This window comes from Chionomys nivalis, chromosome 7 (genome assembly GCF_950005125.1).
Source record: "Chionomys nivalis chromosome 7, mChiNiv1.1, whole genome shotgun sequence".
NCBI classification, from domain to species: Eukaryota; Metazoa; Chordata; class Mammalia; order Rodentia; family Cricetidae; genus Chionomys; species Chionomys nivalis.
This window is the reverse complement of record NC_080092.1, coordinates 25,749,549-26,037,906: the sequence shown is the minus strand read 5'-3', so window position 1 is coordinate 26,037,906 and position 288,358 is coordinate 25,749,549. Positions and strand designations below refer to the sequence as shown.

At 41.5% G+C, this 288,358-nt stretch overlaps 1 protein-coding gene across 1 annotated transcript; it reads right to left on the bottom strand.

Annotated features, from left to right (window-relative positions):
- Window positions 1-51,792: 51,792 nt before the first annotated feature.
- Atp10b (ATPase phospholipid transporting 10B (putative)) lies at window positions 51,793-275,692 on the bottom strand. Its single transcript, XM_057775973.1, has 24 exons — window positions 275,561-275,692; window positions 223,301-223,368; window positions 145,043-145,339; window positions 143,350-143,544; window positions 123,361-123,565; window positions 107,686-107,771; window positions 104,623-104,729; window positions 103,009-103,140; window positions 98,232-98,359; window positions 96,538-96,790; window positions 95,494-95,732; window positions 86,140-86,328; window positions 84,151-84,751; window positions 81,899-82,008; window positions 79,848-79,974; window positions 76,514-76,698; window positions 72,136-72,457; window positions 69,215-69,291; window positions 67,797-67,922; window positions 63,982-64,182; window positions 62,126-62,206; window positions 60,504-60,608; window positions 57,937-58,124; window positions 51,793-53,208 (listed from the first exon to the last, which is right to left on the bottom strand). Exons 3-24 carry the CDS (start codon window positions 145,315-145,317, stop codon window positions 52,722-52,724), a joined length of 4,419 nt encoding a protein of 1,472 aa, XP_057631956.1. The 5' UTR covers window positions 145,318-145,339; window positions 223,301-223,368; window positions 275,561-275,692; the 3' UTR covers window positions 51,793-52,721.
- Window positions 275,693-288,358: the final 12,666 nt, after the last annotated feature.

Sequence of the window (288,358 nt, the reverse complement as noted above, 5' to 3'; positions counted from 1 at the left end):
GTTTCCCATTCCCCTCCCCCTCCTCCCACACATTGCCCCCTCCCCCCACTCCCCTCCCCCATCCCCACTCCTCTTCTCCTCCCCCCACTCCATTCCCCCTCCCTCTCGATACTGAAGAGCAGTCCAAATTCCCTGCTCTACAGGAAGACCAAGGTCCTCCCACTTCCATCCAGGCCCAGGAAGGTGAGCATCCAAACAGGCTAAGCTCCCACAAAGCCAGTTCATGTATTAGGATCGAAACCTAGTGCCATTGTCCTTGGCTTCTCATCAGCCTTCATTGTCCGCCATGTTCAGAGAGTCCAGTTTCGACCCTTGCTTATTCAGTCCCAGTCCAGCTGGCCTGGGAGAGCTCCCAATAGATCAGTTCCACTGTCACAGTGGGTGGGTGCACGCCTCATGGTCCTAATTTCCTTGCTCATGTTCTCCCTCCTTCTGCTCCTCATTTGGACCTTAAGAGCTCAGACCGTTGCTCCAAATTGGGTCTCTGTCTCTCTCTCGATCTATCGCCAGATGAAAGTTCCTGTGCCATTCTCCTTGACCTCTCGTCAGCTCTCATTGTCCGCCACATTCAGAGAGTCCGGTTTTATTTCATGTTTTTTCAGTAGCAGTCCAGCTGGCCTTGGTGAGCTCCCAATAGATCGGCCCCACTGTCTCAGTGGTTGGGTGCACCCCTCATGGTCCTGACTTCCTTGTTCATGTTCTCTCTCCTTCTGCTCCTCATTATAACCTTGGGAGCTCAGTCCGGTGCTCCAGTGTGGGTCTCTGGCTCTATCTCCATCCATCGCTAGATGAAGGTTCTATGGCGATATGCAAGATATTCATCAGTATGATTGTAGGATAGGTTCATTTCAGGTTCCCTATCCTCAGGTGCCCCAATGAACTAACTGGGGACATTGCCCTGGGCATCTGGTAGCCATTCCAAGTTCAAGTCTCTTGCCAACCCTTAGGTGGCTCCCTTACCTAAGGTATGAGTTTCCCTGCTCCCCTATCCAACCTTCCTTTATCCCCAATCACCCCGATTCCCCCAGTTCCCCTCATCTTCTCCTTCACACTTTTCTCTCCCCATCACCCCTCATCCCCATCCCACCCCACACCCAAGATTCCAATTTTTTGCCCATCAGTCATGTCTATTTCCCATAGCTGGGAGGATATCTATATGTTTTTCCTTGGGTTTACCCTCTTGTTTAGCTTCTTTAGGATCACAAATTATAGACTCAGTGGCCCCTATCCATGGCTAAAAACCAATTATGAGTGAGTACATCCCATGTTCTTCTTTTTGGGTCTGGGTTACCTCACTAAGGATCGTATTTTCTATTTCCATCCATTTGCATGCAAAATTCGAGAAGTCATTGTTTTTTACCGCAGAGTAGTACTCTAATGTGTATATATTCCACACTTTCTTCATCCATTCTTCCATTGAAGGGCATCTAGGTTGCTTCCAGGTTCTGGCTATTACAAATAATGCTGCTATAAACATAGTTGGACAAATGCTTTTGTCATATGATAGGGCATCTCTTGGGTATATTCCCAAGAGTGGTATTGCTGGGTCCAGGGGTAGGTTGATCCCAATTTTTCTGAGAAACCGCCACACTGATTTCCAAAGTGGTTGCACAAGTTTGCAGTCCCACCAGCAATGGATGAGGGTACCCCTTTCTCCACAACCTCTCCAGCAAAGGCTATCCTTGGTGTTTTTGATTTTAGCCATTCTGACAGGTGTAAGATGATATCTCAAAGTTGTTTTGATTTGCATTTCTCTGATCGCTAAGGAGGTTGAGCATGACCTTAAGTATCTTTTGGCCATTTTAACTTCTTCTGTTGAGAATTCTCTGTTCAGTTCAGTGCCTCATTTTTTAATTGGGTTAATTATCCTTTTAAAGTCTAGTTTCTTGAGTTCTTTATATATTTTGGAGATCAGACCTTTGTCTGTTGCGGGGTTGGTGAAGATCTTCTCCCAGTCAGTAGGCTGCCTTTTTGTCTTAATGACAGTGTCCTTTGCTTTACAGAAGCTTCTCAGTTTCAGGAGGTCCCATTTATTCAATGTTGCCCTTAATGTCTGTGCTGCTGGGGTTATACATAGGAAGCGATCTCCAGTGCCCATATGTTGTAGGGTACTTCCCATTTTCTCTTCTATCAGGTTCAGTGTGTTCAGATTGATATTGAGGTCTTTGATCCATTTGGACTTGAGTTTTGTGCATGGTGATAGATATGGGTCTATTTTCATTCTTCTACAGGTTGACATCCAATTGTGCCAGCACCATTTGTTGAAGATGCTTTCTTTCTTCCATTGTATACTTTTAGCTCCTTTATCGAAAATCAGTTGTTCATAGGTTTGTGGGTTAAAATCCGGGTCTTCTATACGTTTCCATTGGTCGACTTCTCTGTTTTTATGCCAGTACCACGCTGTTTTCATTACTGTAGCTCTGTAATAGAGTTTGAAGTCAGGGATGGTAATGCCTCCAGAAGTTCCTTTATTGTATAAGATTATTTTGGCTATCCTGGGTTTTTTGTTTCTCCATATAAAGTTGATTATTGTCCTTTCAAGATCTGTGAAGAATTTTGATGGGATTTTAATGGGGATTGCATTGAATCTATAAATTGCCCTTGGTAGAATTGCCATTTTTACTATGTTGATTCTCCCAATCCAAGAGCAAGGGAGATCCTTCCATTTTTTGGTATCCTCTTCAATTTCTTTCTTCAATGCCTTAAAGTTTTTGTCAAATAGATCTTTCACTTCCTTGGTTAGAGTTACCCCAAGATATTTTATGCTGTTTGTGGCTATCGTGAAAGGTGATGATTCTCTTATTTCTCTCTCTGCTTCCATATCCTTTATGTATAAGAGGGAGACTGATTTTTTGGAGTTGATCTTGTATCCTGCCACATTACTAAAGGCGTTTATCAGCTGTAGGAGTTCTTTGGAGGAGTTTTTGGGGTCGCTCATGTACACTATCATATCATCTGCAAATAATGCAAGTTTAACTTCTTCCTTTCCAATTTGAATCCCCTTATGTTGTCTTATTGCTATTGCTAAAACTTCGAGAACTATATTGAAGAGGTATGGAGAGAGTGGACAGCCTTGGCGTGTTCCTGATTTTAGTGGGATGGCTTTAAGTTTCTCTCCATTTAATTTGATATTAGCTGTCGGCTTGCTGTATATAGCTTTAATTATATTTAGGTATGACCCTTGTATCCCTAATCTCTCCAAGACTTTTATCATAAAGGGATGTTGAATTTTGTCAAATGCTTTTTCAGCATCTAATGAAACGATCATATGGTTTTTTTCTTTCAGTTTATTTATATGATGGATTACATTGATAGATTTGCGTATGTTAAACCAGCCCTGCATCTCTGGTATGAAGCCTACTTGATCATAATGGATAATTTTTCTAATGTGTTCTTGGATTCGGTTTGCCAGAATTTTGTTGAGGATTTTTGCATCGATGTTCATGAGTGAGATTGGCCTGTAATTCTCTTTCTTGGTTGGGTCTTTGTGTGGTTTTGGTATCAGAGTTATTGTAGCTTCATAAAAGGAATTTGGCAATGACTCTTCTGTTTCTATATTGTGAAATACATTAAGGAGAATAGGTATTAGGTCTTCTTGGAAGTTCTGGTAGAATTCCGCATTGAAACCATCTGGTCCTGGACTGTTTTTGGAAGGGAGGTTTTTGATAACAGCTTCTAATTCTTCACGACTAACAGGTCTATTTAGGTTGTTCACCTGGTCCTGGTTTAACTTTGGTATATGGTATTTATCTAAAAAAGCGTCCATTTCTTTTACATTTTCCAGTTTTGTGGCATACAGGCTTTTGTAGTAAGATCTAATGATTCTCTGAATTTCCTCTGTGTCTGTGGTTATGTCCCCCTTTTCATTTCTGATCTTATTAATTTGCAAATTCTCTCTCTGCCGTTTGATTAGTTTGGATAGGGGTTTATCAATCTTGTTGATTTTCTCCAGGAACCAGCTTTTTGATTCATTGATTCTTTCAATTGTTTTCTGTGTTTCTATTTTGTTGATTTCAGCCCTCAGTTTGATTATTTCCAGTCTTCTACCCCTTCTAGGTGAGTCTGCTTCTTTTTTTTCTAGAGCTTTCAGGTGGGCTGTTAAGTCTCCAATGTGTGCTTTCTCTGTTTTCTTTAAGTGGGCAGTTAGTGCTATGAACTTTCCTCTCAGGACTGCTTTCATAGTGTCCCATAGGTTTGAATATGTTGTTTCTTTATTTTCATTGTCTTCAAGGAAGAGTTTAATTTCTTTCTTTATTTCTTCCTTAATCCAGGTATGGTTCAGTAGTTGACTATTCAGTTTCCATGAGTTTGTAGGCTTTCTGGGGGTAGCATTGTTGCTGAATTCTAGCTTTAATCCATGGTGATCTGATAAGATACAGGTGGTTATTAATATTTTTTTGTAACTGTGGATGTTTGCTTTGTTACCGAGTATGTGGTCGATTTTTGAGAAGGTTCCATGAGCTGCAGAGAAGAAGGTATATTCTTTCCTATTTGGGTGGAATATTCTATAGATGTCTGTTAAGTCCATTTGATTCATTACCTCCATTAATTCTCTTATTTCTCTGTTAGGTTTCTGTCTAATTGACCTGTCCATTGGTGAGAGAGGAGTATTAAAGTCTCCTACTATTAATGTGTGCGGTTTGATGGCTGCCTTGAGTTTTAACAATGTTTCTTTTACGTACGTGGGTGCTTTTATATTAGGGGCATAGATATTCAGGATTGAGACTTCATCCTGATGAATTGTTCCTGTTATGAGTAGAAAATGTCCCTTTCCATCTCTCCTGATTGATTTAAGTTTGAAGTCAACTTTGTTAGAAATTAGTATGGCCACCCCTGCTTGTTTCTTAGGTCCATTTACTTGATAAGCCTTATCCCAACCCTTTACTCTGAGTAGGTGCCTGTCTTTGTGGTTGAGGTGTGTTTCTTGTAAACAGCAGAATGTTGGATCCTGTTTTCGTATCCAATCTCTTAGTCTGTGCCTTTTTATAGGAGAGTTGAGTCCATTGACATTAAGTGATATTAATGACCAGTGGTTGTTAGTTCCGGTCATTTTTTAAGTTGTAAATTTTGTGTGTTCCCCTTCTTTGTGTTGCGCTGGTGAAGGGTCTCTAGTTGTCTGAGATATTGTGGTCATTGTTGGACTCCTTGGTTAGTGATTTTCCTTCTATTAGTTTCTGTAAGGCTGGATTTGTGGCTACGTATTGTTTAAATTTGTTTTTATCCTGGAAAATTTTGTTTTCCCCATTTATAGTGAATGAAAGCTTGGCTGGGTATAGTAGTCTGGGCTTGCATCCATGGTCTCTTAGTTTCTGCAGTACATCTATCCAGGACCTTCTGGCTTTCATGGTTTCCATAGAGAAGTCAGGTGTAAGTCTGATAGGTTTACCTTTATAAGTAACTTGGCCTTTTTCCTTTGCTGCTCTTAGTATTCTTTCTTTATTCTGTATGGTTTGTGTTTTGATTATTATATGGCGAGAGGATGTTTTTTTGTGATCCAGCCTATTCGGTGTTCTGTATGCTTCTTTAACCTTCATAGGTATATCTTTCTTTAGGTTGGGAAAGTTTTCTTCTATAATTTTATTAAATATATTTTCTGGACCGTTGAGCTGCGCTTCTTCTCCTTCTTCTATTCCTATTATTCTTAGGTTTGGTCTTTTTATTGTGTCCCATATTTCCTGAATGTTTTGTGATGAGAATTTGTTGGCCTTGCTGTTTTCTTTGATCAGCGTGTTTATTTTCTCTATGGTATCTTCAGAATCTGAGATTCTTTCTTCTATCTCTTGTATTCTGTTGGTTATGCTTGCTTCTGTAGTCTCTATTCGTTTACCTAGATTTTCCCTGTCCAGCTGGCCTTCTGTTTGTGTTTTCTTCTTTGCCTCCATTTCAGTTTTTAAGTCTTGAACTGTTTCCATTATCTGTTTGATTGTTTTTCCTTGGTTTCCTAGGGTATCATTCACTGATTTACTCAATTCTTCATACTTTCTGTTATACTTCTCATCCATTTCTATAAGGGCATTTTTTACATGTTGTTTAAGGGCGTCACTTTCATAAAGTCAATTTTATCTACTTCTTCATGATTAAGGTGTTCATGTCCACCTGTTGGGAGGTCGCTGGGTTCTGGTGGTTTCATATAGTTTTTCAGATTGTTAGGTGAATTCTTGCATTGGAGCCTGCCCATCTCTTTCTCCGAATGCTCCCCTCTGGATCTTCTTTTACCAGATCAGGTCTCCTTGCCTACTGATGTACCTTCCCAGTGATGGCTCTCTGCAGTGCTAGCTCTCCTGGTGTTCTAGTGATGTCTCTCCTTGCTTGTTGCAGGCAGGCCAGTGAAACAAAGGAAGTCTCGCCTGCCTACTTGCCCTGAGGATTTGCCCCCAGTGCCAGACAGACTGAGCTGGATGGTGTTATGTGCCCAAAGAGGAAAGGGGGCAGAAGGAAGAAGGGTTCTGGATGCAAGCTGGGTGGGACAAGAAGAGAGAGGCAGTATGCGGGGTATAGAGCCCCCGCAGGGAGCCCAGGGAGTATAGGGAGGGGGATGAGGAACTTCAGAGTTCCCTGTCCAGGGCTGCTTCCGCCACCGCTGGTCACAAACTCACCGCACTGCTGTCTCTCCTGGTGCTGAGATCAGATCTCCATGCAGGTTGTGTAGTTCGTAAACAAAGCGCCTACCTTGGTTGGTGCAGGCGGGCCAGTGAAACAAAGGAGGTCTCGCCTGCCTACTTGCCCTGAGGATTTGCCCCCAGCGCCAGACAGACTGAGCTGGATGGTGATATGTGCCCAAAGAGGAAAGGGGACAGAGGGAAGAAGGGTTCTGGATGCAAGCTGGGTGGGGCAAGAAGAGAGAGGCAGTATGGGGGGATAGAGCCCCTGCAGGGAGCCCGGGGAGTATAGGGAGGGGGATGAGGAACTTCAGAGTTCCCTGTCCAGGGCTGCTTCCGCCACCGCTGGTCACAAACTCACCGCACTGCTGTCTCTCCTGGTGCCGAGATCTGATCTCCGTGCAGGTTGGGTAGTTCATAAACAAAGCGCCTACCTTGGTTGGTGCAGGCGGGCCAGTGAGACAAAGGAGGTCTCGCCTGCCTACTTGCCCTGAGGATTTGCCCCCAGCTCCAGACAGACTGAGCTGGATGGTGTTATGTGCCCAAAGAGGAAAGGGGACAGGAGGAAGAAGGGTTCTGGATGCAAGCTGGGTGGGACAAGAAGAGAGAGGCAGTATGGGGGGGTAGAGCCCCTGCAGGGAGCCCAGGGAATATAGGGAGGGGGATGAGGAACTTCAGAGTTCCCTGTCCAGGGCTGCTTCCGCCGCCGCTGGTCACAAACTCACCGCACTGCTGTCTCTCCTGGTGCCGAGATCAGATCTCCGTGCAGGTTGGGTAGTTCATAAACAAAGCGCCTACCTTGGTTGGTGCAGGCGGGCCAGTGAAACAAAGCAGGTCTCGCCTGCCTACTTGCCCTGAGGATTTACCCCCAGCTCCAGACAGACTGAGCTGGATGGTGTTATGTGCCCAAAGAGGAAAGGGGACAGAAGGAAGAAGGGTTCTGGCTGCAACATGGGTGGGACAAGAAGAGAGAGGTAGTATGGGGGGGGGGGTAGAGCCCCTGCAGGGAGCCCGGGGAGTATAGGGAGGGGGATGAGGAACTTCAGAGTTCCCTGTCCAGGGCTGCTTCAGCCGCGGCTGGTCACAAACTCACCCCGCTGCTGTCTCTCCTGGTGCCGAGATCAGAACTCCATGCAGGTTGGGTAGTTCGTAAACAAAGCGCCTACCTTGGTTGGTGCAGGCAGGCCAGTGCAACAAAGGAGGTCTCGCCTGCCTACTTGCCCTGAGGATTTGCCCCCAGCTCCAGACAGACTGAGCTGGATGGTGTTATGTGCCCAAAGAGGAAAGGGGACAGAAGGAAGAAGGGTTCTGGCTGCAAGCTCTGGTGTTTTTAGTTTATCTATTAACATGTTACCGCCTAATTATGACTATTTTTTATTTTAACTGTAAATTACTATTGTTATCCCTCTGTTTTAATAATCATATGCCTGAGTGTTTTTTAAATCTGAACATGTATCAGAAACTCCTGACAAGCTTGTTCAAATGGACACTCGGGGTTCATTCTAGAACTTCTGATTGAGTGGGTCTGAGGTGTGACTCAGCGTCTTCATTTCAAGCAAGTTCCCAGGTGAAGATGGTCCCTAGTGTTACTGCTCTTGGAGTCATATTTTGGGAACTACTGATCTGAATACTGGGGATCCCTGTGAGAGGGTATCTTACCATCTCCTTTAAAATATAATAAAGACATTATGAATAGTACAACTAATTATTGGATATTACATTATTGTGTACAACATTTGTTGGTTACAAAGTTTCAATTTGTTTATTTTATAATCAATAATTGTCTAGTTCTATAATATTTTTATGTTCCCTCCAATTCCCAAAGCTAATCATTGTGCCTTTCTTTTTTCTTTTTAACAAAAGCATACCAGACAGCATCCTAATTGTGTGTCTGAATTAGAATTTAATCAGTCACAACCAATCAATAAGACTTAAGTTGTTAATTTTGTTTCTCCCCCTTTTCCACTCTCCCCCTCTGCCTTCCCTTCCTTCCCTTTTATTTTTCTTACACAGACTCTTGCTTTATTATAGCCCAGGTTAATGTCAAGGTTACCATCCTCCTGCCTCAGCCTTCTGACTGCTGGGATTACAGGTATGTGCCACCCCACCTGGCTTGTATCAGGTTTCTTCTATGCACAAAGCTTTGATGGACACTTCTTTTTACTGGAGTGTGGACTTCCGGTTGTGCATTAGGATTCCTGGAGAGTTTCTTAAGCTTGAGCCTTATGAGAGTTTCTAGTTTTACTGCTCCTAGCCCAAACATAGAATTTTAAAAAGGTGATTCTGATGTGTAGCTAAGGGTAGGAGTAACAGCTCTGTCATCTATGATGACTTACCTGGTGTCTATAGTAGCCCATGGTATTCCCTTGAGATCTGATGCTGAGAAGTTCGTTGTTGTCTTTTGCAATAGTTATGTGAGATGCCCCTCCAGAAGTCTAGGTATGCATTGTTGAGAGTATATTAGCGGTGGAAAACAGGCCCCTTTATTTCCTTTGCTCTAAGATGCGTATGTGTGCACCCTTCTTTGGCAAAGATACTTTTCTCTTAATTGCCAAGGAGGAGGGAAATAGAACATTAAAAACACAAGTGCCACTGGTAGGATCATAATGGAGACTCATTCTTTATCCTTCAAGCAGGCTCTGCATTGACTCTTTTTCATTTTTTAACTCTTTTTTTTTGCATTGAAAAAAAATTCAGCGTTGAATTTTTAGTCCAGATTAATAAGTGAAAATAAAAACCCATAAAGCATCTATTTTCAATTAAAGGAACAGTAATGAGAATCAAGTCTAATCATTTTAATCAACAGTAGTGTTCAAGTGCAGATGGTACATTCTAGACTTGAAAAATGATTGACAAGCTGCAGATGCAGAGGTTTTGTCACTTTTGGGTGTATTTGGGAGCAGATGAGACCCTCAGAATCAAGCAGAAGATACGAGGGTGATGTTCAGGATATGAAACAGCTGGTGTAACCCTGGGGATTGGGTCTGGTCAATACACTGCTCTGAACCACTCTGCCAAACACACATATTTTTCAAACATGGTCTCATGCCGCCAGGGCTATTTTCACTCTTATTATTCAGCCAAGAAGGACCTTGAACTTCTGGTCCTCCTATCTTCCACCTTCTAAAAGCTGGAGTTGGAAGCCTGTGTCACCATGTCCAGTTTGCTAACACATGGGACAGAGGGCTATTAAGATTCCCCTATGCTCACAATGCTACCCTGCATGCTCTCGGTTTGTTGGTAGTTCTATCACTTGAACGATAGTTTTTTTCCTTCCTGGAAAATGAATTGAGTCATTATTTTGTGTGTGTGTGTGTGTAGTGCACATGCGTGCACAAACACTTTTATCCACAGCATTGATTCCTTACAGCTTGTTACCTAGAAAGTTTTCTTGATGAATGGAGATAGGTAGGTATTGATGGGGAGATGCCGCTCAGGACTGTGGGCTTGGCCTGGGAAGAAAAGGCCGTGTACATGAAGTCTCATTACCATTAGGGTGGGGGTGAGATGGAAGAGGAGCTGAGAAATCTCTACTCTTCTCTGCAGTAAGAGGCTGCTTGTGTGTTCCCGGATGGTCAGCCCCCAAATAATTACACAGAAATTATATTATTTAAATAACTGCTTGGCCAATCACTTAAGCGTATTGCTTGCTAGCTCTTATATCTTTGGTTAACCCATTTTTATCATTTTATGTTTTACCATGAGGCTTGTGGCAAGGTTCCAGCTGGCAACTCATGTCTTTTCCCTCTGCTCGTTCCATGGCTTCTCCTTGACTCTGCCTATTCTCTTTATTTCTTTCTGCCTGGCTATATTCTGTTAAACCATTGGCCGAAAGTAGCTTCTTTATTCATTAACCAATAAAAGCAACACATGTACAGAAGGACTTCCCACACCATTTCCCTTTCCTGTTTAAATAAAAAGAAGGTGTTAACTTTAACATAGTAAAATTACATATAACAAAACAGGTATCAAGAAAGAATTACAGTTACACTTTTTATATCTAATTTATTTAATATATAAGAGCTTGCTAGGGATATGCTATAGTGATTGGTCAAGCAGTGATTTGATTAATACAGTTTCTATGTGGTTATTCCAGGAGTCTGGGCAACCGGGAGATGAACAACCAGACTCCTACAACAGTTCTCATTATTATTTTTTTCTCCAAAGAGTTGGTCTTGCTGGAGAATACTGGACATGGAAGGGATTGTAACAATCCCAGATTCCACTCTCCCCAGTTTACATGTGAGGAGATGAGCACAGAGAAAGTGGCTTGACCGTGGCTACACAGCTATTGGGTTTGGAGCTTAGGAAAGAATTTAGGGCAGGGCTAATGTCAAGGCCTTTCTGTCATGGCTCTGCCCTCCTTGAGTCATAGGCTTCCTCATCTGCAAAATGGGGATCAAGTTAAAAAGTTAAAATGCCATTGGTACATGTGCTGGGTAGTTTTATGTCAACTTGACACTGACTAGAGACATCTGAGAGGAGGGAAGCTCAGTTAAGAAAATTTCTTCATAGAATGGAGCAAGGTTGTAGGCCATTGTCTTAATTAGTGATTGATGGGGGAGGGTTCAACCCATTGTGGGTGGTGCCATCTTGGGCTGTTGGTCCTAGGTTCTATAAGAAAGTAGGTTGAGCAAGCCATGGGAAGCAAGCCACCAAGAAGCACCTGTCCATGGCCTCTTCATCAGCTTCTAACTCCAGGTTTCTGTCCTGTTGAAGTTCTGGTCTTCACTTTCTTTAATGATGAACAGTGCTGTGGGTGTGTAGGTCAAATAAACCATTTCCTTCCCAATTACATTGTCATGGTGTTTCATAGAAGCAATAGTAATCCTAACTAAGACAATACAGAAGAAAATAAACACAGACTAATATTTGATTCAAACCCTGGGCTGAAGGAGTTTCTAAGAGGGCACATTTGCCTCAGGAAGAATCCGAGGAATGGATGTTTATTTGAGGAATTAGTTAAAGGAATATGGCATTAAACTTGCTAATATATACACCACTAGGTAGAGTCTTATAGGACAAAAAAATTGTAACCTTTGGGGCAGAAATTTACAAGCTAACATGCTTTCACATCTATTCTCTGATCAAATCATGAATGGCAAAAATCAGTCAAAGTCCCAGGTAATTAAATAATGTTCTGGTTAATCTGTTGAACAATGATATCGAAAGGGTATACATCAGTCACCTTGTTTTATTGTAAGCTTTAAGCAATTTTTCTTAATAAGTGTTAATATGATAATAAAAAAGAGACCTGCATTTGGTGTTCCTCAAGTGTTGCTATTTTGCCAGATATAAACTTCTAGATTTTTTGGGGGGCCAGAATTGTTTGAGTATCCATTCTATGTGTCAGGCCTGTGTACCCATCATAAGAGAAATAAGTCCGGGGAGGATATCTCTGTCAAATCCTCCAGTTCCAGCTACACAAACAGAAGAACATTTGAAAGCCCAGGTCCGGGAAGAGCCAAAGTAGACAGATTCTTGTTACTTTGGTCAAGAAAGTTGGACACCAGTAAATATTTAGGGTCTTCAGTGCAGAAGGTTTAGTGAACTGGGGGCAGAGTTGTCAATGTGGGACCCCTTCCTTCTGAGGGGAGAAGGGACAGTACCCAGAATCACGTCACTTCCTTTCTTTCCTCAGCACTGTTTCATACACACACACACACACACACACACACACACACACACACACACACAGACACACAGAGACACATACACACACAGAGACACACAGACACACATACACACACAGACGCAAACACACAGAGACACACACAGAGACATACATACATACACATACAGTCACGCACACACAGACATACACACACATGCACACCCAACACTGATGATACTCTAGTCATTGGTCAAGCAGTCATTGACCATGAAGTCTTCTCAGGACTGGATCAGTCCCATATTTCTGCTCATTTTCCTGTTTGCATTTCAAACTTGTCAGTGATTTGTTTAGAAAATCATCTGTAGGGACAGCTCTGACAAAAACATTGAGGTTCACTGTGTCTCCCTCATCTCATGCTACTGCTGAATTGAACTCTGTCCGCTGTCTCACACAACTGCAGGACCAGTGGTGGGGAGAGGGTGTGAGTTAGCCCTGGGACTGTCAGTGAGGTTGTCTTCAGCCATGTGGCAAAGCGTTTGGGCAACCCTTTCCCTGTCTTTTGACCCTTCCTGTATAGCACTCACGTCAAGTCACTTGCATCTTACCCCATTAAGGAACTACAAGTTCATGACAGGCAATACTTGACTGACAGGTTTGAATTGATTGAACTTCCCAGAGATTAAATTTTTAAGGAGTATTTTTAATAAGAAAAGTTCTTGTTCATTATTAAAGGCTTAGAAATGACAGAAATTTATTAAGGAAAATAAAATCACCTATAATACCATTATCTAGAGGTCACGAATGTTGTTAGCATTTTGCTGTGTTTGCTTTCAGATGTAGTTAAAAATATTGAGATTCTACTGTTTTATTAACTTTTTAATTGTGGTTGAAGTCATCTCCATTGATGAGATTTTGCATTATCTTTTATCAGAAAGATGTTTTTGGCACGCTGGGGATGTTGGTGATCATTCAGTTTGTGGATGGAAATTGCAGCCAGAGCCCATGGCTCTGAAAGCACTTCTATCAAGGAAACAGTCCTCTAGCTGAATGCTGGGTGAGTGAACGTGACCTTTTGAGAGAGGGGGCTTTTGGAGATACACTACGATGTGTGCAGGAAGCAGATGGGTGTGACACATGGGTTCTCCAGTCTGAAAGCTAATCTTCCAGAATTCGTGACAGTATATGCTTCCACTGCCTGTCTATTACCTGACCTGTGTCACCTTTCTTGCGTCTCATCTCAAAAACATACCGAGCTTGAGGCTGAGAGATAGATGAGTTGGTGAAGTGTATACCTTGCAACCATAAGGGTCTGGGTTTAACCCCCACGACCCGAGTAATAAGTTGGGTGTGGTGGTCTACACTTACAATCCCAACCCTAGAGAGGTGGAGTGCCCCCGGTGCTACTTGGAGATCCAGACCAATGAAAGAGCTTATTTCAAGAAAAGGTAGCCAGAAACTGACAACACCAAAGGTTGTCCTTTGGCCTCTGCTGGTTGGTTTGTACATACACAGCCCCCAAACCCCAAACCAACTATCCTGAGCCTGATCATGTGTTGTTTTTACAGTTAAAGACTGTAGCAAAGGGACTGGTCATTGTTGGTGGAGTCAGGCAGAGACTCAAAGGCAAACGAGGAGGCTGAAGCTTCAGTGTGGAGGGGAAAAGGAGGTCTTCCAGTGTTCTTTGCCTGGAGGTGGAGTCACAGGGAGTAGAACTCTGAAATGATTGGCTGACGTTACTCATTCAGCTCTCCCTTTTGCTTCAAGGTATATACCATATTCCACATCCAGGTGACAACATCGGCCGGGTCCCCCCTGGCTTATTTGTCCATGATGGAAGGAAGCGTGAGGATTAAGAAATGGCAGGGAGAAAAAACAGAGTTACAAAAGAAAAGACAGAGCCACAGGATAGAGTCAAGAGGGCAACCCAGTGAATCCTGAATCTGCCCACAACTATTTCTCATAGGCTTTATTTACCCCAATCCAGGGGTGGGGGGCAAAAGACTTCTTTATCATGACGCAAGGAACAACAAAGGAATCACCTTCTCAATACCTAAAGCCTCAAGTAACAATACCCTAGGTCAAAACATCCTATTAGCAGCCACACTTTGGGTCCATCCTCCTGTCAATAAACTCGAAGGAGCAAGAAGAGACCTGAACTCTTCGATCTTGGTCAAGGTGGACTGACTCCACATCCATGGGCTCCCACAGGCCTCGTTTTCCAGTCTTGTGCATCCCATTTTGGTGAATCGTTACAAGGCTTTTTCTTTACCTCCCTGGCTCGTTCATTTCTCTTTCTGAAGGTCTAGCTTTCTGTGCTGATCACTGAAGACAATGATTTGGTTTTCTTGGCTGTCTTTAGACTGTCTATTAAAATCCTATTTTTTATATGGGCTTGATTTGCATATTCAATCTCTCACACTCCATTTGAAGTTTGATTGTGGTGAACACGGGTACCAATATGATTTTGAAGAGGCTGCCATTAGAGTCATTCCCATTGCGCCTTCAGAGATCTGATGTTCAGTGAGGATACCCATCAGCAGGACTCACACAGCAAGGAGAGTCTGCTTCAAATCTTGGCCTCTCTCAGCTTCTTAGAGACAGAGACCACCCAGGCTTTGCCCACATGCTAGAAGATCAGAACTTGAAAAGTGGTACTTCATTGGTGACTTGCAGGAAACCTGCATGGGGTCAAGCCAATGAGCATTGCAGCATGGAGGAGGGGAGCAGCTCATGGGTCCCCATCCCTAACTAGGAGCTGTTGACTGTGGATGGCTGTAGGTGCAGGGAGTTGGTTTTCTTAAAGGATGTGGTCCCTTGGTAGGTTGACTATAGTGGATAGCCACACACACACACGTGCCAATATATATATATATACATACATATATATATATATATATATATATATATATATATATATATATATGCAGTACAAAACTGACTCAGTGGGTTGTTAAGGCAAAAAGGCAATGTGGAGTTGTGAGGGTGTGTGTGAGGGGGTAGGGTGGAACTGGGAGGAGTTAGGGAGAATGTCTTAGTTAGGGTTGTTATTGTTAAGATGAGACAAAACAATAATAACCAAAGCAACTTGGGGAGGAAAAGGTTTTTTGGCTTACACTTCCACATCACTGTTCATCATCCAAGGAAGTCAGGACAGGAACTCAAATGGCAGCAACCTGGAGGCAGGAGCTGATGCAGGGGCCATGGAGGGGTACTGCCACCTGGCTTGCTCCCCATGACTTGCTCCACCTGTTTTCTTATAGAACATAGAACCACCAGCCCAGGGATGGCACCACTCACAATGGGCCAGGCCCTCCCCCACCCATTACTAATTAAGAAAATGCCCCACAGGCTTGCCTTAGGCTGATTATATGGAGGCATTTTCTCAATTGAGGCTCCCTCCTCTCCAGTGACTCCAGCTTGTGTCAAGTTGACCTGAAACTAGACAGCACAGGAAGGGTAGATGATGAGAACTGTCAAAAGACATTGTACACATGTATGTAATTCTCCAAGAATTAGTAAAAATGCTACATTAAAAAAATGGGCCTTCTCTACCAGTCAAATTTGCCTGTGCTGTCTCTTCCTGAAGAAGCTGGTCCCTTTTGCAAGACTTAGTCCGTTTTTAAAAATCCTCTCAAAGAAACTTGATTTCACTTGATTCTTTCCATCTCACTTCCCCTTGAACTTCCCCAAAGGGCAGGAAGATAATAAAGTCTGAGGATAAAGTCTGGGGGAGGGGAATAGATGCTGTGGGACATGCTTAGATACCTGCTCAAGAGTCGGACTGCCCAGGTCTGGTTGGTAGCTGCCCTGCTTGGTGGGCTGAAGACCGTGGGCTGATTTCTCATTTTACCTCAGTGTCAATTTCCTCTGCTTCCCCAGTATGCTGTGATGATACTGAAATACTGCCTAGTCTATGAGCAGGGTGATTGCGAGTACAGATAGAAATCATTTGTGTGATTCTGGGGCAGATGGTAAGTGCTCTATGTAAATTAAAATGCAAATTTTTTCCAAGCTTTTTTTATTCCTTTGGTTTTGGCAACATGGAAAGGGGGAATTTGAATTGTTGAAAATTTAAGCTGGTAAAATCATGCTTAGTACCCCTTTTCAAACATTGTCTAGGGAAAGGCAAAGACTTGAAGTTGATAAAAAGTGGCCTTCTTCATTCCCTTCCCCATCCGCACATAATTGCCCACCCATGCCATTGACTCAGATAGTCCAATGATCACAGGAGAATAAGACTGAGTATCTTATTTTTTACTGATTCAGTCGAACAATTACTCTTTGTGAATTCCAAACAAACACACAATACAATAAGGGCTCCAAATCCTATTTTATTTTTCTTCTCTGGGTCATCATACTTGGAATCAGTAGACAATCGGATGAATAGACTGTGGGGGAGCAGTGTGGGAAATGCCTAGTCTTTTGTTGGATGAAATAATAGCATATCAAGAGGCTTATCCTACTTGGACAGAAAGCACAATGAAATATTTTAATAGTCAATTTAATGAGGGAAAAAGAGATTTACGTCCCCAACACAGTTCATTTTCTGTCTCTCTGGGATCATCCATCGTCAGGGAAGCTAGAGAATTTGGGAAAAAGGTGGCAGAACAGTGGCTTAGTGGTACTGCAGGGGCTGGAACTCCTGAGTGGCCAGAGAGGATGGTCTTGGTCATCTTGTGGGAAGTCAGGGATGAGAGTGTGGAGCAGAGATGGGGCGATGGTTCTGAAAGATCTGGAGAAAGAAGCAAAGTTGATGGCTCATGTTGGGCTCAGGGTTTGAGGTTTGGCGACTGATAAAAAGGTGCAGAGGAAGACGCTAGAGGGAGGGGATGTGCAGGACCCACCCACACTAGGACTTGCTTGAGGCCGTGGTTGAGATGGCAATGACTGGGTTGCCCCCGTTTATACGTTTCCTCAGCCACTTCCAGCTCTTGGTACATGGGCAGAGCAAAGAAAGTCTTGATTTTAATTTAAAAAAGGCATAGGTTAGCCAGGCACGTTGGACAATGTGAGAAGTGAGGGGGAGCAATGACAAAAGAGGGGCAGGGAATCTAAACCAAGCTAGGAGAACCAGTGGTCATGATGCTGGGGGAAGATGAAGTCAATATAGAGGGGGTAGGATCCAGGGATCATAATTTCCTGTGGAAGACAATTTGGAACTGAAATTTCAGAGGACCTACAGTGAGTGCAAATAACAGGGTCTAGAATCTGAGGTAGAGAGTCATGGGAATGAGTGGCTGAAGAGGGCTGGGGGATAAGTTTATTGGAGATGAGACAGGGAACAGAACAAACAGGTAGGCTATTGGAAGAGTCATTGCAATTCTTGAAGTCACTATGATAAGGCAAAAGTGGGCTGGAGACAGTGATGGTTAGCCAAGGACTGAATGGTCCAGCATGGAAGGTTCAATCTTGGGATGCAGTGAAGAAGGTGGTGGATGGTGCAATTGGATAACAGGAGACCCAAAGGTGCAGAAGCTTTATGGAGGCAGGAGGAGGATGGTCTGACAGAGGGGGAAGGATAGTAGGTCATCTCTTGAGTTGGTGGGTAAGAGAGAACCCTACAGCCTCACTTGAAGGAGCACCTTCAAATGGCTCATTTGTAACTATCATAGAATAGGCTAAGTGTATTGGACATGATAAGAACATCTTCAAAATGAGCAATAAATGCACACATTGCTAGAGAGGTGCTACTGGGAGGCAACTGTAAGGAGGAGGCAAAAATTGACCCGAGTTTTAGCAAACAAGTGGAAGCCACCCTGGGAAACAGAGAGCAAGGAAGGACAGAAGTTGTGGGCAAACATGTAGCAATATGGCTGGATTTGGATTATTGGAATCAACTGATGAGAACAGAGGACAGAAGAGGGTTGAGGAGCCAGAGAGAGCAGTCCCATCATGGAGGACTTTTAGATGTCACGTTTGGAATTTGAAGTTTCCTTAGCGTTACTGTTCACAGAAAGAGCATTAGAGAAAGAGAATTGACTAAAACAACCACACTGTGACGTGTTTTCTTATTCATGTGCCCGTGACTGCATGTATCTGTACTGGTTTGTTTGCTGCCATGTATAAGGATGGTTCAAGCGTGTGGTGGCGGGGAAGAGGCAGAAATCTTTAATAATTAAATAAATAAATAAATTAATAATAATAAAAAAGAATGGTTCAAGCGGTTCTGACTCTGACAATTTTCTTTTGAGTGCTAGTCTCTTGGAGATTACATCTCTAAGAATATAGATCTGAATTTGACTTTCCATTGTCATTTTGCAGTTTATGGCCTATGACAAATGACTTGAGACTTCTGACCTTTCTATCAGTAAAATGAGAATAACAGTCCCTAGGTGAAGATTCTTTCGGGATTGTATGATCTTCAGTCATGTGCTCAGAGGGGCGACTTACAGTAACTGTTTACTGTAACCTCTCTAGTGTGTTCTACGTTATTTCTTTTTAAATTTTTGTTTATTTGTTTAATGTATATGGCTGTTTTGTCTGCATGTTTGTGCAATCATATTTGTGCAGTGCCTGCAGAGGCCAGAGGAGGGTGTTGGATCCCTGGTTGTGAGTCATTTTGTAGGAACTGAGAGTTGAAACCTGGTCTTCTGGAAGAACAACCAGAGCTCTTTATCACAGATCCCTCCCCAACCCATTTGCACTATTTCTTGGCTGTGTATCAAAATCATCTGATTCCATCTTATACTGAGACAAAGTTATGCTATGTAACCCAGTCTGTTTCCAATTGAGACCCTCCTGCCTCAGCCTTCTGAATGCTGGGATAATAGACCTGCACAACTATATTTAAATCTTGCCTCAGTTTTGATAATTAAATCCACAAGGATTCTGGTAGACTTGATCTGGGGTATGGCCTGGGTGTTTTCTATACTATCCCAAGATTATTCTGACATGTACTGAGTGTCAGGCAGGTATTGAGCCTCAGGGTGTTAAGCATTAACATCTGCTGGGCTCTTGTTAAAATGCAAAACCTAGTCAGAAGCTCCAGGACTTGGGGCCATCACTGTGTTCTTTAAGGAGCTCTCCTGGTGGCTGTGGTTTATATCAGTTTTAAAACAACTGATGCAGAACAAGAAGTTCAGAGCAGTCATCTTGGCCTTTGGCATCTCTTCCTTTGGACCTGGTAGGTGATTCACATTCCCTGTCCCTATTCCTTTTAGTGCCCCAAAGCACTGTACCAATTGATCTACTTCTCTGATTGCAGTTATCTTTATGGTTGAACAGGCTCATTCCTGTAATCCCAACACTCAGAGGGCAGAGTTCAAGACCAGTCTGAGCTATAAGGTAAGTTTTATTGTAACCTGGATTAGAGTGAGGTTCTTCTTCAAAACCAAATTCTACTATGTATACAATATTTTCTGGACCCACTTTTCTGCTGGTGAATGTCTAGGCTGGTTCCATTTACATCAGTATTTTGAGTGGGATAGCAATAAAAACAGGCTTGCAAGAGTCTCTGTGATATGCTGACTTAAAGTCAGTTGTGTGTCTATGTAGGGGAGTCTCAGCTGAGTCATAGGATTTTAACTTTTGAGGAACTTGTATATCTTTTTTAGTTTCAGAGTTTTTTTCGTTTATGTGTTCCCTCAATATTGTTTAGTTGTTCTGCATTTTTGCTTTCATTACTATGATATGTTCTGGAGATGATATGTTGTGGAGTGGTTCCTTTTTTTTTTTTTTGGAGTGGTTCTTATCTGGCCACATGGATTTAGCTCCAAATGCCTCTGTGTTTGGATGCAGATTTCTTTCTCTATATTTGAGTCATGTTCTTTTCTAATTTATTGAATAATCCATTCTTTCTACCTTCACTTCTTATCTGGACTCCTTCTTTGTTTTTTTTCTTTTGATTGTATCTCAGAATTCCTGGACATTGTAGTTATGTTTAGTTTTGTTTATCAGTGTTTGAGTGTAGTATTTCCTCAATCTTGTTCTCTATCCCTGACACTCTTTCTTTTATCTGGCTGTGTCTATTGATTCTGCTATGGTGTTTTTATTTGATTTAGGGGATTCTTCTTTTTCTTTTTAACATTTAAAAAATTTTCCCATGTGGACAGACAATGCCATTCTCAAGAGTCAAGTGCCGTCTAACAGAAACCCCAACACCTGTCACCAGAATCCTTTTGGAGTTGTTGGTAATGGCCATCCAAGAGATGCCCGAGACATTACAGGTTACTACTGTTGTCCTTGATTGCCCCCCAGTGGTGGAAGGCGAGTCCTTATTGCTGAAGACGCTATACACTTAGACTGCCGGGCTGGAACTCTCTGAGGATTAGTTTTCATGGTACCAGAAGGCACATTTGAGCTCCCAGAGGAGGGAAGCAACTAACACCTATGATGCCTATGTACAGCAACAAAGACCAGCAGACACACGTATCTTTGCAGTCTTTGGGCTAGACAGGGTGTCTCACCTTCCTGTGACTCCCCAGGTTATTCTCCCACGGCTGATTAATCCAGCTGGAAGGGATTCTCCCAAGTGTGCTGGGAATGGTGGTAACAACTACGGGCTGAGCTCTGCACAGGCAGTGGACCTGTCTTTCCCCTTTGAAGAAATCCTAATTACTATCACTCAGCTGCGGGGATAGACTTGTAAATTCCTGGGTCCTGCATCAGGGAATGGTGGACAGGTGTGTTCAGAGGTTGACCCGCAGACTGACCTCAGGGTCATGAATATTGAACTTCAGTGTTATCTATTAGTTGATGACATTCACTCCTGGGCACCATGGATGGGGTCACTGTTCCCTATGCTTCGATTGCCAGAGCAGAACCTCTCATCTGCTACAGCTTGTCAGCATCTATACCATCTCTCACTTGGGAGTTGTGGGGGATTAAATTCAGGCTCCCTGAATTATGGCTATTCCTATTCCTAGCCCTCAAAGGGTATTTCAGTTTTAAATAATAGGTTCCCATGCATAGCACCTGGCCATTGCCTTCTGAGTCATAGAGAGTGACAAAATTGGGCTTCCTTTCCATTGCCAATATGTCCTTCAGAGGAGTCACGGTCTTACCAAAAGACTTGGTTGGAGGCTTGTGAGGACCTTGTCTTGTCTTGAGGGTAGGACTCTGTCTTGTCACAGAATTGCCACCTTTTCTTTTGATAAGATATCTCACCCCCCACACCCAGAACTGTGTATCTGGAGCTGCCTTTGGTTTAGATTCTTTCTTTCTGGCGTATCACCCATTATTTCTTGTCACCTTTCAGCTGTTCTCTTACTGTCTTTGTGAATTTCTAAAGCCTGCCATTCCCTCTTTGAAGCAATCTATGCTTTCTCATACTGATTTCTCTCATTAATTGGGTCACACAGGCAGCACACTGTCTACGATCTCACCCAGAATTGTGCGAATGATATTCATTACGGACAATTATTAAGCTTCATTTACTGCTATGGAAATATTGATTTATCTGAGCCGCTATGAACAAATGAATGTCAGATTCTGTGAACTGTTGGGAGGTGTTGGGGCATATTGTCTTTCCACAGGTATAGTTCCTTTACTGATGGCCCTTTCTAGGTAGCTCAGAGCGCATCTCATTGCTGGGATTGAAGAGATGGATCAGCAAAGAGCACTTTTGTCCCAGTTCCAGGAGATCCAACACTCTCTTCTGGACTCTCAAGTGTGCTTGTGTGCATGCACACACATGCACACACACATACATACACACACAGCAGACAGACACACATAAATAAAATAAATGCTAACAGAAGCACACACTTCCATGGTCTTACCTGTCCTTTGTCACAGTTCTGCCAGTGCTGACGCTGAGGTTGCCTTGAACTAGTCCTAAATCTTTATGAAATATATTTTGGAGAAGCTCAAGTCCGTTTTAATTGAATTTCCTCATTCAGTGCCAGCCTTCAGGAGTAGCCTGTAGAATCTTAGCTCTGAATGAAGTGCTTTAAAAAAGAATTAAGAAGCATGTATTGTGGCCTAATCCTCAAGGGATATATAAATGGGATTTCTCTCCAGTTACTTTTTATCTTCCTTTATTAGTTAGTAAACATGCTTTTTACAGCATCTGTCTTTCTTCCCCTAATGCTTTTCAGTTGCCTCAAAAAGAAAATAAAAGTATAACAAGACCTTGAAAATTTTCTTCCTTGGTTCTAAATTTACTTTCTTGGTTTGTAGGTTTGAAGGGATTATAAACATCATCTTATCTAACCCTTCACCGGATTTGCCTAGTGTGGGCCAAGGTCCAGAGAAGGTGAAATCCTGGCTAAGATTATAGAACTTCGCCCTCACAGAGCATAGCTTGGAAAAGACATTCCCTCCCGGATAGGAGTTGAGAACCACACAGATATGTGTCATGGAAAGGTTCAAGCAAGCAGACTGGGTAGTGGTAAGGGTGGAGTTCTGTGCTCCGACTAGGGTCGTGTTAAGGGAAGTGCCGGGGTTAAAGATGATGCTATGTGCTCCAGCTAGAATAGGGTTAAGGGAGGTGCTATGTACTCTTATTAGGGTCCAGCTGGTAGAAGGAAAGGCTGAGGCCTGGTGATAGCCAAAGGGGAGATTTGGATCCCAGGAAGAGATTTCATACAGTTCTGACAACTTGTCAAACTACCTTACAGAAGAGACTAGAATGAAGACAAAGATGGGTCAATGATGGGCAGAACCATATGTTGACAAGACTGCAAAATTATACATACTCTTGCCCTGTATTTAAATGTAAACCTTGTATCAGTATGGAAAAGATAGGCTTGGGAGGACCCACTGGATCCCCTCATCTGTTCCTCTTGTGAATGAGGCCCCACTGAACACCAGTACAGTATCTGTGGCTTGGATTGGATGCTACTAGGTATGAGTGAGCTTCTGACTTTGTAGCAGGAAGTCCTACGTGTTGTGCATTCAAGGGCACGCCTGACTGTATTGAAAAGTACAAGGTCATGTGTCAATAGATCAGGTCTACAAGGCAGAACTGGAAACAAAGCTCTCTGATCTTTTGATAGGTTCTTATAAAAAATGAACTTAAATGGTTAAAAATGACAGAAGATGCTGAAAGTAAACACTTAAAATAACTCTGGAAATAGTATCCACTATTTAATTTTATGCTCAAACTCTGTATCAACATCTATTATATAGCTATAGTGTAGTAGATGTTAAGTACATTGGTAGTTGGATACAAATCACTTGACTTGAACGAGCAAACAGACTCAGGCTTTGCTGTGTATCAAGCTAACTTCATTTAATCAAGGATTCTTTCTCCATCATTCTTTACGTTTGCTGGATGCTCTGTTGGTTTTGTCTGGACTCACTCATGGGGATGCCTGAGAGCTGTTGGATTGGAGAGGTCAGACAACCTCAAGTATGTGTTTGGCAGCTGACATTAAGTGTAGGCTGTGGCTACTCTTGCTTCTTGATTACGTGGCTTCCCATCGTCCCGCGGCCTGATAATGGTCTCCAAGAAGCATTCCCAGACACTGGACACAGAGCTGCAGGCTCTGGAACTTGGATGACATTAATTTCCCCCCATATTTTTCAAGTCAAAACAAGTCATAAGACCATTCAATATTTAAAGATTCGGGCGAGGTTACTCTCCTTGATAGCAGAGTCTGCAAAGAATTTGTAGCCGTACTAATCTACCGAGATACAATAAGTACATTTTTTTATTAGCCTCTGATTGTGAACCACAACCTTTATCACACGTCTATGTTTTCTCCCAAGGTACAGGCAACTCGGGGAAGGTTTTGGAAACCTGGTTTATCTGTCGAACAACGTCTTAATCCTGAGCCTCTATGGTGTTTGGAGGTAGCATCGACCATGCTTTGAGTATAAAAAGGGCTGTATAAACTGAGAACCTAACAGCATGTCTTTTCCTTCTTAGACAACCAATGTGCCCATCTGTGGCTTAATTTCAGAGATCTGTTTAGATTTTACTCTCTGGATTGTTTACACAAATCCGGGTCTAGGAATATGCCCTTTAAAAAATGACGAGTTTTCTATAAAAGGTCATGTGGCTCTCAAGCATTTGGCTGTGACTTAGGGGGATAAAACCACAGTGACTGAAGGCCAAAGGATTAAATATTCAGTCAACGAGAAGACATGTGAAGCCTGAGAAATAAGCCTAGAATTGTTTGTGGAACCTAACATCTTGAGAATTCCTGGATGCGGACACTGTACTGCTTCCCTAAACAGTAGAAGAAAGTGATTCGGGGAATGCTTCATTGAGCTTCTGTCTTCATGATGATGACCTTTAGAACTCCCCACGTATCCTCGATGAACACAATGACACTGACTATGGTTGACTAAGGAAAAAAGTAGCAAAGCGTAGGTTCCAGTGCTTGCCTGCTAAGGAGAGTCCTTTCTCAGCCGCTGGGCTCTGTGGAGCTCAGCTGGACTGTGGTGAACCAGAGGGGATGTGGCATTCTCTGACAGGAAGGGATTGTGACCATGGCAGAGAAGACATTGGAGTGGTACCCAGCTGAGAGGCCTGTGGAGGAGGATAGCGGTGGTGAATAGGAAGGCATCTTTGGGACCAGGAGATTGTGGCTGACCAGGTGGGATATTTATAAAGTGCAGTGTTAATCAATTTTTTTTTCAATTCGCAATCTTGGGCACCACCTGCATTGAGTTGCACAAAGTCTCCACGAAAAAAAGCCCCCAGTCACTTCAACTTTAGGCTCCTCAGCAAACTTTAATAACTCCCCTTTTGTGGCCTTGGGAAGGAGTAACTATCTTGAGCAATTTCATGTTCTTCTAAGAGCATCTAAAGTAGGGAAACTCAGAATGAATAGAAATTTATTTGGCTCACTGTTCTGGTGCTTGAAGAATTCAAGGTCCAGGAGCTACCTGGATGAGTATTAGCCATGGCCAAAAGTGGTCGGGTTAGTAAGGACATGCTAAGTGAAGAGAGGTCAGAAGGGAGGAAAGAAATAGAGAGGCTGAGTTCCTGAGCTCCCTCCGAGACAGAGCCTTCAGGACCTTATCAATGCCTGAAATTCTACCTCTCAAAACTATTCAATTGGGGCTAAACCTCTAACCTATGAACTTTGGAGAAGGCCAAACCAGGGCAGCATCTAAGTAGGTGAATATGGATTGTACTGTGACAATTTAATACATGTGTACATAGTATACAGATCAAAGCAGGATCATTAATGTTTTCATCTTATTTTATGTTTCAAGACTTTGATCTCTTTTATTTTAGCTATTTATCAGTTATATAACAGGTTATTGTGAACTGTTGTCTTTCTACTGTGCTATCAAACACTAGAACATTCCCATTTCCTATCTCACTGTGTCTGGTACTCCCTCTGTCTACCTTCTTTCTAAGGCTTCTCAAAATAAGATTTAAAAAAAATAGTTGGACAATATTCCATTGTTTGTTAGTACTGTATTCTCAATCATCCATGGAATGCTATCTAGGTCAGTTTCATATCTATTGGGTGACTTTTTGACATGCTGACATCACTGTATGTGTGTACCAGAAATAGGATTATTGAGTCATATAGTAGATCTGATTTAGGGTGTTGAGGAAATGCCACCTAGTTCTTCTCAATGGTGGGAGATATTTATTTTACCAACATTATATAATAATTTCCCTTTCTATATATTCTGGCCAGCAACAATTATCTTTTATATTTTAAAATATTTATTTTTATTTTTTATTTTCACACACACACACACACACACACACACACACACACACACACACACACACATATGTTTTTGACTGTGAGTCTGTGTGCATGCATGCTGCCTGCCTGCAGAAGCCAGAGACAGCACTGGATTCCTTAGCGCTGGGGTTGCAGGTCCTTGTGAGCAGCCAGGGTGCTGGGAACAGAGTTGGGTCTTCTGTAAAAACAAAGATGCTCTTAACCATCGAACCATCTCTCCAGCCCCATCTTCTGTCTTTGTACAGTAGCTACTCTAAATGGGATGAATACTGTCTCATTGTCATTTTCATTTGTGCCTTGCTGAAAACTAGAGCTGTTGAGTTTTTGTCCCTGAACTTGTTGTCCACTTCCTTTGTATCATTTGCCCATTTTTAAATTAGGCTGTATTTCGTGAGTTGGAAGTGTTCGTATTACTTAAGCTATTAACACTGTATCAGATGCAAAGCTGGCAGTTTTCTCTTTCTGTAGGTTGTCTCTTCACCCTGATTCTCTCCTCTGTGGTGGAGAAACATTTGAAATTCACATAATGTCATTTTCCTAGTTCTGGTTTGTGATATCTGTGTCTTTGGGTTGTTGTTCACAAATTCTCATCTATACTGATGTTTAAAATATTTCCACTTGTTTTCCTCCAGTAGTTTCAGAATTTCAGCTTTTATCTTAGATTGATCTATTTTAAGTTGGTTTTTGTAGGGACTAAGTAATAAAGATCAAATTTTAATTTTCTTTTATGCATATGTAGGCTTTACAACAGCATTTACTGAAGAGACTACATTGTCTTTTCTCTAATGTATGCTTTTAGTACTTTTATTTTATTTTTAAATATTTTATTTATTTCTATTTTATGTGCATTGGCATTTTGCCTGCATGAATGTCTGTGTGAGACTGTCAGATCCCCTGGAACTGGAGTTACAGATAATTTGAACTGCCGTGTGGGTGCTGGGAATTAAACCTGGGTCCTCTGGGAGAACAGCCAGTGCTAACTGCTGAACCATCTCTCCAGTTCCTGTTTTTGGTTCCTTATAGCAACAACAATGACAACAACAGTGACAACAAAAACTTCAGTCAATTGTAAGTCTATGGAGTACATCTGAAGTCTCTTCTGTTTTATTAGGCTGTGTGTCTGTGTTTATGCCGCCAGCAGGCCACGTGGGGCACTATAACTGCAGTATTTTGGCATCAGGTAGGGTACAAAGCTCCAGCTTTGTACTTTTCCCTTGGAATTGTTTTGTGTTTCATATAATGTTAGGATTGATTTTTTTTTATAGCTTTGTAAAGAATGTCTTTGGTCTTTGACCATTTAAAAATGTTAATTCTTCTAGTTCATGATCATGGGATGTCTTTCCATTTTCTTTGCATTCTCTTCGAATTCTTTAATCAGAGTTTGAATTACCATATATTTGTGTCCTGCATAACTACAGGTAATGGTATTCACTGTACTTTTGAGATTTCAGCTATAGAATATGTATAGTCAGACATACATACACCTAGGTAAAGAGAACGCGATTCATCAGGGTCTTTTTTTGGCTAGTGAATTTTATATTCTTCAGAGAAATACGTGGTTGAGAGCGGTATGAAGCGCAAGTAACAAAACAACTGACTGTGTGAGGCCCTAGAGGAGTTGTTCACCACTCGTCCATCATTGTCGCAAACTCCCGAGATAGATTAGAATAAGAGGGAGGAGAGCAGGTTTATTTTGTCTCCTGAGCTCTGACTTTCAGTTCATATTTGGAAGGTCCCATTGCTCAGGCTGTGACTAGGCAGCACGTCCATCAAAACTGCTCACTATTTTCCAAGTCCCTCTGTGGCTATGAAATAAAAGAGAGAAGAAAGGGTTCTGGTCTCCAGCTTTCCTTCACAGATATATTCCCATTGATCAATGTATTTAAATTATTAGCAGAGATAGGTTGAGGGCATAAATGTGAATCTTCCAAGTTGCTAGCCTCATTCCCTCAAGTCACTGACTCTGTTTATTTTCTCTTGTTTCTTACTTAGAAGGATTTAGTCGATGTAATCAGCAAATAAAATTATGTTCAAGAGGTGTGTATTAGTTTCCTTTCTCACTGCGGAGACTAAATACCTAACAAGCAACGTATGGGAGGGAAAATGCTTTTGGCTTGAGGTTGGAGAGGGTAGTGTCCATATAGCAGAGTTCATGGCAGTGGGAACACATAGTTAGGACTCTTCCTGTTCAGCAGAGAAAGATGAATGCTTGTTCTTATCTGGTTTTCTTCCTCCGGCTTTTATTCAGTCTGAGCTCCCCCGGTCCTTGGGATGGCACCGCCTGTGTTTAGAGTGGGTTTTCTGCCTCAGGTAATTCTCTCTGGAAAGGTCTTCAAAGATAGAACCACAAGTATGTCTCCTGGGTGATTCTAAATCTAGTCAAATTGACAAGGAGGATTAACTCAATGTACAATATTTTGATATACATGTGGATTGTGGAGTAATTATCATCATCAAGGCAATGAACACACCCATTGCTTTGTGGGTGAAATGAACAATTCTGAAAATGAGCAATTCTGAAAAAAAAGGACAGTTGACTGTAATGGGGCAGGCACTTGAAATTGGGGTTGGTTATCACATATTTTAAAAGGACAAACTTTTGTTTAAAGATAACATTATGTATAAACCACTTGAAAGGGAAGCAAGTAGGAAAGTTAGTCTTTTCTTACCATGGAGCTTGTCTTTGGCATGAAAAGGTCTGGGATCCTAGAAATGAAGTTGCTTGAATGCTTAAATTGCTGATTTCTATTTTTAATATGTTTCCTTTATCAATCATGGTCTAGTTAGAGAAACACTGGGGAGTTATTTAACGCAAGAAAACTCTATGAGTTATCAGTGTAGGGTAAGTGTATCCCAAGACAAGTAGGTTAAAGCAACAACCTTTTATTATGGTTGTGAGTTCCCCAGTCAGCAGGGTTATTTTTCTCCTGGACAAAATTAGACTCCCTTGGGCTGGAGAGATGGCTCAGTGGTTAAGAGCATTGCCTGCTCTTTCAAAGGTCCTGAGTTCAATTCCCGGCAACCACATAGTGGCTCACAACTATCTGTAATGAGGTCTGGTGCACTCTTCTGGCCTACATGCAGACAGAATATTGTATACATAATAAATAAATATTAAAAATAACTAGACTCTCTCATATGCCTGTGCTGGAAGTCAAGTCACCTGGAAGGTTTTGTTTCTGAGGCCTAAGTGATTATCAACCATTTGGTTCTCCTCGTGATAGTTCTCATCTTCCAGCAGGCAAGCCTGGGCTTGTTCATCTGACTGGCAGGTCAGTAGGTCCCCAAAACAAGAGTAGAAACATGAAGTGCATTTAGATCTAGAACCAGAACTGATGCAATATTGTGTTTACTATGGCTAAAGAGCTAAAGGAAGTAGTAAGGCCAATCCAGTCTCAAGAGGTAGAGAAAAGGACTCCATCTTTAATATTCCATTTCGGAAGTTTGTAGGAAGAGACAAATTAATTGTAACCACTTCTCCTGGTACAGTAACCTCTGATATACAATTTTATTTTTTCATGGTTTCAGTAACCTATGATCAAATATGGCCTAGAAATAGTAAATGGAAAATTACAGTATTTAAAGGCTTTCTAAACTTTCACAGCCTTCTGAGAAGCACGATGCCATCCTGCACGGTCTCACCCTGTCACCCTCTCTGTTATTAGGCTGACCATCATGGTGTAGCTGTGTTCAGGTTCAGTAGTCCTGGCTTTACTTTCACAACCTTACGGCACAAGGGCAGTGATGTTGGCAGTGCAGACAGGCTCAGAAGGAGCATGCTAGAATGCGTCTTTTCTGTGAAAAGGTGAATTCTCAGAAAGGGATGAAAAAAAGGAAAAAAAAATCCAATGAGGAGGTTGCTAGAGTCTAAAGTGCACTGTATCAGAAGAATGGACAAACACGTTTGTGTCTTTCAACAATGTCAAAATCTATCGAGTAACAAAGTCACATGGTACAGTGGTTTCATTGAAAGCAATTGCCAAATAGTCCCAACTCCTTGGATAACTGGCTGAGGCAAACACAGCTTCTTTTATTCCAATCTTAACTGTTAATACTAATTGTGAGACACATTAGACACCACACAGGGAACTTGTCATCTATTTATATATGTGTTTATGTAAGTTGCAGGAAACTGCAAGGGATAAAAAGGTTTCAAGAGAGTTAAGGAGTTCCACAGAGGTCTGCCGCGCACCGCGCCCCCGTGTCTGCGCTCTGTGCACTGGCACCCAGTTTGTGAGCTTTGGGCAAGGAGGCTGGAGGTTAAAATACACAGACACACACAGATAGAGATAGCGACATGGGTTATCCTTGAATTCCCCAAGAATGCCCTCTTTATTGTGTTCAGGGGCAGATTATATAGAGATAGCCATGTCCCAGCCAAACCCACAAGAAACCACTCTCCTGCCATCAGAAACTCCTGAAGGTCTCGTGCTCAGAGGATTACAAGAAATTCAGGATCTGGGGTCTCACTGCTCCCAACAGAGGTCCAACTCAGAGGCAGAGTAGGAAGTTAGGGATGCAGAGGAAGTCCTTGTGGGGATAAGATAAGGAACCCTGTAGGAGATCTTTTGGAAATACCTGTGGCAGATCCATGCACTAGGTCACAAGTTTGAGCTGAGCAGTAGATTCAAGCCAAATTGGGACTGGGGATTGTAGGTGAAGGACAGGACCAGGTGGACCAAAGAGCTGATGACCAGATGACAGGTCTAGACAAATGAATGTCAGATGATGGAAGGCAGGTCAGGATGGACAGATGGGCAGATGGATGGATAGCGGTTTGAATAGTTTGTATCGACAGTGGGGGCCAAGTAGATCTGAAGCCCCTTGGGCTGGTGCGAGTTTTCTGCCTGTTCGTCTTTAGATCACACACAGATGACAGGTTGGCGGGGCCTCTCCGTATCATAGTGTTAGATGTCCTTCTCTTTCTGGAGTTCACGTGAAGGTGTGCATCCTTCCTCAGGCTACAGCAGTTCTTGGACCGGGTTTTCCTGCTAATTCACACTGATAGGTTATAGGGAGATACCCTTCTCACATTTAGAAATAGCTATCAGTCTTGGCCTTGTGGGTGGGGCTGGAAGGCAGTGTTGTGTCCACAGAGGTACAGAATCATCCTGCCTCTACATATGCTCTCAAAGGAAGACAGATGACTTTGTGTGATGCAGCTTTTCAGGGCCAGGCACAGCCAGATAAACCACTATTTCATACGATAGGGAGTGAAATTTAGAATAGGGTATAGCCTGATCTCGATAGTTAAGATCTATAGAAGTGATTTGCACTGCAAAAAAACCAACCAAACCAAAACCACTAAGAAATAAATAGGCAGAGTGGGGACAAACCTGTAATTGCAGCATTAGGGAATTGGAGACAGGAAGATCAAGGGGTACGGCCCAGTCTATGATACATAGGCAATTCTATTTCAATAAAAGTATTTGAGAACAACAACAACAAAAAGAAGTGATTCTCCACTTTCCTAATTCTGTAGTACAATTCTTCATGTTGTGGTGACCCCTAACCATAAAATTATTTTCATTGCTACTTCCTAGCTGCAATTTTGCTACTATTATGAATTGTGATGTAAATATATGTGTTTTCTTATGATCTTATGTGATCCCTGTGGGATGGCCATTCATCTCCCCAAAGAGTCCGCGACCCATAGGTTCAGAATTACTGAACTATAGTATGAATTATCCTTACACTGGTGAAATATGGCAAATGAGGGATGTGTGTTATCTTTGTTGTGCACTTTAACCTGCACAAGTTACAGTCACAGTGAGTGGTTAGTTATTCATTGAGATAAAAAAAAGCCATTCAATTTGTGGGTGGATGACATTAAAAGAAACTATGTTTCAACTGATAGTGCGTTGTCCCAGAAGACATTGAGTCCAGCAGGGGACTCTTCTGAGATGATTGACATTGGCGTGGTGTGATTCTAACACAGGGAGTGGGGGACAGAGACAAAATCTTTGCGGTTTTCTGGCCTGCCAATTTAGTCAAAATGGTGAGCTCCAGGTTTAGTGAAGAGAAATTGTGTCTCAAAAACTAAGGTGGGAAGTGTAGAGGGAGACACACAAGATCAACCTCTGGGATCTGCACATAAATGCACACATGCACACATGTATGCATCATGCATACACACACACACACACAGTGGTTAAGAGCACTGGCTGCTCTTCCAGAGGACCTGTGTTTGATTCACTCTGGTCTCTGTAACTCCAGTTCCAGAGGATTAGATGCCCTCTTCCGGCCTTCCTTAGCACTAGGCACATGCTTGATGCAGACACACATATAGGCAAAAACTTATACACATAAAATACAGGAATAAACTTAAAAAATTTCAAAAGGAAGCCATTTGATTAGCTACTCATTTAGTTACTGGTTATTCTTATAGTGTGTCTAGTTTATAAATTACCCTTTGCTATAGGGTATGCACATAGGAAGAAACATAGTATGCACAGTGGTTAGATATCCCCTGGGGTGTTAGCCTCCCCTCTGGGGAGTAATGAAAGTGTTAGGGCTGAAGGAATAGAAGGAGGAATGGGGCGTACTTAAGGGCAGGAAAGAAAGATAGGTCTAATTAATAAAAATAAAGTTGCTGGCCTTATGCATGTGTTTAATATTAACTGGTGCCTTGGGGAGAAAGGTCGCAGCTGCTCCTGGATTGCTGAAGGGACCACACATCTATGGACAGGACGACTTTCTCTTTCATCCTTGTGATGATTTACATTGCCTGAATGGAGCTGAAAGCCCAGCATGAGAATTAGCAAAATTCATCCCAGAGGTTTCCAGAAGTGGCCCCTGGAGCAGACACAGAAGTGGGAGAATACATTGTCACATCTCCATGGGGTTCTTAATAGAGGTCTGAGACCTGTGGCTCTGACTTGCCATGACTATGGGTGTGGGGTGGGGTGGTGAAACGTAAGTCCCTTTCCAAAGCGAACATTGGCTTAGCCAACTCAGTTGGTAAATCCCCAGGGAGTTACCCTGTTTCCTTTAGCCAGTGTCTTGGGGAGAGAGTCCTAGGCTAGATACATACACTGAATGTATATGTATAAATGGTAAGAAGATCAATTGTACTCATTGACCAGTTTTTCCAAAAAAGTCTTTCTGGAGAAGCAATAGATATAAAAGTGTTCACGTTACCTCTCTTGTTGGTGAGTAACCTTAGCTACCACCACAGAGAGCTTGTGTGCAAGTATTCGTGAGTAGTGTATAGACAGACAGGCTGTCAGAAAAGCACAAGTATGTTAAAGTGGAAGTGCAAATGCCTACTAAAAATCTGAAGAAACCCACAGCTTCAGATTCTTAATGAAAAGAAAAATTCAGATACTAGAGAAACTTAGTGCTCCCTATTGCTAACCAGCAGAAGTGGGGGAGGTAGTGGGGAGCAGGAGGCAGAATAGGAAGTAGCCAAGGATGAGGTGGGGAGGGACTTAAAAAATTCTGCTCTGACTATCTCAGAAGCTTTATTATTGATCTTGAAGTCATGGGAATAGGTTGAGGACTGATCTGGCAGGCCTGCGTGTTTTAAATATGCATTACTTTCCTGTAAGAACTATTTCACACTGGTAAGTTATACTAGGAATTAATCGATCATTGCCTGAAGGAGGCCGGCAGATGTAAAACAGAAACAAACAAACCCCAAACACCAGAGTCAAATCATCGTTTCAACTCTTTAAGGCACTTTGGTACAAATAATGGAAGTGGGGCCCAGAAAGCTAGAAGCGGCAAGTGTGAGGTCTCATGGCTAATTACAGACAAAGTCAAGATAAAATTTCAAAATACACGATTTTAATTCAGTGAGGTAATGATCTGCTCTCCAAACTTGACCAGAGTTTGTGGCTTATATTTCAACCAAGGCTTAGGTTTTATTATTGATGTGGGGGAAATCAGATGCCATGGAATTTATCTATCAAATAGATAAACCTAGATCTAATCCAGAACTTGAGAGGCAGAGCTTTGGGAGGCAAGGGAAGAAAGACTTGGGGGTACTTATGCCAAAACCAAACCAAAACATCCAAATACAACAGTTTTGCTGTGTCATTCTGATGCTCAGCTTGTCATTTCTCTTGACGGGCTCATGCGATGGTGTCATGGCTGGATTCTGGAAGAGATGACGCTTCTCTCCACTTTCACATCTTCCAGGTGTCTGCCCCTTCCTCCCGATGCTCTGCTTCCATACAGTGCTTGCCTGAGGGGCTCATGTGAAATACCTTGTGTGGGAGACTTCTATAGGCCCGTGCTTTGTGCCAAGGATAAGTGTCGAAGGCCTGATCAAGGGGTTAGCCCCCTCTAGGATGTCTCCTTTTAGTTTCTGTAGTCTATATATCTGTGGGATGATGTCCAGATAAGGCCGCCAGGCAGCGGGCTGCTGGTGCTTGCCAAATAGTATGTCTAAGCTGTGACCAGGGAGGGGAGCCAGTTTGCTCCAGGGGCAAGTGACTCTCGAAAGTCAGCTGGTGCTTCTTGGCCAGTGCTGTGTCTGGAGATGCTGGAACACTACCTGGCATGTGTTAGGGGTTCAGTTAAGACTTGTAGGTTGAATAAATGAAGACTGCTTTGTAGATGTCAAGTGGGAAAGCTTTATACTGAACATTTCTGGGATCACTAAGAGTTCTCTTTCTAGAAGGTAGAAACTGAGGCTAGCTGGGATTTACTCAGGAGCACTCCAGTAGGTCTAATGTGTGATGATAAACCATAGCCCTCCTAGTGTTCAGAATCAATTTCACACCTCATCCGTTATCATGCGCAGAATGTGTAAGAAAGTCCCCTCATCGTGGCAGTATTTCAGTTCTCAAAGATCAAAATTGCCTGAGGACCAGAAAAGAGAACATGGTTATAGTCCATTGTGCTTAATCAGCTACTCAGACATTGATGGATTTCAGAAGACACTTTTGTTTAAATCTTGATGTCTAGAATGTCTTAAGGAGAGCCTGCAGTTAATAGCCATGATAGGAACAATTTTACAAAATCATTTCTCATTATTCGTAGTCAGAATTACAGCGGACCAGGGATGGAATCCTATCTAGAGTAACGAAAGCCATGATTGTGACAATCCTCACTGTGTCCACGACATCATTTACAGAACATTCTATGTTCCTGCTCAGCCTGAACGTAACTTGAATGCTTCTTAATCCATGGCTCTAAATTGTCACTACTGGCTCATCTAAGCTGGCATGTTGAAAGGAAAGCCGTTGGCCATCCCTAATCTAGAGTTTGTCTTTGATTATTAACTCTGTGGAAAGGCAACATGAGTAGGCAATGAGGTAAGAAAGAGAAGAAAAACTAAGTACTCTACATTGAGATAGCATTTTGACACAGGTCATCTGACTCTCTGAACAGATATTGCTTCTGGGCAGAAAACTGTTCAAAGTCATGGGCTGAAGACTCTCATCTTCAATGTGGTTGTTCACTGCCACACGTATTAGAATCACCTTAGTTTTAATGGGGTGTTTGTACTCAGGACTTGCGAATCAGAGCTTCTGCGACTGAAGTCAAGGATGCTGCATTAGAACAAGTGTTCCCAAACATCTCTGTCTCAGCACCTACAGTTCTAGGGAGACCTGGATTCGAGTCCCAGCTCTGTCATACACTTGTGTTGTGAACTTGGTGTCTTAATTTCTTTTCTATTGCTATGATACAACGACTAAGGCAACTCATAAAAGAAAGCATTAATTGGGGCCTGGTTTATAGTTTCAGAGGCCGTGAGCATCATAGCAGGAAGTATGGTGGCAGGCAGGTAGGCATGGTGATAGGGCGTTCTCGAAGCTTACATACTGATCTGCAAACTAGAGGCAGAGAGAGAGAGAGAGAGAGAGAGAGAGAGAGAGAGAGATGGGTTTTTGAAGACTTAAAGCAATACCTTCTCTAACAAAATCATATTTCCTCCAACAACGTCACACCTCCAAATCCTTCCTAAACAGTTTACAAACGGGAAACTAAATACTAAAATATGGGTACATTCCTACCTGAGTCTGTTTTCCTATCCTATGGAGCACCAAATAATCATCAACTGGGCCACTTGTATTATGTTTAGGAATGTATCAAAATTTTCTGTTTTCTACTGCTCTGAAGTATAAGTTTTCAAAGGATTTCCTAATGATTTTCTAGTGTTTACTGGGACCTATAGTGACCTCTAATTTTTTTATTTTTAAATTAATTAATTAATTATTTTTCTGAGACAGGGCTTCTCTGTGTAGCCCTAGGCTGTCCTGGAACTCATTCTGTAGACCAGGCTGACCTCAAACTCACGGAGATCCACCCGCCTCTGTTTTTTTGTCTCCAATTTTTCAATCATTATTTTTTTAGTTTTGGTTTTCTTTCTCTTTTAGTTAGTTTGACTAGAAGATTGTCAGTTCTTTTTTATCTTTTTATTTTTGAGATTATAATTTAATTGCCTTTCTCCTTTTGTTTTTTTCCCCTCCCAGTCATCCCATATTCCTCTCCCCACTATCCTTCAAGTCCATGACCTGTCATTTCACTAATTATTGTTTTATATGTTTATATGTATTTGTATATACATAGAAATATATATACATATATCTTTTCATTGTATATAATGTTACTTCTACATATGTTTTCAGGGTTATTTGGCACTCAACAATCATTAATCTTGTTTATCACTTCAAGAACCAACTTTGTGTTTGATTCTATGTGCTATTCTTTAATCTCTATTTCATTAATTTCTGACATAATATCCATTTATTATTATTTTGTTGCTGTATATTGGATTTCTGTTGTTCTTGTTTGTCTAGAACCTTGGGATCTATTATTAAGTTATTTATGTGATATTTTTTCTCATTGTTTTTTACTATAAACACTCAAAACTATGTACTTTCTTCTTAGAATTGACTTAACTGTCTCCCATAGGTTTCAATGAGTTCACACTCGTTTTTATTTGGTTTTAGATATTTTTAGCTTCTTCTGTGGTTTCTCTAATGACCCATTCTTCATTCAAGATTGATTCAACTTGTGTATTTGTGTAGCTTTTTTCGCTATTGATTTCTAGCTTTATTGCCTTATGAACTTTACTATTACAAACAAAATACAATTTAAATTATTTTGTATTTGGTAAAACTTGATTTTTTTGGCCTGTTTCAAAATTAAAATGGTGGTACAGATCTAAACAGAGAACTCTCAAAAGAGGAATCTCAAATGGTTGAAAGACACTAAAGGAAAGGCTCAATTTCCTTAGCCATCAGAGAAATGGAAGGCAAAAGAACTCTGAGATTCCATCTTACACTTGTCAGAAGGGCCAAGATCAAAAGCACAGATGACAGCTTATGCTGGAGAGGTTGTGGGGTAAAGGGAATACTCCTGCATTGCTGGTGAGAATGCAAGCTGGTACAGCCCCTTTGGATATTAGTATGGCGATTTCTCAGAAAATTATCAATCTACCTCAAGGCCCAGCAATACCACTTTTGGGCATATACCCAAAGGATGCTCAATCATAACACAAGGATATTTGCCCAACTATGTTTATAGCAGCATTATTTATAATAGCCAGAACCTGGCTAGATGCCCCTCCACTGATGAATTGATAAGGAAAATGTGGTACATTTACACGGTGGAGTACTACTTAGTGGTAAAAAACAATGCCATTTTGAAATTTGTAAGCAAATGATTGGAATTAGAAAAAACCATACTGAATGAGGTAACCCAGACCCAGAAAGACAAATATAGTATGTACTCACTTATAAGCAGATATTAGACATAAAGCAAAGGATAACCAGCCTACAGTCCACAACCCCAGAGAACCTAGACCATAAAGAGGACACTAAGAGAGACAAACAAGAATCTTCTTAGGAAGGAGAAAAAGACAAGATCTCCTGGGAGTGTTGGGGGACTAGAAAGTGGGGAAGAGGGGAGGGGAGACAAGAAGGAGAGTGGGGAACAATTTATAGTTCAATAAAAACAATAAAAAGAAATGAATAAAGAAAAGAATGTATATCATGTTACTATTGAATGGAAAATTCTGTAAATATCCGTTAACTTCATTTGATCTGTGGTATAGTTAATTTTGTTTTATGTTTACAAGTGTTTTGCCTGAATGTATGTCTGTGCACCATGGATGTGCCTGGTGCCTGTGGAAGCCAGAGAGGGTGTTAGACTCCCTGGAAATCAAATTATAGATAGTTATGAGCTACCATGTGGGTGCTGGGAAATCAAACCCAAGTCTTCTGTGCTCTTAACTGCTGAACTCTCTCTCCAATCTCTATGGCATAGTTAAATTTTGAGAGTTCTTTGTTTTTTGTTTGCATAATCTATCTAGGGATGTGTGAAATATTGAACTCACCCATTATTATTATATCAGGATCTATCTGGCATTTTATTTCCATTAATCTTTGTTTAATGAAATTGAGAACCTCGGTGTTCAGTGCATAATTTGAAATTGCTACTAAGAAGTTTTTTTCTTAGCTCTCTCTCCCCCTCCCTCTCTCCCCCTTCCTTCCTCCCTCTTTCCCCCTTTCCCTCCATCTGTCCATCCCCCACTCCCCCTCCCTTTCTTTCGTTTGTGCATGCTGTGGTACAAATGTGGAAGCCAGAGAACCACTTTCAGGATTCCGTTCTCCTTCCACTATGTGGGGATTGAACTCAGGCTACCAGGTTTTGCAGTTAAAGTGTCTTCACCTGAGCCAGCTCACTAGCTCTTCGGTTGTTTCCTGATGGTTTTCTTCGTTGTTCTATGGTAGTCTTTCTTAGCTATCTTGAGTAATTCTGGTTTTAAGGCTACTTTATCAGGTATTAGCACAGCTATGCCAGTTTGCTTTAAGTTTCCACTCCCCTGTCTGATGGTTTGCCATGCTTTGACTCAGCCTGTGGTGATTTACCCTTAAGGGACATTTCTTGGAGATTGCCTCTCTTTACTGGTAAGTTGAGGCCAATTATTATGCTACCTATTGAAAGTGGTTTATAAATTGCAGGATTTTGGGGGTTATTTTTCTGGTTCATTGGTTCATCCGGTTCTTTACTTGCTCTCCTCCAGCATTGGGTGACTTGGTTTTCTGTGTGAGACGTGGTGGGGTCCACCTGAGGTCTCCTTTGTTCAGCAGTTCTCTCATGAATGTGATTCTCTCCTCTCCTCTTGTGACTGAAGTTGACTCTTTTTCTGTACTTTATTGATGAAGACTGTCTTCCTTCCTTTCCTATGCTTAGTATTTTTTTTTTAAATGTCTTCTGTAGTGTTAACTTGGTAGCTATGAGCTACCTTGGTTTGTGCTGGTCTTGCAGTGTCTATATTTCTCCGTCAGCTTTCAAAAATAACTTGGCTGGTGTGGCCGTCTGAAGGAGAATGTCTTCAGTGGGCTCATCTATTTGAATGTTTGTTTTCCTAATTGGGGGTGTTGTTTGGCAAGGTCTACAAAGTGTGGCCTTGCTGGAGGATGCGCATCACTGGGGGCAGGCTCGGAGGTTTCAAAGCCTTGTAGCCATTCATAGGGCTCTTCCTCTGCCTTTTGCTTATGGTTGACGATGTAAATGCTCAGCATCCACTTAACACGGATGCCTGCTGCTTGCTGCCATGCTTCCCTGCTATGATAGACTCATCTCTCTGGAACCAGAAGGCAAATAATTCGTTCCTTTTGTATGCTGGCTTGGTTGTGGTGGCTTTTCACAGCAGAAAAGTAATGAACACAGCTGGGTATAACACACTTTGTTGGCAGTTATTTACTTCCAGGGCATATAGGCATGTATAAGTAACAGACATGAATTTCACAAAGGAGAGTTTTCCTAGGTCCTGAGGGAGTAAGGGGCTCATGGATTTGTCTATGTAGGTTTTCCTAGGTCCTGAGGGAGTAAGGGGCTCATGCATTTGTCTATATGGACCTGGCAATGCTGGATGTGAATGAAGATGCTCCCAGGCTATCTGAGGCAAGATCTGGTGGGAAAGCTTGAAATCATAGTTACTAGAGCTCCTAGAGTGGTAGAATGTGGGTGGGCCTCTATGTTCTCTAGGGATAAGCTGGAGGGATGCTAAAGTCTTTCCATCAGCATCTAGTCCTTCCATTGGCTGAAAGGCCATTTTCCCTAGCTCTTGATACATGGCTCCAGTTTCTGACAGGGTTTTGAGCTACAGTATCTACATTCCTGGAGCTTCCAGGAACATTCCTGAGTTCTAGGACCCAGGGGAGGATTCTCCCAACCCCAATAGACATGTGCAGATGGAGGCAGAACTTCGTAACAGTAGCTAAGATTGTGGGCCAGGGAGGAGATTTTCCCTAGTTCTTGCCAGGGCAAGTGAGGTTGCAACTCAGTATCGGTCCTCAAGCTGTAGATGCTCTGGGGATGGCCTCTTCTCTGTGAGTTATCTATGAGTCCAAGGCTTCTGGTTGTTCCAGGGAAGTAATTTGCGAACCCCTAAGCCAAGAAAGTAGACAGCACTGACTGTTGTTATAGCTTGGGTTTAGGGAGAGTGTTAGACGCAAAATGCATTCTTTCTTTGAAACACAATGGCCACTCTTAGATTTTCCAACTTCCCAAACTGGATTTAAAGGCTGTAAGGATGGTGGGATGCTCTTGCAGTTATAACTGTCAGTTGTTGCTATCCTGTTTGCTGTCACTTTTCACCTGTCCTCCACTCCCCCAAGTCCTCACCCCTCACAGGGAGCCAGGGTTGAAATCGCAAGTTGCAGTTTGTCTAGGTGGGCTTTCCTTCTTGTGGTCTGAGGTCCTAATGGTTAACTACCTTGGTTTCAGATCTGTCTCTTCATCACTGTCTTCACAAACAGTCTCCCCTTTGTTGGCTTGGTTCTTCTGTGTGGCAGTGTCACGCTCAGGGCACTTCTATTCAGTCATCTTGGTGGTTCTCCTGCAGCCCAGTGGCCTCCTGGACCTGTCAGCCTGGACCAAAGGACCTCAGTCTGGCCAAGTAGCTGCTGCAGATTATGGTTGAGATGTCCTGATTTCCCCATTTTCACACCCTCCAGACCCACCTCTAGATGATCTCTGCAGGGATGCTGTGCTTCTGGTGCTTCTGGCTGCTCCAGTGTCTCTTTGGCCACTCAAGACAAACTCCTAAAGCTGTTTCTATGGAAACACGGTGGATTCCTTGTTACCTTCCTGGTTCTCAACACTTCACCAGTTCCACAGCTAAAGAAGACTTTAGAGACCAGCGCTCAGTTTCTAACATTTGCGGCCCACAGATTAAGATGAAAAAAAAAGTTTACATAATAGAAGGAGAACTAGAATGTGAAGCTGTAGGACAGGAGCCACTTGGGGGTGTGTGTTCAGAAAGGGACCCGATCCTCCATTCTGAACACATCTTCTTGGTGGTTTTGGGGAACACAATTTAAGCATATTGCTGATTTTGTTAACTCTCATTTTGCGACGGGCAGAGTCCCATAGGAGAGAAAGTCATTTGCTCAAGGTCACCTACTGGATTCGTTCAGGATTTGAATCAAGGCTTCTCTGGCTTAATCTCCTTCTGTAGATCCACAAATAAGGAAGAACTACAGGGGTCTTTCAAGCGCGTGATCAAAGAGCGCCTGCCTCCTATTAACCGATCGTTACTTCAAAGCCTCACAACCCTCTCCTCCATCAATAGGTCCCGATGAAAATCACCAATAACATCTCTCCCAGAAATGCCTCCCTCCTGCCCCAGTACAAATGCCTCGCTGGCTTGTTAATTTTAGTTTGAAAATCGGAGACCTAGTGGCAGCCACTCACGTGCGGGGCTTCTCTGCTGTTCAATAAATGCTAATAAACGGCAAAATCTGCAGTCCTAACAATTGCCGCTGCCTGAACCCAAATGCAAGGGCAAAGATTACTTTGGTCTGAATTGGATTTGAAAAGGCTGAAAGAGCAGGCTTTTGAGTGTGCAGTGGAAATGCCAGTTGAATATTAATTACGGCCGGGCTGCCGGCTGGAGGAAGGTGCCATGGTTCAGCGCAGAGCCGACAGAGACAAGTAAATGCAGGCGAAAGGCTGGTGCACGTGGAATCCAAAAGTGTGGCTTCAAACAGTCTTGGGAGCCTAGGGGCGGCTTTCCACAGCTCTCCCGGTGTTCGGAGAAGGCCTTTCTGCTCTTGCAATTCGCTCATTTTATTTACTCTTCAGAATCATCACGGTGACTCCACCAGGAGCGGTTTTATAGGCAGGTTTTAATTAGTGGTCTGGGAATTCCGAAAGTAGCAGGGAGGTACATAGGGGTTCCAGATGCTGCTTGCCCCACGAATTATTTCTCACATTCCAAGAATAGAATGCTCCTGCCTCCAGTGATTCCCAACACACAGTTACGACCAGGCTGCCTTGCCCAGTTGGCCACCCCTCACCCTAGCATTAGCTATGGTGGCAGGGAAGGCTGGAGACTTGCTTATGAACATACCGAGGTGATTTTTATATACCGCCCCCCACCTCTGGCAATCTTTTAAATTGTGAATACTAAATCATGTCTTACAGCTCTAACTGCCCAATAGATGCATGACTAATTGTTTTTTTTTTTTTGTCCTTTTTCCATTTGAAATGGTACCCTCCTGGTGGGCTGTATGTTTTTGTGCAATTATGTCAGCCCCAGGCCAGAGCAGGGCCATTTTAGCCACCTGAAGAGTGTGCTAATTGTCCTGAAGTATACTGCCTGGTGTGGGCCTCATTGCTGTAGTGGTTTTTAATGGGAATTTCTAATTAAAAATAAGAAGAGAGGCAGGGCTGGGTGCCTTCCTCCTGCATTATGGTTCAGGCAGAGCCCCCTTGAACATGCCCACGTGAGCAAGCCCGTGAGGGGAGCCAGCTGGGGCAGAGATTAACATGTGTCTGGTTTGTCTAGTAGGCACAGCTTGGGCTGCTGGAGCTCTCCTCAGAGCTGGGCCAATATCAACATGTCTTCCGACATGCCTCTTCTCTTCCTAAGCTCCGTGTCAGTCTCTGGAGTGGGTGCCAGTGGGGACTCTGGGAAGAGATGAGGCAGGGGTTTTAATCAGCTAGAGGTTCAGACTGACACCTGGAGAGAGTCCATGAGACAAGATTGTTCTAGAAAATCAGATGTTTGTCCTACTGCTTCCAAAAGACTAGCCTGCCTGGTGGTTCAGTAAGTGGTCCAAGAGCTTGGCTGGGCCAGAATACTGGCTGTGCTCTTAACACCCTTGGAGAAGCCACTTCACTCTTCTGAGCCTTGGTGTAATTCCTTGTAAAGTGAGGATGCATAAGAAACTCTGATGGCATATGGGTGGACATCTGCCTCGGACATTTCTGTATTGTTGTATGTGGTGAGTCACGTTTCTTCTCCATGCCCCAACCCCACACCCCTGCTCCCTTGTCCACAGTCTAGCAACACAAAGGACAGGAGAAGAACAAGAAAAAATCTCATTTATGGCTGAAGCCATTAGTCAAAAGTAGAGCCTAGAAAGAAAAGGCAACAGAAGAGAAGATGGCTTTCCCTGTGGATAAGGCTCAATCTAATTGTGCCAGCTGACCTAGAGATGCTTTTGAGAAAAAGGAAAGGTTTTTTTTTTTTTTTTTTTTTTTTTTTTTTTTTTTTTTTTTTTTTTTTTTAGAAGTATACTGGGGAGAGGAAAGAGAGAAAATGGTAGGAGGAAGAATCTTAATTTAAGGAAGAGAGAATTTAGCCGGGCAGTGGTGGTGCACGCCTTTAATCCCAGCACTCGGGAGGCAGAGGCAGGCGGATCTCTGTGAGTTCTAGGCCAGCCTGGTCTACAAAAGCTAGTGCCAGGACAGGCTCCAAAGCTACAGAGAAACCCTGTCTCGAAAAAGCTAAAAAAAAAAAAAAAAGGAAGAGAGAATTTGAGAGAGAGCCCGCTGTTGCTTGAGCCCTTTGAATACATAGGTTACAAGGATCTAATGATTTCCCCAAAACTTTGACCCATGAATCATCATCTGGTCTTTGAATATGCAGAGAAGAAGAGGCAGATCAAGTCATGGTAAATATGTTTTCAATTTCTGTCTTCTGGATTTGCGTTCAGGACTCGAGATGTGAACATTATTATAGACTGGCCCACTGCCCTTGTTGACCAAAGTCTGGTGTAGGCTTTGGAAGAGCTAAAGTTAGATCTTTGATGACCTACTCCATCAGGCTTTTGGGAGTGACACACACACACAGACAAGAGTCACTGGCAGAGGGCTGTGCTGGGTTCCTCAGAGCTGTGCGAAAAGCTTTAGGAGAGAAGGGGCAGGGACAGCTGTACACAGCTCTCCAAGATGGGACTCTGAATAGGTGGGTAGAGGTCATGGTGGGGACAGTAGACACACAGGGATTAGAAGGTACACGGTGTCCTCAGAATAGCCAACAGCCGTCTATTATGGTTCTTAAAAGCTTAGGCTCCAAGCTTGGCAAGGTCAGGCAAGGTCAGGCGATGAAGCTTAGGAACTGGCCATGTAGATGGAGTCCTGGTGTCTCTTTTCTTATTTCCATTGAGAGTTATCTTAATATCTTCCAGGTTTGTTTCCTGACACCTCCTTACTCCTCCCCTCGCCAATCTATATTTGTAATTTGTGAATGCTTAGCCAGTCAGAAGGTTTTCAGCTGACCTCCTCGTGCCTTTAATTTTCTTTGCAAAGAGTTAGGTCCATCTGACTTCTAACATCATCATTAAAAAAATGATTTCGTAGTGAGATCTCTTGAATGAAAGTTTCAAGGGCTTCTAGGAATGACTTCATAAATGTTCTCTCAGGAAAAGCACAGACTCCGGAGTCCTTCAGACCAACCTCCTTATTTTAAGTAGATGAGAAAGAAAAGCCTTACAATAGGAAATTTGCAGGAACGAGAAATGACCTTCTGATTCTTAGATCTAGATGAGGCTTTTTTCACTTTCTTCTGTCAAGAAGGTGCCTTGGTGTTTTATATTTTGGGCCCTGAAGCAGCACAAGATCGATTCTGATCCAGCCACATACTTGCCTGAATAAGAACAGAACATCCACTCCCTGTGTGTCCTGTTGTATCAGGGCCAGCCTTGGATGTAGGCAATCCCTTCCCTGGCATCTCCTGGATGAAGGTTTCTATATCCCCATCCTCACTTGTCACCTTGACTTGAAAACTCTTAGGCCTGCTTCTTTGGAATAAAGCAGCAAAGGGTTGTTGAAAATCATGGGTTACCAAGGTGGGAATATCTCATTATTAGGTCATGATGGTCATGAAGATGGTGGCCTGAGTGACATCCTCTGACTATCTTGACTCAACTGATAGTGGGTCAAGTGGGTGATATAGAATCTTACTTCGGAATGTTCCATGAATGGGTCACAGTGGAGAAAGTACACGAAGCAACTCGGGATCAGCGATGGCTCTTCTTCATCCTTTCTTTGGGATTTTATTTCCTGTCCTTTAAAAGGAGGGTGGCTTGACTGAAGTTTTAATGAGTGTTATATTGCCTAGAATTCTCAATTTCCTTGCTTGAAAGTCTTGCATAAATGGGAGGACACATACATGTCTTAAACATCCAGTAAAAGGATAAAAATGTGTGTGTGTGTGTGTGTGTGTGTGTGTGAGAGAGAGAGAGAGAGAGAGAGAGAGAGAGAGAGAGACCTTTGAAGGCAGAATTGGGGCTCAACAGCAGTACTTGGTGGACTTTAGAATTCATCTCTTCCTCTTCAAGCAGGACAAGAGAACTTGAAGGGTGCCTTTTGCTGGCATAGTCCATCCTTGCCCCCCAGTGCTAACAGTGTAATATGAGGAGTTCTAGAAAGACTCTGTATTTGTTACCTTTCTGTTGGCTGTGATGAAGCACCATGGCCAAGGCAACTTACTGAAGGAAGAGTTGGATTAGGCTTATGGTTCCAGAGTGAAGAGTTCATCATGGCGGGCAGGTGTGGTAGCAGGCAAGCGTGGTGGTTGGAGCAAGAAGCTGAGGGTTCATATCCTCAAGTGCAGACACAAAGAAGAATCAGCAAACTGGAAGTGGGGACAGGCTATCACTTTCAAACCCACCCCATAGTAAATACTTCCTCCAGCAAGTCCAGACCTCCTCAATCAATGTCACCAAATGGGGACCAAGTGTTCAAGTACATGAGACCATGGGGGAGGTCCTTATTCAAAGCTTTACAGACCCCACGGTCAGACCAATTTCTCTTCACACATTTACCATGTGGTCTCATATTTTATCATCTGCCCATTTGGTGCAACAGGTTTTTTTTTTTTTTTTTTTTTTTTTTTTTTTTTTTTTTTTTTTTTTTTTTTTTTATATGCTTTGGTGTTTTGCCTGCATTCATGTCTGTGCGAGGATCTATTAAGGCATGCAAAACCTATGGAAACCATTGGTATTTTCTCTCTGGCTAAAGGAAGTGGTCAAAAATGAGTGTCAGTAGGGCACAATTCTGATCTTAGCTTTGCATACACATTGCTGGTTGACCTTGGACATGGCTACTTATCTCTCACATAGGCTTCATCATTGGCATACAGTGGCAACTTTTCATCACAGGGTAGCTGCAATAGAAGTGGCTGTTGACCCTAAAGAAAAACATTTTCTATTACCTGCCCTGTTCCTGGGAAAAATTGGGCCCCTTACATTATGAGCCAGAGGAGTTCACACGGCTTGTGTTGTTATTAGGGAATGGCACTATTTGAAAAGGATTAGGCGGTGTAGCCTTGTTAGAGGAAGTGTGTCACTCGGGGGTGGGTTTTGAGGTTTCAAAAGCCCATGCAAGGTCCAGGGTCTCTCTCCTGGCCTATGGATCAGGATATGGTTCTTAGCTATTGTTCCAATACAATGTATGCAATCACGCTTCCCACTATGATGAAAATGGACTAAACCTCTGAAACTGTAAGCCAGCCCCAATTAAATGCTTTCTTTCATAAGAGCTGCCTAGGTCCTGATGTCTCTTCACAGCAATAGAACATTGACTAAGACCAGGCCCCATTCTTCTCTGAAGATCTGTAGGTTAATCGTGATTGCTGGGTAAGGGAGAGGCATTTTATTCAGCACTGTAGCTATGGGCATGGTGGTTTAAAAAGTACCCCTTCACCTATGCTCCTGTAACTAAGCCTAATTAAAATCACTGATTCAAAAATGTAGAAAAAATACTTTCTTTAAAGTTCAGTCAAGTGTTTGGTTGGCTAGCCTCTCTGCAATTGTGTCTGAGGACCCTTCTGTCCCTGGATTTCCTCAGGCTTCCCTGTGAGGGGTGAACCTCTCCGACAGACTGCTGTAAGACTGTCTGTTTAACTATTCAAAGTAGTGTTGTGCTTGAGAGGCATAGGGATATTGGCTTTGTGCTTTATTTACATAGTAAGCAACCATGTTTATTAGGGGTGGATGGGAGTGTTGCCTGGTCCTTAGTGGTCCTGAGGACCTGTGTAAAGGAAAGGTATGCATTTGCTCTGGCTTCCCTCTCGACAGTTGGAAGTGATGACTGCCTTGGCCCTTCATTAAGGATTCCCTTGCACAACAGCTTCTTAACACCTATATACTGATCTAACATTGTCAGCCTAGGCCCTCAAGGGGTTGAGAGGGTTATAACCTTTCCCCAAAGAGTGGCTGCCTTCTCAGCTTCACTCAAGCCCTGAAAACTGGTCCCATTCATGATTTCTCCAATGGCAGCATCTCGTTCTGTCATGTGATGCCGTATTCCAAGCATCAGGGGCACAGCAGGAAACTTTTTTTTTATGGCCCCTCCTTTCTCTGTGTTCATGTGTGCATGCGATACAGACTCATACAGATGCACAGATAGAAAACCACAGTTTTGGGAGCCATCAGAGGGCATCCCTGTACCATAACTGGCCCCCTCAAACATCTTCTAGAACCAATTGAGGACCCAACTTAAGAGTTTGGGGAGTCTCAGTTGAATCGTTTCAGGGGGAAAAAAACATGAAAGAATTTGTTTAGAGCCACCATGGAAACCATACCACCAAGACTTGAAATGTGGTCTCCAATTCTTTTTTTTAATTAACTTTTTTGGTTTTTTCATATGTATATATGTCTGTCTGTCTATCTATTATCTATCTATCATCTATCTATCTATCTATCTATCTATCTATCTATCTATCTATGTATCTATCTATGTATCTATCTATCTATGTATCTATGTATCTATCATCTATCTATCTATCTATCTATCTATCTATCTATCTATCTATCTATCTATCTATCTATCTATCTATCTATGTATCTATCATCATCATCATCTATTTATTCATTATATACCAATTTCAGTTCCCCTTCTCCCCTCTCCTCGCCCTCCCCCCACCATCCCTCCACTCCACCCTCCATCCACTCCTCAGAGGGGTTAAGGTCTCCCCTGGGAAGTTAACTAAGTTTGTTCTATCACCTCACTGAGGCAGAACCAAGCTCCCCTTCTACCTAGGCTGAGCAAGGTTTCTCTCCATAGAGAATGGGCTCCACAAAGTCAGTTCATGCATTAGAGTTAGATCCTGGTCCTACTGACAGTGGCCTCATATACTGTCCATGCCACACTATTGTCACCTGTATTCAGGGGTCCTAACTGGCCTCCAATTCTTAACTCCAGCCCAGTCCACTGTTGTCCAAAGGATTCCACTGCCTGAAGCCCTCTCAGGTGTAGTACCTCTTTCCGTCCTGCTAGGTGGCACCAGAAGGCTTCCAGAGGAAAGGGCTCCACATGGATCCACCTGACTAGGTGCTCAGTCTAGAGAGGGGGAGGGGCACCGGGGAGGTATTGTATGGCAGTGTAAGGAGTAGCTCAGGTTCCCCCTAAATACTGGCTTTAGACTTATCTTTGTTTGGGCTGCAAGCTGGATAGACATGGTGCGGAACAGTCTTTCCTTCTTGGATCATATTGCAAGGTTGTGCCAGAGTTCAGATGAAATTCAGGCACCTTCCCCACTGTGAAACCCTGCCTCTAAAAAAAATGCCCCCAGGTTCTGGTTCCTACCTGCCTTTTGGTCTTACCTTGAGTTGTGAATCTCTCTGGCTAAGCACACACACAGCCTCTGCTTTTAGATTCCCAGGCTTAGAATGCCACCAGACCACTTGCTAACTGTGGAACTGTTGTATTTTTATGAGACTTCTCTCTTTTATTATTATTATTTTTTATTGTTTTTATTGAGCTATACATTTCTCCACTGTCTTCCCTTCCTCCCCCCTTCCCTTCTACCCTCTCCTGTGACCCCTCCCCCACTCCCAATTGATTCAGGAGATCTCGTCTTTTTCACCTTCCTATGTAGATCTCTGTATGTCTCTCTTAGGGTTCTCTTTGTTGTCTATGTGGCCTCTAGGCAGGTTTTTCTTTGCTTTGTGTCTAAAAGTCCATGTGGCTTCTCTTTACCCCACTTCCTTCCTCTACTAGGTGGGGATGGATGGCTGCAAACAGCATTCAGTTTCTTTACAGTTCTCTCTCATGCAAAGGTAGAGTGTGTTTCCCTACATTCTCGAAACAGGACCGGCTTTGTAACTTGCTTCCATGAAGCCAGTGGTCAGTAAGTAAGTCAGCCACGATTGGAGGTGGTCTTTCAGCTTTCTTTTTACAATTTTGCAGCCATGTGACAGGCCTAGCTGGCCTTCTTGAGAATGAGAGACCGATGCAGGGAGTGAGATCCCAATCCTTCAGCTTGGGTCTCAGATGCATGTGAGCTCCCCTGACATCAGACAATGTAAGGGTGTGGTAAATGCATTGAGCTTTTAGGTAGCTGAGGTACAGTTGAAACTACTGGACAAGGCTAGATAAGCTGGAGGGTTGCTGTAGGGTTAGGTAGTGGTACAGGCATAGACCAGTATCTAGCACACAGTAAACTAACCCAATAGTCATTAGGACAACATAATCTCAGACCTTTTCCTTCTGATGTCTGAAATCTAGTCATACTGGTTCTTTATCCTCCCTCCCTCCCTCCCTCCCTCCCTCCCTCCCTCCCTCCCTCCCTCCCTCTCCCTCCCCCCCTCTGTGTGTGTGTGTGTGTGATCTGTGCACATGGAGACCTGAGGAGACTGGGTATTCATCATCTACTGCTCTTTGCCTAGAAACAGGCTCTCTCACTAAACCTAGAACCTAGGTTTGCAACCACCAAACCCTAGAGATTTCACTTGTGCCCATCCCACTCCTCTGCCATAATATTGGGGTTAGAGGTGCATTTGGCTACACATAGATTTTTTAAAATGTAGGTACTAGGGATTTGAACTCAACTCCTCATGTTTGTGCTGGAATCACTCACATTGGCAACAGAATTGCAGAGATGACCAAGTCAGCCTAAATTTTGGGTGTGTGCTAGGCTTGCAGGAGAGAAGTAATCGGGTTAGAGTTTCTGAATGTAAGTCTTGTGTGTGCTGCTTCCAGGTCTTACAGCCCATAGACATAGTTTGTGCTTTATCTCACACTGGGTCAAATATTCCTAATGCCTTGAGCCTGGGAAAGGCAGTAGGGTGTGGAAGGTAGGGGAGGGCAGGCATTAACTTCTTCACAGCTCACGTTTCACTTCAAATTATTTAGTAAGGATTTACTGAGGTTTATTGACGAAATGAATGAGTAAATGCAAAGAAGGATGAAAGAATGAATAAATATTCAGGATTCATACCAACAATGAATAGGAAGAATAATAAGAATTTCAGATTGGCCAAGAATTATGGAAAAACCAAGTTTATTTTTCTTTTTTTTTCTAAAAAAGATGATGACATGTTTCCAGTCAATCAGTAAAAAGATTATACATATAGAACATGTACTAAATGCAATCCCTAGCATTACCTTATAGAGGGAACGTTAGAGCTGCCCTCTGAGTGAGGTGGCACATCAGACACTCACACAGCTGGTTTGGTTCACAACGAGTAGCAAAAGAAAGTGACCACTTGGGACCAGATGGCCCAGGCTCCCCAGCATGCAGGGATCATTCCAGGCACACTGAGATGGTCGGTCAGTCAAGAAAAAGAGCAGCCTTAGAGTGCTGAGTAGAGCATGGATCTTGGTAGGGGTGGGGCGTCGCATTTTCTCTGTGCTTCCTTATCCTCCTTTCCCTCAGAAGTGAGACTCCTGTTTCTAAGGATGGCTCTTGCTGCCTGAAAGCCTCATCAGTACACTGCATGCAATTTGGACTTGATCTTGACGCCAGGAGCTAGAGCTGCTTCCACTTAATTTGCAAGTGTGGTAGCCTGCTCCAAGGTCCTTTAAAGACTACAGGGAAAAGCAAACACTTAAACTCCAATCTACTGGAGCCAATGCTCTGCTATTTTCTAGAATATACTACTGGAATTTCTGACTATTGGCAGGAGTTAGGAGTCTCAGAAGGAAAGGGGGGTTAGATTCAAGTTTTGATGAATCTCTTCATTTGGAACAACCCATGCCTGCTTATCCTTCATTTATCCCCCACCTCCTGCATGACCATATCAATTTTTCGGTAGGATACTCAAGTTCCTACCTTCTGGCTCATGCTGGCATCATGACATCACAGAGCTTTAGGGTGATGGTCAGAAGGGCTCCTCCAGTCTTTGTTTTCCACAAGGATGAACAGAGTCAGCTCACTCTGCCATTTGCCATCTTGATTGTTGGGCTCTTTCTTAGTATAATTACTTAGGAATTACTTAAGTCATGGGTCAACTCATGGCTGGTGGTGGTGACTTGGGTACAAAGGTTACAGTTTTCCTATCCTTGGACTTTTTACCCAATATGCAGGCACTGCCTTGAGACTATGGCAAAGGACACTCCTTGACTTAACTTTTAAGACTTTGTCATAGAGGACCTAGCTTACCTTGTCAGCCTTTGAGAACTGTCTTCTAGTTTTTTATAGAAATCTTTAACATTCTATGGAGTTCTTTAACACTTTTGGCATTAACAGTTTCTAGGGATAGGAAACACGTGTAATTCTTTCCCCACGACTGTTTAACTTAGCTGAATCATGGGTCAATGGTGGCCATGACATGCTGGCATCAGCTGATAATGTGGGTTTTAAACTTGAAGATGCCACCTTGAATTTATAGTTGCTCTGTCACCTGGGCCTCTTCTTGAGGAACGCTGTGCTAAGTAGGATCGTATCCCTGGTTTTCCCCATTGTAAGAGTTGAATGAGGATGGGCAGTTTTGTTTCCAAATAAATCAGTAGTTTGATGAGGTGCATGCTGTGTCCTTTTGGAATACTCCCCCAGATGGTGGGGCATGTGGTCCATTAGTGGAAAACCTTTAGTATGTGTATCCTTCCTGCCTCTTATATGAGCTGTAATCCCACAGCCCTTGGTGGTATCTGTTGTACTGCACACAAATCCCATCTAATCCCATTTTCATCTTGAGATGTTGTTTTCTTTGACTTAGAGCAGTGGTTCTCAACCTGGGTCACAGCCCCTTTGGGAGTCACATGTCAGATAGCCTGCATATCAGATATTTACACTACAAGTCATAACAGTAGCAAAATAACAGTTATGAAGTATCAGTGAAATAATTTTATGGTTGGGGGAGTCACCACAACATGAGGAACTTTGTTATTAAAGGGATACAGCATCAAGAAGGTTGAGAACCACTGGCTTAAAGGAATGAGGTGACCTCAACTCTGTTCATGGAAGAGACGATATTCCTGACTTGGTACAGGAGTGATCTTGAGAAGAAGCTATTGTGTGCAGGTCTCCTCTGAAACTTGAACTCTTGGGTGAGGTGAGGTGATGACTTGGCAACCCTAGTAACTTCCGTATTCTGATACATCTCAAAGATTTGTAATACTGGTTGGAGTCTTGGATACTCACTGCCTGGATGCATTAGGGCCATGGGCTTTGCTCACGTAGAAGCACATAAGGATGTGCTTGAGTTAAAACGTTGGAACACAATGTAACAAAATCATAACATCTGGATCCAGACTATTGTTTTGAAGATATGCTGCCTGGCAGAAAGCCAGAGTCAGTGGGCCTGACAGTCAGTGTTGCTCAACCCCTTTGAGGACATCGTTTCCCCAAGGAAGTCAACCCTGGTGGAGGAGAATTGATAAAACTGGCAATCATTCCTCTACAGAGAGGAAGGGAACAGGGTCACTTGTCAGTTATTGGGGCAGCCTCTTCTGAGTTTGCTTCAATCTCCGATTTTTGTAGCCCCCTCATATGAGTGAACTCTGAGACCGGCGATGGCTGCCTTTGCTTGAGTGTCGAGACACATCCTGTCCCCTGATATAGGCTGTCAGAGCCATTGTTCTGTTTGGGCCCAGTAGACATTCCCCAGATGAGAATTTAGCCAAGGTGTCTCCTGAGCATGAGCCATCCCTTGAGAGCTCTCTGCTGCATCTTGGACCCTGGAGAACCCAGTCTTCAACATGCTTCTGCCTGGGAGGGCTAAAGTTCTTTGGGGTGCTGGTCCCCAAGCCCTGCTGTTGTGCAGGTGATACTGACTGGCATGGGGGCTGAACATGGGCAGGGTCCGAAGCAGGAACAGAAGCAGAAGCAGAAGCAGGGGCAGGGGCAGGTCTCTGTTTGCTTCTCCAGTTCTGGATTTCGAGGTTTCTTTTGTCTATGGGCAGCTTGTCAATTTTCTGGGCTTTTAAGATGAGAGACTTCCCATATGTGCCTTGTAGAGACAGGAGAAAGTACCTAGTAGGAAGTAAAAGAATAAAGGTAGTTTTTGAGTTGTTTATATATTCAAATTTTAGCATTGAAAGGGCTCTTAGACTCTAACTTTTCTCCAGTGAGAATGTCTTCATTGCACTCTGAGTAATCACTCTCAAAGCTAAGGATGCCTGCCCCTGCAGATGGAGGGAGAGTGATAACACCAGCAAAATATAACAGTAATGTCTATTCTCTTCAAAGAGCCTTGCTGATTACTGATTCATGCTTTCACAAACCCACGTGCTTTGACCCCCGATAAGGCACACATGCTCTCAATCGCTTGGAGACATTGCCAACTTAACTTTACATGAGTGTATTTTGTGATGTTTGTACTATGATGAGATTGTCTGATGCTGTGTTTCTCATGTCTTAGTGTCCCCACACAATGCACAATGAGTCCAGTGCTTTATCTGCTGCCAAGCTATGGTCAGATCCAAGTGTTCTAGATCTATAAGCTAGTTTCTTATCAACTGTGTACACATCAGCGTTTTTTTGTTTGTTTTTTTGTTTTTGGTGGAACTTTATATAATTACTCTTTGCCCGGTGAGGAGATTGACACCCCCAGGTGAGGTGTGTTGTGTGGTGTGATTTTTGCAGAATCCCTGGGCCCTCTGATTGCTAGGATACCCTTTCCCCTCAAACCTTACCCCAGGTGATGAGGTGATACTCCCAAAGTCTCCTCAAAATGTCTGAGATCTTAGCATCTCGATCTGACTTGCCCTTTTCTTACCAAGCTGCATGTAGCCTGTGGGAGTCTTAGATTCATCTTCTGGATCCAAATTTAGACATGTGGAAGGGTGAGAAGGCTAACTAAACATTATCTTGTATCATAGGCCATGCACATTCACTTTTCTGAGTGTTATCTAGCCTGGAGGACATGTACAATGTTAATTTTAAAGCCTTGTAAACAGAGAGTTTTATTTTATTGTGTTTGAAAGTTGCATGATGAACCCACAGGGGACAAGAGTTTTCTTAAGACTGTAATAGATCCCACCAGCGCTGATAAAATTTTCCTTATTTTTACCAGAGTACCTAGACAACAAAGAGGACCCTAAGAAAGACATACATGGATCTAATCTCCATGGGAAGTAGAAAAAGACAAGATCTCCTGAGTAAATTGGGAGTGTGGGGAGTCATGAGAGAGGGTAGAAGGGGAGGGAGGAGGAGGAGAAGGGAGTGGAGAAAAATATATAATTCAAAAAAACAATAAAAAAGAAAAAAAGTTATTTCAATTCAGAATAGTGATTTCTGGGTCTGTGGAGAAAATATAAAGTTAGGGGATCAGCAAACCCAGGCTGAAGGCTTGGCACTCACCGGATCTAGGGTGTGAGTTGCAAAGGAAAGGAGAAGTGGGAAGAGAGTCCAAGAAATGTGCAGGTCTCACAAGTCAAGGAAGAGGGACCAAAAACTGTTACTATTTGCTACTACTAATAGAAGGATTAAGAAGGGGCTCTAGGGGTTAAGCTTGATATGATTATCTGTTTTTAAATCTCTAAGATAGTTTGCATACATCTATGCTTCTAGTTGAAGGGAATTTGTACTGTCCTTTTGTGCTGGGTGAACTAACTGGACTAAGATTAGCGGTCTACTTATCACAAGATTGGCGAGTAAGATCACTGCCCATTATGAGAAACAGGACTTTCAACTTTAAGCCAGGAACAGTGTTCTATAGCAAACATTCTATCATGTGGATTTCTATAAACAAACACTCATTATGCCAAGGTTGTAAGTCAAGTGTCTTTACAATTATTAAAATAATCCCTTCATTATCCGAAGAAATCCCTTTGACCTTAGTAAACAGAATTAAGTGGGAATTCAACTTTGTGGTAATATTATAGAATAAGCAAAGATTTGGCCTGTATACCATGGTCACTAGCAAGTACATATTTGCTAATGTTTCCTCAATTCATGCCTCATCTGTTCAGCAGGTCACGAAGCTGATGCCAGCTGTTCATTCCACATGTGTCAACAGTCCTTGCACGTGTGTCAAGGGCCTTTATTAAGCTGCTGCTGTAGCCTTGGAAGACTCTGGCTCCAAGCACTTTCCTAATGAAGAACACTGGGCTTATAAATTTCTCTTTAGTCTCCAAATAACCTGGGGGATAGAGAAGCTCACTCTGGCCATGATGGTCACGATTGCTTAACTTCAAAATCAGTGGACAAAACAAACAAAACCCAACAGTGGGGCCAGAGAGGCAGCTCAGTGGTTAAAAGTGCTCTATGCTTTTCTAGAGGACCTGAGTTAGGTTCCTAGTACCCATGTGAGGTGGCTCACAAGTCATCTGTAACTTTAGCTTCAGGCATCTGACACCCTCTTCTGGCCTCCACAGGCACTTACACACATGTAGTATGCGCGTGAGCACGCACACACACACGTGAACACACGCATACACACACACACACCAAACAAACAAACACATAACACAATCAAATCCCTGACATTTCTGATAGAATTTTCCAATAAGGGCATTATCCTCCCTTCCCTCTTAGGGTTTTTGTCCCCAGGGTTTCATTGACAAAGGGGTGGCTAGAAATTTTATTCTTAAGACTTATACTTTTTCTTAATTTTTGCCTAATCTGTGCTCTGAGGATCCTGTTTGGGTCAGCCTCTTTCACCCGTATGACAGACTTATGTGCAATGCCTCTGCTGGGTGATGCCTTGTGTAAAGCTAGAGTCTGTCTATCCATCTTTCTGATTGCCCAGTATCCATTGCTCATTCATCTTAGGGCACAGACCCTTCGACAGGAACTGCTAGTTGATGGCTGAATAAAGACAAAGAGTTCTTTTCTCAGAAGACATGAACATGATTTGAATAATGGAAAAACTGGTGGTAACAGCTAAACACACAGGTGGTGGGAATATCAGGGATTTGCTACACTCCCAGGAAGGTAGGAGATGTCATAGAACTTCTGAAAATAGTTATGCCGTCATGAGATCAAAGGGTAAAGAGCTTTGGTAAAGGCAAAAGCAATAGAAGCCACAGCATAGAAGTGAGTAGGTCTGGGACCATTAACACAGCTAAGCAGTTTGGTGGTGTTTATCTCTAAGTCTGAAGCAGTGTGATGATGAGGCTGGAGGACTGTTAGGAGTCAAGCTGGGAGGTCCTGCACACAGCCAGTATTCAGAACTCAATTCTTCTGCGCCATTTGCTGACCTCTGTTCTACATGCCAGGGTGTCTTTTCCGTCTCTAACTCTGTATCAGAAGCCAAAGTTCTGAGATGCCTTAGAAAGATGCTACAGGCAGATGAAGTAAGGTTCCTCAAGGCTCTCTGCCTACTGCAGGGCAGAGACAGTTCTGCACAGTGTTACCATTGGGCATTTATTAGCCTTTAATGACAAGTGGCTCAATTCTGATGTGCAAACTGATGAGATCCTGAGGAAGGAGAAAACTTAAACTGTGCCTACAAAGACATTATTGTCAACTTTACCCATTATTCTGACTGGAGTGTGGGGTCGGAGAACGTAGCACTGGCTCTTCAGTCAGGAGAGCCTTGCTCCCACTGTGATTTGTACTGGTAACATGGACACATCTGGGTACGCAGGTCTCTAGCTGTTTCATGGGCTAGAACCTTAGCTCTGCCTAATACTTGGCTGAGAGAAATAGAACCTTTGGGGCTGTATACTGTGTAGTAATCTCGAGCTCCTCAGGGCAGCACTATCGCTGCTGGCATTTTCCTTGAAACTGTGAAAGCAACAGTTTTTGGGTCAGAAGTGTCAGAAAATAGTGTGTGATCATGAGCGATTTATCTGGGTAACAGAGCCTTTGTGAAATGTCACACATGTTTTTAAACTTTAGCACTATTAAAATGTTGGCTATTTTACAAGAAATTTAAAATTTCAGAGAGAAGTCTGAAGTTCTGCTTCACAGTTCTTTCCTATGCTGATAAGATGTTCTTTGTCCCCATGTATGCGCTCCACATGGCCTGCTGGGACTGCTCCTGCTCCTACAGGCACTGGGGTGTGAGACTCCCCGACTGACAGAAAAGATTACAGAGCTTAAACAAATCCTTTCTTATCACACAACAAAATTTCTAAGCCAGGAAAGTACAGTGACTCCTCCCACATTACATGGTCACAGTGGGGGCCATTTTGCTTCTCTGTGGTTGACCTGGGACCAGAGTTCGTGTTATTTTTCCTCTGTCTTATTGTTTCTTTTTCATTTTTTGTTTGTTTGTTTTGTTTTTGTTTTTTGGAGACAGGGTTTCTCTGTGTAAACAGCCCTATCTATCCTGGCACTAGCTCTTGTAGACCAGGCTGGCCTTGAACTCACAGAGATCCTCCTGTCTCTGCCTCTCGAGTGCTGGGATTAAAGTGAGCCACAACAATCTCAAGGCTCCAGTCAACCTGACTGATTTAAAACCTTTATGAAAGTATACCTCGAGGTGTAGCTGCACGGGTGTGGGTGTTTCAAGGAAGGGTTAGCAGAGGAGGGAAGAACCCCCTCGAATGTGGCCTGGTGTCCTGGGTTATGCAGAGAAAGTGAGCTGGGCGCCAGCATTCATGTCTCTGCTCTCTGAGCTCCTGCACACTGTCACTGGTCACCACGACAGACTTTCCCTCCAAACTGTGAGCCAAGACAAACCCCTCTCTCCTCAAGTTGATTTGGCCAAGCATTCCTTCACAGAAGTGAGAAGTGTGACTATACCCTTGGCCTGTGGGTATTTACGGGAGACTGGGAGTTCTTTATAGGGCATTGCCCAAGAGCTCAAACCTGGGTAGAAGAGCCACAACTGGTGTGATCAGGCAGATGAGGTAGAATGTGGGGTCTGAGAGCTGCCTTTCCATCACCCCGTAGGGATTGACGGGGCTGTTGCAAGTAACACAAGTGGCGTTGTAAATGAGGGAAACCACGAAGTACATCAAGAAGCTGCCGAGGAGGACAAGGCCGTGGAGGACAGTCTGTAAAGGGGACAAAGAAGATGCTGTTGGAAGTTCTGATTAGATTATGGGGCAGCAAAATGCCCATAGTTTAATTAATCATTGCCTTAAACCTTTTTGAAGAGGCACACACATACCAAACACTCACTAAACAGGCAGCTTAGTGGACCAAGCACCCATATTGCTCTACCTAGCTGGGTTGTAAAAACTGGCTCGGCTTTTAACATTCTATTTTTTAAAATGTAATTGCTAGGAGCATTCTAGACAGTAGAATTCATTTGAGGGGAATATTTTAAGCATACTAAACCTTATGGACACAATTAAAGTATCCATATATCTCTTGTAAATGGCCTGGCTATCTATTTTTAGGCAAGTTCTGTACATGTTTATGGATGAATTCTTACTTTATCATATATATGTATTCCTTTTGCTTATGGATTGGATGTTGCTGTCTATTCCCAAATCTACATGTTGAAACTCTCAATTGATAGTATTTGAAAATGGGACTTTTGGATTTTAGGAGTCCTCCATGAATGGACTTGCTGTTGTTATAAGACACGAAAGAAAAGATACCTTTCTCTCTTTTCCTTCCAGGGATGTGCAATAAAAAGCTGTTTACTTGTGTGTCATTATAGATGTTTCTAATTCTACTTTCCAATTTGGTAGCCTCCCTCCCTCCCTCCCTCCCTCCCTCCCTCCCTCCCTCCCTCCCTCCCTCCTTCCCTCCTTCCCTCCTTCCTTCCCTCCCTTTCTTTGCTGTCTGATCTAGAATGAATTGCATAGATTGTACTTTTAATTTCAAAACAATTTTTTCATTTGGGGGAGTTCTAACAGTTTGCAGAGCTGGTCTCAGTTCCTAGTATCAAAGTCATGTCTTTGCCTCATACATCCCCCACTCACTGTTTCTGATATAACCACATCCCAGGAGCTTGTCAATACCATAGTTTTCCATAGCTTGCTTTGTAGAGTAGAGACAATTGGACCAACAATAAATGGCTCTCTAGATTCCCCTACTGTACAGAAGCCAAACTCTCCACTGGCATATTTTCCTGCCTCCTAGAAAGCACACTGTACCTGACCGTCTCTCCATTGTGTCATAACCTCTTCTGGTATTGATGGGCCATAAAGAACATGAACTTAGGACAAAAGAGGCATAGCCAGGCTTACCACTTTGTTCTGCTATTACTGGGGCACACCTTAGAAAACACGATTTCGAGGATGAGACCTCTCTGATCCAGAGGTTCTCTTGGAGCCTCTTATTGGCCACTTAGAAAGCTTTTGATGATGAAAGGGGGCGAAGGAGAAAGCTTCATTGTAGAATGCAGGCATGTGTCGAGCCTACCTGGAGGTATTTTCATATTCAAATTTTCAGTACATGTGCTTTTAGCAACAGTCATCTTGGCATGACTATGGGAAGATCTTTCTTTACTGTCATTTCTGTGTACCACTAAACTTTGTCTTTGTATTGTTAGCAAAGTGGTTAAAAGCAAAAGGGTCAGAATGACAGGGATCAAAACTCACTTCTAGTTTGAGCTGCTTGAGGCAGTTTTCTTAACCTTGCTACATTTATTTCTGAATCTGTAAAATGGGGTTATTAAAAAAAATCTAACACCGAGGACATAGTGAAGTTAGATGAGGTAATATATGTACATCATGTAGATAATACTTGCCATAAAGTTTTGAACTCTTTAGAGTTATTAGAAAAACTCAGTGAGAGAGCTTGTTCTTTCTCTGTACATGTATGTGTGAGTGGGTGTGGAGGCTAGAGGTTGATTTTGGTGTCGGTTTTCCTTAAACTCCATCTTATTTTTTGGGACATGTTTTCTCACTGAACACGAAGCCCACTGATTCAGTGAGATTAGCTAGCCAACCAGTTCCAGGGATCCTCCTCGCTCCACTTCCCTGGCATTGGGATTATGGGTACACACTAACATATCTGGCTTTTTTGTGGGTGCTGAATATCAAACTCAGGTCCTCATTTTATAGATTAAGCCACCTCCTCAGCCTGCTTTTTATGATGTAAGATCCCCAAATACAACATTTGGCAATGCTTGATATGTGGTTACTAACTAAATGAGTTATAGCCTTGTATCCACAGCTTCAGCTGGGCTCAGGCTAGCCTTTCCTATCTCTTCAATGCTCCCAAATTTTTCATCATCATAAATCTAGTTTTGGAACTGTCTCATTGCTTTATGGGCATTGCTATTGTCATCATGACTAGATGCTGAGGCCAGCAATGTTAGCATCTTTGCCAATTCCAATGCTTTATAGGGGCACAGTGAAAGACTCATGAATTTACTGAGCTAGACCAACTATATAGAGTAGAAGAACTCAGAAATTTGAGTTCATTCAGTGAACAAGAATATGATTTTTAAGCTATATGGCCTGTGGGATCCTTACCCATGTCTTCATTTCCATTGCCTGGTGCAAGAGGATGGTAATGAGGGAGATGGTGTTGATTGGTGTTCCAAAGGTAAAGACATCTATATCTGAACCTCTGTAGGTCTAAGGAGGAAGAACAGACAGGCACGGTCAAGTAGGCATACCCAAGCATGCATGGATTTAAGGCTGTGTGTTCAATACAATGAAGCCAGGGAGGGGAAGAAATATGGCGAAAACAAAGGAGAAAAGAAGGGGCTGATTCAAGAAATTGACAAGAGGAGAAATGAGTAATGGGATTAAATTGCTTAAGGGACATGTTTGCTCTGGTGAAAGCTGTAAAACCCCTGTGAAATGAGTAAACAGAAGCTTTCTTGAGCATTCTCAGGCACATTGTTTGCTGAGGGTATGTGTACCTACCTTTAAGGAGACTGTGGCCTATAATGCAGGGCAAATGGTGCTATAAGGCAGTCCTATAGCAGTCACTCTCTTAGACACCCTGGGAGCACATTAATTGGCTGAAACCAGATTATGATAAAGGAAAATGTAGTCCAGACAGAGGTTTCAGAGTGGGCAGTATAATGGTTGGGCTTTGTTAACTTGACATAAATTTAGACATATCTGGGAAGAGGGAATCTTAATTGAGAATATGCCTTCATAAGATTGTCCTGTAGGCAAGTCTATGGAGTATAGTCTTGATTAAAGATAGATGTGGGTGGGTGCTACTCCTTGGCAGGTGGTCCTGGTTGCTATAAAAAAAAGGCTGCCAGGCAGTGGTGGCACACGCCTTTAATCCCAGTACTTGGGAGGCAAGAGGATTTCTTAGTTCAAGTTCAAGCCTGGTTGGTTAACAGAGAGAGTTACAGGATATCCAGGGCTTCTTAGATAAACCTGTGAGAAAGCAAGCCAGCTGATCAAGCAATGAGGAGCAAGCAGTTAGCAGAATTCCTCTGTGGCTTCTGTTTCAGTTTCTGCCTTCATGTTTCTGCCTCAAATTCCTGGCTGACTTCCTTCAGTGAAGGACTGTTATATAGAACTGTAAGCTGAAAAAATCCTTTTCTCTCTAAGTCAGTTTTGGTCATGGAATTTCATCACAGCAATAGAAACCCTAACTAAAATAAATGCTCTTGGCTCCAGGGCAGGAAGTATAGGGGATAAGAAGTATAAGATGCCATCCTGCCCAAAGGTGCCTCCTCCCCATGGGGGGTACCTAGAAGAATTTTTTTGTAGTCACTTCAGAAGAAGGGAGAATTACAGACATGATATAATTTAAGGGTGATAGTTTACAGCACAGAGAAGGGGCCCCCTGGAGTAAGAGGCAAAAGCAGAGGAAGACAGATAACACAATCTCTTACAGTACAATCTCTATCTAAGCAGGGCCATGAATCAACTCTGTACTGTTTTCCCATGGGGGAAAATAACCCAGCATAATGACAGCTTTTTGTTTTTCAAGAGACCCAGAAATGAAGTTTTGCATAAAGTGTTCTATCTTCTCTAATACCTTGGATGGGATGTGTCCAGCTACTAATTTGGAGTCTCTGCCATGACGTATGTAAAAAGGTGTCAGTGGTCTGTGATTTTGTATAACTAAGCCCCATTACACACCATGACTTCTATGTCTAGGATGGGACTATATGACTTACCAGGTAAGGGATAAAGAAACAGATGAGACTCTGGTAGAACGCATCAGCCATGGAAATCCAGAACCTTGGCAGGTTGTAGCACTGCAGGGAAGAACACACCAATAACTCAGCATCCTGGTGAGCCTCTGGTCTTTGTGAGCATCTTCCTCGTGTGTGGCTGAGCTTAACAGTATGATACTTTGCATCCCTGTCATCTTAGCTCCAAGAGAATGGAGTCTTAGCCCTGCCACTCAAAGATGTTGTTTTGTAGAAAGTATGAACCTTCTCTGAGAACTGCTTTCTTTTCCCAGAGAGGTTCAAGGGGACTAAGTGCAACTGTGTCTTGATATCTAGGAAGTGCTATCAATGCCACTCATTAGCTCTGTCACTAGGACTGCTCTTCTGAATTCCCTAAGTCCCCTCTGAGGTGGAAAGCTCATTCATAGACAAGGATCAATGCTCCCAAGAGTCAGAGATCAACTGCTTTAGAGATAAGATTTCTCATCTTATGCTTTGTTCTTCTCCCTTTTTGAGAAAAAGGAAACATGATTTATTATTTTTTTTTATAGTAGCTACTATGTTGTATAGCCAGCCTGCCTGTGGGGGAGGGTAGAATTAGAAGAGCCTGAGATGGGCTTGCTCCTTCCCCTCCTCTTGGGCTGTTGCATTGCTTTCTCCTCTGTTTTTTGTTAGGACTTGGTTTGGTTTGATTCTTTGGTTATCCACAAAAACAAAACAAAAAATAAAAACCCCAAACAGTGGCTTTTAAGAACACTACCTATGGCTTTGTCCTCCTTCATTCAAGGTGCCATGGTACTTACTGTACTCTCAGATATTTCAAAGGTCTTCCCTTACAACTCCATGAGAGCCAATGTTGCTCTCATCTCTCTGTCTGGCTTCCTTGTCTTTGCCTTGGCTAGTCCCACCACTTGGATTATTTCTTCAGGCCAGTAAGAACTTCATAGAAACCTGCTTAATAGCTTACTATGCTTTCTTAAGTTTAGTTGAAATAGTGCTAGACTCTATTCAATGTTGATGTCTAGTTCTGCCTTCCTTAGAATGAAACTGAGGCATTCAAGTGCCTCACCAATGATGAGAAAACTAGTTGTTGGACATAGGGATCCTCCAAACTAGGTGTGATTGTTTGGAGATGGCTTGAGTGTGTCCCCAAAGGCTCCTGTTTTGGAAGCTTGGTCCTCAGAGTGGTGATATTTATGGTGTGGTGCCTAGTGGGAGGTGATTAGGTCACCAAAGGGGCGTGCTTTTATGAATGGGACTAATGCTTGTTTTCTTCAAAACCATGAGTTGGTTCTCATGAGAATGGGTTGCTAAAGTGATCTTGACCTAGGAGTCTTCCTGCCACACCATGTGATGTCTCCTTTTCACATATATTCGCATCATGATACACTTTCACACTGTGATGGAGCTGAGGAGGCCCTCGCCTAGAAGGCTGAGCAGACAGAGCTACATGATCTCAGACTTGTAGCATCAAAATTATGAGCTAAATAAAATCCTTTGTGGTATTACCTAGCCCTCAGTGTTCTGTTAGAGAAACAGAAAATGTGCTTGTAACTGGGTCTTTGGAGTTTGATTGCTCTACTTCACAGCCTGGAGGCACGGGGTCTTACCATATGTACTCCCCCCTTCAGCTATGGTAGTTGAATATTAAAACAGACTTACTGGTCTTGTCTAACATTCTTAGCGGCAAGTATGAAACAGGCTAGAGGGCTAGAGTCACCCAATGTCACACAGGAGGCAAGTGACAGAACTGTGGCTAGTTCCTGACTCCCAGCCCGATACTCTCTCTGTCCTGCAGGGGGACTATCAGGGCTTAGGGACAATCTGAAGTTACCCCCATTCTTGCTGCAGCTCCTCACCTCAGAGTTTTGGCCACTCTTATATAACTCAGGCAACGCCAGGAGTGTTTCTGCAGAGACATCTTTATCAAGGATTCCGAAGACAATGGGAGGCAAGGAGGTGAAGAAGAGATTGAAGAATATCATCTGCCAATAATCGATCATGGTGGAGCCGGAGAAACCACAGAAGAACTGGTACCAGAACAGCAGGTTGACATAGCACTGCAGGTGGGGAGCAGGCTTCGTGAGTGAGGTCTCTGCTTGTAGTATGCTAGACTATGATGGCTAAGAGCACAGGGTTGGGAAGTGGAGAGGCCTGATTTTACATCCTCAGGTGTACCAATTACTAGCTCCATGACCTTGGACAAACAACATCATCTTTCCGAACATCACTTTGTCATCTATCATGGCACATAATACACGAATAGTATCCCAGCGGTGATGGAGAGTGGGGAATGGGCGACAGAGATAGCTGAGCTGTGGACTCCTAGGTAAGATGGCAGGCTGCAGGGTGCTTCTGTGTAAGTCCGTAAAGGAGAGAACAAAAGTAAGAATAAAGAAACCTTATCTTAAACAGAAATAGAGGACAAGCTTAGGAAATCACGAAGGAAGTGAAAGGAACCAAGATGTGTCATACAGCAGAAGCAGGTGACACAGAGCCTGGCAGAGGGAGGAAACTCAGAAGACAGATGAAAGCCAGGTGTTATCCAGCTGGGACAAGCCCACAGCATTCATGGGAGTCAAACACAGTGGATTTTGGTGAGACAGATGCAAATGGGTCAGACATGGAGATGAACAGCAGCTGAATGTCATCTTGAGAGTGGAAACAATCTATCCCAAGACCCAGCAATACCATTGTTGGTATATACCCAAAAGTTGTTCAATTGTACCACAAGAACATATGCTCAGCTATGTTCATAGCAGCATTATTTATAATAGCCAGAGCTTGGAAACAACCTAGATGCCCCTCAACCAAAGAATGCATAACGAAAATGTGGCACATTTACACAATGGAGTACTACAGAACGGTAAAATATAATTGACATCTTGAAATTTACAGGCAAATGGATAAATCTAGAAAAAACTGTATTGAGTGAGGAAAGCCAGACCCAGAAAGACAAATATAATATGTATTCACTCATAAGTGGCTTTTAGACATAAAGCAAAAAAAAAAAAATCAGCCTACAGGCCACAACTTCAGAAAAACTAGGCAACAAAGAGGACCCTAAGAGAGACATACATGGATCTACACAGGAAAATGAAAAAGACAAGATATCCTGAGGAAATTGGGAGTTTGTAGGGGGGAACAGAATAGGGTAGAAGGGGAGGGGAGGGAAGATAGGGGAGTAGAGAAAAATATATAGCTCAATCAAAAGAAATGAAAAGAAAGAGTCAGGCCTGTGATGGACTTAAATGATTTCTAGACCCTGTGTGGTGAAATTCTGTTGCTGCTGACTGAGCAGTGCTCAGAGCTCAGTACGAAGGTTCTCCAACTTGACTTCAAAGAGATGTACACAAATTTCTAGATAGAAATTCAACAAATAATACAACTCAACTCTTCATAGTAATACAATTCCTCAACCATGGAACTCACAAACGCTCAAGTTGATAAGAGCTTGGAAGAAGGTTTCGAAAACTTTGAAAGAGTATACAAACAGGCAGCTAAATACAACTGGGGTGCTAGAGAGAAAAATCACAGCACAGAATGAAAATTTATCAAGGAAATTAAGATTTGGAGGAAAAAAAAGACATATTGAAAGTGAAAATTCAATGAACCGAATAGAAAACCTGGCAGAAAGCATTAGATGTGAGCTATCCTTAATCATTAGTCATAACCACCTGTGACAGTATCACTACCATCCCTAAATGAAGGTTATTAATAAACATCAATACCATAGTAATGATTTTCATAGCTCCAAGACACCCAGCATCACTTTACCCTAATTGAGGGCTAGCAACAAGTACTCGAAGTTCCCAAGTTCTTTCTTTCTAGTGGCTCTGGTCCTTTCCTGATACTATCTCTGGGTTCCATAGTAAGATACATCAAGACATCCATGTCCAACAAAAGCAGAAAGTATTTATTGCCTAGCCTTTACGGGAAGAAGCTTGTTGTCCCTATGTGGACAAAACATCTCCTGAGAGCAAGGAAATACTCTCTCTGGTTCAGTCCTCACGCTATGCCCAGCGGCTAGCACACTGCGTAACACACAGCAGACATTTCCATAGATATCTGAATGGATGAAGTGAATCTTTGTTTGGTCCTGACAACTAATCTTCAAAATTTAACATCACAGAGTATATCCTTCCCCTGGCGACCCATTTACACTTTCCTTCTTAGCTACAGGCTTTGCATCTCCCAGGGAGCAAGCACACTGAACCCCACGACAGCGTGGGCTCAGATTGGGTGCCTGCTCTTCTACCCTAGATGTTCCAGTACAGTAATTAATTGATTGTTCAAATTTCAGAGCAGGCAGGGTTTTAATCCCTCTGGAATTGGTTTCGGATGTGGAAGTCATAGTTCCCCATCCTCTAATTGCAGCTGGGAGATAATACCGCATCAGTATGGCAGTTCTGAGCTTAGCAACGCGCTAGAAATAAGTATCACTTGAGCTTTGAGAGCGTGGCTGGCTGGAGAGATTGCCTTTCCGCTTCACAAATTTAACGCAGAGAAGAGGTGGTGCTGATTCAAAAGAATGACTCCTTGGATGCAAAAGACAAAAATGAAGCAGGGTGTTTTGAATTCTAAGCAAACAGTCCTTCGTGTTCAGAGTGAATCTCAAGTCAGACAGAGTGACTTGCTCACATAGACAGTGCTGAGACAATATCTCCACCCAGTCGGCTGAATTTATACTGTTTTTTTTCGTGCTGTTCTTTTATATATGTATATGTGTTGGACTTCGGACAGAGACATTCACCTCTGAATAAGGATGCCTATGCCAGAGCCTAAAACAATGGACTAAAATGGAAATGATATAATTTTTAGGCCACTATGTTTGTCTTCCACCATCCCAGTGTTAACCGTCCATTTTTCCTTGTGCAAAAAGGAATCAAATTCTATTTGGATCAAAGATCCTCGAAGTAGGCAATGGAAACTCAGTCCCTTGCTCCATCCCTTAGTCCAGCTATGCTTCGCTATCTCATTGCTAAACTGACTGTTAATCTTGGACTTTTCAAACAAGAGCCTTTGATAGCTTCAATAGCTCACCTGGCGTGTTCTTGCTTTGGGGCCTTATCAGGAGAGAAATCAACATTTATCTGGGATCCACAGCGTTACTATCACAGGCCACAGACCCACAATAAATGAACCAACTAGCCACAGACTGACACCTTCAGAAGAATGAACCCCAACCAACCCTTTCCTCATTGTAAGTTGATTATCCTAGGTATTCTGCCACGTTGATGAGGCACTGACCAGCACAGAGCATACGAGAGAAAGGAACTATTATTGCTTGCATTTTGCAGATGGAGAAACGTATGTTTGGAGACAATTACCAAATATGGGAATCTAGGTTGGCGCTTAATCTGACTCCAGGATCCATATTCATAAGCGTTCATGCTGTTCCTACGTGCCAGGGGCTTTCCACAGAGCATAGCCAGTTCTTATGACAATATCACAGTAAGCAATACCAGCCTCCTTCTTGTTTTAAAATTATAGAGGAAACTATGGCTTATGGAGAAGTGTAGTGTTGCCCAAAGTTACATAGATAGTGAGAGCTCAAATCCAGGTCAGATGACTAACTCCCTTGAGCCGAAATGCTTGCTCTACCATTCTGAGGAGGCAGAGTTCTTGCAAGAACCGCAAGGCCTGAGTGGAAGGTTACACGGGGGACACTCACCACGTTCTTGTAGAAGTAGTATACTACCATCCTGGCCAGGCGTGAGTAACACCAGTGGCCGTGCACGAGCAGCAGCTTCTTGAGGTGGCTGAATCGGGCAATGGCAAAGTCGCTGGACATGACGGCCTAGGAGGCAAGAACGGAGACATCAGTTTTCACACACAACCATCGCTGGCCCCAAAGATGCTCCCTTGAGGACAGTGCTTTCTTCTAGGTCGGCAGCATTCAGGGCTTGAATGATTCCTTATCATGTCGTCATTCTTGGAAAGTACTCTGGATTCGGACATCTCTCCCGCTCTTCTTGGAAGCTGAAATATTACCAGAGTCCAAGAAGGGCAAGTGAGAGGGACCAACACCCCACTTGGTCCCACATTTCTGTCCATTTATGTAACAATCATTCATTAAGGCCCAGTGTCAGTATCTGTTCTAGGGGCAAACCAGAAAACTGATCTTCATCAGGTGATACTCCAGTTCCTGAGCACCCTTGGGTACCCCTCAAGCAGGCGATTAGCATGATTTATAGATGACACCGTTGGTTGGGAAGTTTATCTACATGGTGCTAGGATGGACATTTTGTCCTTGTGGTTATTTATAATAAGATACAGTCTAGAGGTCTCTTAAAATGAGGTTTAGATGTTTTGGTTAGAAATCTTGGTATGAATACTTTTCAGATTACTTCAACTTTTTGAGCCTCAGTTTTACTGTCTGAAAAAATAATTACCAATCTATAACATATTATTATTATTAAAATTCCATGTTGTAACACATAAATATGAAGTACCTAACATTGCTGGCATATGGTAACCACCTGAAGGGTAACAAAGAACTGTGGCTGCCTTTCTAATTCTCAGCATTGAATTCAAGCAGTGTCTTCCCTGGGGATGAGACTATGATTTCTGATGGTTCAAAATCACAAAACACGGTCTGTTTTAGTGGGAAAAAACAGTATCTCACTTTAGTATGCTTGTTCCAAATAGAATTTTTAGAGAATTAGGCACACCATGAAACTGTACAAATTAATTCATGAGTCAATATAAATATTTCCAAATGTCCCAGTCTCAGTCACTCCTTATGGAGGTCACAGAAGGATATGTGGAGTCAGAGAAAGGCTTATATGCTGTGCAGCCTTGGACTATAGCTACCATTGCCTTTGGTAAAAGGTCACATGTCCTCAGTGTCCTTCTGTTTTTGGGAGAACCGGATGGTAGGATTTTGATGACAGAGGACACAGAGGCATGGAAGACATCCCTGACTGTCAGTTAATAATTTTATGATGCTCAAATGATGATTTATTCCACGCTCAGGGCTATTCCTCAGATCTCCATTCCTGGAGTAAGAGTAAAGAGATCAGCGAAGATCTGATCCTGGAGAAGAATAAAGGAGATCAGTGAAGAAAAAGGAGTTAAATCTTATATTACCTGCATGCCTTCCTGCCCAGATATTCCAATGCCAATGTCAGCAGCTTGAATCATGCTTACATCATTTGCTCCATCACCTGGAAAGAGAGGTCACAGAGTGCCTTCATTCTTTGTCCAATTGCTCGGTGATAAGAAATCTCAAAGTGTTCCCATTTGCACAGCTGAATCCTTTCAACATCTCTCTACATAGGATAACACTGCTACAATATTTGGCCTAAAAGTTGGCTTCTTTTTAAACTATGAATGAGAAATCCCCATTTATTTTAACTCTTTCAATGAATATTTTTTATTGTTCCCTCCCCAGTGGTGATCAAAAGAGTAATGTGTGGTCCTTTACAATTTACAGAAAGGCCTTTGTGAATGTCAGAATAGATCTTGCAGAAGAGCAAATCAAGACTCTGACCAGTTTTGAGACTTGGTCAGGACAGTCCATCTAGTGAAGGTACTCATACTGGAACTCAGGTCTTTTTGTTCTGATTCAGAGGCTGTTAGGACTTTGATGTGGCATGTTCCCTAAAACGCTTATAAGTTCAAGACTTGGTCTCTGGCTGGTGGATCAACTCACTGAGGCCTCAATCAGTGGAACCATTCTTTCATGGATTTATAATTTGATCGTATTCTTGGTAGCTGGCAAGAGGTAGGGTCTATTGAAGGAATGGATGACTTGGGGCATGACTTTGAAGGGTGTCTTCTCTCAGGCTCCTTCTTGTCTCTCAGTTTTTGATTGCCATGAGGTAGCACATCTATTCCACCACACTACCAATATGTTTTATGTGTGTGTGTGTGTGTGTGTGTGTGTGTGTGTGTGCGCTAAAGCTAGAACAACTGCTACCATGGAGTCACATTCCTACATCATCCACCACGATATTCTTCCTCCCACCTCAGGAGAATGCAGAGTCGTCAGAAGAGGACTGATATGGCCCCAAACCATGAGTCTAATAAAAAGTTCCTTGCTTGAAGTTAGTCAGGTTAGATATTTTATAACAATGACAAATAGCTAGCTACCACAAGGTAGAGCTTTCTCTACCTTAGCTTGACTTGAACCCGCTACCATACCAAGATGACTAGAACACTGGGGCAGCCAGAGCATCAGAGACTGTGCATATCACCCAAAGTGGTGGATGACATTCAATTTTCTGTATAAATATAGAAAAATGAGATCGACTCACTTTTTTTTTTTGACTGAGATATATTAACCACATTGAATGAATTGAGATTTCATGAAACCAGAGATAAGGCCATGAAAACACTACCCCCCCAACATACCACATGCTCTACCTCCGTTATCAGGGCTATCAAATATTCCGTTCTCTGATGTAGAAAAACCTCTGTATCTACAATGTCCAGTGCAGAAACTGCTGTCATCTTCTATCTATTGAAATGCGGCTGGTGAAGTTCTATTTAATTAAGAAGCCACATACAGCTCTATAGGGAGAGGGCATCTTATAGAGCCAACTACTCCTCAATGCTTCATCTTCTAAGCCAGAGCTCAGGAAGCTAAACTCTAAGGGATCCAAAAAATATTTTAAACTTTGTAAGCCACAAGACAAAGTCAAATAATTGTTGCTGGTGAAAGGTTGGTAGTTATAAATTTTACATTTAAAAATACAAAATATGCAGTAGGCTAGACACAGCCTGTAGGCTATGTTTTCATAACTCCTATTATGGACTGTGTTGACTGGATTCTCTTCCTCATCCCATGTTTTGTTTCCTAAAAGCGTCTCATATATAAGCTGCAATTAAGTTTACATTGTTTATCACAGAAAATATGGAATTGAAGAGGCGAGAGGATAATTTTTCCCTAATTACTTGGCAACAAGTATATTGAGCTTTAAAATGTTCCCATTAATATTGTACCCCATAAATTTATACAATTATGTGTCAATTAAAAATATAGTATTTGACTTTCTAGGTAGACTTTGTTGTTATAAAAAGGTTTCTTTTCTCAATAGCTCAAGAGTCCATAATTTTAATCCTTTGGAAGGCAAAATAAATCTAAGCTTTAACTTCTTCTGTTGGCACACCAGGAGAAGCAGAGGTGTGGAATCATGCTATTTCTTGCCTGGTTGGGTTTGTTTCTGTTGCTATGGGAGTGACACCAACCTCTAACCTCAGAGAATATGGACTGGGCTATTGCCGATGGTATATCTGAATTATGGAAGAGGACAACCCATAGCATTAAAGTAGGGATGGAGTTGCCAGGCATCTGTTCTTTTCATTTTGTGCGGTAGATCTTATATATCCCAGCCTGACCTAGAGTTCTCCATGTAGGTGAGAATGACCTTGAATTTTGGGTCTTCCTTGCCTCTGTTTACTTCCTTGCTTGATCTCATGATCAGTACATTCCATACATGTACTAAGTAGAGTCACTCCCAAACACTGGGATTATAGGCATGCGCCACAGTGCCTGGTCCTCTAGTTTTTAAATTCAGTTTTTATATTGCACGTGAAGACTGGGGGAAGGACATATTTTCCAGATGTCCAGAAGACCACCTAAGGTTTTGAAATCTCCCTCCAAGTCCCCTATCCTTAGGAGAATAGCAAATTCTTAGCTACCATAGGTATTACCATGGGTAAATTCATTCTGGAAGGGTACCGGATGGTATCTCCTAGTAGTAATCATTTTGTTGTCTATTTCTGGTAGAAACATTTTTTAAAAAACTACATTTATGTTTTGAGTTCAAGGCCCTTGTTGGCAGTGACTTCCCTATTAAGATCTGATCTTTATTTAGCTAACTGGCCAGTTCTAAGAGCTTGATCATTTGTTAAATATTGTGGTCCCCGTTTTATCACCTAACAGCTACATCTTGACTGATTTTTATCAAAGACAACGGCCCTCAGCCTAAGCTTGTTGGCTTTCACAGCTGGTCCAGGTCATCATCCCTGCCAAGATGCCACCCACATCCCAGAACACTGGGTACCTATGGAAAGAGTCATGACGCTCAACTTGTCTCGCACCAGCTTGACAATTATACTCTTCTGGAGGGGGGTGGAGCGGCAACACAGGACAGAGCGACAGTACCGCGTCAACTCCAAAAACTTATCTTCCAGCTTCCCCTGGAAAATTGCATTCAATGTCTTCCCATCAATGACCAGTCCAACTTCAGGAGTCATAGCTCTTGAGTTAGCCGATGGCATCTTAGATGGTGTGCGGCACCCACAGAGTTTTCTGGCTGGTTGTTGTGGTTCACGAAACCTCTTTACATCCTCCAATGCACAGTTGAGGATGGACTCACAGGTTTCCTGCAGAGAGTCATAAAATACAGCATTAGTAAGCAACCTTGTACATTAAAGCTTTGTCTTTATTTTCAGTAATTAAAAAACTCCACCATATAGGTTGCTTAGGAAGTTTTCTCTAAGCTCGCTGTACATATCTCTGCAGTATTTGAAGCAGCATTAAACTGTACTAATTTAGAAACAAAGTAATGGCTGGAATAGGAGAAGATGATCAAGAATAAAGTAAAAGTTGCACAGCAAGATGGCACCTGAGTTGAGGTGGGTATAAAGTAAAAATCAACACTAATATGTTGGTAGCTACTGATAATATCTCCTACTGTTATATAAGCTGGTTTTTGTCTCTTATAGGCCTCCCCTGTTGACCCTTTTTATTCCTGGTAAAGATTTAGAGGTGAGGAGATTGAAATGGTGAGTAACTTAGTTACTTACTCAATGTCAACTTCACATGGCAGTGAGGCATGATCTTGACTTCTTCAAACGTGGCTTTCTTTCTTAAAAAGCAAACCACCACACTGTGTTTATCTCTTGGTCTATTCCACAGGGGTCTCAAGGGCTGTGCTTTGAAGTGTTTTTCATGTTGGTCTGAACTGACCATGGATGTGAGTTCTTACTGGTTCAAAGAATGTTCTCTGTGAATTTCATTTCTGTTTCTTTGAGATGGCCTTTTGATATAGCCCAGGTTGGCCTTGAACTTGTGATCCTACTGCTTCCCTTTTCAAGTACTGTGACTAAAGGTGTACCACTATCGTGCTAGTTATATGATTTTTCAAATGATGCTTACTTTGAAATACAGAGAGGAAGCAGTTTTTAATTAGCAGTCCTTTCTACTGCTTTGAATTATATCAATGGTAAAATCATATCTTGGTATTGATTATTCTTTTGCTATCTTTTTAACTCTTATAAACATTGCTTTTTAAATAAAGCTTGGGAAAACAGAAGATAATAGTATAAATAACTTTAATAACATGTACTCAGATGGACTGTATTTTCCATTTGCAAGTGTGACATGCATGCGTTTGGGTATGGAGGTTTACATATGTGTTGCTGAATGTGTAGGTATGCGTGTGTGCATGTGTGTGAAGGTGTCTTGTGCATGTGGAAGACAGAGTTAGATGTTGGGTGCCTGCCTTGGTCATGCTCCACTTTACTGAGGCAGGGTTTCTTGCTAAATCTAGAATTGTCAACTTGGCTGGTCTATCTAATCAGCTTGCCCTGGGTCATTCCCTGTCTCAGCCTTCTAAGTGCTGGGATTACAGGCAGGCACCATGACTGCTTGACGTGTGGATGCCAGGGATATGAACTCAGCCTATTCTTGTGCCACAGTACCTTACTCTTTGAGCCATCCCCTGAGCCCTATTAGGTTCATTTATCCGTGGTCAAGGGCAATACTCCTTTATTAGTCAAGATGCTAAAAGTCTATTCTAAAAGTGAATATGAGTTAATTTAAATGAAATCATTAAGAGCCATAGTTGAGGTAACAGATGAATTTGGGTGGATTTTGCAAAGGTTCTCCTGAAGTGATAGATTTGGAGAAACACAGTCTAGTAATTCTGTCTAGCAATCACTGGAGCGATTCCTGGAGCAAATCCAGCTCATTTTCCCGAGTCCTCCTCTAGGAGATGCTAAATCACTTGTTGCACACAGTAGGATGTGCACAGAATTTGGAGGGGGGCAGTGGGCAAAGGAACTGGTTTTGGGTATAAGGTTTTACAGGAGCATTTATCCAAGAAGGATAATGGGGGTGATTCTTGCTAGATATTAGCCTTGGTTCCAGTTACATAAATTCTTCTGGTACTGGTTCACACAGGCCTGAACCTGCTTATTTCCAGATTATAGTCAAAATGGCTCTAGTCACTGAACATTTAATGTTTGGTCAGGAACCTGCAGTAAACAGTGCTTGGAGGAATTCCTTCAAGGCATGGTGATTTAGACCTAATGAGTTCCTTCTGAGGAAGAGAACAAAACACCACCACCACCACCACCACCACCACCACCACCACCACCACCACCACCACCAACAACAACAACAACAACAACAACAAAACAATGGGGTGTAACTTCCCTGAGTAGGTTGTACAAGATAGGCTTCTACTCTAGAGCTCTCTCACTCTCTCCAGTGGCTTGCCTTGGGAGAAACCAGTTGCTATGCTGTGTAGCAGCCTGGGAACAAAGCTCAGAGGACTACGAGCTGAGATCTAGTAACAGCTATGAGATTCAGCTTGTAAGCAGCATCCCTTCCAGTCTGAAGACCCTTCCCAGTGGAATCAGTATTTGGCCTCAGAGCTCCGGAAAGGTGATTCATCACCTCATGGCTACCTTCATCCACAGGCCCCAGCCCAGAAACCCTTAGATTTCTAACAGAGACCCTGGGATCACAGAGGTCTGCTGTGACTGCTAAGTTCTGGGGCTAACTTGTCATAGAGCATTCGCTAACACATATAGGGACTAAGTAAGTACTTTCCCTCTGGTCTTATTTAATTCGTCCAGCAATCTGTAAAATAAGTATTTTTAATCCCTGCTTTACAACTGAGAAGAAGCAAGATAAGAAGTATGCTCTTTGGAGCATATGAAGCCCTAAAGGGTTGTCAATAATAATAAAAATGATTGTTATTATTAGTTTCATTTGAAATGCATTTCTACTCATGGAATAGTAAGTCCCTTATTATGTATATGAGAACCTAGGGTTCTGGGTAGGCTCCATAAAACTTGTTTATTGCTTTAAGATATATATATACAAAAGAGATACTAGAGGCAAATATATTTATAGTTAGTTAGGCAAATTAAAAACCTTGGAGAAAATACTCACTGAATAGGTAATTATATTAAACTGGGGTTTAAATAAGTCTGAGATTTAGAGTGTATATTCCCATGTTCTGGTTTAACATATTTACATATCTACTATGACTCCCGGGGGAAAAGGCGGAGAAAGACTAATCTTATCGGATCAATGGGATCCTGGGAAGTAGACAGGTATGTATACATATTCAATGCATCTTTCTTCATGGTATAAAAACCAAATAGAAATCTTCCTAAACTTTTATTATAGGGTCTAGATGAGCCAGCGAGAGGCCTAAATTCCCTCCCTCCCTCCCTCCCTCCCTCCCTCCCTCCCTCCCTCCCTCCCTCTCTCCCTCCCTCCCTCTCTCTTTCTCTCTCTCTCTGATGGCTTCCAACTCACCCCTCCCACAGGCTATCCTTGGTTGCTAGGTCCCTTTCTTTAGAACCCCTGGGTACAAGTGCTCCTCTCGTCTCTATTGACTCTTGTCCCTGCTCCCTCTGATGGGTACATCTCAGCACTCACTTTCCAGAGCCTTCACTTCACTTTCTACATCTGCAGCAGGAAAAGAGAAGCTGCCTTCCTAACGCAAATGTGGACAATAAACAGGAAGACACTTTGTTAGAAGTCACATGGCGCACTCCCAATTGCCTCGCTCTTTGCAAACCACAACCTACTCCAGGTGGAAATGACTGTTTTAGCACTTTGTTCCTCTCTGTTTCTCTCTCTCTCTCTCTCTCTCTCTCTCTCTCTCTCTCTCTCTTCCTCTCCCTCTCCCTCTCTCTCTCATTCCTAGCCCATCAAAAGCACCAGCTGAACTCATTATCCCCTTAGAGTTCTGCTCCATGACACACAGATTGGTGCTGAAAATTTAAACTCTAAATATTTTCAGTTGAAGTGGGACTTTTCAATAGGTGGGTTAATCTTAACTGACAAGACAGTGACAAAAGAACTGAGTCAATGGTGTGGCATATGTGACTTGCACTTGCCTGGCAAGAGAGCAGAATTCTAGACTCGGGGTTTTCTAGACTAGCAAGGGGAAGCTGTTGGGTAAGAGAATGAGCCTGGTGGCTTTCAGTGTCCTTACCTGTAAAGTAGGGAGACTAGAAGTTTCTGATAAGTAGCTGCAGCCAAATAACCAGTTAGCTATGATGTATGTGGATGGGTTATTGTGTATGGGGCTGAATGTTTTCTGGATCCTTCCTTGGATCTTTTAGATCCAGGATCCAGAGAATTGACTGAGGGGCTGCTGCGTATTTGAACACTCAGTCCCTCTTTGGCCTGACCTGATTCTCTGTGTTAATGGAGTACACGGTGTCAGTCTGATCCAGCAGTTTGCAGGAATATGCGATATTGACTGCCGTCTCCTGTTTATCTCCTGTCAAAACCCAGAGCTGGATTCCAGCCTCCCGTAGTGCAGCAATTGTGTCTGGAACTCCTTCCTGGAGTCGGTCCTCAATCCCAGTGGCTCCTGGAAAGTGCAAAGATGGTTGGGAGCTCAGTTATGGTAAATACGCGGCTACTTACTTTCTCAAAGCACTACACAGCCAATCAGTTTTTTATCAAATATCTTCTTTGTATTAGTCTGTGTACCCAGGATACATGCAGCCACGAGCTAGATAAAGATGATCACTGTACTGACTAATTTTACATCAACTTGACATAATCTAAAGTCATTTGAGAGAAGGGAACCCCGTCTGAGAAAATGCTTCCAAAAGACTGGGTTGTAGGTAGGCCTGTATAGCATTTTTTAAATTAGTGATAGATATGGGAGGTCCTACCACCTATGGGTGGCCCCATCCCGGGGCTGCTGCTCCTGGGTTCTATAAGAAGGTGGGCTAAGCAAGCCATGGGAAACAAACCAGTAAGCAGCTCCCCGCCATGGTCTCTGCATGGGCTACTGCCTCCAGGGTCCTGTCCTGACTTCCTTTGGGGATGAGCAGTTATGTGAAAACATAAGCCAAACAAACCTACTCTTCCCCAACTTGCTTCTGGTCGTGGTGCTTCACCGCAGCAATAGTGACCCTAAGTAGGACAATTGGTACCTGACCGGAACTCAAGTGCTTGGATGAAGGTTTGTAAATCGAGCTACATGGCGAGGTGCGGAGTGGACACTGAGCTTCACCTCGAAAGCCAAGGGAGATTTTGCTGCTGAAAGGCCACTTTGCCGAGGTGAAGGCAGAGGAGTGTACATGTGCACCAGCCTGGAGTTTTGAGTAGATGACTAAGGCAGGAGGCAGAGGGAGTGTGAGAGGGAGGAGGAGGGGCTTCCGGGTCATAGCAGGGTCTCCGTGTTGGTGTCTGATTTCTTCTGCAGCAAAGAAAGCTATTCAAAAGTGTAAGTTAGAAAGGGGCAGGATCGGGTTTATATTTTCAGATCATTCTAGAGAGTGGATGGGAAATGGGAGAGGCTGGATGAGAGGTTCTTAGAGGCTGGGAAAGAGTGCAGAGGAGACCTGGTGGTGGTCTATAGGGACACAGGTCAATGAGTGTGGAAGAGATGGGGCAGGGACCTTTGCTCTGCAGTGCAACACAGCAGATGTAATGGGGACTCAGGTTTTTTTTGCTACTATTCTTGGAGAGAATTAGACATGCAGCTGCCATCATTTGTGAATGTTCTCAATCTTTGCCTCAACTCTGATGAATTCATACCCAGATATTAAAGAGTTGCTAAGTGCTTAAGTAAAACTCACCTGCATTTAAAATGAGAATCATTTCAGGCCCTAGACTAATGGCTAACCATTTCACCTAGAGTCGAAGCCACGGCTTTGTTTTGTTGAATAATCAAGAGTGGTTAAAAGTTGGCAAAGCAGTTACATTGGCTGCCTATTGAGAAATCAGCTCATGTTTTGAGACTTAGTGTGAAGGCCAGGGAACATTTTTGACGATCACAGGAAATCTGCCACCAAGTCACATTTCCCAGCCACCTTGAGGTGACAAAAAAGGCCCATCTTTTGTCAAAGGTGCCTGTTTTGTATTTCAGGTACAAATATACAGGCAAACAACTCGATGAACAGGGATGGCTTAAGTATCATCTTTGTGATGGTTAGCCTGCTAGGTGAGCTGCTGAAGTCAATTTATAATGCAGGGAGGCTGTGTGAGGGAGGGAGGAGGAAAGACACATTTATTTGAGTGAAAAGGGAAAATAAAACGGAAAGACCGCAAATGCCTTCTCCAGGAAGGGGAGCTGACTGACTCCCATGAGTGAGTTCCTCGCCAGATCCAGCTGACGTTTTCTGCAGCTGAGACTTGTTGCCACATTGAAGCTAAAGACGTGTCCAGGATGTGAAAGAGTGGCGGGAATTCCACGTGGGGTGACTGCCTGCGGCCTTGCCTGGCAGGTAGAATACTCTGGACTAGCTACCTTCTGGTTCTTATAAGAACAATTCCTGCGTCCAGCTTTAGAAGTGCTAGGGCTCATGAGGCAACATGCGCAGGCTTCTGTAGCCAGGACAAAGGACAAGAGGCTGAAGGTGCCGGAGAGTAACAATTTCTTCTTCTGTTTTCTTCTTCTTCAACTAATCTTGCTGCTACCCTTTAGATGTACAGGCCTCACCATCTTATAGCAATGAAAGATGGTTTTCGGCTCAATGGCCAGTGCACACCCCTGATTCTTTCTTGCGTGTCTTTCTAGAGGGGGTTGGGAAATATCCCCTGTTCCTAAATCCCTTCCTGCTGCTGCTCTTCCACCCCACTGACCTCAGAGGGATTAAGACATGGGCATCTTTCCCCAGGCAGGAGATTCATCTTCCTAAGCAAAGTTTCCAAATTTCAGCTTGCGATGTTATTTTTCCTACAGACATCCAGTCCATCTCTAAGCCAGCCTCAGCGCTTCTCATCTTCTCCCTTGCTTATTCATTTACTCTATATGTGGTGGTAGCTCTGGTGATTTTTCTAAGGTACCCTGTAAAGGTTTAGCATATGATTTACTTGGCATATCATAAATTGGCCTCCTCTGGCCTCTTTTACCTCCTGTCAGTTCTCCTCTGTATTCTGTGATCCAGCTAAAACAGATTTCTGTATTTCCACCTCTTCTCAGACATCTCTTCCTGCCTTTCATTTAGTTCCTTCATTCTTTCATGAACGCCCTCCCCCTTTTCCTGAATAGTGTATCATTTTGTTTCCAATTAGCAGCCTTCCCAGAACCTCTTTGGTCCCAGCGTGAGGACCATTTGTCTCCCATCTCTAAATCTTCTGGCCCAGATCTTATCACTCACTGGTGATGACATGACTTGCCTAACCATGCTGGCTAGATTTTGAACTGTGGGAAGGTGGAGGTGTGGTCAGCATTTCTCGCCAGAGCTGTAAAGCCTAATATGCTACACGGTCACATAGTAGGCAAGCAACAAACATTTGAATATTTGTTTGCTGTTGAGGAAGAAGCCAAACTCATAAGCTTCTTTCAGCAAGAAGTCTGGGAAGGCTCTCAGGATATCCCCAGGAAGCCAGGCTGGTTGCAGGCATATCCCCATTATGTTAAATACATGGAGACACACAGGGATGGCTCCTAATTGGGGCCAAATTGTAGCAGTATCTGAGTCCTGGCCAAGAGCTCCTTTCCTAATGTTTAGCCTTCCCCTTTCTTTCTTTTTAATGTAGCAATGCCTTATTTTCAGCTACCGAGTAGGGTGAGGTGATTCTCCAGGTGCTGGGCTGTCTCCATCAGGAGCTCCTCTCTGTTGTCCAAGGATGCCTCCGCCTCACGCCGGAAACTGGCCCACCTCTGGAACTCCTCTTCATTTACAACCTATGAAACAGGAAGAGGATTATTAGTAACCTCGAGTGGATATGCAAATGGAGCCCCCCCTTCTTCCTGAGGTGCTGGGACTCCTACATGTCGCCTTGGGGGCAGAATTCTCCATAGTGATATTTTGAATGCATACATTGATGAAAGATTAATCCTTGTTTTCCATGACCACCAAACATATGCTGAGACCCTATGGGGCTCTGGAGATGAAAGACAAAGGCAAGGTCTCAGGATGCCCCAGGTTATATGCTGGTGGAGGGTGAGATATTTTAGTCAGGAAAGTGATTTAAATGGATAGATCAAGGAGTCCCATGCAGGCAACAAAAAGGATGATGCTATAGAGTCTGTTGGGGTTGTTGGCTCCTGTTGGATAGTAAGGTCTTCTTGACAGGGAGCATGCAAGTTAAGACTCAAGCAGTCTATGTGATGGTAGAGAACCTGTGCCCTGAATATTGGACAGCGTAAATTAGAGCTGATGGGTTATTATATAACAAAAGAGGATGTGGCATTTTTTGGGGTAGGGAGTTAGGACAGTTTCTGGAGAAGCTAAGGTGATGAGTTGGGGGTGTGTGAATATGATCAAAATACACTCTTTGAAATGCTCAAGAAATTAATAAAAAATATTTTAAAAGGAACAAATTCTGGGAATCACAAGGAGGAACAAGTGCAAAGGCTATGGCCTTGATCCCATTCCTGATTCGTTAATGTAAAAGCTGATGGACGAGGCCAGCAAAGTGGAAGGGTCAGACACGAGGTTGGAAAGGTAACCATAGCAATATTTTCCACAGCTTGTAGAATACTCCATCAGGCATGCTGTCTTTCTCCTTTGGAGGGCCGTGGCACTTTTGAACCACCATGTTTATATGTCTGCATTCTCTTTTATGAATAATTCTTTTACATAAGCACCAAATATTCACCGAGTCTCTTCGTATGGCACTATGGGGAAAATCAAGAGACACATGTCTTGTTTGTTTGTTTGTTTTGAGACAGGCTCTCAGGATGTAGCCTCAGCTGGCTTGGAATTCAGAGAGATCTATTGGCCTGAGTGCCAGGATTAAAGGCATGCACCACTCAGCCTGACCATAGGAAGGTCTTCTACATTTGAGAAATGTACAGTCTATAACAGGAGACAAAATAGACAGAGACTTATGGAAAGCAGACAATGATAAGGGTATAATGATAGTACCTAGAGGACATTATAAGCTGTTGCTACTGTCCTAAAGACACACCAGAAGATGGTGAGATGGGCACCAGATGACTGGTTTTAAACTGAGTATGTTTAAACTCTGTTCTATACTAAGCAACTTGAACTATATGAGCAGTCCTGGGAGTGTGAAGAGGAGAAACTATGTGTAGCCACCTTGAAATAATGAGCATCACGGCGTTCCTACTAGACAGCACACACCTCATCAGATGTCCTGGCTCTGTAGTTCAAAGGTCCCTGTTTCCTAGGGCCTGCAAAGTCAAGTATCTGAGAGCAAGAGTGGGTAACTTTTATGGCTACATCTGGGGGAAAGAGTGAAACAATGGCTAGTGATGGGGACGGGAGACAAGAGCAGTACACAGCGGAATACATCCTCGTGGCCCTCATCACAAAGATCAGCTGCTACATAGTTATATGGATCTGTGTCGTTCCATGAAGACACAGATTCTCAACAGAAACCAGAAAGCTAGAGTTTTTCATGTGAACGCACATACACATACTCCACACACACACACAACATCCCCACGTACACACACACTATACATACCACTCCCACAACCCTCCCCATACGACATACACACCACACACACACCACATACACACGTATTCACACCACACACATACTACACACACACACACACACACACACACACACAATGGGGTGAAGGTCATTCAGCCATTGCTGACATCTGGATCATGCTCACAGGGATCTAACCTTACCTTCTTAGCAATGCACAGGGTTCGAAGGCCATCTCTTGCATACAAGTCCAGATGTTTCTGGGTCCGGGCTTGGATTCTTTTCAGCTTCTTCTCCACATCAATATCACTCACTGTCAAAGAGTTATTGTTTCCGATGAAGCCATGAACCACTGTTCAGCGAGCTTTGCCCTCAACTCCCCAGAATCTTCCCCGGGTCACCACACCAGCCTTAAGGGAGGGGCTCCCCCTTCCCAGCCCTCCCTAGGAGGTCTTGTGAGGACAGGCTGCCCTGGAGAATGATAATTTGAAGAGTCCCCACACTGTCTGTTCCTTATGGTTTTTCTTCAAAAGCCTGGCTGGGAAAAGGGCTACTTAAGGAAGGGAGGTGATCTAAGAAATTGTCCCAATACATCTCCTTACAAGAGAACTACCTACAGAGTTAAAACAAAGCTATCCTTCAGGGGAGGGCCGGGGGCTGGGAGTTTCAGCCTTCCTTGTTACCCAAGGTGTGATTTTAGTTGCCCATCTTGCCTGCAGAGCCAACCAACTTTGCAAACTGTTCTCTGGCAACTCAGACAATCCATCATCCTTTCTGTCATCTACTTTAATTCTTGTCAAGCTCAGCCTCAAGACAGCTGCAAACCTGGATCTCATTAGCGGGGTTCTTCAGCACATTCGCTTTGCTGACTTAGGCTTTCTCTCAATATGAGGGACGGTGTTAGAAGAAAAAAAAATAGCTTTTGCATTTTCTGTAATTTTAGGGTAAAAAAAAAATACCTCGATGCCTTGTTCAAAGTCCCCGTGTTAAAGTTTCACATAGAGCATTTCTTCCTGAAGTCGTTTGTATTTTTTTCTCTATTAGACAGGAAGAATATTTTCAGGCTGTGCTAGCTCGGGAGGGACAGGACCAATGATAGCGTCACTTCATTTTTCTAAGCTGTGACAGGCCTCACTCATCTACCACAACACTGTAAATCTGAGCAATGCAGCCTCCAGAATCCCTTACTGCTGCTGGACAGAGTTTTAGGGGGTTCCTGGGTAGCGAATAGAATTTGAACACCTCACTTTTTCTTTTGTACAGTGCAAAGGAAAAAAAGTAATTTCTAACAGTGATCTCCACTAAGCATAAGGAAGTCCAATCAGTCTATTTCATACAGTATAAACATCCTTTCAAATATTATTGCCTCATTGTTCAAAATAGCATGGTCTAAAGCATACAATGCCTGGTTGAACACTATTTACACTATTTTATCTTCAAAAACATCCTTTTTGAAGCTCACCACCTGTGAGTCCCTGGGTTTTTTTTCACCCTGCAGGTTGCTAGGAACCTCAGAGTCCAACTGAATGCTCAAACATCCCAAGTACCCTACACTTGATGTGGTTTTGCCTCTCCCTTTCAAAGCTTCGCTTCTTTCTTAAGGTAGTAACACTGACTGTGTTTTTTTATTGGCAGGATCCCCAATCAACCGAGGAAGGAATAAACAAACATCTCCAGGGTAGCGAGTCTCTGTTACCCAGAGACAGAGTACTATGGCTTCCTTGACTCAGAAGCCCTGAATTCACTTGTCTGCCAGAGTCTAGGGATGAAGCGAGCTAATTAGGTCCCTTCTCATTCTAAACACTAATCAGTCCCCATGAACCTCTTGGCCATGATCCACAGCTTGATAACGCAGGAGGCTCTGGGCTGCCTGGGCAATTCTGAAGCTTGGCTGGGATCTGCTATCCTGGGAGAATCATAACCCTATCACTGTCTTCTTCTTGTTAGCAACCAGGATGCGGCTGCACACTAATTCACGCTTCTCTGAAATTGGACGCTGACACGTAGGGACTTTGGAACATTTTCCTGGCTCTGGGCAAGTTTATGAAAATCTATCCTGGTGTGCGGGGGTGGGCACTGGGGAACACGATAATAAAGAGAGACACTTGAGCGACCGTGGTGTGCTCTATGGTAGGACTCATGGGTGTTTGGGTAGGACGGGGTGTAGATATGGATAATGAATAGCGCAATGGGTGTGGAAATCTGAAAACTGGGAAAAGTGAAGGTAAAGTGGTTTCTTCACAAAGTCTTGAATGCGCTAATGAACGTCCCAATTCTCTAGGTCAAGGTGATGGAAAATTCAATGTGTTCTAAGGACTTGTTTTGAGAGTCTCATGGGCCCAGGATTCTCCTGGTACATGCTGGACTTGTAACTGTGGCTCTTCCTCACCATTCCACACTGCTGCTGGGACTATAGCACCTGTGTCCCTGGGCCTGACAAGGTGGGCGGACTCACCACAGGATGGATCTTCTAGCAGGTCCATGATAACTGAGTCAGCACCCTTGGTGTAGACGATGATCTCACCCGTCAGTGGGTGCCTCACCACTACTGACATTCTCTTCCGGACAGAGTCAAATCCCAGGGTGAAGAGGAGTTCGAAAGTGAGGGAGATGCCCTGGGGCAGACGCACAGTCACCTGCTCAGGTGTCCTAGACACCAGGGTGAAACTATAGGCACGGGCCGCATGCACCAGAGCTGCCTCGTCAGGGCTCTCGGCCTCATAACAGAGCTCTGGTTCATCTAGGCTGAGAGCTGGGGCCTCCAGCCCCTCCTCCAGAGAAGCCCCTGACCCGGACCCCAGGGTGTCACCCTGCTCCCATGTGCTGCTCCTGTAGCCACCATCCGTGGAGCAGTCTCCACTACACACAGATACGTCATCTTTGTCATCTGAGTCTGTGGTGGGCATGTTGGGCCCCAGGCTCTCTCCTAGATCTGGGTCAGAGGGGGCGGTGGAGGAGAATGATTGGCTGAGGCTCATAATCTTCAGCCTCTGGAACAGATGTTGGATCTTTTCCAAGGATGAACCTAGAGCCTTGTTGGAGGGCGGAGTGGTAACCTGTGGTTGAACGAGGAAGGGACAATGTCACTCTGAGCACTCCGGATGTCTTTCACAGACTATGAAGGCCATTTTGCAATCAGTGGATCACTTGGGTCTTCTGCAGTCAGAGAAAAGACCCGTGTGTTCTGTGAACCTCAGCCTACCTACTCATAGAAAGAGGGTGATAACTCAGACGCGTCCTTCTAGGCCTGACGTTCTAGGTATGGCCAGTGCTCACAGTCCCCTAGTTTCTGAGCATCCCCTAGGTCATGCTGGAAAGAATTAAATGAGATTAAAACGAGACACTCAAGAGTACACACTCTCTCACAGATTGTTGTACGGTGAGCTGCTTTCTATTTGTGTGAATTGTCACCTTCAATCTTCTCTAAAATTCGAAGGGGTACCATCAGTATGGGTGTGGGACCCAGGCACCTAGAGGATGGATAAGTTTGCCATGATAGCCCAGTGTCTTGGTAATAGAGCTGAGACTCTGAGTCTGTCCAGTCATTCGCTTGGGGCTATGTGCTAGCAGAAGCCTTCTCATTAGCTTGAAAACTGAAGTTTTGGATGCTAGCTTTTCCAAAATAGTTCTTCTCAAAAATAGCTACTTGTTCAGATAATGCTTCCTGTCTCCTATGTGTCACTGAAAATGCTTGATCAGGAGGTGATATTTCTGAGTGGTTTGAAACCTGGGCATAATGAGAGAAAGGTATAGTATATTGAATTCTGTTTTCTTGGTTTTATAATCACAAGTTGGACCAAATCATTATCCTTATCAGTGACTTGTAGGATGGGTCTGTGGATTACTGAAGACTCAACTACCTTCGGTAGATTTCATTGTTTAACTTCATATAGATGACCACATACATTTATTATTTTTAAGAAAAGAGCATAATGCACAAGCTAATTAATTTTAACCCCCATACAAAAACAGACACAGGTATGATATGGTATTATTGGGAACCATAACAGAGCCACACAGATAGTTCTATATTAATCACACCTCCTTAGAGAGCAAAACCTCAGACTCTGCTTGTTAAATCCAAAAATATCCCACACCACATTTCAGGGTTGTAAGGATTAGAAGTTATGTAGGTAAAGTGTTTAGCATGGGACCTGGCACACAGCCAACGACTCAATAAATATTTGCTCATTATCCACCTTACATGTGATAGGTTGGAAGTCACACAAATAACTGCCATGTAACTTTCTCCCTTTAATTGACAAAGAGGGGAACAGACCTAGGAAGATCACATGGCTGATCCGGGTTTCGCAGAGGCAGGCTGATGACGCATGGTTGGCACCTAAGGGTCATGTCTTTCGGATCGGGGATTTATTCTTTTCCTATTTGCCTTTCCACTTTTCTCTCTCCCTTGCCCACAATCCCAACCATCATTCGTTCTTACCCTTTTCCTGGGCTCAGTGGTTGTGGACACCATGACAGAGTTGCAGATAGTCAGGGCAAGGAAGAAGTCAGCGATGGAGGCCGTGGTGGAAAGGGAAGGCCGGGCAAGTCTGCTGTCTGAGGTCTCCAGCCACAGGGCAGCCTCCCTCACCTTGCTCAGGAGATTTTTATCTGGAGTCACATCTTTTTCCTGGAAGGAAAAAAGCCCAAGTGAGATCTCTTCCTGGAAGGACTGGGAAGGGAGGTCTTTCCCAGCAGGCTCTGCATGTCTAGGATAGTGATAACTCCATCTTCCCTGCTGTCTTGCATCCACCACATTCCTCCCTTCCACTGGGTGGATCACTGCTCATGGTTTTATTCCAGTCCTCACTGTTAATCAGCTCCATGGAACCCTCAGATGCCAGGCGCTGGCATTTCTTCCCATCTAGCATCTCCTCCGACTTGTCCCTACTCCTCTTGCGTCAAGTCTGGCTTGGATCCTCCAACTCTCAACTTTGTATTTTTTGCACCCACTTTAGACCAGTATCCCCACCTTTCTGCTCTTCCTTTCACTCTTCACGTGCACATCCAGCTACCTAAGGCACCACTTTCTTCCTGCAACTTTTGACTTCCACAAAGATCTCTGGATCACCGCTGCTCACACCATCAGCTCCTCTTGCATCTACATTCTTTCACATACGTGTTTCCAGGACTTTCTCTCCGCAGACCCTAGGGGTTCCTATTGCATTTTGGACACACAGTTTCCTTCTGTGCCTCTGGTCACACCTGTTAGATTAAGAATCCTCTCCTACCTATCAGAGCCCCTCCTAGATTATAATGCCCACAGAAGTACCACCTGCCCATTGGAGTTTCTCTAACTCACAAAGAACTCTCCCAAACCACAAAAGCAAGTTCTACTCTGGGACTGCCCACAGGTACCAAGCATGTAAGAAGAGTCAGGGAAGTAGGCCAAGGCACAGCTGAGGTCATTATGGGATGGAAGGTGCTGTTGACTTGGCAAGCCATACTAAATAGTGCTGCCAGCTTTGCTTAGCAAATGCTCCCAGGCTGGCTCCTTTGCCAAGAATCCCAACTCTTCGAGAGAGAGTAGAGATGATAAGTAACCTGTTTTTTCTTTTTCTTTCTTTTTTTTCCTTTCTGAGCTGATGCTGATCCATAACTTCTCAATTTTTCATACTTTTTTTTTGTCAAACTTTCCATTTGATCTGTCACTCTGAAATATGGGCCATCCATCTTCTCTGCATTTGAACATTGTGCTTCTAAAAGTAGCTCACATTTATGAAGTGTCTTCTACCTCCCCAAGTCTAGCACCCTACAGATTGTCCCAGGTCTATGTCGAGATGAATGTAATCCAGTCTTAACAAAAGCCCGGAGATGTGGACTGATTTGATCACTGGCAAGACAGGGTAAAGCCCAAATCACAGATCCCTGTATAAAAGGCGCAGCATCTTTCATCCATGGCCTGTGGCACAGGGGTTTCATTAGTACTCCTTCCAAAGTTCAGTAGCCAGAGTAGCCAACACCACCCAAACACGGAGCCCATTTCTCATAATAACGAGAGCTCCTATCCATGTAATGTTTCACATGTTCCCTGTATACCTGCCATCTCAACATATCACTCCTATTAGTATTGATAATGTCTGGCTGCTGTTACCTCTGAATTTTAAAAGAGAAAACTCATGCCTAGCAAAATTAGTGCCTCACCTAAAGAGGGAAATATTTAGTATTTCCTTAGTTGATTTTTGGTAGTTTGACTCTAAATTATACTCCCTCCCCACCCCCGAGACAGGGTTTCTCTGTAGCTTTGAAGCCCATCCTGGAACTAACTCTTGTAGACCAGGCTGGCCTTGAACTCACAGAGATCTGCCTGCCTCTACCCTCTGAGTGCTAGGGTTGAAGGCATGCGCTACCAGCGCCTGGCTAGAATATCCCTTTCTTTCACTCCTCTACCACATAATACGTCTTCCATAAGAAGGAAGAGGCCTTTGGGACTTGTTGAAAGTTGGATGGAGCCTTTAATGTCTGGCATGCCAGATACAATAGACTGGCTTGCCTATCAAACCCCGCGTCCTCAGCAGTTTCAGAGACTGTGGAAGTGTTCCTCTTCCTGAAAAAAATAGATGCTCCACATCATGAGTTGATCACACCTGATTACATAGCCAGAATCGCTTAGCAGGCTCTTGTTTCTTGATTAGGTGCTCTCGAGTCTACAAGCGTCATGAGGATAGTGGCTTGTCTCTGATGTGCTCCCAGTGCCTGCAGATTATGGACATGCAGAATGTTGAGTGGCCCCTTTCTAGAGCACGTTGTTTTTGCCCACCACTGATGTACTCTTAAAACTCTTTTTCCCCCCATTTTTATTTAGTTTTTGAGTGTGTGTGAATGTGTGTGGGTACTGTGAGCAGAGGTCAGAGGACAACTTCTGAAAGTCATTTCTCTCCTTCTGCCATGTGGTTCCCCAAAATTGAACTTAGGCCGTCAGGGTGGGTGGCAGGCAACTTTACCTGCTGCAACATCTCATTGGCCCCTAACGCTTCTTTGTTAAAACTGTTCTTGACTATATTTCCACTTGATCACATGGCAGAGTATTATGAAAGGCATCTGAAGGTGTTCGGAGAAGATGTCAATCAACTTTTGCCTAGTCACTGTATCTGTCTATCCAGCCAATTTCTTCAGGCTGCTCTGTGCTCTGGCCCACTGTTTTTCTGTGTGGTTTGTGAGCATTTGGGAACTTGTCCCTCAAAATACATAGAAAAAGGCAGTTCCTTCCCCAGTGCCTGGCAACTCTGAAAAGAAATAGAATGTATGGAAACCACTTATGGGTGTTTCACGCTAGAGCTCTGTGGTATCCAGGCTCTCAGCTGGCTCCTTCTATTGTTAGTCATCTGAAGCAAACAAATCTTGTGTGAGCTCAGGGCCCACAGGAAGGGATACTGTTATCATTAAATTATCTTTGCTGATAACAGGTACCTTTGCTAAGTACCCTCATTTATATCATCTGCGTCAGCTACTGTCACTTTTCATTTTGATTATGAGGCAAAAGCGCCTCATTAAAATGAAATAATTTGTCTGAGGTCTCAAGTCCTGTGCCAGGATCCTGAATCTAGTTCGTGCTGATCTATAAGCCTGGACTCTTAAATGTCTCACTGGTGCTTTCCAAACTGGGTTTGAATTCAGGCCGCCCTGAATGGGTCCAGGCACCTGCATTTCTAACTAGCTCACAGGAAGGGCTTGTGCTGCTGCCTCAAGAGCAAAGTCTGAACAGCAAAAGTGTGTACTATACAGTAGCCCAAATGACTGACTGCCTCTCCTTTTCGACTGGGATGTTTTCCCACTCTGAAGTCTGGGGAAGGTAGGCAGCCTCCATTCTGCTATTCTCCTTTCTGGTGTGTGTGTGTGTGTGTGTGTGTGTGTGTGTGTGTATGCTCTAGACGATGAGTGTCTTCCTCAATTGCTTTCTACTTAATTTTTGAGACAGGGCTTTAACTGAACACGGAGCTCACTGATTGGCTAGGCTGGTTTGAATATGTTTTAAGAAGCTACTCAACTCATACTGTTACTCACTGTATGCTTCCTAATACAGATGCCCATTAAGCCAGCGGTAGACAGACATAGGTGTCTTGGCCCCTAGCCTGCAAGTAACCCTTTTGTGGCATGGCTCCTCTTGTGATTCCATCTCCCTTACTTCTACAACTTGCACTTTCTTTCCCAGTTGCGGGCGAGCACCTCCAAATGCTCTGCCTTGCTTCCACAGATCTCCTGCAACAGCTTGAATTCTTTGCCTGCTCCTCATTAGATGATGGGCACTGCTTCAATTTCCCTGGTTGTCTCGGGGGCCAATTCAGGTGCTAGCTTCACCAGGAAGCTCTCCAGAAGCTGGAAAGAACATGGCGCTGCCCTCTACTTATCTCTCCTAACACATCTGTACCTACTTTCCCAGTGGTAGTCACTGGTGTCCCACTTGCTCCTTCATTAGGCTGTAAATCCCTGAATCCAGGGACCACTGCCCTATGAGACTTCATATCCCCACTGTCTAGCTGTGTATCCCCACCCTGAACAGATGTTAGCTAATGTTGAAAGATCACCTGACCAAATGAATGAAAAGCTATTTGTTAAAAATGCTGATAGTTACCACCGATACAGTGGACAGAGCAGGGAGGAAGCAGGTTTGCTGCTGGGGGACACAAGAACTGGTATAATGTGTCAGAAACAATTAATTGACTAAGGAATGCACCAACAGTCCAACTTAGCAATTGCACTCTAAAAATAAATACCTTAAAAAGCCTGCCACACACATGGAAGCTCATGACATCTCAACTATTCAACAAGTTTCAATAGCCACTAAAAAAGAATGAGGTTGCTCTCTACTGAATTTATACACGTGTGCCTGAATATAGGAAACATTCTGCAGGATTTGTTGTTGTTGTTGTTATTATTATTATTATTATTTTTAAACAAGCAAAGTTGGGGCTGGGGAAATGGCTCAGTGGTTAATGTGCTTTTTCTGAAAGTGTGAAGACTGTGGTTCAGATCCCTAACTCTCATGTAAACACTGGGTGGTCTTGGCAGATAGACAAGGAACCCCTAGAGCAAGCTGCCTGTCTAGAGTCATCATAATGGTGAGCTCTGTGTCTGATTGACAGACCTTACTGCAATGAGTAGGGTAAAAGAGTGATTGAAGAGGATTTCTGACACTGACCTTGGGTCTCCACATGTACATGTACAAACACATAGAGAGACATATGCATGCACAGTCATGCGGACACACACATGTACACCTGCATATGAACACAGGCACACACATGAAAATAGAATAAAGGCAAAGTCCAAAAGTTCTCTGGTCAAAGCATGCGTGCACACATGTGTGTGTGTGTCTGTGTTCCATAGAGGCTTCTGTATAGGGAGGTTCCCCTGGAAAGGTTACATAGGCCTCTGGGCAGTGGGGATGGAGGACAGCACCAGGTGGCCTTTGATCCCCTTTTAATACATAGCCGTATGTTATGCTGGTATTAATAGCATGCAAAAAGGCTTTTCTGGTTGCTGGGAACTGAAGGCTGAATTCCTCTTTCAAGGCAGTGTTGTATTTGTCCTAGGGTTTCAATATTGATGATATTTAGTTTGGGTGAAGAACCAGGAAAGCCTAAACATTCACCCAGATTGTTAAAGCAAGCTACATGGAAGTTGAAGGAAAATTCACTGTGGCTATCTAAGAAGGAATTTTCTGACAGTTCTCTCCCTTCCATTTGGGTCCCTAGGGGTAAGGACAAAACTGCCCCATGCAGTCACATTACTTGCACAAAGAGTGTGCGTCTGCCTGATGAAATCAGGACGCTTATCTAACCTCACAGAGGCAGTAGCCATATGTTGGCTGCTCTGCCAATCTGTAGGAAGAGTCAGAGTGTTTTGTAGAAGAATCATTAAGAAAGAAGCTGCCCTAGGCACCTCCTTCAGTTGTGGCTACTGCATTCTCTCTGGAGGTGTCAGGGAAGGGGACATGCCCACAGAAGTGAGTGGCCCAGGGCAGCTCCACCCCATGACTGGGAAGATGTTCCTTGGTTTGATGATTTTTGGAAAACGTGCAGGTGGCTCTTGGATTCTGCTTAAATCTTGGCTGCTTTCAGAGCAGGGCGAAAGGCATTTTATTTTCCATCTGTCAGTGCTAATAAATATTGACTGGGGATGTGCCAATTTCATAAGTATATTACCCACCTTAAAACCACAGTTTTATAGCAGGCAATTAGGAGATAATCACTGATGCTGCTTTGTGTTTGGTAACTAAAGAAAAAATAACAAACAAACCCAGGTTTGATTGTTGTTGCTACTATTGATTCTTGCTTTATTTGGTTTGCACTCAAGGACCAGGGATATCAATAGCTGGCCCTTGAAAGGCTGGTAGATTGCTGCCAAGTCCTGGTAGCCTGGGAGTTTCTGAGGCAAGCCCTGACTCAGTTTCAAAGGGAAGGTAGAGGAAGGGGGCGTTCCTAGAGGTGCTTATGCCAGGCTAGATGCTGGACAGCAGGTGGAGGAAGGCACCAAGATGGGTGGAAAAGGGTTGCACGTTAAGGAAGCCTCCATCCTCCACAAACGGATAGAGGTAGACCTCTAGAGAACTACCTGGCCTCTAGAGTGATCTTTTGGAACCTGACGACAGCCAGCACAGGATCAGAGGCCAGTGAGAATCTTAAAAAATATTTATTTAATCTTAAGTGTATAAGTGTTTTGCCTGCATGTATGTATGTGTACCATGTGTGTTGTGCCCGCAGTGGTCAGAGGGCATTAGGTTTCCAGGAGCAGGAGTTACAGGCAGCTGTGAGTCATCATACGGATTCTGGGAACTGAACCTGGGTCCTCTAGAAGGGCAGTAAGTGTTCTTAACCATGGAGCCATCTCTTCAGCTCTAGTAAGCAACTTTTGAGTAGCACAAATCTCTCCCTTCAGTCAAGGCTTCAAGTGTGTATCTGAGCCACATGGGTACTGTTTTAGTGGGGAAGCAGGGAATGTCAGTGGTCTGTCTAGAGAGATTCTCAGTCTGGTCTGCATCGAGAGTCACTAGAAATTATTAAGTTCACATCCCTAGACAACATGTGGTAGAGTCTCAGGGGAGAAAATTCAATATTTTATAAAACACGTTTTTTATACATGATGTAAAATAAGAAAACAGCTTTTCTTTAGAAAGGTCACTTAAAATATATACTAGTCTGTCGCTTAGAATTTGTAATGAACCAGAATTGTCCTTATTTTAATGAAGGGGATGGCTATGATTCCAGTTCATTCTACTTGCTAAGTGTCAAATAAACTCCTCTGGAGTGGAGTTGAGATGGAGACCTGGGCCTGGGTGTGCTTGATTTAGAGCTGGAAGGGATCTTGAGGCCAGCACAAACATTGTGTTATTTGATTTTGGGAACAGTCTGGTAATAATTTTATGTATTTTCAGGAGATTAAAAAGGATAAGAGGAGCAACCACACGATGCATATTAGCAAGCCAAACTGCACAGTTGCAAACCTACTTTGTCAGACTTATAGTCCAGCCCCCTCCTGAATAATTACCCAAAGACAGTGTTTTACCAATCCCAGATCCTTGACTACTCTGTGCCTCTCTTAGCTATTCATAGAGAGAACGTATCCCTGCCTGTACTAGCCATGCTATAAACAGTAAGTCTTAATTTCTTAACCACTTTCCCTACTGCTCAGGGATGAACTTAGAACTTGCTTTTGGAACTGGCAGCCAGGGCAGAGCACTGACCATAGCCTAGGTTTTGGAGACAGTTTGGGGTTAGTATGTCTAGCCCGCTGCCATCAACTGAGGGCCCTCCAGCAAATTTATACTCGCTTGAAGGGGTTTTTGAGCCCAGGAATTTGAGACCATCTTGGGCAAAATAAGTTAAGATGAAAATGTTTTTAAAAAAGGAATCTTTGCTGCCTGATTCTGGGATCCTGTGATTTGTGAGGCTAAGCAAGGGGCAGGGAATCATCATGGTGTCTACCTCAATGCTGCCCAAAAGCTTCCAGTTTCCCTCCTTGTGTCCTTGGCAGTGCGGACACCTATTATTGGGCACATACAATGCCTGCCATACTAGAACTGTGAAATGCCAAAAGACATATAGAATGGGTCCGATGAGACTGAAAAAATATTCATATAAATATTTAGGAGAAGAGCATTCCATTCAGTGTGAGAATTAAAGAAGAAAAAGATATGATCATGTGCGCTTCCTACTGTTCTGTTCTTGCATAAGATGGAAAGGAAATAATAAAGTCTGCAATTGTCTTACAGAGGCATCTGTGGGTCCCTTCTCCTGCATGTCTGTGAGGAGCACTAGTCCTTAGTAAGCTTTCTTGACATATCCTAGCTCCTGTCCCATGTTGTGAACCGAGATAATGCCAGAGCAGAAACAGCTCTGCATTTACCTCCAAGTTAGAGATGTAGCGACCCAGAACACAGGCTCACAGCATCCCTGCTTTGTCATGGTTTGGGAACAAAGCTCTCATTAGGAGACCTGGATAGCAGCACAGAGAATGGTCTCGATAGTTTGTTAGGTTAAAAGGAAAACCCAGTCATATACAATTGATACATACCATGACTGCACTTTCAGGCCCATTTATTACCTCTGTAATAAATGGCTGTGGTTCCCTATGACATTTTATTTTTTTAATTTGATCAAAAATTTATTTTATTCTTATTTTTTGTGCATGTGGATGCAGGTGCCCACAGAGGTCAGAGGAGATGTCAGATCCCCTGCATCTGGAGGCATAGGTGGCTCTTTGTGTGCCAGGGACAGAGCTCTGTTCCTCTGTATGAGCAGCAAGCGCTCTTAACTGCTTATCCATCTCTGCAGCCCCACCCTGTGGCATTTTCTACTCAGATGATGTGTTTCTGAGTATGTGTAGAGGAAGGAATAGAGCAGGAGTCAGAAGGCTCTGGCTTTGGCCTTGACCTCAAGGAAGTACTGTGTAATGTGGAGGGATGAAATCAGAATCTTCATTTGCTAACTGGATATTTAGCAATGGCTTTGAAGGAATCAAATATAGAAGACAAAAGATCGATTAAAGATGAACTCTCACATTGGAACCATGGGACCCCCTCAAGCAGCCCGGCAATTCGGATAGTTGTTCTTCACTTCCCAACTCTTTCAAATCCTTTTTAATTACTACTCAAATATTTTCTTTCACTTTTCTTCAAATGCACTGAGCCTTAAAGGCGTATCTTTTGTCTTTTTAGCTTATGGAAGTGCATACATAACAAATATTTCTTGTTTCTTTTAGCTGTGTAACTGGAAAAGTACACACAAGGAGGAGGCTGCAGGTCCTCAGCTATGATCGTGACCAATGAGGAAGGGAGGGGCTTTGGGGAGCTGAGGACTGACCCAGCCTATGCGGTAGGAATTCCTTAACTCAAGCCAATTATTGCTATGGGGAAACCCTGGATTAGAACAGGGAATATTGCTAATTCCATTTTCAGAAGAGGAAACGCTGCACATTTAGAACTAACAAGAATTGTACACGCTGTCAAAACAGTTACAAGTTCCACATGGGACTGAAAGGTGCCATCTTGAGAGCTCTCCAGGCTTTAAATGTCTTTAAAAATACAATTGCTGGGTCTCATGTAGCCCAAGGTGACCTCAGAATCACTATGTCGAAAGTGCTGGCATTATAGGTGTGCAGTATCCTACTTGGTTTGTGAGTTGCTGGGATGGAACACAGGTCTCAAACATGCTAGAAAAGCACTCTTTCAATCAAGCTACACCCCAAACCTTCATCTAATAAGGGTTTATAGAGGTTCTGATATATTCTAGAACCGTCTCTGGTATCTTCTTTGTATAATTTGGTTATGATTTAATGAATAAAGGTAGGGACTTACTATTGAGCTGCTGAAGGCCACTGGTGGCTGTGAGGGCTCCCAGCGTCCCACAGACCTTTGTCGAGAGTGGCTCTGGATGGGGACCCGGGCACTCTGGGACCTCCTCAGAGGCTGGGTACCTCCTTGGCTTCTCATTGTTGCTGGGCCCTCGGCCCATCTAGGTGGGAAGGACAGACATTGGTATTGGGTCCACTCCTCACCATCTGAGTCCAACTCCTTTGGCATCTCCAGTCGCTTGGCTGTAAGAAAGGAATCTTGTCACATCTCGGCTGAGCTGTAGTTAGGGGTGGTGCTGGACTTCAGGGGTTGGAGTGGAACACAGGAAAGGTCTATGGAAATCTGTAACTGGGCTACTAAGCCTGGAGAAAGTTATATGGGCTTGTGTTTTGATTTACAACCTATACCTTCAGTTCCTTAATTAGAAGTTTTAAGGAAGTAACCATCTCAGGATCATTTTGAAGGTTTTAGTTATATAATGCATAAGAGTGACAAGATAAGCTAGGTGCTTGTAGTAATAGCTATTAATAGTATTAATAATAGTATATTATTAAAAAGAAGTACAAAGCTCCCATGTAAATGGTGAGTGATTGCCATAGCAAAGGGGATAAGACTATCTATAATGTCTCTTCCTCCTCTCTATCTTGTGTGTGTGTGTGTGTGTACTAACTCAATTCTACAGGCTACCTTTAGACTACGGAAAGTAACAGTCCAGCCATCGCATACCTTCACATTCTAAACCAAAACACTGACTTGGTGAAACCTAAGACATTTGTTCACATGGAAAGCATTTTCTCAATGTGTCAAATGGGCCTAGATCTAGACCTGTCCTGACCCAGGACAAGGGTTGCAGGTCAAATCCTAAACATTGGCTTCATGACTGATATGCAATTGGGATTCATTCCCTGCTAGCCCATCCTTGATGTGAACACACTGTGCTGTATGGAGGCATGGCACAACCTGCCAAAGTGCTACAGAAAAGCTGTGGGGAATCAGGAGAATGTCCCTGTCATCCTGAGAGGGCAGGGTGTTTGAGGGCTCTCATACCATTTTCTTGATGACAATATTCACGGCCCACAATGGTACAACGCCGGAACACCATCTTGTTTTCCGTCAGGGTCCCTGTTTTGTCAGAGAAGATGTACTGGATCTGGCCCAGGTCCTCGGTAATGTTGAGGGCTCGACATTGAATGGACAAATCGGTTTCTTCATCATATAGGTCAAGGTCGTTATGAAGGAGGTACACTTGCCCAAGCTTTACCAGCTCAATGGACACGTACAAAGAGATGGGGATCAACACCTGAGGAGAGATGGATTCACACTGCATCAGAACCCAGCTTGAGCCCTGCCCCCAGACCCTCATGAGTGGACAGCAGAGGCATTGGATAGAAAGCTTATGAGAACACACAGCATGACTTTTCCTGAGAAATTAAAAGTTAGTGACATCAGGCCTCCCTTGGAATTCTTGGGGGGATATGAAGTGGAGACATGCCTCTTCATTCTGCAGTGTCTGGGGTGGGAGGCAGGCAGGCATCACTCACTGTTTACCGGTAGAATGGTGGAGTACATGAGTTTCAGCACCACTCTCGAGAAACCTCCGAGCCCTCAGATCTCTGTGACCTGGAGGGTCGCAGGCATTTTTGCAGGTGCTTGGGTCTTCTGCTGATTGTGTTCCCTAGTCCAGTGACAGATATTCTCCAGCTCTTGCTTTTTGTTGGACATTGTTTCAAGTCTTGGAAATGGGTGCTATTAGAACAAAACTGGCCTTAAAGAACTCCTATTCTAGTGACAATATATAGACAAGTCAATATATATGATGTGTCTGTCTCATTAAATGAGTAAAGGACATCAGAGAGGACAGCGAGTCATAGACTGGGTGGATTTTCATATCCATGACCTTTGGGCAGAGATTGAAGAGATGAGGTTGTGAGGATCACATTGGGAGGGGAATTCTGGGTGTTCAGGAGATGACAGCAGGCACGGCACAAGAAGAATGGAGGAGGAAGAGCTGTGGGAGGTGAGGTGGGGTCAAGGTCCAGATCATTTAAAGCCTTGCTGGCTTCCATAAGGACTTTGGATTTTATTCTGAGCAGACACGAGTTACCAGCAGGGTCCATGCAGAGAAGAGGTGTGTTTTGATTTCCCTTTAGGAAGGACCAAACTGTGCCAATGAATGGGAAGTTGAAAACAGTTCACCAGTCAGGAACAGAGGTCTAAAGGACAGTGGCTGTAGGCGGGACTTCAGAAAGAAAATGTCAACTTCTCACTTTTCATCAGCTGTGTTTCTTTATAGAGCCCAACTATTTAAAGAAAAGCATCCCTTCCTCTCTTACTACATAGTTTATAGGTCTTGACTATGTTTTTCTCATCTACTTTGTTCTTCTCCATCTCTATCTATCGAAGTCTGTCAAATGCTAGAACATTAACTTGTGAATTTACTCTGCCTCCAGCACTGGAGAGTCCTTGGTAACTCTCTGTGCTATTTACTCTACCTTTAGTCTTGAATTTTAGGGTTTTTACTATTCTGTGTCTGGCAAAGGGACATACATGGGTGACTTGTAATCTCACTCTTAACCTTCTACTGCTATCTAAGGGGCTGACCTGACATTACCAATGTGAATACTTGGCAAACATACCAGGAAGCAATAATTATCTTTCTATCTTGTCCTTATTTCTTCTTTCTGGGGCTAGCACTTAGTTTTCTTTATTTTCTAAAGCTTTAGAGGTCAGAGAGCGCTTACCTGGAGCAGGATGATCATTGTGAGAAACATATAGAAGCCTCCAAGGGCAAGGGAGAGGAAGTTCCCATCAGCGTCTGGCACATCAAAGGGAGGATGCTCTTTAAAGGTCCTATTCCAGAGACCATGTCCTGAGAAGAAACAAAACTAGGTGTGAGAGTAAGTCTTTACTTAGTCTTAAGTTGTCTAGGTACCCATGACCTATTCCTGGACATGGGTGGGCTTTTGAAAATCTCATTCTTATTCCCCATGACATGCTGCTCCTGCTCCCTGTCTTTTCCTTTAGTGTGGCAGTGATTCTTCGTGTACTCAGCTCTTCACAGTTCAATCCCTTGAATCCCTTGATAGAATGATGGACACTAAGTCAGTTTTTACTGGGAGTGGTTAATATGAAGATTATCTATATTTTGGTGGAGTCTTACCACATAGGAGTTGGAAAGATAGTAGAATGTATACTTTTCAGTTTTATTGTAAGAAGTATGTGGCTGGGCAGTCTTGACACACCAGTCTTCCTACTTTCTACTTATCCCTTCATCTATTCATTTACCTGATTACCTATCTTTTACCACTCTTCCCTCCTATATCTAATAATTATTAATGGGATCAGTGTTGGTTTTCATTCTTGAGTAATCCCCACTAAGCCAAGGATTCTGATTAAAGGACCGTGAGCGGGTGGTGTGCTAGAGCATGGAGGAGCATGGAATGCTGGGAGAGGCCACAGAACTCACAGCACAGGCACACTGAACTCTGTGTTTCCTTATTTGCTAAATGGGTGACAACACCCATTATCCCAGGATAATGCTAGAGGAGCTACATCCAGCACCTGCTACAGACTCGTCTGAATGTGGACGTCCTTGTCTGTTAATTACTTATAGCTAACCTATAGGGTTATCGTAAAACTAGAATAATCCATTGTGTTTATTACTGTACTGACTACATTTGTGTCATCTTTAGTCAAGGAAGAGGGAACCTCAACTGATAAGATTCCCCTACCAGATTTGCCTGTGGACAAATCTGTGGTACATTTTCTTCATTGATGTGGGAGGGATTAGCTTACGGAGGTGATGCCACCCCTGAGCAGGTAGTCCTCGATGGTATAAGAGAACATGTGAGTGAGCCATGAGGAAGATGCCAGTGAGCAACATTCTCCCATGGCTTCTATTTCAGTTATTGCCTCTAGATTTCTGCCCTGATTTCCCTCAATGACGGACTGTGATGTAGAGTAACTCCTCACAAAAAAAAAAAAAAAAAAAAAAAAATCTCTCAGCTTCAAGGCAGGAACTTTAGAGAATAAGAACCATAAGATGTCACCTCGCCCAAAGACCCCTCCTCCCAGGCTGGACCAAATTCTTCACAGTTACTTCAGAAGAAACGGGCACTACAGACATGCTATAATTTGGTGGTGATAGTATAGAGCAGAAGACATGCACAGAGAAGGGAACCCCAAAGAAAGATGAGAAAGCAGAGAAGCTGCAAGGTAAACCAGAGGTCTCAGGGGTCCTGGAACCTTGGCAAGTGTGTGTGTTTGAAGGAGGGCCTGGTGGGCGGAGCAAGAAGACACACATTGTTATCAAACCAAAGGAACCCTGGACTCATACTTGACGTGGGAGGACTGTCTCCTCTTCAAAGTCTCTGCTTTAATGAGGGGGCCAAAGAGTCCTGTTTCATAAAAGTTGCTATTTGCAATAGAGAATTTGCCTTCCTTCTCTATTAATGTTCTCCCTTTATCATTTTCGGGAACTTGTAAAGCCAATTCTGGGCACCTTATCTATGTGTGGCTGTGTAATCATTAACTTATTATTTTTTTTTTTTTTTTGGTCTGGAGACATAGTGATCTTAAATAAACTTTCAGTTCTGGCATGCCTGAAAACTCTACTCAACATGGAGGCATAGTTCCTGCAGCCATGTGGGCAGGGTTGGAGTGGCTGTGTCCTTCCTGTGATCTCCTTGATCTTCCTGGACTGCCCTTTCAGCCAAGACTCACCCATTTACGCAAAGCTGCTAGACTCACTTGTGAGGTACATTAAGTATAAACTCCTGGCCACCTTGAGACAAGTCCCAGTGTCCTTACTACATGGACAGACTATATCTCTCCCTTTGCCTTTCAGGTATCTTTTCAAATATAGAGATGGTGATACATTCAGAATAAGACTGAAAGCAAACATCATTGCTGCTCTTTGGGTTGGTGTCATCAGGGTGTCTGGGCTTATGAGTGTTTCCTTTTGATCATCCTTGATTTTTTGTGGGGTGCCAGAGGCATGGGGGTATACAACAGATGACAACTAGTGTTCAACAGGCCGACCTACAAGATGAATGATTCTCTGATAGGGAGCCCAACTTGGTAAGGCAGTGGGGTCACTAGCTATAGATAACTGTTTGTCTCTGTCTGTAATTTTTCTCATGTGCCACTAAAAACAGCTATGGGTATTATTCCTACTGCTCATGTATTTATCTCGTGAAAATATTCTATCTGCTGGGCACACATAGAGCTGTGGATGGTCAGGAAGATGATTTCTGCTCTCAACTATATAATTTTGATGAATGGAGTTAATACTGGGACATTTTTCATTACTCAGACTGACATAAGAAAGTAATAGTATTCTCAGTCACCAAGACAGCTAACTTCAGACTTCAGAACAAATGCAAAGCAAACTGGTTGCTCCTGGAGATGAATATCTGGTTGCCTCTAGAGACAAATATATGAGGCCAATTTCACAGGTGTTTATTGCTGATTCAAGGTCAGAGCATGAAGCAACTTTAGTAGACCTAACTTTATCAGCTATGGACTTTCTCTCCCAAATCTCAAGGTTCAGCCAACTAACGTTTATTGTTTAAGTCCTGAATGTCAATGTCACTTTTTGACCACTCAGAACTATGTGTTTACTTAACTCATTGGCCAGTCAGCATGACCTCCCTAGCTGGAGAGAAACTGTGTGCTCAGTTTGGCTCCGTTTCTCATTGTTTACTCAAGTAGTGCTGTGACCCTGAAGATGTGATTCACAGTTGCCCAGAGGTTTTGTCTGTGAGAAGAAGCAGGAGAGATGAAGAGGCAATTAGGTGAGAAAATAGGCGGAAGTAGGAGAAGAGAGAGAGAGAGAGAGAGAGAGAGAGAGAGAGAGAGAGAGAGTATGTGTGCATGTGTTGGTAGGAAGATGTAGCTGAATGTGCAGAGAGAAATGCGAGGGAGGGGTAGGAGAGATGGGAGAAATGAGGCTGTGTAAAGAAGTGCAAAGGTATATAGCTATGTGGGGAACATGTGGAGATTATAACTGTACGCAAAGAGATGTAACTGTGTAGAGAGATTGTCAAGAAAGAGATTATACAAGATGAAGTAAAAGAGAAGGTTACCATCAGGAAACCGTGTAATTGTTCTTTTTTTCTTACATTAACATCAGGTAAGATGTGTTTCCTTATTACCCTCAGGTAGAAAAGGTCTTGTCTTCAGAGAGAGAAATTTTCAAGATGCATTAATAAATTTACCTTCAGAATGTGTGACCCTTTCCATAAAGATCCTTAGACAGATAACCTTTGCTACTTTGAAGGTCTCCTTAGCCCTGGGTGCAGTCCTGGGAGCTGGCAACCCCAGGCTGAAACAGTGGGGTCTCCTTAAGCATTCTGTGAGCCATCCATAGGTTAAAGATGATGGGGAAAATGGGTAAGAGCTCTATGGAGAATCCTTTCTTGTCTCCACTCTGAAGACCAACTTCTAGCTCACTCTTTTCTGTGCCTTGGTCTTACTCTTATGCACGAGACAGCTGGCTGCTTCTCTGTCTATACCCCTTCTCCTTCCCACTCTGTACCCTCCTTGTGCTGCCCATTTGGCTAAGAACATTCTTTCTCTCCCCAGATTCCCGGCCTCGCTGTGCTCCTGAACTTGTGTCTGTCACCTATCACCTGTAGCAAATGTCCACCTCATTTAGTAATCAGCTAAAGCAGGTACCACTCCAGCAAAGACTCCCATTCATTCCACAGTGCCCTCAGGAAGCAAACTAACACATCACCCCTAGCAAGATACATCCTAATCAGTGGGTCCTGGGAAGAGGCTGTCTTATAAGGAAAAGAAGATGGGGCAGATGGGATTAACTCATGAAATTCGAAATGGGGAGTATCCTGGATTCGCCTGGTGGGTTCAAGGATGTAATTACAAATGTGTTTATAAAAGGAGGCTCCACAGACAAGGCTGGGGAGATGTGAGCAGAGAATGGAAGAAGCCTGTAGTGAAATGAACAGAGGAAACTTGTAGAAACTGACAAAGACAGAGAGATTCCTCCCTCTGTCTCATCAGAAGGAAGCAGATCTGCTGAAATTGTGGTCTTAACCCATTTAAATTGGACTTCTGATGTTTAGAAGAAGATGCAGAAGCAGATTGAATTTGTGCTGTTTTGAATCCCCTAGTATTACTTAGTTTCATGGCCAGGACAGGCAAATAATGCAGTACCCATGGGCAGTCCCCCCTTTGAGCAGGGAAGGGTGAGCGCTTGATTCTGTTGTTTGACTCCCATTGTGGGCTCTTTAAGGACTGGTCCTGCGGCTCACTCATCCTGCTCTCCTTTCATGCTCAGAGAACACCTGTGTTCCATGGGATCCTTTTTCAACCCACCAATGATAGACAATATTGCTAATATTTAAGAACACATACAATTTCAGAAGACGTTCATCAGTACCCCACTAAAGTAGGTACTGAAGACTTCATTCTTCTTTAAGGAAATGAAAGCTCAGAATTACAGTGACTTGCCATAGGAATGGGTGTCTGTGTTGCTTTTGGCAGAACATCCCTTACCTACAGCCCCAATGAGGCACATGAGGAAGAGGAGGCCGATGCAGAAGAAGATGTCCGTGTTGATGCGCCGCTCGATCTTGCTGCGTTTGTAGCGGGGACCACTATTGTTCAGCATGGCTTTTGTTTCATGACCTTTGAGGGAAAACTGGGACTTTAGATGGAAGGAAATGCATATGCAAAGGTCCCGCAGAAGGCTTGAGCTCGGTACCCACAGCTCCCATGGTTGCTTCTTTGTGTCTAAGGTGCTGACATCTCATGAGGAAGAGCAGTAGAGCCAAAATCCATCACCCCGTATCCCTCAGCTACACGTCCACATGAAATCTTGTTCAAAGAAAAAAAAGTGCCAAAGTTGGAAGGCTATCAGTTCTCCTAGTTGCTTCTTTTCTCCCTGGGGAAACTGAGGAGCAGGGTGGAAGGAACTTGTCTGACGTGAAAGAATAAGTTAATATTGGAATCACAGTGGGAGTCAGGAGCCTTTTTTTCACCAACCCAGGGAACTTCTTAAAAAAAAAACCAGTACACCAGCTCCCAAAGCCAAAAGCTTCAGTGCTACTGAGTTAGCCTCCTTGAGGATTTCAAACAGTAACAGCGGTGGAAGCAAATGAGCTCCAATTACTAAATTAGGTTCGCGCTGCTGCAGTTGTGAGGAGCTCTGACAGTACGACCGGTACAGGTTGCTGCATTCATGGCCCACTGCCTGCCTCAGGCTCACCTCATAGGGGTGCTCACCTTCTGAGACTCTTCCATTCTTTAGGCAGGAAGTGGGGTCAGAGGCAAAGCAGTGAGGACAGGGGTGCTAGAGTTGGGACTCAGCTCTGCCCACATTTGGCCTCGGCTTGCAGGGCTCAATAAATGTTTGCCAGGAGAAGCACCTACCACCATACCAGTACGCTTATTCTTCTGGAAGACTATGTCTGTGTGTGATGAGTGGATGGCCCATAATGATATGACATAGCCCAGATGGACCTAATCAGAGCTGAGCCAATCGTGTGCCAAGTCCTTACAACTCACTATACTGGGCGCTAAATTAAACCTCTTTTCTTGAAAGTTATCCTGCCTCAGTGTTGTAGTATAGTTATAAAAACATCTCCATATCTAGAGCCATATAGTGGATAAAGGAAACATAACTGAAAAAAAAAAAAAAACAGTAACAAGTTTATTCAGCCATTCCTCACTAGATAAAGTGCTAGGTGACTTGTCTGGGATAGGCCATTTGATTCCCAAGTGTCTACACAGTAGACACATATTCTTTCCATGGTAAAGTAGGAAAACTGAGATGGGAGAGAAGCTATTCCTCGGTGGGGTTATTCTGACAACTTGCTCATACTTCTTTCTGTCCCCAAGCCACCATTGAGGTGATGAACTGAGCCCCTCTCCCTATGTGGTGGGATGCATGGTAATGATCAGCATCTCATTATGTCCCCTGTGGACCAAGTGAGTGTCTGTGGTTCCCAGGCTCTGTGTGCTTGAGCTGAGAAATAGGGAGTTGTGTGGCTCTGCCCCTGGGAGCTCCTGTGAGTTTCCACTGTCTGAAGATGAATTTAGTGGACAGATTGGAAAGGGAAGTATTGAGGCAGGTTGAAAGAAAAAAAGAAACTGCACAGAGACAATGACCTGCATAGATGACAATGCCAGCGGCCACCTCGGTGTTTCGGATGGTGCAGCCTCGGAGCAGAAGACTCTCACTGCCGAAGCCAGTCCTGGTCTGGTCAGGATGCTCCCTAGGAAAAAGGAGTGAAAGTCAGGCAGTATTCTGCTGGTCTCTGTGTGGTTTCTGGCTAGTATAAAAGAACCAGAAGCCCTGAGTAAAAGCAATCCATTTTCTCCTTTTCCCCATTCCAAGGGTTAGTGCTGCTTTTGGGGATCCTATCTCTATGTTCAGATGAATCTCATCATTGCTTCTGGGAAGCCTGGGTGAGCCTGGACCATCAGAATGGAACTGTTCCTCCAAAGAATTCCTCATTTACCCACATGAAAGGCAGAACTGTGCTGAAAAAAATCCTAGATTTCAAGTCTCACCCTCAAATCGGTTGCAGGATAACGTTTGGGGGAATGGGCTTTTGGACCTTCAAGGGCTGGTGCTGTGTTTCCTCTGGACAGGGTTCACATCCCTTCCTCTGTCACATACCTGCTTGGGACCAGAGCACAGCAGCTGAGCATCCTGGCTCATAGAAGATGGCAGATCTTCCTGCTTTTTACATCACGAGGCAGATATAGGAAGTAAAATAAGGTAAGCAGGGGTGGGCTACAGCCTTCTCGCATCTGAGCGATCTCACTCTCAATTCTCTCTCCGCATCCTTTACCTCCCTTGCACGGTGGCCCTTTGTCTAACTGCAGACATGTCTTTGTTCCTCGAACCTCAGGAGGGATGTCAGCTTTCCATTTCGTGATAGAAACATCTGAGCCAGAATAATTCCATCCATGTATTACCTTCAGCATGGCATTCTTAGCTGGTTCTTCTGCCCTGGGATTGCAAGCAGCTTTAACTCTAATATTCTAAAGCCATTGTGAGAACAGGAAGGCAGCAATCTTAACACTGAATTTCTTCTCCCTGTGGTTCATCAATACTTCATTTTCCTATGTAGAGCTGTGACATTTTCTATGTGTTAATGAAGCTGAAGGCAATGCTATCATATCCGTTTTATAGGAGGGACAGTGGTGACAAATTCAAAGATCTTATAAGTGGGAGAATATGTCTTTGATGAAATAACTTGCCCTTTCATACTATGCTTGTACTCCACATGCCTATTGATTTACCAAATGATTCTCTTTTTTATTTATTGGTATAATTTTTTTCATACAATACACTTGGACTAAGTTTTCTCCTTCCCAAACTGCTCCCCAAACCTCTCTCCTCCCCCTTAATTCACCTTCATGTATTTCTCTCTTTTCCAAAGGAAAAAAAAATGGTCCCAAATCAAAACAAACAAATCCTGAAGACAAAAATAAAACAAGTCCAAAACCAAAATTAACCCCCAAACAACAACAACTTCAAACCAAACCAAACCAAACCAAACCAAACCAAACCAAACCAAACCAAACCAAGAAGCATGGAATTCATTTTGTGTTGGCCAACTACTTTTGATCATGGGGCTTGCTCTGAAGTGTAGTTGATACACTCAGTGCCATTCTAATGAAGAAAACTCATTTTAACCTCTCCCAGTGGGTATCAATTATAAACATCTTCCTGTTTGTGGGTGGGACTTGGTGTCCACTTCTTCTCTATTCTGGGTTTTTCGTCTGGTTTAAACTTAATTGTAGGCCTTGTGCCTGTTGTCATCCTTTCTGTGAATCTATGTGTGTATCAGTCTCATTGTATCTGGAAGATGATTTTCCCATGGATTTGTCCCTACCCCTGGGATAAAAGTCTTAAAATCTTTCTGACTTTTCTTCCACATAGATCCCTGAGCCTTGAGGGGAAGGTTTGATAAAGTCATCTCATTCAAGGCTGAGTGCTCTAAAGTCTCTCTCTGCACATTGTCTAGTTGTGGGTATCCGTGTTAATTACCATGTACTGCAAGAAGAAACTTCTAGAATCAGCAACGCCCTGATTCTCTGTAGGATGTATAATTGATAAATATGTTTTTTTTTTTTAAATACAGAGTCTTATTATGTAGTTCAGACTGTCCTTGAACTGATGATCCTTCCTTAAACTCACAACTACTAAAACGATAGGCATGGGCCACTGTGCCAATCTCAGTATCCATTTAAATGCTAACATTTCCTTATTCTGCCTATAAACTATGCTCACTTACGTGAGTATATTTGATTCTGGAAGGTTAGCAGGGTCATTGAGGAAAAGTTAAAGCTTAGAGAGGCTGATTTTTTTTTCAAGGCCACAAAGCTAGTATACAAGACATTTTAGGATTCTGGATCACAGGTGACAGACTGCTGGCGGCTTATAGTTTATGACAGTCTGAAGTAATAGCACAAGAGAGAGCCAACTTCTCTTACAGTACCTATTTCTGGATAGGTGGGAAAAAGGCTTCGTTGTCTCGTGGCGGCTGTTCCATTGAGCACTCTTTGTGAACAGAGATGTCTATGGTCAACATGAAGCATTTATGTCTTGGCATTAACATTTGGGCAGGACAGTCCTTTGTTGTGGGGTCTTCTTGTACATTGTAGGATGTTGAGTGGTACCCTGGACTCTGTCTACAAAAGGTCAGTGGCACAGCTTCCCAGCTGTTTTAACCGCTACTGCCACCAGACATTGCCAAAGGACTCCTGATTAAGGAGAGGGATATTGCCTACAGATATTCATTTGTTTAGTTCATCAACTCTTTATTGAGACAAGGTCTTATGTAGCCAAGGCTGGCCTCAAACTTGTTAGGTAGCTACATATGACCTTGTGCTTCTGATCTTCCTGTCTCCACCTTCTAAGTGCTAGAGTTACATATAATAGAGAAGTTGGTCCTCAGGGAAGAGAAGTTCTGTGGCATAGGTGTCACAAGTTTTATTCTGCAAAGATGGCACCCAAGAAATTGACAGGTAAGTAAACCGATCCAGCTCACACAGCTTATTGTTGGGCGACCTACACCTCAAGTCCAGGTCTTTAAAACTCCACAGACTATTTAACCTCAGTATCTGGAGTATCTTAACTGTCTGGCCATTTCAAGAAAATATTTTCTAGCAGCAGAGGTGGTGTTTACCAGTAGCCCAGGGGCCTTAGGTACTTACATATAACCCTTAAACTTGCTGAGGTGGTTGTTAGGCCTCTCACATATGATGGTACTGTGGAAGTACTCCGGTTGGAACTGCACCTCCTGCAAAAAAGAGGACCCTGTGAAGCAGTTGCGTCAGAGGGATCTGGTCTTCATAGGGTCATAATTGCTGCGATGGGCATTACAGATAAGGTCACTGTGCTTTGCTACACTGTGATGCTGGCAGCATGTTGGATTAAAGTTGTCTTCATTAAGGAGATGAAAGTCAATGGGAACAGAGTTGGGTGTAGATTGAGGGAAGGTGGATGCAGCGGAAGTCATCATTTTACAGCTCCCCCCCCCCCAGGCTCACACATTCTAGCTGCCTCCCTCTTTCACAAAGTTCCTTGAGCCTTGGATGCTGGGAAGCTGGTATAGATGACCCACCCATAGCTAAATACTCAGTTACTGTATTTGCTATTTTGACCAGTTATGAGTTTCTTCGTTAACCATTACCCACTGCAAAAAGAATAGTGTATTGTGGCCATCATACTGGGTGGCACAGAAATATGAGAGGGGAAAGGCAGGGTTTTCATGCTGAAGATGGTAACTTCGGCACTCAGAACACCAAGACAGGAGAGTCACAAGTTCAATGCTAGATTGGCTACATAGCAAGACACCATGTTTATACAACACTAATAACAGCAGCAATGAAAAAGGCAATATGCACACTAAGTAGACAGCACAGCCAACATGCCTGTGAGTATATTTCCAAAGTTTAGAAACAGTCACAAATATATTCATGTATGCATATTCATATAAATTTTTGCATTTCAAAAATGAGTTAGAGGTCATGTATCTGGAATATTCTTTCAAACAGTGTACATACATGTATGCACGTGTGTGTATATCAGTGGTCAATATATTAATCTTTCCTCAATGTTCTATGCCTTATTGATTGTCTTTTGAGACAGGGTTTCTTACTGAATCACTGATTAAACTAGATTACCTGGCTGGCAGGTACTGTGTCTCTTCCTAACTCACTGTCCCCGACATCAAGATTACAGGTAAACTATAATGCTATGCCCAACTTTTCACACAGGTGCTGGGAGCCAGAGCCAGGTCCTCATGCCCCTGCAGTAAGCATGTTACATATTCCATTCTCGTTCCCAGCCTGCCTTGAATATTTCTGAATGTCAATTTAAATATTTTTAGGCACACCTGAAAAGGTCAGTTGCAAAGATATACCCTGTTTCCTTTCATTCAATATTTATATCATTTCCCTTTGTTTTGCTTTTATAAAAACTTTCCTTTTTATAACTTGCTTCAGCTGCAATAGCTATAATATAGCAGTAGTAAAGTGTAATTGGGGAGGAGGAGGAGATGACATTGCTTTCCAACAATAGTCACCACTGAATAATCCTGTGTTTAACTCCCGAGCCTCAGTTTCTTCATCTGTCAAATGGAGCTAATGTCACCTATCCTACCTATCTTGTTGTGCCCTAGAAGACAGAATCTATATGGGAGAGTTCTGTAATAAGTATCACTCTATGCAAACGGAAGGACAGCAGCAGGGCTGAAGGCAGTGGTGGGAGTGGTTCCTGGGTAGACTTCCGAGCATGTGAGTGAGTTAGTTCATCAGCCAGAGTCGCAAACTACAGCTGTTTGAAGAAGGCAATTTGATTCGAAGAAATGATAGCATTTTCTGTCTTTGTGTAAATATACTGTTCATTGCACCCAAGGGGTGCCAACATTAATAAACTGTCTTCTCACTTGAAATAAATTACCCATATAGGAGTGTCTAAAAATATGGCTCTTGTCCCTCCAGGTATTGATTCTTCCAGGGACAAATGTTGAGTCCTGGGATGATGACAAGCCAGGCTGTAATTTGTCAGTTGCTTTTGCGCTCCTGATTAAGCCGTGCGCTTTGGTGCCAACCCAGACCACTGGGCTTGTTGCTGGGTTTCCCAGAGGAGTCCCTGTTGCCTACTGAACCATATGCTCTGGAGCTCCAATCATGGCCATGGTGAAGTTTGAGTCTCTTGCCCCTGTATTTGCTCATGGTGAACCTTCTGCTGCATCCTTTCTCTTGTTCCTCATTCTTCTTTCTTTCCATGTATTGTCCATGGCTCCTGTATCTTCATCTCCTTTAGTACGTTTGACCTTGCTCTCTCTAGCTACCTGTCTCCTTGGTTCTTTCCTGTATTCTCCAAGATGGACTGCAGGGGACACAAGAATACTGCCTTTTTAAGTATTTAGTATTATTTTAAAAGTATGTGTCTGTGGTATGTACATGTGAGTGCAGGCATCCTTACAGACCACGAAGAGTGTTGTTCCCCTTTGGACAGTCAGTTGTGAGCCTTCTGCTGTGGCTATGGGAACAAAACTTGGGTCTTTTGCAGGAACACAATATGCTCTTTTAACCAGTGAGCTAGATCTCAAATTACCTAGCACCGTTTTCTCTAAACATGACCATGTGTTTCTTTTTGCCTGTAAGGACAAGCTGTGGTTTCTCCAGGGAAGCGTCTGTGACTGTGGATGGATGGATATGATCACTAGGTTATGCAATATCAACCAAGCTCAGCAACTTTGATTCTCTTCCCAGCTGGGGTAGGGCTCACCTCCCCAGCCCCTAGATTATCCTAGTTCATGGGTAAAGCTCATCTAACCAACTCGTTAATTGTGAATTGGTCTTTTCTCTAAGCTGCTACTTTTTGCTAAGAGTCCCACTGGCCACAGCCAAAGCACAGGGAGAGATAAGAGAAAAGACAGAGCAATGTCTCTGCAGGGCTTTTGGGCAGATCAGCCTCTCTTGCATACTTTCTCTGGGTCAGGCACATGCTCCTAAGTTCCCACAGTAACTTTAGGAGGCTTGGTTAAGTGTACAGATGAGAACAAACTGAGCATCGTTTCGTGGTTGGTAGGGAACCGTGAGGATAACAGGTCACATCATTGGAATCCAAACAAACTGATGTCATCGCTGGTGTCATGACCATCATTAGTCATTCCTCCCATTCTCATATTGTGATGATTTTTGCCACATTTATCAATACTTACTATATGCCAACAATCAAGTATTTAATAATGCCGCTTCTTTAGTGATTAGTCCTGTCAGTCAGGTTTCATTTGCTACTCTTATTTTACAGCCAAAGGAACTAAGACTCAAGTAGAAGCCATGCCTTCTTTGGGCCACCAGCAAACAGGGAAGGAAGGTGGCTTTGTCCTTAGAACCACTGACTCCAGAAATGTCACCCTTCAAATCACAGTCTTATGTGGATGCATGGAGGAAAGATTACTGTCTGAGTTCTTAGCCTTATACCTTTTTCTGTTTTTCCCTATGTAATAGATACAATGGAATGAATCATTCTCTAATATATTGTGGAGAACCAAAAATTCACTACAAGTAACATACACTACAATGCTGCTTTTGCTAAGCACATTTGCACTTGAAAATAGAGTACCAATAAAGGGTAAGGGTAGAAGTTTAGGCATTAAAAATGGCCCAGAAAATAGTCTTTGGGAGATTTTAATTTATCATTTTTTTTTCTATCTCTTCTGTGAAACCCACCAAATCCTGGTATAAGAAAGTAAAGTTAGCAAGCCAGTAAGCAGCATTCTTCCATGGTCTCTGCTTCAGTTCCTGCCTTTCCTTGCCTTGACTTGCCTTTATGATGGATAAACTATATGATGAAAAAAACTCTTTCCTACCCAAGTTGCTTTTGGTCATGTTTTCACTACAACAACAGAAGGCAAATTAGGACAGCTCACTCATAAAACTGTCTTCAAAAGTCAAGGTCTTATGTATTCATTCTTCACTCATTCATGAATTTGAGTAGTTTTTGGCTATCGGAACATGAGTCTTGGGGAAAGGGAAAGAGACTCAGAGAGGAGGAAGTGGCTATTGACATAAAACATTACTACAGCCATAAAACGACACACAGTTCCCTATCTTGTTCAGGTGTGTCCATGATCCGTACCTTTGAAATCCAAATGAGTTGGGCCAAGTGTCAGGGGGCAATAACTTCTCAGGTTGCGTTACTCTTGGCTGACCTGTGTCCCAGATATAGCAAGCTGGCCACTGTCAAGGCCACCAAGGCAATTCAAGCTGAAGCAATCTGGCTGGAGTATATTCCAACAGCAAAAACAGGCTAGAATGGGGAATCCCTTGCATCTTCCTCCAGGTTGACTTTTCTAGGTTCACTCACCACCATTTTCACAATGGATTATCAAGTTGTTCAATAAAACTGGTTAAGCAAGTACACACCTATCTTTGAGATTGTAATGGGTCAGTGCCCCATTTATTCATCTCCCCTTTTGCATTCTTTGCAAAACAAGCTCCCAAAGTCCCTCATCTCCCCGTTCATATCTTGATGTAAGTCAAGATGTCTGCCTTTTAGACTCCCCCACTGAGGGAATGTGAGGTGAGTGCAATGACTCACTCAAGGAAATCAAACAGAATGGAAAATCAAACAAGACCGTCAAGTGATCACTGCTTCCAATTGTTCATCATCATCTTGCTTTTCTACTTGTGGTTTCTAAGCCCAAATCATCAAACTTTCTTTTCATCCTCTGAGCCTTATTTTTTATTTTATTTATAATGATCTCTTTATATTCTACATAAAAATCCCAGTTCCCTTTCCCTCCCCTCCCCCTGCTCCCCCTACTTTCCCTCACTCTATTCCCCATGCGTTTCTCAAAGAGGATGAGGTTTATATATGCATCTTCCTTCCCTTCTTTCCCCTCCCATATTCTTACAACACTTCTCGTTTGTTTCAGTTACTTAGACCTAGACACCGAGAATTCTGTTACTTGTGAAGAAAAGGACCCTTAACACTACAGTGTCCTAGTCAACTCCATGGGATGGGCACATGACACATTTTCTTGGAGACTTTTAAAAAAAAAAGAATGCGATTTGGTAAAATTCTGATTCTCAGAACTACACCCTTTATTACTATATCATATTTGATAAAGTACTAACTTTACCAAATATTTAGGACAATTTAGCCCTATTTCATTGAGAAGATTTGAGTGGTAGTGATACCCATGGACTTGTCTAAGATCACACATCTTAATTGAGCTTCTGTTTCTTCATTTCCAGAGCTTTTATTTTTTCTTAATCTATTACTGGATGTGTTTAGTGTTCTTTGTCCATGGAACAGAGCCTCCGGGCCTTTTTAATGATTTGTACCCACATTTTCTGTGTTGGCCATTCCTAAAACTTTCATTTTCAGATATAAGCCCTATTTTCACCACTTGTCGTAGTAGTCACTCCTTTAAACTTAGACAGTTCTTAATATCAAACCACTCACGTGTAATCAGAATGTCTTAAATGGCCTAATCCCTAGCTGTTTCTCTATTTGCTAGTTGGTAGAGTGTAGCATCCATAAGTCCCTCCTTAATGAACCACAGTGCTGTCTATAGAGCAAAACTAAGTCTCATACACAGATGTAACATTACTTTTTAACTTTTAAAAGAATTCTATTTAATTTATTACTTTAATAATAATTATTAAATTATTATTTTCCAAATCATTTATATTTTAAGTGGTTACATTTATCCCAAGACAGTTTCATACGTGTCTTTAATGGTCTGTTTATTTTCTCTCTGCACCCTGTTTTATCTCCCTCCCACCTGTATTGTTGTTCCATCCTTCCCATATGTCCCCCTTTCCATATTTAAGGTCTTTTGTTTGAGACTCCTGTTTTTAACCAAGATTGCTAAATGACTAATTCCCACAAAAGGTCACTAATTCCACAGTAGCTTTGTTAAATCTATGTTTCCTTTGCTAGTGAACACTGAAAGCATTACTACATTTTTTTTTGTAGTCATATAGGGTCTTGATGTTCTAAAGCGATGGTTCCCAGCCTGTGGATGATGACCCAGTGGAGGGTCAAACGGCCTGCTCTCAGGGGTTCATCTAAGACCATCGGAAATATCAGATTTTTGTATTAGTGTTTCATAACAGCGGCAGAATTACAGTTATGAAGTAGCAATTAAATTAATTTTATGGTTGGGGGGGGTCGGTCACCACAACACGAAGAACTGTATTAAAGGGTCACAGCATTAGAAAGGTTGAGAACCATCGGCATAAAGTAACAGTGACCCACAGTTATAAACTCCTAGAGTACAGGAAGAATGTTTTAGATTGTTTTGAAACCTCTCTGTCATTTAAGAAATACTTTCCTCACTGATGAAAAGAAAATAGCCAGGCTTTCCTCTAAGCCAGAACATACATATTCATCCAGTTTTTTTTTTACTATGAGCCAAAGATGTTTGTTGAAAAAAAGGGTTGGACCAGTCGCCACTATGCTTGCTGACTGCTGAGTCCTTTTCTCCATGATGCTCAGGCGTGGAGCCACCATGAAGATTGCTAGCTGGGGTTAGCAGAGTAAAGCAGGAGCAGGGACGCCTCTCTATAGACTGATCAATGGACCACATTAAGGAGGGGTTAAAAGATGGGCAGACTTTGAGAATGGTGGGGAGGAAGTTGGCAGAAAAATGACAGGAGGGACGTTTTAGGGTATTGAAGGGTCCTATATACTGTTTTTATGATGGTTTTTCAAAATTCATTATACTGAATGCCTTTTTTGTTGAATGGTATTATAAAAGAATTTTTCTCAAGAAGGAAATAAAACTTACAGTGAAGAAATGAAAATAAATAAAAAATAGTACAAAACACCCTTAAATGAACTCCTACAATAATAATCATACTGAATGAAGAATAAACATATATTTTTGAAACTTTTTCTGTTACAGTATGCATGACAGTTTGGATAAGAATGCCCCAATAGACTCATGTATTTTAATGTTTGGTCCCCAGTGGGTACCAAATTAGTAGTAGGTATGGCCTTGTTGGAGGAGTGTGTCACGAGAGTTGGCCTTTGAGGTTTCAAAAGTTATCATTCCTAGATAGTTCTTTCTTTTCTTCCTACACACAGATGAGGATATAAGACTTTAGCGGCCACTCTAGCGTCATGTCATACCTGCCTGCTTCCATGTTGGTCTTGGACTGCCCTTTGAAACTGTGAACTCCCAATAAACTCTTTCTCCTATTAAAAAAAAAAAAAAGACAGGCAGAACACCATGCTAACTAAGGAAGCAGTGTAGAGGAATGCTGTAGACTTGGAAAAGGTCTTTTTCTTCCCCTTTACACATTGTTTTGAGGAAAAAAAACATGCTTTAGTTGATATCTAAAGTGTAATAAGAAATGTTTGCTATGCATTAGCTGCTGAGCTAAATGGCTGAGGTCTCTTCCTGGAATGCAAAGAAAGAACCCTCAATTTCTGAGAATCCTATCCGGAGCGATTGAAAGTTACTGGCGTGACAACCTTTCTAGTTCCTGGTTGGTGAGAGTCCTTTACAAGATAACCACAAGAGCGAGAGCAGTTTCCTCTGTCTCTGGAGGAGGAGCTAGTCGACAGCCTGGACAGCCTTCCTGCCAGCCACTGTCAAACATAAGAATGTGGCTTGGCCTGGAAGCCCATGTAAATGGGATGCTCACCCTTGCAGACTGAGTTTCCCCCTTTCAAGGGATGAATATTCTGTTTTTTTTTTTTAATTGAGACTGATAAAGTTTGAGGTTTCACTGTGACATTTTCCTAATAAAGTATTGGTTTGACATTCTAAAGAAATACTGGGAAAAGCAGGATTTTGTCTCCCTGATCATTTCCAAAAGGAGTTATTAGCAGAGTTGCTTATCAAGGACTGTGTCATTCATTCGTCAATTCTCAATTAGAGCATGCAGGCCGAGCCCACCCCCCCCCCCATGTTTATTTTCTCTTCCACCCCCAGGAATATATTATCGCATACCCACAGAGAAGATCTTCCATCTACACTCAGTGACCAAACAAATGAGCGAGTGACATAAGGCATAAACTACAGACAGCTGCTGTCAGATGGGCAGTGATGTCTCACTGCAAAGACAAACCCTTTCCATACAAAACTGTCTTGCTATGGATAACAAAAGCACAAGACGACAACACGAAAACCCAGTGCTTTTGACAAAGGAGGTCGTAAAGAACAGGGCATAAATCCCAACTTGAGAAGTTGCATTGAGCTGTTCACAGAAGATACAACTGTGATGTGTCACTACTGCTGATAAACAGTGGCAATGAAATTCCAAGCCTGGCACCTGGCAGTGGTTAGACACCCAATAACATCGAATTAGAAAGTGACTTGATTAACTGAAAGACAATGGCGAAGACAATTGAGATGCAACGAGGGCTACAGGAGCCCAGAGAAGAGTGAGAAACTGCTTGCTGCCTTCCATGCAGTGCTAGGAAGGAAGAGGAGCTAAGACTGTAGCCTTTGGGAAAGACGGACAAGCATGGGGCTACAGGAGAAAGGCAGAAGACATCCAGACCCTCTACAATATGGCTGGTAGTCTCGGTTGTGTGTAATCTAGGATTTTATGATCAGGGTCTGTAATGGGTGTGACTGATATTCACTACTTTGTTGCTCAGAAACCTCTCTCCGTAGATCAGTTCTGCTCATGACTTTCAGGTAGAGGATGCCACCCTACCTCTCTGGCCATAGTTGACTGGTCTAGGAATAAATGATCAGTTTATTTCCCTGGGATGCTTTCTTGATAAAGAAAACATTAATTACTTCTCTCTGGGAACCAAATGGCAGGTGGGATCAAAGATGGAAACACAAGAGATGGGGCTTATCCTGATAGATTCTGACTTCCTGGTACCACAAGGCCTAAGGCTCATCCACCACTCACTTTGCATTTTTCAAATAATTTTCATTTTTGGCAAGGTATTTTCAGTCAGTATTTTGTCATATGCAACCAATTGTGTGTGTGTATGTGTGTGTGTAGGCCAGATTGACATGCTCTGGGAATTTTTCTGCCTCCGCCTGACATCTCAGAAAAAAAATCAAATGCTCCATGAAAGAAATTAAATCAGAAAATCAGCACTTTAAAAATTCCATTGAATTTATGGATCTAACCAATCATCACCACCAATGGAGTGGAAAAATCAACCATCTTATGTGAGATGTTCATATACTGCGTGTGGTGGATGAATAAGAAATATTGTACCTGGCTGGTGAATCTGAACACTTGGTACCCAGTTGGTTGTTTGGGGAGGTTCTGGAGCCTTTAGGCAGAGCAGCCTTACTCGATAAAGGATATTACTGGGGGTGGGCTTGGAGGGTTTAAAGACCTGTACAGCATCTTGTTTTACTTTTCTGCTTCCTGTGTGGGGCTGAAAAGTGATAATATAGTTTCTTACTCTTTCCTTATGCCATGTATTCTTGCCATAACGAACTCCATCTCTCTGGAACTGTGAGGTAAAATGAAATTCTTCCTTATGTTGCTTTTGCTCACGATTTTAACATCGCAATAGAAAAACAACCACTGCATCATGAATCCCATTCCCAAATGCACAGTCCATTCTAATGTGATTTAGGTGCTGGATCAAGTTTCCAATTTATAAAATATACAAGAAAGGGGAATGTGTTAATGATATCACAAGGACACAATAAAATCATAAAAATCCAGGTTATGGGGATTTTTGTACAATAAACAACTTTGCTTATTAAACAACTGGATACCAACTGTGCAAGGAAAGAAAAGAGCTAAATGGGAAACTCTGAAGTGAAAGAAATGTAAGACATTAACGTCAATATTTGGCCTGATTCAAGCAGACACACTGGTGAACAGTCAAGACCATTGACTAGAATGTTAATACCAAAGGATTATTGTGTTTTTCAGGATTGATAATGGTGCGCTTGAAGAACTTAGCATTCTGAGACACATATTAGATATTTGCTGGAGAAACACCAAGATGTCGATGATTTCCTTAAAAACACTTTTCAGAGCCAAAGAAGGAGGGAGAATAGATGGCCAGGTTTAATTCCGTGTTGCTTGTTTAAAATAGATGATGGGTACATAAACATATATCATCCCATTCTTAGTTTTTATATATACTTGAAAATTCCCCCAAGAAAAGTCAGAAAAGAAAAGTCTGCTCAAGTTTAATGTGATTTTAGTCCCCCACTGGCAGGATAATAGCGTTGTTACTACTTCACTTTTTATGAGCATCTAAGAAATGACCACCCCATAGAGTTTTGTGAGAAACAACAAGATATAATAGGCACAAAACACTTAGAAGACACCTCATTGTCCACAGCACAAGCTTGATTTGTTACACATTGGTGTCATATAGTATTATATATTATTAAATAGATCATATATTAAATGAATCAAGAAATGTAACCACTATCCATCAGGGATAAACTGGAAAGCACTAAATATTCTTGATAAAAACTTTGAACAACTTGTCACAGGCAGGACTCATTACCAAATTTCACATCTACTAGGAAAGCAGATTTTTCCTGGTTCTCAGGATAGACAAGGTTGAGAGAGCAGGCAACCATCTTTTGTTGTACTTGAGATTTTTAGATGATGAAAATTTTGCCTTTACTGGACCACAACTCATTTGTAAGAGAGTGCTCTTGTTTCTAAATATGCTAAAATCAGTACTTCCACTGCAGAGAAGCAATGATTGTTTCTAACTTAGCAGAGGTTTTGAAGCAATAACTGTTGGTGGGGTGGAGCCTTTAAAAGGGAGGCTCAGCAAAGAGTTCAAAATGCAATTATTAATCAGTGTTGCCCTAGGACACCACTTTTCAAAGTTCAATATGAACGTGAATTGTCAGGGTTTCTTGTTAAAATCACTTTAGTTCCCTATTGCTGAGTAGCTCTTATAAGCTGAAATGGCCAGTCCACATTTGGGCTTAGCTTAGCATATGCCTGATACAGAAAAATGATTGGAAACATGCTTTGGTAGCACTTAGGTTTCAATCATTCAGATAACAGACATCCAAGAACATATTTTATCTAGAGTATTGATTAGAAGAATTCATTTCTGCTCCTTCTGCTTTAGTAACTTTTGTATTTATCAAAATAAGAGGCACAGATAGTCATTTTCAGAGGCTTCACAATTTAGAATGTCACAAGTAAGTGAGCAAGTTTACGTCCTGGTCAAGTCCTTTTGGCTGCTGGGCATAGAACTCAATATAATAATAACATTGGACTGTTTGCTTCCAACTCTTCCTTGGCAATGTGATATGGGACTTATTATTTCAAAAATAGGTCAATGATTTTGTGAATTCAAAAATGGCTCCCTAGGAAGATTCCAGTTAAAAATATAATGGCTTTGGCCTAATTTTAGTTCTGAGATAAAGGATTTGGACACCAACTCAGGGCCCCACAGTGTCCTGAAAAGCAGACACTTATTAGACGCTCCAGATGTTTAGAATTCCACTTGTGGAAAGAGAAGGAGAAACTACTTGTGTCAAGAGGATGGTCACTTTGCCCTGTCAGGATCATGTCTGCACAAATCTAGAATAATGTCCCCTTCCACAAAGTTCCATAGAAACACAAATATGTGTTTATTCTGAAAAATGCTCTTAGGGACTTAACATAGGACCCTTCATGAGAATGGTGTCTATGGGGTACTAGCTTATTAGTTTAACTTGACCATGAGTCAAGATCTTGGGACAATATTGGGCATTGTTTATCTCCGGAAATCCTTACCTAAGGGAGCCACCTTCAGTCTCTCACCATTTCAGGGCAATGAAAATATTATGTGAAGTGGGTACTTATAACAATTTCTAAGGTAAGTAAAAGTCCTTTGGGGAGACAAAGGGTCACATGAAATATAGAAATTTATAGAGAAAACTAACAAAAGCCACCAAGACTCATTATTCAAAACACCAAGTTCCTACGCAAATCATATTAGGAGGCATTCAAAATCTTCTGAGTGGATAGTGAGATCTGCCTTTCCTGTGCTCTCTGATGAGGATAGTGACACCCTCTGCACAGAGTGGATATATGGGCTCAAAGGATAATGTGTTCAGAAGTGTGGCCATGCAGGAAGAAGCACATGGATTCATGGCAATTGGCAGGTGTCTCTCCCACCCACCCCCGACTGCCAGACTGGAATGGTGCTTTTCCTTTGTTCTATTTTCAGGAAGGTATCAGTGAGTTTATATCAAGACATCTTGGGGGCCGTTTTCAAGTTATGCATACACAGGTCCTGTAAGTCATTGTTCCATTGTGGCAATGGAGAAGGACAGCGATGTCACATTCTGAGTATTCACTATGTATCTGCAGCAAGTCTCTAAGAGTGATCTCACCCTTCTAATGGCTGTTCTGGGCTCTGATTTTTGGAATAAAAGAGTCTGTTCTTAAATAAATAAAAAAGACTCACTCCTTTTCCTCCTTGTGGCTTATTAAAGGATCAGAGAAATCTGACAGGGAAGTATTTAAAACACGTAGCCTGTTATCTTCTGATCTCATTTATCTTTACAGTGTTCTCCTTTCTTGCAACTCTCATCCATATCTTTGTTCAGTACATTGGGGGAAACTCTGTGGGACGGCATTAGCTAATAGTAAATTCTGTGCACATCCAAGAAAATTTATGCATTAAAGATAGGGAGAAACGGAACAGAGAGCAACCAAGGCTCCCCCTGTCCAGAGAGTGGGCTGGGATTTAATCCTTTAATCCCACTGCTTTATTCTTCTAGCAACCTGCTACTTATGTCTGGAAGAAATCTGTAAGTGATAAATAAGTGCTTTCCTGTCTGCAGCCCTGCGTAAATGCAAGGCAACAGCCAAGGGCCAGGAAGATGAGCTCCCATGGACTTTAAGGACAAATGAAGGTTTGAATTCTGGTTCCAACTCTACCGCTATGGGTGAAAGACGTGGCTTATCTATGTCCTAGTTTCCTTATTGGTGAAATGAGGATGATGATGGTGTCCATCCATTGGGCTGTTGTGAGGACGAGTTAATCATGCAAAGTTCTAACCGTGGACTCAAGCTTATTATTGTTGTTAGTGGATCCCAAATGCTCTTGAGCAAAGGGAAATCAGGACAAGGACAAAGGGCTCCGGAAGCCAAGTCAATAAATCGCCTTTCTTTCACGTATGAATTTACCTTTTTTAGAAATGCCAAGTCCCTGATGAGAATTCAGGGTGGGAATTAGAAATGTTTATTGAATGGAATGGTTGAGGTGCTGGAGTATGAAGGACTCTTTCGTGCAGCTACACTTTAGTGAAATCCCAAAGTATCTGCTTGATATCCTAGAAACGGTCAGGAGCTGAGGCCAAAGGAAGAAGAGATGTCAATGGCTGATGTTCAACAGCTTTGAAATAAGAGAGGAAGAAACAAGATTTCAAAGTGTAAGAAGATGCTCAAGTCAGAAAAGTTAAAGCAGAGCTGTTTACTCAAACAGAAGTTTATTATTTCCAGATATAACTTAAAAAAGGAGGAATAGAATCAAAGACCAAGTCTAAGACACCCTTGCCTGTATCCAGACTAAGGCATCAGACTCACCTATGCACACGGTGTGAGTGTGTGTGATGTGTGATTCTTACTGTAAGCTTTGGCTAGAAAGGTTTCTGACCAAGGAGATAGGTCACAGAGCCTCACATCTAGATCTAGATTTTTCTTGCCTGTCATGAAGGACTTTGTGACTGTACACTAGACTGCTGTCTTCCTCTTTGTAAACCCTAATGTGATTCAGTGAGTGGGGGAGGGAGAAGCCAAGGAAAGTGAAACTCAAGAGGCCAAGTCAGACCAATAGGGTTCAGAGAGCAAGAGGTCAAGAGCTGTGGTCCCTGCAGTGAGTGTGGTGAAGGTGGGGTCCAGTTCTGATGGCCATCAAGACCACCTGTTGTGTGTGTAGTGCTCACCAAGCCCTTATTTTGCTCTTTGCTTTCCTTATTCCAGTTCATGCTCACAGCAAAGCTATGGGACAACTGTTGTCAGTCCTGGCTGAGAGTGGAGAGGAGACCAGACTTAGGGCAACTGTCAATTACATAGGGAGCATTTTTGAACACTGCTCATCAGGTCCTGTGGAGGAAGCAAGCTGAGGCAGAGCACTATGGTTCATCTTGAGAAATGGTGTGTATCATAGAACTGCAGCTTGTGAGACCCTCGGAGGAATGGGACATTTGCTTTCTTCATGCCTAATCCCCTGACTTATTTAATTTCTTCTTAGCCAAAAGCAGGCAGAATAAAAAGTGACATAATTCTCTTTTTCCATCATTAGAGAAAGGTGCCAGTTTGGAGATCAAATCCCATAAGGAGAATTTTAATAAAAAAATGGAATATCATACCCAATTAGCCCACAAACTGTTTATTAAAATCATTGATAATAGTAGTAACTATTTACCAGTCTCTTTCAGTGTGATGTTCATGCCAAGTAACCCAGGTCTATACCATTTAGTATTTAGAGCTACTCTAGAGAAAAGGTATTATTTTTGCCTATTTTTTCCTGGTAAAGGAACTAAGATGTGAGAGGGTGACAGCTTGTGTAAAACAGCTTATATATGACAGAACTTAATAGCTAAGTCCAGTTCTGTCAAAACCTAGAGCCGAATTTGGTCACCCCAAACTATCTGCCTTTCTTCTACCCTCCAGCACCGCTGATGTTAAGTACAAAGAAATAACAAAAGTGTCAGTGAGGGCTCTTTGACCTAGGAGATTAGCAGTGTCAATAAGGTGAGTACACATAAGGGAAAACTGGGGACTTAGTTGGTTAAGCACTTGCTGTGTAAGCATGAGGACTTGAGTTCGAGCCTCAGAACTCACTTAAAAAAAGAAGCTGAGCATGATATGTGCTTGCAATCCCAGCAGGGGAGAGGCAGAGTCACATGGTTTCCTGGAGCTTGCTGGCCAGCTTGCATAGCCTACTCAGCTCTAGACCCATGAGAGACCCTGTTTCAATAAACAGGTGGATGGCTTTTGAGGACAGACCCGATGTTATACACAGATGTCTGTACACACACATACACACACACACACACTAGCACATGAAGAAAATAACTACTATATCTTGCTGTGATTGAGAAGGAGTCAAAGGAATATTGAGGATTCATGCTTAGCTCTGAGCTGGGCAGAATGAGCAGGCTGAGCAGAGAGGAGAGGGTTGGCTGCATTAGTAGCTGAGCAGTTATAGTACCTAGTTTTGAATACAAGGTCAGTTGTCCAAGTGGATGAGCTTAGTCATCACTTATGAACTCAGGTCTTCATCAAGTTACAGACATTTTTGGCCTCAGTGTCCTCATCTGTGATATGAGCATGATAGCTACCTAGAGAGCTGCTGGGAGGAGTGAGCTTCTAAAGAGGCACCTGCCATGGTGTGGGATTGTTTTGTGACTTACATCTTCATCTGGTACCCAACATGGGGCAAATGGTGTGGGACAATTGTATTCTGTCAATTATGTTTTAAATAAATGCTGATTGGCCAGTAGCAGGCAGGAAGTATAGGCGGGACAATGTGACAGGAAATAGAGGTGGGGCAATGAGAACAGGAGTATTCTGGAAAGAAGGAAGCTTCCTCAGCAGTCCTGTCTAGATACCAAAGAAGCAGGGTGTGACCTGCCCTGCTGAAAAAGATATCGAGCCATGTGGCTAACATAGATAAGAATAATGGGTTAATATAAATTATAAGAGCTAATAAGAAGCTTGAGCTAATGGGCCAATAGTTTATAACTTATGTAGACCTCTGTGTGATTTTCTTTGGGGACTAACCGGCTGTAAAAACTAAACAAAACAAAAACCCCAACTAGTAGCTGGGTCCTGTTATACTGCTACCTTCATCTCTCTTCCTTGTAGTGTTAAGTTCAGCTTTCTAGGAGATGAGATGGCTTCTTGCCTCTGACCTCACTAGGTGAGATCATGTAGAAAGCACCTTACCTGCTGTGAGAAGCCCTTCACAACACGCCTCTGTTTGAGGTTGGTCTCTCCATCCAAGTTGGCAGTTTCCAGGTGACAGACCCCACTGGGGTCCGAGGAGAAGAGGAGAAGGATGTCTGCTGGGACGATCTCATTGCACCGCATTTGAACAAAGTCTCCCACGCGCACATCCTGCCAGCGCTTTGGCATGTAGCTCTGCTCTTTCCTAAGGTGGGTGCAAAGAAGACAGGGGTCTCAGTGAGTTTTAAGATTCCTCAGGGTGTTGGTTTATTTTAGATGTCAACTTGCTCATGTGTATGTCTATAGGAGATTCTCTTGATTATTGGTTGAGCCAGCCCACTGTGGGTGACATCCTTCACTGGATAGGGGTCTTGAGCGGTATATGAGTAGAATAGAGGGGGCTTATTGAGTACTGATTAAAGAGTGAGTAAGGCAGGATCTACACATTTTTCTCTCTTCTTTTGATTGTGGATGTGATACTTTAAGTTCTTGCCTTGACATCCATTGCAATAATGCCTGTATCCTGGAATTATAGGTCCAATACATTTCTCCCTCACCTCAGTTACTTTTGGTCACGGTTTATAAAATCCCATTAGTAAAAGGTCTGTCCCTGTGACTACTTAGAATTTTGAACAGTTATCAACTGTTGACCAGGTGTTGTGCTGAGCCCTTCCCTCCTGGCCGGAAGAATACTTTAAGGGGAAGTTAACTGGGCCATTATATTACATGGCTAGTTATCACAGAAGAAAGCAAAGGTACAAAGACCAGAGATAGAGAGAAAATTGTTCTCGATTATGGGGAGAAGAGAGGCAGTAAAACTGAGGATATTGGTCATTAAGAATGCATAGGACAACATTGATAAAATGGAAAAAACCCTAGACACATTGAGAACATTAGTAAGACAATACCAGGGAATTTGATGGCCTGGGACCCACAATAACTGGAAAAGCCGAGGACTGAGGAACTTGGAAGAAATGATAAACTTTCCCCCTTATAATTATCAAACTTAGATAACAGCAGTAGCAACAAAACTTGCCAATTTCATGTTTACATTGCACTGAGTACCAATGTCAATATTTTATTCACTTACATGACAATTCATTCGTGCAGACATTATATGAATTTCACAAATAAATCAAAGATCAGAAATTTTTTTCAAGTCTTATAAAACCCAAGCTGAATCCCAAGCTTATACACAGATTGATGTCAAAGCTTACAGCTTTCACAGCTAGCTCCTCCCAGCTGTTATTGGAGCCTCAACTGTCCCATTCCCTCCGTCCCAATGGGACATCCCATTTACACAGAGCTGATACTAGAAAGTCTTCATTCCACCCAGTCAAGTATTTAACAAAATTTTCTCTTCTAAGTAATCCAGATGCCCATGTTTTCTACCTTTAAAAACTCTTTGAAAGTATTCCCCCAGGATCCTATAAAGTCTTTGGGCCATGCTGAGCTACTTCTAATGCCCCAGATGCCCTCAGTTATTCCTTGGATCATACAGTTTCAAGACCTATTCTAAAGGCACGGGCTCTTCTGTAGTTGTATTTCTAATGGTCTTCTTTCTACATGGGATTTGAAACATGTGGTCTTTTTATAAGAGCCCTGCTGATTTGAAGCTGATTTCTTTAAGTGTACCTAGACCTGGGGAGACAGCTTACATCTGTGCTGTATCCACACAGATGTTGAGCCCTTCTGGGTATGTTGCTGTTTCTCCTGTAATCTGGAGCTACCTGGGCATGGCAAGACCACATCTAAGAAATGAGAATGAGAGTGCTTGAAGAGGAGGAAGGGAGTGATGTCTGCTCTTCTTGGGGTTCTCTGGAGAATTTCAGCAAAGCCCTCCGAAAAGTCTACCATCTTTGTCATACATGGTTCCTACAGAAGACTCTCCCAGCTTGAAATGAAGATCCTTTTGTCTGGGAGGCTGGAAGAAGACCTCATCAGTAAATAAGATCATCAGGGACATCAGGATTGGTGAATGGCCTTGCATCTCAAAGCTACCACAGGGTCTGTAGAAATTCTCCATGACCCTAGGAACCTGGTACAGTGACCCTTATTTATGCCATGGCAATAATGTCCACATGGCTACTGAATGTGGGTAGTCTCTCTGTAGCAGTTTGTTATATATCTCCTTCTTCTGTGATAAAGTGGGTATCAGATTTCCACAAAACTTTTGATAATCAACATCTAAGCACCCACTGTACCCCATATCCCTTCTTAGAAATGAAGACTAGGGGCAATCCTACCATCTTTAGTTTATTGTACCATTTCACAGATGTATTTTAAAATGTGTTTATTTGTCGATTGAGGGTAGATAGTCGTCTACCAAGATAGCTAGGACAACTCAGCCCTGGGATCGCCTGTCAAGTGCTCAGGTACAAGGCTCTTTAAAGACGAAAGGATGGATTAAATAAACTTTCACAGAATGAAGAAGGGGTTTACTTTATACTTCTGTTTTTCTTTTCGTTTTTAGAGAAATCAAACAAATGATTCTTAAATATTATAACAAACTTGCCTGAAGGAACCAAGGGTTATCCCCCTGTTTGTTTGCATCTCCCGTTCCTTCCTCCTGGTCTTTGGGACGGTAGGGTATCAGCTGATTGCCACATCCTCAACATTTATTCCACCTGGTGTGTGAGATCAGGTTTGGGGATAACACCCTTGAATCTGAGCATCACCTGGATTGTCATCATTTTCAGAGCTCCTTCGACCTGAAGGTTGTGACGAATAGGCCAGTTGGGATTGCTACATTAAGGGCAAAGCCACATCAAGGCGTTTCCACCAGTGGAAACAAATCTGCTCTTTCCAATAAAGGTCTCCACTGCTAAGTATAGGATATAGGGAGGGATGATGAAAGATGGAAGGCCTGGGAGGTTAATTTTGGGTGTAAATTTAGGAATACATGTATGGACTGGAATGGCACTTTGTCAATCTTCATTATGACACAGGCATCATCCAACTTGTGTTCTGCCTCTTTATGGTACTCCTTGGATCCCAATGAAGCCAGATAGGAAAGGGACATTCATGGTTCTTCCTGGGGCTTTGCCTCTTTACCTCCATTAAACAGCCTTCCTACTACTCTGCCAACCCCATCTTTTTCCTTCATGCTGTTTATGGGGCTTGGGGTTAGGCAACAATGACCTGCAAACAAAAACCCCAACCCCCTCCCCAACCCTTCCCCAAGTCTAGAAAAGAGGAATCTCAGCAAACTGATGCTCAGGCTTTAGAGTGAGGTTTCTGGATCAAGTTCCCAGAAACATTGAACTTCTCCAACAGGCCCTGGGGGGTGACTGGAGTACTGGAGCTATTAGTGTTCATTAAAAAAGTACTTTGGGGAATGTAGTTTCGTGTGTGTACATGGGACATTCCTTACTGGGTATATCAGTTGAGAAATTTTATTTGTAGCAGTATTTTATTTTATAATGCTATGTTAAAGTAACCTAACCCAGCTATATTATAGGATGACAGGCACATTTTACTGAACCTTTAGGGACACTTGCATTTCACACTTGGCTACTTTGCTCTGACTGTTCAGTGCTCTGGGGTACACTTCGTCACTTCATCTGTCAGCAGCATGTCTGAGGAGCAGCCAACAATGCCTAACCCAAGGGTGTTCAGCCAAGGGAGGTGAGATATAGGAGAATTTAGCTGAAGCATAAACGTGGCATGCTTCTACATTGAGTGACACTCAGGTGTGACCAGCTGCTGGCCAGGAGCCACCAGTTAGAGTCATTCCCTCATTAATATGGCCCCCTTGGAACAGCTGTTCCAGGGGGATGCGTGCATAGACTCTAGCCTGTCCCTCTGCTCCGAGAGTTGGCACCTGGGAGATCACTGCTATTTTAGTTTCCTGCAATGTTCGCTGCTGCTTAAAAATAAGATTCATGGCTTAGGACAAAGACTACATCTGGCATGTTCTACCTTAAGGAGAAATTAAGTGGTGCGGTGCTAAACAGCTTTCTGGAAGAGGATGGCCTTTTTTTTTTTTTTTTTTAAGTAAATAAACAGCAAGAGAGGTTTTTAACCAAGTGTATGGTGTGTGGAAGTTGGAGAGGAGGAGAGATGAGAGGAGAATGTTTAAGACTCCATTTCTCCTGTAACTAGGTTCTACATAAAGAAGTGTGGGGACTGGAGAAGACGAGACCTGTCAGGAGGATAAGCTATCTTATGGGACTTATTGTTAACAGATGACAAATTGACCTGTGATGTCCTTCAGCAAGCTTAAATACCAAGTCCAGAATACCCCAGGTGGGTAGGGATCACTGAGATAATGAGGAGAGTCCATGAATTAAAAATGTGTTTGGGACAGTTTGGTAGTTGCACAAAAACAGACACAAGGGCAATGGACCCAAACTGAAGACTCTGACATCATCCACACATCTATGAACACCTGATTTTTTGACAAAGATGCCAACATGGTATAGTGGAAAAAAAAGAAAGCATCTTCCACAAATGGTGGCCACATAACTGGATGTCAATATGTAAAAGATTTTAAATAGATCCATATCTATCACCCTGCACAAAACTCAACTCCAAGTAGATCAAAGACCTCAGCATAAATTCATTTACACTGAACCTGATAGAAGAGAAAATGGGAAGTAGCCTTGAATGCATCGGCACAGGAGGCCACTTCTAAATATAACACCAGCAGCATAGACACTGAGAGCAACAATCAATAAATGGGACCTCCTGAAACAACAAATCTTCTGTAAGGCAAAGGACACAGTAAATAAAAAAAAAAAAACCAGCCTACAGAATAGGAAAAAGATCTTAACAAACCCCTCATCTGACAGAGGACTAATCTCCAAAATATATAAAGAACTCAGGAAACTAGCTATTAAATGATCCAATTTAAAATGGGGTACAGACCTAAACAGAGAATTCTCAACAGAAGAATCTCAAATGGCCAAAAGACATTTAAGGAATTGCTCAACATCCTTAGTTATCAAGGAAATGCAGATCAAAGAGACTCTGAGACATCATCTTACATAGGTCAGAATAGCTAAGTTCAAAAACACTGAGTATGGTCTGTGTTGGAGAAGATATGGAGTAAGGGAACATTCATCTACTGCTGGTGGTAGTGCAAACTTATACAGCCACTTTGGAAATCTGTATGGCAATTTCTCAGAAAATTGGGAGTCAATCTACCTCAAGACCCAGCATTACCATTCTTGGGCATATACTCATAGGATGCTCAATTGTACCACATGGACACTTGCTCAACAATGTTCATAGCAGCGTTATTTGTAATAGCCAGAACCTGGAAACAACCTAAATGCCCCTCACCTGAAGAATGGATAAATAAAATGTAATAGTACATTTACATAATGGAGTATTACTCATCTATAAAAAATGACATCTTGAAATTTGCAGGTGAATGGATGGAAATAGAAAAAATCATCCTGAGTGAGGTAACCCAGACCCAGAATGACAAGCACTGTATATATTCACTCATAAGTGGATACTAGATGTAAAACAAGGGGTGACTAAACTACAATCCACAGCTCCAGAGGAGCTAGGTAACAAGGAGGACTCTAAGAGGGACACATGGGTCTCCCTGGGAAAAGGAAATAGATGAGATCTCCTGGGTAAACTGAGGGTGGAAAGGCAGTAGAGGGAGGGCTGGGGGCTGAGAACATGAGGGAATGGCATGGTTGATATGGAAGAGGGATGGAGAGGGAGAGCAATGAGAGATATCTTGATAGAGGGGCCATTATAGGTTTAGGGAGAAATCTTGTGCTAGAGAAATTCCCAGGAATCTACAAGAATGACCCAAACTAAGACTCCTTGCAATAATGGAGAGGGTTTCTGAACTGGCCTTCCCCTGTTATTAGATTGGTGACTACTCTGTCATCATAGAGTCTTCATCCAGTAACTGTTGGAAGCAGATGCAGAGATTTACGCCAAGCACCAGGCAGAGTTCTGGGAGTCCAGCCGAAGAGAGGGAGGAAGGATTATATGGGTGGGGGTGTGTGTGTCAAGATCATGACAGGGAAACCCACAGAGGCAGCTGACCTGAACTCTTGAAAACCCATGAACTCCAGACCAACACCTCGGGTGCCTACGAGAGACTGAACTCAGCCCTCTGCCTATGAGTGGCAGTTGTATAGCTTGTCTGTTTGAGGTGGCCCTGGCAGTGAGACCAGGAACTATCCCTAGTGCATAAGCTGGCTTTTTGGAGCCCATTCCCTATGGTGGGATGCCTCGCTCACCCTTCACGCAGGCGGGAAGGGCTTGGTCCTTCCTCTACTTAAAGTGCCAGGCTTTGTTGACTCCCCATGGAAAGGCGTACCCTTTCTAAGGAGTGCATAGGAGATTGAGAGCAGGTGGGTGGCTGGGGGGGGGGGGAAGAGGGCAGAGGGAAGGGAGGGGGAACTGTGATTGGTATGTAAAATGAATACAAATTTTTTAAAAAAATGTGTTTGGGGTTTGGAGACATGGCTCAATGATTGACTCCATACTGTTCTCACAGGGAACCCAGGTTTGGTTCCTAACATCCATATCTGACAATTCTAGGTCCAGGGACAGTGTGAGACATAAGTGACATTAACCACACTAGAGATGCCTAGATCCAACCAAGGCCACTGGGGATTGGCATAAAAGGACCCAAATTCTAAATCAACAGGTGGGGGCTGAGAATCACTAACAGTGGAGCATTTGTGTTAGTATCACCCTGTTCTCATCCACAGGCTCTGGAAGCCTGGTCATACCATGGTCCCATGTGTACACTAGGTGTTAAAACTCTGACTATGTAGCGGCCACATTCAGAAAGAATAACTTAGACTATCATTAAGAGGTGATGGCCACAGGCACACCACGCCTCACAGGACAGGTAGTCACAGGAGCCTTTCTTCCTGCAAGGCCACGGTCACTGGGTTATGAATAACCAGCCTCGGGGTGTCTGAGAGCACACAGCTCACTGTGTATGAACTTTATCTATCCTCAGCAGATCCAAATCCTACCTCCCTCTTTTCACCCCCAGGCTGTGAACAGCAGAGCTCCACGGCTTATTGGCATGCCTGCTTGCACACCAAGCTCCTGTTGCCTTATTGTTTTATGCCCCTTTTATTTTCTCTATGTGATGACCTTGCTGAGAGATGGGAAAGTCTACATTTATGTACTTATAATTGGGTGAGTTAAGTGTTTATTAAATATGATGTTCTATAGATTCATCTTGAATAGTTCATAAAGGAGAAGCTTTTTGAAGTCATTTTGACAATTAGTCATGACAGACTCCTCACTGAAGACTTCTAATAAAAATATGATCTCAAAATCACAGCAAAATTCTTCACAGTCCTCGAAAGAACAATACTCAACTTCTTATGGGAAGGCAAAAAGCCTAGGTTAGCCACCAAAACAATCCTGCACAATAAAGGAACTTCTGGAGGCATCACAATCCCAAACTTCAAACTCTACTACAGAGCTACAGTATAGAAAAGAGCCTGGTATTGGCATAAAAACCACAGAGAAACCCTGTCTCGAAAAACCAAAAAAAAAAAAAAAAAAAATACAGACAGGAGAACTAAGGAATCTTAATTGAAGAACCAAATATCAATCCACATACCTACAAACACCTGATTTTTGACAAAGAATTAAAAAAATATAAAATGGAAAAAAGAAAGCATATTCAACAAATGGTGCTGGCATAACTGGATATCAACATGTAGAAGAATGAAATAGATATGGATATACTAGGTGTTAAAACTCTGGTTTGGTGATGGTACTCATCTCTAACCTCATCGACTATGTAGCTGCCACATTCAGAAAGAATAACTTAGACTATCATTAAGAGGTAATGGCCACAGGCACACCATGCCTCACAGGACAGGTAGTCACAGGTGCCTTTCTTCCTGTAAGGCCATGGTCACTGGGTTATGAATAACCAGCCTGGGGGTGTCAGAGAGCACACAGTAGTATATCCATATCTATCGCGATGCACAAAACTCATGTCCAAATAGATAAAAGACTTCAACATAAAACCAACCACACTGAACCTCATAGAAGAGAAAGTAGGAAATAGCCTTGAATGCTTTGGCACATGAGACCACTGCCTAAATATAATCCCAGTAGCACAGACACTGAGAGAAACAATTAGCAAATGGGACCTCCTGAAACTGAAAAGCTTCTGTAAAGCAAAAGACATAGTCAACAAGAAAAAACAATAGCCTATAGAACAGGAAAAAAAATCTTCACCAACACCACATAGGACAGAGGGTTGATCTCCAAAATATACAAAGAACTCAAGAAATTGGTCACCAAAAGAGCAAATAGTCCAATAAAAAAATGGGGTATGGATCTAAACAGAGAACTCTCAACAGATGAATCAAAAAATAGCTGAAGGACATTTAGGGAAATACTCAACATCCTTAGCCATCAGATAAATGCAATCAAAACAACTCTGAGATTCCATCTTACACCTGTAAGAATGGCCAAGATCAAAAACACTGATGTCAGCTTATGCTGGAGAGGATATGGGGTAAAGGGAACACTTTTGTATTGCTCGCGGGAGTGCAAACTGGTACAGCCACTTTGGAAATCAGTATGGCAATTTCTCAGAAAATTAGGAAACAACCTAGCTCAAGATCCAGCAATTCCACCTTTGGGTATATACCCAAAGGATGCTCAATCATACCACAAGGACATGTACTCAACTATGTTCATAGCAGCATTACTTGTCACAGCCAGAACTGAAAACAACCTAAACGTCCCTTGACCGAATAATGGATAAAGAAGATGTGGTACATTTACACAATGGAGTACTACACAGTGGAAAAAAATGACATCTTGAAATTTGTAGGCAAATGGATGGATCTAGAAGACATCATATTGAATGAGGTAACCCAGACCCAGAAAGACAAATATCATATGTACTCACTCATAAGTGGCTTTCAGACATAAAGCAAAGAAAAACCAGCCTATAATTCACAATGCCAGAGAAACTAGACAACAATCAGAATTCTAAGAGAGACATACATGGATCTAAACTACATAGTAAGTAGAAAAAGATGAGATCTCCTGAGTAAATTGGGAGTGTGGGGATCATGGGAGGATAGAAAGGGAGGGGGGAGGAAGGGAAGGGAGTAGAAAAAATATATAGCTCAATAAAAGCAATAAAAAGAAATGTTTAGCTATAAGTGGGTTTGTAGGAATAATTTGTTTTTCCCTGTAATATGTACAGTGTTTAATCATGTAAGGAAATGAGAAGCATTTTTACTTGTATTTATTGTAATCATTGTCTTAAAAAGTAGAATTCAACCATATTGAGATTTTTATATTGTTTGAAAGATTTTGCAGGGGTATATACATATATACACTGTCATAGAAAAAATAAAGACAAAGAAGAAGGGAAACATCAAGGTAGAAGAACATAACTGCAAAAGAATAGAATAACAAGCCACAGAAAGAATAATAAAATAAAGAACTATGCTTTGACCCTTGGGGAAAAATCTGATCTCCTAGTATTAGCTGCCATGTATGGAGTGCCCATAAAGATCATAGCACCAGACACATGTGACCATTTATCTGCCTAATTAGGAGACAACTTTTATTATTACCATTTTCCCTCTCTTTTTAGATGAGGGGTTACCTAATTCAGGTAAAATCATATAGCCATGTCTAACAGGACCTGCAAGTTGTAGTGAGTGGCACCATAGCTTAACAGGGAATGGATGCTTTGTTTGGGAATGAGTTACATGGTAGATGAAGCTGAAAGGGACAGAAGCCTAGCTAAGGCTAAATGAGAACACGAGTGTCACCTTCTAGAGTCCTGAGCCCAGTAACGACAAGGCAGAGGCTATGAATCCTTCCTTGCTGATACACAAATCATTTCTGATGAGAAGAGTGCAGAGCTTCAGGGACCCCTGAACTCTTGTTTTATGACTGCCCTGTCCTTTGGGACCCAACATGGTCTCTTCTGAAATGACAAGCTGAATTGGCCCAAGTGGTTTATGTTTATAGTCTTCTGTAAACACATGGCAGGGCAGAAGGACGAGCGCGCAGATGGGAGACACTTGCAAGATGGGCACTGGGTTTGCCAAGCGCGAAATAAATACCTGGCCATGAACAGCACATTCTGTTGGTCTGTGACCTCCAGGCTGTGGGAATTTTTGTAGTCACACTTCAGATGACCCTGAATGCCTCTCTACTGTCTGCATTGTTCAGATTCTTTCCTGATGCATATTTTTCTGTATGTTGTAGCTTGAAGCAAGTTCCACAGATAGTTTTTTTTCCCCCTTTCTCTCATGTATTTTCCATCTCCAGTCATTTGCCTTTCTTTTGTATTTTTCTTAGGTCAAGTTCATGGTGATTCCCTGGCTGTCAAGGTTCTAGAGGTCTCCTCAGCAGTATTTTAGCTAATATTATGGAAGTACTGCTGAATGCCAGTCACAATACCAAGCATTTAGCAGTACATGCTAATTTGTGCTAGCTTACTTAGTACAGAAGCAACCCCAGGAAGCTGTTTATGGCTGAAGGGAGGTTTATGATGGTATTTTGAGGTTAGGATAGCTCTGAAAAAAAGCCTGAATTCTGTTCTGTTCACTTTAGTCCCTCTTTTTGGTTTTTCTAAAGAGTCACCTCTCAGGAGAAAAATGGCAAAATGTGAACCACAGCATTGGCTTCTAAAAGCTTCACCCACCTGATGTTCTCATGCTCAGGCCATTTTACAAGGCATGCTGGACCAAGAGTCTTAGGGCCTGGGCTAGGTGAGGACATGTGTGGTCTTCCCCAAACCTGATACTCAGTGTGGAGATGTTCAGACATTGAAACAAGGGCTCATGTGATACAGTAACTACATAGTCAGGGTGGGCAGTTCGGACCAAGTGCAGATTTGATGTGGAGAATTTGATGGATGCATCAGTCAGGTCTTTGTAAGACTGTTTTTCTTCTTCTCCTATCCATCCTGTGGTCATGTGTTCTATAGTTTGTCTCCATAGCAATGCTATTTCTAAGCCCTCTTGCGTGTCATCTGCCCATTTCCTCATGGAATAGACTTTAGGCAGAATTACAGTCATCATTTAAAGGGGAGACCAGTTGGGCATGATTACTGAAATGACTCTATTTACATCATTAGATAATTAGCAAAACATTCAGTGTCAACTAGGCTGTCCGCTGTGGATGCAGGCAGGACAGACAGCCATCAAAGCCAGGCCAAAGACCTAATCAGGCTGCCAGTACCAGTGGCTGGCCTCCCTCTTCCACACACGGAATTATCTTGTTATTGAAGCAGTCACCTGATTCCCACAAGGAAGATTCTTCATGTCCCACTAAAAAGTCAAACTGAGGGGATAGTCCATTTATAAAATGAAAGCTCAGCCTGTAAAACACTTCCTATGCAAGCCTGAGAACCTCAGTTCAGGTAATCTGTCGTCAGCAGAGCCGATCATGGGAGCTCATTGCTCAGCCAGCCTAACCGATTGGTGAGCTCCAGACTGAGCGAGAGATACTGGCTCAAAAAATAAGGGGGCAGGACAATCAAGGAATACACCCAACCTTGACCGGTGAAAAGCAAGTGTACACATATAAACCTGCATGAGCACGTGTTTTTACTAAAATGCCTATATACTGAACATGCACACACACACACACAAAGAGTAAGGAAAACCAGTTCAGTTCATTTTTTTAGGCATTTCCTGGTACTTCCTGATCTTTTGAAAACTAAAACACGTAACCTTCAGTTGACATATGACCAACCTCCGAAATGAATGTTCCTCCCTCGGCCTGGTCGAGCATTTCTCAGCATGTCCCCTGAAGGGTCACCTCTCTGAGAAAGACCTCCATCGGTCGTGACACTTCATGCAGGTAGATGAATCCCTACATTCTCTATAGTCCCATGTCTCCTGCCCCCTTGTATACAGGGCACTAAAGTACATGGGGTGTTATAACTATGGTAATCATCTCATGTACCCTGGACGGAGAGTCGCTTGAGGACAGGCTGCCATGATGGTATCCATGCATCAATTAATATATGCTGAACAGGAGCTGGAGAAGTGGCTTAGTTTGGAAATATCTGCCATACATGCAGTAGTACCAGAGTTTAGATTCTCAACACCAATGTAGAAAGCCAAGTGTGGGTGTACATACTCGAAACTCTTGCACGGGGTGGGCAGCTATAAGCATATTCCCAGAGATTGATGGACAGCCTGTCAAGTCAGTTAAATGCTGGGTTCCAGTGAGAGTCCCTGTCTAAAAAATATTGAAGAGCAGTAGAGGAAGACACCTGCTGTCAACCTCTGGCCTCCATACACATATGCACGCATGTGCATACTCAGACATACGCTATACACACGCACACACACACTCACGCACACACGCACGCACAACACACATGCATGTGCATGTGTACGCATGCATGCGCACACTTGGCCGGACAGGTGAATAACCTGGTGACTGACTGTTGTAACTCAGGGTGGACTTTGTTTCATTTCAATCTGGGGACGAATCCCACTCCAATTCCCTTGGCTCACATTCCTTCTCTTGTGCCGCGTGTTTTCTGTATACCAATACAATTTCCCTAAGCTTGCTGGAAAAAATACAAGCCTCTTGCTGGGTATGGTTTCTGGATTCATTAAACAGAGCCCTGGGAGAAGCTAAGCTAATGCAATTCTGAAGCTAATCTCCCCTCCAAGTCATTCCATAAATCTGATTAATGGGTCACCTCTCGACCATAAGCACCCTTGCTATATTAAAAGAAAATGCTCTAACAGGATTGTAATTCTGTTAACAAGGCTTCCGCTGTTTGCCAAAGCCATTTCCTCACAGTAGAAACGAGTCTAGACTGGATGATGCATGGGATTAGATAGTGAGCAGAATTCTACGGGCCTTTGTGCTTAATTGCAAGAAAGAGAAAGGAATAGAAAAGATGCCAGTTTCTCAGATGAGAGAAATCGGAGGGAAGAGTCAGACACATCCTTCTGGGTGTCCCTCAGAAAACACTATCACTTTCTCAACTCTTGAGTTCTTTATCTGCTATCTTATCCTGTGTTGATCTCTGGCAACAGGACAGGCCTCTTAGTATCCATGTATTCAGATAATCATTAATACACAGGCAGCATTTCTGGCTTCTCCTGCCACGGTTTTTCACAGAACCTGTATACTTCAGAGAAAGACAAACTTCAGGGGCATCTACGGCAGGGTGTCCCAAGGTTGGCATGTTCCCACTAACAGGTGGAAAGCAACAGACAAGAAATGGAGATTTAAATGACAGAGATGAGGGTGTGGAGGTGGCCTCTGCAACGTCCATTTCTCTTTCTTCAAAGTTATTTGATTTGGGTTTTATTTCTTCTTAGAAAACATGGCTGGGTTCTGTGGATAAGGACCTTTCCTCAGGCATAATTTGTTTTCGTCATCCTAATTCCTGCTGCCAGGGATTTGGTTGGGGTCGCCATGTGATCCAATGGGGGCCACCGAGGTGTGAGGTGGTTGGGACTAAGTTACTTCTCTTGACCTTCTATGAAGGCCACCAGAAATACCTTTCTTTGTACCTATGTGGGATATCAGATGTACTTCTGAGTGCAGGCCCTGCTGCAGTTCTCTCCTTGTCATGGGGACATGACTGTCTGAGGGCTCAGATGGCAAAGACAGGAAGGAATCGAGAAGCTGACTGAGCACTAGGTACTCGCTCACTGCAAGCCACCTGTAGCAGTTAAATCTCTGTGATTGAGGTTTCTGCCTGGCAGGAGAAAACAACTGAGCCAACACAGTACTAGACATGATGCTTGCCGAGGGTTGTGCCTGACTCATTAATTATGGTACCACGTGTTATTAGACCCAAGAGCCACAGCATGTAGGCACTATATCCTGAATCACTTGCCTGTAGGCCCTGTTTGTCTGCTTGTTTGTTTTCCCCAATAGTATACATTACAGGATCTACTAACCTTATGAAAGCAGAAATGGGAATGGAGAAATGTAAGTGGCTTTCCCAGCCTACTCATAGTTGGCTGAAGACCTGAGCCTAGAGGACAAGCAGTGGACTCCCCAAGCCTGCTGTCTTCTCAAGGTCACAGCCCCTTCTGTCCAAAGACAAGCCTTCATTGAGGGGAGATCTTGGAAGAACACAATTATTCTTTTGCAAAGACTTCTGATGTTTTAGACATTATAAAGCAAAATATGAAAATTAGATGTTCCCAGGCAGAGCAGAACCTTAGGTCAAACAAACTAAATCTGAAGAATTTGCATCAATTATGTCATTAGCAACCCTTGTGAAGGTGCAACGGGTAGCTAAAGACTGTTGGAGAAATGGGGATTTGATAGTCAAGATTGTAGCCTCTAGTATGTTACCCTTTCTCAAATAAATAAGCCCCACCCATGTTTGCATATGCAATTCTAATTAAATGCAGCGGGATGTCCCCCTCCTAAAACTAAAAAAAAGGCATAAAACTAGAAGTGGGGGTGGTTGGGAAGAAGGCAGTCAATAGGAGGAGGAGGGGAATAAGAAAGGATGATGGGGGATATAATTAAAGTAATATGTATATATAATTATGTATAGTCAAAGTAACATAACATATATTATACATATGCATAATATTGTAAAAGGATAACCGAATTTGAAATAACAAAGATGTAATAACTTTAGTTTCCCTAAGGAACTCAGGTAATTTGGTCCACTCAGCACTGGGCTGTATTTCTACTTGGAACAAAGGATGTTGTTATCTGTGCAGTCAGCTCTGAGGCGAGATGAACCCTCTGGGCATGACCCTTGGAGGGCCCATGATCCCTGTTCCATCCCAACACGATTGCCTGTCTGGCCCCCATAGTCAGTTATCTTGATGTCATTGACAAGAGTAAACGTTTCCACACTTAGGTACTAAAAGTGCTTTATGAGAAACCTGGTTTAATTAAGTGCACAGGTGTTTTTTTTTTTTTTTTTTTTTTTTCTGTGTGCCTTTGCTTTGTCAACCACAAGCCATGAAATGTGAGGACCAGCAGCTATTTTGGGGCAGGATATCATAAGAACACCCCCTCAGAAACACTGAATCCTCCTTTTGTTCTGCTTGCCAGTGAGTGGTCAACCTAATACCTTTTCTAAATTCTTTTCTTCTTCTTCTCCTTGTTTTTTAAACTTTGAAACACGTTCTCATGTAGCTCAGGTTAGCCTTAAACTACATAGGCAAGGTGGCCTTGAACTCCTGATTCTCCTGCCTTAGCCTCCCCAGGGCTGAGTTTACAGGCATGTGCAATCATACCTTAACTATTAGATATATTTAATAGATAATCATTCTCTTACCTATTCTGGTTGGCTATTACCTTGTTTTCCCCAGGTTATTTTGAGAGCAGGACAGTGGGTCGTTCTGACTCTCGGCACAGGTGAGTATGCCCTCTGATTAACATTGGGATTAGTGCCAAGAAGAGGCTCATTACTCTGGGATATTCTGGCAGAGCAGGAAGAACAGGACTCCCATTCCTCTGTAGGGGACCAGCTTCCTGCTTGCCTTTGTTCCACTGTGCTTGAACAGCAAAGAAGAAAGGTGGTGACAAAATGCAAGATGGGTGGATTGAGGTCATTGAAAATGGATGCTTTCCCTGTAAGGAAAGGCTTTCCACCCAGGCAGCTATTCCTTCCTCTCATTTGACAGCCTGTCTACATCTGAGCTATAGCTGACCACTGTGCTTACAACAGTCATGGCAATTAGATCTAGCTGGGAAAGGAAAAAAAAAATCCCTCAGATCATTTTTTTCTAGACATATAACTGTGGCCCTGTCAGCAAAGATGGGCAAAAACTCAGTGTTTCTGAGTGGGGAGCACGGGTTCCACTTAGGGGTTCTTTGTATGTCACAGTTTCCCTGTAGGCTTCCCTTGGTGGGGAACTTCGCTCCTAAGCCCTCCCATAACCCAGTTCCAGTAGCTTCAAAGTAATTCCCTTTCACTTCTGCCAGGGACCAGGGTGACAGAAAAACCTCTGCAGATGCTATTAAAAAACATGGAAACTCTTTGTCCCCTCTCTCAGAGAGGCAGCTCTTTTCCCTTCTCCCCTTTTTCCTTCCCTTCCATAATCATTAAATAAATATCCAACTCCACTCTAAAACAAACAACAAACAAACAAACATGGAGTAAGAGAGCCCCAGGGTGATCTGAGGAAAGAGAGAGGGGGATGAGGAGGAGAAAGGGAGGGAGAGAGGGAGAGAAAGGGGGAGAGGTGGAGAAAGGGGAGAGAGAGGAAGAGGGAGAGAGGGAAAAAGGGAGGGAGAAAGGGAGAGGAAGAGAGAGAGAAGGAAAGAGGGAGAAAGGGAAAAAGGGAGGGAGAGACAGAGTGACAGAGAGAGACTGATAGAATGACTTTCTCTGTTTAATAAGAAACTAAGCCTTACATATCTAAGCATAGCAGGCATCCATGGCTCACTGCTAGCTCTCTCAGCAAGTATTCTGTTATTTTCTTTCCTGAAGCCTGAGCTCAACTCCCCTAGCTCTTTTGTAGACAGACGCACAGGTAGTCACCACAAAGAGACCCACTTTTAATTCTGTTCCTTTCCCCCTTACCAAATAAAAGCAGGTCCCTAACAGCCCAGTTTGGCCATCTGCCCAATGAAACTTTGGAATGTATTTGTACAGACAAAGCAACAATAAACAGTGTGGTCGGATCAGACCAAGGTAGGCAGGCTAAGTTTTATGGGACTATCAGAATCGAGCCTGGGACAGTCAATAGCTCAGCAGATGGGAACTTGGCTTTCTAAAAGGGATTGTAGCTCCTATGTACTTGTTTGACATTAACACTAAGCACTCCCTAGGGTCATTTTGTATCAGTCTCATGAGCACATCAAGAATTGCTCTTGTTTTAGGAATTACAACATGTCACTGTGAGCATTTGCATCACTTGCCTAAGGCCACCACCTGGTTAGGACTGGAGACAGTGCTTCAGCCAGGTTATGTCCTCAGGGTCCTTTCTAAGACAAAGCTCCATCACTCCCTGAAACACTGACACATTTCTCCTCCAAGTCAAACATGCTCACAACAACATCCAAGTAATTGGGGAAGAGAAGTTTTAGAAACATCTTCAAAGAAAATACTATTAAATAAAGACTTCCTAATTCGAAAAGCCTTCCTTAGCCCCTTTTGCTTGTGGTTCGTACTATAGTCCTTACTCTGGGCACTGAACATTTCACTGAGGTAAATCATGAGAACTCCTGCCACCATCCCCTGTGCTAGCAGGGGGTGCAGCCAGGGGAAGTTAGGCTGCACCAGCAAGACTTGCCCAGAGCTCTTAGTTTTACCTGCTATAGATCAGGGACTCTCGGTTATTGACGACTTTATCAGATTTGTATCTCCGGAAGTCTTCCCAGGCATCCTTGATGGCGGTGACAGCCAGAATGACACAGATCGGAATCATGCTCACCGCTGGCTGGAACGCATTGACCACGGGGATGAAATTCAGAATGACGATGCCCACAAAATAGAGATTGGCAAAGCGGTGCAGTTGCTCGAAAAGGTTCTTGGGTATGAAGGACAACACTGTGTACTTGCTGGTCTTGACTTGGTTCCCACGATAGTGGCGGTTGGGGTTTTCTTTGTAGGGCCATCCTTCGAAAGGTAGGTTGGAGACCACGACCCTCTTCTTATCTTCTTTCTTTTTCCGCCTTTTCCTCCATTCCTTCCTCATCTCTGCTCAAGCCTACTTCTTTTTCTCTCATAATTTACTGAGCATCTTTTACTCCTCGCCTAATGCGCTGAAAATAAAATGTCTCTCGTTTCAAACCTACCAGTAAAAACAGTTTAAAAAACTGAAAGAAAGGAAGACAGCAAGCCGGGCTGAAATGAGTGTGGGAGAACTCTGATCAGGAAGGAGCTGGTCGGGAACGGGTGTGTGTCCAGAAGGTACTTCCTTCTGCCAGGCTGAGACTCCACCTGTTGGAATGTAGGAGTCATCCACAGGTGGCTTCCTTTCCTACACAGGTGCACTAATTCTGGGTCCTAAAACCTACCAGGTTAAGTAACAAAATGGATTTTTAGCCACGGCACTCTGCAGCTTTAAAAATGGCTTAGCTGTTTTTTTTTTTTTTTTTAAATTTGTGTAACACCACCTGACAACATCAAAAGAGCTTCTTAGGAAATTAGTCTCCTGTGATGATCTAATCATCTTGGAGTCTAATGCTTGGGCTTCTAGCCCAATCTTAACAATACAATGTCTGTGAGGGTTTCCATGAGCTGTATCAAGGTTTTTCAGCATCAGCCCTGCTATTTTTGACTAGTATACATATATATATATATATACACACACACATATGTGTGTGTGTGTGTGTGTATCCTGTCCTGTGTATTTAAGACATATCTTGATACCCCCAGCCTCCATCTGCTAGATGCTGGTAGTATCCTGCCTACCAACTATCCCAACCTTTCACCACATAGTTGTGAGGAGGTGTGTGTCAAAATGACACCCAGCTAAGAATCACTGAATTAAGAAAACTCAATCTCTGAAAAAGTCCTAAGGAACTTTTCACTATCTACATAAGAAAACCCCTACCACACACATAAGTCTCTGTATAAATATACAAATGTAGTTCAAATGAAATTTTCTTATCTGGCCTGACAATGCTCCCTCCAAGAGCCAAAGAAGATGCATCTAACAAAACCCCCAGCATGAGGCATTGGAAGTCCTCATTTGAGCTGTTGGTCAGAGATTCTGAACATAACAGGTTACTTTCAAAGGTGGAAGGTAAATCCCTATTGATAAAGACATCATGCACTTTAGACAAAGGGCCCACGATCCTTGAGCTGGAGTTGACCTGCATGGCCTTCCCTGAGGACTAGATTTCTTGATACCAGAAGATGCCATTCAAGCTCCTAAATAGCAAGCAATTAACAGGCCTACCTAACTGTAATACCTATGAACCACAACAATGACCAGTATGGCACAAATAACCCTTACCAGGTAATAGTGCCATGCATATCTTGCTAATAACTAATAGCTCTCTCATTGGACTAAGTCGCATCAAGAACATGGAAATCATGCCCATCACTGGAAACATAGCCAACTATCAGGGCTAGTGAAGTCATGGATCTAGGAAGAGATCCTACAGTTGCCACTTCGCTAAAGCAGCACAATCCCTAACTATACTCTAAATATTTGTCTCTTGATCCACATCTAAGTGTAGACCTTATCCATCACCAAGGAGTCTTCTCTTTTTAACAGCTGGAGAGCACTACGCAAAACCAGAACCAATCAGAATGCCCAGTCCCGTGTGATACCTCCACAAAACATTCCTTCACCTAAGGCTCAGGGAACCTGGGAGAAAGGAGGTGAAAAGATTGTAGGAGCCACAGGATCAGGGCTGTGTCTCCTAGTGTGTCCAAAGCTATAGCCACGAAGTTTCACCAACATGATTGTTCAAACTTGAGCTGAACAAGAACAACCACAGACAATGCTAACATGTCCTGGAGAAAGTCTGCAAGGCCTCAGCGCTGTACAAAGAACTACAGGCAAGTAAGGAATGCCGAGAGTGAGAACTAGTGTCTTCCCAGGGAAGAGCTCTCCAATTGACTCTCTAATACCAAATGGTGAGACCCGAAAACATACATAAAGTAACACTAGACAGACTGAGCAGATTATGTTTAGGAATATGTACATACACACATCTATACACACAGAACAACAATTAATGAGAAAAAGCAATGATTTTAAAAAGAGCAAGGGGGTATATAAAGAGGCTTGGAAGGAGATAAAGGAAGGGGGAAATGATGAAATTATAATAGCAAAAATAAAAGTAGTACTTTAAAAATATTATTATTATATTTTTTTAAAAAAGAACATATGAGGTTAGTTTAGTAGACAAGGGTGCTTGCCATCAAGTCTGATGACTTAACACCCAGACCCCATATACTAGAAGGGAGAACCAACTCATATAAGTTGACCTTCGAACTTTATTTGTGTGTTGTGGCAAACACACACACATACAAACTAAAGCTAAACGCCATACTGAAGTAAAGACTAGTCCCTTAAATATGCTGATGAGTTTATTTAGCCTGTTTACAAGAGCGAGAACAGTGGGAGAGCCCCTTACCTTTCGTATATTTGAATGCTGGTGCTGTTCATCTCTCTATCAAAGCAGTATCTCTTGAAGTCCTCTATGCCATCTTTGACCATGATGATGAACAGGACAATGGTCAATGGTAACATGGTAATTTCCCTGTGGAAGACTTCCATGGAGGGCATCCAGTTCAGAATCACCAGAAAGAGGAAGTAGAGGTTGGCCCACCTGGAGGGACAAGCAAGCTGTGAGTGGAGACCCAGGAGGTGAAACACATACTCCTCATCCAATCTCTTCCTAGTTAGTGGCTTTAACCCAAACAAATACATCTTTCAGTGTCAAGTCAAACAATGTAGTAAAGGTTTTGAAGGCAAATTTTATAGATTCTAAAATTATACTCATTTACTTTCTATCTGTCTGTCTGTCTGTCTGTCTGTATGTCTGTCTCTGTGTGTGTGTGTGTGTGTGTGTGTCCACAAGTATGCATTTGCCGTAGTGTGCATATGGAGCTTGGAGGACAACCTGCAGGAGTGGATTCTCTTCTTCCAGGTCACAGGGATTGAACTCAGGCCATCAGTCTTGGTGGTCATCACCTTTACCTTGTCTCTGTGATTTACTAATTCACGGACCTGCCTGTGTATTTCTCTCTTGTGTAAAGATAGCATAATATCATACTGTCCACTTTAAAGGACTCTTATAAATGTTATGTGACATAAAAATTGGTTTTGTGTACACTAAAGTGTTCTGAAGCATGACAGCTGATGAACGTCATAAACTTCAATAGATTTTGTGATTTTTAAGTATATATTTGATTTATAATTAATGCTTTTGTTCATTGTTTGAAACGAATGGATTATACATTCAAACTTTTTAAGTGACTCTCATTTCCTCTGCCACAGTGCCTTTGCTCATGTGACTATGTGAGTAGAAACATTCTCCTGGTTCCTTCCACCCATTTCTTTATTTTTATTCCTTTAAAAAATGGGTGTGTTATATGTAATGTGTTTGCATATGTATGGGTGCACCTGTTTATGCAAGAGCATATACATGTGTGCGTGCTAGATGTTGGCATTTGAAGTCTTCCTCAGTCATTCTATACTTTACATAATGAGGTAGGGTCTCTTACTTGAAACAAGAGCTCACTGATTTCACTAATCTAAACTAATCAGCTTTGCTCTGGGGCTCCCCAGTCTCCCTCTCCCAAGAACTAGGACTATAGGTAGGCAGCCTCACCCTTGACTAACCCTTAGACAGGTGTTGGGGATCTGAACTCTGGTCCTCAAACTTGGCTCAGTGAACACTTTAGCCCCCAATGCCCCTGTGAGTGTTATCTACCCAGAAACCCATCTTTTCATCCAGTCATATCTGAATTACTACTTCCTCAAGAAAATCTTTGCTGACATTATTAAGTAGGTCAAATTCTCACTGTAAAGCACCATATTCTTCTTCTTGCAAGTATTCCTTTTTAAAATCAATTTAATAATTTAAAAATTAATATGTCTCATTCAATAGATGGTACAATGAGTCCAGTATTACATTTTCCCCACATGTATGCTTACTACCCAACACATGGCATCACTAGCCATCTCTTGATCAATGAGAGAAGCTTGTTCCATATATGCATTTGGATATTAAAGGACGCTGCTTAGAGAAAAGCTTCCCTGAGTTTGTCTCAGTGGCAAATAGTAGGCTAAAGTGTGTATAGTTGGGGGACCTTGTTGCATACCTATGAAACTGCTCAAAGAGATTCTGGGGCAGGAAGGTGAGTAGGGTGTACTTGGTTGTACAGATGCTGTTGCCTGGGTACCTCCTGGAGATCTTCTTCCAGTCCTGGTGACACATGCCATTGTTGGGGTATACCACCCGCTGCTCTGTTGGGTTGTAGCTCTGCCGGTTCATCTCCGGAGAAAGCAGAGGTGTGCTTTCTGAAGGGGATTCGGGGAAGCCATTTGGGGTTCGCCATTTCCACCGTAGCCAAGAAAAATCCAAGGAAAGAGTCATTTCCAGGAACAGGTACAATGGTCTAAAAAGACACAGGAAGGTGTGGTCAGGAGAGGTGAGTGACACATGAAGTCACTATAGTAAGGAGGGAAACACAGCTGGCATCTATTCATTTGTCTATGAAATACGTCTTTATTTGTCTAGAAAAATGAGAACAGTCCTTACAATGCATCTGTTTTTGGGTCAGATGTATTAAACAACAAGAAAAACAATCTACAACTAAACAAGCATCAGGGTTGTGAAAGTAGGTAATGGCGGTGGTGTGGCAGGTGTGGACCACCTGGTTGGTGCAGTCGTAGAAAAGCCAAAGCTTGGTCTGCAAGGATGGGATGCTGAAGGGCTACATTTGAACTCTCGTTCATTCTTAGTGTTAAAATTTCTCTGTTCACCTTGTTCATCTTTGACTTCCCCATATAAAAAGAAGGAAGATGGGCTAGAGCGGTGGCCTGTGGTTAAGAGCACCTGCTGCGCTTGCAGAGAACCTGGGTTCAATTCCCAACGCTCGTATCAGGTGACTCATAATTGCATGCAAATCCAGTTCTAGGGGATCTGATACCTTCCTTTGGGCTCTGTAGGCACTAGGTATGCTTGCAAGCATACATACATACACATACATACATACATACATACATACAGGCATGTGCACATGCACATAAAATAAAAAATAAACCTTTACAAAATGAGTTAGCTTTTAAAAACTGAAGAAAGATATTCCTACCACCATTTGCTCATGCAATTAAATTTTTTAAAAATTATTTATGTGTATGAGTGTTTTGCCAGCATGTCTATCTGTGTACCACTTACATGTCCAGTGCCTGTAGAGGCCAGAATAAGGCATTGGATTTCCTGGAACTGGACTTATAGACAGTTGTTAGCGACTACAGAGGTGCTAGGAGTTGAACATGGGTCCTCTGGAAGAATAGTCAATATTATTAACCCTGCCCACGTAGGAAGAAATTTGAGAAGAAACAATTGGGCAGCACATAAAACCATGTTGACATATTTTAGGACAAACTGAGAGATGTTTAAATTTACTTTTAATTGAGTTTTTAAGAAAAGTAGTGTACTGTGTAATAGGTTTTATGATATCATTTTCTCATCCATATATATCACCTTGCTTTGATGCAACTGGGTCCCCTCCTGCATGCTCTTTGTACCCATGCTTTTCTGACCCACTCCTTTTCCCTTCAGAGCTCCCTCCTTTGGTTCCCATGTCACATGTATTCCATTCTCAAGAGCTCTTTAGTCTTTGGGATTTCTTTGGATATGAAATTTTTAACCTTGTAACACTTCAGAGCAGGGCATCAGATGAATGGATGGGACTGGACGTGGGAATCAATTGGAGAGGGCCTGCCTAGCAAGCGTGAGCCACTGGGTTCTATCACACATAAGCCAGGTATAGAGACGCACATCTGTAATCTCAGCACTCAGGAGATGGAGGCAGGAGGGTCAGCATCTCAATGTCATTCTCAACTATACAACAGCCCCAATGGCAGCCTAGTAGGTTACATAACATCTCTCCCCCCATTCCTGTTTGTGGATAGGGGTGTAAGCTCTCAGGCACAGCTTCAGTATCTGTCATGCCTGCTTCACTACCATCATGCTCCCTGCCATGATGAACACGACTCTACTGCTCTGGAACTGGAGCCCCAAATTAAACGATTCCTTCAAACTGCCTTGGTCATGGCAATAGGTCATGGAGCAAAGGAACTATGGACTGGATTTCCCAAAGCCATGAGCAAAGAGAAGGCTTCATTGCTGAGGTTGTTTCTGTTGGGTAATTTTGGTCACAATGATGCAAAGGTAACCAGCAATTGTGAAGGATGGTGCTGTACTCTGAATCTTCTAGGTGCCAGGCTCTTTAAAGGAATGCACAACTAAACTCTCAAGGTCCCTCCTGACCAATTTTGTTTGAAGTCCTAGAAGTAAATGTCTCAAAGACGTACTTTGTGAAGTTAGAATCTGTATACAGTGGTCTTTTTCACTTACTGAGCTCATAAGATTATTTTCTTTTGAATAAATACATGAGTTAATGTCAGTTGTTATTAATCTAACAATGAACAACCCAGGCTTCCATTGTAAATCTGATCATTTATGAAAAAAAAGTTCCATTTGTAGTTTAAATGGTAATATTTTACTTTCCTGATGTTCACATGACCTGACCCTCATCGTCATTCTCTTCTTCATGCTTTAATCAATCTGAACGATTTTTCAATCCACAGACCCCAGGGCTGCAGAGAGCTCTTCAGAGACTACATAAACCATTGAAGCAAGCATAAAAAAGTAAACGCAATTACAGATGCCCATCATAATGGGACCAAAAGCAATATTATGACATTTTGTAAGTCAGAAAGAGTAGTGTGTCTTTTTTCTCATTATGCGAAGATATACTCGTTTCACGGGCACCTTTTTATTGCAAAGGCAAAGGGAATGAAAAGATCATTCATGAGCAGAGTTGAAAATGCAAATGAGAAATTTTGCCTTGGCTAATGCTGTATACACCAGAGACCTCTCTCTTTTGGGTGGTAAGATCTTTTTAAATGAAGAGATTGGACTGATGTAGGTGATGCAGGTATTGTGGGATAATTTTAAACATCTCTTTGTCATAATTATACTCTGATTTTCTTTCTAACAACAGGCTGGGCCTGGTGGTACAGGGCCATAATTCTGGCTACTCAAGAGAATGAAGGAGGAAGACCACAATGTCAAGGCCTACCTGGGCTAGAGAGTAGGTCGAGGCTAGCCTGGGCAACTTAATGAGGGTCAACCACAGAGCAGAAGTTGAAAGCAGGGATTCAATTCAATGAAGAATGCAGCTCAGTGGTAGAGGCTTGCTTAGCACCTGTAAGGCCCTAGATTCAATTCCTAAAACTATGTAAAAAAAAAAAAAGAATTACAGTAATCTTCCTTAAAAGTAAATGGATGGGGGCTGGGGATGTTATTCATTTGGAGGTTATTTGCCTTGTATACATGGAGGTCTTGGATTTAAACCTCAGAGTTGTGGGGTTTGGCAGTGGTAGTGTCAGGAAGCAGATATGAAAGGGATGGCAAATTAGTGAAGGAACGTTCGATAAGTAATTGGATATCTTCTTAATTTTAAAGAATAATAACATTGGGAAATCCTGACATCTTGTGCCTTTCTCATAGAATATAAAGAGAACATGACATCACTTATGAGTTAGAAACATTATTAAAAAAACCTCTCAAATTAGAGGTTAGTTCACAAAAATCACCAACCTATATTTTTCAAGTGTCACAGATCAAAGAAAAGCTTAGAACTGCATGAGAGAAAGGGAAGTTAAGTAGACTATGATTCTGGAAGGTATTCTGGACTGAGAGTGGGAGTCATAAGGAGCAGGGCATGGTGGCTGATATTGTAGCACTGAAGAGACTGAAACACCAGGAGAATTTCGAGTCCCAAGTCGGCCTGGGATACATGGCAAACCCCTGTCTCATCAACAAGAAAAAACAAAAGTAAAACAAATCCAAAAGAAATAAATAATTGCTCCCATGCATTAAGAAAATATAACCATTATTACAAAGTGGATAAAATTTGAGAACACAATGCAGATTAAGTAGTGTAGTGACTTAATAATGTTAATCATCTTCTGTTATTTTCAGTAAGTGTATCAGTTACATAACAATATTCTTCTTATTAAAAAGTTCATCCTAAACTATTTAAAGGCAATATATCTCAGTGGTTCATAAAAGTGTGTTTCTTATGAACACAGACACACATGGACACACACAGATTTACAGAATCAGAGGAGGTCCCTGGAAAGCAACATTATTTAAAGCGTTGTCTAGCAAGTATGTAAAGAGAAACACTAGGCAGGTTAGGGGGAATGGTGCTGCAGGCAGATGGCTGGATCAAGAAGCAGAAATCTGTAAGCCTTTTCTTCAGAGATCATGAAGCTTGGCCACCAACAACGACAGGGGCTGGGACTGGAAAGACAAGACTGGGTCAGAAGGCTTGTTAGGTTTTTATGCTGTGAGGAAGAGAACGAGGGAGTCCTGAAGAGTTTTAGGGAGAAGAATGATGAGGTGGAGGAGGCGGACTGCAAGCGTGAGGGTGAGCTGAGGGCTGAGGCTGAGGGCTGGCAGGTAGCTCTGTCACCTCCCAGCCTTGTTGTTCCTCTCAATCATGTTCTTCTTCCCGACAGTGGAACAGGAAGCAAGGACCGTGTCGCATTTTATCTGAGGTGCGGTTTATGACTGCTCAGAATGGCAGGGAAGGGCACTCCTGACTGCCCAAGGTCCTCCTTGCTGTAAAGTCATCATCTCCACCTCTGGAAATGGTGCCTCCCATTACCAGCAAACTCAAGGATCAAGTTTATTAGAGTTGTCAGTTTGCACACAGTCACCCTGCCTTGAAGTACCAGAGTTATTTTGATCTGTGCAGAAAGTCTTCTAGATAATGGGGGGGAGGGGATTCTGATGAGGCAGGCCATTATATTAGGTAGGAATCCTATTTCTCAGATCTTAACTCCTTTATTTTGTCCTACTCACATTTCTTATTGGTTTCAATTCCTTTTGTTTTCATTTCCTTTTTTTTCAGCCTTAGCAAATTTCATTTTCTCAATTAGGGAGTCGACTAGTTATTCATGGACTCAACTTATGCCTATTGGATCTTTGTTCTAAGAGGGTGATTAAGTCCGCATGTACAAACTTCTCCTGAAGTTACTGTAGTGTGGTGGAGACATTTTAGGCACATGTTTATAGAAGCAAGCACAAGGGTAAAAGAGCTTGCAGGGGAAAGCTGAGCAGTGACATCACACTCAGCAAGAGCGTGACCTTATTTCTTAGGAGATGGGGCTTATGTGAGGTCAGAGAGTCAATGAAAGGCAGCTAGGGAGGGATGTGAGAGAGAAGAAGCGTGGGGGTCAGGTAAGGATTCAGAGAAGCAGCAGTCATACTGGAAAGAATGGGAAGTAACCCAAGAAAAGGTGGAATAAGAAAAGCCAGGGATTGCCATTCTTCTTCAAATTACAACTTTCTAAAGCATGTACTAAAAAGTAGAAGCTGTCCAGGATCATGAGGAGGAAAGAAGAGGTATAAAATTACATTTAAACTCAATTTCTTGGGCCAGAGAGATAGTTCAGTCTATGAATGGTTTTCTGTGTGATCATGAGAACTTGGGTTCAACTTCCAGGACCTACATAAAAAGCTCTGTGAGGCACACTTGTAATCAGTCTCAGCAGCAGGGAGACGGACAGTAGAGTCCTCAGGGCTTGCTGATCACCCAGCCTTAACCTAAGCAGCAAGTGCCAGGTTCCAGCGAGAAACTCTGTCTCAAAAATAAAATACAACAAAATAGTAAAAGGATGGATGGCTATCTTGAGGAACAACATTCTAGGCTGACCACTGGCCTCCATATATATGTGTGTTTATGTACATGTGTGCCCATGCACACACTCCCAACCTTTTCACACACACACACACACACACACACCGCTTATGTTTCTTAATAGATTGTATACTACCTTGCTATTTGAATTAGAATACAAGAAAGTTGGACATCAGGAAACATGAGTTTTCACAACACTCTGCCCTGATTGCTAAATGTGTAAATCTCAGAAGAAAATAAAAACAAACAAACTTTTCTATTCAACACCTACTTAGCAAACAGTACCCACCTTAGATGAAAGAGTCTGAAATAAATGTGCAGGTATAGCTTCAAATCAACGATTTTATCAGTTACCCCAAACTATAATTGTTCTAGAATAATTTTTCCATTTTCAGCTTGCCTAAATACCATGTATTTAATCAAATGTGATAGAATCTAAATCAACTGATTTTGAGGCTTCAATGTTGATGTTGACTATATATAAACACAGTGATGACAGAAATTAAGTAGTTTGATGTGTTTATTATGTCTTAAATAGGCAAGAACAGGAACAGAATCCATTAAAATAAAGACTTAAAAACTATCGGTCTATGACAGGACCAGCTAGCTACCTTCTGAGTCTCTGATGTCCTCCTGAACCAGGTTCAGAAACATCATGATGTCTGGTGAAGCCTTGACTCTTCTCACATGGAAGCTTGCTCCCAAGAGAGAGGAAGCACCTATCACCTTCTGGGGATTTCCACTCCCACAGAAAGGTCAAAGCAACTGCAACAGCGGGTTTTCATTAGCCTTGAAATTAAAATTCAGCTAGCCTGGGTTCTTTTCATTATGTAAACATTCAAGTAGGTCAGAGGATTAGCAAGAAAGCAATCTTATTCATTTTGCTTTTTTTTCCCACTTATTTTGATTGACATTACATTTTTCCTATGTAGCCTTTGTTTATTTTACAGGTGAACAGACAGAAGTCATCAGGGGAAGACAGAATGATTGTTCTCTGGAACCTTTTATTTTTTTTCGAGTCTCTTTTAGGAAAAGCTATGTCTATTGGAAGCCAAAATGTTCCCCTTCACACATTTATATTCAAGTATTTTAAACCTAGACTATATCACATCATTAATTTATTATTTATTATTTACTTCATACTCAGAAATTATGATTGAATTTTAAAAAGTGTATGCTAGATGACAGAAATCAGCACTGGAGAGACACCCTAGTTAGTTTTATGCTTCTGAGACCCACCTGGTCAATAATGATTTCTTGGGAATGTAATAGTCAAAGACCTAATAATTCCTAAAAATGCCTGGGTAAGTAGAAACCTTAGGTGGAGCCCAGGGATTCTCCTGTCTCTGCCACTCAACTCTGGAATTACAGTTTGTATTAAAAATGCCTGTCTAATTTTTGATGGGGGTTCCAAGAACTGAACTCGGGTCCTCATGCTTGCAAGGCAAGCATTTCAGCTACAGAGCCATCTCCCCAGCATTAGAAATCTTCCCAGGGAGAAGAGCATGAGCTGCAAATGTGCCTTAACCACAGATTACGCAGATAATTGTCAGATAATTAGGATGCCATATGCTGAGTCTGTCTAACAGAGGAGAGAATAGCACATTAGAATTAATGCAGAGTGAAGAAGGCAGAGCTGTCTTTGGTTGCAGAGAAGGGGGCATTTGGGGTAAGAAGAAGGGACAGTGAAAAAGAAAGAGTAGAGTCCTTAGATGAAATGAGCTAAAGGATACAAGCCTAGAGAAGATAATAAAGGGGTACCTCCAAAACTCCAAACATCACCAGCAGGCTGTGCTTAGCCATCACTAGTTTTTGAATAATTTTTATTTTTGATAAAAATTTACTCCAACAGCTTTTCAAGAGAAAATCATTTTTAAACAAGCGAGAAGTCCAGTCTATTGTACTATACCCCGCCTCTGAAGTTCATTAGAACTCATGATGTCCCTGCTACCCACCAAGTTGGCCTCCCACCTGGGATTATCAACACTCTCATCAGTTGGACCAAAGTATGCCACTGCTTTCTGTCTTGCGTCTGGGTATTGCATCATGAATGTTCCCCAAATTCAGACTGTCTCTGAAGTTCACTTTGACCTAGGAACCCCCATCTCTATTATAGGGTCTATATTTGATGATTTAGCAGCCATATAAATCAGTCTGTTTTTAAGTTCTATACGTATTTGCCTCCTAAATATTTTACATACCCATTGGCTTCAAACTATCCCTTGCATGCTTTCTCACTCCATTTGTAACCAGTCTTTATATAGTTCCAGAATTACTGTTCTAATGTGGAAGTCAGCCCATGGCCATTTTCTTCCTATAGCTTGGTAATTATGATTGCTTAAGATCTAGGTTTTTTATTCCACTTTCATCTATGTTGCTACTTGCTGCCTTTGCCTACCTCTTTCCTTCCGGCTCTTTGCCTCCAGATGCTACTGTTTGTGAGCGCCTAGACTTCCGGTTGTTTCTCTTTCTTGAACATTCTTTGCTCATGCTGCTTGTCATATGAGTCAAGGCAGGAGAAACAAATTTTATTGGCTTAGAACAACCTGCGAAGACTTTTCAAGTAGAGGTGCTTATTCTCCATCCAGTGACTCAGGGATCCAAGTTCCCGCTACCTTATCATTTCAATATGTGGCTTTAAATATTGCCAGGTCAGGGACCCAGAAGTTAAGTACAGCACCTTGCTCATAGTCTAATTTCCATAGCCAGATCCAGCCTTGTGACCTTATCCCGACTGCATTGGAAGAAGATGGGGATCCAAGTTCCCGCTACCTTATCATTTCAATATGTGGCTTTAAATATTGCCAGGTCAGGGACCCAGAAGTTAAGTACAGCACCTTGCTCATAGTCTAATTTCCATAGCCAGATCCAGCCTTGTGACCTTATCCCGACTGCATTGGAAGAAGATGGGATTTTAGAAACTGATTTCAGTAAGACCCACTGCAGCAGTGTGGAACATGACAGCAGCACACGAACACACCTGTCTCTAGTGACTCTGTCAATAGATATTCTACAATTTCTGTTTTTACTCTACCACCATGATATCTAAGTGCTGTCCTCCAAATCTGAAGTCAAGAGATTAACCCTTAAAGACACTGACCTGGGGTAGTCTACTAGTAACCAGACAACAGAAAATTCATATATGCTCCAAATATTAGACATTTCTTCAAGGCCATTATGGATTTTCTGAAAGAATTGGCTGTCACGTGAGAGGATGCTGCAGAAGGCAGGGCTCTTTAGCCAATGAAATGTTTGGAGGAGAGATAGGCTGTATTCACATGCGAAGTAACTGGATGGAAAATCAGTGGGGGAACTGAACAAATGGCTAATACTGAGCGTCAGAACCTGTTAAAAGATGGAAGACATGGACGATTCCTGAACAGGTAGAACTGGTAATTCACTGAATCAGAGTTGGGTGTCTGGAGGCAAGCATGAATCCAGAAAGTGCCAGAACAGGCAACTCGGAAGCTCTACTTTCCATCCTACCTAAGATTTTCTGAGTAAGGAGATCTGGGGACAGAGATGAGACACTTACCCAGTTAGGCAGTGCACAGATGTTGCCACACAGCAAACCTGAAGGAACGCTGTCTCCTACATTCATGTGTCTGTTGTCTGTTGAGAACTGTGGCTGCCTGCTTCCAATTTCCCTCCCTAGTCTAACCTTGATTTCCCAGTTATCTTTCTGATGAAAGATAAGAGATCAGGGGAAATTTAAAGACAATGCAGCCAATCTTTTCTTTGTATAGGACAGGTAAAATGAGCTGCACAATTTCATTTTTAATATCCCTGCAGGCAGAAATGGAGTTTCACTTAAAAGTTGCTTTATAGGTTCTTTTGGTTTATTTTAATGGCAAAATAATTAAGTTGTGTCTAATTAAAGGGGAATAAATTGCTCACAGAAGTAGAATGAATCAGTGCTTAGCTGAAGGGTGGAAAAAGGTGTTCAAAGTTCATAGGGCTATAAGCAATTAAAAGACAGGAGGCCAGAGTGACTAGCTCAATGCACCATGCTCAGACAAACACGTGGAACAAGGTACACATTGACAAATATACCCAGGAAAGAGGGAGGTGGGGGCAGCTCGGGGCAGGAAATCTGGGAAGAGCCTTACCAAGGACAAATGAACTAGATGCTTGTTTCAGTACAAAGAACATAGGACTGGACCTGTGAAGTAAAGTGAGAAACACTGATTTTGAATTCCTGCATCCAGAGTGAAGAAATGCACTGTGACCATACACTGGGGAGGAAGTTAAAGGGAGAATGGGAGAGAGGGACAGGACAAAAAAAGGATAAAGGGGAGGAGAATTCTCTAGTAAAGACATCTGGAATCATAATTAACGTGATAGCCATTGGTGACTATTGGCAGAAAAGTGAAATGCTCCCTTAAAATGTATGATATGCTAATAAGATATATTGTCTTTCCATGTGACTTTATAATGACGTTATAAAACCTCACAGCATAGGGTTGTTGACCTCAAACGATATCATTTGATTGGGAAGAGCCGGCCCCAGGTGTGGGACCATGCAAGGGAAAGTGTACGAGGAGGACCATGGAGAAAGTCAGATTAGAGAAAGAAACACAGCAAATGCTGTCTAGTACAGCCACAGACTGACAAGGAAACTCGATCTCCCAGGAAGTCCAGAAGCCATAGGAGAAGTGAAATTGACCTTTATTAGGACATGGGATTAGGGCTCCTCCTGGTCCTCACAAAGATCCTTAGTGTCAAGGAAAGCCAAATCAAGCTGTCTGGTTTATCCATTCAATTCATCAGCCATGAGATCCTGGGAGGCCCTCCCATATTCTTTCTGGTACCAAGCTTCTTCTTCTACCCTCAGACAGGGTACTACTTAGTACTCTACTCTTCTTTTCCTCTTCTTTTGTGTACATCTTTTCCTCAGTATCAACACCAGCACTCTGCACCTCAAATCCACTGCCAATGCTCATTCATGTTTATTTCCCTGAAAACCATGATTGATCCTTCATATGACTTATAGTACTCTATCTTTATCCCAACTTAGTTCTTAGTCTTGTTTGCTCAACTATGTGCTCTTCTGAACCGAGAGCATCTACATGTCAGTCATACTCAGCTACCTCAGTGCCCCCTGGGAACAGTTTTGCTCTATCCCAGAGCCCCCTGAGAGCAATCATCCTTTTACATCTTCCTAGGCACAGCTTTCAGTGCTCAGCACACACTGGGTTTGTGTGATGACTTTGAAACTCTCCAAAAAGGATCCTTACTTTTCACTTCTCTTCCCCAAGTGGTCCTTTGAGGTCAGTTATGTCTGTGCGATACTGATTCTTCCTAAAAGGGGAATGCAATTCTCCAGTATTCCTGTTTAGAATTACCTGAGATTAAGGACCTTATTTGACTTTTCTTGGGACCACATTTTGGGAGGATAACAAAAGACATTTGGAATAAAACAGTTCAGAGATTATAGTAACTGACATCAATAAACCACGTGAAATCCATTTCAGTACTAATATATGGTACAATTTCACCAAGGACCTGCTCCCTAGAAGTTTTTAGTATTAACTCCCTTTACACAACAAACTTAAAACTAGTTTTCTCCATCGCTGACAGCTGTTGGAAAGCTTTGTACAAAAGTTACTCTGATCTTATTACTTCTGACCCCTGGGATCACAGCAACTAAGAGTGATTGGAGTTTTGAGATAGAGCAATTATTGGGGAAGTGTTTGTGACCTGTCCCCATTGCTCAGGATTACAAACCCTTGACTCTTGTTCAGGACTCCAGCTAAAGTACTAGTGATAGGATGGCCCCCTGTGTCTCAGCCATCCCTCCCTCAGTAGACCCGGAGTAAGCCTCACTGCTCACAGTTCACCAGCTTTTGCTGTTCCTTAGCTTTCCTTTCTCATATGCCTTCTCTGTTTACCTGTAAGCCTTTAGCTTCTCTTTTCTTAGAAATGGCTTAATATTTGAATATATTTGAACTAGAATAGACTAGGTCAGTTAAAGGAGCTTTAGAAATGAGTTTGCCCTTGTATTGAATTGTCATATACGATGAGATTGTGGCTTAGAAAGTATGAATGTGGGTATGTCTGAAGTTGTTCATATTGTGCAGATGACTTTAATTTCCCTTTCTTCTAGAATAATATTAATGATAACACATCATAGATAATATTATGTACATATAGGTGCATATAATCTTGCAATAATAATAAAAATGAAGAGAGTTTGGATGGTTTGTTACATACCACAAAGACTATGAACAATAGAAGCAAATCAGTTCCCTTACTCAGCCTATACACTGGGGCCCTTGCTTCTTCCACTTATTTTGAACCAGAATTACATCTATGTTTACCTCACAGTCTGTGATCACCCCAAGAGAATTTTTTTTTAACAAACAATCTTTTACATTACCAAGGTAAATCAGAGTTCCTTCACATGAGATTCTCCTTTAAACCTATAAAACCTGTAAGGCCCTAGAAGAGGGTCTATACAATTGTAGAAGAGAACATGAGTAAGAATCTCCTATGATGACATCATAAACCTAGCAACAAGAGAAGAAAACATAATAAAATGTCAGGGAAGTAAAGAAGACTTTACCACTTAACTAGTCCTCTGACCTGCATGGCAAGACTCTAGGAGACAGAGAAAGCAAATAACCATGAGTCTATCCGTAACCAGCAGCCTACAGGAAGAGAGCGGATGTGCCCAGGCTAGACTGTGTGATGGAGGCTTAGGTATGATGCCTAGACCTCCAAGAACTATATCCTCTCGAAGACTCAGTCTCCAATGCTTTAATTTTCCCATTTCATTGCAGTTCCAACTGTTGGCCAGAGATCCTCGGTATCAGAAATCCAGTCTTATTACATTCTGGCTAAGGAAGGGGACATTGACCCAATGGCATCTCCTGATGCCCAAGGGACTTGATATCCAGTTAACCAGTTTTTGCGTGTTATGAAAACTTTACTGATTCATGGCACAAAATCAGCAATCTCTCAGCTTATTTTTCAGATATAGGAAATTGAAATAAAAGTAAATAAATTTGCATATTCAACTGCCTGCCCTCACCTCCAATAATATCACTTTGTCCTTTCATGAAAGGGTGAACTGTTGAGTTGAAATACATTTCCACGTTTGTAATTCCTGTTAGAGTTGGTGGGGATTTCCTGGCATCTCATGTCTCATATAGAATGGTTTTTATCACAGGTCTTTTCCAATTGCTGAGGCTGTAAATATTGTATCTAGGCAACGCTTCCATCTGTGGACCATTAGTAAGGGAAATGGTTTTGCTGCCCACCGATGCGAGGTGGATTACTGCTAAGCACAGAATCATGTGTGGCAGTTTCTGAGGGCAGCAGGAGGTATGGAGTATGAGACTTCCTGAGGGTAGCAGAAAGTATGATGGGTTTGGAGGATGAGACATCAAAGGATGTGTTGATAAGAGAGGTAAAATGCTATTTTGAGTCAAATCTATTCTTCTTATCTTCTGGGTAGCAGTGGGTCTTAGACACGTCCTCCATAGAGCTACAAGACCTGTCTAACTAGGAGTGGATGTCCTAACTATGATTTATAATGCACAGTACCAATCAATCAAAGTTATAAATTATGTTTTAAAGACCTTCAAGTGACTGAGACTTTGACAGCGAGTACCAGCATCAGGATGGCAAATAGACAAATGATAATAATCCAATGTATGCATGGTAGTAGACACTTGACAGATAGGGCTTTTTAAGCCAGTACAGAGGTATGGACTAACAAATGTTGGGCCCTTTGATAACCAATGTAACAGCAGTAATAACAGTAATAATAAGTAATAATAAGTGATCACTTTTTACCTCTTATCAAATATAGAAAGTAAATTCAAGGTATATTAAAGGCCTTCCTGAAGGCAAAAGGGTGGGTTTAAAACATAGGAGAGTGGCTTTGTAATTCTGAGGCATGGAAGAAACTCTAAAAACAAAGACATCAATAATTTGACAGAAGAGTGGTGAGCCTGAAGCACATTAAAATGTGTGTCTTCTGAAGGAGATGGAAAGATGAACGAGGGTCTGTGTGAGGATGCTGGTCACATCAGTATGTATCCAAATTCAGTAAAGGAAACAATCATCAACCCAGGAGGAAAATGAATGATAGAAGCAGAAGGGGAAACCCATGGGGCTTCATACAAAGTTACTTCTAGCTTCATTAGTAATCATCAAATTAAAACAATGAAGTTGCAACTGTCACACTACCAGGCTGGCAAACAAATTAAAGCCTAGTGAATTTCAGATTTGGCAAAGACGAGCTACAACAGGCATTTTCATTTGCAAATTGCTATTACACATTTGAAAGCAATTTAACTTTATGAGGGTAGGTTGAAAGTATATTTGTCCATGGATCCAGTGTTTCTACTTCTAGATGGGTACCCTGGAGAAAACTGTACAAATGCATACAAAGAAACATATCTGGAAATACTAACTTCACCACCATTTAGGAAAATTAAAAATGGAAATGTCTATATAAGATTATAAAAAAAATAAATGGGACTATATAAATAGAATGGAATACTATATGAAGATAGAAGTAAACAGTAGAAAATAGAAAAAACTAGCAACTTCCACTAAGAGTTATCACTTTCCTTTATGCACAACAGTAAACATTGTGGATATAAACTAACAATTTTCATGACAACCATGATAGGGACACTATTACACATGAACAAAATAAGGCATAGAGAGGTATAATTATATGTAGCTCTCCCTTAGAGTTGTTAGTGGCAGAAGAGAGCCACCCATCAGCCAGTCTAACCCCTGAAGTGTTACTTTAAAATACTACACTTGCCTCAGCAAACAAGTACAAGTGCAGTATTAAATTAAGTATTCAACTAGGAACGTGACGTATAAAATATGATCCTATTTTATTTAGCATTAGGTTTAGCTTCATAACTGCTGTAAACCAGGTATTTACTTATGACATACAACACATTGAGAGGTTGATAATCTAAGGCACACTTTGAGGTCCTAAGTCATGATGGATTTCTCTGTCCCATTTTCCTTGGCATTGCTGTTTGATATTAAGAATCAAAGGGATCTGGGAGCATCAGTCATGTTTCTTCCAAACAGGGAAAAGAAAGAAAGGAGGACAGGTAAATGTATACCTAGCAGCATGGTCCCTCTGAAGATTTAAGGAGAAGTCTCATGACCTACAATATTTATTTATTTATTTATTTATTTTGATTTTTGAGACAGGGTTTCTCCGTAGCTTTTTGGTTCCTGTCCTGGAACTAGCTCTTGTAGACCAGGCTGGCCTCAAACTCACAGAGATCCACCTGCCTCTGCCTCTCGAGTGCTGGGATTAAAGGCATGCACCACCACCGCCTGGCTATGACCTACAATCTTTAATATTATTGGCTACCCCTCTTTTCAAGAGAAGTTGGTGTCTATACTTCTTGAGTTAGAGACATTGTTACCTTGAATAAACTCTATGTTCAATGTAGAAGAAAAATATTTATCAGGTTATTAAGTTTTGTTATAAGTACCATATATGTATATATATGCATAATGCATGTTTCAAACAAAACTATTTTTCATGTAAAATATCTTTTTAGAGTTTATACTTAAATAAATGTGTATGAAAATTAATAGTAAATTTAGGACAATACTTATGGTTTAGAGAAGGAAGGAGGAATTGATATGTGATAAACCAATTTTTAGAAATCAAAGATATAAGAACACGTAAGAATGCATGTTAAAATATGACTGGTTGGATGGAGGCTAAGGTCTGAGTGTCTCCAGTGAACATGTGAGTACCCAAGTTTCTCTATCTTTTGTATAGTGTAATCACTCCTTTCCCCTCTGTAGGAAAGAGTCTTGATCCCAAACAACTGATTTTTCCTTTTGGAAGTTCAAGTCCTCGTTGGATATGAGGTTGTCCCCAAAACAAACTTTTTCAGAACACCTGCTTTTCAGCAATAACCCTGATGAGGTGTTATCAGACATCATAAATGAAGATAAGGTATTTGTAAGTATTAGCTTATTTCATCCTTAGAAGAATCCTTGGTGCTAAAAACAATCTTTTCTCCCTGTACAGATGAAGAAAACAGGGCTCGGAGAAGTCAAGCATCTCCCCTCAGACTCCTCACTCCAAAGGGCAGAACTAGGCTGGAATCCACACCCATGAGGCTTGAGAACCTCACCTTGAAAACATCACCCTGTGCTGTGGCACTGCAGGAGTCACCTTTGATGTTAGGACACAATGGGAAAGGTGGGCTGCTGGGTATAGAATGGAAGAACAGGCTGGCTTTGCCCTGTGTTTGGTGGAATATTACTTTGGGAGGGTCACATAAAGCTTGGCTGAGGTAAAGGAGCAAGCAAGCAAGGGAATGACTGCTCAGAGAAACACTGGTTCAGAAGTCACGTGGAACGTTCCCCTACTAACTTTTACTAGTCATGGTCTTGTCTTTGAAGGATACAATCCAGGGAGTCAACCAAGACGAAATCATCTGCCAAGAAGGATATAAGCTGGGCACCACAGTTCTGAAGTTGAAAATAAGGCGAAGACCAAGGCATTATTCTTACTTATGTGCTTCTCCTTGACTCTGAGGCTGAGTGGTACGTGCAGAATAGCAGACTAGCTGCCCAGTTAACCATATTTAAATTTAAATTAGGGAAAATACTGTCCCTAAGCTGAGCTGAGACTTACTCTTGATATAGCTTGGCTTGGCTTTAAACTCATGATCTTCCTGTTTCAACTTCCCAAAGTGCTAGCCTTAGAGGTATGTGCTACCATCCTGGGCTTGCTGAACTGAACCCGAATGGCAAAATTATCAAATAAAAATAGTGATTTCTAACATTGGGCAAGGATAGTAGGGAATGTTCCACACAGATACGTTTAGTGCATAGATCCTCCAACTCTCTCTCCCTGAAATCTGCCTGCATTCCCAGAGAGACACTCCCTTTCTGGATAAAGAGTTGGTAAGTGGCCCAGGTTTGGAGTATCTTTGTTGTAGCTGCAAGCCCGGACCTCTGTTGCATACTCAGGCCCAAGATGACCTAGAATTATAACTTTACTTTGATCTAGTACCTTCTTTGGAATATAGCCTAGGTTATGTGGTATAAAACCCCTTTCCCCTCCTCCCAAACCTATTAAATCCAGGGATTCCTTTATTTATTGGGAACAGAAGGGTGTCTCCATTCAGGACCTGTGATACTCTTCATGGTGACAATAACTGTCCCACTATTCTGAGAAGTTCTTTCTCTTTAGGACCCCTATTATGCTATGTGCGGTAACCATCTCTCCAAAGAAACCTCTTCTCTGGGCCCAAAGGCTTGCTCTCTCCTCTTCAGGAACTCACCGTGGCTACCTTTGCCCAACTCTCCTTAAAAAGCCAGTCTGAGACCCATTCATATCAACTTCCTTTCTAAAATCTTCCTTCCTTTATTTATAACAGATACATAAATAAAGAGCCACCGTTTAGAAAAATGTCCTCACATTTGTAACAAGGTAAATAAAACCACAAACCTATGACTAGCATTTATTTTATTCATCCTGTGTGCCAGGCTCTATTAAGAAGATAAACTTTAAGACTCAGTGCTGCTGAGCATAGTGTAATCATCATCATCATCATCATCATCATCATCATCATCATCATCATCATCATCAAAACTTTACAATGGGGAGACCAGTCTTAGAAGGGTCAAGTGATTTCTCAAAGATCAAATCACTAAGGGTCATTTAGGATTGAAATCCATGTTTTTTAAACTCCAAATTCTACAATTCTGCTGTCCTTAGAAAAAGCGAGAGAGCTACTGTGACGGCTGACCCCTTTCCTTTTAAATGCTAGGTTGCAGCATCAACAAAAGCGAGTCAAGGAACAGCTTTTCTCCTTGAGAAAAGACTCTTCAATACAACTCTTCCCAAAGTGCTGAGGATCTAATGGCTACTCTCAAAAAACTCCAGCTGCAATTCCTAACCCATTCATTTTCTGCTGGCAAATGTATTCTCGTAATGTAAGCTTTTATTTCCCATTGGTATGAGGCTGAAAATTGCTATTAAGCATATCAAAACTCTTTGCATGCCACAAAATCCCAACATTAATCATGAACACGAATGAAGGGAAAAATAAGCCTCTGAAATATTAAGGATCAAAAAAATCAAATATTGAATGGTAAGGATGTATCATAATTTTAAATGTCGTCTTAAAAAGACTTTTTTTTTTGGATTTTTGAGAATGCAATGAAGTTTAAAATGAAAACACTGGCTATCTTTCCTAGAAAAGATCTAACAAGCTTCTTAAGCATTCTTCTTCAGTCCGGGGTCTACTGTACTGAATTCAAATTAAAGTTAACTCCCTTAAAAACTTCTCTTATGAGCCAATATATGTGAAAGCCTCAGCAATCAGGCTTCGGCCAAAGCAATCTTGGAACTTGCTTGTGAAATAAAATGCTCTTTACAATTCCTAGCCTCAGAGATGCTTTGCTGGCTTCTTCCCTGTTTACAGCTTTGTCCTGAGTGTGTGGTCCTCTCTTTCTGAAGCACACTCTGCTCTAGCTGAGAAGTCCTTCCTGGATGCTATACCACATCTCGTCTTCATTTTTTTTTTTCAGAGGATTTGGTTTTCCTTTTCTGGTCAACTATGTAGCTTTGGCAGAGAAGCATAGGAAATGCACATCCACTCCCAAAGCCATGTAATGAAAACCAATTCTATCCCATGACTCAGGCCATTGCTCTTTCTTATGATTGTCAATTATGCTGGTTTGGTGCCAGTTCACTCAGCTGAGAACTGGCATCAGAGTTGGTTACAGCGAGTAGGTTGCAGTTGTAAATGTTGTTGCTTGGAAGTGTGCGTGCACAGACAGTATTCGCAAGCAACACAAAGCAAAATCCTCCAAGCCAACTAGGGAGAGGTATGGCGGTGCATATCTTTAATCTCAGTACCTGGGAGGCAAATACAAGCTGATCTCTGCGGGTTCCAGGTTAACCCGGGCTACCTAGTGAGATCCTGTCTCAAAAGAGAGACAAAGTGGCTGGGCTGCTCAACAGTTGAAAACCTCTTGCTGCTTTTACAGAGGACATGGGCTTGCATTTCTAGCACCTACCTGGTAGCTCCTGATAGGCTATAACTCTGGTTCCAAGTTATCCTGAACTCTTTTCTGGCTTTCACAGGCACATGGTACATAAACATACATGTAGGCCAAACACTCATTCATATAAAATAAACACTTTAAATGTGAAAAGTTGGCAACTGAGGTTTTGTGAGCTGAGCCTGCAAATATAGGTTGCTCTGTTTAAACCATGGAGTTGAGTACTTTAGAATGTTGACCGGAGGTTTCTGTCCTGCATGGTTCCCGCAGTCATTAAGTCCCAAAGAAATCACACAGAGGTCTACATTAATCATAAACTGTTTTAGAACATACAGAGAATCATGAGTAGGGATGTTCTTCTCCTTATAGAAGGTGAAAATGATTTTTGTTACAAGATATCCTTTTTTATTTTTATGAATAAATGTGTATCTTTGTATTTGCCATATGTACGTAGCTGTCCTCAGATGTCAGAAAAGAGTGTTGGAGTCCCTAGACCTGGAGCTACAGAGGCTTGTGAGTTGCCTGCCTTGAGTGCTCGGAACCAAACCTGGGTCCCCTGGAAAAGGACTTTCCAGCTCTCTAGTCTCTACGATGTTGGTTCTTATTAAATGGTAAAATAAAATTTTGCGCCGTAAAATGGGCTCTGTTAAGTCTCCAATATGGTCATGCTTAGGATAAAGCATACACATGTGCCTTTTGTATGCCCAGGTTCATTGTCTTAAGTGTCAGAGCATAAGCAGAGAGGCATAGTTCTGGAGATTGTTCAGAAATGATGAAATATAACCAAGGATTCCTACTGGAACTTATACAGTCAAACTTTCAGATCCCTGTTGGTTTGGGTTAACATTTGTTATCTTTAAAGTCCCCTCTGACTGAGCGAATGAGGAGAAGTAAATATGAGAACCAGATGGAAGAAGTGAAGAATGGGTACCACTGTGGCTCATCCATTAAGGCCACCTTCTAACCATGAGGGAGTTCATAGGTCAACGTTGCAGAGAAAACTGAAGGAGCCTAGAGACCAGCTACATGCTTACAAAGACTTCTGATGACTGTGCATTTTCTGACTCCAGCTCCTTACATAGACAATTGATAACTTTGCTCTTGAGATCTCTGAGATGCTCCTCTTAACTTTCATTATGCCATCTTTATAAAACATCATCTTCGAAATCTTATTTTCATCTGTTTTCTTACAATTCAATATATCTTACCTCATTGCAGATCCCAGCACTCCCACACATTGACAGAGTCTTTCTTAACCACTCAAGACCTCGGGCAAGAGCTTTACGTGGGAGTAGCACTAACACTGACTCTTCCTCAAGGGGCTGCTGTGGAATAACATTCTAAAGCACTGGAGCAATTGCTGCCCCACACATTCAATGAGGGACCTCCTCCAAGCGGTTATTAACCAAATGCCTTAGAACGCTCACATGTTGAATAGTTCACGAATTCTAACGGTCCATGAATCTGCACTAAATTGAAATAGTGCTGTTGTTCATACACAGAATGATCTTATTTCCTTTGAAGATTGTATCCCATGAACTATCACCCATACAAAAGCTTTGATCACCAAGCTAAAGGCTTGAAAGGAAGTTTACCCCATTTTTACCTTTTCTCAGTTAACCCAAGAGAAATAACTGCTAGGGTTTCACCCATCCACCCACTCACCAGTTTGTTTCTCTTTTTCCTGGCTACTGTGATATCCCAGCAAAGTTTAAATTGGCCCTCAGTACCCTTCCAAAGCCATCTAACTGTTGGTTACTACCTCAGAAAGCTCAAAGGAAGCGAAAGGGTCATTCTAGAGCAAGTCACCTTTCTGATATCAAAGTAGGCATGCCAGTGCACAGGGAAAGACTTGGGGATTAAAAAAAAAAAAAGGAAGAAAGGCAGAGGAAACAGGGCTTGCCTTACCAAATGGAGCAAATCTTATTTACAAATGACCTTTAACCCCTGAGGTCCACCAAAATAAAGAGGCATCTGTCATCTTTGGGAACATCCAATATTCTTTACTCTGACAAGGGCCTCTAAAGACTACATTCCATTTCAATCTAATTGGCTCCATGCCCTTTCCGTGCCTTTTCTAGCTATGCATGGCAAGCTAAGTCACCAAGGGATGGAAGCAAGCTTGGAAATGTGCGACACCTGACTGCAGAATCAGCGGATGGAGGCAGAGAAGGAGCACCGCTAATTAAAGTACAACTGGGTGCATTGATTTCAGCTTCAGGAGGAGTAGGCTCCGCTGCTGTGCCTGGAATCTTGGCATTCCTGCTGTCGCCTGTGAGTAGCTGAACTTGAGATATGGCAAAAAGAAAGATTTTTTTTTCCGAGTTAGAATAGTGGCCACTATCAATGTTTCCAAGCCACAAATGATAAAGAGCAAATGTGTGAAACTATCCATGTGTTCATTCTCAAGAGAGAAAGAGCAGGGAAATCCTGGCTGCCTGCGTGTAGGAGTTGCTCATGCCTGTCATAAATGCTCATCAAGTGTACACTGAGGCTAAAGCACTGGTACGGAAACTAATGACGTAGTATGGGATGTGTGGATGAAGCCCATGTCCTCATGGAGCCTGAGTTTTGATGGGAAGACAAAGGAACACATGTGTTATCAGACTATTTCTAGTTCTGCAAAGGAAATCAGCACAGCAGAGTGACAAGAGGACAAAATGGCTGCCTAAACAGGTGATGAACAAGGACAACAATAGACACATCAATCTGTACAGGGGTGGGGAAGAGCTCCTGAGGTGTCAACCCTACACAAAGAGCTACAGGCAACTAAGAAATGTTGATAGCAGGCAAAATAGTCTTCCCCAGGGAAGAGCACACCAACTGGTTACCCAATACCAAGTGGTCAGTCTTAAAGCATACAAGTAACATTATGCAGACTAAACAGGTTATATTTGGAACGTATATGTGTATATGTATGTTTATATGTGTATGGATATGTGTGCAATAACAGTTAATGAGTAAGGAAGCCATGCATTTAAAAGCAAACAAAGAGGGATATTTTGGAAGGTTTGGAGGGAGGAAAGTGAAGTGATGTGATTATATTATAATCTAGAGAAATAAAATAATTAAAAAATAAAAAGTATAAAGATTAGAAAGAAAGTAATGATAGTGCAATTGCTGGCAATAAGAATTATGCAAATTAAATAGAAAAGAATAAAAACATTTATCATTGTCCAATAAGCTGTTTTACTATTTTCTTGTTTGCTTGCTTATAGCTTACTTTCCACTACTAAAATACAAATTAAACAATGCAAGGATTTTGACCATTAATCTTTTTTTTTTAAGAATATTTAGGTAAATCCCTTACATGTAGGCAGAAATAAGTACCCATTAAAGTAATGAATTAAGTGAGAACACCTATTCATTTGACTTGATAATTAGAGAGTTTAACAATTGAAAAAGATGATGGCTAATCTACAAGAGAAAGAAAATAAATGACCGTGAGACCCATAAAGGATTATTTACAGAAGTATAATTTGAAGCTAAACAGGAGAAGGAAGGTATAAAAATGGCTTGAGCACGTAGAAAACAAATGTTTGCCTTAGTGTACTGAAGTTAGCCTTCAGAGGTCACTGTGCTGTGAATGTCTATGACCTTGGAGAAGCACACTCTCTACCTAGCCCCTGCAGCAGAAGTAAGAGCAGTGCATGGATGTCCAATCCTACTCAGCTGCAGTTGCCTGTTCTGCATTACAGACCCATTGTAGGAATCCCAGGTGGAGAATGTACAGGTCCCAGAGTAACTGGTCACTCTGAATGTCACATTTCTGTGCAGGGAAGAAGGTAAGCAAATGGTAAAACCTGTGATGCAGAATTTTAACCGCCTGGAAATTGAGGCTTCGAACCACAAACTTTACTTTTTCTTTTCTTTCTTTTTTTTAAGTGACTATAGTTCTAGAAAACTTAGGATTTATTTGTATCCAGGAAAGGAGAATGGAAGTATAAGGTATTTTGGAGAGAGATTTCATGGAAGACTTGTGCCCATCATAGGGTATGGTATTATTTATTCTTTCAAATCCCTGGACCATTCCAGGGAACATCAGGAGGGTCACCCTGAGACGGGGAAGCCCTGATTGGTGTGATGTCAGTTCTTTGGTCTTACTAAGACCTTATGCTTCATGTGGGCAGAAATATTCTAGTCTGCTCCAGATGATCCCTGTGTAGTAAGCCTACTGCTTACTCAAACCAGGGAGACCCTTGGGCCCTAAAGGGAAGATTTCTGGCATCTGACCCTGGTTATGTGGACCCAGAAGAGAAGTCCAGGCAAGGCCATTGTATAACCAAAGTGAGACAAGTGCAGACATCAGCAGATGCCTGTGTATTTTTAGAAAACACATTTTCATCTTCAATTTACACCAGTCCTGGAGCAGAGCTAAGTCATTACAAAGTGTGAGTCGTGTTCCTTTCAGCCTTGGATGGACAACTTGCTGTGTGGAGCAGATACTGTCAGATGCCATCCCTTGGGTGGGCTATCCTAAGAGCACTGTGTGAATTTGGTCCTCTGAATTCCAAATTTCCTTCTTCGTAACAAGTTGAGTGGCTTCCTCCTATTTTGAGGGAAGACAGAACATTTTAAAAGAAGCATAGAAAATAAAAAAGAAGAGTGAGAAAGAACAGAACTAGAAAGAGCCATTAAAATGAGTTGCCATTCCTAGGATTCCTGCTGGACATTAGCATAGGGCATTTAAGGCACAAACTTTGTACTTTAAACATATTGCTGGGCTAGGCATTTCTAGCTCCATGTAGAAGGAGCAATGGGCCGATTCCTGCCGCCTGGCTCCAGGTCACTGGCTAGCTTTATCCAAAATAATTACAGGGAAACTCTATTCTTTTAAACACTGCTTGGCTCACTAGCTCTAGCCTCTTACTGGCTAACTCTCACATCCTCCAAGAAGAGTTGGATTCTGAGAACAGGTGGGTGGGAATTCACCTATATTTTATTTATGTGATAGAGCCCCAGTAGAAACTTAGGATAAAGCCTTAAGTGACCATCTCTGGTTGACAATGTTCTAATATGTGTTGTTATATTTAGGTGCTGTGAAAGAAATTCTGTGACTCCACAGCAGAAGCATTGGGAACTGTGTTGCAGAGCGTTTGTGGACTCTTTTCTCTTTGGCTTGTCTCCAGGCTGGTTTTGATGAGTACCCTGGCCATGGAATAAAGCCTACTGTATCACAGAGTATCACAACTTTTTGTGAGTTTTGAGACTCCTAATAAACTGTAAAAACTGAGAGGGCAGTTTTGGGAAATCCACTAACTTGTAATTGGTATCCCAAGTGAAAGTTGTGTGTGGGATCTGTTCCTCCAACTTCATCAACTCAGCCCTAATGCTGGCAGCTTCATCCTCTTGGAATGAGCCAGTCTCATGTCTCCTTAAGTAACAAACTCTTGGAATGAACTACCACTACCTCTCAGATCTGATGAAATGGCAGGGATGGAAGGCCAGGGTCCCAGCCCAGGGCAATGAAAATAGGCTGAGTCTTGGATTGGGAGTAGAATTAATGACGTGGACTGTAGACATGGCAGGTACGAGCCTCCCATCCTGGTCATATCTCTGATGCTTATTTTTCAAATGCTTCTCTGAGGTGCAGGGGCAGAGTTAAATCAATCCTGGCCTCACTTTGTATATCTATAACATGTAGATACTAAATTAAGTTCTCGTCAGGTCTCTGAAGGCTTCAGATTTGATGTGGGATTCCCCTATGTATGCTTTGAATATATTTCATTACCATTCATTATTAAAAAGCTGCTTTGGACCTACAGCAGGACAGAATAGAGCAAGACAGAAATTCCAAGCAGAGATAGAGGAGAAAGTAGGTAGAGTCAGGGAGATGCCATGTAGCCAACAAAGGAGACATGCCCTGGAACCTTATGGGCAAACCACAAACTTTGTGGTAAAATATAAAATAATAGAAATGGGTTAATTTAAGATGTAAGCATTAGTTAATAAGAAACCTAAGCTAATAGGTCAAGTGGCGTTTTAATTAATACAGTTTTGAACATAATTTGAAGGCCCAACGCTAGCACTGCACTTGGTGATTCGTGTAAACCATTCAGTGCTGACAGAGTCCATCGTGGATTCCCTTGTCCTTATTTTGTAACTGTGGAGAACACAGCTAAGAGAAGGCAGGGTGTGTGCAGAGCCTTAGCACCACAGACTGAAGGACCAGGCCTGTGTCCCCAAGTCTCAAGTATGTGCTCTAAATGTCAACATTCCCTGACCGGCCAGCTCACTTTCTTGTGAAACTGAATGAGGAAATCTCTCTCCTCTCATTCTATAGATGCAGAATATGAGACAAATAAAGATGAAGTCATTAGTCCAAGGCAACTCAGCTGGTTGGAAATTAATTGTTTGGCATCTGAATGTTCTTTCTTCGATCAGATGGAGCCTTTAGCGATGCATACTAGGCACAGAGAATATAGCTGTTGTGTATGCTTAAGCTTGAAGTAGGCAAATAATCTGAATGATCCCCCCCAAAATTAAATCCAAATGGTCAATAAGTCTATAAAATGTTCAACATTCACCCATCAGGGAAATGTAAATCAAATTTATGCTAAGATCTACCTCATCCCAATTAGAAGGCTATCATCAAGAAATCAAGCAAGAAACTCCAGTGGGGAAGCAGGAAAATAGGGACTCTTAAACATTTTTGGTGGAATGTAGCTTAGTGAAAATATTATAGAAATTGGTGTGGATGTTCACACCAAAAATCTGTAACTAGAAACTGAATTATTAAAATTACTCTTAGGTGAACACCTGAGGGAATCTAAACAAGTATACACAGAGATACCTGCATATTCTTTTATAAAGTACTTTTCTAAATAGACAAGATATGAAATCTAAGTGTCCATCAACACACGGGTGGCAAAGAAAAATGTGATAAATATAATAGAATACTGTTTAGTCATTAAGAAGGAAGAAAGGATGCCATTTGGAAAATGGGTAGAACTTTATATGATCACAGTAGGTAGAAGCCAGGTCCAGATAAACAAAAAATGGTATTGTCTTTAATATGTAGAAACCAGGTTTAACAACAACAAAAATAACACTTGAAAACAGACGTGGGACTCTCTGGGAAGAGGAAGGGGATAATCAAGAGGAGAGACGGAGACAGAAACAGGTAAAGGGGGTGAATTGGTCTAAAGCAGATGATACACATATACAAGAAAATATGATGATGAAACCTCACCATTTTGTATAATGAATACATGCTAATAAAAAGTCAAGGATTTAAGTTTCTAATATAAAAACTAGAAAATACCAAAGTAAATTCTTTTTAATAAAAGGAAGAAAATAAAACCAGATGCAGAAATATTGATAGTTAATTATAAATATGAAATTGCTCAACCCCAAAATTGTTTCTTTGAAAAGATTAATGTGCTTTGTAAAATACGAGAAGATACAGGAAAGGAAATACTGTTATTACCAAGCATTCTGTAATGAAAAGGTGATAAAAGAACATTTTGAGCTGGGTGGTGGTGGCACATGCCTTTAATCCCAGCACTTGGGAGGCAGAGGCAGGAGGATCTCTGTGAATTTGAGGCCAGCCTGGTCTACAGAGTGGGTTCTAGGAAAGCCAGGACCACAGAGAGAAGCTCTGTCTCAGAAAACCAAGAGAAAAGAATGGTATGAATTTCACAGGAATAAATTTGGCAACTAACAATGGGCATAATTCTTTGAAAAATAATAAATGGTAAAAATTGACAATGAAAGAAACCGAACAAAAATATAAGTAATCTTATTCGGGGAACATAATTTAATTTAAAAAATCTTGGGCTAGAGAGATGACTGAGTGGTTAAGATCATTTGTTGTTTTTCTAGAGAACCTGAGCTTGCCCCCAATACCCACACTGGGTGGCTCACAATCACGTGCAACTCAGCTTCAGCAGATTCCTCACCCTCTTCTGGTCTTTGTGGGCATGCACATCATGTATATATCCATCCCTACACAAACACAAATGTATATATAAATAAAAATACAATCTTCTTAAGAAGAATAGGCACAGATAGCCTTACTGTGGGTACTATGTAACATTTAAGATGATGTGAGATGAGTCATATACATATTTCTTTAGGAAATATTAAAGATGGGAACCTTCCTCAAATTGTTTGATAAACTCATTATTACAAATACATCAAAAGGAAACTGTGTACCAATATCTCTCATGAACACAGGCCAAAATACTATCAAATCAAAGCTAGCAAAATACAGAAAAGGTAATAGATTGTGGCCACGAGGAGCTATTCCAGAAAATCAAAATAGGATTTAACATACAAAACCCAATTTAGCTCTCCATATTAATAAAATAAAGGTAAAAATCCAGTAACATTTTAATAGATGAAAAAAGTTTTTGACAAAATTCAACTTTCATTTATGAAGAAAAACCTATAAACTGGTGATGGATGGGATCTTGAGGAAATTATTAGTATTGTGTGTGTGTGTGTGTGTGTGTAAATTACATAGCGGGGCATGTGTATAAAGGTTAGTGGATAGATTTGTGGAGTTGGTTCTCTCCTGTGGGTTCTAGGGATTGAACTCTAGTTGTCAATATTACATGATAGTCATTTTACTTTTTGAGCCATCTAGTCAGCCCTAGATGAAATCTTTCTCACATCATAAGGCTGTCTTAGGACACTGAATTTCAGCCAATAGCATACTTGGTTATGAAAGGCTGAAGGTTCCCCAAGATCATGATTAAGACAAGGATGTCTTCCCCCAGAACTTTTGCTGAAACTTGCATTAGGGAATTAGGCACTGCCAGAAAGGAAGACACATTATTAAAGGTAATATATATTTTAAAAAGAAAATGTGAAATTGTCTTGATTTGCACATACTAAGAAAATATATATTGAAAATCCTAAAATGGAGAATATAAGGTCAATCTATAAAAATCAATGTTTGTGTATTAGTAATAGCTCAATGAAAATTAACATTGAATTTATATATCCAGGAGCAACATAATAAAAATACCAAATGACAAATTTAATTTAAAAATTCAAGTTCTCTCACTCATCATAAAACATTGATTAAAGAACTGAAAACACTTAAATTAATGGATTAAATTAACTTAATTAATGGATTAAATTAGGTCCTCAACTATCTTGATGATTGTACTAGAGATTCAGTGGTATCCAGTGAAAGCTTTAACTAAACTTTTTGTAATTTGCTGTCAAATTACAGTTAAAAAGTATGTGACCTTCAAAGAACATGATCCAGTCAATACCATTTTGAAAAGGAAGATGCTTGACAACTTACAGACTCTGATTACAATAGTTACTACAAGTATAAAGCAAGACAGGAAATTATTGCATTAAGCACAGATAGTGGGTCTTCATTGGTTAGTTACATTTATTTTTTTAATCACAGGTGCTATGATATCAGTGGGGTGTGGTGGTTTAAATGAGACACATCCTTTATAGGCTCTTGATTGCTCTGCTTGGGCATATCAGGAAACTTCAGACCCTTGAGCCCCACTGGAAAAAAGTATGGGACTGGAAGACGGGCTCCTCACTTCACTTGGAGTTCATTCTCTCTGCTTCATATTTGTGCTCACATCTGCCATTGCCTCTACCTCTGCTAGCCAAAATAATCTCTTCCCAAGCCCCTTTGTCCATGGTGTTTTATGAAAGCAAGGTAAAACAGTTCCTAGAGAGGTTGGTACTGAGAAGTGTGGAACTGTTGCTGGGAAGGAATTGACAGTGCTGTTTTTTGAGGGCAATGTAGAAGGTTTGGGAACATTGGACCTCTACTCCAAGCAGAGCTTTATCAGTCCATCTCGCAGCTGCCTGGATGACGGTAGTGTTGAGAATGACAGAAACCATGGAGGTGTAGCTCAGGAGGTTTCGGAGGATAATGGAGTCTCTATTAGCCACCAGTCTAGAGGCCATTCATGTCATATTTTGGCAGTCTGAGTGTGCTAAGAATTTTCTTGAGACTAAATTAAAAGGTAGTGAGCTAATTTCTTTGGTTGCATGTTTTTTTTCCCTGATAATTCTTATGCATATGCACAATGAAAAAGAGCAAGTGAGGCAGAAAGAAACACAAATGGTACAGCTTAAGAAAAAGAGAAGCAGGATGTTTTATATTACAGCCAAGGCATGAGTTGAAAGGCTATAATTGTTAACAGGCGTTAGTTCCATTAAGTAGACTTTTTTCTCTATACCAGAACAATGGGAGGAGAGCCTTTACAGCAAGGCCCCACCTAGCTCAAGTTTCCAGCTTGAGAAAGGCAGAAAAACGTTCAAGATTTTTGCTTCTAAAAGGCAACTGCATACAAAAGCTGTTAATATGATTCTAAGGGACAAAGGTCCTTCCTGAATTGGTAGTGGAACGTGGTGGTATCATGCACCTGGTATTGGCTTGGCGACATAAAGGATGCCGGAGTGATGGAATTACGGTTTCTCTTCTGAAGTTCCAGAGAGCCACTGAAGCCATAAAATATGTGGCCTTGTTTCAAAGAATAAGAAATAAGAACTACTGAGAAATCAACAATGTGAATCCATTTCAGATATTATTCTGAATTCATTTATATGCTTTTCAAATAAGGCAACTTTCTAGGTATGGAAGGTACACCCATGGCTTACAATATCTAATGGGGACTGCAAAGGGTCTAGGCTTCGGGAAAATTTTTAATGGTGATATAAAATTTCTGTCTGTATTGTGATGGTGTCAATCTAAAATACATAAAAATATGAGTGGGGGTAGATTAGATCAAATCAGATTATATTCACATAATAAATTCTGCAACAGTAAATAAAATATGGAAGTAAATACTTTCTATTATATAAGTAAATATTTTCTGTTTTCTATTATGTCCCCAATTAAGTTATTCAATCCAAATATGTATAATAGAGGTGAGAATAGTCTTTAAAAATTTAGCAAAGATGAAAAGGTTCAGATTTTACTCCTTCCTTCCTCCTATATATATGATAGGCAGCAGGTTTTTTATATCGATAACTTCAATTGTATATGATGTGCACTGAGACACATATAGATGTACATCTGTTTAAATAATATTGGTGGTTCCTCCTGCCATTCCATCTTCTCCCAGAACATATGCTCCGGAGAATGCACAAGTGAAAGACATGAATAGCCAGAGTCCCTCCAGTTTTAAACCCTTTAAGCTAACTGAAAGTGAACTCTGTGTTTTTAGACACTTTTTTTTTTTTTTTGGTTTTTCGAGGCAGGGTTTCTCTGTGGTTTTGGAGCCTGTTCTGGAACTAGCTCTTGTAGACCAGGCTGGTCTCGAACTCACAGAGATCCGCCTGCTTCTGCCTCCCGAATGCTGGGATTAATCAGACACCCATTTTTGACAACATTGCCCCTGGTGGCTCTCAAACCTTAACTGTCCAGGGTTGTAAAAATAAAATCATGCACATATTATGTTTGTCAACTTAAAAGATTTTCAAAGGTAATATAGACCAAAATTGATTGTTTAATTTTTAGAGCCAGCTGTCAAAGCTTATTTTTATACACATCGTAACTTGAATTAACTTCAAAGAGAACCATACACCTTCACAGACTGCAAGGCATTCTGTTTTTGTCTACCTTTGATGGGAAAATTGTTACTTGGCAAAGCATTTTATTTCAGTGTGGACAGTTTGCCAACTATGGAGTCACGTTGTGACCACCATTTACTGACCTTGGTTTTGCCACATGAAGGGTTTACAGTTTTCCAACTGAGGTTCTCTTCAAGTGTCTGAAGGGTTATCTGATCTTTTTAGAACACTAAATATTGCCATCACTAACTAATTTCTTCTCTTCTGTAATTGGCCTAGAAATGGCCAGTGTCCTCAACCCCAAACCAGCGTTGAATTAGGCAGTATTATTTTGGAACTCCCTGTCTCAGCTTACTTAAGGCTAATTATTGCAAAGTCTGGGAGGCTTTTGAGTATGAAGAGTTCATGTAGTATTTATGTCTTCCCAATTTATTTATCCCTGTAAAAACACTTAGCAGTAGCAAGAGTTTTTGGACCTTTGATGACACCATCCCCTTCTTGCTGTCAATCACTTTGAAAAATGTACTATCCACAAAAGAATAGACAGTCATAGATTAAAGAAGTAAAGATAATAAAATAAATATTAAAAAGTAGTAGAGTAGAAAAAATAAGCCATGTAAAGATGGAAAATACACAACAAGTCTGGATTATGCCTATTATTGTGTTTTCTTTGAATTTTTTGACTGCAGAGACATTTGATTCAGGGGCCTGCTAAGCTAAATTAACATAAAGGTATCTTGACGTAAAAATTTGAATCTAAGTATATGTTACCTTGGAAAAGAGGTTCTGATTTTGTTTCCACAGAGTACGAGGGCCTGTAGATTCCTTCCAGGCTAATGTGGTTCTATGGAACAAGACTTCCTGGAAGGTCTCTGTGAACCTTAAAAATACTTCACCTAGCAAGCATCAGGAGGCAGTTTGGAGAAAACAACACCCAATTCTTAAAATGAGTGTTTATAAATGTTTGTTTTCATTTAGAGAGGATTGATTATAAATGGTTAAATGGTCACAGTCAGTCTCTTTCTTAAAAAGGTATGGGGAAATATGATATAAAGATGAATACTTTGTACTAGTATAAATCTTGCTCTACTAATACAAATTTAAGATTGATTTGTTACACGGTGTGTATGTATTTTTGCTCTTGTTTAAGGTATTGTGTTTGTGCAACTCATAATGTATAATTAAAATTACAAATTAATAGATGTCATTTATAATATAATAATGTCATATATAATATAATATATATAGTCAAACTTACAGTCATGTTAGGATTTTTAGATATGTAGAGATATATTTCACCTAGATAATCTTCAACACTTCACGGACCTACAGAATATGGCATTTAAAATGTGTTAAGATCTTAGACTTTTCTAAACAGTGAGACATGTCTACTTCTGGCAGCATCAATTACTTTAGAAATGTTGATGGGCATTGAACAAAACTCATTATAGAATTTGCCTTTAATGTGACAAGGCTAGTCATTTGGGCAAGAAACTGTTCTCGCCTGGACTGCTTGATGGTATGCTGTATGAACTGGACATGCAGAACCTGAACTTTCCAAAAGATGGCATGACCTTCAGGATTCCTGCTTCATGAAATAGTCTGCCTGGCAGGACACAAAACAAAGTGACTGACAGTCGGTCAATATAGGTAAAATAGTGTCTCAAATTTCTGGCTTCATGGAAAAGCCTGTCATACATTATAGGCTGAAGAACTTTGGGTGATTATCTAGGTAGTGTGGTGTCTCTGTGAAGTCTAGAGTTTTGGAAGTTGCGTATAGTGCACTTTCTATTTACTTAGGTAATATAACATCCTTCTGAAGTCTTTGAAGAGTCGAAGAGAGATAAGGAGATAGTTATAGTTATAGTTTTTCTTCATTATGATAAAGGATAAATTAGATACAAAACTTTAGACTCACAAAGATAGGATATATGATAGAGTATTTCTTAATTTGCCAACTGTTTTGTATATGTAATTTTACTATGTTAAAGTTAAAACCTACCTTTTTATTTTGAAAGAAAAGGGAAAATGATGTGGGATTTCCTTCTGTATATGTGTTGTTTTTATTGGTTGATGAATAAAGCTGTTTTTGTCTATTACTTAGCAGAGTAAAATCAGGTGGGAAATCTGAACATATATATAGAGAGTAGGCAAAGTTAAGGAGATGCCATGTAGTTGCTGAAAGAGAAAGACGCCAGAACAGAATCTTGCCTGGTAAGCCACAACCTCATGGCAGTACACAGATTAATAGAAATGGGTTAATTTAAGATATAATAATTAGGTAGAAATACCCAAGCTATTGGTCAAGCAGTGTTAATACTTAATATAGTTTCTGTGTGATTATTCGGGTCTGGGCAGCTGGGAAATGAATGAGCAGTCTCTGTCTACATTCTCATCTCTGTGGGATAGGATAACCTCATGGAGTAGAAATGGCTTCTGTCTTCCTTGCTCCCCTCCCATTTAGGGAGCTATTCAAGATACAGACATGATCTTCAGGAATTTACTTGTTGATTCTTCAGACAGTCTGCTGCTACAAACAGTGGACTGAGCCCTCTCCCAGGCAAAGAGCTGTCCTAGAGGCAGTCATGCTTTTATGAACTGTTCCCAAGTAAGCCCATCACCAGCTGTCAGCCTGCAAACACTCTTTTACCCTGAAGAGCAAGGAAGAAAAGACAAATAGCTCCGAAGAAACAATTCTGCCAACTTAGTAAACAGAATGGCTATACAGAATACCCCGATGCCTTATTGTACTCATGCCATTAGCCAGTACAATACGTTCGTGTCCATAGAGGTCCAAAGGAAGAATACTGATGCTGTTCTCCGTTATCTTCAGTTATCTTATCATTTATAGAGGTATATCTTTATCTAGGAATATGCTAGCAGATCTTGTTTGTAAGCTGCTCTATCATTAGGAACAAATACAGCCCAACACAGCAGCCTACAAAGAATGAGGAATCATTGATTAGTTAAACTTATTTTATGTTTTATACTTCTAAAGTTTTTTCCTATTCCTATAGTCCATTCGAGCCTCTTATTATTGTTACAAGCAATTTGAAGCAGACGATATTGGGGCTGGCTGGTTAAGTCTGTAAAACTGACTTGCAAGCATAGGACCCGAGTTCAGATTCTCAGCACTCACATAAAAGTCAGGTTGCAATCCCATCATCTGGACAGATCCCTAGACCTTCTTGACTAACCAACTCAGCTAAATCAGTATGATCCAAGTGGAGTGAAAGACTCTGCCTCAAAAAAGAGTGACTAAAGAATAAGACACCCAGTGTTGTCCTCTTACCACCATACAACCTCCATACTCAAGTACATGTGTACACACACACACACACACACACACACACACACACACACACACACGGAATGCTCTTAGCTACATTTAACCTTGATAAATTGTCCTGAAAACTGAGTGCATAGCTAATGATAGCAATGAGAGACAGTTCTGGTGTCTCAGATCTGTCTGGTAGGTACATTGACAGCTCAGAGATCTTTTTATAAGCTTTTTTCTTTCTCTAATTTTTTAAAAAAATTTACATACTAGCCTAGTTTCCCCTCCCTCCTTTTTTACTCCTCCCCCACTTACTGCCCCCATCTCACCCCTCATTGACTTCTCAGAGGAGGTAAGGTATCTCTTGGAAAGTCAACAAAGTCTGGCATACAGCTGAGGCAGGACCAAGTCCCTCCTGTGTCAAGGCTGTGAATGGACTCCAAAAAGCCAGTTCATGCACCCAGTCTATGTCCTGGTCCCACTGTCAGTGTCCCCTGCAACATATCAAGCCACACATCTGTCAACCACTTTCAGAAGACTTAGTTCGGCCCCGTACAGGATCCTTAACTGTCAGTCCAGAGTCTGTGAGCTCACACTAGCTCAGATCAGCTGTCTCTGTGGTTTTCTCAATCATGATCTTGACCTGATGTGGGATTCCCTCTTTTCAACTAAGCTCTAAGAGCTCAGCCCAGTACTTGGCTGTGGATTACTGTATCTGCTACCATCAGTTACTGGATGTAGGTTCTATGATGGCAATTAGGGTAGTAACTAATCTGATTATTGGGAAGGCCCGTTCAGGCACTCTCTTCATTATTGTTAGGAGCCTTAGCTAGGGTCATCTGTGTGGATTCCTGGGAATTTCCCTAGCACCTGTTTTCTCCTTAACCCCATAATGGATCCCTAAGATAAAAAACACTGATGACAGCTTATACTGGAGAGGATGTGGAGTAAGAGGAACATTCCTCCACTGCTGGTGGGATTGATTCCCTGTTTTCTGAGAAACATGCCATACATGTTTACACTCCCACAAAAACATTTGCTCAACTATGCTCATGCAGAATTATTTGTAATAGCCAGAATCTGAAAGCAACCTAGATGTCCATTAACTAAAGAATGGATAAAGAAAAATGTGGTACATTTACACAATGGAGTATTACTTGATGGTTAAATACAAAGGAATCTTTAAATTTGTAGGCAAATGGATGGGACTAAAAAAAAAAAAAATATATATCATGAGTGAGGTAACCCAGACCCAGAAAGACAAACATGGTATTTACTCACTCATAAGTAGACATTAGACATGAAATAAAAGGTAACCAGGCTACAATCCACAATCCTAGAGAAGTTAGATAAAAACGAGGACCTTAAGGGGCACATACATGGAGGGTCCCAGGAAAGGGAAATAGTTAAGACCTCCTGGTAAACTCAGAAGAGGAATATAAGGGAAGGGTGAGGAGAGTCCCAGGAAAGAGAAATAGTTAAGATCTCCTGGATAAATTGGGAAGAGGAATAGAAGGGGGTTGGGGGATGGGAACATGAGAGCTAGATATGGCTGAGATGGGGGAGAGGCAGAGAGGGGAGCAATGAAAGTTATAAACTGTTTTCTATAGACCATTATTATCATCATCTAAATAACTATTATTTTCAAACTATTTATTAAGCATTTGCTAAGCTTTGGGCTAAGTACTTAGCCAACACATTTTTTCTCATCTCCTTTTTTTATTGTTTTTATTGCACTATACATTTTTCTCCACTCCTCTCTGGCTCAGCCATTAAAAGCTAGGCTCACAACCATTATTTTTATACTGAACCATCATAATAAGCATATGCAGAAGAAGTACAACTATGAACATGGAGTTTTCAACAATTAGATACTTGCTTAAGTTGTCATTTTCAATCTACGATGGGCTGATATATAATCCCAAGGAGCTGATGTATTCTCTGACTCTGGGTTTATTAGGGTTAATGGTATCTAATGAAATCCACTTTAGGTACCAAGAGGGCTAGCTAGCCTGGGGACCATTTGTATAAATGGGAAGGAAAATCTCTTGAGATATATGGCATAACAATCCTCTCATGCTAGTAATTTGTAGAGCTGGGTTTATTATCTAAGTCTGTACACTTTTAGACTGAAGATGTTGGCACAATGTTATACTGTTCACTCAGGATGCAAGCCATTACCCAGACCTCTCATAACCGGTCACTTGAACAAAAGAAATAGGACTTGAGAGACACTTAAGTTGTGCTCTTTGTAAGTCTCACAGGGCTGGGTTCCTTGTACTGGAAATATGAGCGATGGCTTGTTGGTGATAAAATGGCAATAGCTACCTCATGTGTTAACGTTCAGTCATTCCATGGTGGGACTTTACATTCCACTTGTTGAGTAGTAAATATTAGCAAGAAAATTAGTAACAACAATAATAAACAATAGTGACCCTATCTTTCAACCCTTTGTCATCCTGAAATCAAGCATCATCACAGTAAAAGACTGTGGCAATGACTTTCTGTATGTAGAAATTGGGATAGAGTGGCCCAGGCCCTGGCTTGGGGTAAGAAAAGAGTGAAGGCTGGTTTGGGGTGTCAGTGAGGGTCTCCTGGGACTTGATGGCTTTAATTTCTTGCTGGGCTCATTGTAGACATTCTGGACACCCTGTAGATACTTTGACTAGTGTCCTGTGAGTGACTGAAAGGTATAATGATGACTTCTGATTGACTAAAAGCAATCTACATGTTGACAGATTTCTCAGATCAGATCCTTGGGGGCATGAAGTTATTACTGGCAGATACCTCTCGCTGAAACAGGAAGGAATGGAGTGATGTGATGATCAGCATGATAATGGTGGTGATCAGAGGCATGGTATGTGCTGAGTTCTCTCTCTCTGTGTTGGGCTTTGCTGAACGCTTAATGCAAATAAATAAATAAATTATGTTTAAATAAATTATGGCCATGCCTCTATAAGGCTGGCACTTTTATTTCCCCCAATTTTTAAACAATAGAACTAAAGCACATACTCCAAGTGTTAGGCAGAAAAGTGCCTCTCTGCAATGAATGAATGAATGTAGAGACTCTTAGATGTTTAAGGTGCAGAATAAAGGACAGTGACTGCTTAGCCCTACATAAGACATTTATATATAACTCTTTTCAGTCTTGGGGGACTTCAGAGAAAAGGAGGCAGAAAGAATGGAAGAGCCAGAAGATAGGAAGGAGTTCTGCAAAATGCCATCTTCTGGGTATGGCAGTCATTACATTCATGATTTCACAGCAGCTGTGGTGGTCTGCATGGGACCTGCACAAGGCTGGGTTTGTCACCAGCCAGCAATGGCCCAGGGAGAGGTTCACTGAGGAGTGGGGAACAGAGAAGACCGTGGGTGTGTGTAATCTTTGCCACGAACATGGCCATGTCAATGTTCAGACCCATGGGAATTGGTGAAGTCTTCCCTGGGTACGTCTCAGGGAATTGGCAAACTGTCCCCTGCTCTGTGTGTGAATGTTGACCGTTTGTGTGTGCATAAAGTGCTGACCATAAATTCTTTCTCCCAGATGTTTACAGCCCAAGACTGATCTTCTACAAAGACTACCTACTGGGATAAGTTTAACCTACTTCCTCCGTTCATCTACAGACAATGAACCTGCCCCCTCCATCCAGCTATAGAAAATAAATGTGCTGAATTTCCAGGCTGTTGATGGTGTATCCATCAGAATATATGGCTACCCAATCCCAGCTTTCCTGTGTGTCTGTGTATCTGTCCTTTCTTCATTCTTTCCTTGTCCCAGGCAGGTCGAGTCCAAAGCAGTGAAGGTCAGGTCAATGGGGGCTTACATTTCCATGCTGAACTACTGGCTAATGATGGGTTCCTGGAGAGGTGGCATCACTGTCTTCAACTGAGCACCCATTGGTGCACATATTTCTCTCTATGGAATAGTTCCAACCTCTAGGTCATATATATGGCTCTAGTTTAATCCAATAGTTCACACAACAACAATAACAACAACAACAAAATACCAGGGCAGGAACCTTAGAAAGGGAACTATAGGGAGAGCCTGGAATTAATCGGGGTGGGAGAGAAAGTAATAAAACCAATTATATATGTCTATAAAATTGTCAAAGAAAAAGTTAAATTAAAACTCAAACAAACAACCAAACAGAAAAATAAACTGAGAGCATCAGAGACACACCTGCAATCGTGAAAACAGTAAACAGATAGGTGAGTCAGGACACAGACAGCCTGTGGTGTGATTATGGACTTTTGGCTCCAAACGCCAGGCACAGAACCTGTGCCTTAAGCAGTTAAATAGATATTGCTGGAGAGAGTTGATGGGAGAAAGACAATCTTGGAGTTTAAAGAAAAATAATGATGAGCTAGTAAGAGAAAGGCTGTCTGGGCGAGTTAAGCTCCTTGCCTAAGACATTTGACATTTTATTTTCATTTTTCTCCAGCTTCACAGCTGTGGGAAGAGAGAAGGAGCTGGATGCAACAGCAGGTGGGAAGAAGTCAATCCGCAGGATGATTAAGCTAAACATTGCAGCAACTAACTTGAGGGCAGGGAGCCAGGGCAGAGTAGAACAGCAAAGGACTGTGACCTGGGCCTTTACCTACGCATCAGGCAGCCCACCAAGGGATAGCTTCAGCAGTGCCAAAGCAAAACTGAGTTAAACTTCTGTTTAAATCCCATGAAGTATCTAAGCGAATTAGAGAACAGAATCATACCTCTGATATAATTGTGTTGTGTGGTCTCGGCTGGGGTTTATTTGAATGTATTTTTGATTGTTCACTAATGGTGTGTGTGTATGTGGTGTGTGTGTGTGTGTGTGTGCGTGTGTGTTAGTGACATGTGAGCAGAGGCTGGGAATATTCCTGCCCACTCCATGATGCATAGGACAGCCCCAGAGCAGAGTTATCTGATGGAGGAAGGTCATTGGTTAATTAAAAAAGAAACTGCTTGGCCCTCATAGGTTAGAACATAGGTGGGTGGAGTAAACAGAACAGAATGCTGGGAGGAAGAGGAAGTGAGCTCAGATGCAGGGCAGCTCCTCTGAGAGACAGACTCGATAGCTCTCCTCTCTGGGGCAGACGCAATGAAGCAAGCTGCCAGGTCAGACATGCTGAATCTTTCCCGGTAAGACTGATGCTACACACATAAATTAGAAATGGGCTAGTCTAGGTGCGAGAGTTAGCCAAGAAGAGGCTAGATGTAATGGACCAAGCAGTGTTTAAAAGAATACAGTTTGTGTGTTGTTATTTTGGGGCATAACCTAGCTAGGCGACCAGGAGCTGGAATGGCAGGAACACAGCCCGCAGCTCCCACAACAGTTATCCAGTTCAAACTGCACACACCCAGGTTGAGAAATGGCTCTAGTTCACCTCTGTAGAGGTTTAATACCTTTCAGGTTTTATTTGAAATTGTATTTTATCAGAGCCCAGAATTTCTGTCCCCTCCAGTCTCCTGGAAGATGCCCTTCCTGTGAATGTTATCATTTCTTCTTGAACTCGGCACACAGCTCTCTTCTTTTCCCAAAGACTGCAGCTAGGTGTGTGTTTATCTGGCCAGAAGCAGGGCTTTCTGGGCAGGATCACAGAGTCTACCCTTCCCTGAAAATTCCATCCTGGCAGCCTTGCGTGTTAGGCTCTGGGTCCAGTCTACCCTTCTCTGAAGAAGCCACCCTGGCAGCCTCAGGGTCATGCTCTAGATCCTCTTTTCCTTCACAACATGAGTTAACAAAGCCAATAAAATTTGGACTTGATCTTGCTTTACCACACACACACACACACACACACACACACACACACACACACACACACAAAATGAGTTAGATTTTCAGAAATTTTGGAGAAGAACATTTAAGATATCCTGACTCTTTGAAAGACCCTGTGAAGTATTTCATGAAAAGCTAGCTAAGACTGAGTGAGGTTCAGAGGCAGGTCAGTGTGACCGTCAACAGGGACAGACACTTCACGCATGGTAAGACCCCAATGACAGCAAGATCACATTGATTTCCAAACGTGACTCCAAATCACAGACACACGGTGTTTCAGTCCCTGGCTGTCCTTTTCTCTCAGCTGCTTCTTATGTGACCGTTTGCTGTGATGGCCTGGAGCCTGGGGTAGGCGGCAGGGCAGAGAGATGAGGAAGGATACAGGCTTAGAGGCTGGATACAGGCTTAGAGGCTGGTATCTAACTATCTCACTGAGAGATGCTGTGACTTTGAGCATCCAACTTAATGTCTCCTTACTTCAGTTTCCTTGTGGCGTTGTTGGAAAGCTGAGTCACTATGGAAAAGTCTTCAGATAAAGAGCACTGGGTGCTGGGCAGGTTCTCAGCAAGGGTTAGCCGCTGTGGTTATTGCCGGCCTCGTCATTATTATGCTTTTTTGGAGGCACACAATGGACACCAGCTGACTCTATTTTATATGCTTGCATTCTAGCAAAGGCTTCGCTCTTTTTTTTTAAAGGTTTTTTTTTTTTCTAAAAATAAATGTGAAAAACCACTAGGTACCTTCATTTTCACATCAAGAGCTTTTAAGACTAAATGACACCCAACATTAAAGCTGGATTTTCTTTACTCTGAAGTGTGAATCGAAACTGGCATGATAAAGGAGGGGCTGCGTATTGCAGTTTCGGGCCAAAGCATGGAGAGCTGAGGAGGGTCCTTCAGCGTTCCTTGCTCTTTTGTAATGCTCCAGGCATCCATGTTCACCTCCCTATCCTTTGCTGCAGTTTGTTAGAGATGCATTCAGCACACATGGGCCGGGATCTTGTGTTCCAGCTGCATAGCATGGATGGTGGAAGGATTTTAGATTGTGTCCGAAGCATGTATGGACAACTGTTGTAATGACTGAACTTAGTGACGCTGCACTGCTTGGGTCCATGTGATGATCTTTCTCACTTGTCGTCTTTGTGGTCTTGGCTATTGAAGATGCGTTTCCTGGCAGAAAGAGGGAGCAGAGAGAGAGATGAAGAGAGAGAAAGAGAGAGACAGACGAGACAGAGAGACAGAGAGACACAAAGAGGGATAGAGAGACACACGGAGAGGGACAGAGGGACAGAGAGAATTAGAATGAGAATGTCATTCACTCAAGGTCACATAGAAAATAGAACATTAGGACCAGAGCTCGTTACCCAAGATGGCAAAGTGGCTGCTCCTAGGCTGGACCCAATTTACAGGTGGACTTGAACAGTCAGACTTCCAGGTACCATGAAAACAATATTCGATTTAGCTGCCCTGATGCAAAGGAATCGGGAGATTTTACCCGACACGTCAGGATTACCTTCTGTTTCCTCATCAGTGGAATTGGACTGATTGTAAATTCTAGCCTCTTTCTGCAGCAGTCCAGTGAGGACCAGCCCTGAGCAGAGCCCAAGAGCTTAACACAGTGCCTTGCACACAGAGTCAGTTCAAGGACTATGAGTGCTCGGCTGTTGTCCTTGGTGGTACAGAAACTGGGCTTAAGCTGTGTTTCTACTCCAGCGTGGTCTTTCCCAGGCTCTGTCTCACTCACGTCTCTGTGCTTGGAAGTACACTTTTCACTCTTATGCAAGGCCGTCTTATTTGGGGAGGAGCTCGTACAAAGGGGTTAGATATATGAAGAGAAATTACTCAGCTCCGGTGTGGGTGAGGTGTTTCCTAGCAGTTTGAAATCGGTCCACTGAAATAACACCCAGAGCCGCCAGATGGTGTCACTCATCTCCCCAATTTGTATGTTTAGTTTCTTAATCTAAACCGTTAGCATTTCCAGGGTGGACCTGGTACCCTATCCGTCTGAACGCTCTCACTCTGCGTTCTGATGGAACTCAGTCCCCATTAGGAAGCAGAGAGAGGGAGAGAGGAAGAGAGAGAAGAAGAGGAAGAAGGAGGGAGAGGGAGAGAGAGGTCACTTGTCCAAGGTCACACAGCAAGTAACCCGCCTGTGGTTTACCCTAAGGTTTTATACAGTGATGACAGCTTGGCTGCTTATAGCTCAGTCTTGTTTTCATATGGCATGATTTTGGCTGATACTGTATTGGGAGCAAAAACATGGATGCTTAAGCTGACAAGAGGATTGAGAGATTTGACTTAGAAAATGGAATATTAACTCCTCACCAGATCTAGTGTCACTGCGTCTGAATCCCACGTAATGACAAAGGCCAGGACTGTGATCCAGGGCATGCATTCCAATTCACTGTGGTCCCAGCAATTTCACTGGGCTAAGTCCTATCATCATCTTCTTCAACTCACAACCATGAATTCTTCAGTAGTACTTTTCTAATCCCCCTTGTGCCAGACCACTACCCAGGCAGAAGACTTTGAACCAGCCTGGTGCACACTGACTTGTGTTTCCCAAGTCCCAACTCTTCCGTACCTGCGAATGCAGCCTTGTTAGGGAAAAGGGCTTTGCAAATGTAATTAAGGTAAGATGAAGTCACCCTGGATTGATGCGGACTCTAACCCAGGGTAATGCGCCTTCCTAAAGAGAATTGACAAACCTAGAAACAGAAGGAACTTGGCCGTGAGAAGACAGGGGCAGAGATGGGAGCGATGCTTGCTACTATGGCCAAGGGCACCTGGCCTAGCACAGCTGGAAGAGCAAAAAGACTGTCAGTTCTAGCTACTGGAGGGTGACTAGTCCCACTGACACTTTCATTTCTGATTTCTAGCCTATGCATCCCCGGGAGAATCTATTTCTGCTGTTTAATAACCTTGTTTTGCTGCTTTCTTATATAAATGCTACAAAATGAGTACAGAATCCTTCTATTTACCCTTTCGTTTGCTCCCATATTTTTGTTTATCTTGTATGTGTGTGAATGTGGGGGGGGGTCTGAGTTCAACCTCAAGTATCTTCCTTAATAAATCCCCACCTTGGTTTATGAGACAGCCTCTCTGATGTCTATGGAGTTTGCTGATTCATCTAAGCTGGCCAGCTAACTGGAAAACTCCAGGGATCTGCTTTTCTCCAGCTCCCCCGCATAGGATTACAAACATACACCACCATGCCCAGCTTTTGGACATGGTCCTGGGGACTGAACTCACACCCCTATGTTTGCATGACACACAGTTTACAGGCTGAGCCTTCTTTCCCGCCCCAATTTTCTTCACTCTTGTCTCCCCTTCTTTCCTCCTCCTCTCTCACCCATCTTCCAGCCTGTTTCTACAGCTCATCCCCCTGCCTGTCTCAAGTCTGCTGCGCCTTCTGGCACAGAAGGGTAGACAGCCTGTTTTGAGAGCTTGCCTAGGAAGGATGGAGTGAGGAGGACTAGCAGGTGTCGGGTAGTTCACAGCTGGATGGCACAGTCACCAGGCTGCCAGAAACAGCTGCAAGGGCCTGACATACGCAGTGTGGATCTTGGCAATATCATCTATGGAAGCTGGGAGAACAACAAACTTGCTCAGGACTTCATGTGAATTGGCCCAGACACCTACCCTCCTTCCCCGGTCTCTTAAAATTGACTTTCGTGGCTTCTTAGCATTCAGCAACCGCCCTCTCTGGTGAAGCTTAGACAGACTGTATGTTCCCTACCAAGCAGGGCACTGACAGCTTTTTTTCTTTTCCTTTCCTCATTGCTTAATCTGTCCACTTCCTGATACTAATGGATTTTTAAATGAGCCTAGGACAATTGATAGCGTTTCCCAATTAAAACCAAATACCCTTCATCCACCCTTCACATAGCCGCTCCGTACAAAGAAATGCTGGGCGCACAGCACCAACTAAGCGCTCTCTTGTTTGCCTATCTCCTTTGCCTGTGGAGGGGCTGCCCCCCCTCTTGCTAGGACTGGCTTCTGCAGAAGTGCTTAGCCAAGGAAGAGAAGCATCCAGATGCCTTCCCACGTGATGCAGCCTGAGACTTTTTAAGCACGCTCCAGATTAAAACCAGACAGAGGACTTTCCCCAGTCCTTTCTCACATTGTTGATGCTTCACAACCATTGCCCTTACACGCTTCCCTCAGGATTGTAGGACAACGTTCTTCAGTCATCGGAATTGACAGGAAGTCCGAAGGCACGCAGAGTGGTGGTGATAGATTTGTTATTCAAGGATCTCTGCCGAGTGAATGCTACTCCGTGTTAGGCCCTGCATTCAGACCCTTGTATAAACATTCTAACTCTATGACATCATTTGTTTTACAGTGTTGGGATAGATACTTCCAGGAGTTGAATAATTTCTCTGAGACCATGCGCTGGGTAAATGCCAGAGATGGATCTAGGCAGTATGAACCCAGATCTGGGTTATTTTGGGGGTTCTTGGAGTAGATGTGAATTAAGTAGCCATATTGAGGGACTGTGTTCAAGGCTACTTTACAGCATTGGACGACTAACATATGGAAGGTGCAGGAGTGAGGTTTTTCATTCATTGTCTTAGTCTATATTGGAGAAGAAATACTTGGCCGTTTCAGCTCTGTGATACTCATTGGTTCAATTGTCTCAGACCTCAGTGTCCTCCCACAGGACACCCAAGAATGCTCCAAGGAAATGCCTCCTAGGTTTGTCTGGACATACATGGCAAGGTAGCAGCAAGAAGCAACTGGAGATAGTATTTCTTTCTGTGATCCAGCTGCCATATTGATGTTATGATTTGTTGTGATAAGAGCGGCGGGGCTGCATCCCGGCACCCGGCTGCCCGCATGGCTAGCTTATGCCCTGAAATAATTACACGGAAACTGTATTCTTTTGAACACTGCCTGGCCCATTAGTTCCAGCCTCTTATTGGCTAGCTCTTACATATTGATCTAATATGTAACACCACGAGCTGGCTTACCAGGAAAGATCTTAACCTGCGTCTGTCTGGAGTGGGAGAATCATGGCGATTCACTGACTCGGCTTCTTTCTCCCAGCATTCTGTTCTGTTTACTCCACCTACCTAAGGGTTGGCCTATCAAATGGGCCTAGGCAGTTTCTTTATTAATTAACCAATGAAAGCAACAGATTAATACAAGACCCACCTCCATCAATGATTCTAAATCCCATTTCCACACCTTGAGTTAATAATTCTTGATTTAATAACTGATTTAATAATTAATAATTGGCTGATAATTCTTCATTACCACCTACTAGATAAGACTTGCTGTTGGCACAATTATCCCCCAGTACAGAGAAGGTTGTGTGTGTGTGTGTGTGTGTTTAGTGTAGAGGTTGATTGATAGGTATCTTTCTTTTTTTTTATTTTCCATTTTTTTAAATTTTTTTATTAATTAATTTATTTAATTATTAAAGATTTCTGCCTCTTCCCCGCCACCACCTCCCATTCCCTCCCCCTCCCCCAATCAAGTCTTCCTCCCTCCTCAGCCCAAAGAGCAAGCAGGTTTCTCTGCCCTGTGGGAGGTCCAAGGACCACCCACCTCCATCCAGGTCTAGTAAGGTGAACATCCAAACTACCTGGGCTCCCACAAAGCCATTACGTGCAATAGGATCAAGAACCCATTGCCATTGTTCTTCAGTTCTCAGTAGTCCTCATTGTCCGTTATGTTAGGCGAGACCGGTTTTGTCCCATGCTTTTCCAGACCCCGACCAGCTGGCCTTGGTGAGTTCCCGATAGAACATCCCCTATGCCTCAGTGTGTGGGTGCACCCCTCGCGGTCCTGAGTTCCTTGCTCGTGCTCACTCTCCTTCTGCTCCTCCTTTGGATGGATAGGTATCTTTCTTAATTGAATTGTAGTTATTAAATTTTTGAGTCAGGACCTCTCACTGAACCTGGGGCTCACTGATTCATCTAGATTAGATGACCAGCAAGTATTAAGGATCTGCCTGCCTCCTCTTCCTTAAGGCTAGCATTAGAGGTGCAAGCAACCATACTAGAATTTTTACATGGGTGCGAGGGAACCAAACTCAGATCCCCGTGCTCCTGTGGCAAGTGCTTGCTGAACAACCCATGAACCCAGCCCACTTCTTTCCTCCCAGTAAGTGCTGTTGGTTCTAGATCCATTAAATATTCACATCACTGCAGTCCCACAACCATTAGGTCTTGTCTAATCTATCACACGCATACAGCTCTAGGGGTTCCCTTACTTCCTTCCTGTTTGGCTCCAGAACCATCCTCTGTTTGGCTGCTGGCGTGAGTACCACAAACCTGCATTTGACACTTGAATGGCTCCTCATTATTGTCCAGATACATTTTATATCCTTTAATGTGCCTTATTTAGGGCATCATCTCATTTTAGCCCCTGTAAACTTGTGACTGAGCTATCTACCATTTAAAGCTTGCTCATATTCAACACCAGACACCCATGAACTTCAGTGTCAGACTTTTTCACCCCAGGCCTCTGTATATTTCAGTATTTTAATCAGGTAGGCCCTGGCCTTTCCCCTAGCTTCCCTTACACATTTTCACAAGGCAGTGTTGATTTCTTGGGAAATCTCTAGCTACATCTATACCTATGACAGCATCCTGGCTACCTGCCCTAGTCTGCATATGCTTTGGTCCCTCTGATTGTCATTGCTTGCTCACCATCTTTTCTCTTCCAGACACAGAGCTCTGAGAGGCCATGGCTTGCATATTGTTAAGCGTAGCACCAGGAGTCTGTGGTAGACATTCAATGAATATTTATTGCTTTCTTCTCTTCCCTTCAGTTTGCATGGCACTGACCACATCAGCCACAATTGGTTCGTCTAAAATAGTGTCCCCAAGCCAAGCGTTGTCCTTTATCTCTTTCTCTCATGTTCTTGTCTCTTCCTTTCACTCTTACAATGGTGTTTTGGACTCAGGCCATGAACTGTCACTTTGAAATACTTGACAAAAAAAAGCCCAGAAAAGCTTAGTTTTACTTTTCCCTCCCTCACGTCTTCCACATGACAGGGTAAACTAAGCATGTAGTAGATCTCAGTTGCCATGGTAACTGATAATGGTCTAGTCCTTTCACTTTCTTTTGTAGAGGAAAAAATGTCTCTTTTTCTATAATGAGCAAGATATGAGAATTTATCCTCCTATCTTCTAGACACCTGGCAGCCCAAAGGACTCTTTCAATTATCTACTGCTCTTATCCAGTCTTGAAAACTTTTTGCTCCTGGTCAAAATGGTTCCTCTTAACTCCCATGTGCCACTCTGGAGCTTCCCAAAGACTTGGGGGAGAGGTCTGTGTGTGCGTGGGTACCATGTGCCGGCACGCTTGTGTGATGAGGAACAGTAAGGAGGGGTTTATACGGTTCTCATTTTTATTTCAGATGAACTAACTCATGAGCTATATCAGATCTAGAGCTCTCCCAACACAAAGTCCTTTGCATAAAGCTCAAGAGAAGATTGTCTGGGGTCTGGGATTAGTGTGCAGCTCTCTCATTGGCTACCTGGGTAGGAATGAAAGATAGCTATTCACAGACATTCTTCACTTTAACTAGGGCAGCCCTATTTCCAATTCTCAAGTAAAAGGAAAGAAATATATTGTCACATAGTGAGGAATTTGAACATACAAGAAAATAAAGACACACTGAAGCCAACTCAGGCTCTGGGGATGGAGCGTGTACTTACTTACTTACTTAATTAGTTTGTTTGTTTGTTCTGTGCAAAAGGGAAACAAACTAACTCCTTCCATCTATATAGAGCCTTTATATTTCCCTGGAAAGTTTCTCATCTGCTAATTCTAGAAAGTGGATATGGTGGGGAAGTTTGAAGTCCAGAGAGGTGAAATGGCCTGCAGAAGGTCACAGAGGCTGTTGATGACATGTTCAATGTGAGACTCCTAGTCAGCAAATTTGTAACTATATTCTACATTTGAATATGGTTTGTTCCCATCAGAACTCAAGTGCGGGCTTAATTCCTCAAAACAACAGTGTTGGGAGAAGGGGGTCCCTGGAAGGTTTTATGGCCACCAGGGCAGAGCCCTCATGAGTACGCTAATGCCACCTTGTGAGAACAAGTGAAATCTCATTCTCTCCAGATTGGATTAGTTACCACCTGAGCAGTTATAGAATGAGGCTATCTCTTGCCTCCTCCATCAGCATGTGACCTCTCTTCCACAGGGACTCCCTTGCCTCTCACTTTCTGCTGCCAGGACCTCACAGGAAGCAAAGAAGATGCTCATCAGATGCTGTGAGATGCTGGGGACTTCTACAACTGGGAGGTAAGTAAATGTCTATTCTTTGTAAATTACCTAGTCATAAATATTTTATTTTTATTGCAACAGACTAAGACAGCATCTCATTCACTATAGGAGAGAACTCGAATTTCTATCTCACGGTTACTCTTCTGCTCTCTACCTAATTTACTGGTCATGACACAAATACTTAGTACAGTATTTTCTGGGGCTAGAAATTTAAGCATGGGGTATTAGATAATATTCTGGAAGGTTCTGTGTATGGAGCCCGTAGCCATGTGATAAGCTGAGTATGTTATTGCTGCTATAATTTCGTGTGTTCCTCCTTGCACAGTGAGCTCAGTGCTGTGATTCCCTGTCTTGAAAATATAGAATCCCAAAAAGGTAATGTTTCTTCCCTATGGTTGAGGAGTTAACTTGTGGCACTACATAGAAAGAGGCCAGAAAAGGTATGATGGGAGGAAGAACGAGAGAAAAGTCTTACACTAAACTATTTTGTCTACCATCATGTACTAAATCCTATGCTAGGCTCTACCAAATTAGAGTTTGATTGGATAATGCAGCATCCCTAGGTATTTATTTTATACTCTAGGAAATGGAAGTTCAAAAATGTTAAATTGCATGCTGGGATCATGCAGTAAGCCTCAAAGTAGTAATGGCATAGTAGCTAAAACCTTGTTTGAAAATGCATGCATTTTACTTTTAGGGGATGCTACCTTTCATGTGCATTATCAAAGACAGCGTTTTTCTTTAGGTATATGTGTATGCATATTTGTGTGCTTGTGTGTATGTTTTGTGTGTATGTGGGATACCCTTGAAGGTCAGAAGAGAGCATTGGATCTCCTAGAGCTGGAGTTATAGGCAGTTGTGAACTACCTGATATGGGAGCTAGGAACAGAGCTGTGTTCTTCTGAAAGAGCAGCAAGGGCACTTAACCACTGAGCCACCTCTCCAGCCCCAGTGATAACAATTTTGAAAAGGCAGCAAGAGTACCAACATTATAAAGCAACTTCAGATCTAGATGAAGGCTCTGAAAATTTCTTATCTCCACGCACAGGTGTAGCGGCAGAAGGGTTCTCCAACAGGGTTTCATCAATATTCTTGCATGCTCAGTGTAATGATCAAGAGTTAATTGGTAAAAATATGATCTTTTTCAACCAACAGTGCAACATTGGACAAATATCCACCTTTCTGGCCTGCTTTATCCCATATAAAATCTGGTGGTTGATTACTGGCAGGACACCTTTGAATCACATGCTAGTGTTGATTAATGACTTGGTAGTCACTGTCTGGCATGCTGGTCACGTGGGACTCTCAGATCACCTACACCTTGCTCATATGCCTGGAGAGCTGTGGGTGGAACAGGGGCAAGCTTGCCATAGATTTAACAAACCAAGACTAAATGAGCAGTAAACGCGGACAGCTTTATCATCTTTGTTTACTCGCGCAGTCTCTTGCAAACGGATTTCTAATTTTTATCTGTGTTCGCTGCAGTAATAAATTATCATACTCTTCAAGAATCTTCATTTTCAAGCTACAAGGGAGAAATTTCTTGCCTCCATCCACAAGGGAAGAGTTTGCTGAACTAACCTATTCTTTGTCTTGCAACCCCAGGGCAACTGTACAGATGTTAGTCACTCCAAAGGTTCTTTCGTATCTTTCTAGATTAAAGAATCTTTAAAATTTCAATCTTAATCTCTTTCTCAATGTGCTGCTCTCAATCCCTGCCCCCAAATTATCCTAATGATTGGAGAAATGACTGGCAGGGTAGGGAGGACGAGTTAATAGGCAGTCCATCACTTATAGTGGATCAAGAAGAGTTTCTGGTTTCAGAATAGTGCAAATGCAATACCCATTTGCTAAAAAGTACAATTTAAATTTTGTTCTTTTCCTAAACTGGTGGTGTTAGTACGTGACTCCCTTACGATGCTGAACCGCAGCAGCAAGCTGTAGCTCTGAACCACTCATGTGACTCCCAGAATGCGTGCTCTGTACACTATGCTAGGTGGTTAAACTGTGATCTTCAGTAGGTTACGTGAATTAAATGCATTTTTCCTTCATCTTATGGTGTTTTTACTGGGGGCATAGTCTATGTTAAATCAAACAAAAAGTGAATTTAAAAATGTAGGTGTGTGTGTCTCTATCAACCCACACATTGATAGAAATGTTCTTTGCAAACTGAGTGGTAAGAGTAATTCTAAAGCTGAGGCTTTGGATTTGTGATAGGAAGACAACTGGCAGTTTCATAGAATCCTTTGGGGTCAGGTGCAGGGATCCAGTGTGCTCATGGTAAAGGGGGTTGGTTGAATGCTTTCTTGGTTGCAGTTTTCAACCTGTGTCTCTCAGCTCTCATGGTTTGCTTTATGAATTACATTTCTCTGCAAGATTTAGTGTGAACAAACATAAACTTGAAAATCAAGCACTTAGATAAACAAAAGTGCTGGTTTATGTAACTGCCACTTAAATTACCGAGTGCTCCACAGGATTAGGGAGAGAAAATTGATTCAAAAGTTTGAGCCATTTTCTGGAGATTCAGACTAAGCACAGCTGCTCAAACATCACAGAGAGGAACACCGTGGCCACGTCTGGATGTAAACCATGGCTGGAACTCAGTATGCTAAGTCTCAGTTCCTGGTCTAGAGTTTGCTCTTGTGTCAACAGCCCTCCATTGATTCTGAATTCTGTTTCTGGAACCACCCTTTCTGTTTACACAGAAAATAGCAGGCTTGCTCCTGAGCTGGTAGGAGGGCTGAAGAAATAGCAAGTGCTCAGAATCAATTAGGTTTGATTTATAAAGCAGCATCCCTGACATGCATGATAATTAAAATATCAGATTGGTTATTATTCTATTTGCTTTGCTGCACAACACACACTAACTCACAGGAGAAGATGTCATTCTCAGTGGAATCTGAAGATCGTGTAGAGCTCCTTACCAGAATTCAATAGGATGGCTATATAGGACAAAAGTTAACTTGGATACCAAGGAGTTTAATTTTTTAAAATGTCCTCCATTGATTCAATATCTACTGCATGGTATGTGCTACAATGGAATAATGATGATGATAGCAGCTAAGATTTATTGAATTCCCACTTGTGCCAGCAACTGTTGTCAGTGTTCTACATGTGTTTTAACTCACATACCAACCTATGGGCATAGTGTTCTTGATGTCTCTGTTATTAAGATGAGGAAACCCAGGCAGAGTGTCACAACATAAGAAGGTCTGGTTTGAAGCTTGTCTGTTTGGCTTCACATTCTGTCACCAGCATTATGACTTCTTATGGCACAAGGCTCTTAAAAGAGCACATCTCATGAAACCCTTACAAGGGTACCATTTCACAGAAAACTTGGGATTCCAGAAGTTTAGATACTTGTCCAAGGTTATGTATCTGAGACACTTATCAAATAATCTTTTAGATGGGACATAGACACAAAGTTTGTTGCCATTTCTGTTGTCAAAGTAACTCATTTTAATATAGAATAAGGTAATTTTTATTCTTCCTATATAGACATAGAGAAAACTAATATTAATGGAATCTTTGAGGGCCAAAAAGATGGCTCAGCAGGTAAGAGCAAAGCCTAGTTGATGTGGGATTTCCCCTCTGAATAACATTGGTTAATAAAGAAACTGCCTTGACCTGTTGATAGGGCAGAACTTAGGTAGGTGGGGAAAACTAAACTGAATGCTGGGAGATAGGAGGCAGAGTGGAGAGAAGCCATGAAGCCTCCTCCAGAGACAGACACATTGAAACTTTGTTGGTAGGACACAATCTCATGGTGATACACAGATTACTAGAAATAGGTTAAATTAAGATGCAAGAGTCAGCTAATAAGAAGCTAGCGCTAATGGGCCATGCAGTGATTTAATTAATATAGCTTCTGTGTGATTATTTCAGGGCCAAGCAGCCAGGAACCGAACAAGCAGCCTCCTTACTACATCTGATGATATGAGTTCAATCCTTAGGACCCACATAGTGAAAAGCCAACTCCATGAAGTTATCCTATGCTCTCCACACATGAGCCCTGGTGCATGGCCCTCCCAGCAAAATAGACAAACCTCTAACTTTTAAACATGCTTTACTTCTTTGGAGGAAGACACTTGCTTACCAGGAAATGTCTCAGTATATCACGGTCCTTTTGTAGATCAGTGTCTCACAGTTGCTTGGTCAGGAAAGAGACCTTGAAAACTCAAACAAGCTTTCAAGAACACACATTCAGACAGACAAAGGATGCTGCCAGTCAATGATGAGGCGTGGCAACGTTCTATGCAAATAAAAGACATGCTGAGATGCAGCCTTCAGACATGAAATACTCAGGTGATCTCCATGATGTGTCTTGAGCTGAAATAACTGGTGTAATTCAGCCCATACTTAATAACCAAGATCACCCCAAATGAGGCCATTGTATCAATGATGCTTGATGTGGAAATGATTGCTGCCTTTTTAGTTCTTCATGGGTAGGCAGGCTGATTTTGGATAGCTGTGTTCTTTTAATGTGACAGATTGGGGCTGGCACTATTGGAAGCAAGTATTGGTAGAGTTACTGTCTCCACTTAGCATATCAGGGACAGAGATACCAAAGCCCCTGGTCCCTGGAAAATGTCCAGGTAGCCAAAAGCCACACACACATATACACAACCATGTGTCCACATTCACACACCTCCCCCTTTTCTTATTTCTTTCCACTACTATTAAAGTATTATTAAGTAGAATATATTATATATGATTCACATATGTTTAAAGCATGTGATTTGATGAGTTCTTACATACACAGACATTCCTGAGATCATCTGTGCACTCAAGATATGAGCATGCCCATTACCTCAAACTTTCCTTTCATGCTTTTTCCATAAGCCCTTGGCCTTCCCTACCCCATCTCCCAGGAAGCTATTGCTACTGCATTGGTTTCTGTAGTTTGTGTGTGTGTGTGTGTGTATGCATGTATGTATGTATTGTGTATGTTTTTATTGATTGGGTGGCCTAGTTTCTTGAGACTGATCCATATCATATTAGGGGTCAGACATTCTTTTTTAAATTACATAGATGTAACAAAACTTGTTTATTTATTTAGCTGTTGACATATGTTTGAGTACTTTACAATGTTTGATTGTTAGAGGTAAAGTTACTTTGAACATCCGTCTAAACACCTTATGTGCATGTATGCTCTGCTGTCTTCGTTGATATTTGCCTATGAGGGCAACCGATTGCTATATGTTTCTGGGAACTGAATCCAGATCTTGTGTGTGTTGGGTAGGCACTCTACTGCTGAGGACCACCTATAGCCCACAGTGGGTTGCCCGAATGTCTGATTTTGTACACAACTTCCAGATTATATATTTTAGAGAGTGATTCTATTTTGTGTCCCCTGCACCACAGACACGACAACCTGCTGTAACTCTTCCCAGACTTTGCCATGCGGTGTATCACTTTCAGGTCGTATTTCCTTACAAACTGAAGTATCACACATCGTGTATTTTTGACACTGGTAAAATACTTTTCGAGAGCCAAAATGTTCAAATCCGTCCATTTCAAATGATTGGTCTTCCATTATGAGTTCTCCATATGTTTTAGGCAGAGCTCCTTGTCCTTCTTGTTCTCTTTTTCTCAGCTTGACACAAGCTACCTGGGAAGAATAACCTGATCTGAGAAAATGCTTTCATCCAGATTGCTTGTAGGCAAGTCTGGGGTGACATTTTCTTGATTGGTCTGGGAGGCTGAAGCCCACTTCTGGTGGTACTGCCCATGGGCAGGCGGCCCTGAGCTGTTTAAGAAAGGAAGCAGAGCAAGCCAGAGAGAGGAAGCAGTAGGTGGTATCACCACAGCCTCTGCTTCAGCTTTTGTCTTCAGGTTTCTGCTTTGTTTCCCCCCCTCAACTAACAGAGTGACCTGAGAGTTGAAAGGTGAAATAAATCCATTGTCTTCTCAAATCATGGTGTTCATCATAGTAGCAGGAACCTAAAAACATACAAAGATTCGTACAAGGCCAGATGGTATTGCTGTGACAGACCTGGCAGGTTCAGGGGGGGATTATGATATCATTTGACCTTTGGGCTCAGAGCTTAGTGGGCTGTTCGGTAAGTGTTTGGAAGATAAGAATGTTGAGAGCAACACAGATAAAGGAGGCCTGATTTGTGAGGTTCAGACAGAAGAAAAGACTCTGCTGGGGCCATTTGTGTGATGCTTTGTATTTAATACATTTGAGGTGTCTCATCAGCTGAAGCTAAAGAATAAGCTATGATTAATATGAGACCAGCACCACTAAGGAAAAATCTTTACTAGAGTATGTTTACTTATTAAATATGTATCCTACAAATATTTGAAACAATGCAGCTGTAGTTTTATAACAGCACTTGCCTTCCTCCCTACTCTTCCCCAGGCAGAATCCTGAGGTACAGTCTAGGCCAGCCCTGAACCCATGACTCACTTGCCTCAGCATCCTGAATGCTATAATTGCAGGTGTGTGATCTTGTGCTTGCTTTAATAACATCTCTCGAAGTGCAAAGCTTTTGATTTTATAAAATCCAACTTATTGATTTTTTTTCCAGTTTCAGCTTTTCTGTTGTTCTGAGGAAATGCTTGCCAAGGTCACTAAGACTTTTCTCTTTTAAAAGTTACAATTCAAACCTTATTTTTTAGGTTTATTTAACTTTTCTTTATGGTATGGAAAGGGATTCAGGTACATCACTGTCCACTGCTCTACCGTCATTTGTTAGAAGGATTATCAATTTCCTATTGAATAACCTTGATGAGTTTCCAAGCACCAATCACATGGGAGCTTTTTGGAAATTTTATTCTTTTTTACTAACACACCCATTTTGGGGGGAGGGGGTCAGGGTCTTCCTCTGTAGTCCAGGCTATTCTGGACCTGGAACAAGCTATGTAGAGCACCGTGGCTTCAAACTCACAAAGATCTGCCTCCCAAGTGCTGGGAATAAAGGGTGGTGTCACCATGCCTGACACAGATTCTTATTTGACATGAAAGTATTCAACCTTTGCTTTGAGGTCTTGATTCTGGATATGTTCATATTGGCTTTTTTTTTATTAATTAATTTATTTAATTATTAAAGATTTCTGCCTCTTCCCCGCCACCACCTCCCATTCCCTCCCCCTCCCCCAATCAAGTCTTCCTTCCTCCTCAGCCCAAAGAGCAAGCAGGTTTCTCTGTCCTGTGGGAGGTCCAAGGACCACCCACCTCCATCCAGGTCTATTAAGGTGAGCATCCAAACTACCTGGGCTCCCACAAAGCCATTACGTGCAATAGGATCAAGAACCCATTGCCATTGTTCTTCAGTTCTCAGTAGTCCTCATTGTCCATTATGTTCAGCGAGACCGGTTTTGTCCCATGCTTTTTCAGTCCCCGGCCAGCTGGCCTTGGTGAGTTCCCGATAGAACATCCCCATTGCCTCAGTGTGTGGGTGCACCCCTCGCGGTCCTGAGTTCCTTGCTCGGCTTTAAAAGAAGACATAAGCAATTTAGACGATAATAGACTTGATGCTCCCTGCCTGTATAAGCAACATGGTTCCCTAGGGGATAAACTTGGTAAGAGTAGAGGCGATCTACCATTCACCATTCTCCTGGATAAACTAAGCATTAGGGCAGAGCTGAGAGACAGCTGAGGCAGGAGCTGGGTATTGTGAGTTCTATCTGCTTTATGTTGGAGTTTAGAAGTTCTTTAGCAATGCTTCTCAACCTTCTTAATACAGTTACTCATGTTGTGGTGAGCCCCAATGATAAAATTATTTTTGCTGCTACTTCATAACTAATTTTGCCACTGTAACGAGTCATAATGTAAATATCTCATGTGTAGGATATCTGATATGTGGTCCCTGTGAAAGGGTCATTTGGTACCCCCCCCCCAAATGAGGTCATGATTCACAGGTTGAGAACACTGTTCTTTAGCCTTCTGAGCCTCTATTTAGAAAAGGTGGTGTTTTAAAGTTTTTAAAACAGATACAGGAAGAAGAGACAGTGGGGCAGGGATATGGTGAGTAAGTGGAGGGTAGACATGAATAGGGTAGAAAGATTAGATGTGCCATTGTTGTTTTCTACAGACATCTCAGCTAGCAGAGAACGTAATTCAATCTTTGTGGGGCTACGGCACAGGATGTCTCAGTCTCAGCACTGTGAATATCTTAGGCTTTGTAATTCTTGAAGTGAGGGCTCTCCTGGATACTTCAGGATGTTTAGCAGCATGCCTGGCCTTCATTCTCTAGATATCAGCCCAGTAGTTCCAAGCAATGTGGGTCAAAATGTCTCTAGACATTGCCAAAGACTCACTGGGGTAGAATCACCATAAAAAAAAATAACCTAACAAACAAAGCACAACACAACAAATAAACCATTAGGTAAACTAAGTAATTGGTGTAGTGGGTCATAAGGTGACATTTTCAATAAGACAAAGAACTAAATTGTGGTAAGAATGATCAGGGATAGAATCATTTGCTTAGGGTTGGACTGGCAATGAAGCAAACTTTCTATTACAAACCAACAGCAGGTGGCTCTCCATCACAGTTGACATTACAACACTTTGTGTCTCGCTGCTGTAAGTGATATCAAGCCTTTCTAAGCCTCAGCTTTCTTTTATTTGTTTACATTTGCTTTCAGGACAGGCTTTGTAGACTAGACTGGCCTCCATCTCAGAGATTTATCTGCCTCCGCCTCCCCTAGTGATGGGGTTAAAGGTGTGCACCACCAGGCACTTGGCTAACCTCAGGTTTCCTATCTGTAACCCTAGTATAGTGATACCAACATTACAGGGTTCAGTGACGGTTAAATATGTAATACACACATACCCTGCTCAGCAAAACCTAGTATATGGTGTAGGCTTCAAGCATAGCAAATATGGTTGCTAACTTCAGGGGCTGAACACATGTATTATTTTGCTTATCCATTATCATTATTTCTGTGCAAAGGAAGAGAAATTGCTTGCTTGATCAAAACACTGAAACAGAGGCCACCAGAAGGCAAGTCCACTGTATCTTCAAAAGCATTCATCTCTTGTGTGTACTTGCTGTGGTAAGATCATTCATTAGAGACAGGGTTGGTGGCCAGTAGGGAAAATGACTCGCCCCTTTCAGATTTAGTGGTCCCAGGTAGGTGAGTGGTTTTGGGTTCCCTTGGGGCTGAATCATTCCTCTTTGTCTTCTAGTATATCCTAATATCCCGGGGTCAAGAATTACAAGATGACAGACAGGCAGGCAAGCAAACAGACAGACAGACATATGCAATATAAGGGGGGAAAGAAACACATGTATGTGTGAGCCTACAAGTAAGAATAATAATTTAGGTTTCAGAAAATCTTGTGACTCAATCTAATTATTTTGATTCTTATCAGACATTTATGATTCTCACAGGTATGAATAATGTAACCATTTCCACCTATTTTTCTTGTTTAGCTATTGTGCCTGAGTTTCTTGGGGGAAATCCCTAAGGATTTTAAGCTGGATTTGGTACCCTGGGGACACAAACTTTCAATTCTATTATAGTCATCAAAGCAGCAGCCCAATCCATAATAAATAATTAGACAATCATTAGATTTCCTTTTGAATCATAAAAATTACAATTCTAAGACCTCTAAAAGAAGCCTTTCGGGGGCCCTTTAAATCCCTAATTATTTTCTTTGAATTTGCCTTGATATCTGGCTTTGAATAGACTTCTAGACACAGCCAACATTAACTATTCCATGCCCTGCATGATAAGGCTGGCTTTGCTGGATATCTGTCTGGTAGATCCATCTGTCTTGTAATGTCTTTAGAACCACTCCTGAGTGATAGTCCGCAATCTGAATAACGTGTCACTCCCTTAACAGTGTCACAAAGGGAGCGCACAAATAAGCACAGTAACTAATTCTGACCTCCAATCCAGAAAACAGTTGTGTCCGTCGCGAATGGTACGTCTATAATCTTTTATTTCACTGAATGTGTAGTTTGTTTTTATGAGTTCTGTTTCCCCCACATGCTAATTTGTTGAACTCAGCAAGTCATGAACTTCCATCCAAGGCCTTTCTAAATCTGGACTTTTCCAATGCTCCACTTGTAATCTTGAAGGTCCCTGCTAGGACAATATATTCAAGCCTTGATTGCGAGCCTACAGCATTATCGTCAGGTGGTAGAACATTTAGGCCACGAGGCCTGGAAGAAGAAAGCTGGATCGCGAAGGCATGCCTTTGAAGCAGCTACTGAGAGTCCAGCTCCTTTACTTTTCCTCTTCTTTCTTTCCAGACGGTGATGAGGTGAGCAGTCTCTTCTACCACACACTTCCATGACGATGTACAATCTGACCACGGGCTCAATGTCAACAGGACCCAGTGAACACGGACTAAGTCTTCTGTTAAACCATGAGCCCAAACCAACCTGTCCTTCACTAAGGCTATTATCTAAGGCATGTTTTCTCAGTGGCAGGAAGTTATCTCAGACAGTGATGATCAGAGATCATGTGGTGTAGACATAACAGGCTCTGCAGGAGTGGTTCTGTGTCTGGTATCCAAAGGAATGCATTGAGCATCCATCGAGTAGGGCTCCCAAGTTCTGAATATCAAGAAAGTGAATGCGTCTCCCAGTTCCAGGTTAATTACACAGCCCAAACACCCTGCACTCTTAGACCATAAAGCATCAAGTCCATAGTATAACTGACTCCTTACAAATGCTTATAAGAGCAGCCTGGGTATTGAGAAGGGAGTGCCTGAAATAAGTAATGCCTGGTTAGGTGCTTCCTATATATACTCAAAAACATGGATAAAAGGTGCCACGCCTGTGTCTCCTGTCCCAACCAATGAAACAGGAAGTTTCTGCTTTGCACACCAAGGCTCCCATAGTCTGGCATTATATAGCCATAGACATGCGGCAGCTGACCTAGAATCTTAACACTTTTACTTTTCCAGCGAAGGCTACTTTAAAAAGCACAAAAGCAGACACTGATGTGCTGACTTGACTCTCACTGAAACGTTAGCAAGGACACTCTCTTACATTGAATAGTAACTTGTACAGGTGGTAAATTTGACTTTCTGATAAGAGCCTTTATTTTACTCACCGGGCAGCAGTTTGCCCTCAGGGTGATAGGAGCCCTATTTCACACACACACACACACACACACACACACACACACACACACACACACACACACACACACACACACACACCTAGATCTTGGTGAACAGGACCTGGAGTTCCACACCTGCCCCTGATTAATTTCCAGAGGGTTCTAATCTTGGTGAAGCCCCAGGCTCTCAGGATCACCAAGGCAATAACGCCCACCTTCAAGTGTTCCTTTTCCCTCCAGCTCTTGAGCCATCTGAAGAAGGCCTGCTTTGGGCGGTGCAGTGAAGGGGGCTGCCTCTGCCTGAGGACTTCCCACGTGTTGTTATTCACTGTGCTGGGTGCTTATAAAGGAAACGAGGGTGTTTCCATACCTTTGGAAAAACCAAGAGACTGTGTTTCAGAAACCTAAAGCAACAAACCCGTGCTCACAGTACCATCTAACATGGGTTCTGGTATTTGAACCCAAGCAGGCTTGACTCCAAAGCTCTTGGAATTAAACGTCTGTGGTCATGAAGTGGATTGCAAACTGCTATCTCAATTGAGAGAAAAACAGAAACAACAAAACCAAATCAGAACACTTCACTTCTTTTTTTAGGGGTAGAGGGAAAGCATTTTCACAAATCCAAAAGTAATAGGTTACTTTTTGATTGTGGTCCTCTTCTCTTGTTTATTTCTTTGAAAAGCAAGCAAACAAAAAACCCAGAATCCTGGATTCTTGTGATGCATATGCACCACCATCTTGAAAAAAGTAATCACGACAGAAAGTTGCTTTTCTACTCTGAGTAGACGTTTGGTAAATTTGGTAAGTTTGCCATTTACTCCCTTAAACACCTGTGTTTTCATAGGGAGAGCACTATCATTTGAAGTTCAACTCCCCTGCCTTCGTGGAAAACTCCTTCTTTTTTTCTATTCCTAGATGTTTCCACCTCAGCACTTCTTTGACTCTTTATTATTTTCTGAACTCGGTGTCCTGCCTCTCCAAAAGCTAATGCCACACCTTCCGAGCCTCTGCTCCTCCCCGCAATTGCAGCTGCCTCTTTCCTCTTTTCTAGTCAATATTGGCTTCTGATGTTGAGCACTGCTGTCATTGCTGCCATCTGTATTCTCTTTGTTCCCACAAGCAGCCTTGTGACTAACGAGGCATCTATTACATGTGTGACATTTTGCTAAGTGCTTTATACTCACTGCTTCTTTTAATTGCGATTATCTCTAGCAGTTGCATTATAATTATTCCCAGTTTTTAAATGGGAAAATGAGTAAACAAAAGTTTAGACAAATTGTGCCACTTAGCGTAAATTTCTTTTTTTATGTAGATTGTTTTTTAAAAGATTTATTTTGAATTATGGGTATACATGTGGGTATGTGCACATGAATGCAGGTGCACAAGAAGGCAAGAGGAGGTCCCTGGAGTCCCTGGAGATGGAGTCACAGGCAGTTGTTAGCCACCTGACGGGCGCTTAAATCGCCTAGAAGAACAGCAATTCTCTTAACCACAGAGCCATTTCCCCAAGCCTAATGTAAATTTCACGCTGTAGGAAAATAGTGAAGGTGGAAATGTAAACCAAGCCTGCCCACAAACCCTCCTGTTTCCTTTCCTCTTAGAGATTTCCCACAGTTTCTCACCATCCATGAATGAATGAATGTCTTAGTACCTAGACCTTCCTAGCCCATGGGCAATTTTCACTCCTTCCAACATTTCCTCAATACTGCAGTCTTTTCCTGTGTCTTTTGTTACTCTGTTACAAGCACCCTGTCTCCTGAGGTAATGGGAGCTTCCAGGACCCACTGGGCAGTCAGAAGACAACTAGGTGACACATAAGTCAACCATGAGTATCTGACTGTCACAGCCAGTTAACACACTGATGAGTGTTGTTTTCTAGCGAGCCACCCGGGTTGGCTGCAAAGCGTTGAGAACATCCAAAAAGATGTACTTGGGAAGCCCATGGGTGCTTGTGTCTGGCCACAGTACTTCCTGTGCCCATTAGCCACTCTTCTCATAGATATCTAGGAAACGGTAAGCTCCATAGGGTACCAGGAGAGGTTTGAGTGACACAGTGCAGCTCCATCCAACTGGAGCCTCAGCCATGGGTGGCCATCCAGATGTGGAAAAGCACAGTGGCTTCTGTCCACCTCCCTCCTGTCCCATTGGCTTCACTCTTAGTCCTCATTAGAGGATCCCGTAGCTCCACATAGCACATTGGCTTACCCCAGGAGGGTGGATGATCACTTAGAAACTTGACAAATCTCATTGTCTTTATGAATTCTGCTCCTTCCCAGAGTCCCATCATTCTCCTTGCTCCCGTGAAAGGTTGCGAAGATTGCCTGGTTGCCAAGCGTCTGTTCTAACTGACTACATTTTCTTCCACGTCTGGCAGGAGAGGTGAAATATGCATTGCATAAGGAACAGCCCAGTATACCTGGAGCTGAGAAGGGGCCCACGTTTCACAATTGCAGAACATTTGACAAGGCCCACACAATTGCTCTATTAAATTAAACGACCATAGACTCCATCTGCGCACATAATCTCCACCCAGACTGGGCTCCTTTACAGCCAATAGCCTGCAGGTGTGCAAATAAGTGCCCCTGGGCCACACCAGATGTCAGGGCCTAATTAAAATACAGAATGAAAGTGCTCTTCCCTTGGTACCGAGCCGACAGCGCGGCTGTGCTTCTTGGGATAGGAAATGGCAAAGATAGAAAATGTAATTCTAGTCGGAGAAGCAAGCGGCTGTATGAGATCCACCTCCTGAGAACCACTTAGCATGGAGCGGGAAGTCAAAAGAAACCCTTCCGTTCTCTTGTTCAAGGCCATTTTCACTTGGCTGCCGACACGCACTTAGGGCTTCTGTGTTTCAGTTCCAGGGCAGGGTCTCAGAGTTAAGGCTCCCAGCTTGACGGTTCAGATGCTGGAGTCGGATGGTGCTGATTATGAACAAGCTGCACTGTTCATAATTTTGACCCAGGGCGCATCCGTGGCACCTGGATTCGCGGTGGAATTCTAAAGGCCGAACAGAAAAGAGCAGCTGGAGAGCTGTCAATCACCGAAGTAACAAGCAAGGTGAAACGACTAGGGAGGAACTGCAATTTAAAGCCCAGAGGGCGATGGGGATAGCTCATTGTGCCAAGCACTTGCCCTGGAAACAGGAAGAACTGAGCTCAATACCCAGCAGCTACTAAAAGAGACGGATGTGGTGTGCACAGGCCTGGCGAGCGAAGCCAGGACGCTCCCTAGGGCTTTCTGACTGGCCAGTCTAGCCTACTGGGTGAGCACTGGAGCAGGGGGACAGTGCCTGAGGGATGACAGTGGAGACTGACCTCTGGCTATGGCACACACACACACACACACACACACACACACACACGTATTAGTATACATATACAGAAAATAAAGTCCACAGGAGCTGAGGATGTAGTGAAGTAAGCATGTACGCATGGCTAGGTTCCACACCTCTCCTCCCTGCCTTGCTTCTTAGCCCCCACTCCTTTCACTCTTCCTCTGTCTCTGTCTTTCCGTCTTTGCTCTTTGCTTTCTCGCTCTTACCTTGTCATGTGGCTTCTCACCACTTTTTTTTTCTTCCTGTGTTGTAAAAGCACAGACTCTGGAGTTAGGACACCTGGTGCTGGGATGTTTTCACTGCATTTCCACTAGGCCCCTTCCTTCCAGCCCCATTTCTTAGCTTAATTTAAAAATTATGTGAATTCTATTTGGAGGCACAACTCCAACAACAAAAAATAAAAGTATCTTAAATACAGTTAGCTCTTGACTAATTTCATCAGGGACTCCGAGGGGCATTTATATTTAGATAGTGTCTTTTTGCTTCTTTACTGTATCTATCCCCAATACAAAGGCCACATGGAAACTTTTGTCATACATTTTTATCTTAATGGCTAAGCATTTATTTTAGCATGATTTTATAGAAAATGAAAATGGCATATCAAAACTGTAATTTCATGGATAAGGAAACAAAAGATTGAGTTAAATAGTATTAAGGCACTTGGGAGGGGGTTTAGTGGGTAAAGTGCTTGCTATGAAATGTGAAGACATGAGTTTGAATCTCCAGAAGCCCTGTAAAATCAGACATGGTATTGTATAATTGTAGTCCAGACGCTTCTATGGTGAGATGGGATATAGAGACAGGAACATTTCCCTGAAAATCATAGGCCAGCTAAAGACACCTGTCGCAAACAAGGTAGAAGGTGAGGACCAACTTCAGAGGTTATCCTCTGATCTCCATATGTGCATTATGTCAAGCCCCCAACATACACATCATAAAGACAAAACAAATCATAGCCATGGGGAAACTGTAGAATATATGATTTTCAGTTTGGGAAACAATCATCCAGGTGTTATATAAATGCCTAGTGATTTAAAAGGAACCAGTACTCAGGTATCCACTCTATACTGGATATCTGCTACACACTATGGCTCATGTTTAAGCTGCCATTTATCCCTTCTGCTCCCACTTTCTAAGGCTATGGGATCTCTAAATGTTTAATAATCTGCTAAAGGAAATAGAGCTGGGGTTTACATATGACTCTGGCCTCGGTTCTGAAGCTCTATTCCTTCAGCTCATGGCAATGTTCTGATAAGGCCACAGTGTCTTTACACTGCAAAGCTGCATGCGGCGGCAGGTGGTCACAACCATGTCAACCTCATAAGACAGATCACACCCTCAAATCAGCCCTATTAGGCAACATACACCTCTTCCCTGCCCAGATGACCAAATTGGCATTTAAAAGGCTAACTGACTTATACAGCCAGTGCCCAGTTGCATTCGGGATTCTTACCAGATGCTATTTAATACCATAGCACATTAAACAACTTTAACCCTGGTTCGTGTTGACTAAGGGTCCTGGCTGTCCCACCTATGAAGTGTTATTATAAAATAGGTGTAGACCAGTAATCTCAGCACCTTGGAAAGCCAAGGTAAATGAGTCACCTGTAATCCTAGCTAACTGAAAAGGCGGGGCGGGAGATGGGGGTCATACGCTCAGGCCCTCGCTGAGCTGTAGAATGAGGACAAGAACTGCCTGTGCGATTTTGTGAGATGCTCTCTCAAAAACAAAACAAAACATTATTTTGCAAGCTGCACATCACACACTGGCCACTCTTACACTCTCATTTAATGCCCCATCTTGTTTTTCAAAGCCACGCAATGTTTATTTTTGTTGTATCTAGTTAAGCGTGGAACGTGATGCAAGGTGCTTGTAGTAGCCAAGAAAATTAAGTTCTCCATCATCTCATGATGTCTATCATAATGTGAATGTTAATAAATCAATCTTAGGAAAAGTCTAGTGTTCGACCTAGTATTTATGCCATAACGCCACACAATTCCCTATTAGCTGCCTGTCCCTTCTTGCTATGATCCAAGCAAAAGAGGATGAGAAAATAAATCTGTAGCAGGAAGAACACCAAGGTGACCCCAAGGATCCCTGGCTCTGGTTTTATACAAAACTCTTGCCATTCACTAAATACTCTTGTAGATAATGGCGGGGAAGGGAATTGGCAGACCACTTAAAATTCCAACAGAGCTGGCCTTAAAACAGATGACCCAGGATGAGCGTGACTAGTCTCAAATGGTTCCTTTTGGAAAGAGAGATCTGAAAGCACAAGAGATGTTTTCTGTTGTCTATGAACGTATGGATAGGTGGATGGATAGAGTCACATGGCAGAGAAGGCTGATGACATGTAGGAGAAGAGGGTCCTAGATCTGAGAATTAACAGGAAATGTGAACTGTGGTGCTATTTCTCCAAGGAAATACTGGTTGACAGTCTGAACTGGGTGGGAAGTGGATTTTTTCCAAGACCCTGTAAAAAAGATCAGAACTCAATTGCAGCCTTGTAGACTCGAATGAGGGACCCAGCCATGTATTTCTTAGACTTATGCCCTACAGACAATGTAACTTGATAAATAGCCTGTGCTTTTAGCTGTGAAGTTCTGTAATTTGTAAGATAGTAATAGAAAACTAATACAGTATCTAAAGTCATAAATGTTAGCTCTAATTATATAAATGTAATATTTTATTATACATAATGCATCCAACTGAATCATTTGCTGCATTTTCACTCATAGATGAGGAAATTTTACTGCCTATAAAGACCAAATCTACAGCCTAACAACAATTATCATAATAATCTCATATCCATTGAACAATTATGAGGCGTTCATTCTGCTAAGTGCTTTCTACGCATTGACTCATTTAGTCCCCCTAACCTTATGGAGTGGGCCCGTTGTAAATCTTCTTACAAATGAGGAAAATAAAAGAGGGAAGAGGACTGAAGCCAAAAGGCATTGTTGCTTCAAGGAAAAGTCATTATCAACAGATATAGCACTTACTAAAAGTTTTCCTTTTATTGATTTGATGTGTTTTTTTTTTTTTTTTTTTTTTTTTTTTTTTTTTTTTTTTTTTTTTTTTTGTGCAGTTTTCCCATCTGGCTTTGGTCTGTGTGTTTTTGTCTTTATCTGTATTCCCAGTGGTCACATTTCTTTATCTTTATTAGCAAAGAGCATCATGGGATAAAATATAGGCTAAGCAACAGCACTGTCTTCTAAGTTTACTGAGGTGTGTTACCTCAGTGATCAGAATATTCCTGGCATTTAGAGAATCTGCTCTTCTCTTTTGTGAGTTTTACTATTTTATTTTTAAACAGACAAATTACATTAACAGGGCACAAAGTGATGCTATGATTTATGAACACTCATGGAACGATTAGATCAGACTAATTACTGTATCAATCATCTCAAATACTTATCATTTATATGGTAAGAACATTTAAAAATGGACTCTCAGTGATTTTGAAATCTTAGTTACTGTATTTACATGGATGCGCAGCATCTGTCAATGGCACAGAACAGCTCCTTCTTCCTGACTAAGGTTTTGCCTTCCTCCGCCATCCTGTCCCCATTCTCCTTCATACCTCAGCACTGAAATAGCCATTATGGTGTTTGCTTCTCTTGAGTTCAATCATTGCAGCTTCCACAAATATACAAATGCATGTGCAATTATTGTTTCTTCATGCTAGGATTATTTTACCTATCAAAGTGTCCTTCAGTTCCACACATGATGTCACAAAGGACAAAACTTTCTTTAAAAGGTAATTCTTTTGCATTATGCATATATAGATATATAAATATATTTTATAAATATAAATGCATGTATACATATGTATAATGCAAAAGACTCTTTTTCATCATATGATCATCTGATAAGCTCTTAGGTTCTGAATGATCAAGATAGGGCAGATGCAACATTTATATTCTGATTTCAAACCTTTGGGGGTAAAATACTTGGTTTGGTTGCTGGGCCGTACTGTGAGTTTTCCTAAAACACTTTTATGAAGTCTTCCATCCTGACTGTGCCAATTTAAATTTCACTGAATAGAATATGAGGGTTTCTTGTTTACCCCAGTTCCTTTACATTTTAGCCTCTAAATATAGCTGCAGTGTGTCAGGCCATGGGTCAGTGTGCAGACTTGCTAATCTCAATAGCTCCTTTCATCCTGGAAATTAACATGGCCCATGAAGCCAGCTTGGATAGTTTCTGTGGTCAGGGGCAAAGCAGAGCTGCAGATCCTTGGGTCTGTTATTGTAGCTGGAATCTACAGGATAAATCCCGGGGGGAGTCAACAACCAACTGACAATTCGAAGCAGTTGCTAACACATGGGTGGCCTGGAAAATCTGGATCACTCTCCACAAAACAGACCCCAAAGCTATCCTGCTCTCTTAGTTTTGTTGTGTTGATTTGATGAGATCAGTAAATTGTGAATCAGAAAAACTGAGGATATATTTGGGGTCCTTGCTTGCTATGGTTTTCTAGTAATATATTTGGGGTCCTTGCTTGCTATCGTTTTCTAGTAAGTGCTGTTGTTCTGAGAACTTCAGGTTGCAAAGCCTCTCTCTAGGACTCAGGTCAATAGTGATCCCAGATTGTTGTAAAGACTGATGCTGAGTACTCTGATTGCTGAACAATCACCCAAGGAGCTTTGGAAAATATAGACGCTTATTATGTAGATTCAGCGTCGGAGTAAACAATGTAGTTTTGGCTAGGAGAAGCATGGAATTTACCCAGATACGATAGTAACTGTTTATCAAGGCAACAGGATGTCTATGACACTGAGGCCATGAAATTGGGTCACACAGGTAGCAAGACTGGGACCTACCCATGGACATCTCAGTAGGATTCTGAATGAGATGTTTTCTGTGGTCACTTCCATCTCCATTAAAAAGATACGACGACCAAGGAGAACATTCATCTATTTTACAGCCCACGTTTCCTGTTCATTGTGTGGTACAGCAGCCGCTCCGTCCTATAGCTGAAGAATATGGATGTGCAGTAGCCATCTCCAGTGCCACAGTTAGAGAGTGACAGATCTAGACCGTGACTCCAATTCTCTTTGACTTTTGACCATCTGCTCTTGTTTATTTTTTTTCATCAAGACAGTATCATATTCTGCATGAAGAGACACTCTCAGGGACCCACCTCTGCTCTGCCCAGTGGTCACAAGATGCCTACCTGTCAACTCCTTTATATACAATGACGGAATACTACTAGGTGGCTGAAACAGGGGTTTCCATTAGCAGCAGCAAAGTGTCTTCACAAAAGTCTAGCCTGATAGCTCTGAAGGGAGTTGGGCTGTTTGCCATCCTTAAGTTGCCTGTGAACTTTTGGGGGAAATTAGCATAGACACCCTTTCTCTCTATTTTTCTATTCATACACACATTTCCTATTTAGTGTTTTCCCCTGCAGGTAGGGAGTCATAAAAGACCTTCCTGGGGGTTTAATTGAACCGGCTGCCTTCTTTATCTGCCTTGGTTCATTAGCAACTTCTCCAGTATCCGCCCCCCCCCCCCCCAGGAGGTTCACAAAGTAAACAATGTTGGTCTTGAGTTCTGCCCTGAAGGAAGAGTGGCTGGGAGTCTTGGCAAAGGCTCAACAGTTAATGAGTACTAAATGCTTCTTAGGATGGGCTGGCTGTGCCGGTCCCCACCAAGCATTCTCATCGCGCTCCTGGATGAGCAGAAACTGTCTTACATGGACATCAGGCACAGAGAGATGCGGGCTGGTCTTCTTCTTTCTATCACATGGCCACGTGACTGAATGCAAGGGTAATATGAGTTAAAAAAAATACCCTTTGTTCCCTCCCATGATGCTGTGAGTCTCAAGTGAGACACATCGTCTGTAAGTTGTTGACAAAAGATGATGTTCTCTGCCAAGACTTAACTCTAGGACCTGTGCCTCTTCCTTAGGACAGTCTTGGGCCATTCTTTGTTTTCCTGAGGTGACTGTGTCTTTGGTCAGTTGGTAGGAAATTCATCCATGCACAATTTACTGCTTTAGGGTTCTAACTTTTCATTTGAAATCAGAATATAAATCTCTAGTGTTTTTTTTGTTTTAATTTTGCTTGGGGTTTCTGTTTTACAAGCCACACAGATCTAAATTCAGGTTCCAGCTATGTATGGCTTTGACTGTGTGTGAAGGTCAAAGCCGGCTTTCTTGCTGTGTGGATCCTTTCTTCCCTGCTTTGTTTGGACTTCCAATCAACTTGAAAGAGTCTTAAGGTTACATGCCACTCCCTCCTTGGTTGTAGTTGTGAGCCATGAATAACGCCAGCAACAGGGAGACAACCACGCTGATGGAATTCCACATATTGCCTGCATGTATAGCTCCCTGGCCCACCAGGCTACTGTAGAGATTCAGGTGAATATTCTGGGTCAAAATACAGGACTGGTTTGTTCAACTCCTGTGTACAGGGCCCTCCCCATGGAGAAGACCAGCTCTGTAGTATTTACTAAGCCATGGCTGGTTATTAGTTGTATTTCTCAAATTTGTCTTGACATAAGTCTTCCAGGCTATTCTTGCGTATACCTAGATAAGAGAGATTCTATGTCCAAAAGTTCAAGGAAGGCAGCATGCAGCAGAGACAGATCTAACAGCCCCAGAGAGAAATAATTTTTAGGGCGGCAAACTTAGTCCATATTAAGTCTTTTATAAATTAGATAATGCCTTATATGTTCATTTTCACAGCTTATATCTCTTCCAATATTTTATTGACTCTAAGAGTGACTACTGTAGTTAAGGGGCACAGAACATGGGGCATACTTTTCATATGATAAGATTTGGGCTGCAATAGTGCTTACATTTTTGTTTTAAGTATAATCCTAGTTTCAAATCACCTTGTTTCATTCTGTACAATAAAAGAACTTCTGGAGGCATCACAATCCCTGACTTCAAACTCTACTACAGAGCTGCATTACTAAAAACAGCCTGGTATTGGCATAAAAACAGACAGGAGAACCAATGGAACTGAATTGGAGACCCAGATATTAATCCACACACCTTCGAACACCTGATTTTTGACAAAGAAGCAAAAAATATCAAATGGAAAAAAGAAAGCATATTCAACAAATGGTGCTTGTATAACTGAATATCAACAAGTAGAAGAATGAAAATAGACCCATATCTATTACCATGCACAAAACTCAAGTCCAAATGGACCAAAGACCTACACATAAAGCCAGCCACACTGAACCTTATAGAAGAGAAAATGGGAAGTACACTTGAACTCATTGGCACAGGAGACTACTTCCTAAATATAACCCCAGTAGCACAGACACTGAGAGAAACAATTGATAAATGGGAGCCCCTGAAACTGAAAAGCTTCTGTAAAACAAAGGACACAGTCAACAAGACAAAATGACAGCCTACAGAATGGGAAAAGATCTTCACTAACCCCACATCAGACAGAAGTCTGATCTCCAAAGTATACAAAGAACTCAAGAAATCAGTCATCAAAAGAACAAATAATCCAATAAAAAATGGGGTACAAACCTAAACAGAGAACTCTCAACAGAAGAATCTAAAATGGCTGAAAGACACTTAAGGAAATGTTCAACATCCTTAGTCATCAGAGAAATGCAAATCAAAACAACTCTGAGATTCCATATTACACCTGTTAGAATGGCCAAGATCAAAAACACTGATGCCAACTTATGCTGGAGAGGTTGTGGGGTAAAGGGAACACTCGTGCGTTGCTGGTGGAAATGCAAACTGGTATAGCCCCTTTGCATGTCAGTGTGGCATTTTCTCAGAAAGTTAGGAAACAACCATTCTCAAGACCCAGTAATGCCACTTTTGGGTATATATCCAAAGGATGCTCAATCATGCCACAAGGACATGTGCTCAACTATGTTCATAGCAGCATTGATTGTCATAGCTAGAACCTGGAAACAACCTAAATGCCCCTCAACTGAAGAATGGATAAGGGAAATGTGGTACATTTACACAATGGAGAAAAAATTTTTACAGCAGAAAAAAATAATGACACCTTGAAATTTTCAGGCAAATGGATGGAGGTAGAAAACATTATTTTGAGTGAGGTAATCCAGATACAGAAAGACAATTATCACATGTACTCACTCATAGGTGGTTTTTAAACATAAAGCAAAGAAAACCAGCCTACAAACCACAATCCCAGAGAACCTAGACAACAATGCGGGCACTAAGAGAGACATACATAGATCTAATCTACATGGGAAATAGAAAAAGACAAGATCTCCTGAGTAAATTGGGAGCATGGGGACCTTGGGAGAGGGTTGAAGGGGAGGTAGGAAGGGAAGCAGAGAAAAATGTAGAGCTCAATAAAAATCAATTAAAAAAAGAATTCATCAGGGGATGGAGAGATGGCTCAGCAGTTAAGAACATTGGCAGCTCTTTAAGAAGTCCTGAGTTCAATTCCCAGCAAGCACATGGTGGCTCACAACCATCTGTAATGAGGTCTGGTGCCCTCTTCTGGCCTGTAGGGCTCTATGTGTAGATAGAGCACCATATACATAAAATAAATAAATCTTTTTTTTTTTTTTTAAAAAAAAAAAACACTTTGTTTCACTTAAGCAATATAATTGACATTTAAAATTTCAACATCGCCTGCTGAGTCCAACAAGTCATTCTGTCTTCCAAAAGGATTTTAATCTTTCAAATGGAGATAGTAATTGTAACTGTCTCCCAGAGCTGCTGGGAAAGGTAAGGTCCTCCAGGATCATTCAATAAGTCAAAGCTTGTACAGTCACTGGCCAGAGAATCCAAGGTATTTAAAATAGGGAACCTAGGAAGTTTTGCAAAGGCAATGAGTGGTAGATATGTCATGGAGTTTCATGGTTTCTCATAAAACTATGAACCCTTTGAGGTTTGGGATGGTGCCTTGTTCACTTGTTTCAGTATCCCCAGTGCTTAGAGCATAGCAAGTACTTGATCAGTATTTGATGAATTAGTAAGTCCTAAGTTCAAATCTCAGTGTTGTTATTTCTGGTCTTGCGCAAGTTGTCTTCTTTGATGGTGAGTCTGCAGTTTGTAAAACTGCAAGGAATAATCTTGTAGGGGTAACTTTCAGACATGGTAGCTGGTACTGTTTGTTCATGGTGTGCCAGACACTGGCTAAGCACTTTCTGTGGGCGACATCATTTGATCCTCACAACAGCTCCATGAGGTAGGTGCAGCTACTGCTGTTTTGTTGGTGGTATGGTTGACATTCAGAGAGATCAAGAGGTGTTCAAGGTAATACAACTACTGATCATTGGGATGGTGACCCAACCCAGGTAACATTGGTCCTATACTTTTTTGAGATGGGGTCATATGTAGTCCAGGGTGACCTTTAACTCTAGTCGAGGATAATTTCAAGCTGCAGATTTGCTTGCTGCCACCTTTCCAGTGATAGGGATTATGGGTGTGGTTTATGCAGGACTAAGGTTCAAATGTTGGACTTCAAGTATTCTAGGCAAGCATTTATCAATTGAGCTGTGTCACCAGTCATCAGTCACCATGATCTAGGTTTTCTAAGCAAAGGCTGCTATTATTGTTGGTATTGTTGTTGTATAGATTGTTTTATGGTGACACTTGAAATAAGAGAAAGTTTCAAGCAATCTTAAAGTTTCATGCTTAAAAGAGTATATCCTCTCTGGAAAAATCTTGCTTAGGCAGAACTCGGAGACTGAGGTTTCAGTGTGTAGGTATATGTTTGTCCTCCTGGGCAGAGTGTTGTGTGCCTTTAGAAGCCATTTCAATTAGACAGATGTTAATTATTGTCCTCAGGCAGACCTCAGGATGCACCAGGGAAGCATGTTTGCATGTCCAGTGAGCTCTGAGTGATCTTACATGATGATTGAACAAAACAGAGCAGGTGCCTGAGCCAGGCTTCATCCTCTCACTCATCAAGGCGAGTCACAAAGCTAGGGAAGATTAGAGATGAATGGAACCATGGGGCTCATTTAGCCCCAATGCAGAAGGAGACTTACGAAGCTGTCTACAACCCGGTAAATATAGTTGTATAATATTTGTGTTTTAATCATTAAAGACATTTTTAATGATTAAATTTTGCCTGGAGGTCAGTGCAAAGCAGCCACACTAGTCAGCCATACAGGCCAGTCAGTGGTTGTACACGCCTTTAATCCCAGCAGCCACCCTAGCTAGCCATAGAGGCCACTAGAGAGGAATATAAAGTGGGATGCGACAGGAACTCACCTTTCTTTCAGTCTGAAGATTTCAAGGAGATTAAGAAGTCTCTAGTAGCTTGGCTCCTTTTCATTTTTGTTCTTCAGGTTGAGAACCCCAATATCTGTCTCTGGGTATTTATTATTCATATTACAGGTAAGTAATGGTGATGTTGCATATGCTTGAACACACTACGGTAGGCACCTATGGTGTGGGAAGTCCTTCTATGTGTTGCTTTTATTGGTTAATAAAGAAGCTGCTTTTGGCCAATGGCTTACAAGAGTAAAGCCAGGCTGAAAGAGATATAGAGAGAGAGTGGGTGGAGTCAGGAGAAGCCATGTAGCTGCTACCAGGGACAGACGCACCAGAATCTTGCCAGTAAGCCACAGCCACATGGTGATACACAAATGAATAGAAATATATTAATTCAAGATGTAGGAGTTATCTAGAAATATGCATAAGCTAATAGGCCAAGGAGTGATTTAATTAGTACAGTTTCTGAGTGATTATTTAGGGTATGGACAGCTGGAAACAAACAAACGGCTTCTGCCAACATCCCTATAATTTTTACCTGGCTGTCATCCAGCCTCCATTTTCTGGTGACAGTATCTAGATTTGGGAAGTGGCCCATAGAAGATAAGTGCATAGACCTACAGCTCATGCTCTCCTCACCAAACCATGCTCCCACTGATGGAGGATATGTGATATTCTTGATAAAGCCTGGTAGCTGGCCTATAGTAGATCTCTTATCCATGTTTTCCACATTTTCATTGGGAAATACAAAAATGGAAGTTACATTTTTAATTCCTCTACTCTTTAAGGAAATTTGCACAATATTTCTCTCTCAATAGCCAGGGATTGTGTAGCTAAGGTACCAAGCAAACACTGAAGCAAGGAGAACTCAGAAATCATAGAGAAGAAGGAAGAGGTATGTTTTCAACAACATACCTCATGACTTGGTGTCATCAATGAGCATACAATTCTTTTGAAATTTTGGGGGGTATAGAAAAAGTAAAATGCTTGTAAAACAATTACTTAATGGATACGTTTATTGCATCATATTTATAAGGACAAATAAATCAGAATCAACCTACATATTCAGCATTTGGGGACTGAATACGTATTATTGATCCCTTCATACAATACAATATTATGCTGCAAAAAGAACAGTAAATTAACTACTAACAACATTAATGACTCACCAGGCAAGATATCCCTAATATTGTAACAGTGGCACTTTTATCTTGGGGGTAACCAATAGCTGTCTAATCTTAAAGTCTGCTGGATGGGAATGGTAAGGAATTTATAATTCATATGTGGTACTGTCAACCCAAGTAACAATCCATTACTAGCTAGTCATAGGTCCTAGAGGAGAATCCGCTACTATAATTTCCCCAAATGAATGTAATTTCTAACTGTATCCCAAATATTTTTATGGACAGATATGCACCTGTCACTCCTCATGACAAAAGCTTTATTTTGTCACAGATAGAGACTGTTACAGAATTCAAAATTGTCAAATTACAGAGAATAAGCAATTGTGTGGTACCCAGCCCCAAGTGTTAACATCTACAACGCTACTTCTACATCTAAGGCTCAGGGAACATCACAAAAGAGGAGGTGGGAAGATTATAAGAGGACCAGGATGGATGCTGCTAGATAGTGTCTCTCGAAATGCACCCACTAACTCGCAGCCATGTCATTTCCTGGGTAAGACTGGTATAATACCACCAGTTGCCATGCCAGTGTAGATGGGTGGAATTCAACAAAGTCCTACCCCAAGATGGAAAGCTGCAGGTAGTCAGTAGCTACATATATAGAGAGAATCAGTTTCTTCCAGGAATGAAGTCCCACATGGGTTGTACGGTCCCAAGTGGGCAGCCCTGGATGCTTGTACATATGAGCAGTGCTAAGTGCACTCTATAGTTTGTATGTACAAACACATATATCTACATATATGTTTTATATTTACACATGTTCATAGTATAAATTATAAACACACACAGAAAGAGGGCCAGAGTGATATAGATGCAGTACTCATTTATGAAGTTGTCAAAAACTAAAATTACATCTATGTTAAAAAAAATAGAGTAAGCACTGTACACCATCTCACTCCATCCCTGGGAAACATGAAATGAATTAAAACCATGGTGCAGATAGTGGGTAAGAAAATTAGGTTTAAGAAGACAGAACATCTGTATGTACATTGATATGGGCATCAGATGTCACCAAAGGTGAACACACATACAGGTAACTGTTTTAGGGGATGGGAGTGGAGTTTTGAGACTACTGAAAAGCTTAACTTTTATTAAACACCAATTATGTATTAGTACATTTTTATTGTACAGTTGAATGTTCTACTTAATATATACACAGAAATAATCTTAAAGCAATAATGAGCAGTTTGCTAGAAAGTAGAAAGTCTCTCTTGGAGTTAGCACCTGAGCATTTATGCATTTTTAAAATCTGAGGCAGCGTATGAAAGCATGTTTACACAAGTATTGGTAGTACACAATGAGATTTTTTTTTTCTGTCATAAAGGAGGATGAAGTTCTGTCCTTCGCTGGATAATGGATGCGACTAGAGATCATAATGTTAAGTGAATTAAGTCAGTCTCATGAGGACAAAATGAGATGGTTTCTAAAATTGGTAGGTTCTAGACTATATAGGCTCTTCACATTATGCATGTACAGATGCCAGGAGAACAGAGCAAAGCTGTGCAGTGGGATGAAGGGAGCTTTGGATAATTCTCTAAGTCTTCCTGCTGTGCTGGTAAACATGGGGAAATTGACTGTTACACACTGGCAAGTTATGAGAGTCCCTCACCAGAGGCTGAACATGTTGGTGCTCTGGTCTTGTACTTCAGCCTCTAGAATTGTGAGAAACTGGGTTTTTGTTTGTTTGCTTGTTTTGTTTATTTCTTCCAGAGTAAAACTCACTGGCACAAGTATGGGAGAAGGACTATCCCTTCAAAGCTAAGAAGCAGACATGGGAGGAATAGAGTTGTCTATACCCCACCACGTACCATGTGCGTGCTGGCATCTATTACAGAGCAAGGAGAGGCTGGTAGTCTGTTTCCCCCCCTAGGTGTAAGCCACTAGGTGAGAGCAGCTTTCTCCCTCCAGCTCACTTCATTGTCCTCCGGGGACTCATGGGCTTCATGTGCAGTTACAGATCAAGGTGCTCCGGAGAAAGCTGTTCACACATACAAAGGATAAATTCTGGAAAGGTTTCACTGATGGGGTGCACACCCGGCCAAAATAGTTTAAAATGATTCTATAAAGGGATCTTCAGAGAGCCAAAGGCAGGCTAGTGGCAACAGGATCTGATTTAAAGTCATGGAGTCTTTGCCTAAATCCCAGAACTGCCTGTTTTAGTTGTGAGACGTTAAATAAACTGAACAAATGATTTTTCTTCCTGTGTCTGCTTTTTCATTTATAAGAATAATATTTATCTTAAGACAGTGCTTCTCCACCTGTGGGTCATGACCCCTTGGGTTTCATATCAGATATTTACATTAGGACTCATAACAGTGGCAAGCAGCATTTGTGTGTGTGTGTGCATACATATGTGTGTGTATATATGTATATATGTGTGTGTGTAATATATTATTCTCAAATGTGAATGCATGGTAGAACAGCTCCACAGAGCTAATATATATATATATATATATATATTATAATATAATATTATATATATTTGGAATATATATATTTCCAAATGCATTTGTAGGCTTTTTGTGACGTTAGCTCTTGATGCCTATTAGTGGTTTTTGAAACTAATGTTAAATTCGTTTTAAAGTCAGCCAGACCTTTGTCTGAATACCAGGGCTGCCTATCTTAGTGACGCTCCCTTGACTGAGAGACTCCGCCCCCTGTGCTTGCTTCCGCACTTGTGAGAGTTTTCATCATAAGAGGTCAAGGTGAAGACTAACCGGCAAGAGCCCTGGGTGGCAGACTCTTGTCACCATGTTATACGATAGAGCTCTTGAATGTATTCTTCACAACTGAAATGAAATTTATCTTTTTGACTAATATTTCTTTAATTTCTTATAAAGTTTACTTATGTAGTTGATTCATCTTTTATTCCCCAGGTGAAGTCACGTGCTAATGTAAATATAGTACACATTTGCTTCAGACTGGGAAGTAACAAGGAGCACAGAGCTTGCTCCTGTTTGCAGCACATTTATAATCTAGACCAAGGGTTGACACTATTTAAATAAACATATGAACGACTACACTGATTGCTTGCCATAATGGCAGTCTCCTTAGTGTTCCTGGCACTTGCGTCTTTTTTTTCCTCCTTTCTCCTTACCATCTCTTTCTCTGACAGGAGCCCTCAGCCTGACAAGTGTATCTAGAGGGGCTCTATTCTGGTAGCCCATGGACAGTGTCATGAACCTGGCTCTTGATTACTCCTCCCTTGACACAGTCTTGGGACCACTCACAGATCAAGAGACATCACCACAGGGATAGCTGTATTTGTGGAGAAAGCTTTGCTTGTAGGGGAATAATTTGATGTCATTTAAAATGTAACTTCACATGACACATATTTTTAAGCAAAGGATTGAATAAAGAGGTTGCCACTAATACCTGAAATGCAATGCTATTTCACAGTAAAACTGATGTGTACACATGAAACACACATATATCAAGATGTCTATGATGTACAGTTCAGCTTAAACGGCAGCTACTAAAGTAAATACACATACATCAAATATATGTATATATATGTATATGTATACACACACATATAATCATTAACGTAACTGCAGGAGCGCTTTTATGTGAATAAAGATCTATATCCCATGTCCTGGTTATCACTGTCATCAACTTGTAAACTCAAGTCAAAGAATATAGGAACAGGTGAACATTCCATAATGTCATGTATCATATCTATGCTATAGTTGGGGCCTTCAAGGACTGACCAGTTCAGGAGTTGTCCTAGATGTTTGGGACAGATCAGTAAAAGTGATTTGGAAGACAACATAGCCTTTGTGCATGAATCCAACCACTTCTTATTAATGCCCAAATACACATCCAGCACACATCTGATATCTAAAACTAAATAGAAACCTATTAAGCAAATGTTATTTCTTAGGGCACACAAAACAATCATCTATGTTTGATGAGAGGAGTCAGTGCACAGAGGAATAAATTTTAGAGTCACACTAATAGAATCAACTCCTACAGGTAGGCACCAACTGAAATTCTTTAGCTAATGCCTGAGTCCCACTCCAACCCTGATATTTAGCTTTCTTTCCCTGTGACTTCTTTTTCGACAGGTGGAATGTTTTATTAAGCATTCAGGATCTCTGGAGCTCTGCATGTCTTTGTGAAGATCCCTGACAAATTAGAAAGTCAAATTAGCAATGCATATTTAATGCTGCTTTGTAGTTTTTTTTTTTTTTAAAGTTGGCTGCAATGTTTACTCTTTGAGAGGGAGTTAATAATTATGCAAATTGAAGAAACAGTCTGCCTATGGTATAATGATAATGACTTGGGTTTTATATGCAGATTCAAAGTATTTCTGTTCACTTCTTAACTTCACCTGTGACATGGGAGGAGGTGAGCCAAGATGGAGATCGTGAAAATGGTTATTTTCATCAGTCTGGTCTTAGGTGAATGAGTAATGAAATTTGCATAGCCTTGCTGTCCCACAGACACTGCCGATGGCCCGTAAAATGAATGTTCACCGTTTTGTGTTATTTCTAACAAGATCTTCATTTGGTTTACTTTGCTCCAGAAGATCCTGGTCTGTCAGAGTTACCATCTCTCTACCTAGGAGCACTAAGGGCTGGTCCAAAACATGGTAGGTAGTCCCACATGCTCTGTCACAAAAGCATGTGACACATTCAGGCAAATGAACATGAGCTGGCGGCTTCCTAGAAACGTGCACAAAAAGAGAGACATGGGAGAGATATCCATCTGAAGCTGTCAGAATCAGGTCTTGGTGGCATTGTTAGCTGTCTCCACTCTGTGACTTGCTTTATGCTAAGACTTCCTGCTACACAAGTCCATAACAAAAATATTACTTAAGCCATGTTAAGCCTGTATTTCCTGTTATTTACAGACAAGAACACATCTCAATATATAACCTGATAGTTCCTAGATTGCTCAGTGTGTGCACACATGTTTATATACATGCAGATACAAACATTGCAGAGAAACTAGAGCCATAAACTTGGCATCTGATTGACTAATGAAGTTAGCTGATACTTGCTGAAGTGCACGGAAGAAAACAATGGCAGCTTAGCAAAGCTCCTCTGGGTACCAGGGGAGTCCATATTGTGTGATCAACCAATAAGAAAACCACTTACTATTCACACTTCGGCTTTCACTGGGACACGTTTCTCCAGTCACTCATGATCTTCCTCCCTCTGCGAAGCTGAAAGACACAGGAGGGGAATAAGTATAAAATGTGCAATCTCGTTTTGGCATCAGGCAGTAATTAAGTATTTTGCCCTCTCCATTCCAGCTGGATGCTTCCAGCCCCAAATAAACTTCCCAAGCAAGCTGGACGTTTTCCCAGGAAGCTACTTCAATGGCAGTGGTTTGCTCCAACCAGGGAATCAGGTCTGCTGCTTTATCTGCTAACGTGCAGAATACAAATGATGTTCCATGTTCTCTTGGATGTCAATCTAAATGCCTCTTCACTCCATGGGGCACATTTTGGTCCAACCACTTGGTATATTTCAATTTTGCCACATACACGGATTCAGAAAGAGGATGAGATTTGATTCAAGTTAATGACAGTACGACAAACTTGTGTTGAAAATGTGGAAGGAAAGAGAAGGTCTCTTACTACAGAGCTAGATATGGAGAGGATTCAGTTCTGGCAGGTATCAGTGCATATGTGTGTGCGTGTGTGTACATGCATGCATGCATGCATGCATGTGTGTATGTGTGCGCATGTATGTCAGTCTGTCTGTCTGTCTGTGTCTGTGTATATTGCAGTTTTTAGTGAAAGGTACCTAGCTCTGATAAGGCCTCTGGATCCTGCTATGGCTAAATGATTGGCACTTTGAGGAGTAAGCAATTCATACCCTCTTTGTTGCTAAGCCAGGCTAGTTTGATTGTGTTGACTTTTGTTTTCCTTAATCAACTTGGTTTTGCCCTTTATACTCATTCACTGATTACAGTAAAATGAAGACAGCTGACACACTAATCAGCGTCTTCATTTATCTTAAACATTTCTGCTCCTTTAATATTAACAGAGGGAAAACAGACCTGGTACTGAAAACCTAGCCAGGTTTTCCAGGGCTAGTGGGGTCGTGGACCTTACAAAAGAATCTACTACCGCCACTTTCCTGGACTTGCACAATTCCTTACTGCATCCTAAATCATACCCTTATTCCCACAGATAATTGTAGGCACTACCCCTCATCGAGGGAGAATGTCTTTACAGTAAATAGAGACCATAATAGAAACTCGACACAATGCAGAGATTGACAGATTGCATGGAGCTCTGCCCCAGTGGATGCATCTACATCACAGCTCCTGCGTCTATGGCTCAGGAAACATCAGGAAAGAGGAGGTGAAAAGAAAGATTGTAAGAGCCAGAATACCAGGAGGTCTACTGTGAAACAGTCTCTCTTAGAAATGGCTGCATATTTCCCCTTCCCAGGGAAATCCATGCATCCCTCTTTGGGCCCTCTTTGTTATCTAGCCTCTCTGGGGCTATGGACTGTAGATTGGTTATCGTGTACTTTACTCCTAATATCCACTTAGGAGTGAGTATACACCATGTTTGTCTTTCTGGGTTTTGGTTATCTCACTCAGGATGATTTTGGGAGGCCTGCCCCTACCTGAATGGAGACAGAGGAGGAGTGGATAGGGAGGGGGGTAGATGGCAGTCAGGAGGAGGGAATGGGGGGGAAAGGAGAGAGGGGGAAACTGTGGTCAGTGTGTAAAATAAATAAAAATGTTAATAAAATTAAATTAAATTAAAAAGAAATGATTGCATAAAAAGACCAGAACAATGGCAAGATAAATAGGCATGCTAATGTATTAAGGGGGATTTCATGGGATCTTAGCTGTAGACAAAGAACTACAGGCAACTAGTGACTACTGGGAGAAGGGGAATTAGCCTTTCCTAAGCATGAGCATAGTTATCGGTTGTCCAAATATGCAAAGTATTCATCCTTGAAGCCATACATACACATACAAGAAAACAGACTCAGCAGAATCTCTTTATAAATATTAATGTACATACATACATACATACATACATACATACATACATACATACATGTGGTCAGTCTTAAAACCATATACACACAAACAACAAAAGACTCAGTATAATCTATCAATAAAAATTTATGCATACATATACACAAATATGTAAAATAAGAATAAAAGAAAAAGTGGTTATCACTATGAGAATAGGGACCATGAGGGGGATTCGAGGAAGGATAGCTGGGAAGGATGAACTTATGGTGGAAAAGGAAGAAGAAAGTGATATAATTCTTTTTCTACTAAAATCAGTAAAAAAAAAATAACTTTTATGCTTTGGAGGAAATGGAGTGGTCTTGCAAAGAATCAATTCAGGAGTTATCTACATTATTCCAACAAGATAAAGATTGCAAATGGACATACACATACCCATACACATGCATGCATATATACACATATGCACACATGCTCACAAACACAGTCACACATACATACATGACTGACTGTGCACGCATGCGCACGTGCACCCACACATACAGAATGTGAGCTTTAGATGCAAGTGTATGTTCTCCCAGAAGGATCTGGAAAGAGGTAGTTTGGTTTTAGCTGACTCTAATCATCTCTTCCCAGGGGACTGCTGGCCTAATCTTACAACCTGTCTTCATTCCCTTCATCTTGTTTTTTTAAAACTGGTCATCTCTGTATCAGTTCGCTCTGCTGACTTGTGACTGGACTAACCACACACAGCACTCAGACCTTTATAGGGCCCAGTTTACTCATTGTGAGTCACTCTTACTCTAAGTAAGAGTCCCAAAGAACCTGTCCACAGCCCCAACCCTGAATCTTTTTTTTTTTAACATTATGACAATTTACTAATAAACGTCAAATCTGAGGAAATCATACAATTAACAAAATTGACTTAAGAAATTTAAACTCTGAACTTGAAAATATCAGTCCCAGCGTGGACCCCAGACCAAAGTGCCTGGCCGTGCAGTTTGCATAGGCTCTGTAGTCTGGGAAGAACTGCTTCACAAGCCGGTTGAGTAGTTTGTCATCCGGAGTACTAACATAACCTTATCAGTGCTCCAAAGATTTCCCACAGAGGAAACACAGGTGGAGGCAGTTTTATAGGTATCTTTGCCAAGATTCCAGGAACAGATCATTTCAGTCCTAAACACTCGCAGTCTGTGAAAAGAGGTGCACCTGCTGGGCCCCGCAATGAGCGCTGTGGACCATCATATGACAAGAGATCAGTTCAACTCCAATCTTGATTGTTTTTTTTTTATTAATTAATTTATTTAATTATTAAAGATTTCTGCCTCTTCCCTGCCACCACCTCTTATTACCCCCCCCTCCCCCAATCAAGTCTTCCTCCCTCCTCAGCCCAAAGAGCAAGCAGGTTTCCCTGCCCTGTGGGAGGTCCAAGGACCACCCACCTCCGTCCAGGTCTATTAAGGTGAGCATCCAAACTACCTAGGCTCCCACAAAGCCATTACGTGCAATAGGATCAAGAACCCATTGCCATTGTTCTTCAGTTCTCAGTAGTCCTCATTGTCCGTTATGTTCAGCGAGACCGGTTTTGTCCCATGCTTTTTCAGACCCCGGCCAGTTGGCCTTGGTGAGTTCTGGATAGAACATCCCCATTGCCTCAGTGTGTGGGTGCACCGCTCGCGGTCCTGAGCAATACCACTATTGGGAATATACCCAAGAGATGCCCTAACATACAACAAAAGTATATGCTCAACTATGTTCATAGCAGCATTGTTTGTAATAGCCAGAACCTGGAAACAACCTAGATGCCCTTCAATGGAAGAATGGATGAAGAAAGTATGGAATATATACATATTAGAGTACTACTCAGCAGTAAAAAACAATGACTTCTTGAATTTTGCATACAAATGGATGGAAATTGAAAACACTATCCTGAGTGAGGTAAGCCAGACCCAAAAAGAGGAACATGGGATGTACTCACTCATATTTGGTTTCTAGCCATAAATAAAGGACATTGAGACTATAATTCGTGATTCTAGAGAAGCTAAATAAGAAGGTGAACCCAAGGAAAAACATATAAGCATCCTCCTGAATATTAACCTTCATCAGGCGATAAAAGAAGACAGAGACAGAGACCAACATTGGAGCACTGCACTGAAGTCTCACGATCCAAAGGAGGAGCAGAAGGAGAGAGACCAACCCTGAATCTTGATGGACTTCATTTGGCCCATAATTTCAGAAATTGATCTATGTTTAATCATTGAAAAGTTTTACATTAGAAGATTTTAGACTTCATATAAAAAGCGTGAAAGGGCTGTCTATACAGTTTTCTTTCTCATGTGATGACCTAGGGTGAGTGTGAGAGGCGACTGGTCTGGGATCTCAAAGCTGGACAAGGCTGATTCTTTTGCCATATCCTCCATGTGGTTTTTCTTTGCTCACTACTGCCACCTGCTGGGCTAAAGCACAGTGAAGGTCAACCTCTGCCTTTAGCATCTACTTGGGGCTAACTCACCTGAAGCTCACCTTTTGTTTTTTCCTTATCCTTGCCCTATTGTCTAATCCCCCCAAGTGCACACATTATTTACTTGATTAGGAAAAATGGGTTTATAAGTACATTTGTGAAATGAAATTTTGCTATTTTCTTTCGGGGGTAGAATACAGATGAAAGCCCTGTAGTACCACCTACCAGGCAACATAGGAGACTTTGGGAGATCTGGTCACTCTGTAATCTTTTCTAAATTATCGCCCTCTCCTCTTGACTTTAGTTTCTATGTCTATCAAACAAGGAAGTGGTGCTAGATTGCAAGTTACAAGCTGCTGACCCATTGGTTATATTCAGTTACTGAGTCCTATTTTTCTTTCGTTGATTCACTACAACAACTAAAGGGAATGTGTCAATTAACAATCCAGAATACAGACTTCCCAGGATGTTTTTAACAACTCAACAGTATTTCTCTAAATTTCTGTATAACAACGATATGGTATGTGGCTTCTCTCATTCTTCACCCACCTCCAAGCATGCATATTTATAGTCTCACCGTTTGTTAAAGTTACCATGTCTTAGTCTTGCCTAGTGAGCACTTTCTCTTGATATCCTTGAATGAGATGCCTCCCATGATCCTCCTCTCTTGAGCAGAGGAAGATGCTAAGTGTCAGAGATGACTGGAAGCATTTTGCTAAACCTTAATGAGCCGCTCCTCCTTCCCACAGGGAAGCTAAGAAGCAGCAGTGTGCAGGCCTTTGTGAAGGTCCCTCCACACAGCTAAACCTGAAAAGGCGACAGCCTGGCTTTGAAAGTAGCAGAAATATTCTTCCGTTGGGGTTGGTAGCTGATTCTCTAAGTAATTTGCAATTCAAGTGTCTCTTTGTTTTGTATGAAAATTTGCTGCTATTTGGAAAGTGGGGACGAGCAAAATTGCATCCTGCTGGTTTTACTTTGACTGTATCAAAAAAGAAACTGTTAATCTGGTTCCATAATTAACTTCCCTGTTTTAAAAAGGCCCTGGGAGAGAGTCCAGAGAGTGGCTGTCAACTCCCTGCCTCTCTGCTCAATAACTCTGTTCAATAGGATGCCCTGAAAAGAGACTGGTTCCAGGTGGAGAGGACTCCGGATTGTCTCTCTGATCTTCAGTCTCCTTCATCCCTATCCAGCTAGCATTTAGTGAGCTCCCACCACAAGTAAGGCACTGGATCAGTTGGGGGCATCAAGATAATAAATCCCTGAGTAGCTTTCAAGGAACATAGTTAGTTTTCCATCTATCTATCCACGAATCAGGCTCCTCCCTCCAAAATATATACAGTTTGATTTTCCAAGTCCTATGTGAGGCATTGGCATTTGAGAAATACAAAACAGACTAACGCATCATTCAAAAATTCTACAGTGACGAGCTCACTCTTGACAAGGGCCATAGAGTTAGCTTCATTGAAAAGAAGGCCCTAATATTGGCTCTGATGCCTAAATTATCTGTGACCTTCCATGTGCTTAGACTTGTTCATGAAGTGCTAGGGAGGAGGGGGCATTGAACCAAGCAGAGGTAGGTGGTAGGCGTTAAATCTGAAGGCTATTCTGGCAGGAGGAGAGGGGCCGCACTAACATTAAGAATGGACTAATCTGAGCCCTACTGTGGACTTTGCTAAACGCTCATCTTTTCAATGAAACTTGATAAATCAATTAGTTATTCAGGCTACAGATAGCAAGCAGACTTAAGTCAGGTCCCAGAGGACATGTGGTCAGAATTAATGAAAAGACTGAGACCTGAATATCCGTGTCCAGTTTTCAAGGCACAAGCTTTAACTGCCAGGGTTGGGGTGGGTGGAGAGGGAGATAGAGAGGATTTCTTGAGTTTATTTCAACCAACCATTCCATCTTCTTATAAATTTTTCCAAATGTTTAACTGGGGTATACTCAGAGAAAAATTGTACTGGGTCTGCCGGAGTAAAAGAAGCAGGACTGTCTACCTGAAATGTATATGGATTGGCTCTCTTCCCTATGGCACAGGAAGAAAGAACAAAGATCAAGCCAGAGTCAGTCTTCAAGTTGATCCCTCAAGGAGAGGGATGCCCATGAAGTGGTCTTTCCCACCTTCACTCAGATAATTTGGGTGGTACTCTGTTTTCTTCTTCTCTTTAAGGGGCAGTTGCTATCGTTTTCCTTTCCTTCTTTTTCTCTGAAGTGTAAAGAGAGACGTAGTCTCTGGAATATAATATATCAACCCCCCCACTCTTATCCTCAGATCTATCCAAGAAGAATAAATGAGGAACTTACCCTTTTCAGTGACATGGGCTCTTCATTGGGAGGAGCTAGTGATCCCATTTTTAACCTTGGATGCCGTTCTATATGTGCCAGAGAAAACCACCCTGGTATGCATCAATTTTGCCTTGAAAGCTGGCTGGCCCTGAAACATCCTCTACGTGGCTTTTTAGAACTGGTGCATGATGCCTGCTACATGCAGAGGGCAACTAAGCCCACAAATTGTGTTAGTCTTCAAATCATAATAGCTCAGCATTCTTATGTCTGGGAGATGCACGAGAATCAAGAGAAAACTGCTCCTTGTGTTTTGCATTTGTAAATAAGGACAAGTGCAATAAAACCTTGAAATTACAAGAGAATGAAAATGCTGAGAATATCTCAGTCTTTGACCCTGATGGATAAGATAATGACTCCCCGAGGATGCCTTTGTCCTCAGGCCTGAGCACTGTTATGTAGAGGAACTTCAGGAATGGAATTGAGCTTACAGACCTTAAGAGAAAGGGGTTTTCTCAGATCATTAGAGTGGACTTTAGAGTAGAGTGTTTAATGGTGCCAGAGGGAGATGGAGGTTATTGTTGCTGCTTAGTTTTGTATTCTTCTGACTGCAAAAGACCGCGAGAGATCAAACCATCATACCAATCCATCTTGGGCAGCAAGATAAAGGCTCTAAAGTTGTTTAAAGAATATGTCCTGGTTTCTTCATGTAATATTTTACTTCTGTCTCATTTGCCAAAACTTGGTCACATGATCACATGCAGCTTGCAGAAAGCATAGACAGGTAATTGCACATCAGGATTCTCAGAGACTGAACACCTTCCTCTTACATATTCAAACTTCAAGTGGACTAAATCTCAAATGTCAGATATCAAATGATGATAGACTTTGAAGAAAAGATAGGGAAAATGAATCATGACATTGGCCTGGAGAAAGATTTTTTCTTTAGATGAGATCACAAAAGCACAAGCAACTGAAGCAAAGATGTGTATGTACTCCTTTGTACTGTTTTATTTGGATAGAGAAATATGTACACATAAGCAAATGAGATTATGTCAAAATAAAGGATTTTATTTTTTACAGGAAATGACATATAACAGAGTAAAAGACGGCCTACAGAATGGGTGGATATAACTGTATATTATATAACTGACTAGAAGTCCATATATGGAACTTAATGCAATGTAAAAGAGCTTGATAGACAATGACTAGGGCTCTTGTTAGACACCTCTCAAAGGAAGGCATGCGAAATGCCATAGGTAAATGAAAAAACATTCAATATCAGGGCTCTTCAAGGTTTTGCAAATTAGCCTGCAGTGAGCTACTCCCTCGCCCCAATTAGAATGGTGATCATAAAAAGACAAAAGGAATCGAGTATTGATGAAGATACAGAAAAAAAAAAGCAAGCCATTATATTAAATTGGTGGAATTCTATTTAATACAGCTCATTGAGGGGAAAAGTTATGAAGGGTCCTCAAAAATTAAAAATAGAACTATTCAATTACCCAGCAGTCCCAGTACTAATTATATATCCAAAGGGGAAGAAATCAATGTAAAGAAACATGTACACTGTCATGGTGATTGCACGAGTATTCACAGTAGCCAAAACTTAGATTTTACTTAAATGCCTAACAACAGATGAATAGACACACACACACAAAAATATGCCCTGTATATGTGGAATCCTATTCAGCAATGAAAACGAAATCATGAGACAAAAAAGAATGACTGAACCTGACATTGTGTTAAGTGATAAAAACAAGATATAAAAAAGACAAAAACTGTATCATTTCTTTCACCTATGGGAATATTATAAAGCATATCTCATACAAGTAGAGAGTAGAACAGTGATAATCAGAGTGTTATCAGGGGAGAATGAGAAAGGAAAGAAAGACAGGGCGGTCGACAGAGTCAAGGACATAAGATGGAGGAACAAGCTTCAGTGATCCACTGTACTTCTAGTGTGGTGACTGTAGTTAACATGAGCATATAGTGTATGCTTCAGAATAGCTGAAAGAGAGTGCTCCGAATGTTTTTATTCCAAACACAATAAATTCATAAAGTGGCAGACATGTCACCAATGTATTCATGCATCAAAACTTTAAATCATACTCTCAAAACATGTCTAAATAGTGCTAGGATTTTCATTCTTAAGGTTGTGGGAAAGGATGGATTTGGGGAGGGTAATAGCATTAGCATTTATGTGGTCATTTATACGGAGATACTGGATGTCTCAAAGAGCCACAGCTAGGAAACGATCCTGACTGAAATGTAAATTATTCACTCTAGATTAACCCAGGTTTTCTCTTTCCCTGCTCATGGTACCTTTCTTTAAGTCCATTTTCCAGTCTTTGTTAGTTCTATTCAATCTTCAGGACCCATTTCAGTTCTTACCTCCTCCAATAACTTACTCTAAATTATACTCAGAAGGAAACAATCCCACTCCCTTCCCATTCTCTAAACTTCCTCAACATTGGTTTTACACTTACTCTTTGTCAGCCTATTTTACAGGGGGATCTCTCTCCTTGACTCCCTTCCTACCCCTCTCTCTGACTGTGTATGTGTGTCTGTTTGTCTATCACATTTTGGAATGTAGGCCATTTTCTTATGTACAGCTATATTTCCCACAATGCCTCTGAACATGTTATGAACTATGGTAGCATCTCACAGAAGAGATCATCACTTTGAGTCCTAGTCCTCACACTTCTTTCCTCTTAGAAATCATTTTCTCCTTTACCATCAGTGTTCAACTAGAGACTTCACTGCTTATCAGCCTGCGGTTGTTTGTGACCTTGTAACTATTCTCATGGCCAATGAAACATGAGTAGAAGTATGAATCCAAGGACTGAGGCCATTTTCAGTAGGACAAAGCTACTTGCCCGACTTTATCCCTACTCTGACATGCTTGCTGGGAAGAAACACAGAACCCATTTTGGTTATAGGATTGCAAGTCACAGGTTGAGAATAGCGGAGCCAATTATCCATCTTGTGACTTGAGATGACCTCTTGGAACTGTCTGTTTCTCTAGTCTGCCCTCTCATCTTTGATTAAGTCCATCCTTCTGAGTGGTCTCCATGACAGTTTACCTGAGTCTTACCTCATTCGAAAGATTAACTGGTCTTTAACAAAAAGAAATACAGCTTCCAATCCTAATTGTCATTTTACCAGGAGAGTGACACCTATCTTAAACTGATGAGACCTATGTCATATATCTGGAATTATACAGTCAAGCCTTAAAGGCAGCTGGAGCATGTGCTGGAGATGTAGGCTCAGATTCTTGATCTTGGTTAGCCAGGAGGGTTAAACAAACAGGCTTGGTCTCAGAATTGAGCTATTACCACTGAAATCATTCTTCAAAATATTTTTAATTAGGAGTTATCTTCAGACTTTTAAAACAATATTTTGTACTGATACCCACTGATTTATGCTTCTTAAATCCATCATCTTAGAAAATGAGCTGCCGTTGTCTAAGTATTTTTGCCATTGGGAACATTCTACAAAGTTCCATTTTTTCCCCCTGTCATTCCTTCTTAGGAATCTATTTAGGCAATTCTGCTGAGCATTCATTTCCTGGGTGACTATTAACAATAAAATGTTTTGTATTGGCGTGCTGTCTAATACTTTCCAAAGCCCTTTCACAGTCTAACAGCATTTCATCTAAGATGCGTGGGAAGTTGTGGCTCTGGATCTTGAGTGTTCCTCTTCCTTTTCATATTCCCACTCTGCAGCCCCTCAGTCCCTCACAGCAGAGTCTTGAAATGGCAGGCATTTAGCTATCTCTTATGAAGAATGTTACACTGCAATCATATCTTCTCTTCAGATAATGACATACTATTTTTGTGTCATTTCATAGGACCCCCCCCATCAGATAAAGAATGGTCCTCACTCCTAGGGACAGAGCAATGAATAAGACAGGCAGTGTTCATGTTTGTATGGATCTAGTGGCAGCTGGTGAGTCACATTTCCAGATGGTGGTTATCTGTGCATCTTCTCTGAACAACTGTTGTCCTTCTGTCCCCAGTGTATGATTCTGATGGAACTGGTGCCCATGGAAGGAGGCAGATAGTTGAGCTTTGGCTTTTCTGAATATTGCAGTCCTCTCACTTCAGTGATTAGAACAAGTAAAGTCATAAGACCCAAAATATAACCCAGTTGAGGTCATTTCTGGGATTTAGAATCTAGAAAATAGGAGAGCCAAACTCTTCTTTTGATCTTTCACCTTAGGCAGAGATGGAGTTATCTTGAGGTCAACTGGGGCTATGTCTTTTCCCACAGGTGGAGAGACAGCTTTTCAACTGAGAGGCATAGTCATGAAGAAGTAGTGGGAAGCTGAAGAGGCAGACACTGAGGGATGGATAACTATGGTAATTGGGGAGGCAAAAGAATAAGCTGGCAGATACTACAATCCCGACTGGCACATAGCACTTGCCATTTGCAAGTTGCTTATTTGTTGAGCTGAACATTACTTTTGAGTTTGTTAGTCTAGAAATCTCTATCACCCAGCTTGGTGAACTGAGCAGAAAACATGCTTGGCATTACTCCTCAAATGAATGAATGGCACAGCATTGACTCCATCTCCAGCTAGGTGATGATGCTCAAGATTTTAAAAATAGTTTTTAACTTGTGTTCTCAAAGTATTTCAATGCAAAGTGGTAGTGAAGAAAAAGGACTTAATCATCAAGCAGGCCTAGCTTTCATGTCTAACTTCAGAAGCAACTGGCTGAGTGATGTTCCAAAAAGAATAAATACCACACCATATGAGTTTTTTGGGGAGGCCATATGGAAGTCAGGGTTTAGATTTAAGCATGACAGCTGATGTATAGTTGAAAGCACCTCTGCTCTCTCTAGCCATGAAGCCACTTCTGAGAGGCTTCTATTTTTCACAAACTGTATTAATAGTATGGATACAGGAGAGTGTGGCAGATGTGGGCCTTACCCTCAAGGAGCTTCTGCCTCAGTGGAATGAGATGGCAATGCTGAAACAAGCAGATAAAGGATTAGTCTGAGGAAATGATCACTGCTCATGGGAATAACAAAAGAAGGGATAGAAGTGAGTGGGGCATCTCAACTCGGTGGTAAGAAGGCTTCTAAGGGAAGATATATTTCTCCAGGTCTGAATCTCAGAATCAGCGGCATCATTTAAAGTAGATACTAAGATTATTTCTTACTCTGTTGCACAGTGAAACAAATAAGCCAACTTAGGCAAACACAATGCTTCAGACAGAGAAACACACAGATATGAAGGCTGAGGCTTCCACGTGTTTGAGTGCTGGAAAGGAAGCTGCGTAGCAGGATGTGAAGTGGGCAGGGAGAACAGTGGGGGATGTGAGATAGAGGCTAACATCATTTGCTAGTCACTTCAGCTGCACTATGAGGGCAGCCACCATATCAGGAGCCAGGAATGCAAGTACAAAAGGACAAAAAGCTGCCTTGAAAAGCTCTCAGCTCACCTAGATTCACCAACTTTTGTCAGGGGAGATTTCAGGTGAATTGATTTTTTTTAAATAACGATATCTTGGTCATATTTCATACCTGCTGTTACACTTTGCCATTATGACTGATCTAGGGACAGAAAAAGACTTCTTTCTGAAGTCTTTCTTCTTGAAGGAAGCAGGAGACAGTTGATCAGTAAATATGAGCTTGCTCACCAGGAAAAATCAGTGAACTTCATTCTTACCAAGGACAACCCATACCACACAATGCTTTGCAGTAGAAATGTGGGTCATACCCATTAAAACCCAGAGTGGCTGCTCAAGCTCTCTGCTTGTGATGGATTGCAGTAGAAGTCATGTTCAAGTACTTTCCACATTGGCTGCCCTTGGACATTTTCTGATTTCTCTACGCAAAGTCATTTGTAGGTATTGCAATGTTTTATTCATGTGACTTTGAGGGTCCAGAGGGCCTAGAGGAGCAGAGGAGAATTTATCTGTGAGATAGAAAAGGGTAGAGTCCAAAATTGATCAAAACTCAGGCGAAAATCAGGACACAGTGAGATGTCAACCTATTTCCCATAAGAATGCCTTATTGTTCTCTCTCTGGGAGATCACATCCATCTTCATAGTTTTAAATACCACCTACAGACTGATGATTTTGGAATTGCACTTATAGCTCAGACCTTCCCTTGAATACTCAATCCTAGTTGGAGGTCTCAGGCATCTCTAACTTGACATGGCTCTGCAAAATCTATTCTTAAATCATTTCTACTTGTTTTCACTAACATTCTTTTCTTTCTGTATTTTTCAGGATCTTTGTAAATTGCACAACCACCCACCAATTGTTCCTGGTTCCATTTTTCTCCTCATGCCCAGTTTCTAGTACATCAACTAAATCTTGTAGCATCCAGTTATGAATGCTATCTCAAATCTTTCCCTCTCATTGCCATATCCATGGTCATTGCTCAAGTCCTGATCTCTATCATCTGCTCTGGAAAACCTTGCTGCAGATTCTTCTTTACTTTTGCCTTCTCATGGTCCATTATCTACAGAAACAGTTTGAGTAATGCAAATTAGATTAACTATACTCTCATCTCTTGACACACATGTTAAAAGCTTGCAATGGTGTTTTGAATGTCACTCACAGCTTCCCACCTGAATTATGAGGCAAAAAGAGTTATTTGTCCACTTCTGCAATTTTACACCTTGCACCTTCCCTGTTCATGTCTAAGTTTTGGTCACAGTGGCCTTCTGACTACACCAAGACATGCCAAGCTCATTGACCCCTTAAGATATTATGATCAGAATAAGATGCCTTCTCAAACCTGTATGCAGTGAACTCCTTCTTTCTCACCCCAAAAATTACACCTTCTCTTCTTCCTTTTCCTAGTGTTATCTTCACCAATACCATTCTCTATTGCACTGTACATTCTACTCACAGCAATTTCCCAAGTCCAAAATGATGCCCTTGTTTTCCTGTCATTATCTATCTGTTCAGATTACATTGTGATCCACAGATATAAGAAATTCAATCATCTTGTAAATGTACTGTCTTCATGGTACTGAGCAGGCCTCCTCACACAAGGACCGCAATAGTTGTTGAAGAAATAAACGTGTGAAAGCTTCATCCTGATCGAAAACAATGAGGTCCATGTTACATTGTGGCAGTCCCTCTCACATTTTAATCCTGGCATGGTTCCCTAGTCTCTTTATTCCTCTTTCTCTCTGTCTCCTTCTGTCTCTGTCTCTGTCTCTCTCTCACACACACATACATCTATGAATCCATCTATTTATTTTTACCAAAAGAAATCAATCTTATCCAAATGAATCTGAACATAGCTCTTTCTGTGACCATACAGGTATTGAACCTAGGGCCTCATACATGCTAGGCACATGCTGTGTTACTGAGCTATAGCCCTCACTTACAGATATCTCAATAGTAAAATATTTTCCTCAGTTTCCTTTCCTGAGAAAATTGTCCAAACACTGAGTGTAGGATAGTCATAGATTACTTTTTTTTTTGTACAACCACTGAATACTCCTGTGAACAAAAACATTGACTCAGGTTCTATTATCTAATGCAAGTTAGTAGCTTGGATAAATTATTTCCCAGGTCTGTTTCTCAAATTTTGACATCTAGCTCCTATATGTGTTAGCACTGAGCCCTTTGACAAATGTCACAGTGTCTCCTGGCCCTAGGATACTCAGGGTTAAGAATAAGCCCTAAAATTTAAGTTCATATTCCTGTTCTTGCAACATGGGAACATGTCTTCATTTGAAAAAAATGGTGGTGGTGGTGGGGTCTTTGAGGACGTAATTAGTTTAAGAATCCAAGGATAAAGAAACCATCATGAATTATCCAGAAAGTTCTTAAATCTAATGATAAGTCCTTATGAGAGAGAAACAAGAGGAGATCTGAACTCAGTAGTCAGTTTGACCTTGGAAGCAGAGATTGTACTGATGATGCCACAAGTCAAGGAATTCTAAAAGCCAGTAGGTGTGAAAAGGTGAGTAGCAGCTTCTCCGTTGTGTGCGCAACAGAGCACAGCTTTGTGTGGCCTGGGATTTCCAGCCACCAGAACTATGAAGGAATTTATTTCTGCTATTTTCAGGTATCAGGTATGTGGCATCGTGCTACAGCCACCATAAGAAACCAATATAGTAATCATCACCTAGAGCTGTAGCCACATAAGCCTGGGGCTCACTTTGTGGTCGATTGCTAATGCCACCACATCTCCTGACCTCATTAGGTCAACGTAATACGATGAAGAAATTAATACAGGGTTTCGGAAACCGATGTAGAGAGCAATATTATGTATCCAGTGACAAGGCCTTATTAAAGTGAGAGCCTACACATACACATGCTCCATGTATAGTTGGTGCTTTCCCCTCTTTCCTCTTGCTTCCTTTTCTGCAACTTCTCATTCTTTGCCTTTACCAGTCTTCAGCTAACTAATTAACTAATTAATTGTGTGTGTGTGTGTGTGTGTGTGTGAGAGAGAGAGAGAGAGAGAGAGAAAGAGAGAGAGAGAGAGAGAGAGAGAGAGACGTCTACCAGTTTCCAAGTCCTTTTAGGTTTGAAAATTTTCTACTTCTACAAATAGTAGAAAAACATTGTTAACACAGTAACAGCACGAGTGGCTTGCAGTAACTGCCTTCCTGAAGGACTCCTTTCTCCATGAGGATATCTGCTCTGAACCTGCAGATTGCAGAGAAATCTCACAATCTTTATTTGTTGCACTATGAGCAATTACTGTCCATTTTACTGTGTTGTGTATTGTAGATTTTCTGGGAAGCCAGTATTTTGAGGGTGAACATTTTACCTGGTATCATCCACCTGCACCTTGAGACCATATGGGGGTCCAGAAGGAGGAGAAAATGGCTTCTCTTCTAAGCAACCTGACTCTTGGAACAAAAGACAGGAGTGCAATTTGCCCCACAGATTAATTTGCAGGAGTTTAAACAACAACAAAAAAAAAACTTCCTAGGGTTGGGGATGAAGGGAAGGAGACACTAATTGCCAGTGGAGTGGAATAGTCAAAGTTTGGCTGTACAAACTGTGCAGAGGTTGCCCATGGGTGTCAGAACTCATCTATCACCTTTAGAGGACCCAGAGCAAGGGACCCCTTCTGGGACAGACGACATATGCCGACTCTTCCCCCTGGGTGCCCTGCCTGCTGCAGCAGCTGGGCCTAGACATCCACTCCACATGGCTCCACTGTAGCCGGTTCACAGATGTGTCAAACGCCCTGGAGGCTACCCGTGGCTGCTTGCACAATGGCTTGCTCTCGCTTTTTACATCAGTACCCGCTCCTTTTGCTCTGAAAGCAACTTTCCAAATTATCCCCACCTGTGTCTCTCTTCTCCCTTGAGAGACTGCATGCATGGATAAATTGTTTGCTCTGAGGAGCTTCTGTGGCACTTTTCAGTCCCTCTGTGTTTGACCTTAACACGCATTATTGCAGAGTTATTTGCACCCCCCTCTGATCTTCTCCCTTTGGGGCCAATGACTTTTAGTTCATACGGTCCATAGCACCTGGCCCAGCATAGAAGAGATACTCAGTGGTTTTGTTAGTGAACAATTACTTACTTTGTAACACTACATGGCAGGACATTATGTAGCAATGGCTTTGTAAGCTAGGAGGGATCAAACAAGTAGAACTCCTGGTTGGCCAGCTTATATTTTGGTGAGGAAGCCAGGAGAATACATATACATCCACACATGTGCAGAAAGGGGATAAAGCCTTGGTAAATGTTAAATTGTTAAATTTAAATTGTTACGTACTAGAAAAGGAACTGATGTAGAAGCCAGGAGGAGATAATAAAAGCTGGAGGGTTGTTGTGTGACAGATACAGGGAGGTCCCTTCTAAGTGACAACATTTAATTGTCTGTCCCTGGGAGGGAATTAGGAACCACTCAAACCAAGGGCTATAGTGGGGGAGAACAGGGTCACGTGTATTAACAGAAAGGACTTGGAAGCTCCAAGAAACCAAAGCAGAAAAGCTAAGGTCTCTGAAGGGAGACCGTGATGGCTAAGGCTCAGTTGTTGAGGCTGGGTGCTTGAAAGAGGAGCCCATTTAGAACCTGTGAACGTGGCTTATTTCAAAATAGATCCTTTGTAGATGTAATGTAAGATGAAATCACACTGGACTATGATAGAATATAGTGCTCTCTCTCTCTCTCTCTCTCTCTCTCTCTCTGTGTGTGTGTGTGTGAAGAGAAAACAGGAACACAGGGAGGAAACCCATATGCAGACAGAGGCAGGGATTGGAGTTACAACAGCACAAGGCGAAGAGTACCAAGGGAGGCTAAGATGCCTCTCCTTCTGAGCCTCCAAAGAGGATGGAGGCTTTCCTGATGCCTTGTCTACCATCCAGTGGCCAGAACTGGGAGAGAAATAAATTCTCGATGCTTAAGTATACTCAGTGTGGTGATTTGTTATGGTAACCCTAGGAGGTCACCATGCAGGGAGCAAGGAAAAGGCTAGACTTCATTATTAGTGAGATGGAAATCCACTGGAGGATGCTAGACTAGTAATAGGACCTTGTTTGTTTGTTTTAAAATAGCTTTATAAATACTCCAATTTGTTTTCCCCCTATATTGTTAATCATCTAGGCATTTACTTCTGGTTTCCGAATTTAGCTCCTTTCCCCCCACAGACATGGTGGTGCCATGTGCCATTGCTGTCTTCCTCTAGCTCCCTGCAACTCCAGTGGGAAGCGTCATGCATTCTGAAGTGACATTAATTAATGCTGATACTCTTTGCTGACATTTCCATAAAAAGTGCTTAGTTAAGGGATGGAGCATGCTCTTCTGATTCCTAACGCAGTTTGCAGCGTGAGTCTAAATCCAATGACTGGCTGACTCGGTTCAGGTGCCCAATCAAGCCATTCATGGATGCTAACTGCCTGACGCTGGGGGAAAATATATAACTCATGAGAAGAATGGCCAATTGGGGAAATAGGGCAGAAGGCCCTGAAGAGCGTAGCCTTACACAGCTCAGGAGAAATTAGAGTTCTCAGCTGGAGAAATTATTTCTTCATGTTGATTTGTGGAGGCACTCAGCACACACATCCATTTTAGCTGGAGCTTTCTGATTAGGAAATTGGACGGCACATGATGGAATGCCAATGATGTGCCAACTTCTCAATCACATGTTACATTATTTATTGTATTACCTAACAGAAAAATAGGCATTGTTATAGGGATGAAAATGAGGATAGAGATTACTTGTTGGCTCACAGATCTTGTTTTGGTACGGCATGTACATCATCTTATATATGGTCAGGGTGGCTAGGCATAGAGGTGGAGCTCCGCCTAATTTGATAAGTGCTCCAGACACATCTGTGGAAGGGACAATCACCAACATTTGTCTTGTTGCTCGCCTCCCTAGACATAGCTTATACCACCTTACGGTGGGTGCTAGGAAACTATTTGTAAAAGTACAGATGGATCATAGATAGCCCAATGAGAAGAAGTGAATGCCTTGTTCCATACCCGCTAAATGTATATTTCCAAATTCGTGAAGAGCAAACAAAAATAGTCAGTCAAGAGACATGGGGCTTTTCTTGTAGGAACTACCAGGTTATAAACTGTTGATTATGTCTCTAAAAAGTCAGGAAGATGTTTAGCCCAAAGCTTATTTTCAAGTTTGCATATCAATATTTTGTCATTGGTCACAACTTTGTCCTCTGGAGGACATGTGGGAACATCTAGAGGCATACTTTACTGTCACTAGTGGGGCAGGTCTACTGATAAATGAATGGGACAAGACAAGCTATTTTTAAACATCTTTTAATAAATGCACATTATCCCTAAGGAGGAAACATTTAATACTATTGAGCCTGGGGAACTGCTGCATGGACAAGTCCAACTCCAAGTCAAGGAACTTGCTAAGTTCACACAACAAACCTAGTGCCCACTGCATATAGCACTTGAGTCGGTTTCAATTTCCTGGCTGAAAGCAGCTTGCTGAAAGACCTCAGCATCTTGAACTCTGAGTGGACCCCTGACGGAGTAGCTAGAAGACTCAGCATCCTGATTCCGAGCGCATCCCGGAGAGGGTAGCTTGGGTTCAAACTATCCAGCTCTGCAGCAGTATGTAGAATTCCCTAGTCAGAGTGATGTTGCCGCGTTTCTCTAGCTTCCCACTTTTCTCTTGTTGGGATCAAGTAAAGGAAATCAGTTTCTCAATTTTGCATTTCTTGCAGTCCCAGCCTGGAAGAGCACAGGCGGGGAAACAGTCGGGGGTTAACATAATAGCATTCAGCGGTCTGCTCAGGAGTCACTTCCAGTTGACCTTACTCTGGTACCTACTCCACCAACTGCGTTTTTCCTAGTGCCTTCCCAGTGAGCCTCTCCCACTCTAAGAGCCTCTGCTGATGTATCTTGTGCGACAACCTTGTAATCAGCAGGCCTGAGCTTCCCCAGCTCCTATATGAACTTAGACTTCTGAACTTTTGTATCTGGGAGAAGGAGGCTACCACCAGCCAGGCTGGGCTATTACCTATCATGCACTACTACCCCCAGTGAACGTTGCCATAAGGATTACCCTATGCCAAGAACTGTATTATGGCTGTATTATATAGTTTACTTTTCACCATAATTCATTTTTTCCCCAATGGGTACGTTGAAACATACAAAATGATGCCTTCTTCAAGGTCCCACTGCTTATAGGTGGTAGAATGATTGAAGCCTGTTGATCCACAATTAGAGAAAAACTAGCTGTGGATAATGGGAGGTACCATGAAAACAATTTATATCTTTATTCATCTAACTCACACAAATTGAATACCTCTGTATATTTTCATTTAATTTAATACTGTGCTAGAGGCAATCAATACCAAGGTCTCTTCAATTCTATTCTTTTAGAGTTCCCAGGGAACCAGAGATCAAACTTCTGATACCAGTTTTTGATCTGGTCTCCCATCTCCTTGGTGGTTTCCTGAGTTCAAAGGCTAAAGTTCATAACAAAACAAGACCAAAATATTAAAATATTCTATACTTGTACCTCTACATAGAGATGTGTGTATTTCTTGGGTCAAATTACTTCTAGAATGGATGAGGGTTACTTGTTCTTATGACCCTAAATATTTATTTATTTATTTGCCTCAGGTGCTGTGGGAGCATATTCTGCTCCTTCAGCCAATAGCCTTTAAGATATCAGCCCACTTGGGTGTGGTCTCTTTTGCTTTAAAATTCCGGCTCCAGCTTCTGGCTGCTAGACTCTGTTCCTGGTCATGCAGAGGAATGGTGTCTAGGACAGTGATCTGTAAGTTTTCCCCTTAAATAAATAACCTTTTTATTAATCATAATTTTAAACTGGTGTGGGGTTGTTTTGTGACTTATGCCTTCACTCGAGTCCTATTTTTATAGTCCCATTGTAGCTTGTGCTTGTCCTTGTCTGGCCAGTGTCAGTTCTGTAGCCATTGTGGGACAGAACATGAGATAGTACTGTGCTGTACAGTTTTGGTTCATTGTTTGGTTTCATGTGTCCCCTCCAGTGATGCTCTAGAAACAATTTTTCAGTGAACAAACTTCAGTTCCTGCTACATGCCAATCCCTAACAGAGGCACTATAAACACATGCACATACATTAGTATGACATTTTCCGAAGAAAGAAGCAGACTTGGGGGCCACAGTCGTACAGCTTGTAGGCCAGAATTCTAACTCATGTTTATCCTGATCCCAAGCTAGAACTGTGCAAGTCAGTAATCATATAGGAGGACAAGCTCAATGGTAAAGCCGGCGGACTCAAAATTCAGTCTGCTGAGCAGGCTCCGTTATTTCCCAGTTGTTGGACCTTGGGGACATATACCCACTCTGTGACCTAATTTCCTTGTATATAAAATAAAGATCAAACTGAAGACACCTCATGGTGTTATGTGAGGTCATCTGTGCCACTTGACACATGCTTAGAATTGGACTTAGCACACTGTATGTATCTGCATATAAACATGTTATCTTCTCCTTTGGATTAAGAAGGGGTTTAAAGTCTACATATTGTTGCTCATCGAATTTAGAGTCTGCATATTGAATGTAAAAATTTGATAGGAAATATTGAAATTTAAATGTGAGTGATTAAAATAATGTAGCCATAATTAATTCCAATGTGTGCCTCCTATGCGGCAGTTCAACATATCCATATTAAACAATCTCTGGGACTTAACATGGTCTTGTTAAATTTAATTGTCTTGTTAAATCTAAATTAAATGTATCTTAAAGAAACCATTTAGTTCATTGCTGGGCTTTAAGCTGTCTGTTCAGTTTAGAAGTGGAACCAACCACTGCTTGCAATACTGCTGATTAGTGGTTTGGCACAGTAAAGTGGACATTTCTGGGTGCCCACACTGACCGAATTGCACCTGTCTAGGAGGGCCACCTGGGACCAACCCACAAGTTCCAGAGCCAGAAATATGTCTCGCTGTTTACCAAGAGAGCAGACACGGAGAAATATGAGGCGCTTAAAAACATTTACACAGTGGTTATGGCAGCCCGGGAAGCCATAACCCTGTGGTGAGCAGACAGCCCTAGGTTTGAGGAGGGGAGTGTGTGGGAGCTCTCCAGGGAACAGAGGCAACATGAGGAGTATGTGTGGTGAGCAACCACTGGAGCTCGCTAGAGCTCGCTGGACCGCGGAGACTGACAATTCCCATACTCTGCAAGCTGGAGGTCCAGGAGAGCCAGTGTCCATCCCACGAAGCCTAAGATCCATCAGAATGGACGGTTTAAGGGTGAGTGGGAGAGCCTTCCTTCTTGGTTCATTTCTATCCAGCCTCTTCACAGATTAAAACGGAGCCATTCATACTGGCTACTTTACTAAGTTCACTTCCTCAAATGCTTATCTCTGCTGGGAACACTCTAAGAAACACAGCCAAAAACAATGTTTAACAGACGTCAGTGCACCTTGACCTGGTCAAGTTGATGAATAAAATTTGCCACCTCGGTGAGGCAGGGGAGGGGGGGTTGTGTGAAGCTAACTGGGAATCAAATTACATTCCTCTGGCACAAATGACCTTTGATCTCTGATGTGGATCAAGGTCAGCAACCAGTCAGGGTTGGGTATGAGGCAAAGTTCGGGAGGGTAGCCAGGCCTGAATTTGGCCCTTACTAAAGAAATGCACATTTATCTCCTGACCTTTGGGAATAAAATTTAGGAGGTAGAAATATAACCTGACTGGGTGTTTTAGAATATTACCCAAGAGATGGCCAAAGGATGAAGTCCATTCTCTAGAGAAGATGGTGATAACCATCACAAGAATGATAACACTTAGGCCCAATGGAACTCTTCCCAAGTGCTAGGTATTTGACTAAAATGCCTTTTACCAGCCTCTCCACCCTCTTTGCATGGCTGTTACTGCCATTTCCGTCTCATATCTGGGGAAAAACGGGAAGAGATAGACCATTTGTCTTAGGTATTCAAAACAGTTTGCTGGAAGTGGCAGCATCCAGATTTGAAATGGAGCAATCTGTATTCTTTACCAATATGCTCCACTGCCTTCTGGAATTGTCTGTGTTTATGACAACAGAACACGGCCTGCCTTCTATTAGGGTAGGGGGGCTTTCCTTTCCTCATGGAGGAGTTCAACGGAACAGAAGTGAAATTAGCTCCATTTTCAAGGGAAAGAAAGGCGCAAATGGGGAACGAATTTATAGAGACACATAGTTCAGCCTAGGAAAATAGAAAATCTAACAACAAATTAGAATCACAGTAGAAAACAATACATACAGCTGTGACAAAAGAGTGAGCAGTTCTCTGACACCAAAATGGAAATTCCAAGAGAAAAAAAAGTGACCCCAAATCTCACAAAAGCGAAGGGACAGAGTATATGCACAGCATCTCAATTCTGTTCCCCAAATCAGTTTGGCTTGCATGTTTACAAGGCAGTGCTTTGCTGGGAAAAGTAGTTGTTTCTGGGAAATATACTATTTATTTATTTATTTTTGGCAAGGCGGGGAAGTAGGGAGATATAGCCCTCTCCCTAAATCGATTTTTGTCTTGTCATTGGAATTATATGCCTTGTACTTATATGATTTATTAAAAATGCATTTTTAAATGTAGAGATGGGGATCAGAAGGGACTGTGTTTTGAGGTGGGGACAGATGAGAATTTTCAAATGTACCGTGAAGATGTTAGAGGAGTAAAGAAAGCGTTGGAAGGAAGATTGGGCCTTCCAATCCTTCCAATAAATCTGTAATTTTGTCCTTGCAATGTGGCTAGATATGGTGACCCTGGAAGGACAAGCCTGGAGCATGCATGCTAAATCATCTGAGCAGTGATAAGAGATCCTGTGTCATGGGCGACCTAAATGTATGGGGTAGAATTACTTTCATTATTCTAGTTTTGGTAATTATTTATGCATCCAAAGACCTAAGGAGCTGTATTTAATCATTGTCTTAGCCTCAAAAATATTCCCCTTTCTTAAATAAAAAACAAAAACTATTAAAATGAAATAAAATAAAAATTTATTCACATTTTTAATAACATATAGGGATTGTAAAAAGCTTAGGTCACAGTTCTTTTAAAATCTTACTCAATTCTGTTTCTAACTTTATCCCAGGAATTATTTTCCCAAAATGTCAAGCACAGCTGGGATGATAGGGTTTTTGAAAATGTGGCAATGTGGTCTATGTAGATCTACTGCCTTATAAGTCTTCTGGATAGCCAGAGGGGTTTGACTATATGGAATCTGAAAGAAAGAAAAATATAGCTAAAGCTACTGAAGTGGACTTATATTTTGAAAAGAAAAATAAAGTAAAAAATATAAATATTAAAATGTTTCTTCTTATTATTAAATATTTTTATTATTCATAGGTGGGGGTCAAGTCCAAAAAGCCTGGTATATTTTCCAAAACAGTGGGGAAAATGCCCATTTGAGCCAAGCCTTCCTTTTCCTTTCTTCTTGACTTCCTTTCCCCCCTCCTTTCCCTCACCTTTCCCTTTTCCTTCCCATCTTTTTCTTTGTCTTTCTTTCTGATGGGGGTCTCAGTACATGGTCCTGGCTGGACAGAAACTCACTATGTAGACCAGGCTAGCCTCTAACTCAAATATCCCCCTGCCTTTGCCAGTGCTGAGTGCTGAGGGTTGTAATTAAAGACTTCTGCTACAGGCAGCACCTTAAACATTCTTTCCCTTTTTATATTCCAAATGTGAGGGTCACTCTTGAGTATTTGAAATGAAAATAGATGTAGTTCAAGCAAAATAAAATGAGTACCACTGCTGCACAAGCAAAGAAGGAGCCCTAATGAAGAAGGGAAATGATGTCCAGTCCAAAGAGTTAACTATGGCCAAGGGCAAAGTGAGTCCTGGGGACTGGGAAGCACCAGGGCTGTGTTGGAAGATTTTCAAAAAGAAACTCTTGAATCTCAAAATCAATCTATAAAGAAAAAGGGGAAAACATGGAGATTTGCTGTCCTCAGTTTACCTGAAGTCAGAACAGGATGCAGAGGAGACACTGGAGAATGAGAACAGAGAAAAGGAACAACAACAAACAACAACAACAACAACAAAACAGCCTTGGGAACAGAGATGGAACTCAGCTGGTAGAGCGCTTGCCCAATGCTCACAAAGCCTTAGGAGACTCACACCTGCGATCCCAGAGTTAAGGGCGAGAGCATCAACAATTCAAGTCATCTGGGGCACCTAGCCAGTGCAAGGCCAGTGTGGACTACATGAGACCCTGTCCCAAAGGGAAAAAAAATATGCATTGGAAATTTCCAGAAAAAGTACAGTTATCAAATGCGAGGATTATATCGTAAATGTTTTAGTTACCTCGCAGCCAAATTTATCTTAACGGCAGTTTTGATTTCTATAGATTTAGATTTCTCCACACAGAATGAAAGCACATGAGAAACTTAAAAGATATCTCTCTATTTTAAAATATCAGTATTAAACAAAACCACAGAGATGTAGCCCGGGAGAAGTTAGAGCGTGGAGAAGACTATCCGTGGAAAAATATGCCAGTGTGGTCAGACAATAATCTGACCAGTTCTAAGTGAGCTTTTGCTTGCTTTAACAACAGTCTGGGCCACTCCCTCAGTCTGCCCTAAGCACTCAGCCTGCCTGCACCATTCTTATCCCTTCTGTGTCAATCTAACTAAGATATTCTCAGCAGGTCCTTCACCTTCCTCTGATATCTTTTAGAAAATATGTGTTAGTTTGCTAGGGCCACCATTGCAAAGTACCAAAAAGTGAGCCATATAAGGTGTAAAACCTTACTGTCCCATCCTTAGCGGTAAGAAGTTCGAGATAAAGCTGTTGTTAGAAACAGGAGTGAAGAAGGGCTGTTTTGCTCCTCTCCTAGGCTTCTGGCATCTTGGTAGCAATCTTTGGAACTCCTTGACTTGTGGAAGTTATCATTCTGCCTCTATTTTCATCTCTACATGACATCTAGCTTCTCCTTACAAAGACATCAAGTCTCCTGGATAATTTTCATAATTGTTCCATCAAGGATAACAACCTTTTTTCTATAAATATTTATACTAAATACTAAATATTTTGGGCTTTGTATACATTACATAATCTTTTTGGTTACAGAAGATTTTCATTTTCAACCCATATATATATATATATATATAATCACATATATATGATTTAATTATATGCGTGTGTGAGAAAGAGAGTTTTGTATTTTATTATTTTTTTTAAAAATATTTATTTATTATGTATACAACATTCTGCCTCCATGTATGCTGACACACCAGAAGAGGGCGCCAGATCTCATTACAGATGGTTGTGAGCCACCATGTGGTTGCTGGGAATTGAACTCACGACCTGTGGAAGAACAGCCAGTCCTCTTAACCACTGAGCCATCTCTCCAGCCCGAGTTTTGTATTTTAATTAGGTATGTGTTTGTGCAAGTGAACACAGTGTTCATGGAGGCCAGAGGAGGGCATCATATCCCTTTTGGCTGGAGTTTAGATGGTTCTGTGTATCTGCTTTGGGGGCTGAGATAGAGGTTAGGTCAATTGCAGGAGTAGTGTTCAACTGCTGAGACGTCTTTCCAGCCTCTTCTTGGGATGTTTATTTCGGTCTTTAGAGGCTGTCTGTTGACTTTGCACTTCTAAGTGACTTTCCTGTCATGTAGTCAAATTTTCTTGTAAGCTTCTCACTTTATCTTTAAACCATGGCACCGGAAGTGAAAACATACATAACACCGAACAGTTCACATGTAGTCACTCAGCTATCTCATTAGAATTTTGTTAATGGGCTTAATCATGTTCTAAAACTTGATCCAATTTAGTATCATTCCTCCACTGCTTGGTATTTATGGTATTCGCATAAATTTTGATATTAAAACTAGTTCACCTAAAAAAGTATGTTTAACTCAATCTATTCTTTCCTCTGTTGAGCATAGATTCTAGATAACTTTGAGCATGAGATATCTTTGGCTTGAAGTGAACATATTTCAGAATCTTATCTAGTTTGTAGAATTGTTGTTTTATTTCTATATTTCAGTAATCTAGTGAGTAAAGTCAAAGGAGGATTCAGACAGTTGTGGCTGAACATTGGTTTTCTTACTTTCATGATTTGATGCATAATAAGGGAGTTAAACTAATTCTTGGAAATGATGGCAGTTCTTACCAGTCTAGCAATAAGAGGTCCCTTTAACACAATGCTTTTTTTCATTATATATATATATATTTTTTTCAGAAAAATAGCAGCTATTTACTTGAATTTTTCTTAAAGCAGGAAGGGGAGTCTAGCAAACGAGGCAGTTCTGACCTCGTGATGGATGTCTCTAAGGCAAAGCATAAAAGTACCTTGTCAAACTCCTCAATAAAAATGTTCATTTCAAACATTTTGTATTTCCTTTGGCTTCTGGCAAGACCTGGGGCATGCTCACAAATGTTTTCCCAGCCTCTGACCCTCAGGAGTAGAACCATCAGTTGCTACAACTGTTTCCAGGAAAAGACCTGGGTCAGAGAAGGGACCAGGTCCTTAGTTATATCTAACAGAGGTCTCACTTGTATGTGACAAGGCACTTGCCTGGGGTGTCAAGCCTCAGCCTGTCCAAACATAGCTTTGGTCAAGCCACCTTCTCTCTGTACTTTGTATCCTCATGGTAAATAGAACACTGGCCTGTGATGTTCTAACATCCCAGAGGTTACATACGCAGCCTCTTAACCAGCTGTCTGCATTAGGAATGAAGATGAAACATATCTCCAGGATTTCTTTTCATCTTTTTGCTTATTCTACTATTATATAACTAAAATGTGTGGTTATAATCACATTTATGTCTTCCCCACTCAGTTACGTAGTTTGAGATGAGAAATGTCCCACTACCCCTCATGTTCCCAGGATCCAGTTATAGCTACAATATAATACTTGTTTCCCTAATACCTGTTGAAAGAGAATATGAGATTTCTAGAAAATTCATCTCACCAATGCTATTTAAATTATTTCCTGCTAGTTCTTTGTGCACTAGAAGTTGGTAGCACACATTTTTGGTGTTTTCCCCCCACATTCTTACAGACTTTCCAAATGCAAGAGTCTTTTCCAATCACCATGTGTTTGTGTAGGTATTGTGATAGTGAACACAATGGCTTGGAAGGGAAATGTTTGAAGAATTTTTGCGGAGTGAATGGGTGTTTTCTGCATGAAATGAATTAATCATGACATCAGGTCAAATAGACTGAGGGTCTTTTTGAGCTTTGAAAAATTGTGTTTTACTTTCTCAAGCATATTATCTATATGAAATTTAATCTCAGTCTTCCTTTGTACTTATATTGATTGTTTAGTCATAGAGAAACTGTATGGTCTTCACATTCTCTAAATTCATTAGGAATTGAGCCAAATTTCAGTATAAAGAACTCTGAGCTGTGTTTTTCTTTTTAGCTCAGAGATCTCTTGAATCCCTTATCTGCAGCACAGATTTCTTTCAAATATTCTGTAAGAGATGCTGATGAATGATACAGAGGAACCATTAGAAGAAGATAAGTGATAGGACTAGATAGATGGACTGATGTGGGATTACCCTCTGTATGCTGTGAATACCATTGGTTAGTAAAGAAACTGCTTTGGTCTATAGCAAGGCAGAACTTAGCTAGGTGGAGAAAACTAAACTAAATGCTGGGAGAAAGAAGGTGAAGTCAGGGAGAAGCCATGTAGCCCCACCAGAGACAGACGCTGGAACTTTACCCGGTAAGTCACAGTCACATGGTGATACACAGAGTAATAGAAATGGGTTAAATCAAGATGTAAGAGTTAGCCAATAAGAGGCTAGAGCTAATGGACCAAGCAGTGATTTAATGGATAAAGTTTCTGTGTGATTATTTTGAGGCTGAGCAGCTGGGAACTAACTCGCGGCCTCCTCCAACAACTGACCTCAACTCTGACTCTTATTTTAGTTCATCTGACAAATCAGAACAATAACTTTGTTACGTTTTAGATCATTTCTGTCCTTATGTGTGTATACAAACATACCAACCTGCATACACAAGTGGAATAGTATAATGGTTATAGGCAAAACTTAATATTGGATAGATTTTGTTTAAATTTCATCACTGTTACTTAGAGCAATATGAGATATTAGGTTGTACTTAATGCTAGCTTTCAAAATGTGATAAGAATTTCAAACCCAGCATTTTCCTTTTAGTGAATTAAACAGTGTCCTCCCTCAATCCGAACACCTTGGTGAACTTTTCATACCTATGCTACTTGTAGTATACTTAACTGACTGTCCTTCAGTAAAAACAAACAAACAAACAAACAAAAAACAAACAAACCAAAAAAAAAACTGCTTGAGAAAAAGATAGTTTACCCATTTGTTGGAATACTGTGCAAATATTCAAAAGAATGAGGAAGCTATGAATGCTGATGAGGGAATATATACTGAACATAGCATTGGAAAAGAATTCAATTTATAGAAATAATGCATAGAGAGATTAATATTTATTTTCAAAGTCAGTTGCATCATCATACACAGAGAGAAACAAATGTGTTGATACACACATACAGGGAACAAGGACACTGACTCCAATTTCATTATATAATATTTTGCTTCTAGAATATAAAAAATTTATAAGACTTTCCCTCATTTCCTAATATGGAGACAGAGCCAGATAAGTAAGGGGCCCACTTCTAAGAGAAACCTACCAGCAAGGGTATAGAAACCTAAACTCCCAGGGTAGAGCACAGCCGTGACTGGTGCCTGTACACAAGGCATGGAGAAAGATGACCCATAATAGTCACAGAGAGTGTAAGGAGAAATAAGACCCATTTGTGACAGCCTTCTCATGAGCAGCAGAATAAGAGACCTGAGTGTTTCCCAGCAAAAGTAAGCCTGCCTTCATTTTCTAACCCTCTCCTATACAACCTTCTGCAGGGGCACAGGGTTACTGTGGTGAGTACTGAGATGTAGTAGGAGACCTAGAGAGAACTTTGTGTGCCATGGGGCATTCACTAAATGTCCAGCATCTCTCTGCTGAAGACTTGTAGCAGCTAACCTGGGAGATCGATTTTTACAAGGCACAAAAACGTGTTTATGGTACTGGAGAGCAAAGGGAACCATATTGTTTCTCAAAGGCATGTACTTGGGGAGTAAAGAAGAGAGAGAAAAGGTCTCCCACATTTTGGAGGGCTGGAAGCGGCTTATAGACTACAGAGAAAACTTGAGATAATTGTCAGTCTCTGACACTCTGAGGGAAACAACCTGACTTTGCTTTCATATGTTTTGATGTGAGTGGTGAATTTCTTAGACTACAGTTACAGTATATCCTAAATCCACTTTAGTTAAAAATTAGATGATCGGTCAACATGTATTTGCACATCAGTGGACTGAAGAGGAAGGAATACTCTCATTTGAAGGAGTTGATACCCATTTAATCCTGTTCCTTTTGAAATAGTTTCTCCATATAAGATATATTATGAGAAAGGTAAAGACACCAGAAAAACAACTAAGAAACAAAGGGAAAGACTTCCATATGGAATACTAAGAAGTGAAACATGAAAGGCATAGAAAATCTACTTAATGAAATAACTATAAAAAGTTTCCTCAATCTTGGGAAATATATGGACATCTTCACGCTGGAGCCTTAGATGACTCTAAATAACATGACCAGAAAAGGATCCTTAACACAATATGCAATACCATAAAGATGCCCAAAGTCCAACATACCTGAAAGGGAAAAGTAAAAACTCAAGATGAACCAAAGCACTAAATATTAAGTCTATTGTGTGATTTAAGAATAGTCTTCCTATTCACGGAGAGAGTAAGGATGTGATAGACCAAAGATAGAAATCTACCCAACATAGACAAAAAGTTACTTACAGAAGAATGGACTATACCTGTGGTGGTTTGAATAAGAATAGCTCCATTGGTTAATATATTTGAATGCTTAGTCACCAGGGAGTGGAACTTTTTGATAGGATTAAAAGGATTAGGAGATGTGGCCTTGTTGGAGGAAGTGTGTCCCTGGGGGTGAGTTTTAAAGTTTCAAAAGCTCAAGGGAGGTAGTCTTTGGATAAGGAGGTAGCTCTTAGCTATTTCTCCAGTGCCTGCCTGCATGCTGCCATGCTTCCTGCAGTGATGAGAATAGACTGAACCTCTGAAAGTGTAAGCAAGTCTCCAATTAAATGTTTTTTCTAATAAGAGTTGCCTTGGTCATGGTGTGTCTTCACAGAAATAGAACAGTGACTAAGGCAATGCCAAAGACTCCCTCCCTTCCAGCAATTGTTAACTACTTATATCCTTGGGGAAAGAAGGGACGCCTTAATCTGTCTTAAGCCCTCTTGCCTTTCCATGTGGGAATATTAGTAGACCCAATCTTGAGAGAGTCTTGTGAGCATGATCATAGGTGTTCTGATTGAAGAGGACAATGATTATTTTATATCCAACCTAGGTGAAACAGCCACAAAGATCAAGAATCTAAAACTTTCATAACAGACCACAGAAGAAACACTTACGACATTGATACAGGCAACAATTTTCTGGAAAACTCTTCCCACAAAAGAAACCCCACAAGAAGCAAGAGCAAAAAGATGACAAGTAAGATTACATCTGTCTGAGTTTGCTTTCTGTTGCTGTGACAAATACCAAGACCAAAAACTACTTGAGGAGGAAAGGGGTTTATACTTACAGGCTATATATTTCATCATCTAAAGAGGCCATGGCAGGAACTAAAGGCACAGCTTGAAGCAGCAGCTACTTACTGGCCAACTCCCACTGGCTTGCTCCACTATAATTTTCAGCATTCAGGCCCACCTGCCCAGGGATGGAACTGTTTACAGTGGGCCCTTCTCCACTAATAAGCAGTTAGAAAAATTCCCCCAAACATGATCACAAACCCATCTGATCTGGCAAGTTCTCCAGTTGAGGTTCCCTCTTCCCAGGTGACTCTAGGTTTATGTTAAATTGACAGGTGAAGCTACCTATGTCACCATTCTAAAAAGCTGCTGCACAGCAAAAGAAACTGAAAATGAAGATCAGTGTACCTCAAGGAAGAAACCATCTGTCTGTTCTTCATCTGACATTAGTTGAATCCAGAGAAAACAAGGAACGCAGCAACCCTTTAACACAAAAACACCAAGTGATTATATGAGGAAATAATGGGGCTAGATTATTTCAGAAGAAGGAATATAAATATTTAAGCATATGAAAAATGCTCAATAGGTTTAGCAAAGAAACGAATGCAAATCAAAACTACAAGACAGCATCTCATCCTGATAAGGACAGCTTATACAAAAATGATAAAAGGTAATAATATTGGCAAATATATGGAAAATTAGGAACTCCTATACATAAGAAATGCAAAGTAGCATAGTAACTGTAGAGAGCAGTAGGGTCAAGAAAGTAAAAATACATCTGCTTCATAATCCAGTTATCCTGCCTTTTGATGAACCGTCACAAACATTTGGTAGGTCAGCATATAACAGAGCTATCTGAATGCACATGATTTTTTGTTTTTGTGGCACTATTCATAATAGGTATCAGACTAGGTCCCCATGAATAGATGGATAGATGTGGTTTGAATAGGTATGGACCCCATAGACTCAAGTGTTTGAATGCTTGGCCCATAAGTGAGTGGCACTATTGGGAGGTGTGGCCTTGTTGGGATAGGTATGGCCTTGTTGGAGAAACTATGCCACTGTGGGGTGAGCTTTGCGGTCTCATGTGCTCAAGGTATGCCCAGTATGGTACACAGTTCACTTCCTGTTGCCTATTGATCAAGATGTAGAACTCTTGGCCCCTTCTCCAACTTCATGTCTGCCTGCATGACACCATGTACCACTATGGTGATAATGGACTACACCTCTGAAATTGTAAGTCAGCCCCAATTAAATGTTTTCCTTCAGAAGAGTTGCCATGGTCATGGTGTCTCTTCATAGCAGTAGAAACCCTAGCTACGACAGTAGGCAAAGAAAACAGGGTTTATGTGGTAAAGGACTATTTAGACTAAAGAGAGAAATCTTGCTATTTGCAACAAATAGACTGAACTGAAGGACGTTGCGTTTAGTGATACAAGCTAGACACTTAAAGGCAAGTACTACATAGTCTGTCTCACGTATGAAAGCTGAAAAATGGAGACCTGAATAGTGATTCATAGGGAAAGTGAAGGGCAGGTGGAGAATGGGAGGCTGGGTGTGATTAGCCCATGATGTGTGCATGTATGGAAATATACTGAACCCCTTTAAATGTGTCCAATTAATGTATCCATGAAAATACCAAAGCATTTACAAAAAGAGATGTGAAAGGAATAATCCCAGTTTATAGAGAAGGGAGCAAAAATATTACACTGAATTGTCACTCTAGGTTTTGAATGCTAGCTCAGAAACAGACTCCGTCTATGGAGTCAGCCGAGGTGTGTAGCTTGTGGTTTTATAGTTGGAAAGAGTTTGAAGCTTTTTCCCCGGCAGCTGGCTGCAAGGGAGGGGGAAGCAGAAGGGAACAAGAAGAAAATGAAAAGAGGGACATATGTCTTCCAAAACTGCTACCCAGGTGAAATCTTATAAAATATGTTGTTTTCTTTGACCCCTCACCTGTGGAACTAACCTCATGTCCTATCTTTGGGTCTCTATTCACAGGCTATTTAAACTGTCCACCGCCCCCAAGAAGGAACACGTGGTCTCCCCTTTTCCCTTTCCAGTCTCCCCACACCACTGTGTTTTCCTGGGGGCCAACCGGGAATGCTGGCATCCATTAAACCTAGATATCTTCTAATTCGGCCTGATTTGATCTGATTGGGATTATTGTGTTGGTGGAGAGGCTTGTCTGTCAGAAAAATACTTAACACTAGGTCCTTCACAGGTTTCTAGTACTTATTGGGGGTAGTCACATACAATGTTTGCCTGAATAATCTGGTTTCCTAGAGACTGTTTGAGTCTTAGTAAAAATAAGAAAATAAAGCCAATGTAAATTCAGGTAACAGACATGAGTTATGAAAAGAGATATAAAAACTAATTGGTTTTATATTTCTAAGTCTGTCCTTTGTTTTTGTGATGGGTAAGTAGACAAAATACATTTGATACGGAAAATACAATGTTTAAATTGAAGTTTCATATTTTCAGTGATGAGTGCCAATTCTAGTTGTATACAAGTTCATTAAGTTGTATAGAACCTGGGTCTGAATGAATTTGGTGTGTGGTGTTGATACTTATTTCCAAGTTATTTTTATAATAAAGATGGTTAAAAATCAAGGTCATGTGGGGATGAAAGAAAAAAGAAATAAAGAAAAATAAAGAGAAACAAAGATAAGAGAGAGAAATGTTAGTTTTCATGAACTTTATAATATTCTGTATTGCTCCTTCCTTAAACATGGTCCTGACTTTTGGTATCCTGAAAAAAAATGAAATGCAAACCATTTCCTGAAATGAACCTTGATTGGTTCTCAGACCCAAGTTACAATTAAGTTCCTTGGAAACAATGGGTTATTTCTCTGTTTTTATAGCTTCTACAGATTCCTGGCTGTGGCGAACTTGCTGTGATCAAGAGAAGTATTTGTGGAATGCCTGTCATGCGCTCATCAATAGGCCATTTACTGTCTAGGACAAAATGAGGTCACGTGGTTGCCCCGCTTCTATTTAGTCCTTTATTCTGTGCTTTCACAGTGAACTCTCCAGAGCCCTGGTCGCATTGCAGCATCTTTACTTCCTTGCTTATTGAGCGATACCCTCTGATCAGTTGCAGCATTTGTTTGATTCTTTATTTGTTTTTTTTCTTTCAATATGTCAAGAAAAAAAATCATTTCCCATCACAAGGTTTCAAGAAGTTCAGAGCTTCATATATTTAGTTCTTCCAACTAATCATATCTTTCAGGACTCAGGTTAAATGCTTCCTGTTTCTTCAGTACTGGTCTCAAGTCACCAGATGTAACTCTTTTCTCATATTTTATACTTCCATTGTTCCTTGTAATTCTCTGAACTATGAAGACAGTTCCAATAGGTTCTCTTCCCATTGTGGTGAAAGTTGGAGATTCCACTGATCAAACTGAAAATGTCTTTAGGGTTTTGCATTATGATAATTCTTTGCAAAAATCATTGATTTCTAGGTATACAAGACTACAATCTTGTCACGTATCCAGGTGATCAAAAGTATTGCATCTCATCAGTCAATTCTCTATTGTTTCCTCTCAGCATTGGGTAAATTCTTTCAAGGCTGCAAATCATCTTACTGGTCTAAGAAAGTTTGTGTATGTGCATATGGGGGGGGGATTTTCTTTCCCAACTAAGAAGGTTTTAAAAGCTGATGTTTAAAAGGCCAGTGATAGTGGACATTAAGTGGGTTGTTTCTATGCCTACTACTATTAGCATGATATAAAATAGAGATGATTATAGAATATTCTTCACAAGACCATAAATGCTTTGAGACCAAGGCTTCTATTTTATTCTTCTCCCCGACCCTTTAGTCACTAGCATTCTGCCATGCTATTATCATAGCAGAACCTTGTTAAATGTTTGTTTAGATAAATACTGAAAGGGAAAAGCATATTAGTGTTTCTTACCCTAAAATATGTCATGACTTCAAAACACAGCAGAACTTCTGAAGTATGATGAAGTCTTTTTGCCAAGGTGTGTTGTTCCCAGTGAAATTATAGTAAATGCCACACATTTTTTTGCCAGTCATTAAAATATCATTTGTTGTTCCTTATCCTGTCTCAGGTTAATAGTCTCTAACAAAGATGCCATTCTGCAGAAAACAGGCAGTGCTTACAGAGTAGCACATAAATTGCTGCAATTTGTGACTTCTCTTTTTCAAATATATAACAATCTGCTTTATGCCTTATCCAAGGAGAACTTTTTCTGTTATGTCCTCATCATCAGTCTCATTCTTGCCTTGAAGATATTCCAGTGCTTATTATTGGTTCACTAGAGTGGATTAATCATTCCTGTTCATAAAGGTGTTTAGGTCTCAAATATGTGATCCAAGTTACCAGAGCCATATTCTTCCACATCAGGATTCAGTGATGTGTACTCAAACTGTGGGCACAATTAGATCCTGGGCAATTAATTCACAATTAGATGCTCTTTAAAACAACTTTGATTGCCTTTGTAAAAGGATCTGACTCACATTTTAAAACCTTGGGTTTCTAAGGAATACATCATTAATTCTTAATGCTTCTCTCCTGCTTTTGGAGCACCAGGTTGGAAAATCACATGGGACAGTTGGAACAAGATTTCCTTTTTAGAATTTTCTTATATTAGACATGTTACTCATGGGTTTAGAATTTACCCTTATTCTTATTCCTGCTAGAGTAATCCAGGGAACACAAGAAATCAGGCTTAAATAGATCATCAGGATGAGGTGTGGAGACAGCTCTCAAATCATAAGGTGGAAACAAGGAAAAGCTCAACAGGCGAGACCAGCTATCTTTACTTTTACAGCCCAGTTCCATTCCATGTCTTCTTGGAGAGCCTCATAGTCCTCAATCCAGACTTTCAAAGTCAAGAATTAGAGTTAAACAAGCACTTTAAAGATGTCAAGGAAATATGTGAAATTGTGTCCTTTATTTAAAAACACCATTCAAATATTTTCTTTGGCTTTCCACATCTATCAGTGTTTTAATTAAATAAAATATTTTGATTAACATGTAATAATTGTACATATTGAACAGGTACAGTGTGATAGTTTAGTACTTGTCTAGAAAAAGACAAGTTCTTTTAGGATAATAGTGTTTTTGTCTGTCATTTCTTTATGTATGGTATCATCAGTGTATATATGTATGTATATATTTATGTACGTATGTATGTGTGTGTGTGTGTGTGTGTGTGTGTGTGTGTGTGTGAGTAGGTGTAGTATATAACTATAGCTATCTCCCTGCACTTCTTTCTTGTAACTGTATTGTTTGGTACCCATTACCCAAATTTCCTTGATTTTCTGTCGTCTTTGCTTTCCCCAGAAGTCAAGACAATGTTATTCAGTTAAAAAAAATAAAGTACCATTTTTTAAATCATAATTTGCAGAACTGGGGGGATATCATCATGGTAGGTAAATGCTCCCCCACTAAGCTATAAATCTAGTCCGAAAATGTGATGACTTGAAAAATGTTAAAAGTAAAGGAAGAGACATATATTTTTTCAGTAAGTGAAAACTGTAAGAAAGAAGTTGGAATATTACTGAAGAGATTAGACTTGATGACAAAACCATAAAATTCTATACTTTCAAACTACTTCATAATGAAAACGTAACAGTTATGTGGAGGTAGATACATGTCATTAGTGGATGCGATGAGTAAAAATATCCTATTTAAAACAGCAATGGGGGATAAGGATGCAAGTAGAAATAAGGGAGAAAAGGGAATTATGGAACAAAAAAGGATAAATTGTGGGTGATGGAAGAGCAGGGTACAGGAGGGCTTACGGGGGAAGAATGACAAACAATAAAGCCCTTTGAAAATGTCTTATGGAAAGCTAATACTGTAGAAATTTCCTAAAATATATACATGTACACATGTAAAAGATGCTTGCGTAGAGTTACTGTACAACAGGGGTGGGGATGGGGAGGATACCTTAGTTCCCCAGACAACACTGGCTAAGAGTAAAAAGCCCAGAAACATGTATTGGTTACCTCTTTTTGTGTTTTTGGTCACTGGGTCCTTCTCAAGCATTGCAGGCTATTATCATTGCTCTTAATTGTCTTCCTGAACTTGGTGGTAACACCACATACTATAGTTAGAGTGCATGGATAAACCAAGCTGGTATCAAACTTAAAGATTCATTCCTACTGGAAAGCTTTCATAGTACCGTTAGGTGCCATGTACGCTGCCAGGGGATGAAAGCCAAGCTCAGTCTCACCTAGCTGTGAAGCCTGTAAGCAGTAACAGCTACTGTCCCGGAAAGAGACACCCATTGGTGTGATAGTGGTAGAAATATTATGGGCATAAGCAATCACTTTCTGATTGGATGTAAAGCCCAAAGATAGACTCATGTCTGGTATCTGTAACTGATGTAAAACAAATAACAAACAAACAAAGCCTAACTGACTGATTAGGTCATAGACCTTAGGAGAGGACCTAATACTATTATTCTGTTAAACAGACACAATACTAAACTATCCCTTAAAGCTTTTTATCTTTCTGCCCATAGATTTGTACATCTCTTAACCATTATCAGAGAAACTTCCCTTTGAAGTAGATGGTGATTAATACACAGACCAACAACTAGTCAGCATGAACAAACTAAGAGACAGGAAAGTACTTGGTTCTAACTAGGACATCTATATTACACCTGCTTCTCCTGAGGCTCAGGGATCATTGTGGAAGAGAGGGGCTGAAACAGTGTTAAGAAAGACAGGAAGTGGGTGTCTGTAGGTAGCAAGCTTTGCTAGATATGACAATTTAGCTGCATATATGAACTCATAATGGCTTAGACTTCCATGAATGAGAGTTGCTTAAGGTTAGACCAGTGAAAAATTTCAGAATGGGTGGGGATGCTGGTGGTTATGGAGACCTGCCCAGCTATTGGCAGCTGATGGCAGAGAGATGGTCACTTTTTTTTTTATGAGTGCAGGCCCCTGGGCTACTCATGCTTCTAAAGTTAGCTCTCCATCCATGCACATGTAGGTAGCCCTAAATAGGCTCAATGGATATTGAATTTTAAAAGGAGAGAAAGCACATGAAATTTGGAAGGAAAAGGAGGAGGAAATAGGAAAGGATTTGGAGAGGATGCAATGGGGGTCAGTGGATTGGATCCAAACACATTATATGCATAACTCTTAAATAAAATATTTAATAAAAATAAAACAGCAGTAGGAAAGTAAAACATTTAGGAAAAAATAAAAATTTTTAAATATAGACTAAAATATAGACTAAATATAGACAAAAATTCAAGTTTTGTTGAACAACACTAAAACCGGTTTGAACAAACGAGGTGGTATCTATCATTCCTTTTCAAGGCATCTCAACACAGTCAAGATCTTACTTTTACTCTTAATTTAATTTTAAGTATAATGCATTTCCAACAAAATACTAACTTTACTACTAAATTATATATATATATATATATTTTAATAAAATTCAAAAGTGATATAAGACTTGGTATGAGAACAGTGACCAGAGAAAGCTGTAATGGTCTGTCTGTGCTCATGGCATCTTTTGGTACTATAGTCTCTTCAGATAACTGTGTATTACTGGTTCACTATGAGGCAGAGAATTCAAGAATAAGGTAGATTTAGAAACCCAGGGTGTCACAAGGTGATACCCTGGGTTTTCTGGAGAAAAGATCGTAAGATAATTATGGTGTTGTTGATGATAATGATGATGATTTTTTAGATTGTGTTTTTAGAGTTGGAGAGATGGTTTGACCTTTTGCAAAGGACCTGGATTTAGTTCCCAGCACCAGGGTTGGGCTTTATGTACATGTGGTGCATAGATAGAAAAACAAGAGCACACATATACTTATAAACTAAGAAACATTTTTAAAGGAATATGTTTTTAATAAATGTTGCTAAACAGCTGAATAACAATTTAAAATATTATTTTATAAAATAGATCCAATTTATTTTAATGTACAAAAAGAAACTCTAAATAAATCATCATTCAAAGTATACATTAAAAATCTTTTCCAGCACTAGGAGGAAATCTGGACAAAAATTCCTCTAATTTGGACCTATGGAGTAATTATACCCAGAAGTCCAGATGTGAAAGCAGATTAATAAATTAATTATATAGGGCAAACCACCTTGAGATAAGTCAAAAACCAATTGCAAATAAATAGTATTCCCAACATACCACAGAAAAAGTTCAGTATCCTTAACAAATAAAATGTTTAATACTAGAAAGAAAAACAAATTATAATACTATTGAAACATGGGCAGAGGGAATAAATACAAAATTTATAAAATGATAGAGACATGGGTCTTAAATGTATGAAGTGATATTCAACATCACTTACATTGAAACAAATGCTAGTTACATTTCATTGACACACTATTTCTCATTGCTCAGACCGGTGAAAGTTCAAAGCCTGACAATAAGTTTTCTCTGGGCTGCGGGTAAACAGACTCCCATAGGCACTGCTAAGAGGAATGCAAAATAAAGGACTGAACAGTCTTTACAGAGGGGACTTTGGCCTTCAACTATTTTTCTGTTTTCAAAAAGTGTAGAAGCAGATTCACCGAGGAGAAGTAGAAGACTGGAAATAATCAAACTGAGGGCTGAAATCAACAAAATAGAAACACAGAAAACAATCTAAAGAATCAATGAAACAAAAAGCTGGTTCTTGGAGAAAATCAACAAGATTGATAAACCCCTATTCAAACTAATCAAACGGCGGAGAGAGAATACACAAATTAACAAGATCAGAAATGAAAAGGGAGACATAACCACAGACACAGAGGAAATTCAGAGAATCATTAGATCTTACTACAAAAGCCTGTATGCCACAAAATTGGAAAATGTAAAAGAAATGGGCACTTTTTTAGATAAGTACCATACACCAAAGTTAAACCAGGACCAGGTGAACAATCTAAATAGACCTGTTAGTCGCGAAGAATTAGAAGTTGTTATAAAAGACCTCCCTACCAAAAAAAGCCCAGGTCCAGACGGCTTCAATGCAGAATTCTACCAAAACTTCCGAGAAGACCTAATACCTATACTACTTAATGTATTTCACAATATAGAAACAGAGAAGTCATTGCCAAATTCCTTTTATGAGGCTGAAGTTACTCTGATACCAAAACCACACAAAGACACAACCAAGAAAGAGAATTACAGGCCAATCTCACTCATGAACATCAATGCAAAAATCCTCAATATAATACTGGCAAACCGAATCCAAGAACACATTAGAAAAATTATCTATTATGATCAAGTAGGCTTCATCCCAGAGATGCAGGGCTGGTTCAACATACGAAAATCTATCAATGTAATCCATCATATAAATAAACTGAAAGAAAAAATCCATATGATCGTTTCATTAGATGCTGAAAAAGCATTTGACAAAATTCAACATCCCTTTACGATAAAGGTCTTAGAGAGATTAGGGATACAAGGGTCGTACCTAACTATAATATAAGCTATTTATAGCAAGCCAACAGCTAACATCAAATTAAATGGAGAGAAACTCAAAGCTATTCCACTAAAATCAGGAACACGACAAGGCTGTCCACTCTCTCCATACCTCTTTAATATAGTGCTTGAAATTCTAGCGATAGCAATAAGACAACATAAGGGGATCAAAGGGATTCAAATTGGAAAGGAAGAAGTTAAACTTTCATTATTTGCAGACGATATGATAGTGTACATAAGCGACCCCAAAAACTCCAGCAAAGAACTCCTACAGCTGATAAACACCTTTAGTAGTGTGGCAGGATACAAGATCAATTCCAAAAATCAGTTGCCCTCCTATACACAAAGGATATGGAAGCAGAGAGGGAAATCAGAGAAGCATCACCCTTCACGATAGCCACAAATAGCATAAAATATCTTGGGGTAACTCTAACCAAGGAAGTGAAGGATCTATTTGGCAAGAACTTTAAGTCTTTGAAGAAAGAAATTGAGGAGGATACCAGAAAATGGAAGGATCTCCGTTGCTCTTGGATTGGGAGGATCAACATAGTAAAATTGGCAATTCTACCAAGGGCAATTTATAGATTCAATGCAATCCCCATTAAAATCCCATCAAAATTCTTCACAGATCTTGAGAGGACATTAATCAACTTTATATGGAAAAACAAAAAACCCAGGATAGCCAAAACAATCTTATATAATAAAGGATCGTCTGGAGGCATTACCATCCCTGACTTCAAACTCTATTACAGAGCTTCAGTATTGAAAACAGCTTGGTATTGGCATAAAAACAGAGAAGTCGATCAATGGAACCGAGTAGAAGACCCTGATATTAACCCACAAACATATGAACACCTGATTTTTGATAAAGAGAGAATCTTCAACAAATGGTGCTGGCAGAACTGGTTTTCAACCTGTAGAAGAATGAAAATAGATCCATATCTATCGCCATGCACAAAACTCAAGTCCAAATGGATTAAAGACCTTAATATCAGTCCGAAAACACTGAACCTGATAGAAGAGAAAGTGGGAAGTACTCTACAACATATGGGTACAGGAGATCACTTCCTACGTGTATCCCCAGCAGCACAGACATTAAGGACATCATTGAATAAATGGGACCTCCTGAAACTGAGAAGCTTCTGTAAAGCAAAGGACACTGTCACTAAGACAAAAAGGCAATCCACTGACTGGGAGAAGATCTTCACCAACCCTGCAACAGACAAAAGTCTGATCTCCAAAATATATAAAGAACTCAAGAAACTAGATTTTAAAATGCTAATTAACCCAATTAAAAAATGGGGCACTGAACTGAACAGAGAATTCTCAATAGAAGAAATTCAAATGTTCAAAAGACACTTAAGGTCATGCTCAACCTCCTTAGTGATAAGGGAAATGCAAAATAAAACAACTTTGAGATACCATCTTACACCTGTCAGAATGGCTAAAATCAAAAACACCAATGATAGCCTTTGCTGGAGAGGTTGTGGAGTAAGGGGCACACTCATCCATTGCTGGTGGGAATGCAAACTAGTGCAACCACTTTGGAAATCAGTGTGGCGATTTCTCAGGAAATTTGGGATCAACCTACCCCAAGATCCAGTAATACCATTCTTGGGAATATACCCAAGAGATGCCCTATCATATGACAAAAGTATCTGTTCAACTATGTTCATAGCAGCATTGTTTGTAATAGCCAGAACCTGGAAACAACCTAGATGCCCTTCAATGGAGGAATGGACGCAGAAAGCATGGAATATATACATATTAGAGTACTACTCAGCGGTAAAAAACAATGACTTCTCGAATTTTGCATGCAAATGGATGGAAATAGAAAACACTATCCTGAGTGAGGTATCCCAGACTCAAAAAGAGGAACATGGGATGTATTCACTCATAATTGGTTTCTAGCCATAAATAAAGGACATTGAGCATATAATTTGTGATCCTAGAGAAGCTAAATAAGAAAGTGAACCCAAAGAAAAACGTATAGTCATTCGCTTGGATAGGGGAAGTAGACAAGATTGCCGGGCAAAAACTGGGAACTTACGGGTGAGGTGGCATGGGGCTAAGGGGAAATGGGGTGAGAAACGTGAGAAGGGGAGGATGGGAGGAGCTTGGGGGAATGGGATGGTTGGGATATAGGAAGGGTGGATACGGGAGCAGTGAAGTATATATCCTAACTAAGGGAGCCATCTTAGGGTTGGCAAGAGACTTGACTCTAGAGGGGCTCGCAGGTGTCCAGGGAGATGTCCCCAGCTGGTACCTTGGGCAACTGAGGAGAGGGAACCTGAAATGACCCTATCCTATACTGATGAATATCTTGCATATCACCTTAGAACCTTCATCTGGCGATGGATTGAGATAGAGACAGAGACCCAATTTGGAGCAACGGTCTGAGCTCTTAAGGTCCAAATGAGGAGCAGAAGGAGGGAGAACATGAGCAAGGAAGTCAGGACCACGAGGGGTGCACCCACCCACTGTGACAGTGGAACTGATCTATTGGGAGCCCACCAAGGCCAGCTGGACTGGGACTGAATAAGCATGGGTTGAAACCGGACTCCCTGAACATGGCGGACAATGAGAGCTGATGAGAGGCCAAGGACAATGGCACGGGGTTTCGATCCTAATACATGAACTGGCTTTGTGGGAGCTTAGCCTGTTTAGATGCTCACCTTCCTGGACCTAGATAGAAGTGGGAGGACCTTGGTCTTCCCGCAGGGCAGTGAATTTGGACTGCTCTTCAGTATCGAGAGGGAGGGGGAATGGAGTGGGGGGAGGAGAAGAGGAGTGGGGATAGGGGGAGGGGAGTGGGGGGAGGGAGCAATGTGTGGGAGGAGGGGGAGGGAAATGGGAAACGGGGAGCAGGTGGAAATTTTAATTAAAAAAGAATAAAAACAAACAAAAAACCAAAAAAAACAAAAAGTGTGTGTGTGCGTTTGTGTGTACCACGGTCCACATGTGGAAATTAGATGACGATTTTTAAGGTTTGAGTCTTTCCTTCGCCCATGGATTCTGGGGACTGAATTAGTGTCATTAGGCTTGGTGGCAAGGTCCTTTATCCACTGAGCTGTATCGCTGGCCTGGCACTAATGACTGAAACAAAATATGCCTCCTTCCAGCCAGCAATCCAAGTTCTATGAATTTCTGCTGAAGACACAATCCAAATAGGAAGAGATGTACACTACTCTACTTATTTCAATGACATCTAGAAGAAACTATTGAAACGTGAGCATAGGAGACTGGCAGAATAAATGATGGTACATGCGTTCATGGATCGATTCATTACCTAATTGTGAGTAGACAAGGTAACAGTTCATTACATAAGTAGAGTGATCTCTGAGAAGTATTAATAAACGAAAAAAACCTTTTTGTAAATATCTTACACATTACTTTGTGTAAAAGACACAAGGAGGAAGAAGAAAATAAATACTTGTTTTATAAAGAGAATGAGAGGAAGAAAAAATCAGATACATGTTTCTGGCTAATTACAGGGCACCATGGGTCTGATTATACCTTTTTGCATAAGTTTTGATCTGCAGAAGTGTGTCAGTTCTCTGACTAGTAAAAATAGATTAAAAAAAACGAAAAAAACATAAAACTACCAGCCTCAAATGGTGGTTATATAGACCTGTTCACCTGGAATAAAATCATCAAACTCAAGATTAGTCCTCAGTGTGCATTTGAGATAAATAAAATTTGTTATATGAAGCCACTCATTCTGAACAATAAAATCTAATAGAGTTCACATCAATTGTTGAGCCCCCCCTTTGAAACTGAAGTCAAATTAAATGTTGTAGTCCCTATATACCTGGGGAAGATACATTCTAAGACCCTATATGACAACTATAAGGAAGTATAGTAATGAATTCTGTATATACTCTACTTTTTCTATGTATTCATTATATAGTATAATAAATAGAGTAGGTATCCTAAACAAACCAAAAGAATTGTAACATTCTACTGTTATAAGATTTATTTAAGAAATCTATTGATTATTTCTGGAATTTTTAATGTAACATTTTTGGATTGTGGTAGAATGATGTAACTATTACTATAGAAAGGTGAAATGACAGATGAAAGACTATTATCTTTTTTCCTCCTTCAGTACCTTATTCACCAATCTGTAATTACGGTTTACATTCCCACATCTCTGGCTAGATCAAGAGTTTAGGAAGGACATGGACCATATCTCATTTGTTGCTCATTCCATAGTGCATCAAACATGATGCCATGGAAGGTATCTAATTCCTACTTAACTAAAAACGAGGTGGGAAGACTCTGGAAAGATGGCACACTAGTTAATAGTGATTATTTCTCTTGCAAAAGATCAGAGTTTGTTCCTAGCATTCACATTGGGTGCCTCACAGATGACTGTATCTCTAGCTCCTGGGATGTCTGATACCCTATTTTGGCCTCCATAGGGACCTGCATTCATATCTACACACATCCCATCCTATACAAAAACACATAATTAAAAATAAAACACATCTTACAAAACATTCAAAGGAGTAATAAAATGACTTGGGTACACATGGCTTTCTTTTCTCCACCTTATCCAAATTCCTCAGCAGTATGGTTTTCATACTATGTCTAGGCTCTCCTTTAAAAAATTCTTATTAGTTTATGATTATTTGTACACTAACCTGAAGGAGAATAATTTGTAAAGGGAGGAGAAGACAATACAAACTTATATAAAACGGAGGTTTTCTTTCAATATATATATTAGAATTTTAATATATATATCATAGAATTACAACATTATTCAACATGCAATCCATGAGTCAGTGTCAGCAGGCAAAGTCCACAGAAGCTGGTAAGATTGAGCTTGACTCATTCTTATTTTTTATGGCCTTGAGTTCCATCATTAAATTATTTATTTGAAGCCTCTGAGTTCTTTTTAAGTAAGCACTTATAGCTATAAACTTTTGTCTTACAAAGACAAATCCACATTAATAGACAGAGGGAAAAATAAAGACTTCTTAATGAAGAAGAGACTAAAAGGAACACTATAAAGAATAAATGAAACATAATTTTCTCTTGGAATAGAAAAATAAGACTGACAAATTCTTGCTCAAACTAACCAAAATAAAAAACCACAAATCCATAAAATTAGAGATGAAAAGGGGACATTATGATAGATACTAATGGAATTCAGAAAATCATTAAGTAATATTTAAGAAAACCGTAAATTCTAATAAGCTGGAAATTCAGAAGAAATGGTTGGACTTCTAGACACTTGTAACCTGTTAAAATTAAATCAGCACGATACAAACAACATAAACAGATCTATAATGAGCAGTGAGATTGAAGCATTATTAGTCTTGTAACAACAAAAGCCCAGGGCTAGATGTATTCTTGGCTGAGTTCTACCAATCCTTAAAACAAAAATCTAATAATAAATCTCCTCGGGCTTCTTCTTAACAAAGAAAGGAAAGGAATGCTATAAAATTCGATTAACGAAGCAAGAATCACCCTGATATTCAAGCTGTATAATAACACAACCACAAAGGAAGACTCTACCTCATTTATTCTGATAAATAGAAATGATCAGTAAAACCCTTGCAAAACTGAATTCAACAACACACTAAAAAGATCAAACAACAGGGTCAATTTTGATTTCAGTCTTGGAATGAAAGAACATTTCTACATATACAAATCAGTTAATGTAGCATAATACATAAGTAGATGTAGGGGCAGAAATTACTCAGTTATTTCAACAAGGTTCAGAAAATGTCTCTGGCAAAGTTCAAGATCATGTGAGTAGGAAGGAAAGAAACATAATAAACCCTACATATGACAAATATATAGGTAACATAATGAATGAAGAAATACTGAAAGCATTTCCTCTAAAGTTAGGAAAGCAATCAGCTTTTCTCTCTCCCCCTCATTCTTGCAGAGAGTACAAGGACTGTTAGCTAGAGCAGAAGACTGGTAGCTGGAATAGAAGAAATGGAAAGGAGACATGTATGTATGAAGGGAGAAACCAGATGATCCTTTATTTATAGGTGATATAACCCTGCTCTCAGAGCTTCTGAAACATAGATCTAGGAAGACAGTTCATTAGTCAAGTACCAACATGTGGACCTGGTTTTGCTTTTCAGAAACCACATATGAAGCCTGGTCATGATGATATGGCATAGCCTTATATTTCTAACACTGGGGCAACACATTCAGGAAGGTAATAGAGCCTGCTGGCAAGCCAGTTGAGCCTACTTGTCCAGTTCCAGGCCAATGAGAGACCTCATTCTACCAGCAAAAGGAGGATAATATCTTCTGGAATGACATGGGCAGTTGTCTTCTGGCCTTTGCACATCTGTACACAAATGTTCATGTACACTTTCATAAACATACATACATACATGTACACATATACAAACATATACTCACTCAACCAAAAACAACAATGCACCCCTAAAGACTCCACCAGAAAACTTTCAGACCTAAAACCTTGAGCAAAGTAGCTGAATTCAAAAATTAACATGCAAAAATCTGGGACTTTACCTGGGGATCTTTCTCCCATTGTCTATACTGCATTCACTCTAATTAGGTGTTCTGATATCACTCTTGTTTCATTTCTAGCGATGTTTGATACCCTGGGCAATTGACTATGGTCTAGATCTTTTGGACCAGGGAAACTAGTTTTCATGGCTCATCTCCTGAATTAGCTTCTCCTTTTTATAAATACAATACCCTTTCAAACCTTGCTTATTAATTATATTACTGTTTGTATTTGTTTAATCACTTAACAGAAAGACAAGCTTGCTAACAATAGCATTTAAAAGCAAGAGTTAGAATAAACCTAGCTAGAGGTAAAAAAAATCTGTACAATGAAAAATTTTAGACACTGAAGTTAGAAATTGAATACTCTAGAAGATATAAAGATTATATCTTTATATATAATATATTACATAATATAATATACTATATATAATATAATTGATGGAGGAAAGTCATTGGTTAAATAATAAAGAAACGCCTAGGCCCATTTGATAGGCCAACCCTTAGGAGGGTGAAATAAACAGAACAGAATCCTGGAAGAAAGAAGCCGAGTCAGTGAGTCGCCATGATTCTCCCACTCCAGACAGACGCAGGTTAAGATCTTTCCTGGTTAGCCAGCTCCTGGTGCTACACAGAATATTAGAAATGGGTTAGATCAATATGTAAGAGGTAGCCAATAAGAGGCTGGAACTAATGGGCCAGGCAGTGTTCAAAAGAATACAGTTTCCATGTAATTATTTCGGGTAAAGCCATGTGGGCGGCCGGGTGCCAGGGACGCAGCCCTGCCGCTCCCACTTCAACATACAATATAAAGATTATATTAGTTCTTTCCCAACAGAACTAATCTTGAGAAAATGTGTATTATTGAAAATGATTTACAGATTTAATGCAATCTCCACGTGGCTTTCAGTAACATTCTTCACAGAACTAGAAAAAAATACTAAAATTAGTATGAAATCCTAAATATCCAAAATAATCTTGAACAGAAAATAATTAGTGGTGGAGGTATCATAACACTCACTCTCAAACTATGCTACAAAATTAATTTAATAACAGAACCAACATGCTAGGGGCACAAAACATACATGCAGATTAATGGAATTGAAACTCCAGAAATAAACCTATTCTGGTACTTCCACTTAATTTCTGACAAAAGTGAAAAATAATTCATTAGAGAAAAGATAGCCTCTTCACAGAAATGGTGCTGGGAAAACCAAGTATCCATGCATAGAAGAATGAACTGGATTTCAGGTTTCTCACCTTGCACAAAATTTTATTCAAAACGGACCACGAGACCTTAATATAAGACATGGAACTCTGAAACTTCTAGAGGAAAAACAAAGATAGGACCCTTTAAGATATATAGACAAGGGCTTTCAGAAAAACACTTCCAAGTTCAAGAAATAGTAACAAGCATTGACTGCTGGGATTTCATGATATTAAGAAACTTTTGCTCAACAATGAAAACAATGAACAGAGTGAAGAGTCATCTCACAGAATGGTAGAGTATTTGACAGCATGTTTTTATGACTAGATTTTAGTTGCATACATGTTTACATATGCACTTAAAATATTTTGGCTTAAAATTGTATGTCTATGTTCACATCTCAGTGTGGGTGTCCACATGCTCATGGACGCCAGAAGAGGGTGTGGCAGAACTTTGGGAGCTGTTCGGAGCTCCCTGTCATGGTGCTCAAATAACACATGACTGAGAACAGTGGTCTAAAGTTCTAAAGATGAGGGGAGCCAGACTCCCCATTCCTTCCACATCATGATGGCCAAGCTGGTTAATCCCTATGGCTATCCCACAGAGCTAAATGATGAATGTCCCTCAATGGGCAGAACCCTTGGACAAACATTGGGAAGTAAGTGAGAACTCAGGGAATATTATCTGTTCTGGTGAATTCCAACATGATCATCTTTCTCCTCACAATTTTGTGAAGCTATGACACTGTATTCTCCTATTACAGATAAGGAGACTGCAAAGAATTTTAACCCTTGCCTAAAGCAGTGATTCTTAACTAAATGTCTGCTCAATCAAATGGGTTAGGCCTCTTTAATAGTCATGTACTTTGAAGGTCAGTACAGAATTTTATTTTATGATTAGGGAAAAATTTCTCATTATTGCTTTCTTATTTATATTTTAGGTGTGTAAATCAACAATAATATCATAAACAATAAGTAAGCTGATGAGAACAGTCTCTGACATCATAGCGTTACAGTGTTGAAGTAGTCCTTTAGACTTGGCTTCGCCTCACCCCCACCCCATTATCCCATGTCATGGCATGCTGAGAGGAGAACTTCTAGGGGGCATCTGCCAGGGAGAAATCATGCTGTTCAACTGTGTTGGAACTTGTACAAGACCGAAGAAATGCTGTGTTCCCTTTCTTCCTCCTTAAATAGAATAAGTAGTCAAGAAAGTCCCTGGAGAAGTAACAAGATCTGATTGAATTTTTCAGTTTTTTTTCCCTATTATTCTATCAACTTCACTTGACAGCAGAGGACAAACTGCCTTTCAAATGCTGTAAGTGAACGCACCAGTGATTCCGGAGGAAAAACGCGGGTTATTAAGTGGGAACAAGTCTCTCTGAATATATTTACACCAACTCGGGGAAACCATTGTCCTCAGAAACCTCTGTGACAATCTATTTTCTAGTCTCAACAATGCTTTAAGTTTGACAGACGATAATAAAATACAGCGAAATTACCTTTGAGCTCTGACATGTACAGCCATCTCCGCATTCTTCATGTCTTGATTTTTTATTTTTTATTTTTCCAACACAGTCATCTATTTTCAATGTTATTCCCAAGTACTTGAGTCTGATGTCAGGGGAATAGAGCTAGTGAGACCAAAGCCATACTCGTAGGGGATACAAAAATGTATTATCTGTATATGTTTACATCTATGCCCAGTATGCATGTACCGATACCTATTAAGAATCAGAAGGACCTTTCATTTCATTTCTTTCTTCATTATCATCAATCAAACAAAATCAAAATAAATACACCGCAAAGGTCATATAGCAAACTAATATTGAACTCAGGCTTGACTCCAGACCCTACCCAAGCGGAGGATCTGCTGTAAATTAATGGCTCCTGGCAGAGACGAATAAATCAATTTATTTTGGAGACGTGGCTCCCGGGAAATAGCCCATATTCCTAAGGTGGATGGCACCACACCCGTGTGCACATGTGCAGCACCGATTGGACAAAAAAAAAAAAAAAAAAAGAGGACAGGGGGTATGGGAGAGGGAGGAGTCTAGGAGCAATAGGGAGTGGAATAAGGGTAGATATAATCAAAATACTAATTAAATTATATTATATACATGTGTGAAATTCTCTAAGAAATTTTTTTTTTAAAAGCAGGTTTGAGGGAATGTTTATGTGGCAAAGACCTAATGAATTCTGAGGACAATAACATCCATGTTTCATTTCTCAGTCCTCCTCTCCTATAGTGTCAGCTTCACTGTCATTTGGCCCATGAGAAAACTCAGGGTGAGAAACTAGCAGCAAGCTAGGAGGAAACTTCAGTTGATAAAGTGTTTACTGATCGATCAATCATGAGGACCTGAGTTTAAAATCCATACCCTATGTTAAAAACAACAAACAATAAAAAACCAGGCATGATGACGAGTGTTTGGAATTCAAGCATCATGGAGGCAGAGGCAGAGACAGATGATGGATCACTGGGGCTAACTGGCCAGTCAACCTCGCAGATCCAGTGAACCCCAGACACCAGTGAAAGATCCTTCTTTAAACAAAGCAAGCAATCAAAAGTGAACAACAATAAAAACAAGGAGGATGGCTATGGAGCAACTTCTGAGGTTGACCTCTTATCTTAAGGATATACAGGCATGTGCAAGTACACACACACCACACACACACACACACACACACACACACAGAGAGAGAGAGAGAGAGAGAGAGAGAGAGAGAGAGAGAGAGAGAGAATATGAATTGCATAACTAATAAAGGGTCTGAGAGGTGTCAATAGTTCCTGAGTTTTGGGATTAAAGGCATAGACTATCACACCCAACTCTACTCAGTCTTTAAAAATGTGTAATGTAGAGAAACAAATAAATGAAAATATGAGAAGGACAAACAGCTCCAGAAGTTTTAGCTCTTTAGAAGTCAATGTCACTGACAAAGGAGAAATTCATAATAATCAGCAAATATAGAGCTCCCTACATTCCCAGCATGACTTACGAATGTCTAGTCAAGTTTTCCTTTTCCGAGAGTGAGTACATAAAGCCAGTCACAGGAAATCCAGCCTGCATGAGTCTACTCGAGTCAAATAGGGCACTTTTCCCCCCTTGTCATGTGGTAGATACTGCGGAAAGTTACCAGGCAGTAGACCCAAGCCTGGGTGGAAGACCACAGGCCTCGAGCTCTGGCATTTTGCTTAAGGTAACTCAGATCTCATTTCTCTAGATCTGTGTTTCACCCTGTTAAAAGCAGGCAGTTGCAGCAAACTCCCGTCTTCCTCTGAGCTCAGATCTTTTGGAACGGTAGCCTCCTGCAGCCCGATTATAAATGCCATATGCCTCAAAAGATAACACCCTTCTGAGCCTAAGGAGAATATGGTTTGATTGTAAACTGAACGTGTGCCCTTCAACCTTCAGGGAAGGGTCTTTTATTCAAGCCTATGTACAGTTCCCTGCTACAGTCTTCAAGAAACACACTGGGAAACCAAAGAGCCACTCCTTCAGTCAGGCAGAGATCCAGCATCAATGGACAGAGAGCCGAAGAAATGAAACATCTGACGCATTTTTAAAAAGCCATCGATGGCAATGATTTGAGAAGCTCAGTCGGTGTTATTAAGGGTAATTATAGAAACATGTAGAAAGAAAACAACATCTGTGCTTTGCCTGATTAATGGCTTAATGTAACAGCGCATGGATTAATGGAATAACACTCCATGTGCTCCCCGGACTACATTTGCAAGATCCGAAAACAGAGGGGCAGGGGAGAAGAAAGGAACAGGTGCCAGGCTGGTGAGTGAAGTCAAGCTCCACTCTGACTCCTGCGGCCAGAATTATAAAGAAGTGTAGAGTGACCTCTATGAACTTGCATTGCTGGAGATGTAACTTTCGGCTCCCCAATGATTTCCTTCAAAACTGACCTTTCACCTTGTGACTAGAGATGGGGTACCACCAGCCTGATGGCACACCAAAACAAAAAAAAAAAAAGATTCTGTTGAAGGTGCTTACCAGAGACCTACCTATGGGCACAAAGCTTTTCCTGGAGGGCACAGCTAACCACCAGGAGCATTTTTTTTTTTAAACAACAGCTTCCTCTTTGAACTCAGAGGCAAGCCAAAGTTCCCAGGTTCCCAGTTATTATTTGGAAACCCTGCAGGGTGCCAGCTTTTCCATTTTTCCTGAGGAAATTGAAAAGCCATACAGTGAGCTCATCCTTCTCCTCCGGGCTGTACTTTCTTTCTATTTGAGAACAAGCCTCTAATTCCATCTGCTTTTCCAGGCTACACCGGATGAATGCAGGATATGTTATTTATCATAAAACATGTTCAGGCACATCCACGCTGCAAGCTCTGTCACGTCAGGAAATAGCATTTGCCTTCAGCTTATCATAATGAAATCAATTGCGGGAAAATACAATGTTCTATCCGAGAAGGTATGTGGATCGTGTGCCCAGCAAGCCAAATGAAATTTCAAATAGCATTTAAAAAGAAATAGTTATACCCTGGGCCGGATTCAGAAGTTAGGATTCATGATGCTAAGAGTCAATTATCCCCACTTTGTATCTGTGAAGCCAGGATGCTTTTACTTACCCCAGCAAAGCCGATGTCCCTACTGAGCTGACTCCATTAGAAGCTAAGGAAAACAGTCCTTGAGAGCGGTATAGTTTCTGTTGTAAAGCATGGTTGAAGCTTTTTTCTTCTCTAAGGCATCTTTCATGTCTCCAATTGTGTCAAGGCAAGGCCTTAAGCTAATAGCAATTCGGTAACTCAGAGAAGAAATATAAGAAAGAAGTAATCGAAACCAATGAAACAAAAGGCAACAAGGAGCTGCCTCACTAGGCCCAGGAGTGAAGGAGAAGAATAGCAAGCCTGTGAGTGTGGGGCCCAGGCCCAGAACAGTGAAGGCTGTGTTCTCCTCTCAGCTCCACATGGATAGAGTAGCATCACTGTTAGATGTGGCTCTTGCACTCCTTTCTCCTTTCTGCCAATCATTGAGCCTGCCATATAGGAATTCATAAGGGGCTGCATTCTGTACTCATGGTATAAAAATGACTTTGCCTATTCTGTTTTGCAAAGCTTGTAGTTAAGTGTGAGACAATTATAACTTTGTTGCTCTCCTTTGGAGGCCTGGAATGGAATTCAGTTGCTGAGTTTCAAGAGCCCTTAAGAAAGAAAAGATTTTTTTTGCAGTGACTTTTATATGTGTGAGGGTGATGTATTCACTCTTAAAGTTTCAAAGGTCTCCGTTTGCAGTAGTTGTAGTTTTGATTACTGTTTGATTATACCAAACTTGAAGGGTGGGACTAATATATCATACTTCAGACATAACAAAAAATTCAGAATTATTTATAGGTTTACTGATAGCTCTGATTCACATATAATCCTTTCACTGAGCTGTTTGTAACCAAAGTAAATAGAGTAAATGTTAGAAGCCAGTTGTTCCATTGATGGATAACAATGGATGGATCCATAAAGCAGAGACAAAGTAGGAGAGTCAATAAGTCTATCTTGAAGATAGAAAGAGGAGAACATCTTCAAGTTTGGGATTCAAAGGAGGTGGAAAAACAAACATAATACCGAATGCCATGATTGCTGAGGTACTTGTTAATTCTTCTATCAACTAAGAGTCACCTGAGCAGAGGGAACCTCAATCAAGGAGTTGCCCAGATCGCACTACCTGTGAGCAGGTCTGTGAGATATTGTCTTGATAGGTGATTGACATAGGTGGGTCCAGCCCGATATAGGTGGCACCATCCCTAGGCAGATATGAGTGGTTGTCAAAAAGCTAGCTGAGCATAAGCCACCAAACAAGTAAGCCAGCAATGGTGTTCTTCAATGGTTTCTATGTCAGAGCCTGCTTGAGTTCCTGTTCCGACTTCCCTTGTTGAGGGACTGGAATCTGAAGCAGAAGCCAAACAGAACCTTCCCTCCACTAAGTTGCTTTTGATCGTGGTGCTTTCCACAGTAACCCAGAGAGAACTAAAACAGCTGGATTAGTGATTGTGAAGTTTATATGTTATCATGTATCTTTCCAGACATCGAAAAAGAAATTTGGACATAGGAAGAATTTTCAAGAGGAAACACAGCTTCTAAAATCCAAATTGCTGTAAAATAGAGATGAGAACGTTTTAAGAGCATAAAACCCACCTGACCATTGAGAGTATCTGGAATTTTTAAGAGAGAATCTTGGCACCTTATAGTGCACCATTTGCAAAGTATGAGTACCTTTTAAGCTTTCTTTCCTGTCCCCTTCTTTCACAGACATCTGGCTTCTAGGAAGAATGTGACAGGGAATCACAGTCTGGTTAATTTCTGAATATTCATACCATAAAGGATCTGGCGGTCATTTAATGCTCTGCTATTTCCTTGTATCATAGTTGGGATGCTGGGACTCGGGGAGGTGGATAAGTCTACTTAAAGCCACAGAGGAAAGGACTGGCAAACACAACTTTAAGGCATAGGGTAGCCATTCACTACAAATCATGGTTTGATCCAGAATGTTAATAGTTCTGAGATTGAGATACCTGTCCAAACTATATCCTAAATTTCTAACGTGATGGAACAGGAGACTGCAGATCTGATTTATTGAGTAAATGACATCAGTGTAGGTCCTTTCTTAGGCTAATTGTGTCTCTTTATCCAGATAGCTGCTAAGCAAACTTAAAGATGCAATGTGAAGGACTTTAAAGTCTCAGTACAGGTCTATACCCATTAATTTGATTTGTGAAACAATTTTTTTTTTCGAGACAGGGTTTCTCTGTGGTTTTGGAGCCTGTTCTGGAACTAGCTCTTGTAGACCAGGCTGGTCTTGAACTCACAGAGATCCGCCTGCCTCTGCCTCCCGAGTGCTGGGATTAAAGGCGTGCGCCACCACTGCCCAGCTGGGAAATAATTTTTTTACAAGCGAAGATAAAATAATAATGAAAAACTTCATGCTACACAGTGTTTATGGCCATGAAAAGGGTCATCCAAAACCAACAGCAACTGCAGGCTACCTTAGGATATGATGAATTTCCTGGCCCTTTGCCATTTACTAATTTGTGTAAAAGTCAATGTTCCTATAGCAGATGCACACAAGGTTGCTGACCTATTGACATATTTTGCTTAATTGGCACAGACTTCAATTTTAAATTAATTGGGAGTGCTCAGATGTTGGGAGATTTCTCATTATAATGCAGGCTCACATATTTTATGGAATAAGGCATCAAATGCTGAGAAAGAGAGAAAGAGAGAGAGAGAAAGAGAGAGAGAGAGAGCTAGTCTCACAAATGAAGAGCTTGCCACTATGGAATAACAACAATAACTTTGGCCAGGATCTGGTTATCCCTATGCCTTTCCTGGCTTGCTACAGTAAGCTACATTTTCTGCCACTATATTGGAGTTTCTAGATAAAAGGAATATGTTCTCTCTTAATTTGCTTACTTTTGCTGTGGAAAAACATTGATCAAAACCAATCTTGGGAGTAAAGGGCTTATTTTACCTTTCATTCCCAAGTTACAATCCATTACTGAGCAAAGTCAATCAAGTCTGTACCCTATTTGGTCACTTTTTTTTTTAAATTCACAATTTTGGCCTTTTTATGACTTTGCTCTAAATTTTTCAATTAGTCAAAAGGTGACTGATGAAGGAGAAACTGATGATTTTATTTCAGCCACTTGGATAGAGTACCACAGTTGTCCTTCCTACATATCCCATCAGCTTGCTCATTTTCAGACTATAAAAACACAAATCAAATGTCCCCAAATAAATATTTTGCCTATTGTGTATGTAAATTAGCATGGATAACTTACTAGAATTTGCATAAAATGAGTTTCAGAATAAAAATGCAGAATACTGATATGAAATGTGTTTATAACCAAAATTTAAATATGTATTTTCTAGAATCAGGTCACATCATCAGGAGGTCACACAAAAGAGTCTGGGATTCTTTGAGTAACAATTTATCCAATTTAATGCATGAAGGAAAAAGAGATTAATTGTGATGTTCATAAAGTATGGACAAGTTTTTTTCATTGTTTATGCTGTGAGGTAGATAGTATATATAATGATTAATGTCAAATGTAACGAGAATTAATGAGCTGTTGGGAATATATTCATTACATTTATACAGGACGGTGGTTCTCACATTGGGGATCTTTATACCCTTCAAATTTGTTTAGGACTCAATGAGTTGTTTGTGTGGATTGCATAACTCTATTTCCTTGAGGAGACACTCAAAGTTAGAAATTTTAAAGTAATGATTCTTATTTCATTTAAAATAAAAATATACCCACTTTATACTAACATATATGGCACATTTTATCATATATAACTTTTATATAACACTAACACAAACAAGAACTTAAACATCTTTAGTGTTAAGGATAGAGATTTGCTGGATGGTCATATCTGCTTACAGATTTTATCCATTGTATTATCACATTGCTTTGGTTGGTCTATGAAGGGAAATCTAACCCCATACATTTTTGGAAAGGTGTTGATCTATAGACTCTATGAGAGGGTTTGGAGACCTGGATGTATATTTGGCAATGTTATAGTTTTGGGTATTTAACAGAGCATCAACTTAGGTGTTGTGAAAGTATTTTTCAGGCTTTATAAAAGTTACTAATAGTTCAAGACTTGGGGTTGGAAGATGGCTCAGAAGTTAACAATGCGCCGGGTGATGGTGGCGCACGCCTTTAATCCTAGCACTCGGGAGGCAGAGGCAGGTGGATCTCTGTGAGTTCGAGACCAGCCTGGTCTACAGAGCTAGTTCCAGGACAGGCTCCCAAGCCACAGAGAAACCCTGTCTCGAAAAACCAAAAAAAAAAAAAAAAAAAAAAAGAAGTTAACAATGAACAATGCAAGCTGTAGCTTTTGAAGACCTGAATTTGGTTTCCAGCAACTATGTAAGGTGGCTTATAATTGCTTGTACCTCTCACTCCAGGGAATCTGAAATCCTTTTCTGACCTCAAGGTGTATCCTCATTCTGAGGGAAACACTCATATTTGAAAAAAAAAGAACAAGATGAGTTGACTTTAAATTGGAAAGATTCACGTGATGACCTGAGTGAGTCTGACTCAGTGGCTAGATTTGCCTCTCCTTATGGCCTTCCTATGGTCTTCACACTTGCCTAGCCAGCCTTCCAACTGCAGGTCTCTTAACATATGTCTCCAACTGTGTCTGTTTTTCTGATTGAACACTCACAGACACAAGCACCTCTTAAGGTCCTTGAATCTCATAAAATATATAGTTATATTTTATACAGTGTTTCTTGCTCCTTATGTAAATGGCTGAACCTAATCATTATATAAAGCCAATAGAACAGATTGTGATCTCTCTTCTCAGAAAGAGCATTTATCAAAAAGCCCCAGCAAGCAGCTCTTAGTTTTTATTGTTAAATTCTCATTTGCCATTCCACTCCTTTAGTCCTCTCACCCTTATTGGCTTTAACAATCTGTTTCTATTTATTTGTGAGGATAAGTGGATCTCCAAACATAAGAGCTAGATTCATTTAAAAGGATGAATGGCAGGGCTACAAAATATCAAGGAGAATTAGAATATGGTTCCTCGTTTAAAGTGAAATATTTTACTTAGGAGCCCATTGACATATGTGTTTTTATTTGCATATAACAGAAGTTAAGTATCTGTTTCAAAGGAATTAGATATCTGAGCTGTATATTTTTCAGAAATCATGGCTACTATAGGAATATAAATGAAAAATTAAACGAAGCTATTATATAACAGCTTTGTACATAATGTTCTATTCATTGAATTCAGGTTTTCAAGCTGATTTTTCTAGGTAGATGGGTGCATGTCTTAGTTACTCTTCTATTGCTGTGAAGAGACCCCATGACCAAGGCAACTTATAAAGGAAGGTGTTGCTTACAATTTCAGAGGGTTATTTGACTATGACCATCATGGCAGTGAGCACTGAAGAAGGCCAGCATGGTGCTGAAGCAGTAGCTGGGAGCTTTATGTCCTGATCCACAGGAGGCAGGAGAGGAGATGGGAGGGGAGGGGAGGGGAGGGGAGAAGAGAGATAGAGAGGAAGAGAGAAAGACAGAGACAGAGAGACTAGACTTGGCAGGGGCTTTTGAAACCTCAAAGCCCTCTCCCAGTGACTCACCCCATCCAATAAAAGCAAAACTACTCCAACAATGCCACATCTCCCCATCCTTCCCAAACAGTTCTACTCCCTGGTGACAAAATATTCAACTATGCATGCCTATGGGGGCCATTTTCATTCCAGCCATTACAGGTGATTTTTCTAGTTGTCCAGGCCTTGTAGCTACTTAACTTCACATGTTTGGGATAAAGGAAAAATGAGATCTGGAAACAGAAATACCCTTCACATTAGCTAGATATGCTAACTAGGATTGTGAGTAGCTTCTTTGTGATGGCTAATCTCCATTGACGATTTGACTGGATGGAAATTAATCTAGGAGACACACCTCTAGGCATGTATGTGAGGGTGATTCCAGAGAGGTTTAACTGAGGAGGGAAGACCCACTTTGAACGTGGGCAGCAGCATCTTATAGACTGGAGATTCCCTGACTGAATAAAAGGGTAGGAAGAGAAAAGACAGGCGAGTACCAACGTTCCCCTTTATCTATGCATATGCAATATGCAATGTGAGCAGCCTCCAGGTACCACAGCTACTTACGCCTTTAGTGATACACCTTTCCTCCTGGGATGGACAGTACTCTCAAACTGTGAGAACAAACATATCTTTCTTTCCTTAAGTTGCTTTTGTAAGGTATTTTATCATGAGAGTGAGGAAAGAAATCAGAGTCAGGTGCGCGCTAGCACACACCTTTAATTCCAGTACTCAGGAGGCAGAGGCAGGTGAATCTCTGAGTTCAGGCCATCCTGGTTTACAGAGAAAAGAAGCCAATAAGCTACTCTAAACCTTCCAGGTTGTAGATCATTATGAGTCAATACATTTAAAGTGATGGATGTAGACACAAAGCAGAAGATGAAAAGGTTGCCTCAGAATTTATGTGAGCCAATGTTAGCATATCATTGATTAAGAAAACTGTTCCAGAAAGATTAAGTATTTTTTTTTGAGGTCACAAGTCAGTGTCGCCACCAAGACTGTCTTATAACTTCTAATCAATATGCTTCCTGCACTTTATACACTTCACTTCGTACTGCTTCAACATTGCTTTCTGTTCAACAGAGAGAGAGATAGAGATAGAGAGAGAGAGAGAGAGAGAGAGAGAGAGAGAGAGAGAGAGAGAGAGAATGTATTTGTTTTAGAGAAATGTGTCACAGAGCTCCAAAGACTCCTAATACCATTCAACTCTTTCAAGGTTCGCTCCATATGGAAAGGTAGCTAAGCCTCTGGGAACTTTAGAAATATATACAGAGTCAGTCTAGCAGTCACAGTGGAAATGTCTTCCTGACATATTCCATCTTGTCAAACTCCCAAAGAAGACATGGATTGGTTCAGTTTTGACTGAATGCTTCTCCCGGGGGCAATCACTGTTGCCACAGTGGGGGAAACTCTGGACACATCAGGTGAAAGGAACAGCTCAGTGTTGGGGTCAGCATTTTTAACTCCAAGAAGAGTGTACCTCCCAAGAAAAGAGGATTTTCTTATCAGGAGCCCAATGATTCTAGACATACCCAGATTTAGAATATTATAATTTCACTCTAAAACAGAACTTTGGGAGCAGAAGGATATGCAACAGAAGGAAATATCTAAGAACAGAAACTTAACAAGCAGGAAGATGAGGGAAAGAATGTTGTTTTTCTCCTCAGCGACTTGGGTCAGCATTTATAATAATAAAGATAAAGACACTGAACTCCTAGATAGAGAAGACAAGATTGATTTACTATGACCTATATCAAATCAACTGTTCTTAATGTAAGACAGCTTACATTGTTAGAACATGCCTGGTATTTAATAAGCAGTTCGTTCGATTTATCTATATAGATTACTCATATGATTTATGCTAAGGCCACTGCCTTATATGACCCCAAGCCTGTGATGATCAGTTAATCAAGTGTTATTTTATGAAGCCTCAATGAACAGTGAAAGTTGTATTCACCATCTCCCAAACTGCATAGCATTGCTTTTTGTGATTTTACAATATAAATTTCCCAATCTCCTAAAAGTCTAGTTTGACTGGTGTGTTCTGAGTTGTTTTTAAACTCTCAGTTCATATGGAATTTCACAATATAGCTAAAAGTATTATAGAATATGGCAAACTTAGGTTTCTACAAGGTCATCTTTCAAATAAAAAACCCAATTTATATGCAGCACAAACTTTCACTTAAATTGCCACCTAACTTCAGAGTAATTATAAAAGAAAGAAATAGTGATTCTGGATTTTATAAGCCTTATAAAGTTCAGAAAGATAACGTAAAGTCAGGGTTAGGAACCAGGGTTTGCTTAGACATTTCTCAATTCAAGTACCGACTTCTTATTAACTCTATGAACATGGCCAATTTACTCTAGGTCCTCAAACTTTCTGACTCCAGCTGTAACGTGGGGCCATCAGTAGATAACTCATCGACCATGTAAGTGCTATTACAGTTGTAATAAGGTGATTTTTACATAGGGGCTAAAGTAAAAAAAAATACCACCTCTTGCCAGTCCTAGCACATTACTGGGTAACATACAAACTTATGAACTTGAGTGAATCTTTTGTATTTTCTCCAAAGAACCTTCCAAATTTCTTCATTCTCTTCCATTCTTCTGTGTGGAATTCTTCAAAATCACAAATAAATAGATTCAATTCTTTGTCATAATTTACTTTGAACATAACCTGTTGTATTACACATCTCTCCAACTTGCTTGTAAGCAACTTCTGACTTAATTACACCTTGATTTTGTTTATTTCATTCTAGGACCACCATAGGTGTTTATTAAATAACCAATAAATGTTGGGATTATCTATAAGAAAAGAATTTGTCATATTTTATAAACTAAACTAGATAGTTTGATATAAGATGGCAATAGATTCACATACCAAGAATTTGGATTGGGATGAGAATGAAGCAAAACATGCCCTTTTAATTGACCCACCAATTCCAAATTCTTGTATGTTTATTCTCACACACGTGCACATAAATCTGTACTTTAAAAATATTTAGGCTTATTCTACTGTAGAAGATACTTGAGGAAAAAAAGAATTTTCTGCTAGCTTTAGCATCCATAATTGTCACTTTTGGCACCAGGTTTGAAGCGGGTCCACTTCATTGTATGACCTAAACCAGTATCTACGAAACATCTCCTGGAAATCTGTTCTAGGGACAGTAGACTTTGGCTGCCACAGTATGACATTTTCAATAGATCCAAACATTGGAGGCACCTACTAAGAGTTTTTCTTTATGCCATAGAAAAGCAGAAGCAAAGCACCGAGTCTGGGCGATCTCAGATCATGCTTTAATATTAGCAAGCCTCTAGTTACTGCAAATCTGCGGGGAACACCACTTCACCCAAATACAACTAAAACCTTCTCATTCATCTTGGGAACAGCTCTCTCTTCTCACACACTTACTAAGTAGCATCTACCTGCTCCTTACTGTCACTCCATTGTCTCCCTGGTTTCTCTTTTTCACTTTATTACCTGTATGACACAAGGATTTGGTCACACTAATTTCTAGGGGCAGCCTTGACCTTGGTATCTGTACATGGTCAGGACCTCTTAGTTGCTATGGCATCAGCTATGTTGGGTAAGCTCTTCACATTCATGCCCATAAGTGGCTCTCACTTCAATTGCACATCATAAATTAAACTGGACCAATAACTGCAAAATGGGAGGTTCATTCTGGTTCTTCCGTCAACTTCAGTATTGATTAATTCTCTACCAACTTTGGGATTTAATTTTCTGAGAAATTTGTTTTGGAAAGATACTTTAAATTATTTTCATAACAGTCAAGATTCAAATTATCATATATTCTCACTTTTTCATATTCTCAAATTTCTGGAACTTTGTTTCATCTGTGTGTCTTTAATGAAATATCTAAAAACACCCAGAATGTTTTTTTAACAGACCTACAATGCAATGCAGCAATTGATGACATCTAAAGCTCTAAGCGCATGGTAGTATCACACCTAATCTAAAGAGTTCTCATTTGTAATTTATGATGAGCCTCCATATTTTGCTGCTCACTTGGTATGGAACAGAACAAAAGACATCCCTAATAGCTGTGAAAACTAACCACATCCTAACAACCCTGAAACCACAGGGCCTGGGAAGCAGTAGACCTTGATTGTACTCCTATATGACCTACAAAAAGTCCACACACAAAAACAAACCCACAACAGCATTTTCTTCTTGAGAGAAGTCACCAAACCATCATCTCATATGGACTGGGTTGAAAACTAATTTTTTGAAATAAAAAAATCGATTCCTGCTTGATTCCCCCCCCCCTTATTCCTCTGCCTTGAAGATACTGAACAGTTGGTTAGTATTTAAAAAAAAAAACCAACAGCCTGTTTTGTCCATTTTATGTTTTCTCTCTCATTTAATTTGAAAAGTAAACATTTTCACAAGGTTCACAATGAGGCTTTAGGCAGTTTCCCCATCTGCATTGAACAATCCACTCTCTGAAAGATTACTATACTATTTGTGACCATCTGAAGAAAAAAATACTTAGCTTATTGTCCACTAAGAATCACATTTCTGAGATAGATGAACGTGTTATTAAAAATACTTTTATATTGAAAAATGAACCATATAGTCTTAATTATTTTCTTCTTTATGGAAAAATATATTTCTGGAAGTCAGAGATAAGATTATCATGAACCCACCAGGAAATGGCTTATTTTTCTTCAGAAGTCAACTATGAATTACTGTCCTAAATTTTGGTAATGAGAATGGCCTTAGAAAAAACAAACTGGTACATGATCATTTTTATTGAGATTTCACATGCGACATGACCTTGACTTCTTTGTAGTGCTTCTTGAGGGGGAAACCTATTCTGATACAGATTAATGTTCAAAATGTGAGCTTCTTACTCATGGATGGGGCCAGGGACATATTAGCATAGATACAATCTGCTGCTACTTACTTGCAATCACTAAACAGAGAAGCCAAAGATTTCCTGTAAGGGTTAATTTTGTATCAATAAAATTAATTTAAACTAACCAAATTCTAATTTTCATCTATGCTACCTTTAACCATTTATTAGATCCTGAGAGGTTTCTTTACCTCTGTTTTATTTTCTTTATCTCCAAGTTAGGCATAATATCTATTTTCTATTTTATGTAGACATTTATGAATGTACTATATATGACATTATATATGTATATATATGCACATATATATATAAACATGGTGTGATGAACAATAAAATAGCAGTTGCAGCTATTCTGTTTAATTCAAGCATAAACCCAGCTACCATAGCTAACAAATATCATATCTAAGCATTATTTTTCCATCAGTATGAGAATTGAACAGCACAATTCACTTCTTAAGTGACTATAGTTTCTCACCCTATTCCCATCTCATTTATTTAAGAAAAGGTGAAAATATATGTCACACAAAAGTCTTTTTGTAGAAACAGTACTTATGAGACAGAAATAGTCATTTTATTATTCACTAGGGAAGAAATTCTCAAATATTCACTAAAGAAACTCTCCCCATTTAAAAATTTCCCTATACTTCTAGTTTTTAGTTTTCTGTGCAAGAAACTTTGAAGTTGACTTTCTACCCTGATGATAAAATTCTGAACGAACTTAATATACATGAATCAAAAATTGCAAAATCCCTCTGCAAAATATTCACAAATAAAACATAACAGTGAATAAAAAGAAATAGACACCATGATCAAGTGAGTTAGATTTATCTTGCTTTGCAATAATGGGTCCAGTTTGAAAATCAGTTAAGGTAATCCATCTCATCAATAGGTTAGAGAAGAAAAAGAAATCACATGATCATAAGTAGATGGAGCAAAAATGTTTAACAAAATCCAGTCACCATTCAAGGTTTTAAACAGTTGGTAGTAAACTAGGAACTAAAGGGAATGTCTTCGATTTATTAAATATACACACAATTTTTTATCTAATATAGATAAGGCTAAAAGGCATCTTTTTGTTGCAGTGAAGTAGAATAAAGTAAGGATGTAATCTCTCACAAATGCTTTTCAGTATAATTCTGGACAGTCAATACAAATTCAACTTCTTTGGTGTATAGTTATGGTGAAGAAGCAGTAAAGACAGTACTGTACTTAGTTAGTATTCCTAAAACTGAAATAAAAACAAATCTAACTGAAAATGCAAGTGATACATATGGGTAAAATGACAAAACTGATTAAATAAACAAATACCTTAAATATGGAAAAATGTTTCATGTTCATGGATAGGAAACTTTACCATTTAAGAAAAGAATAGAGAATATTCAAAGTCCTAAGTATGTTAGAAGATTAGGAGCCCTCCCTGCAGGCTGGCAAAAGAGTCAAGATAACAAACAAGAGTCCCCACTTATATGAGAGCTAACAACTGAAAACAGAAGAATTAGCTAACTAATGTTAAGTGAAAGGAAGAAGATTTTGAACTGGCCACCACATGGCTTGGTCCGAAGTTCATGGGAATTACCCAGGAAAGTGTTTGGTCTGCACACACAGACATTGCAGGCACAAGCTGGAAGAAAGATGCATCAGATTGCTACGTTGTGATGAGGGCCTGGACACACCATGGATAGACATGCACACTCAGCATGGGCTGGAGAGACGAAGGCATAAGTGGGATGTCAGTAGGTCTCAAGTAGAGATGATACAGGGGCATCCTGGACAGCCTATCTCAAGAAGGAGACATCCCACTACTGCAAAAGACAGTACTTCAGAGGTATGTTGCTGAACTCAGCACAGCTGTGTTCAGAACTGCAGAATCAAGACGTGAGAACTGGCCTGGTCTGAAGCTACGAGACGACTATGGAAGGGGGTGTTCACAGAGGATGCGATGGATGCTTCCAGTTGGAAAGACAGGCAATAGCAGAGCAAGTGTGACATCCAGCATGGCAACAGGTGGGAAAATCCCCAAAGCAACGGTCCATGCAGATGGCTGGGAAAAACCCAAGAAAGGACTGACACCTGCTGGTGACCAAGAAGGAACTGAATCCAGTGGCTTTGTCATGCACTGAGACCTTGCACACCCACAAGTCTGGTGTTTCAGAATTGAACTGGAGCGTCAAACTGTACTTTCCCCATCAGTACAGTTAGCCCAGCTGACTATACATAGCAGCACCAAGAAAGGATCTCCAAGTGCCCCCGCCTCCCCCACCCTAGGAACGAATGCTGACCTGTGCTGTCATTTTAATTTTTTCTCTTATTACATTTCTATTGGTCTTAAAACTTTAAAAGATTTACATAGAAATTTTACTAGATGGGGAGATTTATGTGATATTGGCCTTTTAATGAGCTAGCTACTTTTGATAGAAAAGAACATTTGTCATA

What these genes read in the sequence shown, in the direction of transcription:
- Atp10b (XM_057775973.1), bottom strand. Translation starts at nt 145,317, where the DNA reads ATGACTCTTTCCTTGGATTTTTCTTGGCTACGGTGGAAATGGCGAACC. An exon ending in TGGCCTTCAGCAGCTCAATA is followed by an intron (nt 86,329 to 95,493) that starts GTAAGTCCCTAC and finishes TTTTCCTTCCAG; the next exon opens with GAAAAAGATGTGACTCCAGA. An exon ending in CCATTAACACAGAGAATCAG is followed by an intron (nt 72,458 to 76,513) that starts GTCAGGCCAAAG and finishes GACTCTCTGCAG; the next exon opens with GAAACCTGTGAGTCCATCCT.